This window comes from Dermacentor variabilis, chromosome 1 (genome assembly GCF_050947875.1).
Source record: "Dermacentor variabilis isolate Ectoservices chromosome 1, ASM5094787v1, whole genome shotgun sequence".
Lineage (NCBI taxonomy): Eukaryota > Metazoa > Arthropoda > Arachnida > Ixodida > Ixodidae > Dermacentor > Dermacentor variabilis.
The window spans coordinates 21,228,249-21,494,443 of NC_134568.1; the positions used below are offsets into that span (position 1 = coordinate 21,228,249).

The 266,195-nt window shown below is 47.6% G+C and overlaps 1 protein-coding gene across 3 annotated transcripts; it reads left to right on the forward strand.

Moving 5' to 3' along the window:
* The first annotated feature begins 38,073 nt into the window (after positions 1 to 38,073).
* Positions 38,074 to 230,031, forward strand: LOC142575738 (nose resistant to fluoxetine protein 6-like). Of its 3 annotated transcripts, XM_075685344.1 has the most exons (17): positions 38,074 to 39,017; positions 146,469 to 146,507; positions 156,271 to 156,488; positions 185,443 to 185,560; positions 186,664 to 186,777; positions 187,737 to 187,824; positions 190,300 to 190,403; positions 192,183 to 192,353; positions 195,325 to 195,418; positions 195,505 to 195,597; positions 198,145 to 198,310; positions 205,799 to 205,878; positions 206,674 to 206,796; positions 210,293 to 210,413; positions 211,398 to 211,584; positions 227,303 to 227,445; positions 228,680 to 230,031. In XM_075685344.1, exons 1-17 carry the CDS (start codon positions 38,615 to 38,617, stop codon positions 228,983 to 228,985), a joined length of 2,568 nt encoding a protein of 855 aa, XP_075541459.1. In that variant the 5' UTR covers positions 38,074 to 38,614; the 3' UTR covers positions 228,986 to 230,031. The 3 variants fall into 3 exon arrangements, with proteins under 3 accessions (XP_075541459.1, XP_075541476.1, XP_075541468.1); XM_075685361.1 differs by lacking the exon at positions 186,664 to 186,777; XM_075685353.1 differs by lacking the exon at positions 146,469 to 146,507.
* The last annotated feature ends 36,164 nt before the right edge of the window (positions 230,032 to 266,195 follow it).

Consider the following 266,195-nt stretch of genomic DNA (forward strand, 5'->3'; position numbering starts at 1 on the left):
TCTCATGATCCGGATCCGCCGTCACTACCTGCCCTAAGTAGATGTATTCCCTTACAACTTCCAGTGCCTCGCTACCTATTGTAAATTGCTGTTCTCTTCCGAGACTGTTAAACATTACTTTAGTTTTCTGCAGATTAATTTTTAGACCCACTCTTCTGCTTTGCCTCTCCAGGTCAGTGAGCATGCATTGCAATTGGTCCCCTGAGTTACTAAGCAAGGCAATATCATCAGCGAATCGCAAGTTACTAAGGTATCCTCCATTAACTTTTATCCCCAATTCTTCCCAATGCAGGTCTCTGAATACCTCCTGTAAATACGCTGTGAATAGCATGGGAGAGATCGTATCGCCCTGCCTGACGCCTTTCTTTATTGAGATTTTGTTGCTTTCTTTATGGAGGATACGGTGGCTGTGGAGCCGCTATACGCCTCGTGCACCACCTATAGAGGCGCCACTGAAAGCCACCTAGCGGACGCTTCAACGGTACACGCGGGAGCAGTAGCAGACGGCAACCCTTTGCAGCAAGGATGGCTGAAGTTCGCGGCTGCGATTTCTGCTTTGTTCGAGTGCCAGGCTGCTTCTTCTGCGGTGATAGCTGTAAGGAAGATGCTGACCTCTGTGCGAGCGGGTATGAACACGATGTTGCCGGTGTTTGGGACAACATGGTCCACATACGTGCAAGGTGTGTCCCGCAGACAAACGCCATGAACCCCATTTACATGACGTGAAGCTCATGTTGACTAGCCGATAAATTTTGTTGAGTGATGCGATCTTTCGATGGTTTTTTTTTATTCTACCCTTGCCGCAATGCTGTTTCTGTACCTGAATAATGAGCACCCGTCGTTAGTGCAGACTTATATCAAACAAATCCGCACGGTGCAATCTCTGAATATGCCGTTGTGATTTTTCTGCCGATGAATACATGTGACATCGCCGAATAATTGCAGTCGAAGTCGCCTCAATAAGATTAATTGCCAATTTATTGATGGAAACGGGTACACTAGCCAACGAAGTCACCAAACACGCGGTTTAATAAAAGCGCGTGTTAGTGCTGTACCGCCGATGCAATTCTGCTGCATACGCCGATGAACTACCGTTCCCGCTGCAGTTTGTGCAATTTTAAATTCCCCAAGGGAGCTGCTTCGAAATGTACAAAGCTAAAGACTGACTAACCTTTCAGTAATTTTTTATATTACTAGAGAGAGGTGCCACATGATATATTTAAAGGCAGAGCAGCGCCAGTCAAAGTAGATGAGCGCTGGCGACAAGGCCCGGTTTAGTCGTCTGCAGTGTAAGTATCAGAAAGAATTCAGTTGAGTAGAAAACTCACATGCAAGAAGGGACTACGTTGTGAAACAAACAAATCCCTCGGCGTGTTAAGTTTGCTCAGGCAGCATCGAGGTGTGATGACTTCCCAAACGGGACGCGAATTTTTCAGCGAGAAATGGAACAAAAATACCATATGCAGCAGCTATTAGCGATTCTCGCCCTGAACTACCTATTTTCTAAACACATTTCCAAAAACGCAAACAATGTCTAAGATGCCCTCGGGCAAAAAGAATAAAGCTGTTAAAGAAGCACTTCCTTGGTATCATTCCGATAAGACAGCGTGATTTATACCCTTTACAAACGAGGCAGGGTGAAAACTTCGCAGCTCAAAAGAATCGACAAGAGTTATGCATGGAGCAACTAGCAACAGTTAAACACGTGCGAAGCTACGCATAAAGTAGATGTAAAAACATGAAGTGCGCGACAGCTGCTGCGAGGATTTACCGCGCCACATGAAACCAACAATTTCAGTTCTTGGAAACTTCAGTAGCTTTAACATACAACGCAGTGCGCTCGTGCAGTCGTGCTGCCTAGCTAGCGCAACGCGGTAAAGAAGTGGAAAACAATATAAGCGGCAAAAAGCATTCCGAACTTTAGCAAAATGCCTTTAAATCACATGCTGCACTGCAGACGAACTTCGTTGCTCACGCGTCTAACTATAATCGAGTGGAAAAACACACCGACGAGACAAAGGAAAGGATGAGAACAAGAAATTTCCCTTCGAAGCGACGATCCATTTTTGCTACCGTTGCTCCCGCTGATGAGGCTTTGCCGGGAATGATTAAAACCGTATCGCCGGCACGTTTTCACCGGTATTTGAGCCCCCCACCCTGCAACAATTCTTCTTCGACATTCCCTGAAGCTTTGGCCACCCCACACGTGCGAATGGTGTTGCCTATCTTGCTCTGGAAACGTGAATTAGACAGAGAAGCACGATCAACGACACAACAAACTACGGCGCGCGCCAGGCTCCTCTCCCGCGTGTTCTGCGCAAGGCCGCCACCATTGGCGCGTCCGTCGGCGTGCACGGTGCGTATAGATATCTTTCAGTATGTTTACATAGGGCTCGTCTACACCCTGATTCCGTAATGCCTCCATGACTGCTGAGGTTTCGACAGAATCAAATGCTTTCTCGTAATCAATGAAAGCTATATATAAGGGTTGGTTATATTCCGCACATTTCTCTATCACCTGATTGATTGTGTGAATATGGTCTATTGTTGCGTAGCCTTTACGGAATCCTACCTGGTCCTTTGCTTGACAGAAGTCTAAGGTGTTCCTGATTCTATTTGCGATTACCTTAGCAAATATTTTGTAGGCAACTGAGAGTAAGCTGATCGGTCTATAATTTTTCAAGTCTTTGGCGTCCCCTTTCTTATGGATTAGGATTATGTTAGCGTTCTTCCAAGATTCCGGTACGCTCGAGGTCATGAGGCATTGCGTATACAGGGCGGCCAGTTTCTCTAGAACAATCTGCCCACCATCCTTCAACAAATCTGCTGTTACCTGATCCTCCCCGGCTGCCTTCCCCCTTTGCATAGCTCTTAAGGCTTTCTTTACTTCTTCTGGCGTTACCTGTGGGATTTCGAATTCCTCTAGGCTATTCTCTCTTCCACTATCGTCGTGGGTGCCACTGGTACTGTATAAATCTCTATAGAACTCCACAGCCACTTGAACTATCTCGCCCATATTAGTAATGATATTGCCGGCTTTGTCTCTTAACGCATACATCTGATTCTTGCCAACTCCTAGTTTCTTCTTCAGTGCTTTTAGGCTTCCTCCGTTCCTGAGAGCATGTCCAATTCTATCCATATTATACTTCCTTATGTCAGCTGTCTTACGCTTGTTGATTAACTTCGAAAGTTCTACCAGTTCTATTGTAGCTGTAGGGTTAGAGGTTTTCACACATTAACGTTTCTTGATCAGATCTTTCGTCTCCTGCGATAGTTTACTGGTATCCTGCCTAACAGAGTTACCACCGACTTCCATTGCACACACCTTAATGATGCCCACAAGAATATCGTTCATTGCTTCAACACTAAGGTCCTCTTCCCGAGTTAAAGCCAAATACCTGTTCTGTAGCTTGATCTGGAATTCCTCTATTTTCCCTCTTACCGCTAACTGATTGAGCGGCTTCTTATGTAACCTGGTAACCTACGTGCCTTTAATTTTTCCTTTTCTCTCTCTCTATTTCTACTGCATACATCTTTCCTAACCCATTGGTACTCGCTTTTGTGTCAGCTAGGGAAAAGGCTATAACGAAACCATAGTATAGTGTGCTTCCACTTGCACCAAAAGACCCAGGTATGGCGTATCTATTGTACAACGTTTCGAATATGTGCCTATCTTAATGCGAGTGCATTACTTGTTTCACTGTGCGACTCCGCCGCCATCAGAAAGCAGTGACAGAAATCCGTGGCAGAAAAGCCGTGGCAGAAAAGCCGTGGCAGAAAAGCCGTGGCAGAAAAACGGCACACAAATTACGTCACCTCCATATAACTAAAAAAAAAGGGAGGGGGGTACAGTGAGATAAATAGAGAGAGAGAAAACATTGATTTCTAGTGAGGTGGGGTGACTTCCTCGTAGAGTGGAGCCCTGAGTTCAGGGCACCATTGGCTCGCGCCACCATCTCTTGTGCCAAAGTACTGCAGGGGGTCTGTGAATTAGTGACCACTGTGATGGGTCCATCCGGTGCCGGTGTAGTTGAAGCCTGTACAATGGCTAGGGCAATAGCAGCCTCTTCCACTGGGTCACTTTCCACAGTCTTGAGCGTTGCCAAAGCCCTCAGAGTGTCTCTACTATATAGTAAAACTAGACACAGGCCATGTCTCTGTGGGTACCGAGACTTGTCGGTGTATAGGACCGGTGTGTTCGATGTGTCATCGCCAAAGAGTCGAGCCAGGGCTTGGGCTCTTGCCTGTCACCGGCCTTTATGACGGTCATGGTGCATACTCCGGGGTATTGGGGCCATGTGAATTTTGTTACGAATGCTAAGCGCAAGAAGTACAAGGCCTTCTATACGCGGGTGGTGCACGCCACACGCCTAGTACATGCGCTTCCCCGCGTTTGTGAAGAACTGAGGAAGGACTTCAACGACGTTCACGAGCTTTGTGTTCTTGCAGGCGCCCTTTCGCGTGCGCTCGTGCAAGGAGGAGTTCGCGGACGTACCTCTTTCGCCAAAGCCCATTATCACACGTTGAGGAACATGGATAGAAGCTATTGAGTAGCACAAATCCAACTTTTCTGAAGTGGAGACACTGATAAACGCCTTTTCAGGTGATGAGAGTGCCTCAGTCAAGAAGGATCAGCTGCCCGTATACTGTGGATAGTCTCCGAGCCTTTAAGAGTGGATAAGTTCGCATATCTGTGCGCCAACTTCACGTTCCTCAAAAAATCTACAAAGGAACTTGAAAGTTTGGGTGGTGATGGTGGTGGTGGTGGTGGTGGTGGTGGTGGTGGTGGTGGTGGTGGTGGCGCAGCAGGCAGGGTTAGCCAGGCATACACAGCCGGCAATCGTACCGCCTGAGCCTCCTATGAGAGTCACTGTGTGTGACAGCACGTGTAGAAGAGCCCCGCATCTCGCATGAAGGCGATCAGCAGTCGTTGCACTCTCTTACCGATTGCCGCGGGCCCTCTGGAGAAAACGACGTCTTCAGAGTTCCTGTGCGAAAGACCATTCTTTTGCAGGCTGTCGACCAACGCTCTTCTTTCCATTTCGAACTGCGAGCATAGCCAAACGACAGGTTCATGTCAACGATATCACCACAGAAGGCACGGAACGTGGAAGCGCATCGTCCAGTCTTGAACAACCAAGCCAGTGTGCACGCGGAGTCGGTTCTGATGCGGTACAGCAATGTTGATTCCTCGCGAATAAATCTATGGGTCACACAGGCTAGGTGTGGAGTGCGGTGGATCGTCCTTAAAGTGCGGTGGATCGTCCTTAAAGTGCGGGCAAAAGTATAAAAAGACACATTGCGCTAGTTCTGGATGCACTGCAAGGAATCCCCGCTGTTCCTAACGGACAAGCAGCTGTAAAGGTAGGTGCGAAGTTACAATCAGTTTTAGATAAAACTGTTTTCCGCCCTTAAAGTCGTCGAACAAATTGTTCGCCGCACCAGCTTGCAATGCAACCTAATCACATTTTTAGCTGGGTGAGTCGGTACATCTGCATTATTATTACTTACAGCGCGCACTAAAAACACGGACAAAGAAGAGGGAAGAAACGCGAGTGCTGACTGACGACTAAAGGTTTACTGCATTCAAACAGCCATATACATAGGAAAACTCACCCATGCGTATACCCGCGCACCATACATTCCCTCAACCAAAAATGAAACAAGAGAGGCGAGCGGTAAAGCAAAAAGTGCGATAATTTTAACAATTCGATGTTTCTAAAAAACATTTTTCCTTGTTGTGCAGAGCAAGTGACACCTGGCTTACGCACCTGTCACCACATTTATTGATTAGGTAGGCCTCTGAAATGAGGCGGGCCTTTTCAACTTTTCGTCGTGAGTCAGCGCTCGCGTTTCGTTTCTCTTCTTTTTCCACGTTTTTAGTGTAGGGCGCTTTAAGTAATAATAATAACATTTACTCCATTTTTTGCATAATTTTTAAATGCGTTGCTCTAAACATGCTTACTATTCTTGTATTTTAGGTTTGTACCCAGTTCTGTAATAGCGTTTCATGTGCTGCAGTATGCTCAAATTAAGATTTTAAAAACATCAGGAGTTCTGGCCGGTGAACACCCTAGGATCCCGAAGTTGGTTAAGCCATCAAATGTTCCCTAAGTACTACTATGCTCCAATATCACCTGTCAACGTCGAGCGTTCTTTCTCGCAGTAAGCGTCTTCTCAGCGACAAGAGGCACAACTTTGAATCCAAGAATCTGAAGATGATGCAGGTCCGCTGTTGTTCCCACAATTTTCACCGTGTTTCTTAAATTTGCTCATTGTGCGGATTTCTGCACATATGTTCAGTTGCATCCTTGTTTCTAGAAGCATACTCAGATCAAAGTCTGTTTTCAACGCGGCGTTTGAACATCCGATAAACCTCTCTTAGGAAACCACCCCAGTGTTGAAGACCCAACGGCGAAACATCACTGTGCAGCTGCATTCATTTCCGCCTTAAAATTCACACGCCCTATGTGCCGTAAAATACGCCTTTAGAGCGTAGTTTTCAGGCGCCCGTTCCTGCGGCGAGCGTCACCGTCGGCGTCCCTCGTCCTACCTCGGCGTAACCGAGCGAATGAGCACAGTCAAAGATGAAAGCGAACGCGCAGCGCAGCGGGGGATGAAAGACGCGAGGAGGATGCAACGGAACCATGAGGTGGAAAGCATGCAGAGGAGGATATGGCGAAACTATGAGAAGAAAAGCGTAGTGCAGCGACGATGTGGAGCCAGAGTAGCGCGCATCGTCTGGGAGGTCTGTGGGCGGTGGTCTCTGTGAATCGCGCCCACGCGTCACCCAAGGGCTGGCTCTCGCGATCTCCAGATAAGCGAGGCAGTCGCACCGCACTTCGCTTCATTTTCAACGTGCCACACGAGATAGATCGTCCGCACCAGCCAATATACCGCAAAATGAAAACTCGTATAGAGCTGCACTCAAATTTCGCATTAGGGAGTATCGTAATCATCGGGGAATTTATTTCATCAAAAATCTCCTCGGCTGCAAAAGACACAGAAGTGAGGAATGCTGGGCGACTTGGTATTCCGTGCTGACGAAAAATGGCGCGGAAAAACAAGGGACGATAAAGAGAAACGATACGAGCGCTATTTTTCGTCACGCTGCAAAAGACCTTTTTAAAGATGGTCTTCAGTCTGTGAAAGTGTATTCGGCAGTGTTGGAACGTGTTATACAATCGGGATAATGTCACTGTTAAGTGATAACATTTCTGCAGAGGCGCCTTACAGTCCTCGGGCAACCACACGTTCATATTTTAGTAAACCATCGTCTCTCTTGCACTTATTGTTAGCGTCTGCTTTTGTTGTGTCGTAATTCATTTGCATCAGGTAGACATAAAAGAGGGCTTCTTTCACACACTATTTGCAAAGCTTTTCAAGCATTCTTCTGCATACCTATTTCACTAGTGCGACGTATCCAGCAAGAGTTAGTAGCCATTGAACACGACTGTGAGCCGTACGATGGTTGAAATAAACTAAGTGGCCGTCACTAGTCCAGCAGTATTGTCAGACAATTAAACAGCCATATTCAACTGTTGGCGCCTTTGTATCATCAAAAATAATCACCTTCTTGCTTTTCCTGTTGTAGTCATTGATCGCGCACTTCTTCGATTAAAATTATTTGCATTCTTGCTTAAATTTATGATGCCTATGTTTGCGCAATAGAACGCCTAAAACGCTGTCTTGGCTGTCTATTTCGGGCGCCTGAAACGCACTTTTGGAATGCCTAACAATCCCGCCTGTCGGCAGTGCCACTAGATGGCGCAGCGCGTCCAAAAAGAAGTGTGAGAGCGGAGAAAACAAGGGTTCTCCTCTCTCGCGCTTCTCGCATGACGCGTTTTTTAGCGTTCGCATGCACCGGCGCGCCGTGGATTTTGGAGGCCACGTGCAGCCTGCGCGGCGGCGGCGCTAGATGGCGCCGAGTGTTGTTAGGGATGCGTGAAAGAGGAGTCCCGCAGCAGTAAATGCCTCATACATAACTAGCTTCGACGGTGGCAATACGTTGTCTTGCTGCATTGATTCAATGCTAATGCATTACCGTCGACAGTCATCGTGAGATGGGCTCTGCCGAAATATTAATGCGTTAGCATTCTTTGGGTACTTCACGCACATTGCGGGGCTATCTACGTTTGTATATTTGTATGTTTGTATCTATCGATGTACGTTTTATCTAACCGTTTTTACCCACTCGTTTAATCAACTTTCGGACCTTTTATTCCATTAGCATAGCCACTCAACGTACTGCCGCCATCAAAACGAGTTATGTATGAGGCCTATACTGCGGCGCGACCGATTCCGCTTTCGCGCTTCCCTAAGAACACTCGGCGCCATCTAGCGTCGCCGCCGCGAATCCTAGGGTGGCATTCGATATGCGTGGCGCACCGGTGCGTGCGAATGCTGAAAAACACGTAATGCGGCAACCTAGCTCCTCTCTCGTCCTGCTTTTTGAACACGCTACTCCATATAGTGGCACTGACCAGAAGTCGGCGCTGGGCATCTGAAACGAGAAGCGTGGCGCACCGGTGCCTTCGAACGCTGAGAATTGCTCCCTCGCTTGTCCTACACACAGTGGTACATACTGAGTGGCCCATGTTACCCGCCGTGGTTGCTCAGTGGCTGTGGTGTTGGGCTGCTGAGCATGAGGTCGCGGGATCGAATCCTGGCCCCGGCGGCCGCATTTCGATGGGGGCGAAATGCGAAAACACCCGTGTAATTAGATTTAGGTGCACGTTAAAGAACCCCAGGTGGTCGGAATTCACTACGGCGTGCCTCATAATCAGAAAGTGGTTTTGGCACGTAAAACCCCATAATTTAATTTTTTAATGATTGGCCCATGTTGGCGAGAGATTAATTGAAGAGCGGCACATGCCCAACGAATTCATGGCGCGAGTTGCGCCATGAATGCGTTGGCTAAAGCGTTCAGGGAAAACCGACACCCACGCACTGCATTTGTGGCACAACCTGCAAATTCGTCGGGTTGCTGTTCTTGAAGAACCTTTGTGACGTGGGTTTGATTCCGCTCAGCATCGGATATTCAAAAGATCTTTTTGTCATTGAAGTGCGCAACACACTTACAAGGACATAACTAGTGGCCCGTATTGGCCTCAGAGAGGTTCACTGAACATCAGCACGCACTGAGTAGCACATACCCAGTGCTCCAAGTCGGCATCAAAGAACTTCTGCGAAAAGTGGTGCCTACTGTAACCATAGCAAATTAGGAATCCATCATCCGTTTTGCTTAGGCATGGTCTACGAGCATCCCTTTTGAACGGGGTGTTACACGTCAACCGTAACACTACCCTGTCACGTATCTACAGTGACCCATGTCAACGTGAAATATCTCCGTTGAAGAGAGGCACGCATGTACACATCGTCACATACTCAATGGCCCAAGTTAATCCGATGGCTGATTTCAACCCCGTTACCTCAGCACAGCAGCCTGCGCCTACCTGTGACCCAAGTAGGCGGGAGAATGGTTACATAGTGTTGCGACTTCGGGGTTGAGGACGAAAGACGGACTCGTTCCGTAGAAGAAGAAGAAACGAAAAACTTTATACAATATTTACAGATAGTGGATGATAGCGTACAGGTAGCAGTAGGAGCGCATCAGACCGACTGGGCGGCTGCAAGCGACTCTCTTACATCACAATGGGCCGGTTCACCCTTAAATCCCTTCGGCGACCCCTCGTCGGCAGGAACCGGTTTGGGCGAGTTGTCGTCGGCAGGTACCAGGCGGGGTAGGGTGATGACCTCGCCCGCGTCGAATTCTTGATTCGTCGCGGAGATGGCTGGGCGCCATCTATGGCTTGGCGCTTCTTGAAGTCGCCTCCGTGTCGAATTCTTGATTCGCCGCGCAGAAGTGGGTGCTTTCGTTGCCTCGTGGTAGCCACGTGGTGCAGGTAGTAAGGCAGCATCCATCGCCTTGTGGTCGCCTCGTTTGTCGCCTCGTTTGTCGCCTCGTGGTCGCCACGTGGTCGCCACGTGGTGCTCGTACTATGGCATAACAATAGATAGATATCCCCCAGAAATTGCATGAAGTGCCCTAGGGATGCTAACGCATAACAACCCCGCGCTGAGGTGTCCACACTCGGAAAACAGAACTCAGTCTCTCCTTCGTTTCAATGAGCATCGTAAGATAGGCAGAGACGATTTCTATCTCAGCGACCTCGAAACGGACAGAAAGTCAAGCGAGCGTAAAACGAACTAGAGAATGTATATCTGCCGCCTGGCGATGAATTTTCAGAAAGGCCCCCTTATTGTCCTAGAGAGTGCGCCGGAAGCAAGCTTTTTCTTCACTTTGTTTAGCTGCGACGCTCGTGTTTGCTTAACAGAAACGGTGGCGATAAATGCCACGCCAGAACGGTCGCTACGCTAAAGCGTCTCTTTGCCACCCCACTCACGCAACAGCAGATTCACGGAGAACGCTCTCTGCACACTTGGAGGAAAGGCACGCGGCCGTGCTATACCTCGAGAAGGTTATCGCTTGCCCTGTATGTAGATACGCTTGTATGAGCTCAAAATCAACTTGCGGCGGAAAATTACGGCTAGAAAGGACGTCCACTTATCCTGCGCCATCCGTTGGGTCGGCCGCAGAGCAAACCCGCAGATCGCACCGGCAGCTGGATTCAAGCCGCCGAAACACGCGAATTACGCATTCAGCAGGGGCAACTTGTGTTCGCCGTGGCCGTCACTAGATATCCGAGTACACACACACACACACACACACACACACACACACACACACACACACACACACAAGCGCGCACTCGTGCATCCATTATTCAATGTCATAGACAGAAGCGAAAGAGAGCCGCGAAACATTAACCTTTTCCCCCTTTCTCAATTCACGCGTCCTCCGACGCGCCAAAGGGGGCGCCTTGCGGTTCCCTCCCGCTCGGCCTGCGTGTACGGACGCGAAGACGTGTGCCGGCATTTGGGTCCCCCTTTCCACAAGAAAGCGCAACCGCCGCCGCCTTCGGGCGCCGAACGTCGTCCTCCTCCTCTATCTTCGCGCGTGTTGACGGTCGGCCGACGATATCATAGCCGGCCTTCACACTGCGTTAAACTCTCACGACAACGCACCAACGAGGGCGCAGCTCGCCGCCACTTGGGCTACCGTTCGGGCCTGTCGCGTTCGCGCCCCTCTGCAATGTAAAAATTACGTGGACTGAAAAGGGCTGTGTGCTGCTGCGTTGCGGTGTGTTGGTGAGGTCACAGCGTTCACCGAGGACTATTGAAGTAGTTCGAACGATGTGCCAGCGCGCGCAATGCACAGATGACGTCAGTGTCATTCGATTATGCTTTGCGAAAATGCCTGCTAAATACGGTGACCATGGCAGGTGCCCTGGAGGAAGAGGGTTGCAGGTAAATTTTGACCATCGGGGTTTCCTTAACGCGCATCTGAAGTTCAATACATGATGTTTTAATGTGAATAATTCTTCAACTTAATCCTGCACGTTTCGATAACTTGGCATTTATCTAATTAACGTACTATCTGACGTCTGACGTCTGACGTCTGACGCGCCGCTTGGCAAGCGGCCCAGTTTACCCAGTTCTTCATCTTCAGGATCTGTCCATGTACTCACTGCGATGGGTTGATTTGATTCGTTTTATTTAATGATATTGAGAATGCTGAAAACTTTCATCACCAACTTTTCTGTAACGTTTAATTGTCTAATAAAAATACAGAAATGGCATGAAGAAATGAGCAAAGTAAGAACATACGCACACACATACAAACAATGGCGAGCACATAGCGTCAGCGCGCTTGAATCGATGAGCAGTGATAATGACCGCGACAAGACAATCTGTAACGACTCATGCACACTGAATCAGCTACGGAGTGAAGCTTTCTCAGCCTCGACCCAGTTAGCTGATTGTGTCGCATCAATTCCCAGCCGCCTTCGGGATTGGCCCGCTGGAGCTTTATCGTCGTCGCCATGTCCCAGCCGTCATCATGCCACTGTTATCGTGGTTGCCGTCGTCATCATGCTATGTAACCACGACGCTGTCGTCGACATTGTCGTCGTCATTGTCATTACTTCTACTCCTACGGTGTAATCGGATATTGGTGATAGGGCACCTATTAAAAAAAAGAGTGAAAGGGAGGAAAGGTAGCTACGTTAATTAAACTTTAAATTGCTCAGCCAATAGTACCTTTGGGGAGAAGTATGGGAAGAGAACGCAAGAAAATAAGAGCTCACATCAATCGCATGCACTAGACGAGGCACAGATAACCTACTGCCAGGTTCTGAGGTCTGTCGTCTTCAGATACTTTACAAGTGCTCCCTGACTTTCTGGGTTAATGTAAGGCGACGCCAGGCTCCGAGGACCTTGTGTCTGTAGGCACACATCGGACAGACTGGCGTTGTGCGCCGGAATGGGAGCAGTGGCAGATGATGTCAGCCAGCCATTCCCAAATGATAGCAACGTATATAGCAACCTCCCCGCTCCGCCGTAGCTTTCGCAGTTCAAGGCATTAGAGAGTTTCAGCGCGATACTAGAGAGTTATATCTCAGCGAGCCAGCATAGACGCCACTGCGCATGTTGTATTGCGCATGCTAAATAGCATCTACGCTGGTCCAACTGGACCCGCTGGCTCGCTGAGATATACCTCTCTATAATAGAGAGTTATAGATTAGCGGTTTATGGGCCAGCGGGCCCGGTGTGCGAGCGAACACGCCACTGCGCATGTGTGGTACGCTGGGGCGACCAGCTCGTTTACAGAGTGGGTCGCTCGCTCGCTGATATCCTCTCCCTAGCTACAGTACACTGTACCCCAGCGGAGTATGCGAAGCGGACCAGCGCTTTTGCGAACATGGCGACCGCCCGCACGAACAGCTGCATGTCATTGCCGTTATCTTAATCGCGGCGCTGGCTTGCCTGCAGGCGAAACAGCCTCGGAGGTGTTTCACCACTGATGAGGACCTCTGCATCCTGAGAGAAGTTTCAGCAACGAGGCCGTTTGGAGACGATTTGAAGTTGATGATCGCTGTCGAGAACCTGAAACGTGCGTACTGATTTTCAACCTTGTTCGACAGATGGCGTAGCAAAACGCTCCGCTCTAAAACCCCTTAAAGGGCCCCTCACCAGGTCTGGCCATTTTGAGCTGACAAGCGCAGAGCGTGCAATGCGCGCTAACGATCGTGTTTGCAAAGTATTACATTGTTACGCGCCGCGGAGAGAGAAATGGTTCTTGAGGGGGAAGGGAAAGGTTGACGCTATGTTCTGCAGCCCTCGCGGGAGCGCGGCTCAGCGCCAACTACGGAAGTGTCTGAAATTTCACTCCGAACGCCGTTTTCCGTTTCCCTAGCGGCAACCACGCTCCAAGCCTCACGGTGACGTACTCGTGTCCTTATGCCTTGGTGATGAAGCAGTGCACTGTGACAAGGACAAGGTGAAGAGACACAAGAGTACACGACACTCGCTGCACTCGCAACTATTTTATTTCAGAACGCATACGCAATAATTATGTGCATCCGCACCCTCAGACGTCAAAGATAAGCAAGGCAAGATTAAAATCATTTTTACGTTTATTTGCCCGCGCATACTCGGGCGTCAAAGATAGGCAACCTTCTAGCATGGTGTGCAATCCTATCCTATTGTTGCACCGCTAACAAACAACTTTATTACATATATTTTCTTCTCTCGTTTTCCTAGTGTTCTTCCAAAAAGGCAACTTCACCATGGCTCAGAAGAACAGATGGCCGACTGATACAACCCTCTCCTCTCTTGTTAATGTGAAAAGCTTTATTTCCTTCGTCAGCTGATCCTTATGGTGCGACAAAACTGTAGTGTCATTGTAAAGCAGCCAGCGCCCATGTTGTGAGCAGTGCCCTTCAATGTGGGAATGGATGTCCCCCCTCCAATGGGAATGGATACCCCCCCCCTCCCTCCGCCTCTAAGGCACCACTCCTCACACACATTCCTAAAGCGTCGACAAATTAATATACTCGGCGGTCAACATTTTGCTGCCTTTTACAGCGAAAACAGTGTAGGACTAACTTCCGTAGTTTTTTTTCGGCGTCAGTTAACAGAAAAAAATCATGTGGGCCCATCCTGGTCATAGTGCAAAAAGGGTCCAAGATCATCGCGCATACCCCTGTGGACTCGGGAACCTATAACGCGCCCTTCGGAATCTTCGGGATGTACCCACGTATGGGGAGCGCTTAACCCCTGCTTTACCTCCGCCGCGGTTGGGCCCGGTATTGCAATATCTTCGGGATCGGCCTACGTATGGGGAGTTCTTAATGCCTGCTTCACTTCCACCGCCGGTCGGCCCGGCATTGCACTACCTTCGGGATGGACCCGCGTGTGGAGAGCGCATAACGCCTGCTTCACCTCCGCCGAGGGTGGACCCGGTATTGCAATAGCTTCGGGATTGTCCTACGTATGGTGAGTTCTTGATGGCTGCTTCACCTCCACCGGGGGTCGCCCAGTGTTGCACTATCTTCGGGATCGGCCCACGTGTGGGGTGTGCTTAACGCCTACGTCACCTTTGCCGCGGGTCGGCCCAGCGTTGCACTACTTTCGGTATCGGCCCACGTATGCGGCGTGCTTAACGCCTGATTCGCCTCAGCCGAGGGCCAGCCGATGTTGCACTATCTTCAGGAACGGCCCACGTATGGGGGGTACATAACGCCTGCTTCACCTCCGCCGCGGGTCGGCCCGATATTGCACTATTTTCGGGATCGGTCCACGTATGCTGGGTCGTTAACGCCTGCTTCACCTCCGTCAAGGGTCGGCCGGTGTTGCACTATCTTCGGGAGCGACCCACGTATGGGGCGTGCTTAACGCCTGCTTCACGTCCGCCGCGGGTCGGCCCGATATTGCCCTATCTTCAGGCCGACCCGCAGTGGAGGTGAAACACTTTGCTTTTCGTTTGAGGGCTTTGACTGTCGTCAGCTTTCGCTGCCATTCCATCTTTACAGAGTGGAATGATTGTCAATTTTTTCACTCCTTTTGGATGGCGGTACTTATCGGCCTCTCCTGGGGGTGGAGGCCAGTTTTCTCATCGATTCGATGCCTGCGCGATTAACTCAAGATGAATTCAGTTGTCACCATGTATTGCAGCAGGCAGGGCGTAGTTTATTGATCTAATTATAATATTTTAGCTTATTTATAATGCCCAACAGAATTTTTATGTCACCATCTATTTAACGATAACGTGCATCCCCGTTGCTTCGTTAGTTCAACCTTCATTGTTTAGACTGATCCAGGGGCCAGGAGAGATATTCGGTTCATCGTCGGCTGGTCGGTACGCTCGTGGAACGAGTCGTGGCCGGAGAAAACGCCAGTGGCGTTTAACTTTCACTTTTGCTTCGTTTTCTCGAGCGACAGCTCGCCGCGATGCTGGCAGATCGTCGGAACCATATATCCGCTACATGATTGTCACCCGTTACCTCGTCTGCTTTTCCCTTATTGTACAGCATTTCTCGTGCAAAATTGGCAACTGCAAACAAGAGTCGCAAGGAGATGAGAAATTAAGCGATCTACTAGAGGAGAAAGCCAAGGCAACAGCCAAACAGGGAGGAAAAGCGAAAATTGCTTGTGAAAATATTTATGGATCAACATCTTTTTATCTAAGAAGGAAGTAGAGAAAACGCCGTAGGGAGTGGAGAATAATTCCGTGTGTTTTGAATGACGCTTCTACAGTTATCAATTGAGCCGCCTGACGTAGACACTTCCCTGCTGTGCTAATGGGGGGGGGGGGGGGGGTTCTAACTTTCCGCGTTGGGGGCAGTACGTATAGAACCGCAGTTTCCTGCACTCCCCGCGGTTGTACGGGACTAGTGTCCACGCATCGTTACGCAACTTCCCAAATAACAACACGAGTCGGTTTTGCTACTTGGTAGAGCTGTAAACGAGCTGTAAACGTCAGACAGAAAAATATGTGGTACCTCGATCATCATGTGTACACAAACTACGGCAAGAGGACTCGTGCTTTCTGCGTGCCGGCTAATTTCAATAAATTGAACGAGAATGATATCGCAGGAACATTTAAACGAATAAAATCACATTTAAGGTCACGGGTGATGCGTAATGCCCATATTTTTTGAAGTTTTCTTCGGGATTTGAAGCATGCGAACCTGATTGTGAAGTCATCTTTAATGTCAATGCCTTTTCTTCCTGTTGATGCAATAATATCTTTTGTTCATTTTCTCCAATATTATTTTTTTCTATATTTCTTTTTTTCTTTATTGATTTATTTGTACACATATCGGTACACCAGCTGACTACCCAGCCTCGCACACAAGCAATGTTGCTTATGCGGGCTGGATGTGTAACCATGACATGACTGGATGTAATAAAGATTATTATTATTATTATTATTATTATTATTATTATTATTATTATTATTATTATTATTATTATTATTATTATTATTATTATTATTATTAAAATAACTGTGATTGTTCTGCAAATATACACTTTTCTATAATTCTTCAAGAGCTAATTCAAAAAACTAGAAATCTAGAAATATAGTTACTAGAAATCCTTATTTTGTACTTTCGCTTGCTAACTTGTTCTTGGCGAGGTTCTTCCTGCGCATCTTTCATGCGCGAGACCATTTGGTGTGGTTCTTTGTTTGCCAAGTAAGGAAGAGGTGTATCTCACAGGCGTACCTGTGAAATACACGCTATTTCAATTCTCTTTTGCGGCTTTACGCATCTTTACGGCAAATGGCAGGCATTAGTCACATTTGTACTAGTAAAAGTACTCTCCCCCTCATTTACATAAAAAAATTACCTTGGGTTGCCCCCCCCCCCAGAAAAAAAAATCCTGCGTACGTGCCTGGCTTGACCATCCACCTATAACCATTTCCTTTCTTTTCAATCTCTACGATCCAGTCCGGCACAAAAATTACTTGTAGGCCAATCTGTTACCTACGTTTTTTTTTAGGTTATGGGCAATCTAGTGTGCATATGGTATTGACACAATTTTTCCGCTGTCATTCTCTTTTCTATTACGCTCTTTCCATAGCACATATAACGAATAAACTTATAGGCTGATCTATACACAGAACATGTTTTTCGTATCCTGCATTCTTTAGCCGGATAACTTGTTGGCTGAAACTTTCCTTTATTTTTTCCGGGCAAGACTTAGTTAAGGCGGCTCGCACGCATGAAAAAGCTATGCCGTTTTTTATGACTTTTGAGTGTCCCGAATCGTAGCTAAGCAAAAGCTTTTCTGATCGTGGATTGTATGACCAGCAAATGTGGTTCGGCGGGGTAGTTAACGCCACATCTAAATACTGTAGCTTGCCATTCTTTGGCAACTCAACAGTGAAATCCGCGCCATCAGTGTAAGGTGGGTTGCGCGTCCACTGCCGAAGAAGATCTTTGGTGATCCTTTTCTCTGGCATCGTTAGCCAGTGTCAGGTGTATAGATGCTGAGAGACACATTTAACAAAAGCTCCACTATAACGTTTAAAACGCAAGCGCGTATTTGCCAGGTGCGTTGCCTTTAAAAACAGCGTCTGCCAATGCTACCATGTCTTGTGGAAATAAGCATTTGAATATGCTTCCCAAGTAAAAATAACACCACAAAAAAACATTTTCAAGTGCTAAAAGCAAAAATAGGCATATATAGGCACGAAGGACAGAAATAGACATTTATAAACGCCTTTGGTAAGTAACCCTTGGTGCACAAACAATAAAGGTAGGAGATAGTATGAAAGCAATGGGGGTTTATTTCTCGAGTAACTTAAACTGGAACTTTCATGTCGACGAAGTTAATAAATAATTGTGTAAAATAATAGGTTTAGTAAATAGAAACAGGCACCTACACGTGAACGAATAAAATGACCACTGTATAATTCACTAATACTATGCCATATTTACTGCAAACGCCTTGTACGGGGATCAGCGACGAAAGAAAAATGTCAAAGCTTTTAGTGTTGCTAAAATAATCTTCAGGTTTATCGAAAACGCCCTCATTTTTTTCGCGCTGACTAACTGTCAAATGAGTTAAGGCTATTGAAATGAATGACTTTCACTACTGCCACATCTGCCACATATACAGTTCCGTTATTAAAAGCAACAATTATTTATTGCAGGATCTAGCCACCTTAAGAGAAACGTGTCGTATAAAACACGTTTTTCATACACGTGTTACATACCCACTCCGCTTAAGAAGTGCGAATCAGAATCAACTATAGGTATACTTTGCCCAGACTTCTTAACAAACACGAAGCAAGTTCGATGAATATTTATCGTATGCCTGCTAAAAAACTTAAGTGTTTGTTTAAGTAAAATCTTACGCATTCTTTTTTTAAATATAAGTCATTACTGACTGTGATCATGTGGGAATTGTGCAATCACGTGTGACAGTAATCACGAAGCCCAAATTGTGAGTGGTACAAACGTTTGTGTTAGTTGCCTGATTGTAGTGAATATCTACACGATTTTATGTTTATACTTCGAGTGTTTTTCTATTGTGCCTAAGTCTGTGTACGTTGCATAAATTTCCGTGCACTTCTGAAGAAGCTATCATTGTGGGGCTGGCTGTTCCGTCAAGCTGCTTATGATAGCAGCTTTTCGTGGCCACCTCTGTCCTTGTATATTTCTTTCAAGAGAATAAAGTTTGATTGCATTGTATTGTATAGCATTGTATAAATGTATATATGTCTTCAAAACAAGTAATAATAATAATAATAATAATAATAATAATAATAATAATAATTGTATAGGCACTGTAAAATCCGCGCTAAACCGTTTCTCAACTTGTAACTCGTGCTTGTACACCAAAAGGGGGTGGTCCTGACGCTCGCGATGTAATAGGCATTTGTCCACAATCCCGTCTCTCTACTCTGATAGTGTCCCTGTACATGCTCCCGCCGGGAGCAGAGTTGCGCATAGGTCCGCCGTTGTGTTCCAGCTCTGCAGTGAAGCAACTCGAGCGCGCGAAGGAAGCAGATGCCGCGCCGTGTTCCATTTGCTTTTTTGTCTGCTGGTCGCGAGCTACATGCATGCGGCAATTGTTCGCAAGCGCTTAGCAAGATTACACTTTTTAATGCAGGCTACGTTTGAACGATTGGCATAGCCGGAGGGGTGTCAACCGCCCGAATTTTTTTAGTTTGTATGTACATATTTCTTCAATTAAATTGGGACGGTGCTCCCAATTTATTCAAAAGGAATCGAAAAGCTTATTTTTTCTCGAATGACGGAACTTAAAAAAAATTGTTTGCTTACTGATTCACAACATGGATTTGGCTCTTCATATATCGCACATGGAAATGGCTCTTCTTACGCTGAACGAATACGTTTCGAAGAGCTTTGAAAATAACTACTACGCAGTCGGCATTTTTATAGACTTTAGTAACGCTTTTGACAGCCTCAATCACGAGATCCTTATTCGGAAGCTTTGTTTGTATGGAATTCGTGGAAAACCACTAGAATTACTGAAATGATATCTGAAACATCGACGTCCCAGTACGTTTCTATTAATAAACATAAGTCGTCCCTATTAAGTATCGTGTGTGGTGTGCCTTAAGGGAAGTATTCTTGGGCCACTTTTGTTTAACGTTTTTATAAATGATATCGCAACTATAAACAGTGAGGTTCAATTCATTATGCACGCGGATGATTGCACATTGTGTGTCTCTGGTCCTGATGCGAATGAGCTTCTGCAAAAATGTAATAAAATTATTGCAAGTTTGTCCGATTGGACACAGACAAATAAGCTTAATGTAAATTCAAAGAAAACGAAAGTTCTAATGTCTCGCGCAAAAGATAAACCGCTGAACATTAATCATGCTATTTATTTTCAGAGCCAACGCATTGAACTGGTTGAAGAATTTCACATTCTTGGAGTATATTTTTCTTCTAATTTACGTTGGCATGCCCATATCAAGCATCTCTGCGGCAAACTCTTTGCGGTTACCGGTGCTATGGCACGTTGCCGCACATTTATACCTACGAGAGCAAAACTTCAAATATTCTATGGTCTCTTCTTATCGTATATAAATTACTCTTACGTTGTCTGGGCTACAACACCCAAATCTAACTTGCAAAAGCGCTGGTAATACTTCAAAAGAAGATCGTTCGGTATATAAAGAACGTTAATCGGCTTTCACCAACAGATAATATATTTCTCAAATACAGACTAAACCGCGTAGATAAATTAAACGAATAGATTACTAGAAACGATTTACTTCTCATCCGAATATGTTAAGAATTATTTTACATCCCTTGCTCAGCTAGAAATCTGCACTCACACGAAACAGACTACACGAAACCCCGAGGTGTGGAAGGTACCATGGTTTCGAAACAATTACAGCCTACAGTCCTTAACACATAATATACCGACTGTACTAAACAAATATAAGCACACAGCTACGCTAAATAAAAATGATTTGCGTAACTACTTTCTTTCTTTATAGTGACACTGAAGTATATTGTATTCAAGTATAAAATGTCATTTTTATGCATACGTGCGATGCGTAATGTTTGTTGTATATAAAGCCTTCAGTGTATATATCATGTGAGTGCTACTGCCATGTAAGGGACCCTGGGCCTCCGTCAAGCTGCTGCGACAGCTTTTTGCCCAGGTGTCCCTCCAGTTCCTTTTTGTTTTCTGGTAAATAAAATTGATTGATTGATGTGATTGATATACATACACGCACACGCGCATATACAAACACACGCACGAACGTACCTATAAGGAGTAGGAGCCCGCTCGACATAAAATCCCGACTACGCCCGTGGCTCGAACAGCTCAAAAGTTCTCGTGCAAACGCGCATTACCTTGAAACAAAAAGCGGTGCAATGTTTTCCATCATGCATATGAAGTTTTCTCGCGGAGGCCGGAAGGCAAGAAATGTTTTAAACTGTGTTTAAAGAAAACTTCACACACGTGTGGTGGATAATTATGCGAGCACATTTTGCCTGCCGAAACCAGACGAATAATGATAGTCGCCAAGAGAACTATCGTGCCTGGAGTTATGTCAGTGACCGTTAGCCGTGACCGTCATTCATCACTAACCGTCGTTCACAGCTGCTGCGCGTTTTCGATATATGCGGTACAGACACGTAGATTTAAACGCATTTCAAATGTTCACATGGGCATATTTTATGCAAAGCTTACTTTTACGATTCATACAGCAAACTTAACTTTCATGTGCTTCTTAGCAATTAATCTGCAAGTGCAGAAAGATCCAAGATGCACGAGCTTCTAGATCAAATTTATTTCGTACGAGGGAATGGATGAGCAATGGCTGGTGGCAGCAGGGGATGAGTTCTGGCCCTTGGAGCCTTGGCGGGCAGAATTCAAAGCTACTGGAAAGGCCACAAGTTATTAAGAGTGACAACAGGTTATTTTTATTGCACTTATCACATAATATGACAAACTTGTAAAGAAATTATTCACACACTGCAGACTGTAATATGACAACAGATTTTTCTTTATCTCTTCATACTACTCAGGTTAATTTATTATAAAACAGCGTATATTAGACATACAAAAATAATTTCGCATTCTTCATGTCGACTAAGGCTGATCGAACACGCAACACATTGAGGGCGGTAAATGCTGAAGCTATCACAGCTGTCTCATCAGCGGGAGCGCACGATGTTTTGGCTTACTACAAAACAATGAACACCAGTGCGTCAATGGACCTCATATGAAGAAGCAGAACGCCTAAAAAAGTGAGTAGCGTAAAGCCTGGATGCAGTGGGCAAATTGTATCTGATTGTATTTACTTTGTTTTGAACGCACTGTTCTAGACTCGCATAGTCAGAACAATCGTACAAGCAACACAGCGAATTGGACGAGTTGGTAAGTTAACATTCTTGGCATGTATGTGCAGCGCGACACAGACGTGTCGTTCATTCTTTGTCCTGCGTCTGCGTCGCGCTTCTCATATACATCAAAAATTGCACAAGTGAACAACCTCTCATGCCAGGCGTACGCATTTCAGCGTCTACAGGAGTGTTACTCGAGATAAAAGCTGCTTTAGTGTAAACAAGGCGAACGCACCTCGCATATCCTCTCCCTTTCAGAGCCGGCCGGTCTCGACCGTCCGCACGGCACTGCGTAAAAGGCTTTGCCACCTTCCGTGCCATTTGCGCAGTTTGGTGCGCTGTACCCCGTCATACTGGAATACAAGTGCCGAAATGATGTGTTTCGTACCACTTCACCAAAGTGATTAACTTAATATCGTCGAATACCGTACCTGCATCCCGGAACCGATCGGTGCAACGCATGCTCAAGGGTCCGCTGATCGCAATTTCGATGGCACAGACGAAAACGAGGCGTCGCCGCGCACGTAAAGTTAGCTTTGCAGCGGTGAAGTTGAACATTTGATGTCATTTTGCGCCACGTGATAACGCTCGGCGAATAGCGATGCGAGCGGCGCCGGAAAAGTTATGCGCAACTCTGCTGCCTGCGGGAGCATATAGAGGAACGCTATTTCTGATAGCTTTGAGCGCCCACAACCAACACCTCCTAAAAACTTCAGGCCTGCGCGCTGCCAGATGTCACGTGAGTGACATCACATCCGGTAGGCGATCGCCTCCAATAGGCGCACGTGAGAGAGAGCGAACCAAGTGAACCCCGTAGTCGGCGCAGCAGTGCCCGCGCTGAACCAGCAGCAACCAGCCCGACGTTGCATGTATCGTTCTGGCGTGGTTTTGTGTTTCTGTACTGGATGTTCCCCCGCCGTGGTTGCTCAGTGGCTATGGTGTTGGGCTGCTGAGCACGAGGTCGCGGGATCGAATCCCGGCCACGGCGGCCGCATTTCGATGGGGGCGAAATGCGAAAACACCCGTGTGCTTAGATTTAGGTGCACGTTAAAGAACCCCAGGTGGTCAAAATTTCCGGAGTCCTCCACTACGGCGTGCCTCATAATCAGAAAGTGGTTTTGGCACGTAAAACCCCAAATATTATTATATGTACTGGATGTTCGTTCCTGCGCGCGATTAACGCGCGTGGTGGTGCTTAAGCCGTGAATTGGGGCTATCAGCATGCCGTACAAGTGGTGCGTGCCGAAATGCCGGGGAAACTACTACGAAGGCTCGAAAATTCAAGTCTTCTCATTTCTAGAAGACGACGTCCAGCGAAACAAGCGGATGCGTGCCATACCACGCAATGGCTACCAAGTTACAGCTTCTTCAAGGGTAAGGTTTGTTTTAATTAGCTTGTTGTGTACCTTCATGTGCGCTTTTACGGTGCGCAAAGTTCATTGTCAGTGCGAACCTATTGAGCGTTAGGCCTACAATCTGTTGCATCGCTGAGAGGGACGAGGCGTTGGAGGGACTCTCAGAATGCCTCCTACGGCTGATCGACGAAAATTGTCGCATTCATATTTCGCACAGTGCTGGCGTAAATCAGGCAGAGTTGGTTTTTGCTAGTTTTATGTCGCATATTTGCCAAATTGTTTGAGATAAATTATCAAATATGAAGGATGTCTTGCGAAGAAAAGGTATCTAAGTAACGCCAGCACTCGACGTTTCGCTTAGTCTGCTCTCGTTCTTCTGCAGTTGAGAAGAAATAGCACTGCGGCTCGAGCTGTAGGGAAGTTATTTTTCAGTCGGACATCGCTGATAGACGGTGCCATCTCCGATCTATTCTGTCAAGCAAGTACGCTGTGCATTTGCTGTAATAAAAAGCCTGACCACTAAATACTAAGTTCTGTGCGATGATCTGCGCGAGCATGAACCAGCTAGTGATACCAGCGGTTTTGAGCCGCCCAACTGTTTTTGCTATCGGCAGGAAAAGTAAATTGGTCACGGAAGCGGATTCAAAGTTTTATTTCTTGAAACCAGACACATGGCCATTCATTGATGCAGTTGGGGACGCTAAGCTTCGTTGGCGATGCTTTCGGCTCTCGTCATTTCATGAATTCGGCGTTCAGGGGCCCTATAACGTAAAGCTATTCCAATATGTTTCTATTCCAATCTCCTGACGTCTAATTTGCGTAACGACCAACGCAAGCACCGGGCGGTAACCCGCAGGGTTGTTTGAACAGACCAATCAAACGCTCTCCTGGTTCATAGGCGGTCACTTTTGTTTGCTTGAAAAACGAATAACATTGCCTACACTGAGCGGCTTGTCGTATCTAATTGGCTGACAAGAAACAAGGAGAACGCTCAAGTGGAGAGGGATTCGATGGGGCCGAGCCACTGCACTGAAAGTCGATAACCAGATGAAGAGGGTGGTGCCGTCGTCTACGATTGGTCGACTTTCCCTTACTTAGCTTGCGGTGGCTGGTCGAAAATCGCGGCGGCATGCAACGGAAGCTCAAGAATGACGCTAAAACGGACCCTCAGCAAAGAAGAGTTGGCAGAATCAGGGGGTAAACGTGCCGAAAGTGCTCGAAAACGATACACGGCCACGCAAGAAGTTTTGTTATACGCAAATACACCCATGCTCTCCGGCAGGGGCGAGTAGCCAGCGTCTGAGCGATCGGTGGCAGCCATCTTTTATTCCTTTCGGAACGGGGCAGCCTGCAGCTATTCCGAAGAAAATTCAGTTTTGTTCGGCATAATAATGCATCTTTATCGCGTACACGTCACTCTGACGTGGTGAGTTCTTGCGGTTTTGTGACGTCGGGTGACAGGCAGGTGAAGTGGGCGCAGCCCGAAAACTTTTTACCAATAGCCGAGGGCTAATGGCGAAAAGGGGTCGAATCAGAAATAACTGTTTTTTCTTTTTTCTGTCGAATCATGCATAATCAGTGTGTACACATCATATCAGATGGGGAGGTATCGCGGTTTTCGCGACGTCGCGTGACAGACAGGTGAAGTGGGGGTGGTCGAAAAAAGTTTTTGACCAATCGTGGAGGGCTGATAGCAGAATTGGAATAGAAAAGTTTGGAATAGTTTTACGTTATAGCGCCCCAGTTGTGCAGTCGTAACATTTAGATTCGCTCTCATAGTTCATTTGCTTAATGTGCCTTTTGTACATTCTTCCATGCTCTTCAGCCGCTATGATTTTCGCGGAGTGATCTTGCCGAGCTTAACGACAAGAATAGTTGTGAAATAGAAGCATGCCTTTTCGATCTTTTAGCATTCGCTAACTGAGGAGCACATGCGTTTCCTGTGAAAAGTGTTCGTTCAGTCTCTGCTTGCATCTCAAAAGAATCTAATCTGCCAGTACTAGAAAAACTACCTTGAGCACATATACATTATATAAGTACTCTCCTTTCGGAGACACTATGACATCGTTTCGTGATACAGTCCCGTTTTCGTTTTTGCAGGTCTTTGCGCTGCACTTCCATGAGAAGTATGTCTGCACTTCCAGAAGTCCGTCTATCATGCCCAAAGGACTGGAAAGGTTATTGAGGCCACTTTGCCGGTACCACGACTGGACCCTAGTGATGTGCCTTCAATATTCAAGGACTGCCCATCATACCTGTCCACACCACAGTGTTCCAAAACAAGAGAGGAGCCACAAGATTGATTACAGCGACTGGAGTCCTCCCACCTTGCAAAGGCATTGGCGGATTCATTGTCGCCATATAGGACGGGAGTTGGCAGGTATCAGTTCCAGACATTAACAGAACTGAAGGAATGTCTGCAGCCGGGATCCTCGTTGCCAGAGAAGTGGTCAGTACTGCATACTTCGTCGAGTGTAATGTTCCTCTTGCTAACCGGAAGCACCATGCCAAGCATTGACGCTTCTGTTGGTATCAGTGACAGTATGGACATAACTGTATGTCATAAAAATGTCAAACTTACCAAAGTAAATGGCTATCCTGTCCCCAGCAAAGTTCAGGATATCAGATGCATCCTAGAAATTCTAGAGAATTTGTCTAATTTTGAAACACAATCTATTATTCCTGAGGATGTGGGAAAAGCTGTCGACACCCTGCTCCAGGTTTTGAAACAGCAGCTACCAGTGGAAACTAGAAGTGCCCTTAAAGCGCTGAAAGAATAGCTGGAAATAGGCACAATGAAAATGCCCAGATATTCACCACATTTGATGGTTATTCCTAGTCTTCTCTTTACAGTATCTCTCCACGCTTACAAATTCCTGCGAGACGCAGGTGTTTTTACACTTCCTCACCCTGCAACCATCAGAAAGCTTTGTGCATCATGTGAGCTGTCACCGCAAGGAGAGACGGATGAAATCTTTTTGTCTAACATGAAGAAGCGTGTGAATTGTCTCGAGCCTCACGGGCGCGTGCTGACTTTGATGCTTGATGAAATTCACTTGAAACCATTCTTCGATTACAAGGGTGGCAATATTTGTGGAGCTGCCTTTAACACGTCTGACGCTGCCAAGACGGCCCATGTTTTTATGGTACAAAGTTTGGTTTCATCTTTTAAAGAGGTCGCTCACATCCTTCCTGTTAAAACCATTGACGCTGCTATGTTGCATAATGTCACCGTAAAAGTCGTGACTGGTTTGGAGTCACACGGATACAAAGTAGTATGTATTGTTACTGACAACAATGCTATTAATAGAAAGACAATGTCAAGCTTTTGCAGTCCTCCAAAGCTGCAGTTTGTGTATCCACATCCCTGCGACCCGACGAGACCCCTGTTTTATGTTGTTGATACAGTCCACCTCTTGAAATGTGTGCGGAATAATTGGGTGAACAAAAAAATCATGGCACCAATTTCTATTACCTGAAGTTTAAGATGGCTAGTTGTACAATTTACAGTGCTCATATCATGTGGGCTTCGTTTGAAGCACTACACAGACTAAACAAACTGGAAGAAGGGTGTTTGCTAAAGTATGGCCACCAGCTTACTTCAAAAACTTTCAATCCGTCAAGGTTAGACTTGCAAAATATGAAGATTGCACTACGAGTATTCAATCAATTTACTGCAGAAGGGGTTCTGGCGCATGCTAATGACATTGACAGCAGCAGAAACTGTGAACTTTATAAACATTATCCTTCGCTGGTTGTCAGTGGTAAATGTCAAAACACCTTCGAAGGGCTTCCCGAAACGTGACCCTTTTCAAGAGCCAGTAAAAGCAATGGAAAATGATGAAACAATCCAACTTCTTGAGACGTTTGCGTACTGACTAGACATATGGATTGTACTACGTTTTGACAATGGCGTTTTCACTTGTGAAACGGTTGGTGTCTTGCGTCTTACGTCTTGTGGGCTTATGGAATTCTCTCGCTACTGCCTTGAGGAACTTAAGATGCGCTACGTGCTTCTAGGAAAAGTTCAGACCGATCCACTCGAAGCGAAGTTCGGTCAATACAGACAACTTGCGAGAGGCCAGTACCATGTTTCTATTCGACAAGTGTACGAGTGTGAGGCAAAACTTCATTTGCAAAATTCACTGCCAGTTCTATTAACTGAAGAACTCAGGCTTCGTCAACGGAGCACGCGACAAAAGCAGTACTTTGATAAAGCATTTAGCATTTAGCATTTCGCAAATTCTGACCTGGATGCTTTGTCTTCAAAACTCCTAGTGATCACATAGCTGGGTATTGTGCTCATGCTGCTTGTAAGGCACTGAAATGTGAGGAATGCAACAGAAACCTTGTAGCGGCTTGAAAAGTGGAGAAATCCCATGAAGAAAATAGCCTCGTCAACGCCCTTAATAGGGGTGGTCTTTGTTTTCCAGCACAAGTTGTTGTAAATGCCGTGATGTATGCGCACACAGTAATAAAACAGCTTCTATCTAAGGAACACTGCCTCAGGTTCTTGAAGTTAGAAGACCAGCGAAATCCTCTGATGTGCTTAATAACAGAGGTCTTAATCACCAGAATTTGAAGACTTTGACACATGCCTGAATGGCCATAGACCTGAACAAGTCATGGACCTATTGCTGTATACTGCAGCAAGCATTTTTCTAAATAATATTTGCAAAAAGACAAACGACCTTCTGTCAGCGTCATATCATAATGCGGAATTAAAAAAGCAAGCTAACTGTCCTGTCAAAAAGTAAGGTTATTTTCATGGCTTTCTGCTCTTTTCTGCACTTTTGCCTGGGTAACTCTTCTGTTTTTTGGATAATTTTATCATTGTAGTTTAATACATCGCCAGTCAGTGTGTTGCTTGTATTTCACTGTGCATGTGCATGTTTGTATGTGGAGTGTTCATTGCTTTGGTTTGCTTTCGCAGTGCCAGTGCGAACCATGTTGCTTTACTACTTGACGAATCACGTAAACACAGAGGATGGCTTGCATTGCCGAACTGTGTGTTGCTTCATTACCTTGAAGACGTTTGTTACGGTGACCTGTTCTTCCCCTATATGTGACATGCTCCAAATCTTAAGTTTGTTCATGAGTAGAGTTTCGTTATGTCTTGATATTTAAAAGATATTTGTTCTACAAGTCTGCGGTTGATACCTGGCAGTTAAATTTTGTCACCTTGATGCTTTATTAGATTTTTTCACTGTCTGTATTTTAATATTGTGTTTTTATTTATTTATAGTGCCTTTGAATGCCCTTGATCAATAAACGGAAATTTGTCTTTTGGTTAACGACTTCAAATGTTGCTTCATTCTGGAATTTTTAGCACATAAAAAACAGCGCCGTGGGAGCAACAATCTTAGAAAGCTGCAGTAGGTACTATTATACATTTTGCATGAAGGTGATGAGCTGCTGGTGTTGCCTTCTTCATCGCGAATTCACGTGGCGCGCGGATGAAGCAGAAGCCGCCCAAACAACTGCACTGCAGAAGTCGCCCTGCGTTTTGTATCGCAGTCATTCACTCACCTAGAGTACTTCGTCGACCTTACTTCTTTAAAAAGTGCACTGCAGCTGACCAGGCCCCTAGCTCTTTAACAGCGGGTTGTGGTTTTCTTTATAAGTGAACGCATGCCTATCTTTTCTTTTTCACGCTTGTATAGCGGTCACATGCGCTGAATACAGCGATCGATAGAGAGGAACTAAACCATCCTATAAACGCGACACCATGCGCGGCGATGGCAGCGAGCGACGCGGTCATCCGCCTACCGGATGTGACGTCACTCGCATAGCGCGTAGACCTGAAGTTTTTAGGAGGTGTTGCCTCATCGGTGCCACGCGCAACAAGTGCTACATGAAACCGCAGCGCCTTCCACGGACACGCGTGGCAAACACGTTGCGCGCCGCGGAATGATATTTCAAGCGAGCGGGCCTCATTGGCAGTGCCGGAAACCTGTTTGTGATGAGCGCATACTGCAGGCCGTCACAAAGGCAGTACGACTTTGAAACAACAGGGAGCCAGGCGAAGAGGTTGGCGGGGAACAGGCTGCTCCTGGTCCTGGGCGACTTCAACGCCCCTCACAATACATAGGGTTACAAATACCAATCTAAACGAGGCAAGGCTCTAGCAAATGCAATGGAGGACCAAGAAATGGCGCTCCTTAATGAACCAGGCGTCGTCACCCGAAAAGAAAAACGTCAACAGGGAAACAGGAAACAGCGTCAACAGGGACACCACGCCGGACCTGTCGTGGATGGCGGGCTCCCTAGAAGTGGCCTGGCAGAACGAAGACGTAGACCTGGGCTCCGACCACAGCATCATAAGTATAACGATCAAGAGATCAAGGTTTCGGGCGGCCCTTGGCAAAGCCCGGATCACCGACTGGAACCGAATGCGCAAGCACACGGACGAAGAAAACGAGACCTCCGGAGAAAACGCGGAGGACGGCAGACATCAAACGCACGCAGAATGGGCGCGAGAACAAAATATCGCGCACGACAGATTTACTCAAGAAGTAGTGACAACAATGCAGACGCCCTTCGTCGACGCCAAGCTAGCACACATGTGAGAGGCGCGGCACTGGCTCACACGAAGATCGAAGCGTCAACGTCGAAACAAGCTCACCAAACGCATCGCGATACTCAACCAACAGATCGCTGAATACGCAACCAAGCTGTGCCGAGAGAATTGGATGAGTACGTGGGACGGGCTGCAGGGAAAGCTGTCGGCGCGCAAGACCTGGTGCCTGCTCAAACACCTGATCGACCCGTTGAGCAGCAAGACCGCAACCTCACCAAAGTTCTGAACGCTTACGATGGCAGCGGCCAAAGGCTCATTGAAGACCTCAAGGCGATCTACCTCAAGACGGAGAAAGAGCGATCTTCGATACCGGTGGAATACGGGGGAACGGAAAATCTGGCATTGGATAAACCGTTCACCATCACAGAGTTATTAACAGCCATAGACGAAAGTAATAAGACGAGCGCACCCGGAACGGACGCCATTACATACAAGCTGCTCAACAACATGAGCGATGCGGCGGCACGCGGGTTCCTGGGTCACATCAACAGAACCTGGGAAAGCTCGAAGTTGCCCGCAGGATGTAAAGAGGCAGAAGTACAGTTCATACCGAAACCCGGCAAATCTCTGACGATCGAGAACATGCGCCCGATCTCGCTCACGTCCTGTGTGGGCAATGTCATGGAGCGCATGATTCTCAGAAGTCTTCAAGCACACCTGGACGAGACGAGTCAGATGCCGGCGACCATGTATGGATTGCGCCAGCACCTGAGCAGAGCACCCAAGACGTCCTGATCCAATTACACGAACTAGTGATTAAGAGAGCAACGAGGCACGCGCCCCGGGGTATACTGGCTTTGGACCTCAAGGGGGCCTTCGACAACGTGCCCCACGCCAGCGTGCTCGAGAACCTGCGCAAGACGGGGTGTGGCCGCAAGACCTACAGCTATATTAAAGATTTCCTAACCAATCGAACGGCGACTATACGGATAGGAAAGGACTGGTGCGAGCCTGTGGAGCTCGGAGGCAGGGGTACCTCACAGAGGTTGGTCCTGTCGCCTCTGCTTTTCAACCTGGCCCTCCTGCCCCTGCCCGAACTACTCAGTCAGATCGAAGGCGTGGACCACGCGTTCTATGCCGACGATATAACGGTGTGGACGAACCGCGCGGGGTCCGATGCCTGGGCGGAGGAAGCCCTGCAGAGAGCGGCAACGACCGTCCACGAGTATGCCACGACCTGCGGCCTGAGCTGCGCTCCACAGAAATCGGAGCTGCTCATAGTACAGCCCGGAAGACCAAAGAAAGAGCCGCCGCCGAACATAATTATCACCATCGACGCACATAGATCAAGCCAACGCGGCTGATCCGGATACTGGGCCTGCTGTTGCGCAGCGACGGCAAGGCGCACGCAGCCGTCAACAAAATAAAGACCACATCAGAGCAGGTCCTGAGCATGATCCGGACGGAAAGTCACCAACCGGAACAGATGGATCAAAGAAGACGCACTGCGCCTGGTGCAGGCATTCATCGTGTCACGCGTAACGTGCTCCGCCCCGTACCTCCAGCTTACGAAGGTGAACAGCGAGGCACTGAACACGACGATAAGGTAAGCAGTCAACTCGCCATGGGCATCGCAGTCTACTCGTCAACGCAGAAGCTGCCGGACATGGGTGCCCACAACACGGTGGATGAGCTGGTGGAAGCACACCTATCCCACCAGAGAGTAAGGCTGAGCCGGACAGAGCACGGCCGGGCCGTCCTACGCAAGATTGGATGGCAAATTGAAGAGCAACCAACAACGGAGCCGCTCCCCACAACGTGGAGAGACATTATTAAGACGAAGCCCCTCCCCCGGAACATGCATGCAGCCGGGGAGGAACGACGAAAGACGCTCTGCGCGAGCCAAGGCACTCACTCGACAGGTGGAAGAGGACCCCGAGGTTCTCTACGCGGACGCCTCGCTTCCCAAGCACGGCGCCAGAGCAACGGCGGTCTTCACCACCAACGATAAACTGGTCACAGGCGCGTCGATACGGACGACGAATGCAGCCGAAGCAGAAGAAGTGGCCGTGACCCTCTCACTCGCACAAACGGGAATGAGGACCGTGGTCACAGACTCCAAGACCACCTACACAAGCTAGCGCAAGCGGAACATCTCTCCCGCGGCACTAGCGATCCTCACCAAACGCAAATCACCGGGTCGGGCCGTTGAGCTCGTGTAGGTCCCGGCAAGCGACCCCGCTACGGTCCCGGCAAGCGACCCCGTTACGCAAGCGACCCCGCTTGCGTAACGCAAGCGGGGTCGCTAGCGCATCCCGTGCTCTTGCACAAGATGTTCCCAACAGAGCATGACACTTCATGCCCATTTTGCGGACGATCAGAAGGCACTCTAGCACACATCCTTTCAGAGTGCACTAAGCTCAGAAACCCCCCCCCCCCATCCCTACCCCCCACCCTCCCCAGCCCCAACCCCCCCGAACGATGGGAGACCTTGTCCAGCCCCGACCTACCGACCCAGCTCGCGCTGGCGGCTGGGAGCCAGGAACTGCTGGACGCATATGGGACCTGAGAAGAAGGTTCCACCCCGTCTGGTGCCAGCGCGCACCAACCTTTACTAAGGGCTCAATAAAAGTTGATTCTCTCTCTCCTTTCTTTATCAGTACTGATCGATCAATCTGCACGTGCTTCAGAAATGACACGTATTGACCGAAGGAAACGTGTGGCGTACAAACATTAAGCGTTTGTTCGGGTGACTTTGGCATTAATTAACGGTAAGCACGAGTAACGCGTACATAAAGTTGCACTGCTCACCTATACAGTCGAGGTTTTCCAAGAAGCCTTAAGGCCGACCCACATGGCGGCCAACCCAACCCAAGAGCGCCGGCCGGCCGGCCGCCCGGCGACGTCCGCCCGGACGCCGGAAGCCACAACCAAAACGTAGCTGTTCAACGCCGATCAAGCCGGGCTGCCAGCCCTCCGCCGCGCCTGCCGGAAGCGGCGAACGCAGGCGCTCAGCGCGGACCAATCGGGGCTCAACTGCATGCGACTTCCGGCCGCCAAAATTTGACGTGCGTAGCCATAAAATAAGCATGGCCACGAAAGCTGCGCGCGTCGCGTATAATGACTGATTAACAACAGCCGTCCACATGCGACCGATATTATGGGATTGTTCACGTGCCGACTACAAGGACACTCGGGAAAAGGTGAGCGTGTGGCACGAGATTGAAGCGGAGGTTGAAAGTGACCCTGACGGTGATCAATTATGGCACCTTTATTCACATGTGTGATTTGTTCACATCGGCGTGCGCTGTTCCAGAGGCCGATACCAAGCACTGTTTAGTTTAGCGCTGTCATTCGAAGTAGGCAGTCTTAGTGAGCATTCTCTTCTGTCTCTTCTTTAATGACTGGTGGCGGCAGGTGCCTTTTTGTTCTGAGTCGAGGATGGGGTCTCGGCGCAGTCCGCACTCGACCAGGAAGCAGCGCATCCCATTACAGCGGCGCGACTGAGACGAATGCGGGACATTTTCTGACCCGATCACGATTACCGCTGCACAGTGCAAGCAACTCGAGCGTTTTCGCCTTCTTCTGCAGTCTAGGTTCTGGGGCCCTATAACGTAAAACTATTCCAATATGTTTCTATTCCAATCTCGTGACGTCAAATTTGCGTAACCACCAACGCAAGCACCGGGCGGTCACCCGCAGGGTTGTCTGTAGGTTGTCTGTACAGACCAATCAAACGCTCTCCTCGTTCATAGGAGGTCACTTTTGTTTGCTTGAAAAACGAATAACATTGCCTACACTGAGCGGCTTGTCGTATCTAATTGGCTGACAAGAGGCGAGGAGAACGCTCAAGTGGAGAGGGATTGGATGGGGCCGAGCCACTGCACTGAAAGTCGATAACCGGATGAAGAGGGTGGTGCCGGAGTCTGCGATTGGTCGGCTTTCCCTTTCTTAGCTTACGGTGGCTGGTCGAAAATCGCGCCGGCATGCAACGGAAGATCAAGAATGACGCTAAAATGGACCCTCAGCAAAGAAGAGTTGGCAGAATAAGGGGGTAAACGTGCCGAAAGTGCTCGAAAACGTTACACGGCCACGCAAGAAGTTTTATTATACTTAAATACACCCATGCTCTCCGGCAGGTGCGAGTAGCCAGCGTCTGAGCGATCGGCGGCAGCCATCTTCTATTCCTTTCGGAACGGGGCAGCCTGCGGCTATTCCGAAGAAAATTCAGTTTTGTTCGGCATATTAATGCATCTTTATCCCGTACACGTCACTTTGACGCGGAGAGTCCTTGTGGTTTTGTGACGTCGCGTGACAGGCAGGTGAAGTGGGTGCAGCCCGAAAACTTTTTGCCAATAGCCGAGGGCTAATGGCGAAAAGGGGTCGAATCAGAAAGAACTGTTTTTCTTTTTTTCTGTCAAATCATGCATAATGAGTGTGTACATATCATATCAGATGGGGAGGTAGATGGCGGTTTTCGTGACGTCGCGTGACAGACAGGAGAAGTGGGGGTGGTCGAAAAAAGTTTTTGACCAATCGTGGAGGGCTGATAGCAGAATTGGAATAGAAAAGTTTGGAATAGTTTTGCGTTATAGCGCCCATGATGGAAAAAAAGTTAAAATTGTGAAATTCACATTAAACCGAAGTTGTTCGCGCCACTAAATGATAAATGGTAGGCCTGTAAAAACAAACTGTTTTGTTTTCATTTTACAGTGCCACCATGCTTCTAGCAACACTGAAATCATGGCGACGGTGGCCTGGCGGTGGCCGCCTTTTTTTCTTTGCATGTGTGCAGCACGACTAAGGCACACCGCCGTGTATCCGCGCCGGCGCTCGCCGTCGGAAGTTCGTCAGGAAAGTTCGCTCCATGTGTGTCGGTTTTATGCGTATACTACAGACCATTTCCTCCTTGCTGAGGCAGCAGTGTGCTTGCAATACCAAAAAATTTCCGGTCGCATGTTTTCAGTACCCAAGTTTACCAAGGAAACAAAAGTTTTTTGTCCAGTAGTACAGGTAGGTATTCTTGATGTTGTCGAGTGTAAGAAACACGAGTGTGCGTCAAGTTCATGCATCTAGTTTTCATGTACATTGCAGAGTAAAATTTATTTATCAATTTATGTTTCAACTGAATAGCAAAAGTGGTGCCAACTTGAGGGTCCTACGTCTTTGCAGGCTCTTGCAGCTTCCTATTCTATTCGACACCGGCTAAATTTAACGGGCTATTCAAGAGGGCGAAACTGTAAGACTTTTGGGACCTCTGTGTGGAAGCAATGTAAGTGTGAACTAGTAAACTTTTGTGAACTAGCCAACTTATGTGAACTAGACACAAATTTCTGCGCAGAATGACTGCGATTTCACTTTTTAATAAAACGTGGGGCCCTATAACCTAAAGCTATTCCAATGCGTTTTTATTCCAATCTCTTGAAGTCAAATTTGCGTAACCGCTGACGCAAGCATTGGGAGGTGACCCGCAGCGTTGCCTTAACAGCAAAATCAAACGCTCTCCACGTTTATAGGGGGTCACTTTTGCTTGATTTAAAAACGAATAACATTGTCTACCTTGACCGTTTTTTTTTCTTATCTAATTGGCTGTGGAGAGGGCTTCGATGGAGCCGAGCCAGTGCACTGAAAATCGACAACCGTATGAAGAGGGTGGTGCCGGCGTTTGCGATTGGTCCGCTTTCCCTTACTTAGCTTGAAGCGGCTGGTCGAAAATCGCGGCGGCATGCAACGAAGGTTAAGAATGCCGCTAAAACGAATCCTCAGCAAAGAAGAGTTGGCAGAACGAGGTCGTAAACGTGCCGAAAGTGCTCGAAAACGTTACGCGGCCACGCACAGAGTTTTATTGTGCGTAAATAAACCCATACTCTCCGGCAGATGCGAGCAGCCAGCGCCTGACCTATCGGCGGCAGCCATCTTTTATTTCTTTCGGAACGGGGCAGCCTGCAGCTATTCAGGGAAAAAATGCAGTTTTGTTCGGCATATTAATACATCTCTAACGCACACACGTCCCTTTGACGCGGCGTAGTTTCGCGGTTTTGTGACTTCGCGTGAGAGGCAGGTGAAGTGGGTGAAGTCCGAAAACTTTTGACCAATAGCCGAGGGCTAACGGCGAAATGGCGTCGAATCGCAAATAACTATTTTTCTTTTGATCGGTCCAGTGATGCATAATTATTGTGCACGCGTCATATCAGATGGGGAGCCATCGCTGTTTTCGTGACGTCGCGTGACAGACAGGCGAAGAGAGGGGGGGGGAGGGTTCAAAAAAGTGTTTGACCAATCACGCAGGGCTGATTGCAGAATTGGAATAGAAATGTTTGGAAGGGGGGGGGGGGGCTTTACGTTATAGCGCCGCTGGTGCTGTCCAGAGAGTTTGTTCCAAGTGGATGCGCTGTGCGAACTCAGCGGCTATAATTTGTAGATTGAAATAGGCGGTGTAAAGCAATTAATTAATAAGTTAATTAGCATAATTACGTTCAAGATTCAGTTGAAAATATTGATTTCTTGTAGAAGTAATAGACGCTTCATTGACTAATTTAGATGAAGGGTCAGAATTGTGCTATATGCTATAGGCAATCTTTAAAAAAATTGGTGCAGCAAAAACACACACAGACACACACACACCCTGCATACTGTGCTCCAAAAAATTAGCTAGGCCCAAGCAGGCACTGTCGAGGTTCATGACGTCAGGACGAGATGGTGCAGGCACTTCAAGGCAGCGTCGCTGTCAGTCTTTCGTTTTTACGTCGTTTCTGGCTTAATAATCTTCCTACCTACAGATGCGATCATTCTAAGTGCTCACCGGGGATGGCCCGACACTCCAGTATTACAGTAGCCCGCGGAGTCCCTAACGCTTTTTAATCTAGCCCTTGTTGGACTACTCGAGGACTTGCCAAGCACCGTTCCACTCGCTATCTACGACGCACACTTCTGTATCTGGACCTCTGGGGTGACACGACTTCAGCTTCGCGCTCTGCTTCAGAAGGTGGCCTCGTCGACATCATACTACCTTCGTAAACAAGGTCTGGAGGTGACGTTGGAAAAGAGCGCAATGGTGGCGTTTAGCCGGAAGTCAATGTCTGCGTACGCCATATATCAATGAACATACAAGTGATATCGTCCAAGAGAAGTCACATGTTCTTGGGTGTTGTGATCGAGAGAGACTTGTCCTGGACTCCTCACGTGAACAACATGAAAAGACGACTGATTTCTATATGGCATCTGTTCAGGTTCCTTGCAGGAAAGAGCTGGGGGGTGTCCACACAATCCATGTTACAGCTGTACAGGGTGTTGTTTGTCGGGTTCCTCCGGTACTGCCTACCTGTAATATCCAACACCTGCAAAACCAATTTGCGTACAGTTCAGAGCATTCAAGCCCAAGCTCTGAGGATATGCCTTGGATTACCACGCAGTGCGTCACGGCTGAAACTATTGCCATTGCTCAAGATTATGCAACCACGACGCACATTGCCGTCGAGACAATGCGTGCACATGTCAGGCACATTGCCGGGACCCCTTGCCACCACCTCGCCGCACTCACCGTGGAAAGACCCCGCACGTCACCTAGCACAACTGTCAGTGCATATCGTGCCTCACTTACATCGGGGTACACACCTACGGCAAGGTCGGTGTCACCTCCATGGTATTTGTGCCATACTGAAGTAAACCTCAGAATTCCAGGACTTCAGAAAAAGTCAGATCTACCAGCGCTTGCACTAAAGCAATTGAGCTTACTCCTGTTGTACGAGAAATACAGTAGCCACGTACACATCTATACTGACGGACCGACCACATCGACCAGTTCTGGGGGTGCTGTGTTTATACCGACAAGAGGACTAACACTGAGATTAAGGACTTCACATGTCACGGCGTCCACGGCTGCAGAACTCACGGCTCTGCGCAGTGCGCTTCAATTTATTGACACAAAGAGCCCTGGTAAATGGGCCGTGCTTTCCGACTCGAGACCGGCTTTACACAGCATGCAATAAATTCTCAGACCTGGAGCTCACGAACAGCTAACATAACAGCGTGCGACTGTCGGTGGCTGCGCCGGCAGCGCGGCAAACACCTACTGCAGTAGCTGCAACGCCGAAAGGAGGCGACGGCGGCCCTCCCCAAGACAACAACCAGCGGAGACTACACGGCGCACAGCGACCCAGCGTGTATGCGCGAAAGTGGTGCGCGCCCTTAGGACGGCGTCCACGTGACGAGGAAACCCCCGCGGATTCCCCTTGAAGCTGCCTAGCGACCTCCCGCCACCGTCGTGGTCGCTGTCTCGACCAACATGGAGGTTGGGGGGAACCGCCAAGTCCAGGAAATCACAGAAACAAAAGAGCCGAGAAAGCGCGCTGTCCCCCTCGAAATGCAGAAGGAAGGGAAATACCTCCTCGGCAGAAACCGGCCTTCGCACGCCGCCGTAGTGCGCCGCACGGCGGGCGCCTCTCGCTGTTTTCTCAGATAGTGGAGTAACCGCCGCTGCCCAATACTGGTGCGCGCTAGTGATCCGAGCGCGCCGGCTTCATCCACCAATCGCTGCGGCAGGAAGAGAGAGCGCGAAGTGTTCCACACGAGCCTTCACTCGACCTCACGACGCCAGCGTTGTTAACGCGGCCACCGAATGTGACGGTAACTCGCAGCAGTGCGAATTGGAGTGAAAGCCAGCCAGCCACCAGGACCCCTGAGCAGGCATGTCTTGATGCGTGGGCGCCGATGTACATTCATGTGTGCCCGGTCGGGCGCGCTCCTGCCCTTCCCTTCTCGGTGCGTATTTGGTGGTGCGAAATATTTCTCAGCGCCTCCCCGCAGACGGACCCAAGTGAACTGTCATCACAGCAGTAAATCGCGCTCGACGCACAACTGGGGTGCGTTCGGCTCCTGGATACGTGAGTGCACCCGGGGCAGCGCTACCCTGCCTCTCCGTCTTCCACCCGTACTTTGTCGAATACGAGGAAAATAATCGCAAAGCCCTGCTTCCAGACAGGGGCTGAGACATGATGCGATGTGGGCTGTGCTGGGTTGGGCCGGCGGCCGTCCTGGTCCCAGCGGCGCTGACAGTGGCGCTCTTGTCTGGCTGCGCGCGGGCAATCGATATTCGGCCCGTGCTGGAGGAAGACACGTCGTCGTTCCTGGAGAACCGTACCTTCGCCCAGCGGTTTCTGGTGCCTTCCAGCGACGGCGCCAACGGTGGAGTCAACATCTCCCACGACGAGGCCAGTGTGCTGGAGCTGTGGCAGACCTACGACAAGGGTCTGCGTGGACAGGTGGACAACTTGCTCAGACAAGCGTTGCCGTACCTCCTCGAGATAGGTGACGTGGGCATCGACATCCGCTGCGCCCAATCGCTGCTCAAGATCGTTTTCGGGCTGCGCAAACTCGAGAAGTGGGCCTTCAAACGTAAGCCTCCATACAAAAATATCATTCTTGCACACCCGCCATCCGTCCTATGCCAATCGCTATTGCACATTTCTGACAGTCTTGCGAGCGTGTCTTGGTAAATATTGCGGGGAAGCTTCGGTCGGACATTTCGAGCAGAAAGTTCATCTCACGGACGCTGTGTATGACGAGCGCTCGCTTTATATCGGTTTAAGAAAGAGTAAGCAGCGCGTTAATTACTTTCATACCGATACTGCCTACCGCTGACTGCGCAAGCGCATGGTCTACCGCGCATGCTCAGCTGGGGGAACGCGGTATCGGTTACAGTAGCGGTAAAATATTCAACCTATACTAAAATTATCAGAAAAAGAGAGAGTCGGAGAGATGGTGCCCAATTTATTGTAAGCCCTCAGGTAAGTCTTAGGATGTTACAGTTGGTTATCACGAAGAAATGAATTGAGTTGATATGAAATATCACTTTGCAGATTTGAAAAAAAAAATACTATTTCGCGACATGCAGTTGTTATGTCACGAATTCCGCGTGCCGTTATTCGGAAATCGGCAATTCGAGCGACGAGGTCGATATCGCGGCGGACACTTCGAAATCGCCCGTTTGCAAAATGGCCGTTTCCTGTGTTCGCGAAAGGTCGTTTTTAATTCTTTTCAATATGCTATAAGTCTGTCTTTATATCTCTCTCCCTCTGTTTTTTTTTTTTATTATTAGTCATGTCTGTTTGCTTCTGGGAAAACCTAGTAAGTGTCTGGTATAGAACATGCTGGTTCTTGGCAACTTCCTTCGGATCGTCGCTCGAAATCCGTTTTCCTTACGTAACTATAGATGTAATCTTGCACTAAGAGCAAATATATCGCCCTAATTTATTTTACCGCTTGCCTCAGGCGAACTACAGGAACGAAGAAGACACGTGGTGCTCTAATATTCTCGCCAACAATTGCGGGCCTGAATGGAAAGCTATTTGCCTGTTAATTTCTGGTGCTTCGGCGCAGCAGATACCTCGGAACTCTGGAAATTATGGCAGAACCTATGCTCACGGGCTCGTGCATCTGTCTCCAAGTCCAGTCGAAGGCAGGCGTACACAAAAATTTGTTGCGCAGCATTCTACATTCAACAGGAAAATGCGAAAAAAGCAGGTTGTTTCGCATTTATTTCGCATTATTTGCCCATTTACAATGCGTGCAACCAGCGCCAGTGTCAACTATATTCAGCACCTGCAAACTGGAAAATCGCTTCACTCTTGCGCCAAAACACTGCATGTTCGAGCGGTCAGCATGCATCATAATCCGCCGTCTGTTTCAATCTGGGTACGTAACAGGAAGCCGGTTTCAAAAATTGTGAGCTTCGTTTTGCACGGATGGCAGCATAAAGTATTTCGTGGTGATGCTCTTTAGGCGTTTGGTATCGGTGATGTCGGAAGTGAACTCCAAAGAGAGAGAGAGAGAGAGAGAGATAGAAGTCATAATAGAAAGGCAGGGAGTTTAACCATGCTGAACCTGGTAGGCTACCCTGCACTACGGAATGGGGAAATGGGATTGGAATAGAAGAACGTAGAGAGAAGTTCACACTTTTCATTGTTACACACACAGAAGTGTTCATCGTTGAGTCAGTCACAGGTGGTCGTACAGGCGGTGCGCTTCAAAATGCGCAGCAGCGCCTTTGTGGCCTTGCACACAGCAGACGCACGAGGCCACGGGCCCAAGATCTTCTGCTCTGTGCAAGGCCTGTCGTCTAAGTGCCCCAAAGCTGTCCGAAGGACACTCCTCTCGTCTTCGTATGTGGGGCAGTCACACAGGAGATATTTGGTGGTTTCCGCGACATTACATGTGCTGCAATTGGCACTGCCCGCCATTCGATTTAAGGATGAATAGGCGTTTGCAAAAGAAACTCTTACTCGCAGGTGGCACAGTAACGTCTTCCCGTCAGTCATAAACCAGGTAACAGTTGTAATCTCATATGTGGGTCCCTATCATATAGGCGCCGGTTGGTGAACTTCAGTGTATCCCATTTTCTTCGACTATGGGCAAGACTGCTGAAGTGCCGTGCTGCATCCATTCTCGACAAGGCATCGAGGTGCTTTCACGCTCACCACGTGCCTCACGGGCAGCTTTGTCGGCACTTTCATTGTCAGTAATGCTGCAGTGTCCAGGTAGTCACTGATATACAATGTCGTGGCCTCTGTCCGCTGCTAGATGGTAGCGTGATGGTACCTCTGCTACCAATTGTTGGTGTGGGCTGCGGCGCAGAGCTGTTGTGTGATTGCAGTAAGCCCATGAAAGCTACATAACACACTTACACACACACAAACAAACAAAACATCTCTCATTCCTCATCTTTAGATCCTGCCCTTCATTTTGCATCAAATTAAGAAAACAAAGCCCAAGAGAAGTCATATTTGCTCTCGTGCATCCTCTCTTGCAGCGGTCTTGAAAGCATCTGATTACTTAATGGTGTAAATAAAGCGCCAGGATGCCGAAAATTGTTACGTTGGAATAGTTGTTTCGTTATTCGATCAGAACCATACTTGCATGATGGCATAGTGTGATTTGTAGCGTCATGAGGTGTTTCCCTTGAACATTCATGTGTAGCTTTCTAGAGGAGAATTACAGCATATTTTCACCGCCTAAAATGAAAATTCTTCAATTCTACGTCATCTACTTCTGAAAATATGAGCTAGCAACCGTGTGCGCCAAAGCACGGGAAACGAAATGAAACGTGAAGTTCCCATTGAAACCAACCAGTTTTACGTTTAAAGCCTCGATTCACATTAGATCGTTGCCGCTGCATTACGGTCTTGTAAGTTTCACTGTCAACTGTTCAAAGCAATAAAATGAAAATGAGACATTCGCTGACTCGACCAAGCTTACCCGAGGCGTATGAAAATCCTGCATATAGGTGTTTGTATACTAGGAGAATGCCAGCAAACTTGAGAGTAGAAAAAAAATCAAGAGGCAGGCATAGACAAAGAGACAGGAAGGTGGCTGGTACTGTCTTCCTGTCACCTTCCTGTCTCTTTGTCTATGTCTGCCTCTTGATTTTTTTTTTCTACTCTCAAGTTTGCTGGCATTCTCCTAGTATAACCATGTACCAACTAGCCCAACAAGCCACTTTCATGAGGTGTTTGTATAGGTGCTTGTTTGTGTTTGTCCACTGACGTTCTTCTGTACAGATGCCATTGAAAACACACGATATTGCGTAGAATGCTGTGTTAAGCAAGTCGAGCGCGTGGTGGCTAGGCGCCTCGGTATTATTTTAAGTGCGATATGCCGGGTGTTTAAGCGAACACTCAAAATTTTTGAAAGGTTGCTTCTAGCAGATAGCACAATTCTAGTTCATGAGGTGGTCTACTCGAAGCTGCTGGCACTACTTGCACACGAAATTGAAGTGCATTATGGACTAATTAACATACATTTCCTAATTATGTTTTTAAACAATTACTTTATGGCCCATATTGCAATTTGCAAATTTTAGCCGTGAAGGTCGTAAGGCGGATCCACTTGGAACGAATTCTCAGGATGACACCAGTTTCGAGATATTAATTCCCGGAATTTAAGGACAAATGCGTTGGCGTTGCAGTTACTTTCTTAAGAAATCCTCGTTGAGTGCATTGAAGCACAAAAGTGACTGGAACGCCAGTGCATTTCTGCGCAAAGTTCGGGAAAGTATATCGAGAAACTGCTGTCATCCTGAGAATTCGTTGAAAGTGGATCCGCCTCACGAACTGCACGGCTAGAATTTGCAAATTGCAATATGGACAACAACGTCATCAATTAAAAAGCTAATTAGCGAATCCATTACTTAGTCGATTATGCATTTCAATGTTTTGTGCAAGCAGTGTGTGCCGCTTCGAGTAGACCACCTCATGAACTAGAACTGTGTTATCGGCCACTGGCAACGTTTAAGAATTTTTGAAAGTGTTCGCTGAAACACCCTGTATGTGGTTGCATACCTATGTCAGCACCAAAGCCCCATAACGCATGGCTATGACGTGCCAGACAAAAGAATCCATACGGCGTATGCTTTTGCATGGTTTAAACAATGATGTCGCGTTATTAGTTGCATATCAGTGTCGCATAGTTTTTGGAAGCTCAAGAAAAGTTACGTTAACGGCTTTGCACGTGAATTGAACCTGCGAAATGCCGTTGGGAATTGTCTAGCTCGCGTAATATCATGCTTATTAGTCTTTCTACCAGTGCACAGTACCAGCCCTCACTTTGAACAATTATCAGATGCAGTATTTTAGCATGTAGCGTTGCCGTCGTTCTACAGCCACCATTACCTAAACCGGCTTCCCTAGTCGTGCTCCAACAGAGATTAACTCTTAGTGCTCTACGGGATTATCTCGCGGATAGTGACTGGATAAATTATCTGTGTACAGTATATGTGCATTTTTAATTTTCTCTTATATTCCCAAGACCTACTCACGCTTGTGTTGTTCGTGTGCTCTTGTAGCTTTCATCTTTTTACGTGATCCATAGACTTGCTTTGTTAGTGTTTCAATTTAATTTAAATTTAGCTATGGGGTTTTACGTGCCAAAACCACGATTTGTCTACGAAACACACCGTTGTGGGGGAGACTCCGGAATAACTTAGATTACCAGGGGTTCTTCAACGTGCACCTAAATCTAAGTACACGGGTGTTTTCACATTTCGGGCCCATCGAAGTGCGGCCGCCGTGGCCGGGATTCGATCCCGCGACCTCGTGCTTAGCAGCCAAACACCGTAGCCACTAAGCAACCACGGCGGGTTTCGTTACTGTTCTGTTATAGACTTGCCATGACAGCGTTCTTTTTGTGTGATTTCACTATTTTCTGTTTTTTTTCTTGGTTTGCCTAGTTAACATTTGGACATTTGGCCCTTTCCGCAGCTAAACTTCCCACATTTTGCAGCTAATAAATAAAAAAAGAAGATACCGTCCACCGTCGACTGTGCATGAGCAGGGCGTACAGCGCACGCTCAGTCAGCGGCAGGCGGTATCCATAAAAAATGTAAAATAAAATTGTGGATTTTTACGTCCCTAAAAAGCACAGTGGGTTACGACGTTTAGGTTCTTAACGTGCACCTAAATCCAAGTACACGAAAGTTTTGGGCGTTTCGGCTTTCGGCTGCATTAAAATGCCGCCACCGGGGCCGGAAGTTGAGCCTTGCCACCTCGTGATTTACAGCGCAACGCCGTAGCCACTGAGCCACCACGGCGAGTGCGGTCATTAATTAAAATAGAACGGCAACGTTATTTTAACGTACTGTAATAGTAAAGGTCAACCGTTGGCCTCCGTTGGTTGGTACGCGCTCAGATCGGAGCGAAACCGAGCGCGAATCGAAAATGAAGCTGGGCCCCGAGTGGGGCACGTTCCAGGTGCAGTACAAGTTTTAATTTAGTTCTCGTTTATCTAACGTATGCATCGGCAGCGAGCAGACTGGTAAATGTTTTTCACTAATGCGGCAACCAGCCAGAGGGGTTTTCCAGATTATTTCTGGCGTATAGCCTCACAATGTCTACTTATCATCGCGCCATGTGTTCCCCCAAACGTCTCCTGTAGTGAAAATAACGCCAGGGGGAAGGTTAGTCTCGTACACACGAACTAGGCTTGACAGTCAGCGCTATCCAGGCCTATATCAGAAAGAGAAGCAAAGCACTAATGGCCTTCAGTGTACACGTTCCTTCAAGCTAGTATCGTACGTTTTTATTATTTTCTTTATATGTTAGTGTGCGTGTGCGTTTCGTAGACTATATGGCGAGAAGCCGTGAGTCGCTATGGGGCCTCCCAGTGGGACAACACGCATGGCGCATTACGGTGTCTGACCCCTTCTCGCCGTGGAGAGCGTTGAATGGATTTCATTAATTTCGGCTTGTCTGTGCCTATGTGCTCTCGTGGAATCTTATGGCACTTGCTTATTATGTACACCCAACGTTACCCGCCACTGTGGAGCAAGGCCCCATTTATGAAACAAGCTGATATCGCCGTTTCTAAATGGAAAGAGTGAGTGAATAAAAACAGGTCTGAGCAGTATAGTTGCTTAACGTCGCCTTCATTGCAGAACTTGCACCTGAAACACGACTAAAAGTGGTACTGGCGAAACGACATGTGCGGTTTGTGTAGAGTGCAGACATTTGTTTCTGTGTAGGTGAAATACACTGCAGCAAACGCATACGTGTGATGTTTTTTAGTTTTGAAAAATTGTTGTGTTGTGAGTTTTGTTGCTTTTGTTTTTTATAAGCTCTCTTAGCCTCTCGTTTCCTTTTTGCTTTTAATTTCATTTCGCAGAAACTAGCGTCAGCCGTCTGGTTTGAATGTAAATAATAATAATAATAATAATAATAATAATAATAATAATAATAATAATAATAATAATAATAATAATAATTTAGCGATCATGCGGGTTCTCTACGATCGCTTGTACAATGACTTACGGGATGCTGACTCCGCGAAAAATGCGAATTCGTTGGCAGCCTGGTCGCGTAGCCGAGGATTCAGGGATGCTGTTCGGTGGGTGCAGGTGCACTTGCAATTATTCGCGCCTAAACTGTGACAAAGCCCAGCGGTTACTTTAGTTTTCCTTCACGTCTATGCCTATTTTTTAAGTACACGTGTAGAATAACATAGGAGCCCATGGCCAACGGTCGCTTCACAGCGCCTACTTATTTGCTTCAAATCGGTGCATCCTAACTGGACGAGCTTGTCTGCTTCTATTTTAGATGACCTCGCTTTGCATTCTTAAGTGCAAGGGCACCTCTTCATAGTGAATAACTTGTTGTTGTTATTGTGGTGGGAGAATTCAGCCTAAATGCATGTCTGTGGCGGTTTTAGCGTAGATAAGATAGATAAACTTCTTTAAAAGTATAATCAGAAAAATCGCTAATGGGCGGGGCTCCACTGGCACTTGCCATCTTCTCGGCTCTCTTTATCAGCTTGAGCTGGTCGTTGAGGGTCGAGCTGGACAGCAGTGCATCCAATTGCTCCCTCGTGGTGTTCGTGTCGGGGTGTTCTATGTCGTGTAGCGTCCACTCCCACGTAATCTGGTATAGGGTTGGTGTGGCCCCGCACCACGGGCATTCGTCCCCTGTAGGCTGTGGGGTGTATGCGATGTAATATGTGTAGGTTCGTGTGAGCGCCTTTAGCGTAGAGACCTCGCTGCAGTGTGCCGGCACGCAGTTCAATATTCGTACCCACAAATCCCATCGCAAGCACTAAATAACCATGACTTATTTCAGTTTTTCTCGTGTATACTGATTCCCAGGCGCAGTTGCTGGTGAACAAGCACGGCTGCGGTCACTGTGTCCGCCGAGCCTGACATTTTCTTCTCTTAGAATTACAGAATGGTTGAGGAAGTTGGTGGGGATTCATGGATTCGTAATAAAGCGCAAACAGGACGACCCAAGAAGGAGACAGGACTGCACGTGAACCTGAGACTTCGATGCTAAAAAGGAGGCAGGATACTACTGCCCGACAATTACGAGGAGCCATTTTTACGAGCTAACTTGGATCACAATGTGTCAGCATTGCACCTGTTGCTCCGTATACAACACCGAATTTAGCTTTCTAGAATCTTTTGTCTGATATCGCTCTCTAGTCATGATGTCGTGACGGCTTCTCTGTGTGTTCGTCTTCAAGTCTGGTTTCTTAATAAGTAGAGGTGTGACGCAATAAAGATGTCAATTTGAGAGTAGCACTTTGTCTTGTCTCATCCTCGTGCTGTCGTGTTTGCGCCAAAGTTTATTATGGGTAGGCAGAGTTAGGCTCCAGCGAGCCCGTCAGTGTCGTTCAGCTGGAATGTCTCCCTGTACTAACGTTTGTGCCGCCTCTCTTAGTCGTTTGTCCTCTGTCCGTGTTTTGTATGTCTCTTCTCTGCTTTTACTTGCCGAGTGCTGCAAAAAAAGAAACACACCTAAGCCAGCACCACGACCTTTATACAGTAGGTCGTGTCCAGCACTATGAACGTTCCCACGTTTAACGGGTTGCCGGCGTTTTTTACGTCAAATAAGTGGCAACAGCCGCCCCATGCTTGTATGCTTTAGGGATTTATTGTTCTGTCTGAAGGCAGCATCGATGTTATCAAATCTTGCGGGCACCAGGCGTCATCCTATACATGCTGTAACGCGACACCTGGTAGCGTAATTGCTGTATGGCACGCTCTTGCAAATTTTTCTCCGATTGACGTTAACTTTGGGCCTGATTAGAAATATTCAAAACATCGAAACTCGGGCGGGCATTACCGCTGTTGAGGATATACAGGGTGTCCCAACTATCCTGGTCGAAGATTTGAAAATATGCAAATAGATGGCACGTAGCTGGACAGAGCCAAGGTAATGTTGTTTGCCGTCGCTTGGAGATACTCCGATTATTTGTTGCTTTCCGCCTAATTACACAATGGGTCTTACTTAATTAATCAACTCCTCAAATATTATAATTAGAAAAGTACCAATGAGAAAATTGTAGAGCAAGGTTAAAAATTACCGATACAGCTTTCTGTTGCTCAATACGTGATACATAAAAGTGTTTATCCGAGCGTGAAAGAAGCCCACGAATACACGCGAAATTGCCGCGCAACTGGCCCCTCGAGGCACTTTGCGTGTATTCTCGAGCTACTTTTACGCCCGGAAAAAAAAAACATTTATGAAACACGTATTGAGCAGCAGAAAGCTGTATTCGGAGATTTTCATGTTGCGCTACAGTTTTCTCAATTACACTTTTCATTTCTAATTATGACTAATTACGTGATTAGGCGGAATGCAAAAAAATATTCTGTGCATTTCCAAGCGACGGCAAACAACATTACGTTGGTCCAGCTACGTGTCATTTGCACATTTTCAAATCTTGGTGCATGATAGTTGCATGGGACACCCTGTAGAGCGCCGGTTAGCTTTAAAATGTAAACACGAAAACCTAGACTGTAAAAGAAAAAAACAAGAGAAGTGCACTTGAAGAGACAGTGTGCGTAGTTTGAATTTTTTTTTCTTGTATCCAGTCAGAGATACATTCACATTCTGCTGTGCAGTCCCTTAGCTGACGTGGGGTCATTTCTTCTCACGCACCATTTTGCACGCTCAGTACGCACATTACATCTAAACTCGCGCCGTTGGTACCGTCTCGAAACGTTTTTAATGCGTCCTTAAAAAAACGTCACGTGGATTCCCAAGTTTCGTATATAACCGCAAGTGGCGAGAGTTCAGGAAATATTTGGGTTTTGTGGTCCTAACAAAACGCACTGAACCCGCAGTTCTCTGCATACGAAATTTCTGAGACCCATGCATACCATTACATTCTATATTATTATTATTATTATTAACGCGATTAGTGTTATTAGGATACGTGGCTCTCTTTCCGGGTCGGCGTGTCCGTATCTGTCCAACCGTCTTCTCCGACCATCAATTATAGACAACAAAATCATTCATATCCGGTGCTGGGCGCAGTCCAACCGACGTCTGACGGGTCCCAACAAGCACAGCAACCCGATGCTTTAGCACGCTGCGCCACGAGTGTTCGCGGGGAAGGAGGAATTAATGGTATCTTCCTTGCTAGCCTCTATCGATTTGTGGCAAGCGCACCCCAAAAGGTGCGTGTTTGACTGATAAATGTGATAACGGGCCGCTCTCCTAGCTTACAATGAAAACAAAAATTTTGCGCCCGAAATATGCGCTTCTGCAATTGCGTCGCATAGTTCACTCCAAGTAAGCTTTGCTGAACCATAATTCTATCGTTCCAGCTCGACAAAACTGGCTGCGGTTGGAAGTCCGCGTATGTGAAGCTTTCTTTGCGGCGTCCGAAGGTGTAGCCGCTTGGGTCTATGAGGGACAGCGGGACAAAACCGGCAGCGGCATGGGAGGCCGCTATTATGAAACCTTTCTCTGTGACGTCTGAGAGGGTACACGCTGTGGCCTGTGACGGCGGTAAGGCGCGTGCGTTTATTAATGCGATTATGTACCAGACCCCCTAGCAAGTTTTGGTTATACGCTGGAAGTTGTTACGTGTTCTCTCGCGTGTGTTCTGCCGAAAACATTTTCAAATCGGCTCATTCATAGCCGAGATGGAAATATTTCAGTGCCGCGAACCCATGTTTTCGGCAGGCGGGCTCCACTGCCAAGCAAGACGCTCTCTCCACCCGCCGCGTCTAGCCTCAGCGCGCGAAATTCCTTCCATGCGTTTTCCCATATATACCGGACCTGGAGGATCGCATGACGCATACGTCACAGGCCCCGCCTTCATGTTTTTTTTTCCACCTCGTTTTTTTTTTCGGCGCTACGCACTTTCGCTGACGGCGTCGCGCGCGAGCTGTTGTGATTGTCTCGTTTTGCGCAGCGCACGATTTTGCGCGCTGTGCACGGGGAAACCTGTATAGCAGTATAAGTCAGTGCTTCACGAATACTGAGGCAGACACAAGCAGATCGCAGAGCACGATCACGCGCTGGAACACGGTAGCAAATTGCCTAGTATCGGTACCGGCGCACGTGACCACACGACTGTGGGAACAAGCAGACGAAGCGGAAATACATCTCTCGCTTCGGTGCGATATAAAACAAAAAAAAACACGCAGATGCCGGTTGTGTGTTTTATTATTTCTCTAAATTTCAATTCGTCAATTCAAGCAACAGATCGCACAGATAACAGATGTTATCTTGAATAATTCTCGAAGTCACGTGTCACTACGAGTGACGTCACACTGCAGACACTAGTACGTAGGCACAGGCACACGAGTACGTCATCCTTCGGCTCGGAGCGCGGCGGCCGCGAGGAGAAGGAAAAACGATATTCGGTTTGAAATTTCAGATCTTTCCGCAGCGCGCAGCGATGTAATACTTAGCAGACACGATCGTTATCGCGCAATGAATGCTCTGCGCTTGTCTGCTCAAAATGGTCAGACCTGGTGAGGGGCCCTTTCACGTCAACAGTCATCGTCAGATGGGTTTTGTCGAATTTTCTTCCTTTCCGTGTCCCGTGAAGCTGCGTAAGTCTTTGTTCACTATTAGAAAGTGATTTCATATATTTAAAGTGAAATTCGACATACAATTTGAAAAGGAATAACGAAAAGAAAGAAAGGCGAAAAAACAATGAAGGCATCACTTCGTCTGGTAACCCTCTTCCGCCTTTCCCCTGCGCAGCGTAGCAAACCGCACGTACGACCGGTTGACTTCCCTGCCTCTCCTTCGCATTTCTCTCTCTCTCTCTCTCTCTCTCTCTCTCTCTCTATCTGTGTACTTTCGTACCCAGATTATTTCGATGGTGTCCCTCTGGAAGGCATTAGTGCAGTGAATTGACGTCGTGAAAAAGCGGTAGACAATATTTAAGTAACTCATAATCGGCTGTTGACTCACATGGAACGAATAGCTTCAATCAGATCTGTTTATAAGCACTTAAGGCAGCCAACAATCATAGCACACAAGTTACGTCGCACAACAACAGCGCGATCTGCCTTCATGCGTCTTTCTTTCTCTTAATTGGCTTTCTTTCTCTAATCTTTTCTTTCTTTTTTTTGGGGGGGGGGGCTGTTAGCGCGTGCCTTTTCATTTTTTTTTCAGTTGGCTTTAAACCTGCTGTACCTCTGGTGGTGCGGGTTTCCCTCACTTTTATTCACGGTGTTTGTATTACTGAGGGCTCGAAAAAAAAAAACATGCGTGAACGTGACGGGAAATCTTCATAAGCATTTTAATTTGTCGGTCCGTTTAATCCCGAACGTATACGACGGCCACAGAAGCTGGAGCCGCCTGTATGGTATACGAAATTCAGTTCGATGACCTGCGAACGCGACGTATTTGTCTGTTTTTTGCCAGTGCTCCGTTGTTTATCGCCTCCGCCTCCCCCTTCTATATTCACCATGCAGTGTGCTCGGTTGCGTGTTCGTCCCTTCCGCTGTGCCCGTGCTGCACCTCGTGCCGCGTGTTCACGGCTGCGCTCACAGAATCGAGGTTTCTTCGGTCCTCAACCGATAAACTGCAAAGGAGTTTTGATATAGCCCGCAGGCGATCGATTTTACTAGGTATGCCGAATAATGGCGCAAGTATTTTCTCGGTGGGCTGACGCGCTCATCGCCTGTCTCTTCGCGATCCAATACTTTAGCAGAAGGCGTAAAAAAGAAAAAAAAGAACTGCCGCCGATCGTGAGTGAGCACGACGGCTGAACGCCGAAATCCAAGTCTGCGCCTGTGTAAGACGATTATGCATCGCTGCGTATGCGTTGTTATGTTTCACACTTCTCTGCACATGCACCTGATGCTCAGAACACTTCCTTCGCCATTCGCGAAAAAAATTCGCACGAGCCCGCAAGTCATCGCTGCATCCACGTCGCCTAACGTGGGACCACGTGCGCCGGTGTTTGCATTCGAGCAGAAGGTGCGGACATTTGCGGTCAGCGGGAAATATCGCACATTTGCGCGCGTATATGTGTCTCCTTTCACAGCATCCAAGTGAAACGATTCTAGAAAATTTTGCTTAATGTGCGCTGTATATGCCGCAACTTTTTCTGCTTCGGTATATTCATAAAAAATTGCCGCTAGAACTGTTCGAAAGAGCGGGTGCCAGTGAATCGTGATGAGCATATTAGTTAAGGCGGTCGGCGAATGGTCGAAAATCTCTTAACAGCGAAAGGCCTTGTGAATAGCTCCCTGTTCCGCAATTTCAGCCTGTGCAAAATTCGGCGCGCGTGGTCGCTCTCTGTATGCCGCATATATCCGCGGAGGCCACCTTTTTTATCGAATCTTATACGGTGCCTTCGTACGAACAAAATACGAAGGACGACTACAGGGAACATGCGCTGCGTTTCAACAAAGAGCACGTAATCATGTGAAACAGACTCAGCACATCCTTATGAGCGTCTTTTTCTCATTGTCTTAGTCACACGGCAGAGGGCAAGGGGATAAAAAAACGTGTAAACAAAAACCACATAGCTCACTTTTTTTTTTGCGTCGTAACATTACTAGTAGAAGCAACAATTCATTGCACTCATACATGATGAAGGAGGCACATTGCCTGTTAAATGACTACTCATTGTGCAGATGGAAGGCTAGTTTTAGAAAACGGATGTAAGCTGCGTTCCAATTCCAAAAGCATTTTTTTTTCTCTATCGAACTCACTCACTTATTCCTTTTTTTTATTATTGTTAATTTTGCAGATTGTCATTTGAAACGAGGGCATAGTACGGTTATGAGGAACGTGAAATATGTGCCTCTTCTGCCTAAAATTGTCATTTGTCTTGCGTGTGTCTGGAAATGTACAACGGACAGTATACCTCAGTCTGTGGTATGCACTCACAAATAGCGTAAGTGCCTGTCGGTTTCGGGTGGTCATTTTTCTCCTAAATGGAAACGCCGTCGAGATAGATGCCTTAGTACCTGCTTATATATTTTCTTTATCGCTACGAGGGACCTAAGAAAAAAATAAAGTTGTTACAATTTGTTAGTTAATTTCGGCTAATCAATGCATGCAAGGCCGGAATATATCGCGTTTCGCCCACTTATGTGATGCGTCGTTGACATCGTTTGTCGTACTTGTAATTAACCAAGATCAAGTGTCGTTAGTTGCGAAACATGATGGAATAACCAGTGAAGGCACATGCGTATAGCATATTTAACGTGCGTATATATTTGACATGGAGGTGCCTGGTCTTTCAGTAATATGGGGAAATGATTCTCGTAAAGTGGGACGGTCACTGGTTTGGGTTTGCCGTCACGGCCACTCCGTGAAAAGGATTTAACAAACGTAACGGTTCATCATCATCATCATCATCATCATCAGCCTGGTTACGCCCACTGCAGGGCAAAGGCCTCTCCCATACTTCTCCAACAACCCCGGTCATGTACTAATTGTGGCCATGCCATGCCTGCAAACTTCTTAATCTCATCCGCCCACCTAACTTTCTGCCGCCCCCTGCTACGCTTCCCTTCCCTTGGGATCCAGTCCGTAACCCTTAATGGCCATCGGTTATCTTCCCTCCTCATTACATGTCCTGCCCGTGCCCATTTCTTTTTCTTGATTTCAACTAAGATGTCATTAACTCGCGTTTGTTCCCTCACCCAATCTGCTCTTTTCTTATCCCTTAACGTTACACCTATCATTCTTCTTTCCATAGCTCGTTGCGTCGTCCTCAATTTGAGTAGAACCCTTTTCGTAAGCCTCCAGGTTTCTGCCCCGTAGGTGAGCACTGGTAAGACACAGCTATTATATACTTTTCTCTTGAGGGATAATGGCAACCTGCTGTTCATGATCTGAGAATGCCTGCTAAACGCACCCCAGCCCATTCTTATTCTTCTGATTATTTCCGTCTCATGATCCTGATCCGCCATCACTACCTGCCTTAAGTAGATGTATTCCCTGACGACTTCCAGTGCTTCGCTGCCTATTGTAAATTGCTGTTCTCTTCCGAGACTGTTAAGCATTACTTTAGTTTTCTGCAGATTAATTTTTAGACCCACTCTTCTGCTTTGCCTCTCCAGGTCAGTGAGCATGCATTGCAGTTGGTCCCCTGAGTTACTAAGCAAGGCAATATCATCAGCGAATCGCAAGTTACAATGCCACTATAGAACACGCAACTCGCAGATATTGAGTAAGTGTTTCGTCCTACACACCGATACATGTAATCGAAGAAGTGACACAGCTTATTGCACTTGGTTTCGTGACTTTTCAGCTCGGAGAGAAAACATGTGCAGCTCAACCTGATGAAAGGCGAGGCATATGTATAGCTTTACGTGTTTCCCCTTCCAACTACGCGTCCACGAAACTGGACCATATATGGGAAAAAAGCATCGCGAACTCATGACGTGCCTAGCAGCCCGCGGATGACATGTTGTTCAGCTGGCTGGTACTTGCTTTAAAGACATCGTGCAGCGCGATGACACTACCACTATGAAAACCACATACACTCTAAGAACAGTTTACACCCTTTGGCTTGCCCCTTCTGCCACACAAAAATAATCGTCATCTGCCTTGATGCGTTTCCTTTCTTTATCGCTGCGAGCCCGGAACTTTCCAGTAACGAATGGCACGCGCGTTATCAGCATAGAACAGTTTACACCCTTTGGAGTGCCTCTTCTGATAACGCGCGTGCCATTCGTTACTGGAAAGTTCCGGGCTTGCAGCGATAAAGAAAGGAAACGCATCAAGGCAGATGACGATTATTTTTGTGTGGCAGAAGGGGCAAGCCAAAGGGTGTAAACTGTTCTTAGAGTGTAGTCGCACTTAACAGGTGCTGTAGCACAGGCACAATATCAACTTCTTTATTTGAAAGGCAGCGAGGTATACACCTAATATAGTATTTTTTTTTTCAGTCTGCAGACGCAGCGGCTGTATGCAGAAGTGCAAAGAGTGTTTATAAAAATCGGCAAAATATTTTGTGCTCCGGCTTTTACAAGTCTCACTCACGCATACATTGCTTACATTTGTTTTCTTTGGTATAAAACGCTCCCAAACGCTCCCAAAAGTGCCATTTTGTCGCTGCTTCTGCCCAGAGTCTTTACGTATTCAGCTGAGATTTCATGATATGATGACCTGAACAGCAGCAATGACCAAACGGCACGTGAGTGGTTTAAGACCGTTTTAGATCAAACTTGCAATGCATGTGTTAGCAATATATATATATATATATATATATATATATATATATATATTTGCTTATGACGTGAAGCATAGCTTATTTATATCGTTCAAATATACTGCGCTGGTTTTGATAAATGCCCTTGTACACTCTGTCTGTTGTGTGGTGCGCATTGAAGAGGTTATATATAAATGTATCAAGCTGCCTTTTGAAATAATGTTATTGGCTGCTTGGACGCATGTCTGTGTGTATTCCAGTGTGGTTGTGCTGTAGCGCTGCATTATATGCTTTAAAATTTGCTAAAGAGAAAATAATTCGAGCTGTATTAGTGAGCTGTGTTCACTTCTGTAGTTAATAAACGCATCATTAAAGTACCATACTATAATAATAATAATAATAATAATAATAATAATAATAATAATAATAATAATAATAATAATAATAATAATAATAATAATAATAATAATTTGGACCACGCTTAAGCTTCGCCTTTAAGAGTGGAACGCGATAGCACTCAAATATCCCTGACTGCTTCTCACGCTTCCCGGCAACTGGAGCGTATGTAACGGTAATGTTTACTGGGAAACGCTTGCCGCGAACGATATGCACGAAGGCGAGCTTTGTGGTGGAACCCCGGCCCCTTGCGCGCGCCGCGGTGCGGCTTAGATGAGCGCCAGCTGCAGTTGATGCAAGGAACTGGGCGCGCCGCTCCGTGGCCCCCAAGACACCCATCGCGCCGGAGCGCGCAAAATGGCGGACGCCGCGGCCCGTCTGTGAACGCCGCGGCCGGTTTTTGTGTGTGTGAAGGGGTTTCTTTGAGTTTTCGCGCAACAGAATTATGTTTTCTCGTATAATGAAATTACAATCCCAGAGTTATCGTACCTGTAAATTGTATGCAAGTCGCAGTTTACGATTTTGCTACGTGTTTTAGCTTGGGAAATTCAATTAGTTCAGTCAATTGCTTGCATCATATGGAAGGCATGGGTATACGTGGTTCGAACATTCCTTTGCCGTTGCGACGTCCGACAGCGGACGCCGGATTTTCTGCGGCACGGGCTCAATAACGCTATCGCGTTAATACTATTTATTGTTGCCATCGTACAATCTTCGTACGTCAGAAGGCAGGCCCGTCAAAACCTAAGAAGTAATGGTAGTAGTAATGTTGATAATAATAATAAACTCATGAGAAAAGTCTAAAAATTCAAGAAAAAACTCAACGAAAGACTAATGGCGACGCCGCATTCAAGTTCCCCAACCTGCTCGACATGACGTCATGCATTCTGACTACGTTTTCTCAGGCGTACTTAAGATATTATTTAAATTTGGATTGGTAAAGATGGACAGCATTGTATTCTAAGATATGCGAAGACAGAACTTCGCTAGCTTCAAAAAAGTTTTACTGAGCCAACCCGGTCCAAATACGAAAAAAAAAAAGAATTACTTTGAAATACTTGACGTTGCATTGGCGTGCCGGCGCTGAGCTTACGGCGCGAGGTACAAAGTAAATAAATAAACATTTAAAATAAGAATAATAAGAAGAAACTTGTACGTGCATTTTCTCTGGTAATAATTAACATATTACACCGACATATAACGGAAATGGAGTTTTAGGAACTATTTTGTTAGCATAAAGTAATTTCGTCTCCTTTTAAGCAGCCCGCGGCGCCATGTCCTATGCTATATAGCTCTTCATGGTTATCGCCCGCGACCTCATTTGGCAGGAGTGAGTGGCAAAGAATGCTCTTTTCCTGCAATCCTCCGTGAGGCGGGAAATCTCCAATTTCGCAGCTTTCAGCGGCAAAGTTGCCAACGCCGTCCCGTCGCATGAGGATGAGTATACTGACGTGCGAAGACGCCATTAGCGTGCACGGAGTTGCACCTGCTCAGCATTTACTCTTTTCTTTTTTGTCGGCGCTGTTAGCGCGTACGCCCAATCAAGGCAAGTGTCTCGCCCACTCACGGCCGCACAGATTCAAAAGGTCGCCTTCGCCATTGTCGCGGCTTCCTCCCTCGGTGTGCGATCCGTGCTCGGCGTGGCGACGTTGTGGAGGCTTATTTCTCCGGAAGGACTGTAATGCTTAATCGTTTTTTTTGTTTTTTTTTTTGTTTTTTTCTCTCTCGGCCGGCGGACCCAGTGGCGCTAGAACAATGCACGGGTATGACATGCCTAATAAATCGTTTAAAGAGGGAGAGAAAATATGGAGGGAGAGAAGCCTTAAGCTTCAGTTGGCGTATACCGTAGCGAAATGGTTTTGGCAGCTTCGCCTCGCAGAATTGTAATGGAATGGAAGCGCCTCGAAGACGGAACCGCGAGACTTTTGTCTCCTTCGGTCTGACACAAGGCGCCGTGCCAATGCATTTCAGCCAGCTGCCCTCATGTAAAATTGAGCAAAATCGTAGAGATGAGTAGAGGATATGAAGCGCGTTTTCTTGGATTACGATAGTTCATGGGAGGTGACCTTGCGGTAAGCTATCCTAATCTGCTAATTAGATCGCGGGATGCGAATGCAACGTTTTCTTTCATTCTTTAAAAAAATAGCATATAGTCGCACATTTGTTTCGGATGACCCCATTCGGCTGCCTAAAGACTCTTTCTGCTCGCAGCTGCTCCCACCATGGGCTGAGTATGTTGCGGGAACACGGTGTTACCACGGTTGCTCGTAGCTGCTCCTAGTTCATGCATAGAATCTCGGACACCTGTTTGTTCGTGTGTGTGTATGCTCGGCTCAGAAGCGCAACGTAGTAACGTTGCTGTTGTTATGGTTTCCTGCATACGGTGCTAGCGCACAATATCTCTCAGATTTACTTGTTGCATTGCGCGAACGAAACCACATTGGTATTTTTTTATTAGGTAAATGCGATAAAACGAAAGAGACCGTAACAATCAGTTACATTTGTTTATATTGCCAGCTAATTAACGGAGCTTCGTATGCGGGTGTTCTTTCGAACGTTGCGAAAGGTTCTCGGAAGCTTATGTACCGCGCTGTGGGAGGAAGTCTGTTTCCATCTGTTTCTCCTAAGGTGTATCAGATAACGTGCAGCATACCTTACTCGTTAATTTATGCATATATGGACGATTTCATACTTGGCTGAACGCCACGTAGCAGGAAGGTGCACCGCGCCGCTTCTCTCTATGAGCCCATGAGGCGAGACAATATTTTTAGGCCTGTTAGTGAAGGTGGGCTGGGCTTAGTACATCTTTATGTGCGGCAAATAGTGTCTCGTTTCTTCTTTTTTCGCGATACTTCGCATCCTACAATTCGGTCATACATGCAAGTCACACTTGTTAATGCTTTACCTGTCTCTTCAAATTTTTCTTCGCGCTTATGCTTGTGGGGGTTCGTGCAAGAAGTTTACTTGGCGGTTCGTTTCCTGACAGTTCGGTTTTCCACTGAATACTTGTATTCTGTGTCGCGCAAAACGTTGTACAAAGACTTACTGTCCATGCTATTTCCGCCTCCACTATACCGATCAATATACATTAAATGGCCAGGCCACGATGTACTAAAACGAGTTCGCAAGATGTATTTATCCCCTTGCTGCAAAACATTCTTTTATAAAGTTCATAGTGAAACCATACCCGTTAAAACATGGCTACAAGAAAACGGTATCTTTGTCTCTTCTGTTAACTGTCGCCTTTGTGATGTACCAGAGACAATTGAACATTGTTTTATTAGCTGCACCGACGCCATCCTATTTTGGGATGTACTCCAACGGACTTTAAGGAAAGAACTTGAGATTAACGCTCATACTGCGCGATACCTGCTGCCAACCTCTGATAATAGTGCACTTTTCGATAAGTTTTTTCTCATGGGAATGCACAGTTTGTGGAAAACGCGAATGATGGACCGCAACGCCGAAACGGTGGTACCTACAAGGGTAGATTTTATCCAAATGGCCCTACACCTAGAACACGTTTATGATGGACTCGGTGTACAACCGGACTGGTACCCTATTTTGGTGAGGTGCTTATCCTTGCCACCCTTCTAAGGTGAAACGAACGTTTCTACTCACAGTATGTACGCTGCCTTTTCTGTGCGTGACTTTCATTGTGCCCTCCATTCTTTGACTATGCAGAACTGGTGAATCAGTTTTGATGAGGTGCCTATCCTTACCACCCTTCTAAAGTGAAACCAACATTTCTACCCATAGTATGAACTATGCCTGATGCCGATGCCGATGTTGAATGCTACTATAATAAATACCATGAAAGAAAGGGGAAAACAAATGTTTAAACGCTCGGACCCACAAATAAGGAACTGTCGCCTGAACACTTGTATTTTCGGACGCCGGATGACGCGTTTTATGGCCTCCGCGGTCTCTTTATCTTATCCGCAGTAACTTTTATTTTTTCCTACGGAGTTACGTTAAAAATCACCCGATGTGCCGCCCTTGTTCGATCTAATTTCGATGTACAAAGCTATCGACCACTACGTAGACTGACGCAGACAAGACATGCGCAAGAGCGTGCAAGTCGGAATGAATTACCCTCAAAACGTGTTGTCTAGCAAAAAAAAAAAAAAAAAAAAGACGAAGAAGAAAGAAAACGAAAAAAAAAATAACTAGATGGAACGTTTGTATCGAGTGAAGAACACGACTAAAACAGTAAGAAAAAAGAATTACCGACGATTACGTTACTTCCTAATGCGAAATTTGAGCGCAGCAAATAAGCTGTTTCACCTTTTGGATAGATTGAGGCAAAGAAATCGAGCAACACATGTATGCGCTATCACAGAATTTCTTTTTTATTTTTAACACGTATTCCTTTAACAAAGACTCCACTAACAGTTCTTGACAGTCATGAAGGAAGCTTTGTGGTCGGAGAAATAGACTGATATATGTTCGACTTGGTACACCAATGCTTGATTCTCAAAGACGAGATCTATACAAGTGCCTCGCGAGGTTGTCACAGCCGTGGGGGAAGCAGAGGCTAAGCGCCGCCGCCGAGAAGACCCTGCCGTTCGCGCCGCCGAAGCGGAGGCTCATTGCCGCCGTCGAGAGCAACCAGCAGTAAGCGAGGCTGAAGCAGAAGCTCATCGCCGCCGCCGAGAAGACCCTGCAGTTCGCGCCGCCGAAGCGGAGGCTCATCGCCGCCGTCGAGAGCAACCAGCAGTAAGCGGAAGCGGAGGGGGGCGGCGTGTACACCCAGCGGCAAACGATGGGGGCAGAAGCGCGCGCAGCAAGCGGACAACACGATAAAGGGAGGAGGGAAGAGATAGCAGCGACTGACTGATGCCTTTGACTGATACTCTTTCTGCATGGCGGCGACGGTGTTCTATGCAGTCACGTTATCTTGACTCTCTAGCGGCGTCAGCGGCATCCAGCGGTATCAGTCGGTCGCTGCTAGCGCTGGGGGGATGAAAGGGGGGCGGAGCTGGTTACGAGGCCGACGACGACGCCGACGACGACGCCGACGACGACGACGACGCGAAACCCAGGAACGGACGCCAAAGAGCTGCGCTCTAAAAGAGAAGGGGTTGTAAGGGAAGGGCAGTGACGGTAACCAGGCTGAGCCAGGTTGGTTATGAGTTTCGCTGCGTATACCTATATGCGTTTCTGTATCCTACACGAATTCAGTCTACGCGTCGCAGAGGGAGCCGAAATCGGGGTGGTCTTCGTTTTCATTGTTTCTTTCTGCATTGCTTAAGTGAACAGCTGTTAGGATTGGTAATTAGGCCAGCGATGGTTGCGTTGTTATGTACATTATCAGCAAATAGTTCATTTTTGTGAAGAGCCTTCAGTGACGATCGAAGATATAAGCGCATTTAAGATTTATTATCTAGGAAATCTGGGAAGACCACCAGTCGTCATCAGCTTATCTTTATGTCCACTGCAGGAGGTCTCTCCCAGTGATCTATTATCCCTGTCTTGCGCTAACTGATTACAATTTGCGCCCGCAAATTTCCTCATTTCATTACCTCACCTAATTTTCTGCCATCCTCGACTTAGCTTCCCTTGCCTTGGCACCCATTCTGTAACTATGCAATTCGGTGACTAAAACCAGCAATTAATAATTGCGTGGTTGAATACACCGTCGAAGGGAAAGTGCAGGCATATGCGAAATTTTCGTAAAGAACCACGGACTTCAAGCTCGCGTTATCAGCTGAGAGATGTGCAATGCGACAGCATTTGATTTTTTTTTATCATTTGATAGATTTCTACCAGACAATCACTTCACGAACCTCTTCGTGCTGCCGCGCGATCTGTGTTGACGTAGCTCCCTCTCAGTCTTCACCCTAGCGAGACGAAGGCCTTAGCGCTATGTCATCGCCTTTTCCAAACGATTTCCAAGTTAGTGGCGCTTTGTTCGGACGTTTCGGCAGCCTGACGGTTCCTCGCTGCTTCGGCCTGCCGACTCCGTCTCTCATCCGCAACAGCGGCCGCATCCTCTTCAGAGTCCATGCATCACCGTTCTCTTAAGAGACATCTTCACCACTGACGCAACCCATGCCACGGACGCCTTACACATCCTCACGTTTTTCAACAGAGGCCAGCGCCACTCCTTCGCCAAGCGGAGAGCCGTGGTACCATCTATCACACTGCCGGCGCCGCCAGGCGCTCGGAGTGCTCGCGATCTTTGCGAATTTGCTCCTCGTCTTCGCTGTTGTTTCTCGATGGCTCGACGGCCGGGTAATTAAGGAGCCCTTTGCTGTTGCGTATTGAACTGCCACAACGGTGGCAAAAACACGCGAGAACTGTAGCCGCCCAGTCAGGTTCTACAGTTCCCCAGTTGAATGGTATGAAAAGGAACGCAGGCAGGCATCGATAACCGTCGTCCGCAGAATTAAGTAAGTCGGAACGGCAAATTATGCCGTTTTCCTGAGTGCTTGCTATTATTCGCGGCAGCATTGTTGCTTCGCCTTGTTGCTCAGTCATGACGGTCTGCTCGTGACGACGAGAATATTACTGTAGCTCTAGTCCGATATGTTTGGAGTGACGCATCGAGCACTGGCTGATTTGCGCGTGCGACACACATTGTTCGTTCTCTTGTTCGTTTGACAACTCATGCGGGCTGTTTGGACGTGCGTCTTAATCGGTAACCTTTCATTAGCAGCAAGTTGCAAGTAATTGAGCGCTTTAGCACAGGCGTATGATTGGGTAGCGCATTTCTAAAAAGAACGTGAACCGTACTGTGTGGCGTCTTGACTCCGCGAGTTGTGTTGCGAGAGGAGGGTAGCAGCGGTTTGAATCGCTTTGACTTTCGGTCGTTCTTTAATACCGGTGTAACACGCGCCCTTTCGATGACTGTCAGTGCCCATCTGTATAAAAAAATTTTTGATCGCGATCAAGAATGGTCGCTGCTGCATCGTCCAACATTCTCGATTGAGTTGGTTGAACTCGCTCAGGATGTCGGTGCGGACGACAGGCTGCAATCGCAGTCGTTGAAAACTATGGTCGAAAGTGCCCGTGTATATAGAAGCACCCGATCCGGATCTGATCGGATCGCGATTCAAGGTGTCCGTGTGACACGGGTATAAATTCCTTACAGCTTTCGGGACCTCAGGGACGTCACAGTCGTGTCGCGCTACGCGACGGTAAAAGCACCTGTCTTGGTACTTGCGTGGCGGCTTCCAATGCCAGTCTCTTCATGCTTTCTTGTAGCCTTTGGCGAATAATTTGCTTCTTGTTTAGTTTTCCTTTTCAACATGCAGTGATATTGCATCACATCACGCCACTCGCTGCACCTGCAGTAGCTCCCGCTGCGGCCGACGCGCAGCGGTAGCGCGCAGCTGCGGCTGCGAGCCCCAGCGTCTCGTTTAATAATGCAACTCAGCTACATGCGAGCAGTGGCGTAGCCAGAAAATATATTTTTTTTTCGGGGCGGGGCACACATTTCACCGGGGACAGGGATGGGGAAGGAGGGGCGCAAGGGCTGAGGCTAGCCGCATACTAACACGTAAATTTAGGGCGGGAGGAGGCTAGTGAGAACGATCCCCGATGTACCATCCCCTGGCTGCGCAACGGCACGCCAGAGCCCCGTCGATTGATTTCGCGACACTGATTAAAATTTTGGCATGCGAGAGCGAACAAGCGCGACTTTACTCTGCCAACACCAACAGCTGCGCACACTCGTCCTTTGATTTTTGCACTACCTCGTCAAAAATATGTAGGATTCCACACGCGGGTGTCGGCCCTTCGTGTTTTCGAGGCTGTTGTGACACTGAACGGCAAGCTTGTGCGGAAAAATGCACGGGAGACACAGTCTCCTCACATGAGCATATAACGGCGGCCCCTATTCCGCGTAACATGCATCCGTAATAGCACTTGGACAGGAGAAACGCACGAGCCAAAGCAATAGGAAGAAAATACGGCCCTCTATCCACTGCTCGCTGGACAGATGCGGCCAAATACCCGAATGGGGAGGACACGGCAACCAGCGTGGCAGAAGGGTAACAGGGGAATCTTGTATCCGCCTCCGATCGTATACGCACAACGTCGCCACAGCAGAGAAGGCCGGCATTGCCCTCGCCATCTCGCCATCGAGACAGGATGAAGAAATATACGTATATTCTTACAGAATGTCAATCGGCATGTCGAGCACCATCTGCATAGAGTAGCATGCGATATCCTCAACCACCTCAATGAAATACACCGTACCGCGATAATCTGGACACCGGGACAGGAAGCCGTCAGCGGAAACCATCGTGCACATGCGATAGCCCGGGGTCACTGCAACCGTGCACTGCAAGAGACGCCAGAAGACCCCGTCAACAAGCACTACACACTTACTATGAAATATTTCAGCACTAGCGCCTTTCGAGAAGAATGGTGCCACCGCACCCATACCTCACCAGAGCTGAAGCCACGGCTTGGATTCAACTGCACACCAACACGTATCCGCACCTCACGCTTCTCCACGCTGTGTACCCCACCCTTCATCAGCCCGTTTGTCCTTTCTTTACAGAGCCAGTTACCTTATACTATACCACATGGGCCTGTCAGAAATACCTAATAGCTCCCCCAACTGAAACGCAGCGCGCGATCAGTGGGAGATAGTGCTGAACAGCTCGGCATTGGAGGATCGGCGAAAGCTGATCGCCAGAGCCGAAGGGGCTGCCACCGCTGCTGGGACCCGTGGACTCAAGGTTCCACCTACCACGGGGATCCACCCCTCTCCGTGCCCCGTCAAAATAATCTTATTTTTTCTCTCTCTCTCATCCCGTACACATCATGCCTACGGGACCGCGATGCCTGGCGACTTTTTCGTTTACTCCCGAGTGCGGCGCTGCTCCGCAGCGTCCATAGGGCCGCCTGACCTGTGTTGAGAGGCCTATAGGGAGCGTGGACGGTGATAAATTTGGCACGGAGATGATGATGCAATCGGTGCGCACCCGGCGCAACATGGCTCTGCGATGACGCAATCGCCTAAGCTCGCCCATCTGTTCCTCCTTTCTTAATACAGCAGCATTGCTGTCACGGAATGCTGACGGAATTTCCTGCACTCGCCTCCTTCGACGTCCCTAACTATTTGGCCCATTTTCTTCATTGGCTCCGCGCAGCTCCCCCGCCCTCCTAGCTGTTTTCTACGATAACCCGCGGTGTAGAGCACCCTTGAATGATCGATACATGCCCAACCGCATTAAAAGAAACCCAATGTTGAATTAAGTGCAGTCGCATTAAGAGAAACCCAACGTTGAATTAAGTGTGTTGTATAACTTCCTTTTCTCCTTGACGCTTTCCAATCTCGTCTGGAGAAACGAGGCGCGGCAAACATTTTGGTGCGGTTACACCGCCAGAGTGCTGCGGGGTCGCGCGCCGGTTGCGGCTCGGCGCAAAAACAAAAGAGCAGCGTCGTGAACGGCACGCTCCGGTGGCTTCCATACGTGGCCTTGGCTGAGGACGGGATTCTAATCCGACCGCGATTAAAGCGTTCCGCTGCCGTGCTACGCGCCCGCCGAGAAGTCCCAGAGGCAGCGCAGACTCTGCCCGCTTTTCGCTCGTTTCGTTTCTGCTCGGCGCTGCTGGCGCTCTTTTCATGTTTTCCCCTTCTTCTTTTTTTCTCGGTGATCGCGTGATTTTTTAACCCTCTGGTGATTTCTATACCTTACTTTGACGTCGCGCTGTTGATGCGAAGGAAAGGGCCTCTCGTCGCGTTCTTTTCTGTTTTCGCTTAGCTCGTCGTTTGTGTTTTTGCTCCAGTCCCCGCAGCGCTCCTTGTGGACTGCCCCGCATTCGCACTCAGCCGTTTGGTGTGCGTGACCAGCCGCAAGCGAGAACGTGTGCAGCCTTTAGATTCCACTCGCGTGAGTCCCGCTAATTTCACTCAACATTCGAACCTCCTTAGAGTTTTGATGCGCTCAAGCGTCGCTCGTGTGGGAGTGCGCATGCGAGGTTAAGACTTGCATATTGCGTTGTCAGCCTCAATGCTTGGGAAGCTAAACCCTTCTCGACTTGACTAGCGCCATCGGGGCAATTTTAGTGCTTCCGACACACAGGGTCGGAAGCACCAGTTTTCGAAGGATTGTTCGAGCGACCAGTTTTCCAAGGATGATTTAGCGTAGCTACGTATTGCGTTTGCTTGTAGGAGCACGCGAGAAGAGCCCGCGAATGCGCGCAAAATTGCGCCGCGACTGGCCGCTCGAGTCACGTGAGTGTATTCGCGGGCTTCTTTCCCGCTCGGAAGAACACTTTTATGCAGCACGTATTGAGCAACAAAAAGATGTGTCAGGAGTTCTTTGGGCGGCTGTACAATTTTTGTCATTGACATTCTTCACCTAAATATTATATTTGATAAGTTGATTATTTAATTAAGACTAATTATGTAGTTAGGCGAAAGGCAAAATGCAGGCGGGCGTTCCAAATAAAGGCGTTCCCATAGACCAGCGGACCTTAAGAAGCGCAGTAGCGCTTGCACGGCATTCTGATGTGATGTTAAGTCCCGTCGATGTTGTAGAATTCTTTCGCTCGACAGAAGGCCGCTCGTCCAACTGGTCGAGCACGACGGAAAGCGACCGTCTGCGCACGCTACTGCGGCCGCTATCACAGAGCATGACGGCTTGTTTCTTCGTCCCCACAGTGGCCACAGGACACGGTGTCGGCAATCCCTATTCGGAACGTGTAGGCATTGGTAATGCGACGTCTAACCACAGCCTACGCAAAAAAGTCGCGCGCGAGGAAGTCTTGGCGGAAGTCGATGGCTTAAGGTTGGATTCAGGTTGCGTAATCGGGAATGCGTGAAATCCGGCTCATTCCAGTCATACGTGGTACATTGGCGTGCGAGTATCCGTCCTTGCAGCATCTGTCCTGGAATGCGGGATCGATATTCAGTGGTCTTCTCACATGGGCTAAACGAGCAGCTCGATCGGCTCGTTCATTACCGTTAATGGTGTGTGTTACGCGCGAAAAATAAAAAAAGAGGAAAACTACCTGCATAGTGAAGTCAAGTTAGCTGCCGGTGCGTTTGAGAGCAGCGTTCGGGCCTAAAATACAAAATGGTGCGAACTCTCTAACGTAGTTTTGATCAGTCGTACGAGGTCAAAATTTCTCTTTTATGCTCTTTTCTTTCACTCGCGTGCACTGTATACATGTATACATGGGCCATTTGAACAACGCCCGAGATGCCTCAGCAGTGGGACGTTTCGCGGCTGAACGCGAGGTCGTGGTTTCGATTTATGACAGCGGCTGCCACATTTCATATAGGTGCATGAGATGTAAATAAAAATAAAAATGTAACAGCGTGTATAGATTTATGGAACCCTGCCGTGTGAATAAATACGTAGTCTCCCCTCTGCGGGACCGCTTGTTATGTGTAGTTTTGTGCCGCAAAAAATCGAGTACTGTTACAAGTTTTCGAAGCGGAATAGCGCAGATGTTCTTTTCCGCTTGCTATGAAAAACAAAACAAAACATTTTTGACATATAGCGCGAAGTTCCAGTGAGTACACGGCAGATAAAAGTCGCAGCTTCGCACGTAAAGCGAAACTGAGGTGCTATAACGTAAAACTATTCCACACTTTTCTATTCCAATTCTGCAATCCGCCCTCCGCGGTTGGTCAAAAACTTTTTTTGGACCACCACCACTTCGCCTGTCAGTCGCGTGATGTCACGCAAACCGCGATAGATCCCCATCTGATATGACGTGACACACTGATTATGCATGATTGGACCGAACAAAAGAAAAATGGTAATTTCTGATTCGAAGCCTTTTCGCCATTAGCCCTCGGCTATTAGTTAAAAGTTTTCGGGTTGCACCCACTTCACTTGCCTGTCAAGCGAAGTCACAGAACCGCGAAAACTCACCCCGTCAAAGTGACGTGTACGCGTTAAAGATGCATTATTATGCCGAGAAAAATTGAATTTTTTTTCCTGAATAGCCGCAGGCTGCCCCGTTCCGAAAGGAATAAAAGATTGCTGCCGCCGATCGCTCGGGCACTGGCTACTCGCACATGCCGGAGAGCATGGGTTTATTTGCGTACAATAAAACATTTTGCGTGACCAGGCAACGTTTTCGAGCACTTTCGGCACGTTTACGACCTCGCTCTGCCAACTCTTCTTTGCTGAGGATCCGTTTTAGCGCCATTCTGAACCTTCCGTTGCATGCCGCCGCGATTTTCGACCAGCCACTGCAAGCTATGCAAGAGAAAGCAGACCAGTCGCAAAAGCCTGCACCGCCCTCTCCATCCGGTTATCGATATTCAGTGCATTGGCTCTGCCCCATCGAATCCCTCTCCACTCGAGCGTGCTCCTCGCCTCTTTCCAGCCAATTAGATACGACAAGCCGCTCAGTGTAGGCAATGCTATTCGTTTTTAAAGCAACCAATAGTGACCTCCTATGAACGAGGAGAGCGTTTGATTGGTCTGTTGAGACAACCCTGCGGGTCACCGCCCGATGCTTGCGTCGGCAGGTACGGAAATTTGACGTCAGGAGAATGGAATAAAAACTCATTGGAATAGTTTTATGTTATAGGGCCCCTGTTGCGAAAGGAGAAACCGAAAAACTTGGTAGTTCTCGTTTTGCGGTGTTTGGCCTCCGTTCTGCGAAATAGGCGGCCCTCGTGTCGCACGTTCCCCGTCATCATTTTGACGCAACGACCGCGTGCACAAAGCAGACACCAATGTTGCGCCGCGTTGCGAGACCTCATGGATGTTGCGCCCGCAGTGAGCAAGGAATCAAAATGTCCTTCGCACTGCATTGCAAGCGCCCGAGAAACCAGGAAGATTTAAGTTCTCCTGTGTGATATTCGTGCGAATGTGCCGCGAGGCACCTCTGCCAGCCAGGGCTGCAGGCGCACAAGAATTAAAGAAGCATCCGGAGAATGCGCACTATTATTTAGTTGTTGTTGTTTTTTTCGTCGGTGCAATAAAAAGCGTGCAACGAAGTGAAATTAATCCGCTGCCGCAAAACGTGGTCGCCCCGAAGGCCAGGCTTTCCGCTATCGCATGTCGAAGTCAACGAAAGAACGGCTCATTCTGCAGGAACGAGAGGTATACGAGCGGATCGAACAGACGTTCGTTTCTGAACTATAAGTTCGCTAAGCCGTTACTGCAATAGCTACATTCTGAGTACCTATCTGAGTATAATCTGAGTATCTCCAAGCGACTTCAAACAACACTGCCTTGGTTCTGTCCACCTACCTGGCATTTACATGTGTTTGATGTTTGGCTCAAGTTAAGTGAAACACCCTGCATATGTCGCACTTCGCACTTGCGTGCCTTGAAGCGTACGGCGTGTTGTACGCGCACCTTCGGACATATTGCGCTTTCGATCAACGCCCACGAACGCGAGCTCGCATCAAATACTGCTTTATATTTTTCGACAAGCCGTGGCAGACACGCAAGAATTATTATTTTTTTCCAGAACCCTTCTTTTCTCGCCTCACTTCGTTTTTATCTTACCGGCGACTCTTTGAGAGCCTTTAGTCATAATTGTTTACGCTTAAAAAGGCGTCATGCATACGCACTGAACACTTACAAAGCGGCTTGATTGTTTCCACAATTTTAACACAATAGGCTCCCGAGAAGACAAAGAGAAACGTCGCATCCGGCACGCACTCGCGGCAATTCAGCGAATTCGAGCAATTTCGGTTAAGCTCGTTTGCGGACACACGCAGTTAACCAGCTGCTTTGTCTTTATGTATTCAGGCTACGTGTCCACATTCGAGAGATACGTTAATTCGAGCGCGTAGTGCCAGCTCTTTGCAGCCGTTTCGAGTTTGTCGTATCGCTTGTGCGAGGAATAATACAGAGTAGCAAAAGCTTTATGCCCCGTTGGTGCTGGTCACAGAGCGAGCTCGCTTTCCTGTGCGCGGACTGTTGTTGGTCTAAGCGGACCGGCAAGGGAAATTGCAAGGGTCTCGATCGTCGGACTCACTGCTCTTTGGAATAAGGAATCAGCCCAGCAAATAATGGACTTTAAAAATAATGCCTTTGCGGAACACAGACTGATAAATATGGCTTGTAGCAGAAATGATCGCGAATGGGCGTTCATGAAGAAATTAATGATCAGACCGAAATCTTTCACTGCTCGACCCTCCCCCTTTTAACCACGAAAGTGTTTTATGCCGGGGTCCAAGATCAACTTCCTGTAACGGAAGTGACGTCGGTGCGAACGCGTAAAATATGCTCTCTGGATGGATGGATGTATGGATGGATGTTATGATCGAGCGTCCCCTTTAGAACAAGGCGGTGGGTTGCGACACCAAGCTCTTGCTATTAAACTGCCTAATGTCCTACCTGTTTAAAAACACAAAAGAATGCGAAAAAAATGCACGATGATATCCGATAACCAAATTTTTAACCCCCTATTGTGAACTTTGTTTTTGTACTTCTGCGTTGTTTTGTCGTTTTCCTACTTTTCTTCCAGCGATCTTATAATCGCCTCTTACTAATCTCTATTGCGGACATGTTTACTTTCTCCCTGCTCTCGCTGAACCCAAGTGCTTCAAGGAGTCCATTGGTGCCTAAATCGACTGCTGGGCAGATATCTTCACATTTTAATAAAACATGCTCCATCGTTTTTATAGCTTTACCGCAGCAAGCACATGCTTCTTCCTTCTTATATCTCACTTGATAGGTGCGTGTTCTAATGCATCCTGCTCTCGCTTCGAAAAGTAATGCGCTTCTCTTTGAGTTATCATAAACTGTTTTTTTTCCTGATTTCATTTTTTCCTCTCAAGTATACTCATGGAAGGTTTCTTTTCCATTGCCGCCACCGATGAGATTATCTCAGCCTCTCTGACTTTCCGCATGAAGTTCTTTGTTGCTGTGTTGCTCACCATAAGGGCAATACTTTCTGGTAAACTTCCTATTTCTTTTCCTCCACTGTGAATCAATGTTTTTTCTGTACAAATAACTCAACACTCTACCAGCCCATTTACTTACTTTCATATTCCTCAGTCGTTCTTCACAATCAATTTTACTGTGAGCTTCCCTCACATCAAAACTTGTCCAGCCCTCATCATCCTGCACAGCTTCATTTGTAGTCTTCCCGTGAGCGCCCAATGCGAAGCGTCCCACTGACTTTTGGTTGCCATCTCTTGACAGAGATGGCGCCACCATCTAGGAGCGGTAAAGCGAAGTACTGCATCGTGACACCAACGAGCGCCGACATTGAGCGCTTCGGTAGTCTCAGCGTAGCGGTGGCTCCAACGCTGTGTAGCTTGGCGTAGGCGGTGTAGGCCGTCGGCCGAGGTGACGACGCAGTTTCCGCACATGGTTTGTCTTTGGCGTCGGATTAACCTGTGACGTCTCGTCGCCTAACGCTAACATCGCCTAACGCTAACGCTAACATGCATCAGCAGTTCTTACACGCCGCCTACTGCTTCGTTTGCGGTGGCACCAACTGATAAAACTGCTTCGCTAAGCGGCGCAGAAAGGCTACGACGTCGACGGACGGCGTAGCCTTTCATTCGAAAAGAGGTCCGGCGAGAGATACGCAAGCAGCACGCCTTCGCGCGTTAGCGGCGCACGCTGCGAACTCCGACGCTCGCATTCGTGAAGCTGAGCGCGTCGCAACTCAACTGGCTGCCCAAGACACTACGGAGCCGGACCAAAATGCTCGGACCTTCGCTCAAGCGATTCGACCGCAGGACGCCGCGCGCCAAGCAAACCTGCAACACGGTCGCCGACCCGCAAATCGTGCGCCTTTCGCTGCAGCGGACCGCGAGTCCACGAAGTGATTTACTAACCCGTTCGTTTTCGCTTGTACGGTTTGGGAGCGCTTGTGGTTTATGATGGATTTACGCAGTGCTCCGGCGCGTTTAGTGCAGTGTCTGCGGGGGATGCTTCCCGGTCGCGAGTCGTTCGACAACGTTGGCTTGTCTGGAAATTGTCGCGGATCCCTGTGCAGTGGTAGGGTGCCGCTGATGGCTTTCTTGAAACTTAATTCTGCACGTACAATAAACGTGCAACAGCTTCTGTGGAGACACGTTTCACCTTCCTGTTCTGCCGATTGCTGTGAAAGAGGGAGCGACCATATTTTTCTCTTCTTTCTCTGACTCTGACTACGACCTCTACCTTGCTTTCAGCGCGGCAACGTTGCTGGAACTCATTTTATTAGGCCTTCACAAGGTCTATGTATACTGAGACATGAGTGTTCCTTCCTTCCTGTTCTTGCCGCTCTTGACATAACAAGCGTATCGATGTTTTTACTTGTTTTGTTTTGTTTTGTTCCTCAATTCGGAACATAAAAGCAGCTGGCGCCTCCGACAGCCACCAACATATCCTTACATGCATTTAATAACATCAGTAATTAATAATATAAGAATGGCCGCTCAGTATTGCTCGGTGAAGGATGCATGAAAGCATCCTGCTTCCTGTCATCGAGCATTTTTCTGCGTTTCTCTCTTACTCTCACTCTTCTCTATGTGTGAAGAGAGGGGGGGGGATTACATCGCGAAAAACAAAATCAAGTAGCAAGCTTTTCTATGTGACGCTATAGCAAACGCGCCCGTTCGTTGATGGACTTTGACACGTTTTCCGGCATATCGACAACTTGCAAGCAGAAACGCATTTCTTCTCACATTAAAAAGTACCCGAATAGCATGGGTGTAGAGGGTTAAATTTTGTTCAGTTACAACTCTCGGGGCGGCGATTGATGAGGGGGGAGGTGGTGTAAATATCTCCCAGCGTCGCTCGTCTTTACCTCTCACCTTTTCTCTGGCTTCGTGTACTGAGAGACAGAGGGTGCACGAAAGTTAATTAAATGATAAATCGTTGCTCTTTCTTCTCAGCGTATTAAGGTGACGTAGAGGGTGTTTCAACTGTTTACACCTAAAACACTATCAAGTTTCTTTTGATTTTGTTCAGCCGTTCTGATGGGATGCGCTTGCGAAACAATTCAACACACGCACGTGGTTGGGCTGACAGAAAACTTCAAGGCGATTTTTTTTTTCTGCATCCACGGTATCAAATAAAACATTTTACATATTTAATAAACGTATAGCAAGAGTAAGCATTTCTTGTATTTGTACATATAAAGCTATCTGCGGTACCTTCCGCAGGTTGATGCGTTTCAGCGAGTGATCTGTTTGAATTATTAAGAATAACGGTTTCGTTCTAACGACCTCATATGACGGGGTTGTTCAACAGGCCCACGAAGTAAAGAACGCAGCGACGAAAAAGTTGCTTATAGAGCGTGAAACTGTGCGTGATTACAGAAGTGCTAAGACAGCTTATATATTTTTTGTTGCTTTGTGCTTTAAATTAAGGTCTAAGCACTCTAGACCCTAGAAAAATACTGGCAAACGTCAGGACGTCCTGAATAATTTACATTAAGAATTGTTCCTCCAAATCAGCCGCTAAGTTGACAAAATTTTTCATCTCTAAGTGCTCTTTGGCATTAACTGGCTGCCCTCGCTAATTATATATACAACATCACAATTTACTGGAATCTACTTTTGTGAACAGTTCCAGCGCAACACTCTTCTTTGTGACTACCCGCCTATAGTTTCGGTTTCGGTACCTAGGAGAGGTGGATGCACGAGGATAAATTGGCCCGGTCCATTTCTGCGGTAACTGTGGTTTCCAAACTGGAACGCAGCCAAGCTAAACGCGCGCTGCCCTCTTGATAAATTCTAAAATAAGCAACGTCACCGTACTTAGCCTTATTGCTAAACGACGTCAGGAGACTTGGCTCTGTGTCATGACGTCACTATAATGTCGATGATGCCAGGTCATCGACCTTTCGAGACTAACTTTTTAGTATCAAGTCAAAATATACTATAACCGTTTCACAACCTTCACACGGGTTATTGTTCTACGTGCGAGAAGCGTGGGGCATATGGTCGCGCGTTACGTGAGCCAAACTTTAAACATATGCAAATGCTACGTAGCTGGACAGAACCAAGGTAATTTTGTGTGCCGTCACTTGGAGATATTCAGATTATATTTTGAATTTCGCCTAATTATATAATTAATCATAATTTATTAATGAACTTCTCAAATATTATAATTAGACGAAAAGTGTCAATGAGAAAATTGTAGAGCAACATGAGGAACTCCCGATATAGCTTTCTGTTGCTCAATACGTGCTGCATAAAAGTGTTTTTTTTTTTCCGATCGTGAAAGAAGCAGCGCGAATACACGCAAAATTGCCGCGCGACTGACCCCTCGAGGCACTTTGCGTGTATTCGCGGGCTTCTCTCATGCTTGGAAAAACACTTTAATGTAGCACGTATCCAGCAACAAAAAGCTGTATAGGGAGTTTTACGTGTTGCTCTCCAATTTTCTCTTTGACACTCTTAATCTAATTATAATATTTGAGAAGCTGATAAATAAATAATACTAATTATGTAATTATTCGGAATGCAAAAAATGATCAGAATATTTCCAAGCGACGGCAAACAGCACTTGGGCATCTGGACCGGATAGCCCAGTGTGCAATCTGCGTCATCGATCGTCTATGCTTAAACGGGCCGCTGCACTAATAACGAGCTGCATTTTTTTCAGCTGCCGCTGATATCACCATCACCGAGCTAATTCGAGCGCTTGGAGGCAGTGAACAGAAAGGGACTTCGTTTGGCGATGGGAGTTCTTCAGGCGGCTTCAAACAAGAAGGTTAATAATGAAGTGGAGTCTCTTCCACATCGCAGGCCTTGTTGATGCAGCTTTCAAGGCTGGGCGAGTCCCACAGGCGCGGCGCTTCTCCGGCGGCTAAGAGCAAGAACTCGCTCTCATTTCTATGCGGCGCTGAACACCTTTCGATTTTTAGGATTGGAGTGGCCTAAACGGAGTCGCATCGACCAGCTATGGTCTTTATCAGATGTTGCGTGCAGCCTCAGTGTACCCGTCTACCGGCGAAACGCACCATTCCAACTGCCGAAGCAAAGTTTTTTGTGCTAGACCACTTCAGCACAGCATTTCAAAGCCACCTACAAGTGTACGCAGACGAGTCGATGTGTGGAGAAACAGACAGCTCCGCAGCGGCATTCTGCATACCCGCCCTTGATATGTCCTGGTCTGGCGGCCTGGATCGCGTAGTGTCGTCTACAACAGCAGAAAGTGCCGCCATTCCGCACGTCACGTCGTGGCGCTGACGGACTCAAAATCATCGTTACAACGATTTCACCGTGGCCCACCTCGAGACAAGTTTACAAGGCAATCTCTGGCACTGATCAAAATTTTAATTAGCAAGGGATTTACCATAAAATTTCAGTGGATCCCATCCCCACGTAGGAATTTAAGGAAATGAAAAAGCTGACGCTCTTGCACGCCGGGCACTGACATGTATCTCAAAAGTAAGAACTCTAAAAACTCTAAGAATATAATCCGCAATCAGAACTCTAAGAATATAATCCGCAATCACTTTAGGGGGTTCTACCAGGCTCCACACTCAGCCTGTGAGACCCATGGACTTACTCGGGAAGAAGCAACGCTGTTGTACCGCATCCGAAACAACTCCGCATACACCCCGGCTTGGTTATTCAAGACTGGACGATACGCTTCCCCGTTCTGTGCCTTCTGTGGTGAAATCGCCGATATCGAATATTTCATTTGGATATGCGCGCAGTTCGACACAAAAAGGAAAGCGATGGTCGACAGCCTGCAAGAGAATGGCATTCCGCACAGCACCTTTGAAGGCGTCATTTTCCCCAGAGGGCCTGCGGCAATCAGGAAGGCGCAACGACTGCTGATTGCCTTCATTCAAGACACAGGGCTCGTCCACACCTCATACACACACTGTGACACTCATAGGAGGCTCAGGCGGAACAATAGCCGGCTACGCATGCTAGGCTAACCCCGCCTGCTGCAACACCACCACCACCCACAGATGACGATTATTGTTGTGGGACGAGATAAGCCCCGAAGGGCGTAATTTTTTAAAGAGTATACTCAAAACTTTGTTGCAGTGCAATGAAGCTGAACACTTTCTAATAAAGAGATAAGGCTTGAATATAACTTCATGACTTATCTTCCTACCGTGAGCAAGCCGCAGCGCCAACGCGCAGCCACCGTATGTTTATCTTCTGCACCTTTCGATGCGAAGCCCAATCAGTTTTTATTACTCTACACGAGTCTTCTCGCGGTCGAGGAACGCGATGTGGACTCCGCCATCCATCCGCGATGTCCACATCCAGCCCGATGCTCTAACGTCGAGAGCACGCCTATACTTCTTTCGTGCCAGAGAGGTTGACTATAGTCGGATGCAACTTAAGTCTGCAGTGAAGCCCCGCCCACGCCCTCATAACCGCCAGCCACTGTTCGCCCGCGAGGCTGCTAATAGTTCGTAATTCAAGCTTTCCCTGTTACCTAAATAATGCGGTAACGACAAAAATAAAATTATGAGAGCGTAATTTTACACGTTTCCACTCGCCTACTATAGTGATACGGTGAAAGCCTAATTCTTTATTCAGCTGAAATAAAACGCTTTCTTCGCTGCAACTATTTATTGTAAAGTTTCACTTCTGTTGGCAGTAAAGTTTTATGAGTGAAACGATGTCAGTAGTGAAATGAACTGTACGGCGGACTTTTGTAGAGTGAAATGCTCAGACTAGATACACTTTATGCCTGTTGCACACCTCATCGTTTCCGCCGATGTAAAGACTCTTCAAGAACAGCAGACGCTCCGCAAGTATCAAGTACGACGCCATTTTGAAATGGTCGCATGACGATGATTTTGTTTGCTTCTGTGATTGACTGGCGGAGTAGCAACCCCGTACGGTCCGTGTGCCTTGGTTGTCAACTGCTGTTCTTTTAGGTTGTATCCTACAGGTGGTGGTAACAACTTTATTGAAACTTTGCTCAGTTATGATCTGGCAGGCCCGAGTCCTAGGATGGCCGCTCACGAGGAGCGACCCTTTCGGCCCAGGCAACGAGGGCTTTTTGTAGTTTTTCATCCGGCGTTCTGAGCAGCTCCTCCCACTATATCCTACTATATCTATTTCAGACGTTTCGTGTGCGTGTGTAAAGCGACAGTTCTTCGCATTTTCCCTCGTGACAACTGGCCTTTTGAAACGTAGTGTTAGATTGAACCCCCCCCCCCCCTCGCCCCTCGCCGCTTTCAGGATTGGCCCACGTTACCCCATTCCTTTCCTTATATCCGCTAACGCTACATAGAAGCTTACTAGTGGTCACTAGTACAAGAATCCCCCACATTTCTTGCATTTTATGGAGACATAGTGTAATAAAAAGGCAATTAGGAAGTTTGGGCAACAAAGGTGGCTGTTCAGAATAGCATGTCGGAAACAGTCTGCTGCGTGCAGACTATTGAACTGCAGTGCACTACAGTTCTGTGGCTGTCGTTAAGCGTTTACGCTTAAACCCTGCAGAAAGGTGGAGCAAAGAACACTGTAATAGCGTGAAATTGCTCCGAGGAGCAGCTGTTTAACCTCGGTAAGCGAAATTTATCCGTCGTTGATCCGCACACATCTTAACTATGTCAAAGGGTCCCATTTTTCTTGAATCCGCGACGCTGGAGCGTGCTGTAGCTTGCGTTGATCGAATCAGTGAAACGGGTTACTCGTGGCACATTCGGATGTCACACTTGGTTCTGGAAAAGATTACAAGCAATAGCTAAAAGAAAGCAATGCTTTCAATGTCTCAGAGTTTGGCATAAACAATGGCCGACATTTTACATCTGCAAGTAACCCTTCGCTGTTGCGTAATCTATTGTGCGTGATGTTTCTTATGATTAGCGTTGCTCGAATTGAGGTTCCGAAGTGTGTTTTTATAAGTGAGGCGGTCGCGCAGAAAATAACCCTTAGTTACTCTGCCGTCGAAGCTGTTGACTTTAGGATTTCGCCGGCCGTCAAAGTTAAAGGACGGCCAGAAGCTTGCTACTCGACCACCGTACGTCTAATGTCTTCTTTTTCTGTGTGCGTGCGTGCGTGCGTGTGTGTGTGTGCGTGCGCGCGTGCATGCGTGCATGCGTGTGTGCGTGTGTGTGTGTGTGTGTGTGTGTGTGTGTGTGTGTGTGTGTGTGTGTGTGTGTGTGTGTGTGTGTGTGTGTGTGTGTGTGTGTGTGTGTGTGTGTGTGTGTGTGTGTGTGTGTGTGTGTGCGTGCGCGCTCTGGTATCGTTATTACGCTATACACAGTTCGCATATGCAAGACATCTACCAAGAGACACATTGTAACATTCTCGTGGCCGGGACCCCTTTCGAGGAGTGCATGACACATGTAATGAAGGGCTGTGGTCGGCAAAAGACGCTGACGCCCTTCTCCTGCAGTTGCCACGCGAGGAACGCCAGAATGTATAGAGACGCTAGCGGTGTGGCTGTTCGCGCGGTCGCTACGAAACGCATTGTGGGAAAAATACGCAAGCGCTCTTTTGGAGCAAAACGCAGTTTCCGCGAAGCGAAGATGAGCCCGCGTGCGTGCGAAGACCCTTTATTAGGGCGCCGCTTTGGAGCAAGCGAAGCGACTGCGTCGGCCGCCGGCTATTCTGGGCTCATTTGCCGGCAGCGTCTCAGTCGTAATAAGGCGGTCCGATCGCTGCTGTAGAAAGCTTGCGCGGTCTGGATACGACAATGTACCCCACGTGGTCGCGCAATCGGTAGTTTTGTCTGTCACGCACAAGCGTTCGCAGTTGCAGTGCGTGCGTGACGTTGCTCTGTATGTAGGCCTCGTGTTTGCTGCAACCGTGGTGTTACTGCTGTAAACGACGGAGTTGGCATCGCAGCTCTGTAATGTGAGTTAACAAAACGGAATTTCTTAACTAAATAAAGAAAGGGCTCGAACAAATGGCACAGCTGGAAAGAGAAACTACAACGTTTTAAAGGCCCGAATGAAGAAGGGTTGGTTACCCAAGGGATCAATTGTAAAGGTTTAGTAACGAGAGAACCCAACACGCACCACGCATTCGAAATGTTAGCTCTGAGGTGAAAGGAATAATTGAAATGATTCAACATAAGAAAATAAGCCTGCTGTACGACAAGTAAAAGAATGAAGCAAACAAAGGTAGAGTCGCGCTTCAGCGTGAGGCGGTAATGCGTCTATACTGGTGTTTTTCGTTTTAATTTAGGATAAAGCTACAGGAAAAGCTGCTGCGTCGCAGACTACAGTAACTACGCATGGATAATTACCTATACATAAATCTGCAAATATTGCTGGCCGACAACAACATCGCAAGCCTGAGGAGGAGGAGGAGGAGGAGGAGGAGGAGGAGGAGGAGGAGGAAAAACGTTTATTGAGCGCTAGAAAAATTTGATGAATTTCGCGGAGTCAGATGGTGTCTTCCATCTTCTTAGCAATGGCCGTCTGCCACTAGTCGAGGGTTCCGCTGGATGCCGCTGCCAGCTGGGCCCGTCGGATCAGCCTTAGTTGGACGTCCTGACGGTCGCTGGAGAGCATTCTTTCCCATTGCTCCGCACTCGGGTTTGGTATTATTGGTGCCGCATTTGTTTTCTAGCAGGCCCACGTTATATGGTAGAGCGTGGGTGTTTCCTGGCACCATGGACATTTGTCAGTGTACTGTGTGGGTTGTATTTTACTGAGTGTGTTTAAGTTCGGATATGCGCCCGTCTGTAGCAGCCTCCAAGCTACGGAGTCCTCCCTAGTGAGAGAGCTATGCGGCAGGGGGTACCGCTTCCTGCTGCCCTTATAGTGGTTTAGGATAGCCGAGTATTCTCTGGGGACTGGCTCGGTTTCCTCGAGGTCATTGGCGGAGGGTGCTCGGTATGTAGTGTATCCTCGAGCTACCCTGTCGACCTCACGGTTGCCTTCCACGTCCGTGTGACCCGGCGTCCACACTATCGTGTGTCTAATTGGTTGTTTTTTTTCTGGATTTTATGTGCGGTGATCTTCAGAGCGGAGTATGCGAAGCGCTCTGTGACCTATTCTGCCTAACATGTAGTTTCGGCATGCTGTTTGGGAGTCGGTTAGTATTGTTAAGGACCGCCTAGTCCGATAGCCATCCGCTGCCGCTAGAGCGACGGCCGCTCCTTCAGCCTCGACTACCGTGCAGTCCCGTAGATGCGCTGACGATTTCTCGCATGTCCGAGTTTATCACCGCCGCTACTGCGTTGGGGTTGGTCTGTCTCGCCCTTCTGGTGTATGTTGCTGCGTCCACGTATACCGTTGTTGCCTGGGAAGCTAGTGACTTTTGGATGTATGCGGCTCTCGCCTTCCAGCGTTCTTCGTGTAGGTTGGGGTCCATGTTCTTGGGAATGTGGGCCACCTTCACTGTGTTTCGTATTTTGTCCGGGATAGTCGCGGTTCTTTGGGTTTCTTGCATCTGTTCGCTGCATCCCAACTTCTGCAGGAGCTCCCTGCCAGACGGAGTCTGTTGTAATCTGCGCAGCTGAACAACATGTTGTGCCTCTGAGTTCTTCGAAAGTGTTATGAAGTCCTATTGCCAAGAGCTTCTCCGTGGACGTGCATTGTGGTAGGTGGAGCGCGGTTTTGTATGCCTTGCGTATGATCGCGTCTATCTGCTGAACCTCGCTCTTGATTGGGTTGTAGTACGGGAGACTGTAGGTAACCCACCTGATCGCCAGACTCCTAACCAGCTTTAGCGTGTCTTCCTCTCGCATGCCTAAGCGTCTGTGGGAGAGGCGCGTTATCATGCGAGCGACTTGTAGAGTTGATGTCTTGAGTAGAGCGAGGATGTGTGAGCAGCGTTGATTCGACTGTATCCACATGCCCAAAATTCTTATGAGCGTTTTCTCCGGTATTAGTTTTCCCTCGAGGTAGACGCCAAGCTTGAGCTCGTCGCTAGTTGGGACTGTGCGATTTTGTTTCCCTCTCCAGACTCTGAGCAGCTCAGATTTCTCGGTGGAGCAGGCTAGCCCTCTTGCCCTCACGTAGTTCGCAGGTCGCAGCCTCTTGTAGTCTCTCTTCTTTTTCTTTGAGTGAGCCGGTGTTGGTCGAAATGGTGATGTCGTCGGCGTACATGTCATGGTGTATGCCCTCGACCTCTTTGAGTTGTTTCGCTAGGCAGATCATTGCTATGTTAAATAGCGTTGGTGAAATGACCGATCCCTGGGGGGTTCCTTCGTTGGGGGTATATGGCACTTCTCCGAGCGGAGTTCTCCTAGCCCTACCGTAGCTGTTTTGTTGGAGAGAAAAGCTTTGACGTAGCCGAAAACCCTCCTGCCGCAGTTTAGGTCGTCCAGGCCCGCTAGAATGGCCTCGTGGCTCACGTTGTCAAAGGCTCCTTTAATGTCCAATGCCATTATCACGCTCTCTCCGTTCCTGGGAACGTTGCTTAAGACTTCTTCCTTGATGTGTAATGGTACGTCTTGGGTCGACAGCTTCGCCCTGAATCCGAACATACTGTGGGGGTATAATTCGTGATCCTCTATGTATTGTTGTAGCCTTATCGTGACCACTCTATCGTACAACTTGCCAAGGCATGATCTGAGGGAGATGGGTCTTAGGTTTTCGATTTGTGACTTTTTGCCAGGTTTTGGTATCATGACTACCTCTGCATGTTTCCAATCCTCGGGGACGGTCTCCGCTGCCGAGTGCTTATTGAAGAAGTCGGTTAGTTCTGCGACTAGCTCGTCACTGAGATTGCGGATGAGTGCGTTGTTAATATTGTCCGCACCCGCTGCCGTGTTTCTAGTTGTGCTTCTGATTGCTGCATAGACCTCCTCACGAGCGATGGGTCTGTCTAAGCGTCGATTTTCTTTTCCCCGGTAATCCCCTGTATATGCCGCCGGGTTCGTGTCCCCGAAGCCTTTGACACGCACTTTGTCCAAGAGTTCCTCGTCGGTTCCCTCGAATAGATGGATTAGCCGGTATATTGATTTGTTATTCTCTGCCTTGGTTTTAGTCGGATTGATGGGCGCAAGCTTGAAATTTTATTGCGTGACGCTGTATACCCTATGTTCCTTACAGGCCAACCATTCAGACAGGCATCACAAAGCGATAGACTCGTCATGTTGTCGACGCGTATATGGCTTCCTATCACCTCTTTGCCTTTTTTAAGGAGCTGTCGTGCATTGCAGCGCGAACGATAACGGCTACCCCATACGCCACGACCTGCTTTCAGCGCTCGCGCTTTGTCGATGTTGTCGTGGCGCACGTTGGCCGTGGAGCGTCAATTTTCGGAGCAAGAAGCCCCAGGTTCGACACCGTATGCGGTACTTTAGAACTATTACATGATAATAGCGCCATTATAACAGCGTGGAAATAATTTCATATTGTTCTTTCTTTTATTTACAGAATACTGCATGCAAACATGTGGCCCAGGCAGCAGTGTGTTTGTTTCTACAATATTTATACGAAGTACAAGCATTCTAAGGAGGAAAAAAAAACATCACAATAAACAAATCGATACAGCTCAGACATCCAGACGTGGGCAGTCCAGCGAGACTGTCAGGCGGCGTTGAGGCAGCGCTTTGGCGTTCCCCCGTGGGAGACCTAAGCCCGGCTCGCGTTAAACCTTGCCGGACATTTATTAAAGTTGTATCCATCCATCCACCCATCCATCCATCCATCCATCCATCCATCCATCCATCCATCCATCCATCCATCCATCCATCCATCCATATACAATGCATGTAATTGCGTCAGGTGCCAGAAAATCAGCGAAATTTTTTGTACAAAAATAGAAGAGTGAAGAAAGGTTTGCGATACGAGTAATAGAGTCTTATCAAGCCTAACCCAGCGAGGATAGACCCAACATCCTTTTCATAAGGAGGCATATTCACATATTGATTTGTGTCAAATGTGTCGTGTCAGAGTGCGTTGGGTTGCCAATATTCACATATTGGCAACCCAACGGTTGCCAATATGTCAATGGCACAAGGCTGGCTAGATTTGGCGTCGGAGGGAAGCATTAAAATCTGTACGGCTATAAAACTGCGCTCGTTCTGCAACAGTTGGCTGTCGCCCCGGTGACTTAACGACTGTAGTATGCCGCGCTCGGTGACTGAGCACTAAATCATTCATTTGATTGCTGGCTACTGTGGCTGTATTTCGTCCACAATTTAAAAAGAAAACCGGCAGAGACTCTTAAGACCGCTTACGTTGTGGGCATGCGAAAGCATTACAGTCCGTTTGATGAAATGTTGCGCTCCTTGTCCGCGCAAGCTCTCTTCCTGCCTTCCAACTGCTCCTCGGTAAAGCCGATTCAAAACGCGCCAATCGTCTCAACGCGCTCGCTTTCCCGCGATTTCATAAGTCGAAGGACCGCTCAACATCGTTCAATCGGACATTAATGCTTTTTTTATTTTATGCAGATATTTCATACGCTCATGACGTGGCGCCACCTCCTCCCATTGGCTGCGCCGCTACATGCCCGATGACGCACGCACTAGGCCACACCTTTATTCCGCCGAAACAGGAGCACCCGTGGCGTCGTGGAAGCGTTCTCGTCTCGCACGCTTGAGGCCCGGGCTCGATTCTCTCCCCAACCGAAATTTACAAAGTTTACTTTTCAAAGGCATTGATTTAGTTTGTTTACAGTAACCTCCCTGAGAAATTTGACGTCAACACGAGCGTTTTTTTTCACCTGTTTTTAGTGTTTGCGCCGTCGGCCATTTTTTGCACCATAATTCGGTCACGCCGCCGACTACGACGCCGGATGTTCGTGTATTGGGGCAAGTAATGCTGTCGCATTGGAAAAGAAGAACGAATTCCGCGGACTGTTAATGTAATGCTTGATAAACGATAAATCCGCCGTGGTTGCTGGGGCGCTCTGGCGTTGCTCTGCTAAGCACGAGGGCGCAGGATCGAATTTCGGCCGCGGCGGCTGTATTTCGATGGGGGCAAAATGCGAAAAACGTCCGTGTACCGTATATTGGGTGCACGTTAAAGAAACATAGGTCGTCAAGATTAATCTGAAAGTCCCCCTCTACGGCGTGCTTCAGAGTCATATTTTGGTTTTCGCACGTCAAACCCCGCAATATATTTTTGTTTTTTTAATAAAAGACCCGAGGCAGTCAAAATAAATCCAGAGTTTTGTGCGGCGGCGTTCTTCATATAGCGACCATGGATGATAGAAAAAGCCGGTCAACCATAACAGGACCCGTAACTGCACCTCATGGAGCTAAAATCCAACTCTACTGCGCGAGAGAGTTTCCGGGTGAGGTAATTCTGCTGGTGCCATCCGTCTATTTGTTACGATCGTTAGCGTATGTGTAAGAGTGCGTACAATGAGCGTGCTACCCGGAGAGAGAGAGAGAGAGACAGAGAGAGAGAGTATAATAAAGAGTCGCGGCAATTCCGATTCGGAGAAAACAAGATGGCCTTTTTGTATGTGTGTGCATGTATGTCTGTGTGCGTGTGTTCGTGTGCTTCCTCAAGCTTTAACACTCTCTCCATTTTCTCTCCCACCTTCTCGCTTCGGCGACAACCTCGCGTTCGCATATCTGCGGCGAGAACAATGCGGCGTTCTGTGCCAAGCCCAAGTTCACTTTCTTTCTCGTCGGCATTGCCCATTTTCGTCGTTCGCTCTCGCTTAGCCTTTTTTTTTTTTCGCTCTTTTCGTTTCGCTTCCCACTCTCGGTGTGGCTTCGGCGTACCCGTCCAACATTGCCAGGTCTGAAGCGTTCGCGCGTTTGGCTCTTTTCGTGCTCGCGCAGCCGGTTATATATATGTGCCTCTCCCTGTAGAAGTCGCCGCGGCCGCAGTCATTACCCGAGAGACGAGACAAGGTGCATATAAGGTCTGTGTTAGCTGGTGGCACGTGCGCGTAACTTGTCACGCTGGATGCGTGCACACGCAAACGTTTCGCGCGCGGCGCTAAGCAAATTGCGCCTCCGTAAATATGCGTGCATGCCTCGCGAGGAAGTAAATAAGAGCGAAGATTCGTCTACGTCCCCGTGCGGTGCGATTAAAGCACAAATTCGTGAATGCCGCACAAGTAGATGCGATGCTGTTTTGTCATTGTTGGCTGCCCCACGTCTTACATGTTTTTGAGCTCTCATTCTTTATCTTTTTTTTTTTTTTTGAGAGTCGCCTCACAAGTGATCACGTAACAACTCCAAACCAGTTTGTGTAAGATAAGTGTATTTCCAGTTCCAAGCCAAAAGATGTACCCGCCATGGTGGCATAGCGGCTACGGCCTTGCGCTGCTAAGCACGAGATCGCGGGATCGAATCCCGGCCGCGGCGGCCACATTTTGATGGGGGTGAAATGCAAGAACACCCGTGGGTATACCGTGCATTAAGTGCGCGTTGAAGGATCCCCGGTGGTCAAAATTGACCCGCAGTCCCCAACTGCGGCGTCCCTCATAATCAGATCGTGGTGCTGGCACGTAAAACCCCAGGATTTCAAAACCAAAAGATCGCTAAATCACCCATATACTGAGAATATTATTTTTTTTTAAAATCATGTGGGCTGTTTTGCAGGTGATAGCTTTTATGTGGGGATGTTCATTTAAAGCTTCTAAAGTGTTGCGTCCACATCTAAACCCATTTGTCGCAAAGCTGGTAAGGAAATTGAGAGCAAAATAAGCACAAGTGATTCACTGTTACGGCGCTAACTGTGGACTAGGCAAGACATTGGAACAAGGCTGAGTAGGCGTCATCTGTTAGCATTTTCAAATAAGGCACTGCGCATTTCTGCCACTTCAGCAATGGGCCGAATGTACGGCTATTCTTACGGCTCCTCGTACGGCTCTTGCTTAGACGTGGGCTGTTATAGACGGCGTTGATGACCGAAATAAACCATATGCACGTTCCTGATCAACAGTGCGCAACATTGTAATCGGTAGAGATAACAGTACATTTTCTGCAAATATATCCTTCCTCCCGCCCACCTCATTTTATTGAGCACAGCGCGCTAATTCAAAGGCACGGAGCTAAAAAACCAAGTTATTGTAATTTATTTATATTTATTTATTTATTTATTTATTTCAACATACTGTCAACCCTTTGACAGGGTTATTACAGGAGTGGGGTACAGAAAGAAACAGTAATAGTAATTGTCAGGGTAGGTATGCTAAACAAGCACAAATAAGAATGAAAAAATATACATACAACAGTAAGTATGAATGCGAGTATTGACAAGCATGCTAATAGAAAAAAAAAACTAATCATATAGAGAGTACAAATAAATGACATCAGGTTGATGAGTACGTATTAAGCGAGTTATGTAACATCTCAAGGAAATCATCAATTCTTTGCTGTTCGACTATAAGTCGGTCAATAGTATTCCATTCCCGAATGGATCTGGGGAGAAAGGAGTAATAGAATGTATTGTTGTTGCACGCATATTCTTGTAGTGTGAGATCATGTGTGTGACGTAGTTGCCTTGCTTGTTTGTTAATGATATAGATATGGTACCACTAGACGTTTCGCCATCAAAGCGGGAGTGATGTGTACACGAGCGTGAGGCATCAGCCGAAATAATATGTGCGGCAGAAAGGGAGCGCGCTGGCCCTTGCCTTTCTTAAAGTGTATATAATTTTATGTTGGGTACAGAGCTGAGCTGCGCTGTGATACTTGGCACTTCTCATTCTATCCCCTCCACCCTTAAGAGCAGAAGGCTTTGTGCACGTCGCGGTGGCCGTTGTCAACTTGTTCCCTCTCTATTTCCCTCTCTACCATCGTCGTAATCGGTGCAATGTGGGTCCACTGCAGGGCGACGGCCTCTCCCAGTCAACTCCAATTAACCCTGTTTCGCATCAGCCGACTCCAGGGCCTATCTGTGCCAACCAATTTCCTAATGTCATCACACTATACCGAATACTCTTCCGTCGTCGATTGTGTTTCTCTTTCCTTGGAACAGATTCCGTCACTCTAACAGACCGCCAGTTATCTGCTCGACGCATTAACCCCTTCTAGCCTGTTGTCCCGACTTGGCGACATACCGAATCTGAGCTCCTAAATACGAATTTAACGCTTAAGCGAGATAAGGCTTCGTTCTGACATCCTGACATGCGACGAAAATGTATGTGGCCACCCTTTGTAGCCACCCTTTTGAGCTACCAACTTCTTTGCGTCATCAGATGGAAATGTGCCACCTATCCTCTTTGTCCATTTCAACGCGCACGAGATGTGTTTGGAAGCCACGAGTCCGCAACGCGTGGTTCCATGACGACGCGTTGGTGAAATCATTTTTACCGTGGCCACGGTGAAAAACAAATTCCCTGCTGAAAACGAGTCATTAGAGCGATCACAAAAGCAGAGGAGACATTCAACCGCCTCTTCGTAGCCGTGCACGAGAGTCCTACATAGGAGCGTGACCCATTCCAATTAGGAAGGAATAAGCATTCGTAAATGAAGCAACGATCCAAAGGCAACGTAAGAACGTCACGTTATAACGGGAAAATGGTAAATGCATTTGCAACTCTACGCAGGCATCCAGTCTGTAAAGAGACTATAGAAACTTGTTCTAACGAAGTTGAAGGGGACATGGTACTTCGTTACGACCATTCCTTACGGTTGTCCGCTTTCAAGGCCCACAGCGGCCGCTGTGGAGGTGGCGAGGGAAGGAAAAGGGAGGAGGGTGTATAATTAACACCGGGTGGGACGGAAGTCGATGCGACAGCTTGATATTGGTCGCCGAAGGACCGATATTCTGTAAATATTCAAATAGCGCATGTGTCACCTTGTTCTTCAAAGCATAAACGCGCGCTGGCAAATTTTAAGGCAGTGTATGATTAATGCAGCTGCGGCCCTAAGAAGGCTTCGCAGCAAAGAAGTCCGGGGTGGGTTTCTACTCTGAAGTGATCACTAGAACCTCATCCTGAATCAATATAGGTCTGTTGTATCCATTTATAGGTTTTCACACTTTGTTCAATCGACGTTTTCAATGAATGGGTGTCCATGGGAATTTGAAGGAGAAAGATGATTACATCATACGTTATGGCCCGTCTCGTTATAACAACATTTGGCTGTATAAGACCAGTAAGCATGTGCCATGGTAGGAACTAGGAAAGGTGGTCTCCTTGCATTGCCTGTTATTGATGGAGGGATCAGAACTGATCATATTCTTTCATGGGTGGACCTAGCAGCCATGTCTGCGAAATGATTTCTCGGTGGCTGCCAAGTACACCTGGCTACCACTGATACACCCGCGGCCACGGAGAGATTATGTGTCCTTTATCGAAAGCTACATTGTGGTCCCTTCTTACCTCTTATACCCCTGTACCTTACTCCCGAAAGTAGTGCAATTCGTGTGGCGTTCTGAATTACACCGCGAAATGAATGAAATAGTAGGTTCGCCATATAAAAGGTACAGGGCCATAAGTCAACACGTTGTCCGTAAACAATCTGTAGATTTCTCGTAAAAACGTTTATAGTGTTTATATAAAATTTTCGTGTTCTTTCTTTTCTGTGAGGATGATCTCATTCGTACTCGTCCTTCATGCTGCTCTCCCCTTTTCATCAGTCCTTTCACACAACTATACCGGCAGCTTAGCACATTTTCCAAGAAAGCTGTTCATGGAACGCTTACGCACTTTGTTGACACGTCAGGCCATCGAAGCGTATATTTGCTTTTCGCTCTCGAGTGCCAGCGTTTGAGGAAGCCCGGTCCCAAGTTCGCAGTCATATAAGTGTTTTCTTACGAGACGTCTGCGCGGAATATCGCCGGGTGTCGCTATTTGCGAAGAACTGAGTGCAAGAACAGTGTGTGAGCAGCCAGGAAGAAGAGAGGCTGTGAGGGCTGTATAGGACGGGACTGTCTCATGTGTGCGACTGTTGCTATGCGCCATGTTTCTGGGTTTCCACTGCACTAAACAAATGGAGGTGCCTTAAACATAACCGTTTATCTCTAACTTATTTATTTCACTCGTCCCTGTACATACTGTACTGGTAAAAGTTAATGAGCGCAAAACGAAGACGAGGGACGAAGTAGCAACAACAGGGCAAACGCTTTTGGAAATGTTATTTATTTACTTATTTACTTATTTACTTATTTAATTAATTATTTATTTTAACACTCTCAGAGCCTCGCTGCATGACAGAGAAGAGTGGAATGTCCAAACGTAGCTGTCTGGAACAGCCTTGAAATTTAAAGTTCCCGGGATGGCAACATTGGAGGCATGATGGTGGTTCTAGTCACTAGCTTTTCGTGGAATGAAAAAGCTTAAACAAGCATTTGAACCACATCATGGAATGCTAACTTTGAATTTACGGTTGGTTCGAGTAGACATGTGCGATAGAGACGACGGAGGAGTAGTCTGTTATGCTTGGGCTTCTACCATATAATAAATATTATGGAATCGGCACAAGCGGGGTCACTAATGGCGTGAAACGAACGCAGGTAAACGAATATTTCGTTTCAGCACAATTCTACACTATACAGTGACGAGAAAGCAGGATCTAACAGGATGCTGCACGGATTATTCTCAGCATGAGTTTGTGTACCGCCAGTCATCACAACTTCTGCACAATCTGCACAACCCGTCACTTCAACTCAAACCTCCAGCGGGTCTACACCGACGTGAAGCGTCTCTTCTGTGTCGGTTATGGCTTGGAGTTGCCTTCACGAATGCCTACTCAGCACTAATTGGAATGGCTAATACTCCTGCATGTGATGTTTGCGGATGCGAGGAGCACATTGACCACTTATTGTGCCATTGTCCAAAATTTCAAGCACAAAGACAGTCTTTGTCCAACACATTGAGGAAACTCGACGATCGTCCTCTGAGTGAACAGACCATATTAGAGCACCGTCCCGACCGATCATCGGCTCAGAAGGCAGTGAAGGCGCTTTTGTGTTTTCTCAGAACTTCTGGTTTGCTCGAGCGACTCTAACTGAAGTGCTGTCCGTACGCGTATCTACACCTTCTCTGTCCCTTCTTTCTCTTCCCCTTCTCCCATCCCCCAGTGTAGGGTAGCCAACCAGACTATTGACTGGTCAACATCCCTGCCTTTCCTGGATTCTCCTCTCTCTCTCTCTCTCTGCACAATCTGTGTCATGCCGGCATTAGTAGATCCTCCGGGTTGAGAACGCGTTCAAGGTTACGGAGTTAAGTGCTTCACTCACAATAGCTGCCTGAAGAGAAGCAGCATTTTTTTAAATGCTTTTACGTTTACATGGCGACTCACTGAGGACAACCGTCGCTGACGCGTGACGCTCAGAATCCGGGTGTCTTACATACAGGGCTAAACACCCACGCTTGCAGAAGTTTAATATATGTGAAACACATGAATGTGTTGTACCACGTTGTCAGAACAATTCCGATAAGGTTGATAGCGACCGGTAAGGGTAGATATGGGTTAATAAGAGTCGGATCTAGTCCGATGAAGTTGATATAGACATATAAGGGTTGATAGGCATCAGAGTGATTCTGATAAGGCTTATAACGGCCGTTAAGGGTCGGATCGAGTCCGATAAGGTTGATGAAGACCGTTAAAGGTTGACAAGGGTTGATAAGGGTTGGATCGAGTACTATTAGGTTGATAAAGACTAATAAGTGTTGATAAGGGTTCATACTGGACGGATGAAGAGCCAAAACAGATTAAAAGGTCAATAAAGCATGCATTTAACGAACCATCTACTGCTTCGTCAATCGCGGTAAAAAATATACGTCCCGTCGCATGCGTGGAGATGAGTAAGTGACACAATCCTTACGCGCACTTGTTCCTGCACGTTTTTTAAACATTGAAAACACATAAACCAGTAAATAAAAGATGGGCATTGCAATGCGTACGGGCTTTCCCAATGATGGCTGCTTTAGCATCCGCCAATATCTAAAGTTGTCCGATAAAAAAACCTAATGACGTAATAGGGGAGCCAACGTGACGACAAGGGACGACTTGTCTTTGTCACGTTTGATCACTTCAAACCTCGATCTTTCCGTAACCTTCTCTCTTGTTTTGATTATCTCCTTGAAAACATTCAAATTAGTCTTTTCTTTTTCTTTTCTACCGCTTAGAGTTACGGAAGACACAAATTTACTGTTTCGTAAAAGCGACTTCACAACACAATACGGTAGCATTTCTTTCCCATCAGAAAGATGAGAAGACTCGTCTTTGCTATGCAATAATCAGTATTATGTGTGTTGTACCGTGAGCAAAGAAAGACAGTGCTTGACAGCTTGGCGCCTCTTCCTCTTCACAATCTCTCTCTCTCTCTACTCGCTCACGCGCTCAGCAGTTACAGGGTTTGCCTTTTTCCCTGAAGGAACTAGCATTGTGATAAACGAGGTTTCGCACCTCCTGCTTGCTCTGTAGCGTGAAGGCACAACTCGGCAACACGCCTGTGATAGACGTAGGTGACATGTGCAAAATTAGCTCGAACGCGAGCAAAAGTTGTCTCTTCCATGCAGATCGAGTTGCCTGACACGCCATGCATTCACTTTACCGTAGCCACTTGCTTACACGTCGTTATCATAAATCCCCTGTGCATCTCCTGCGTTATGGCACTGAGAGGCATCTGCTGTGTACCGCGCTAGAGACGTTGGACAGACGTCCAGTGTCGGAACAAAATATATTAAGACGGTTGTCATAATGAATGCCTGTGCTAAAGGAAGGAAGAGAGAGAGAAGGGAAGACGGAAAGGCAGGGAGGTTAACCAGACTGAGTCCAGTTTGCTACCCTACACGTGGGGAGGGGAATGGGGAGTGAAAGAGGGAGAGAGAGAACTTAGGTGTAGGAAGTCTATAGTCGGGTACTCAAGTCTGTTGCCCTCAGGTAGCGAAAAAGCGCTCGAACTGCTTTCTGGGCCAATGAGAAGTGAGGCCAGGCTCCCAAGATCTTCGCTTGCTGCTGTGTCGGCTGTGGGTAGGAGTAGCATTCACCAACTCCTACAGCTATCGTATTGGAATGGCGGATTCACCAATGTGCGCTAAGTGCAAGTGTGAAGAGACCATCAGTCACCTTCTGTGCCACTGTTCTCGCTTCGATAATCAACGTGCGACTCTCCAGTGTGCCTTGAACAGACTGGATGAAAGGAAGGAAGAGCTCTATGCAGTGTCTGCGAGATGTCTTCTTGGGTCCAATATAGCCACAATTGGGTACATTGCTGCTAATCTCTTTCATTGCCATCTCAACTGCAATTATGCGAAATATCCAACCATAACTTAAAGTGTGAAGCATGCGGAACTGTGTGAAAGCGGTTTAGGCGCATTGATGTTGTAAGATATTGTGGAAGTTCCCACCAATTCGTTCTAGGTCGTTGTTTTCGTCACAAACGACAAAAGGCAACCATCAAGTACCTTTCGATTACTGCGAGTTGACGAAAAAAAAAAAACAGGATGCAGCGCCAACAAGCCAAAACATCACGCGATTTTAGATCTTCGTGTATTTCTTTTGGCAAATAAAAACGGATTTTATGACAAGAATCATAAGGAGACGGTTACTTTCTTCATTTACATTGAGATGCCGCCTCCTGCATCTAACCTGGGCATTCAAACGAAAAAAAAGGGTGTTTTCACGTTCTTAATATACCAGTCGGCAATAAGAACCGACTTCAAAAGTTATTATGCCCCCTGAACGAGCTTCGCGTCTGAGGAGGATGTATACTGTTGACAGTGACGTGTGTCGTCTCAGAACCTTGTGCGCCGATTTCCGTTTCCCTGCACGTGTGTCTCCCTTCCCATCTCTTTCAATCACCTTTTCCTCTTTGCCTCGTGCAAGGTAACACGCACAACTATTTTTCCAGTTAACTTTACTGCATTTGCTCTGCTTCTCTCAGCCTCTCTGAACATAAGGCTGGATTTACCAGCTCTGCCGCCACGCGGTGCACCGCGACCTTCACTACGGCCACCAAAAGTCTCAAATTACAAATCCACCCCCCACCCCCCCCCTTTCCGAGACGACGCAAGAGCAGTAATCTTGAAGCTCGACTAAATCGATGAACTTAATCAGCCACGCGGTGATAAGGTAACGGAGCGGTGCCATGACTCGAACCGCCGGCCTCACCGCTTGTTTCGATCGCATTGCGAAAATCTCCGCAAAATTCGGAGCCTGACACCGAAAGCAAGAGAGGCGGCTTTTTTCTGGAGCACAGCTGCTGTCGCTGCCTAAGCGTGCGTGATCTGTACTTGTCGCTCTGTAAGCATGGTGAACAGAAAAAAACAACGAACTTCGGTACGGTGGCTTTCCTGATAAGTGAATGTAGCAATATTTTCTTCCTGAGCTTTTTATGTATTGTCCTTGAAGGCGTCAGTGGCATGTTTTTAGTAATGGCTGGCGGCAGATTATCGACCGCCAATAGTGGTTAGTAAAATGATACCTGCGTTAGGCTTGTCGTCTTTTTTGAATAGGGCATGATTTTTCTTTTCCTTACTTTGTACACATTCCTTTAGGCATGATACCGATGTATTTAACAAGTACAGAAACAGATTTGCTTCGGGATGGAAGTGTAGCAATTTTTTCTCGGTACGTCAACCGCTACTGAAATTCACCGTTGTCTCCTATGGATGAAATAAATGAGAATATAGTCTTAAGAGTTGATGACCAGCATGGTGGTAAAAGAAGTAATGTGTAAGTATAGTGCATAAAGGGCGAAAGCAATTTAAGTACAGAGATTTCGCAGCATACGTGCTGCTCTGCATAGAAAGGCCAAAGGGGTAAAAAAATAACGGTCCGTAAGAAGTGCTGCAAAACCAAAGAGCAGGTGACTAAAAATAAAAGATAAAGAAAAAGAATTGCGTAGCTATTGTGATGAGAACCAGCAACACAACTATAGAGCGATCAGAAGTGAGGATATTGCCACGTCGTCAACCTAGGCTGTCGAGGACAACGAAGCGAGGAACCGCCGTCCTTTCAAGGACGACGAGGTTGGCGCGTGAGCTACCTTAACCATATAGACTGAGGAAAAACAAACAAACAGACAAACAAACTTGATTTTTATAGCAGCGTGATCCTATTTTCCGTTTTCCTGCGTTGCGACAATATGATACAAGCTAATCGTCAATCTCGCCAGAATTATCGAAGCTGATCCTGCAAAGCACGAATAAAGAAAAATGCAGACTAGGGCTGGTAACGAGTGATGCCACAAGAGATGGTAATCTTTTCTAATGTCATCATGGTTTTTGGTAGAGAAAGTAGCGCAAGTTGGGCACTGATTAGAAACATCTTCAGACGTGTATTTTTTACTATTTTTTGGCGCTAATGTAAATTAGGACCGTTTTCACGCTTCCTTCTATCTCAGGGCTCGGGATAAGCGGGACGGATGCTGTTCTTTTAGTTTTTCCCTATATATGTCGTACATGAAGATAGAGAACAGCATAAAATGTGGTTTTGTTGATAAAAAGCTGCAATTATTTTCATTGTAAAGTTGTTCATGGTAAGATAATTAGTTAACTTGGGGCCCTATAACACAAAATTATTGCAGCCTGTTTTTGTCCCAATCTCCTGACGTCATAGTTACGTAACCAGCGACGCAAGCATCGGGAAGTAACCCGCAGAGTTGTTTGAAAAGCCCAATCAAACACACTCCTCGTTTAAAGGAGGTCACTTTTTTTTTCTTTCAAAGCGAATAATATTGCCTACATTATGCAGTTTACCTTATCTAATTGGTTTATACAGGTCCAGGAGCACGCTAATGTGGAGAGGCTTTCGATGGGGCCGAGCCAGCGCGCTGAAAATATTTAACCGGATGAAGAGGGTGGTGCCGGCGTCTGCGATTGGCCCGCTTTCCCTTACTTAGCTTGCGGTGGCTGGTCGAAAATCGCGGCGGCGTGCGACAGAAGGTTAAGATTGCCGCTAAAACGAATCCTCAGCAAAGAAGAGTTGGCAGAGCGACGTTGTAAACGTGCCGAAAGGACTCGAAAACATTACACGGCCACGCAAAAAGTTTTATTATACGCTAATGAACCCATGCTCCCAGAAGGTGCGAATCGCCAGTGCCTGGGCGATCGGCGGCAGCCATTTTTTATTCCTTTCGGAATGGCTATTCAGAAAAAAAAATACAGATTTGTTCGGCATATTAACGCATTTTTAACGCGTACACGTCACTTTGACGCGTGAGTTTTCGCGGTTTTGTGACGTCGCGTGACAGGCAGGTGAAGTGGTTGCAGCCCGAGAACTTTCGACCAATAGCAGAGGCTTATTGGCAAAAAGGCGTCGTATCAGAAATAACCATTTTCTTTTGTTCGTCCGATCGTGCATAATCAGTGTGTACACGTTATATCAGATGGGGAGCTATAGATATCGCGGTTTTCATGACGTCTTTTGACAGACAGGCGAAGTGGGGGTGGCCCGAAAATTTGTTGACCAATTGTGGAGGGCTGATTGCAGAATTGGAATAAAAAAGTTTGGAATAGCTGTATGTTATCGCGCCCTAGAACCCGATGTGGATCAGTGCTTTAGCAATTTTGTAAATGGATAAGGAATCTTCCATATCGCCCTAATAAGCCTTCTATCGCTCCTCGATAACATCCCGGGGATCCAGCATTGCCTATGCGTCGACGATATTACCATCTGGTCGTTCACGGTGTCAACAGGGGCAGAGGGGAGCCGATTGCAAGAAGCGGCAGACGTAGTGAGCGACTATGCTAAGTCACGCGGCCTCAGTTGCACCCCGCAAAAGTCTGAGCTACTCCTGGTCTCACCGCGAAAGAAGCACTCACCCGACTCGCCCACTATCAGCATACAACTGGAGGGACACACCATCGTTCCATTTCAGAGCGCAAAGATACTGCGAATGGTTTTGCAGTCAGATGGCACCAACACAATATTAATCAACAAGCTTAAGAATACAACAACCCATGTTACCCACATGATCCGGCGAATAGCAACCAAGGCAAGAGGCATGGGGGAAGCGGACACGCTTCGGCTTCTCCAAGCTTTCGTCGTGTCTCGAATAACTTACGCAGCTCCTTACGCACTACTGAACGCAACGGAATTCAAGAAAATGAACACAATGATCAGAAAAGCATACATACAAGCAGGCGATGGGCCTGCCGATCAGTACGACCACAGAACGCCTAAAACGACTACGAGTGCACAACATGGGTGAGGAGCTGATCGAGGCACATTTATCCAGCCAGCGAACAAGGTTGGCGGTTACGGAAGCAGGGACGTCAATCCTCTTACGCCCGGGGTTCTCGGCCTCGCTCAGCCATCTGCCGCCTCAGACTGTGAGCTCACCCCATGCCATCCGGAGCAACATCACCGCACCTCCTATACCTCGCAACATGCGCCCAGTGCACCATGCACAACGAGGGGAGGCCCGCGCCATACACAAGCAATACGGGAGTCAACCCTCTACAGTTTGCACGGATGCGGGGTCTTACCGCAGACGTGCAGCCACAACAGCCACCGTAATCGTCAACAAAGAACATCGGAGCAGCATTTCATTCCTCCGAAACAATCCTCTCCAAGCCGCGAAAGCGGCCATAGCCCTAGCGCTCTCCGAAACACAGGCTGAAATCATAGTGACCGACTCTCAACAGGTCACTACACAGGTCACTACCTAGAGAGCAGGAGTGATTCCTCCCAGCTCTACATGCCCCCACCCAACCAGAAATCGCCTCATAGCCCCTGCACGATTCTCTCCGAGATGCCGCTTCTGCGCAGAACCCGGTCCCTCAGGCACACAGTAGGGGGTTGCATACAGGCACCATTACATCCTCCAAACCTTCATCAAGCCAACGAGCTTTGGGAGAGCCTTGGCACGCTCCGACCTGGAGGATCAGCAACGGCTGACTGCGAGGGCCCAGGACGTGACCCGAGCTTAAGGGAATCTGGAATGAGGACGCCTCTTAATCTTTCATGTAACAAACAAGTTTATTCTCTCCCTTCACAATAAAATTAAAATAGGATTTGTGTCTTTGGGGCTAATTTCTGCAGAGTCGTAGATGACCAATTTGCAGGTACCATGGGCCTTCGTCAATAAATACTACTTTTCGCAGAATTTCTACCAATTTGGCGCCATTGATGATGTATTGTGCGACAAATAATAGATAATATTGTCTTGTGTCGCGAGCCAGATTCCAGCAGAGGGCCGCTGTAGAACTTGTCTACGTTAGATATCTACAAAAAAGCACTTGTAGTTCTCCCGCAGCAAGGCTATGTCCAGAAGCGTCGTACATTTTTTTTTCAGCACTGGCTGAGCTGACGACTTTTTGCCAGGGCCGGGAACTTGCAACCTCCAAGAAAGCAGGATCAGCCCTGTCATCGAGGATCGTTAAATACTAGTATAGCTATAGTGTCACTACGCGCGAATAGAATACTCCAGCGCTCGCACCACCATCGCTGAATTTTTCATGCCTTTGAGGAAGCTGCTCACCGCGCAGCGGATGACTGCCGTGTCGTGGTGTTAGAAGCTACGCGCTTGTTTAACGCGGCAGCGCATATTTTGTTCGCGCAAAAGAGCTACGACGAAGTGCATCCGCTTGTCCCTTGCGTATTGTATTGCGCGTTCTACGCAGTGAAAACCAAGCAAGCGTACACCTAATGATCCAACTGGCGATTTAGCTTCATGCCAATCTATAGGCAGGCAACTACTCCACTTGGGCGTGCCTTCCATTGGCGACTGACATATCGACGACTGGCATATAACAGTAAAGCAGACCAAGGATATACATATGCACTCCTAAAAAATGCAAAACGTATTCCTGCAGCGTACCTGTATCGTCTTTATTGAACTATAGTGTCTCCCAATGTTGAAATACCAACTAGTCCAACTATCTATCCTATTTCTTGGCTGTGTCAAGTGTTTACGCAATAAAAATATGCGCACCCTTAAGGGTGCTGGTTTGGATAACAACCTCCTCTTAGAGGCTGAAGAATAAAACAATTATTGTACTTGACTGGGAACTCCAATTGCACCGGCAATGAGAGAAACCGTCGTGAAAACTATGTATTATTCCTGGACACATGGTGCGCGCCGAAATATCTGACACGAGAGTGTGTGACAGCGATAGCTAATAGAGTTTACTTCATGGTAGTTTTTCGAGTCGTTTGTCGCGGCTACCATCACGTTTGCTTGCCACAAGGAGCGGCCAGAAAAAGAAAACTTCATTTGCACGCCTCAACGATTCGATCTACACACATTTAAGGATGAAGTCGTTTTAGCCATATGACAAACCAAGCATCTTTAAGGGTGCGAAAATTCTTTACTATGTTCGGGTGACTCCCCCTTATTGTCGACCTTGATCGCTAGGCTAAACCCGCCTGCTTCTACAACTCACCACCACAGCCACCACACTGATAGTAAACGTCCCGTTATAGCAAATAACTTTCCTGGTCACCGCTGCCTTAACATGCAAAGGCGTTTTACTGTAAATTGAACTAATGTCGCCCTTTCCTCTGCAGTGCTCGAGCTCATAAAGAGATAACACTTGATCAACCATTTTTCCCCTTCATTATGCGGAAGCACCCGTGCAACGCTCTTAATGAAGGATAACACCGTCGTTGGCCTGGCCTCCGTGAATTGTACAGTACACGTCGAGGGCGAAATTATAAAGAAAGCTAACACGCTCGTGCGTCGTTTGTCTTCCTGGAAACCAAACGTAGACAGAAGTTGCCGCGGCCTTCAGCCAGTGCCAAGGCTTGGGCCAGGAAGAAGGGGTCGTCGAAACGCTAGCGCGCGCTCCAGGCTTCGCGTTGTTTACTTCTAGCTGCGCGGCTGAGAACGGAGACGGCCGTTTATTATTTCCACGTCATGCCGCTGCTGTGACTCACGGTTTGGTGCATGTTGTGGTTCGACCAGACAGGATAGAAGACGGTACGGTGAGAAATTGTGTCCCCGCGCTATTGGTATACATGGGAAAACACCGCGCGTGCTTTTGTGACGAGTGTCGCTGATTGTTAACAATAGGGGATTCGTATAATTTTTTTTCTCAGCAAGTTTCATAGCGGGACCAGACATCGAAATTAGCGTGGCAATTTTCAATACAATAATTACTTAAAGGTTCGCTAAACATTTTTTTTTTCTTTAGTGACCTTGAAAGGAGTTTGGGGGGGTGGAAGGGTAGAGCATATTGTAATGGCGGAATTTATTTTTATATTGTACTTAGGAGATGTTGTCGTCTTTAATTGGTGACGGCTACTCCTTTTCACATATTGATACCAAAAAAAAGGAAAGAATCAACTTGAACTCATAGAAACTAAAAGTCAACTCCAAATCACAATGACACAAAGTCCAGTCGCATAGGTGCACTTAAGTGAACGCAGTCCGAGCACATAAGTACACTAAAATCAGGGCACTTCAGAAAGCACGGATTAGATTCATGTGAAGGTGCACGAATCCAGGCACTGGATTGGTCAAAGTCGGGTCAGAACTATCGCATAGAGTGAGCTTATCACAGATAAACACTCTACTCAATAGTTGCCGAGAATATTGCTCTCTTCTAGGAATCTTTGGAGCGCCAGTAACGCTCGTCTTTGCAATGAATATGTTGGCCTAGGACGGAAGGTCCTCCTGAGGCTGAAGGGTCTGCGATCTCATTCCACTAAATCACGTGTCTGTGTGTGTGTGTGTGTGTCGTTTCGCGGACATTTTGACAAAAGATGTTGTACATCCTCAACTGCGCGGCCACAAGTGCATTCCGGGCTATCAGCTCTTGAATTTTTTTTTATAGAGAGTGTTTTGTGTACGCGGTACCGAGCCGCAGACTTCAATGACAATGACTTAATGGTCGAATTCATGTCAGCCATTATTGGGCGCATGTATAGCCCTTTGCTAGCGACTATATGCCTTGTACTGGTTATGCACTGTAGAAAGATGCAGTACGAAAAGCTGCTAACTGGAACGGCAGGGCATTTCACAGCACACGTTTGCAATTTCGTCCCGAGATTTAGTGATCTTTACTTTCTTTAGCAACATGTTCTTTCCCATTTAGCGACCAGTGACTTTTTCTGTGCCGACTTGGCACAACGCATTGCAAGGTTAGAAGCAAAAATCGCAAGTCTCAATCCAAGTGTGTGAGCCACGACATTACTCGAATTCATTATTAAGGTCGTGGTTTGATGTGCGGCTTTCTAAAGCGCTATTTTTCAAAGAGCTACGAAATATACGCCCGAAATGAACTTGACTTCTGGCAACTTCCTTGAAGGCCTCGGTGCAAAACGACGCTCTACGCTCACGAAGACGCGTAACAGAGTAAGGCAGCAGACCAGATTGATTGATTGATTGATTGATTGATTGATTGATTGATTGATTGATTGATTGATTGATATTAACGTTCCAAAGCAGCACTAGGACTATGAAAGACGTCGTAGTGACGAGCTCCGTAATAATTTTGACCCTCTCGAGCTCTTTAAAGGGCGCATAAATTTAAGTGCACGTGCATTTTTGCAATTCGACCCCATGGAAATGCGGCCGTCGCTGCCGACGATCGAACCCAGTACCCCGTGCTCAGCAGCAGAACGCCACAGCAACTGCGCCACCGCGGAGGGGCAGACCACGCTGATGAGAGGTGTATGGGCAGAGGCAAGCACGACACGTATCTAAATAAATTTAGGGCTTCGCACCCCTTGTGTGCACAGCAGTGCGTATCCATTGTTGGCGATTGGCCAAGAATGAGCGCCTGCCCAGTGACACATACCCAGTGCCGAATTGTCTCTTCGGGCACACTGCCAGTAGTAGCACGTGTCCAGTGTACTGGGTTGTCCACTATAGGCCAGACAGCAGTTAGCAGCAAGTGGTCTATTCGGCCATACATACCCAGTGGCCCACGTTGCCTGCTCGGCAAGACAGCCGCCAGCGATTCGAGTTTTCCGCATATATCGAGGGAAGCCGAACCCCGAGGAAAAGGGCAAGGAACGCTTCGATATAAAACCAGTGTATCGTGCGCTTTGGGTGCACGTCAAAGAACCGCAGGTATAGTCAAAATTTATCAGCCGCCTAGGGCGAAGACGTCGCCTGCTCCTTTCATCAGTAAAGTTTATTACTACAACTGCTACTACCCTTCGTTATACGGCATCGCTCATAACCCACTTAGCTGTTTCGGGTCGTTAAGCCTCACAGTAAATTTTTTTTTTACAATCTCATATGCTACCGTTCTGAATACATTTGAATCTTTAATCCCTAAAAACTTATGTCTAGTGCGCTTGATATACGTAGTAGGTCACCGTGGTTTGTTTTGCAATTAAATTGGGCCGAGACTTGCGCATACATCCCTTGATGGCCCTGTCTATTCTGTCGTCTTCGACTTAAGTCACCGCGGCTAGGTTTAGATTGTACAAGACTGACAGTTCTGTTAAAATACTTTCATCTACTTTTTCTTTGAGAGAAGTAATGGTGTCTCGCAATTTAATTGGAACTCCCCCTCACAAATTCCCGTCAAAAAACTGCGCTGCCGTATTTCCCCACTGAATTTAAATCTATACGTAGATATGCTGTGGCGCTGTCTTCTCTAAGACGCATATCTGTAGTTAAGCAGCCTAAACATTTTTTTAACCTTCCGTCGATTTGCAAAGCAGACAAAAGATGTATTTCAATGTTTCATGCTGACAATGATGTCTCAACGTAAATTCTCACAATATTCTCTCCTTTGGGTTCCCTGTGCAGGGTTTTAGCCACAGGAACGTCTGCATGGCCATTTGCTAATGCCTGTGTGACGCAAGAAGAATTCCATATCCATCGCCTGAAATAATATATGGAACCTTGACGAAATTGCCGGCAGTAGTCAAAATCATTTGCTGTCTTTTAGTAAATTTAAATGTCTTTTAGTAGCTGTATATAACTAGCCGATCCGTCCGTCTGTCCGTTCGTATGTCGGTCGCCTATACGTCGAAAACTCCTCCGGCGCAAGCCCATGCGTATGCGTGAAAAAAAAAGAGAGAGGCGCGTGATTAGCCAACATCACCTATAGATAGCGCATGGCCTGTTTATTCCGATCCATGACGTCACGCTACCTGGCCTGAAATTTCCATCGACAAGGCTGCCGTACTGAAAGCGGTGACGTCAAAATCACTGTTGCCTACTCGGGAGAATCCACATTAGGTCCTATGGCAGTCAGGCCAGGGAACGTTACGTCATGGATCGGAGTGAAAAAGCCTTGTGCTTCTAGGTGGTGCTGGATTAGCTGCGCCAGTAGTGACGTCGTTGCTCTCCGTCGGCAGCTGCGCGTGCGCCCAGCAGTTTTTCTCTGGCTCCGAAATTGGTAGGCCACACGTCATACGTACTCCTGAGAAGCAGGCAGCTTTCGATCAGCAACGCCGCGAGCAAAACCGGGAACGAGCTCGCCTACGCCGTGCCGATGCGGCAGCCCGGGCACAAGAACAGGCTCCTGCAGCCGAGCCCAAGCAGCAACTGCGTACCGAGGATCCGACAGCCTACCGAGCCGTCGTTTAACGACCCGTCGGAATTAATCCAGTGATAAACACCGGAGCCACGCGTTTCAGCTTCGCTGGTTCGCCAGCTGTACGGAGTGCTTGTGCGGTGATTTTTTTCTCAATATTATCAGTCTACGAGAGTTGCATGCAATGTCCGCCAACGCCAAGGACACGCATCTCCTTTGCGCAGATGCATGTAGGGCCAATATTTAGTTCAAAGTCAGTTTCAAAGGCCGACGTTTCGCCTGATTTGTTAAATTGAATGCAATAGGACTTTTCCGTTGACTGTTGGAGCTCGGCAGTTGGTGTGCATACGTGTTGAGGACATCGAGAACCTTTTGCGGGTCTTGACACTGCGTATTCGAGATTATTCTTTCTTGACGAGTTGTGGTAGTCATCAGCGTTTATGAAGAATTCGATGTTCGTCATATCTCGTAGTCGTCATGCCGGAGGAATGAAAGCAGTATTAAACAGCAAGGACAGAGAACTAGAGCTTTGTGGCACCTCGCGATCTGTCGTAAAAGACCCGCTTGTAACCGTCCACACTTTACAGAAGCTGTCCAAACAATTATATATGTCAATTTGTGATTAAATTTATAGTCTAAGGTATTATAAATGCCTCCTTCTACTTTCTTTGTTCAGTTAGCTGACAGCCTACTACTCTTGACAGAACTATCAACTAGATGCCGCAGGTTAGACCGAGGTAGACACGCACCGCGAGCTGCGAAAAATTCCCGCCCGCGCGCTCTCATGGTTTCTTATCCTGCGCTCAATTCGACTCACGTTCATTTACGGCCTCTAAAGTGCACTTTTATGCGTCTCCGTGGTGGTAGGGTGGGATGTCCCTGCTTTATCGGGCGCGGTTACACTGATACCGCGGAGCGATCAACACTTTCAAGGCGAAAAATGGGACGCACGACCGCTCCCTTTTCCGAGCGGTAAAATCCCTGCGACCGAAAATTTCCGTCTTCAAGACTGCCCATTTCCTATTTTCTCTCTCTCTCTCTCTTTCTGGCTGCTGCTGCTGCTGCTGCTTGGGCTTTTCTACATATGTTAACTAATGTTGCTTTCGAAACCGTGTGACGATGATTGTGTGAGCCAGCTAGCGTTCTGTAGAGCTGGGCGAACGGGGGCCCTATTGGCAACAATACTTGTATGTTATAGGCGAGTTGTTTGATAATGTGTGCCGGCGTGCAGCGAAAGGAAATAATAAAAAAAGAACGGAACGCCGGATAGCGATTTCTCTATTTGCAGCTTTTCGTTTTTCTTTATGCTGGTTTTTCATCATCGTCTTTTTTGCGTGTGTGTGGGAAGTGGTGGTGACTACGCTGTTTTGTTTTCGCGTTTTAGCTCGTTTAACCGTGCCTTTCGTCAATTTGTTATGTTTCCTGTTTGTTTTACTTTCTTTCTCGACTGATCGGAGCTTCCGTTTGTGCTATGCAACTCGTTCCGTGCCTTCTTTATGACACTTACTAAGCCACTTTCGTACCTGTCTTTTCACAACCTCCCCCCCCCCCCCACACACACACTTATTTTGTCCGTCATTCAACCTCCAATTTGATCGCGCATATTTCCCGAACCTGATCATGTGTGAAGCAATGACCGGAAGCTAGATACTACCGGATACCAGAAGTACGCACCAAAAAAAAAAGCTAAAGTGGTAACCTTCCAGAAGATCGCTACTCGAAGCTAAGAAATTGGCACATTTTGTGTCCAATTAGGTACATTCCCGACACGATAAAAGATTGTCTTGCCGCTCGCCACACAATATAATTTGTGGCTGGTTCGGCCATAACCCAAGGCATTAAGTAGGTGCCCGAGGGAGTGTGGGAGCCTGGTGACGAGAACGCACGACGAAATAGGAGATACCACAAAGGTTAAAACATGCCCACATACTCTGCCAGCCGTTTGACTGAACATGCTCTTTCGAAATACTGCCCTCGCTAGAGATTATTTCGCCATCAGGGTGCGCACTAATCGAGAAAACTTGTCTTACGTACATATACATACTGCGTAAGAGGCTAGCCTTTTGATATCATAAGAGCGCTTACTGATTGGTCGCCGTTTGGACACCCACCACTCATGACAGCGATCGGCACGATATCTCCGTCGCAGCCATTGCCCATCGCAGGCATTGTATACGTAAAAAAAGTTTTGTCAATACAGGCAGATACTTATTCATCTCGTAATATCAACTAAAGGGCTTTTAGGGGCTGGCATAGAAAAAGCGCTCCCGTACGTCCATTCTTGTGGCCACTTCGTGTGTATAAGTGTAACGTCGATCAGGGGCCGTGCGTTATTTTACTTTCTTTACATTTTACATCATGTGGTATTCAGTGGACAATCCCAGGTGATAATAGTGGTGCCGCAGCCAACGGCAGATGTGCGAAACGAGTGCAAAATGCGGCGAATCGTTACAAAATGCTACGTGTTCTCTTTAAGCCCACTTTGTACTGATGTAAGCGAGTCATCAGCCTACGTGACTTTACCTGGCGGTGTCCGAATCGGAGAGCAGCTAACGATGTAATAAGAAGGAAACAATGAATCAATTTTAGGAGCACCTTGCCATCACAGATAGCAAGAAAACGGGAGGGAATTGAGGCAACGGGCACAAATGCAGTGTGAATTCTGTCTCATTCACTCAGGGACATGCCGCACGTAGTGTCTTGCGAAAACGTCAACAGCTTTCTCTGGGCATCTGTCTCTGACCCATGACATGAGTGGTTCAGGTCAGCGTTTTACAGCTTCTTTACAACTCATCGTTGTGTACCCTTGACTCGCTTGGATTTCTTCCGGAGTCGGCGGAATCGGTGTCTGTGTTATACAGGTTCGCACCAGTATGTGTATACCTGCACCTCCTGGAGAGACAGCATTGTTGGTGAGCCTTGTATCTTACCTTACTAGTCAAACTAGTAATTGGAGGAATTAGAGTACAGTAAATGGGATATAATAGGGCTCAGTGAAGTTAGCAGGCCAAAAGAAGCATATACAGTGCTAAAAAGCGGGCACGTCCTGTGCTACCGGGGCTTAGCGGAGAGACGAGAACTAGGAGTCGGATTCCTGATTAATAAGAATATAGCATACAGGAATTCTATAGCATTAATGAGAGGATGGCAGGTCTTGTTGTGAAACTTAATAAGAGGTACAAAATGAAAGTTGTACAGGTCTACGCCCCTACATCCAGTCATGATGACCAGGAAGTCGAAAGCTTCTATGAAGACGTGGAATCGGCGGTGAGTAGAGTGAAAACAAAATACACTATACTGATGGGCGACTTCAATGCCAAGGTAGGCAAGAAGCAAGCTGGAAACAAGGCAGTGGGGGAATATGGCATAGGCACTAGGAATAGCAGGGGAGAGTTATTAGTAGAGTTTGCGGAACAGAATAATATGCGAATAATGAATACCTTCTTCCGCAAGCGGGATAGCCGAAAGTGGGCGTGGAGGAGCCCGAACGGCGAGACTAGAAATGAAATAGACTTCATACTCTGCGCTAACCCTGGTGTCATACAAGATGTGGACGTGCTCGGCAAGGTGTGCTGCAGCGACCATAGGATGGTAAGAACACAAATTAGCCTAGTCCTGAGGAGGGAACGGAATAAACTGGTACATAAGAAGCCGATCGATGAGTTAGCGGTAAGAGGGAAAATAGAGGAATTCCAGATCAAGCTGCAGAACAGGTATTCGGCTTTAACTCAGGAAGAGGACCTTAGTGTTGAAGCAATGAACGACGATCTCGTGGCCATCATTAAGGAGTGCGCAATAGAAGTCGGTGGTAACGCCGTTATACAGGAAACCAGTAAGCTATCGCAGGAGACGAAAGATCTGATCATGAAACGCCAATGTATGAAAGCCTCTAACCCTACAGCTAGAATAGAACTGGCAGAACTTTCTAAGTTAATCAACAAGCGTAAGACAGCGGACATAAGAAACTATAATATGGATAGAATTGAACAGGCTCTCAGGAACGGAGGAAGCCTAAAAGCAGTGAAGAAGAAACTAGGAATTGGCAAGAATCAGATGTATGCGTTAAGAGACAAAGCCGGCAATATCATCACTAATATGGATGAGATAGTTCAAGTGGCTGAGGAGTTCTATAGAGATATATACAGTACGAGTGGCATCCACGACGATAATGGAAGAGAGAATAGTCTAGAGGAATTCGAAATCCCAGAGGTAACGCCGGAAGAAGTAAAGAAAGCCTTGGGAGATATGCAAAGGGGAAGGCAGCTGGGGAGGATCAGGTAACAGCAGATTTGTTGAAGGACGGTGGACAGATTGTTCTAGAAAAACTGGCCACCCTGTATACACAATGCCTCATGACCTCGAGCGTACCGGAATCTTGGAAGAACGCTAACATAATCCTAATCTATAAGAAAGGGGACGCCAAAGACTTGAAAAATTATAGACCGATTAGCTTACTTTCCGTTGCCTACAAAGTATTTACTAAGGTAATTGCAAATAGAATCAGGAACACATTAGACTTCCGTCAACCAAAGGACCATGCAGGATTCCGTAAAGGCTACTCAACAATAGATCATATTCACACTATCAATCAGGTGATATAGAAATGTGCTGAATGTAACCAACCCTTATATATAGCTTTCATTGATTACGAGAAAGCGTTTGATTCGCTCGAAACTTCAGCAGTTATGGAGGCATTGCGGAATCAGGGTGTAGACGAGCCGTACGTAAAAATACTGGAAGATATCTATAGCGGCTCCACAGCCACCGTAGTCCTCCAAGAAAGCAACAAAATCCCAATAAAGAAAGGCGTCAGGCAGGGAGATACGATCTCTCCAATGCTATTCACATCGTGTTTACAGGAGGTATTCAGAGACCTGGATTGGGAAGAATTGGGGATAAGAGTAAATGGAGAATACCTTAGTAACTTGCGCTTCGCTGATGATATTGCCTTGCTTAGTAACTCAGGGGACCAACTGCAATGCATGCTCACTGACCTGGAGAGGCAAAGCAGAAGGGTGGGATTAAAAATTAATCTGCAGAAAACTAAAGTAATGTTTAACAGTCTCGGAAGGGAACAGCAGTTTACGATAGGTAGCGAGGCACTGGAAGTGGTAAGGGAATACATATACTTAGGACAGTTAGTGACTGCTGATCCGGATCATGAGAGTGAAATAATCAGAAGAATAAGAATGGGCTGGGGTGCGTTTGGCAGGCATTCTCAGATCATGAACAGCAGGTTGCCATTATCCCTCAAGAGAAAAGCGTATAACAGCTGTGTCTTACCAGTACTCACGTACGGGGCAGAAACCTGGAGGCTTACGAAAAGGGTTCTACTTAAGTTGAGGACGACGCAACGAGCTATGGAAAGAAGAATGATAGGTGTAACGTTAAGGGCTAAGAAAAGAGCAGATTGGGTGAGGGAACAAACGCGCGTTAATGACATCTTAGTTGAAATCAAGAAAAAGAAATGGGGGGGGGGGGGGCATGGGCTGGACATGTAATGAGGAGGGAAGATAACCGATGGTCATTAAGGGTTATGGACTGGATTCCAAGGGAAGGGAAGCGTAGCAGGGGGCGACAGAAAGTTAGGTGGGCAGATAAGATAAGGAAGTTTGGAGGGACAACATGGCCACAATTAGTACATGACCGGGGTAGTTGGAGAAGTCTGGGAGAGGCCTTTGCCCTGCAGTGGGCGTAACCAGGATGATGATGATGATGATGATGATGATGATGATGATGATGATGATGATGACGCTTGATGGTTATGGGCTTCATGCGTTCTATATACAGAGGAACCACAAAGTTTTTGATATCGGCGTCACCTGTGTGTGACAACCTGCACGATCGCCCAAGACTCTTTACATTGCATGAATATGGTTGTGCGCTTACGGCAATGTCTTTACCAACCGGCTATTCTGAGTCCTGCTGAGGAACAAAACTAAATCATGAAAAGATGCACAGCTACTGGTCAGTGAAATTGCGCAAGCTATGGCTGCCATATTACCGTACTCCGGGCGAAGAAAAACGCGATTTTCGCTTCGCTTCGCTCACAGCAGACCAGAACATAAAGCTGCGAATGAGTGTGAAAAATGCTGAGCACAGGGCGGGACAAACCACCGCTCAGCTTCCTAGATGTCGCCCGGAATGCGGAGCGACGTTTCTCATGTGCTTTTCTCAGACAGGTTGTAAAGTCGCTCCGCTGAGATCTTGCTGCTGCTCAGTGCTCTACTAAACGCGAATTTCGCGCAGTGCTTCGGTGCGACAAAGGAAGCTACTGACAAAGACAAAGGAAGTGGTACTGGAAAAATGAAAGAGAAGAAGAAAAACACTCCGTGCGCACGTGCGAACTATGAGCAACCTTTGCTTGCACACTGCACTTAAGTTCAAACAAGCAGTTTTAGACAGTACGCGGACCGAGACCAAGGACGAGCTGAATACCAACGAATGAAGAAAGTTATCGAAACATATTTCGTCAGGTCTATTCCCATGCATTAGAGTGCCTTCTGTTGCGGTGAGTGAAAGAAGAGGTTTATTTTAAGTTAACACAAAAATGACTGACGGCATCAACAGGCCCACTATCGTTGTACCGATGGAATGATTGCCCATAGGTGCACCCCGTTGTTTCGCTCTAGTAAAGGGTTGAGAGTTGCGCTTCGCCTCTTATTTCTTTGTGTTCTTCCTGGTATTCTATGTGGTTCAGTAATATAAGCGCACCATTTCAACTTACGTCTAACGAATTAACCCGCGTAAATCTTCAAATCAAAAGACCGCGCATAGTGATGGATTCAGGAATAGTCACCGCCACGTGGGATTCTTTAAAGGGCCCCTCACTAGGTGTGGCCATTTTGAGCTGACAAGCGCAGAGCATACATTGTGCGATAACGAACGTGTCTGCAAAGTATTACATCGCTACGCGCCGCGCAAAGATCTGAAATTTCAAACGGAACGCCGTTTTCCCTTCTCGCGGCCGCCGCGATTCAAGGCGGAGGATGATGTACACGTGCTAGTGCACCTGCGTACACGTGTTTGCACTGTGACGTCGCTCGCGGTGACACGTGACTTCGAGAATTATTCAAGGCAACATCTGTTATTCGTGTAATGTCTTGCTTGAATACACGAATTAAAGCTTAGAGAAACAATAAAAAGCACAAACCGAATGTCTGCATGTTCTTTTTGTTTTACTTCGCACCGCAGCAAGAGAGGTGTACTTCCGTTTCGTTTGCTTGTTCCCACGTCGTGCAGTCGCGCGCGCAGGCACAGAAACTATCATTTTCTACCGTCTTCCCGCGCGGGATCATGCTCTGTTGTCTGCCTGTGTGCCTCAGTATTCGCGTAGCACTGACTTATACCGTTAGTCAGGTGTCACCGTGCACAGCTCGCAAAATCGTGCGCTGCGCGAAACGAAACAATCACAACAGCTCGCGCGCGACGCCGTCAGCGGAAGTGCGCCGCGCCGCAAAAAAGCGAGGAGAAAAAAAAATGAAGGCGGGGCCGGTGACGTATGCGTTACACGATGCTCGAGGTCTGGCATGGGAGAACGTAGAGAAGCAATTTCGCTTGCGGAGACTAGACGGGGCGAGTGGAGAGAGTGTCTCGCTTGGCAGTGGAGCTCGCCTCCTGAAATCATGGGTTCGCGGCACTGAAATATTTATATCTCGGCTATTATTGGAGCCGATCTAAAGAAAAAAAATTGCTGCAGAACGCGCCCCAGAGAGCACGTAACAACTTCCAGCGTATAATCGAAATTTGCTATGTGGCCTGATGAGAGGCCCTTTAACGTGCACCTGAATCTAAGACGAGTGTTTCTCTGCGTTCCACCCCCATCGAGCTCGGCGGCAGGACGCCATAGCCAATGAGCCAGCCCGACGGCTGTCGACTTTTACTGAACTAAAACAACGAATGCTATGAAAACACTATAAACCGACGGTTACTCTGTCGTTTTTTCTACTGTAGCTAATCAGAAACAGAGGTGGGTGCCTTGCGGACATTTTGTTTAATGTGTCTATTCTACGTCTCTCTCCGCTTTGGGTTTGTTGCAGCCGAAGGTGTCACGCCGTGAGGGCGACGTAACACCCTCGGGCGAGAGTGTCACGTCGTTGCCTCTACTTTTTTTTTATGCGTAAGCATTCTAGGGTATATCTAATTTTGTTGTAGCGTAAGCTGAACAAGGACAACAGAAAGGCACATCTGACACACACAGCGCTATAGCACACGCAACTATAACACACACCACTATACTGTTGTCCTTGATCCGCTTGCGCTACAACAAAATAAGATATGCCGTACCGACAAGCCCCTATAGTTATCCTCATCGAATTCTACGGCGACTCACCCAGGAAACATGTCCGTCGGTCCGTCCTTAACGCGTTACAGAAGGCGCTCCATAAAGAAAATGATTCGAAGAAAAACGTTTGCGGTGGTGAGTTTCGAGCTTACGACACCACGCTCAGAATTCGAATCTCTTACCCACTGAACTAAACATGCACGCTCGCAGAAAGCGAATATATCTGAACCATTTGAATGTGTTGTAACGCGCAACACAGACAGATAAGCAGTCAATGAGTCGATAAGAATGATAAGGAGTCATGAGAGGTTACATGGGTCTGATCACGGTTGATAAAGGTTTGACGGGGATGCATAAGGTGCTAAAGAGCGACAAGGGCTTATGATGATCGAAATAATTTTGATAAGAAATATAAGAACCGATGAGGGTTGATAAGGGCCGGATCAAGTTCGATGAGGTTGATAAGTACCGATAACGATCGGATAGAGTCTGATAATGTTGATAGCGAGAGATAAGGATTGGTAAGGGTCGGATTGAGTCCGATAATGTTTATAATGACCGATAAGGTGTGACAAGGGTCGGAACATGTCCCATAAGGTTGATAAGGACAGAAAATAGTTGATAATGGTCGGAGCGATTCCAATAAGGTTTATAACGACTGATAAGGGTTTATATTGGTCGGATCAAGAGCCAGAACATTACTAGGCCAATAAAGCACACACTTAATGAACCGCCTACTGCTTCGTCAATCGCGGTAAACAACATGCGTCGCGTCGTATGCGTGGAGATGAGCAAGTGGCACAATGCTTATGCATACTTAGACAAGTTCAGTTTGTGCATAATTTTCTTGTTGCGCTTCGTTTCATTACTGACATGTTTTACTAAACTTGTGATTTTCTAGCAACACTGCAATATTTATAGCGATTATTTTCGCATAAATGTTGCTCTATGTCACAGGCTGCGTCCGTGTCATGGCGATGTGACTAAGGTACAGATATGTTGCTTTCGAAGCAACATATCTGCTTCGAATCGTATAATTCATTCACAAATATTTTTTCTTTCTTTTTTTACACTTGCAACATCATCAATTCCTATATTTAGCCGCAGGAACCCATTATGTTTGTACGAAACAATTATCGAGGAAATGTTAATTAATGAAACACTTTAACTAACTTCGTGTGATAAAGCGTACAGTATTCGTTGGTTTTCTGAGCATGCTAACCATTGTTCGCGGGCGGGCGTGAAATGCCCACTGCATCGGAAACCGTTTCCCCGAACTGTAAGCATGGGACTTGTTAAAATCCTACAGACTGCGCTCCCGAAATTACGTTCGTCTCGGAAGCACGATAATTTTGATAGTCGGTGGTGGTGGTGGTGTTGATGCAGGCGGGGTTAGCCTGGCATACATAGCCGGCAATTGTTCCGCAATTATTCCAACGGCGGCTTCAAACAAGAAAGTCACTAATGAGGCAGAGTCTCTTCCACTCCGCCTCTTGGCATCTCAGGCCTTGCTGACGCAACTATTAAGGCTGGACGAGTCACGCGCAGGCACGGCGCTTCTCCGGCGGCTAAGAGCAAGAACTCGCTCACATTTCCATGCGGCGCTGAACACCTTCCTATTTTTAGGATTGGAATGGTCTAAACGAAGTCGCCTTGACCCGCCATGGTCTTTTTCGGACGTTACCTGCAGCCTCAATGTACCCCACCTACCGACGAAACGCACCATTTCAACTGCCGAAGCAAAGTCTATTGTGCTGGACCACTTGAGCACTGTGTTTCAAAGCCATCTACAAGTGTACACAGACGGTTCGGTGTGCGCACAAACAGATAGCTGTGCAGCGGCATTCTGCATACCATCCCTTGATGTGTCATGGTCTGGCCGACTGGATCGCGTAGTTTCCTCTACAACAGTAGAAAGCGCCGCAATCACCGCGGCCTTGCGGAAACTACGGGCCTTTTCTGCACGAGATGTCGTGGTGCTGACGGATTCCAAGTCAGCATTACAGAGATTACATCGGGGCCTACCTCTAGAGAAATTTACAAGGCAGTCTCTGGCATGGATTGACGACCTAACGAGCAAAGGATTTAACATAAGGTTTCAGTGGATTCCATCACACGTAGGAATTGATGCAAACGAGGTAGCTGACGCCCTTCCACGCCTAGCGCTGACATGTGTCCCAAAAGTGAAAGCTCCAAAAGCTTTTCAAAACCCTAAGGGTGCAATCCGCCTTCACTTTAGAGAGATGCACAAGAATCCACACGAATCATGTGTGACTCATGGATTTACACGCGAACAAGCGACGCCTTTATACCGCATCAGGACCGACTCCGCGTACACCCCAGCTTGGTTATTCAAGACTGGGCTTCGCGCTTTCCCACTCTGTGTTTTCTGTGGTGACATTGGCGACATCGAACATTTCATTTGGCTATGCCCGCAGTTTGACACAGAAAGAAAAGCGATGGTCGACAACCTACAAACGATAATTTTGTTAGTCGTACAGTCAACATTGGCGAAAGAACTGGGAACGACATGGCCGAAAAAGCCTAAACCTCCTAGTCAACGAAAGCATTTATGCGAAACATTACTGAAGGCGCAGAGCAACGCAAAGATAACCGCCAGTCGCAAAGCGAATGCAGAACATTTTCCCTCAGGAGTCTTTCAATATGCCGTCGCTGCATACAAGGGTGTACAGCTTTTGTGAGGGCCTCAGGTCGTCCAGCTACGACATAGGCGATGAAGGGCGTCCAACGAAGGTCACCGCACGTTTGTAGGCCACGAAGGCTTCATTTCAGACGCAGGGTAATTTGAGTGCACGGGTGTTCTTTTATGTCGCGCGCGCTAAAACGCGACCCCCGCAGCATTCACCCACAAAACCTCGGCGCACCATGGCCTCAGCCATGGCGTAATGGTGATCGATGCTAAAGTGTAGAGCGCCTTAGCCGCGAAACAGTAGTGGTGGGCACAGTCAAGACCGTTTTCTTTTTTTATTATTATTTTGATGGCGCACATTTTCTTTGTGACTTACCAAGGCTTCGCAATAGCACAATCCCTTTTGCATGACCTGCCGACTCTTGCCATTTCATCAACCAATAGAAGCAGTGCACAAGACTGGTGTTCGCTTCAAGTACACGGCTCAGTAAGTGTTATCACTTCGTGCCTCTGAAAGCGGGTTGATCCATCCACCAAGCGTCGGTCGATGTTCCACGAGGCTTCGACAACGCCACGCGCCGGACACGTACAGCAGGCACACACGAAGAGCTGCGAAAAGCATGTTACTTGTCAAAGTCATTACGGACAGCACACACACGCGCGCGCACACTCAGGTGATTATGATTAGGAGGCCGTTCATTTTGTACCGCCTCGATTAGTGAGAAGAAATCAAATTAAGAACTTCATGTATGACCACATCGACGGGTGCAGAACTCGCGGCGCTCCGTGCTGCACTTGATTTCATTAAGCAGAAGCCACCGCAACAATGGACAGTCTTTAGTGACTCCAAGGCAGCCCTTCAGTGCATACGAAGCCCAATGCTCCACGGACCGAATGAACAACTGGCCTCAGAAATTCGGCACATATATCATCAAAGCTATGACAAGGGACACGACATAATCTTTCAGTGGCTTCCGGGACATTGTAACATCAGCGGCAATGACCACGCCGACGAAGCTGCCCGATCTGCACATGAAAGCGGTCAACGAGTCTTCATTCCGCTTTCGCGAACAGACGCTGCGGCTGAGCTGCGATTGATGTCCCGTGAGTGTACTTTGCCCCTGTGGGACTCAAATGTTTTCACCATGTGTCGGTTGCGTTCATTGTCTCCGGACATACGGATGCACCTCCCGCCTGGATTACCGCGACGTGAACAGACCATGCTCTACCGTCTGTGGCTAGGCGTTGCCTTTACAAACGCCTAGGCTTTCCTCATAGGAATGGCCGACAGCCCCACGTGCGACACATGTAACATCGACGAGACGCTCGCACACGTTATCTGTGTCTGCCCGCGATACAGTGCTGAGAGACAAGTGATGTGCAGAGTACTGGACCAGTTGGACAATCGTCCAATTTCAGAACTAAAAGCTTTAGGCCAATGCTCCGAAAGAACATCCGCGTTGAAGGCATTACTCGCGCTGTTAAGGTTCTTGCGGTCTACGGGGCTTCACGACAGACTCTAAGAATGCCGCCCCCTACCGCTCTGTAGTGTACGCGCTTTGTTCGTGCTTGTCTCCCTTTCTTTCTATCTCCCCCTTCTACTCTGTTTCTCTTTTTATCCCTCTTAACCCTTCCCCCTGCGCAGGGTAGCCAACCGGAACTACCTCTGGTTAACCTCCCTGCCTTTCTCTGCATTATTTTCTCTATCTCTGTGCCGCCGACCAATGGTAAATTGGAAGTAGGGAATTAGGTGACACCGAAGGCGAAATGAATATTTGCTAACTATACACTAAATCACGGATGGCTTTTAATTCCGTCCTCGCCGTTGGTCTGTCCTGCATATGTTGTAGCGGCCCTACCTCAATTAATAAGCGCGGAGATTGACGGCAGCTCTTGCAAAAATAGGTCCACTTGCAGATATAGTAACGCTTCTCCTTTTCCTCCTTGTGCGAGCAACGGTAAGGACTCCTTCACGTTCTCTGATGTAGTAGAAAGAAAGAAAGACTGGAGAAGCGCTTGGTGCCTTCACGCTATGATACCAAGAGATACACTCTTAATCCACGCCCCAAATTGCCCAATACTGTATGTTAACATTGTGCTCAATCACAGAGTCCGACACACCCGCCGTGGTTGCTCAGTGGCTATGGTGTTGGGCTGCTGAACACGAGGTCGCGGGATCGAATCCCGGCCACGGCGGCCGCATTTCGATGGGGGCGAAATGCGAAAACACCCGTGTACTTAGATTTAGGTGCACGTTAAAGAACCCCAGGTGGTCAAAATTTCCGGAGTCCTTCACTACGGCGTGCCTCATAATCAGAAAGTGGTTTTGGCACGTAAAACCCCAAATATTATTATTATTATTACAGAGTCCGACATATGCCGTTCGATATGAGCAACACTCAGCTGCTTGGTGTGGGCGGGATTCGCGGTGTCCGAATATTTCTGTAATCAGGTTTGACTGTGGTTCGTGCATATTTCTGAGATAAATTGGGGGGGGGGCCTAAAAGACGAATAAGGAACGCAAAAAACGTACCGGGTCTGCGTGCGTATTTTGTCTGTCTTGTCTGAGCTATTTGTCTTAGAAGAGATGTATACGGCACAAAACTAAACCTATAATTCCAGTCTGTCCTCTGCCGCTCTAGATTATTGTAAGCGAGACGGGTTCCGAAAAACGTTAGTGACGTTTCACTTCGCGAATGCGGGTGACGCCGTGAACATGCACAACGAGCACCGCGGCGTCGAAGCACAAACGGAAAGGGCGCAAACGCGGCGATTCCCTTTTCCACCTCCAGGCGCCTCCCTCCTCCGGTGCTCGCTTCCTTCGCGGCGACAAACATAATTTCGCCGATTTCATAGACGTAGCATCTACGCTCACGCGTAAAAGATGGAGACTTGAAGCGGTCAGCGATGTTCGAGTGCACGTCTCCTTGTCGAAGTGTTTGGTTCCAGAGAAACCCTGTAATTTGACCCCTGTTGATCGAGACGATCCTGGGCTTCAAATCTTACTCGTCGACGACCGACACGTCCCTCTTCCCGAAAGTGTATAAAAGCGCCACGCCATTCAGAAGTATTCTCTAGGCTGTGACCTTATGTACTACATACATGCATATGTATATATTTACGCATGTATGCCTGCCATCTGTAACACCGTCCTGCGTAATAATAACGATCGATTTAAGTCAGGACAACATTCGTTTGGGCTAGATGGTGCATACTTGAACTAGGAAAGAACAGCGCCAACTAAGGCAATCACGAGCGGGAGAACGACACAGTTGTCACAGAGAACGACACGAGAACACAGAGAACGACACGAGAACACAGAGAACGACACGAGAACGACACAGTTGTCCTGTGTCGTTCTCCCGCTCGTGATTGTCTTAGTTGGCGCTGTTCTTTCCTAGCTCAAATAAATTTGAAAAACACCACTTAGCGCTGGCATCCCACACGCGCCCGTAGAAACTTTCCGCATGAGATACGAGACATTCCCTGGATTTTTCAACCTTGAGGCCACACGCCGGCACTTTTATGCGCCTCGTGGCTGGGATCGGCCTATGGCTATAATTACTACGCAACACAGAGACGGCGTCTTTCTTGTTCTAAGCGTGAATGTCTCTGTTTGGGTTAAATATGACGTCATTTTCATGCGATATAACGAAAATCCACGAACAGGCGAATGACGTTTCGGAAGCGTCACGGAAACTCAGCTTGTTCCAGTACCTTCGAAGGTGGTCATGAATAACGTAAAGGCAAGCGCGCTGTAGCTGACGCAGTGGAGAAAAGAGTTGACAGTGTAAAAGAAGCGAAGCTGAGCTGTACTCGTGTCACCACACACAGTTGATACACAGTGCTGATTTTGTTTGCACCGTTTATTGCCGCGAGTTTTCTCAGCAGATTCCATCGACTTCAAGACGCGTCTGTGGCGCAGCGCTGTAATAATATTCCTTTACCTTCACTGCCTAGCGTATTCTCATTAAATTTTAGCAGCATTAACTGTGGAAGCTAGAACTGACGTAGTTAACCAGCGTCCTTGCGCGCGCAACAGTGGTTCGAGTTTGTCCCGCGCTTTGGACGTACTGTATCGTTCGCCGGTCACAAGGCGGGCGCCGGCAAGTGGCAAGCATCATCCTCGTGAGGGCTCGCACTTTCGTTTTCAAAGTAAGCTGAAACATCGCGGCTGAACAAGGACAGTGACGCGATCATGCACCAGGTGCTCAAAATTTTGTTGAACGAACGCGTCAGCCTTTTGTAGTCATGGTGCATGCGCATGGTTGAGCTGGACGCAGACTAAAAGAAGGCTGTTATTTCAGTAACATACCATTGGACGTAAACGCTTGTCCTATAGTGCGTGTTTCATTCTTTGTCCTTGTTGCGCTCTTTCAGCTATACCTTGGGCTGACTGAGCCATTTACAACGGTAGCCGTTATCGCCTAATTGGCTACAGAATCTTGATGTACGACGCTGTTGTACATATAACTGGTAAAACTGGAGCAGTAGGCTTTAAAGAGAAGGAAACTCTATCCATAGTCCATGACGTAACTCGTCGTCTCGTCACGTGCTGTTGTCGCTTTCGTCAGGGTCGGTTACCGATGTTCGGGGCGCTATTTGTGACCCTCTCCAATTTTTCTAAGTGGGCACGTTTGTGTAGATTTCAACGGTGCAAGGCTGAAAACAGAAGGAACGTCGGGACATTTTCGCACATGGTACCCGGTCATCATCAACACCTTCGCTCTTCGTCTTTCACGAGTCGCTGCATATATTGCGAGCGACGGCCCAGTTTTCTTTTTCGCCATCATCGCCAGACATGTCTGTCCACCACTGTCTCGACTTTCCTAGCAGGAGGACCTGCTGGAGGCAAACCGCCGGGTAGCTCTAGACTACAGGTATCTTCTCAGCGCAAAGTAAAGGGTGGGCACAACATGTTTATTGAAGAGACCACAGTTCATTCGCGTCCATATTGCAAGAGGTTCCATAAGAAGGCTAGCTTCCAGGCGCGAGCTCCGAGTCCACGCCGAGATCTCCGCCGTCTTCATTGTTTTTGTTTTTACCGGTGCGCATTTTTAATCAGGATATTCAAATTTGATATCTTCTTCAGTGAGTTCTTGCCACCCCGCATTTGGTGAATCACCATCACCGGGAAGGTGCGAAGAGAAAATATTAAACACGAAAAAAAAAACGACCTAACTGGGCGAAACCAGACGTACATTTATAGAGAAAAGGACATCGCAGTGAAAAAAAATATATATAAAAAAAACTAAAAAAACCCTCGAAGTGACGAAGACTAATTTGATGCCTGACTCGGTGCCTCGCGGTTTGGTACGCAGATACATAATTGCGACGCGAGTTGCGCCTCACTTTCCTTTGCTTTTCATGTTCTCCAGTTTCGTTGAAACGAGGTATGCGTCACCCGGAGTGTTTGTCTGCGACGACTTCGGTGGAGACAGCACGTGCGCACAAGGTCGCCGCTGCCTGCTCGCCCTTCTCGCGTTCGCAGATCACCGCCGAGTGCACACGTGACAAGCGCACAGCGGCTGAATCCGTCGAGCCGCGAGGCATCGCACCACGAGGTCTGTGTAACTTCGCGACATCCACAGGCAAGATTCGGTCGCGAATTGATAGCGCAAAACAACAACAACAACAAAAAAAAGACAAATAATAAATAAGTACGTTGAGAGTGGGGGAATACTGAGACCAAAGCCGCGTCACTCCTGCTTGCCTTTTCACGACAGACTTTCCACGAAAGAACACGACTTTCGCTCATCATGCAAACGACGCCGGGATTCTCATTGAAGATGCCTTCTGGACGGAGATGCGTTATTATAGTGGCGGTCGTGATGGGCAAGCTTGAAGCTTTTCGTCGTGAAGGTAAACTATATAGTGCCATACCGTCGGAACCGCTAAGCTGCTCATTCTCCAGTAAGTGCGCACATCAGTGGCCAGCTCCTTAATCTTTCAAGAAAGAAATAACTAATGCTTACCTAATAGTCGGTCAAGAACTCTCTTTCCCTAATCTAACGATTAAGCTTACTTTAAAATAGTGCTGGTTATAGTCTTCAACCACAACGCTGTGCCCTCCCCCGCCCCTCCACCCCTTTTCCCGCAGCTGTAATTCCTTTGAAGTCTTTCGGTCGTAGATAACAATAACCAAAGAAAACTTTTTTGTTGGTTTTACATAAACGAGTACAGATACAAGTAGCGCTCGGGTTAACATGGTGAATTCGCTACCAACGTTGCTCGTCTCCGGTCGGAAGCTCAGCTCTTTTTGTTCGAAGAACTCCTCGAAGCACGTACAGTTTACGGTACGGCAAATATGTTCGGTTGACCGAGTGCTTGCTTTTCTTCACCAAGAAGCGCTGTACGGGGAACCAGCGCTGGCGAGGAGGCGCTATGGCAGTTTGCACGCAAGTAAAAGATACGCTGAAACCGTCCGATGGGGAGGCCACGAAAATAGCGCGTCATTTTGAACGATTACAGAAGCGCCCCTCTATTCAACGTTCGCTCGAGCCCCCGATGCGCCCAGGTAAACTCTGCCTATGGCCAAGTGCGTTGTGAGGATGCGAATGTGCTCCTGTACGTTCCGTAGTACGCCGGTGGCCAGTCAGGTCAGCAGCTGCACACATGTATATACGTCAATATGAGCGGTGAACTTTCTGGCACGAGATCGCAGCATCTGCTTCTGAAGAAACCGTTTCCTCCGCTCGCTAGGCAGCGCATTACGGCACTCCTGTTGACGCGAGAAGTTTCAGCGCCGACTGCCCATGGGCAGGGCGCCTAGTGTGGACACCTTCGTTATCTATTCTATCGCGCACAGTTTCGCCACAGCTACCGCGACGCATTACTAAGACTGGATTTGTACTGTCTAACGAAAATATAGGTTAACTTCTAGATTTATTAAAATTAAGGAGACTCCGGCAATACCGAACTGTCCAAGTAACAAGTGTAAAGAAGGAAGCTAGAAACGGAGGAAGCAGGGTGGTAGCGAAAGTTCTCTGCAACGGAGCTGGGTATAGGAAGAAGAAACAGAGTGAAGAGAATTGGGGTGGGGGCATGTGGGCAGGAAATACTCGCAAAACGACATTCCTCGCTCGTCCTACGAGGTATATGCTCCCCTAACTAGAAATGTGACGAGGTGTCCATGTACTGCTAAATTTCGCCTAGCTCTGAAATATTAGACTCTAAAAATAGCTGACACCCCTTTGGGATGTATCTTGTCCCTAAAAAAATAACTGCCATCTGTCTGCATGGCTTGCGCTTTATTTGTTGAAAGCTCTGCGCTGGCTGCTTTCCTGTCAAGAATGCTATGCCACGCTGATGACGCGCATGCTGTTCGTGACCTGGAAGTCCCGGGCGCGCAGCGTTAAAGAAAGACACGCAAAATAGATGAGGATTATTGTTTGGGAACAAGATAAGCTCCACAGGGTGCAAACGTTCTTGAGAGTGTCGTAAACACCCCATTTGGTCTCCTGTTTTCATCACAGTCGCACGAAAGTTCGCGGAAATGTGTTATCTGTGCGATAACCGCAGGGTAAACAAGGAAGATAATTACGAAAGCCCGAGCATACTATTTTTGGCAGTCGGGTCTCTCAGCGAACACATATGTTTCCGCAGAACGCCGAGTTAAATAATCTTTTTTTTTTTTTAATCGTGCGTCATTCTGTGGTATTCTCTGGACGATAACTTCCCTGGCAGGTAACCGTAGGCTTTAACTGGTAGTAGCGATATCGGCTCATCATTCCACAGAGTGGAAACAGACGACGAATAAGCAGCAAAAATAAGCGCCCTCTTTAACCTTGAATGTATATATTTCCTTATAATGTTTTCAGTTTTCCGCTTTAGATACCAACAAAGTCTCATACCGACCTCTCTCCCCTCCTCCCTCCCCCCCCCCCCCCTCCCCGCACCTCTTTATTCCAACTCCCATGATTATGCTCTCATTTTTTAAGAAGGGGGCCTGTTCCAAGTTATAACTGCATTGCGCATAAAGCGGCGAGTGTTTGTCCTTTATCCCTGTTTGTGTGCGCGACTATGTGCGTCTGCCGTTATGGAGTCCTTCTGAGAATATGATCACGTGAATAGCCGCACAAAGTTATTCAAATGGCCGAGGCCCCGCCAACAACGCTGAGGGCAGTGGGATCCCACAAAGCTTCCAGCGCGAGCACGCTGCGAAATTTGCGCATCACGGTCATTTATCGTACGGACTGTGGCCACCTCTTTGGCGCCGCTTGTTGAAAGTGTAGCGACTCGCCGTTTCTTTAGCCATTCTACCACGAGGAAATTCTTACATGTATACTTCCCATCAAACGCACTCTTGCTCTGCCTCCCCTTTGAAGACTGCGGTATACACTGGTGTACATTTTCGGACTCAGTATATTCAATACGCTAGACACAGTGAAGTCGACCACCCCAAGATGTTCCAAGTTAGACGTCCTGTCGGCCAAAAAAAAAGTAAACGGACCATGGCTTAGGCGGCCGGAGCGGCTGCGGGGCCACACCGGGGCGCTGCTGTCTCGTTCCGCGCGCTGACAGCGAGAGTGCCCCGAGTGACGCCAGACTTCGCCCTCACTCTCACGCGGGGCTATGCGCCGGGCATGTAATGCTTGATAAATTTCTAGTGCGCCGTTCAGTTGCTCAGGTGCTGACGGTTGCGACGGAGGGGATCATGCATTGCCGGTAGTCAAGCACATGGCGCTGTCGCACAGTAGTGGACGGCAGCGGGGCATTAAAACCGCAGTACTGAGAATGAACGAAGATCCGTTCCGATTGTTGTTTTGCTTATATGCACCTTATCTTTCGTTGCGTGTCGCCGGCGTCCACCGCTGCTCGATTTTGGGTAGCATAGCGCAAATAGCCGCAATGGCGGCTACGGTGACGCGCGCTCTTTCACGGCGGCCCAATAATTTACAGGCGCCAAGCTTTAGTGAGGGCACGGCTTTTGTGTCTAGATTACTTTTCCGGCATTGTCTCCAGCAGTGGGTTTATATTTATATTGGTGGCGCCTCTGAGAACTGCTTTAATTAGCTACTGCAATGCGCAGGCCGTTTTGAAACATTACAAAAGTACGGCCAGGAAGAGATAATTGGTAAGACGAGTCGGAATAACCACTCAGTTGTAAAAGTTTATTCACGGAAGCATTCCGTGGCTTGCAGGGGTCCTCAGTGCGATGAAAAGTTGCTGTAGACCGCGATGACTTGGCTTGCTCGCCTTGGCATCGAGAGCGCCGCCGCTACACGCCTCGTGCACCGCCTATAGAGGCGCCACTGAAAGCCACCTAGCGGACGCTTCCAACAGTACACGCTGGAGCAGTAGTAGAAGACAACCCTTTGCAGCAAGGATGGCTGAAGTTCGCGGCTGCGATTTCTCCTTTGTTCGGGTGCCAGGCTGCTTCTTCTGCGGTGACAGCTGTAGGGAAGATGCTGACCTCTGTGCGAGCGGGTATGAACACGATGTTACCGGTGTTTGGGACAACATGGTCCACATACGTGCAAGGTGTGTCCCGCAGACAAACGCCATGAACCCCATTTACATGACGTGGAGCTCATGTTCATTAGCCGATAAATTTTGTTGAGTGATACGATCTCTCGATGGTCTTTTTTTATTCTACCCTTGCCCCAATACTGCTTCTGTACCTGAATAATAAGCAGCCGTTGTTAGTGCAGACTTATATCAAACAAATCCGCACGGTGCAATCTCTGCATATGCCGTTGTGATTTTTCTGCCGATGAATACATGTGACATCGCCGTATAAGTGCAGTCGAAGTCGCCTCAAGAAGAGTAATTGCCAATTTATTGTTGGAAACGCGCGTACACTAGCCAACGAAGTCACCAAACAGACGGGTTAATAAAAGCGCGTGTTAGTGCTGTACCGCCGATGCAATTCTGCTGCATACGCCGATGAACTACCGTTCCCGCTGCAGTTTGTGCAATTTTGAATTCCCCAAGGGAGCTGCTTGAAAACGTACAAAGCTAAAGACTGACTAACTTTTCAGTACTTTTTTATATTACTAGAGAGAGGTGGCACATGATATATTTAAAGGCAGAGCAGCGGCAGTCAAAGTAGATGAGCGCTGGCGGCAAGGCCCGGCTTAGTCGTCTGCAGCGTAAGTATAAGAAAGAATTCAGTTGAGTACAAAACTCACATGCAAGAAGGGACTACGTTGCGAAACAAACAAATTACTCGGCGTGTTAAGTTTGCTCAGGCAGCATCGAGGTGTGATGACTTCCCAAACGGGACGCGAACTTTTCAGCGAGAAATGGAACAAAAATACCATATGCAGCAGCAATTAGCGATTCTCGCCCTGAACTACCTATTTTCTAAACACATTTCCAAAAACGCAAATAATATATAAGATGCCCTCGGGCGAAAAGAATAAAGCTGGTAAAGAAGCACTTCCTTGGTATCATTCCGATAAGACACGGCGTGATTTATACCCTTTACAAACAAGGCAGGGTGAAAACTTCGCAGCTCAAAAGAATCGACAAGAGTTATGCATGGAGCAACTAGCAACAGTTAAACATGTGCAAACCCACGCATAAAATAGATGTAAAAAGATGAAGTGCGCGACAGCTGGTGCGAGGATTTACCGCGCTACATGAAACCAACAATTTCAGTTCTTGCAAACTTCAGTAGCTTTAACATACAACGAATGCGCTCGTGCAGTCGTGCTGCCTAGCTAGCGCAACGCGGTAAAAAAGCGGAAACAATATAAGCGGCAAACGGCATTCCGAACTTTAGCGAAATGCCGTTAAACCTCATGCTGCACTGCAGACGAACTTCGTTGCTCACGCCTCTAACTATGATCGAGTGTAAAAACACACCGACGAGACAAAGGAAAGGATGAGAACAAGAAATTTCCCTTCGAAGCGACGATCCATTTTTGCTACCGTTGCTCCCGCTGATGAGGCTTTGCCGGGAATGATTAGAACCGTATCGCCGGCACGTTTTCACCGGTATTTGAGCCCCCCACCCTGCAACAATTCTTCTTCGACATTCCCTGAAGCTTTGGCCACCCCACACGTGCGAATGGTGTTGCCTATCTTGCTCTGAAAACGTGAATAAGACAGAGAAGCACGATCAACGACACAACAAACTACGGCGCGCGCCAGGCTCCTCTCCCGCGTGTTCTGCGCAAGGCCGCCACCAGTGGCGCGTCCGTCGGCGTGCCCGACGCGTATAGCTTCTGACGTCCGCGCAGCGCTTCCCGCTTTCTAACTTATCGCCCCGACGTGAAAGAGCGTGCGTCACCGCAACCGCCGTTTCGGCTACTACCAGAATCAGAGACCAGCGGGGCTGGGGCAAGCCCAGCAAAAGTTAGACTAGGTGTGCGATTTGGCACTACTTCAAAAATTAATTATGGAGTTTTACGTGCCAAAACCACTTTCTCGTTATGAGGCACGCCGTAGTGGAGGAATCTGGAAATTTCGATCACCTAGGGTTTTCTAACGTGCACCTAAATCTAAGTACACGGGTGCTTTCGCATTTCGCCCCCATCGAAATGCGGCCGCCGTGGCTAGGATTCGATACCGCGACCTCGTGCTGAGCTGCCCAACACCATAGCCACTGAGCAACCACGGCTGGTATAGAACTACTTTACTGGCCTTCCCCCAGCTCCGCGGGTCTCTGGTGTTTGCGATAGCAGAGCCACGCATAATTTTTGTTATGTTGGCGCTTACAAAAGAATAAGTCTAGCACTGACTCTGACTTGCTCTGTATTCTGGTAGGCTCCTTAAAAACCTGCAGGAGGTCAAAGTCGATGGCCATGTTGAATACTTCACACTCGAGGGCGTGGGAGGACCGAGACGATAACGAATCCCAGTCAGTGTTCAGCATGCAGGTTACAATCGCAAGCTAGGATTAGTTTGTCATCCGCTTTTACGTGACACTGCATATAATCCTGAAGTTGTTCCGGGACACAGACAGAAGCGTTAGGGTGTCTATAAATGGTTCTAAGTATGTATCTTATGGTTGTTAACGTAGAATCAAGACTGCTAATTGGGCTAGTTCGAATGTTATATTCATGGCTATGTTACTTCCGCGCAAACACAAGGGACAAAGAAAGGAAGTGCAGAACACGAGCGCTGTCTCTCAACTGAATTTTTATTGGAATCTACCAAGAATATATACGCAGACAAAAAGGAAAAAGGAAAACAAAGCAAATACCGCAGAATAAACCGGAATCAAATCACTACGCAGCCCCATCTTAGGAAAATACAGAAAAAAAAAAGAACGCGTGACGCACTCTCAATCGGCACGGGTAGTCTAAAACGACTTATCGATGTAGTAGTATTCCGTGCCATGTAAGGTTAGTAATTCCTGGTTGACGCATGCGTCTTTGTATTTGCTAATAAAAAAACCTCTGCTAGATCACGCGTTGTCTGATACCGGCTTTTATACAAAATCGAACGCCTGCCGAATTCTGGTTTGCAGCCGCATTTGTAGCAATGCGAAGCCACACGTAAAATGGAAGGATTTCTTAATAAGGGCGAAATGTTCCCTTAATATCCTGTTAATACATCGACCAGCTTGTCCTATGTAAACTTTTTTTTTTGCACGATAGGGGCAATTTGTAAACGACGCCTATCGCACGGGAACCAAAATGCTTGACGTGACGGATCGGGCAAGGCCCTCAATTACCGGTTGATCTCGATGCACGCTTGTCAATTAATGAACAAATGTTTTTTTTTTATGACTTGAAAAAACAACGCGTTAACTCTATACCTCGTGCCAATGTTCTCAAGCCCATGTGCCCATTTGTGCGCGTACGGAGTGACAGCGAATCGTTTCTTTTTTTCTCTCCTTTCTTTTATCGTTCGACAACAGATCATTCTGTTTTTTCTATGTTGAAGCAGCTTTCCGCACACAACACTAATAACACCGCCAGGAAATCCGGCCTGTTTCAAATGAGTAGAGTGTGCGGAAAAACTGTCTTGTATGCAATGAGCGCAAGATTTCTTAAGCGAGGACAAAAGACACGAAAAGGCGATGCCTCCTTTTACTTTGAGAGTGCCTTTGAGAGTGCCGATTGAGAGTTCGTCACGTCTGCTGCTTTTGTTGTATTTCCTTTCCGTCCCCTTTTCCCTTTCCCCAGTGTAGGGTAGCCAACCGGGCTCAGTCCTAGTTAACCTCCCTACCTTTCCTTATCATTTGCCCTCTCTCTCTCTCTTCCTAGGATGCTGCGTAGAGGTTTGATTCTGGTTTTTTTCTGCGGTCTTTGCTTTGTTTCTTTTTTCCTTTTGTATGCGCATATATTCTTGGTAGATTTCAATAAAAATTCAATTGTGAGACAGCACTCGTGTTATGCACTTCCTTTCTTTGTCCCTTGTGTTTGCGCTGAAGTATTGGAACCATGAATTGTTAACGTGAGCTATACAAACTGAGGCTTCCACATTCGGTTCATCTGGCATTCTGGCTAGATAAAGGGAAGTTTTAAACAATATCGCAGCACCCCCACTTCTGCTGCCAAGATCCTTGCGGAATGTTGTCTAATCCTTTGGAACTATATCGCTGTCAAATATGCCGCCAATCAGCCAAGTTTCTGTTAGTACGACTAGTTCTGAGTCATGAAAGGCCAAGAGGGCTTCAAGCAACCGTACTTTGTTAACAATGCTTCGGCAGTTAATATTTAGGACTTGTATTTCGGTTCGCCAGCTGCGGTCATTTAGCGTTTTTGGTGATTTTGTTTCGCTTGTCAGTGGCTTCAACCCTAGCAAACATATTGTCATCTGGGGCCCATTTACCCGAAACTAGCTTGGCTTTAGCTCCGTTCTTTCTTTCATCAGACGAGCTCTGCCGTAACTTCTTTCTAATTTCGCGAACCTGAGCGGAAAAATCCTCACTGATCGAAATCGCAGAACCTTTGTGTTTGGAGCAAGCTTTCAATATCGAAACTTTTTCGCGATAGTCCAGCAGTTTAATAATGACTGGCCGTACTCAGTAGGCTTACTTTCTCTTCCCTAGCCTGTGGCACCTTTCTCTTCCGTTAATAGCGATTCCTAACTTTTTCCGGAAAAAAAAATTTTATTACACTGAGAATATTTGCTTCACTGGGCTTCTCTATGCCATAGATGACTAAATTGTTTGTTCTACTTCCGTTTTCTTGTTCATCGTACTGTCGTGCTAACTCGGAATTGTGTGTGTACCAGGGCATAGTGTGAACTTCTCTCATCCTTCTCCTCTTTCAATCCCCTTCCCCCTTTCTCTAGTACAGAGCATCCTACCGGGCTCATCCTGGTTAAACTTCCTGCCTTTCCCTTTGGACATCTCTCACTCAATCTCTCGTTCAATTCTATTACGGTCTTATCACTCACCGCTAACGACAGCCCGATCCTGGTAGTCATCGTAGGCGGGGCGTCGCTCGAACCATTCCGAAAGCGCGGAATGAAAAAGGATTGGAACGGAATTGTTAAATTATCGCGTTGTTTATCTGTATGTTTTTTTTTTCTTTTTAACTGGACGCGTCTACAGGCCAATTAACTGGCTGCAGATAGTCTCATCCACCAGCTGCTGCGGTGCTGCACTCTCTGCACAGTTGGGTGAAAATACGACGTTGTCTGTTATCTTCACTCACGCGCCAAAAGGATTAATTGTTTCGGCAGTAACTTACGGTGAGATTTATTTTCGCTACGTCTCTGTATAAGGCACGCATTCGGAGTACATTTAACACAAGAGGCCAAAACTTGCCACCAAGGTGTCCGCTGTCGAGCGGCAACGAGGGCAACAGTTAAGCGAAAGCCTTGCCGGATAAATCGTGCGAGAAACGACAGTCAACCAAGCAGTCAGCTGTGTAGTGTACAGTATCCTCGTGTGTGTGCAGCATTGTGAAACCAAGCCGAGGCCCGGCGAAGTTCGAGCAAGCAGCCCATAATCATAACATCCCCGGCCGCTTTTCCTGCGGTTGCGCGGGCTCTCCCGCCTTGCGTAGCACCGCCAGGGCCGTCGACTACGGTGAATGCGCAAGGGATATGCCATCGACGACGAGCGTCATCGCGAGCAGTGGCAAAAAAAAAAAAAGGGCAAAGAGCAGAAGGTCGGCGACAGACAGCGTATAGACTTATAGCATAGAACCTTGTACACTGACGTCGGCCGGCGCCGCTTTTGCTTCGCGATGCGCGTGCCCATAGGAACATGTTCAATCACCAATTCGCCCAGCTTGCCGTCTTAATACTTGTTCTAACCGATCGGGCTCGCGAGGGGCGCGACAGTGCGGCCGCTGCAGCGTGCGGCCTTGAAGGGAGACCGATCGCACGCGACCTCGTACGCCTATATATCTGTCGCCCGACACCGCGTGCGACCCGTGAGAGAAAGTTGTTGGCGGCGGGCCCAACCTGCGCCACCCGTTCACGCGGTCCTTGGCCGTGGAGGAATCGGGCGTGAGAAGAGAAAATAAGAAACACGCACGCCTAAATCTGAGCGCTTGCAGATAGATACGCAGACAAGCAACAACAACAAAAAAATGAAACAAATAAAGAAAGAACGAAAGCGTTGTGACACGCCTCATCGTTCCTGCGATGCTCCCCGTATACAAAGCGCATAATACTAAAAATGAAAAAAAAATATATGACTTGAGACGGCCGTGAAGACGTACATATAACTTCAGTACCAAAGGCGATGGTAATTATTTGCCGAAGGCGCCCAGAGTACTTTAGGTGAGGGGTCGATACTTCGTATTTTCGTCAATTTGATTGGTACGCTTGGCAGCACGTAAGCGTTTTTCCCCGCCTCTCGCGCCCTCTCTGGCAAGCAATGCGGAAAGTGTATGCGCCCGTGAATGTGTTTTGCCGCAGGAATCGTGGTCACTGCAGATCTCGGCAGGGGGACTCGTTGTCACAGCGACCCTTGAATTCACTCTTAACTTCGCGGTGTGCTGAAGAAATCACAAGCAGCCGGGAGGGGACTGTGCAGGAGGAGATGGTTATCGGAGGATAGGAATGTCTCCCTCGGCACAAACAAACAACGCGCAGCGCAGCGCGACGCCATGCTTCGAGCTTCCTCGTAGGTGGGAAAAACCCTTATGCCGCTGTGACTAGCCGCAACTTGCTCTGCTGTGTTGTTCAATCGTAGCCTTCATTTAATGTAAGCTAGCACGGTGCGCAGCTTTGGCGTGCTAAAAAGGTCGCAGGGCAGATAAAAGAAATCGGCAAATCGTTGGAAATTCATAGTTGACGTGCAGCAAGAACAGCATCAGCCGAGACGGAACCCCTAAAAAGGTCCGCAATTATTTGCAAGTGCAATATTTTAGCTTATGCCGAAACCCGGAGAGACACCATTCAAGTCTTTAGAAGCTCTTCTTCACGAAAAAGTCGGGTCTGGAAACTCTGCAATGCATTGGAAGCAATGCGATGGCGGAAGGCTCCGGGTTAATGTTGAGCACCGCGGCTTCCTTAAGTGCACCTAAATCTAAGCACATGATCGTTATTGCATTTGACCCGCACATATACAGGGTGTTCTTTTTTTTTCTTTTTTTTTAGCTGCACCAAATTTTTATGGAGTGCCTGTGGCAGATAGCACAATTCTAATCCTTGATCCAGATTACTCGATCAGGTGGCGATTACTTCTACGACAATTCAAAATTCTTAATCAAATAATTAGCATAATTACATTAAATAACTGTTTGACTATTAGCATTACGGCCACCATTTCAATCTACGAATTATAGCCGTTGAGTTCGCAAGGCGTCTTCACTTGGAACGAATTCTCCGGACTGCACCAGTTTCGAGATATTAATTTTCGAAGTGTCCGACGAAATGCATTGGTGTCCCAGTTACTTTTGTGCTTCAATGAATAGAACAGCGTTTTCTTTAAGAAGTTCACTGGAGCACCAATGACGCGTAAAAGAATTCACGCGTCAGCGTGCTCGACAAGCTTGTCAAAATCAGTCAGCAATACCACGCGATGAAAGCAATGTAGATGGCAATGTATTCCCCTGGCTGTTTGTCCTAGGACTGTTTAAATGTGTAGATGTGTTTAAAAATATTAGTCTGCGCAAAGTATGGTGCTAGGCGGTGATCGTGAGGGTACCTAGTCTTTTGTGATCATTGGCCATTATGACTATACTATTTTCTAACTATATATATATATATATATATATATATATATATATATATATATATATATATATATATATATATATATATATATATATATATATATATATGTCTGCGCCCCGTCGCGCTGTTTATGCAATTTGCTCGCGGGGTTGCGGCACGGAAAACAGTGGCCTATAGCCTAGAGCCAAGGTTACTTTCGCACAATACCAGAAGCGCTCTTGCTGCACTTGGCGCATCCGCATCAGCAAGCTCTCTTTCCAGGTGCTGCAGAATCGATGTGCTATGAAAGCGGGCGGTCGTCTAAGTGAGAAGGTGTTCGTTGATCACGTCTCTCGCACTCGCAGAAGCATGCCAAATGGTCTCCGCATTCGCCGCGTGCCATGCTGTTGGCGTTGTTTTCTCGGCATCGCTCGCAAAACGAAAATGGAGTGGAGCCTGGGGAAGATTCGCGGGTACACACCCTCTCCGGCAGCACTTCCGCAACCAGACCACACGAGGAGAAGCGAACGGCATTAAGCGCCAAAATCATAACCGCGAATGCCGCTTTAGCACTGCCGCACAAGTGAATACATCATTATTAAACTAGAGCAGCGATGTTGAAACGTGAAAGGGGCACACACAATCACCCACTCACAAAAAGAAAGCCGATGCATACAAGAGTTCCCTTAGAATTTGGGAAGCATTTTCTTCGCAAGTTGTCTATGCCTTTGGTGGGCACCTTCACCTAGTATGTCCGGTATCGCGACGGGATGGCATTTCTTCTTAGAAAGAATTCTAGCATAAGGGCCCTTTGCAAATACGGGTCCAGAATTGTGAGTGAGCGCTTGCGTGGCCTTTCTTTCTTTGTGTTTGGGCCCTATGACGTAAAACCTATCCCAGTTTCTTTTCATTTCAATCTCCTGACGTCAAATTTACGTAACGTCCGACACAAGCATCAAACGCTCTCCTCGTTTGCAGGAGATCAGTTTTGTTTGCTTTCAAAGGGAATAACATTGCCACCTTCACAGAATTTTCAAACATGATTTTCACAAAGGTTTTCGTTTGTAAGTGCTGTTTTTCACTGGGTGATCGCCTTCGCTAATAATATGTCCCACATCACTATTGACTGGCACGAACGCTTTTAGCGTAAGAGTTTTTTATGACTACGTGCCCAGTTTTGTTCGGCGTAGTAATGCATCTTTAATGCGTACACATCACTTTGACGTGTGAGTTTTGCGACTTTGTGATGTCACGTGACAGACAGGCGAAGTTGGCCCATTCCGAAAACTTTTTACCACTAGCGGAGGGCTAATGGTGAAAAAATAGGTAGGATTGAAAATAATTATTTTTATTTTGTTTGGTCTAATCATGCATAACCAGTGTTTACAAGTCGTATCACATGGGGAGTTTCGCCGTCTTCGTGTGACGTTGCGTGACAGACAGGCGAAGGGGACGAAAATTTTTTGACAAATCGTGGAGGGCCGATTGCCGAAATGGAGCAGAAACAGCTTGAAATAGCTTTACGCATTAGCGCCTCTAGTTTCCAAGTGACGAACTACTAAGTATTGTCCACCTGTCCATCCTACTGCAGGGTAAATACGCTCGTGTCTATATCATTCACTGCAACTAATTTGGTGTTCAAGAGCGTGTACTCTCTCCTCATAGCTTTTCTTGAGTTGCATTTCCGAACCTTGCTTCGTCTCTAAGTATGCAGGCGAAGTTCCGAGGCCACTCGCGTTCAACATTTTGGGATTGCTGTGCATTCGGCAGCTGGCGACTGATTCGTATTGTGCAAATTAAGCTCAGGGCTTGCGATGCACAGTTCTTGAGACACGGCTGCACGGGCGCTGCTTCGTGGCCACTCGACGAGTATATTTCAAGGATGTCGCGAGCAGAAGTTTGGGAGTCCAGGTCCAAGCGCCATTCTCGGGATAGTCGGGTCCATGCGTTCAATTCCAAACTTGACCAGTGGTGCAAAACTTGCGACGTTGGCGAAATTAGGGAAATAAAATCGACACTCCCAGACCAGTGACGCCGCTGGAGCTCACCTGAAACATTTCCTTATAACTGCAAGCCTAAAAACACATTCCAGTAAGTTTCGCAGTTTCGTTCCGCAATAAGAGAGGCAAGTTCTTTGAAAACTGTTAACACGAGAGTGTACTTCGTTGCGCATTTTTGTAGAGTTATGTCGAAGCCTGGGATGCTGTCAATACTTCTGCTAAAGGTTTACGGCCTGTTTATTGCTCGGCTTCAATACCTCAATTGCGACAGTTGCGCCCTGTAAAGTACTCTATGAGTTAGTCACTACAACTTCGTTACAGCTTATTGAACACTGTGAATGGTCGTGAATGGCAATAGCCACCACTTGAAGGGACGCACGGTTCTAGTGGACGGTTTGAAGTCATTCACGCAGAAAACCGCGATTAATTCTTAAAGACGACTGGGCTCTTCCACCGCCTTTGAATGAGCAATGAACGCTGTTGTGCGTGCGCGCATCGCTTCTTGTACATTCTTCTTTTCCTTCCGCTTCCCCGCGTCCACTAGTGTAGGCAAGCAAGTTCGGTGCAACCTGGATCACCTACCTACCATTCCTTCTTTTCGTCTCTCTCTCAGTCCGATGAGCCATTTAAAGAAAGCAGAATTCCGATTTCCTTAAAATTTGTTCGTAAAAGAAAAAAGCAAATGGTAGAAAGTCCGCAGGGAAGAGACATTGATGAGCCTCCGGCACCTCGCAGCAGAGGGACTTTCGCCGAATAATCCGAGCGATTACACTGCGTGGACGCAGGGACCACATTCTCGATCCCTCTCGGACTTCATTAGATCCGCAAATATTTTTTTCATTCATTTAATCACCCTTATTCACCCTCATCCCATACCCCTGTATGCCCTGAGGCACCCGCCGTGGTTGCTCAGTGGCTATGGTGTTGGGCTGCTGAGCACGAGGTCGCGGGATCGAATCCCGGCCACGGCGGCCGCACTTCGATGGGGGCGAAATGCGAAAACACCCGTGTGCTTAGATTTAGGTGCACGTTAAAGAACCCCAGGTGGTCAAAATTTCCGGAGTCCTCCACTACGGCGTGCCTCATAATCAGAAAGTGGTTTTGGCACGTAAAACCCCAAATATTATTATGCCCTGAGGTATTTTAACTCGCATTAAAAAAAAATCGTTGTGTTTCTTTAAGGTTTCAGTTGTACAGGATTTCAGCGGAAGGCAAAGAATGATCCAGTTGGTGATATGCTGACAAGTATTTCTTTTCTTTAAGTGGCTTTTCTTGCTCGCTTCTGCGATCACCAGGAACACCCGGCGCTGTTACAAATATCACATACGAATGCAATACGAATGAGCGAATGCGATTGCAGCGTGACTGGCCGCTCGGGGCGCTTTGCGTGTATTCGCTGGCTTCCTTCACACTCGGAAAAGCACTTTTATGTAGCACGTATTGATCAACAGAAAGCTGTATCGGGATTTTTTCATGTCGCTCTACAATTTTTTCATTTACATTTTTCATCTAATCGTAATATTTGAGAAGTTGACTAATTAATTATGGCTGATTATCTAATTAGGCTGGATAAAAAATAATAATCTGAGTATCTCCAAGCGACGGCAAACAACATGACCGACCTTGGTTCTGTCCAGCTACGGGGCATTCAAATGTTTTCAAGCTCTCGCTGAAGTTAGCTGGGACACCCTGCATGTTGCGATCTTAGCACCTCGCTGGTGGGCACATAGCTAACGCCCGACCCGTATGCACATCTGAACGCGTTCATCACTCAACTTCAGTGAGTCCTTTATATACAACTGAATGGTGAGAGCGACAGCGATAATGTCCCGACATTAGGTGCAGTGTCATGTCACAACTGTTCCGTGCAGTGGTTGCGATTGTCGAATGCTACCCATAGACTGGGCCGCCAAACTATATGGTATTCCGAAGAATTTCCTTGTAGAAGTGGTTGCAACAGTGGCTTCTTCCACTAAAAGCAGCGTTGAATACTGCACATTCGTGATATTGTCTGAGGAATCCCGCCTTCTCGAAAGCATGGTGTCATTCTCATGTAACGCAAGTGCGGCACAGGGTGGCCCAGCACGTGTCAGTGATACCTGCAAGTCTCGGCCGGTGCCTAAACCCGCGACGCGCTAGCCGTGTGCGGACCGCGCTATGCCCATGAGTAAACTTCTCCCCTGGGTTTCCTAAGCTTTAGGCAACGCTTGCTAGCTCGTTGCGAAGCCCCGGCTGCTTACGCGTCTGCGCAACCAGCAAGTCATTCACGAAGGATGCAGGCTCTATCCGAGCAACGCCAAAAGTCGCAACTAATTCAGCACTCAGCGAAGCTTTGCGTGCGTTGATGGTGCTGCAACCTTGTGAGCAATCACTACATACCGCCCATGGCAATGCATCTTTCGTCAGATGGTTCGCGAACTGGTTGACGGGGAAGGCACGTGCTATATAGAATATCTGCGTTCACTTGCGTCAAAGCATGTGCGTACATTCGCACGTCCTTCGCTCGTCAACGAGCCATTCCCGCACTCGCCGTTAGCGTAAAGGCGATCGTACGGAGAACTGCTGGCGCTTTCGTCAGACAAAAGAGAGTTTGGACATTACGTTCGGCAATCATGCAAGGAGTGCCGGTATATAGAAGGGTGCCGGAGCATTGACGTTCGCCATTATTCAGGTTTCTGTCTTCTACTTTCTTGCTTCTAGCGTGCAGGTATTCCTTCTGCTGCATCAACGAAGACGAACGCCCGAATTTGTCTTTTTTTTTTTTTATTTCTTTTACCCTTTGCAAATATATCCACAAACATATCCGGCGAGATAGTGACCGACTCAGCAGCAAGGCGACCACGCCGAACCCTGGAAATTGGGCAACGACGTTTTGGCAGTACTCCGTCGTATGCTTCGTTACCTATTGCGGGTGCCGTCGTGCCACGACTTTTGACCGAGTTGCTCACTGATTTTAGTTGTCCTACAACTTGTCACAAAAGCTATCTGCATGCTTGCCGCGCAGAAAAAGGAAGGAAAAAGCTAGAACGTGCTTTCTGTATTTAACTGCCGATTAGAGTGCGTACGTTCAGTCTCCTAAATAAAGAAAACGCCTTTGAGAGCCAGAGCACCGCAGCCGTGCCATGTGGCGCCACAAGCTGTCGCAACTCGTCATCCACATGAGATATATGTTGTTTAAAAATCTGTGTTTTTTTTATTCTTTAGTAAGATGTCAGAGGCTTGCTGCGAAGGCATAGTACTAGGGGTGCAAATTAACAGAAAGTCATCAACAATAGTATAATTTAAATCATGCAGCAACACACACAGCTACGGTTTCTAGGGATGTGTGGATAAGATAATGGTACGCTATTTACAAGCCCTGCAGACGTCACAAACCTGGCAACATGAAAACCGCAGGGAGATAAGTAATTCATTACAAAAAAACGCACATAAATTTATGCGCCTCCATGCATACATGGTCGTATAAAGATGGAAAAAACTACAGCAGCAATTCAAAGCGAAAAAAAATCCGAAAACTATAGTATGGCAACAAGTGCTCGACAGATGTTGTAAAAAATAATAATCATGTTAAAGAAAAGAAAGGGCCAATACAGTGTCGAAACTAAAGAAGACAAGGTTGACATGCATGTCGATTCAATAAATCGACGATTAAAGGGACACTAAACGTTAATATTAAGTCAGCGTGGACTGTTGAAATACCATCCCAGAAACCTCGAAACGCTTGTTTCGTGCGAAGAAAAGACTTATTTTAAGAGAAAATGCGTTCTGAAGCGTCCGCGTACCTCTGGCGCAGTTCAAATCACCCGCCCTCCGATCGAGGAGTATTGACGTCATGGTCTCATAGTGACATTGCGCCGTCGGTGAGTAAAGCGGCTCCCGCAGACGGCGCTACGGCTTTTCTGCACAAAACGCAAACGCGCGGCCAGAAAGAGCCATGACAGAGCCGAAAGCAGCGTTAAAGCGGAACTATGGTGGCTACCGGAAGGAAAAGCGCACGACGATAAGCTGGTTCTTTATTTTATGACGCCAACTTCGACGCTCGTTGCAATGGATGACCCTGACAACTACACATTAGCTCGCGATGCTGGGCTCGAGTTCAGCGAATTAAGCACTGATGAACGTGACCTGCTGCTCAGGGCTCGCGCTGCCGGCGTCGTTGCGTACTACTACGACGACGGCATGCTTTGAAAGGCACTTCATGCGACTTCAGTAAGTCGGCGTTGAACTCGTAATCCTCTGGACGAAAGTCCAGCGAGCACACTACGTGATTTTTCGGCTCTTTGCCAGTGCGCTGTGGCAGAGGTACGGCACTTAACCACTTCGAACGGAGAGGTTCACTCGTTGGCACACACGTTGGATTCGCCACTGTAACTGCCCTTGGCCAAGTTCCGCGGACCGTTCGCGCATCCCACGACATCACATGGACGTGGCATTCTCGCTGCTTGTTCCAAATGCAAGTTTCGCGAGCCAGCAGGACAATCGCAGCACGACGCGATAAAGAAACAACTGAAACTCCGAAGCGCGCGCGGCGCAAAGTCGAGCGCGCAGAGTCGAGCGAAAACGAAACCTTTCGATCACCCATACTAATCAAGGGTAACGTCAAAATGTTATTTTTTCTTAGTATCGAATAGAAGTAGACAAGAAGCATTTTCTTCCATCTTATAATCTGATGAAATGGTCTTCTTAATACGAGTAGTTGAATATAGTGACATAAATTATGATGAGGAGTGCTTTCGTCATCGGGCTAGTACTGGAATGTCGCTGGGGGGTCTCAAATCGTGTCATGCATTTACCTCAATTTCTCGGTTACTAAAGCTCTGTTCGCGATTATATTGACGCCTTAGACGTTCTAGAGCATTGCTTTATCACTTTAACTTGACTTTCTGGTAACCTTTAGTGCCCCTTTAAATGTTGATTATGGGTACTATAATGTAAAGCTGTTCCACACTTTCCTATTAGAATTCTGCAATCAGCCATCCACGATTGGTCAAAAAAATTTCGGGCCACTCCCACTTCACTTGTCTGTTACGCGACGTCACGAAAACCGCGAAAACGCCCCATCTGATAAGATACGCGCACACCTACTATGCATGATTAGACCGAACGAAAGGAAAATAAATGCTTATTATTCGACGCCTTTCTCACCGTGAGCTTTCTGCTATTGGTCAAATGTTTTCGGGCTGTGCCCACTTCCCCTGTGTGTCACGCGACGTCATAAAACCGCGAAATCTCACCGCGTCAAAGCGACGTGTACGCGTTAAATACGCATTAATACGCCGTACAAAACTGAATTTTTTTTCTAAATAGCCGGAGACTGCCCCGTTTCAAAAGGAATGGCGTCCCGCCGATCCTTCTGGCACTAGCTACTTGGAGCTGCCGGAGAGCATCGATTTATTTGCGTATAATAAACAAATTTCCGGGACAGTATAACGTTATCAAGCCATTTCAGCACGTATACGAGATCGCTCTGCCAGCTCTTCTTTGCAGAAGGTCCGTTCTGGTGGCATTTTTAACCTTCCGTTGCATGCCGCCGCGATTTCCGACCAGCCACAGCAAGCAAAATAAGGGGAAGCGGACCAACCGCGGACGCCGGTGCCACTTTCCTCATCCGGTTATCTAACTTCACTGTGCTGGCACTGCCCCATCGAACCCGTACCCACTTGAATATGCCCCTCGCCTCTTGTCAGCCAACTAGATAAGAAAAACTGCTCCCATTGTAGGCAATGCTATTCTCTTTGAAAGCAAAAAAGTGATCTCCTAAAAATGAGGAGCGCGTTTGATTGGGTTTTTTACATATACGTGAGGGCTCCACCACAAGTCCCTGTCAGTTATGACACCTAGACACTTGTAAAAGCGAATTCTTTGGCCATTTATGATTACGCTGTAGTTTGTCATGGGTTCGCGCGTAAATGGCACTAGTGCGCATTTCGCGGAAGAAATTTGCAATCCTCGATTAAGGAGGTAGATAGCAGTTTGGGTGGCAGCACTCTGAATTCTCGCTCGCAACTGTAGGCGTGTTCCTCCAGACGTCCATATGCAGATGTCGTCCGTGTACATTGATAGCCTGATTGTGCTTGGCACGTGCTCAAGGAGAGCAATTATGGTTAGATTAAATAACACAGGGCTAAGAACCGTCCTGGGGGGCGCCGCGGTAGCTATAATGTAGAAAAGTATGGCCTTCCTTTGTGCTTACAAAAAACGATCCTATGGCGAGATAGCTGCGTATCGATCGATGATTGACCGCGTCGAAAGCCCGCCATAGCATCCGAGTAGGTGTTGGGGTACAACACCTACCCGGCCAATTGAACGAGGGTCTCGAATCCGGCAACATTGATGCCTTCAGGTAGCATATGTGGGCTTATTGACCAGTTGCCTTCGCCCAAAAAGATCACATTCTCGTGACGCCTGCGGCAAAAAGGACGTCCCACGTCCGCCGCCAAGGTCTGTGTGTGGTGGCGCTGGCTAACACTCCCAGGGTTCTACTAGGACACATAAATACCCAAGAAAGTGGATGGGAAAACAGCGCCGCGGTCGCTCAATTGGTAGAGCATCGCAGGCGAAATGCGAAGGTTGTGGGTTCGGTTCCCACCTGCGGCAAGTTGTTTTTTCATCCACTTTATTTTCCATTAATTCTTCGTTTCTTTATTTCATTTATTAAGCACAAGTAATTTCCCCTATGTTGTCCTTGGTCTCAATGTTTGTTGGCTTCTTATGATATGTCTAATAAAATCGGGACCCTGTGTTAACCCCCTTTCTTCTCGTTTATTACATAACGAGGGTCTCGAATCCGGCTACATTGATGCCTTCAGGTAGCATATGTGGGTTTATTGGCCAGTTGCCTTCACCCAAAAAGATCACGTTCTCGTGACGCCTGCGGCAAAAAGGACGTCCCACGTCCGCCGCCAAGGTCTGTGTGTGGTGGCGCTGGCTAAAACTCCCAGGGTTCTACTAGGACACATAAATACCCAAGAAAGTGGATGGGAAAACAGCGCCGCGGTAGCGCAATTGGTAGAGCATCGCATGCGAAATGCGAAGGTTGTGGGTTCGGTTCCCACCTGCGGCAAGTTGTTTTTTCATCCACTTTATTTTCCATTAATTCTTCGTTTCTTTATTTCATTTATTAAGCACAAGTAATTTCCCCTATGTTGTCCTTGGTCTCAATGTTTGTTTGCTTCTTATGATATATATATATATATATATATATATATATATATATATATATTGATTATAATTAGGTGGCACAGGCTCATGAATGTAAGTGAGGTCACGGCGAATAAACACCAACACCTTAGTGTTTTCACCAACAGTTGACGACATAAACGATTCATATCCAGAAAGCCTGATCGTGTTCGATAAGTGCGGCTCGCAAATGACGATAATGGGAAACATATTGGCACACACGAAGCGATGAAAATCCGAAATGCGCGCTCTGAGTCCGCGGGCATTCCCCTGATAAATAGCTGATTTTCGGATCTGATCCCTGAAAGACAGTGGCTGGGGAGACATGATCGACCCAAGGGTTGCCAGCAACGGACTTAGAGCGTCCAGTACTTGAAGCGCACTTATGGCAGACGGTGTGTGCATGTTGTTCAGCAACACGCGAATGGCATTCATTAAAGGTCTAAGAAAAGCTATCACTTGCTCATCTTTCTTCCGCGACTCCTCGGATGCAGCACCTTGCTGTACTGCGGGCGGCTTCTGCTGTGGCTCTTCTGCCGGTCGTGTACGCGTAAGTGGGAGTCATTCCTTTGTAGAGAGAGATCTGGTAGTTTTCTCCCTTCCAACATCGGTGTTTGAGGTGCTGGAAACTTCCGCTGACGGTGCTGCTGGACGAGTCGACTTTTCTTGAAAGGTTTATATTTTCCGTCGTGAGGACCTTCGATGGCGACGTCGTCGTCGCCGGACTTTCTGAATGGCCTCTTTGTGGGTAGAGCTGTCTCTCACCATTTGTTTGAAAATGGAGATCTCTTTCTTAATCTGGGAACAGTCTTTGGAAGAGGCGCAGTTATCACATTTACAGTCAGGACACTTCAACGTGGTTGCGCTGCAGTTGTCCGGCGCATCGAGGGCACACTGCGGAATTTCTGGAAACACCTTTCACATGGCCAATCTTCTGACAGCTAAAACATTGCATTGGTCTTGCAATAAATGTTCTAACCTGGTGGCGAAAGTAGCCAACCTTAACGTATATAGAGGGAAGACAGTCACCTTTGAATGATATTCTCACACAACGTGTTTTACCGAGGCGACCAACGTGCGTAATGACGTTGTGTTCACTTGCTGTTTTTATGAGAACTGGGAGGTCTGCGTTAGGCATTTCATTGTCAATGTCATAGATGACTCCTGTTATTGGGGCACCATTCGCTCCCACGATGGATCGGACCTTGATGTTACCCAACTGTGTTACATGTTGTAATGCGTTCAGCGCGCTCGGGTTCATCACATCGATTGCCAGCAAGTTTCTCTTAGTGTTTATCCTGACATCCTTGCTCTCGTCGACACGGTGTTTTCTAGATATACGGAGAGTGCTTGCCGGTTGAGGACGCGTAGGTTGTCAGTAGCGTAATGTGGCACAAATAGGATGGACTGAGGCCATCGTTGAGGCGCAGTTTCGACGGTGGTCAAACTTGACGCGGAAGATGAGTTGACGATTCTTCGTTTGGCCGTGCCGTACAGGACACGTCGAAATCCGTCTTCCGAGGACTCGTCATCTGATGCGGAGTACAGCTGTGTCCTCGCTATCGCTCGATGTATTTCCTCGCTTCGTTGAAGCGATGTCCGCGGGTGAACGGGAACCGGGACGGGCCTCGGGATGTTGTACATCCATCACCGCGATGTAGGGGGCGGTAGACCCCACAAGTGCAGTGAGAAGTCCAGAAAAGCGCAGAGACGTGCGAGATGATGATGATGATGATGATGACCTTGATGTGTTTGGCGCATACGCACTCGCGGGGATTGGCCAAGAGTTCCACAGGAGGAGCACTTCGTCTTCCTTCCCCAACCAGTGTAACAGCCCGAGTTGTCTAGCTGGAAAAAGCCAGGAAACGACTCCTGTCATGACCGTGCAACAATCCTTTACGCGACACTGATCAGATACACTCCTCATAATTCAGCACCTAATACTGGCCAAGGTGCTTTCTTCGCGTCGTTTCGTGCACTTGACAAATCTTATACATAGGATGTTTCACCGCGGGTCTCGTACGTCGCTTGCACTTGAGGCAACCGGGGTCAAGTCACCCTTGTGGTCCTTCTATGCAGTGGTGCATCGCTGCCATCAAGAGAAAAATACGCTTTATAATCCACTATTTGCGCAAAATGTACCTCTACCAGTGCTTTACCGAGCGCGTAAACTTTCTCTAAAACAAAGAGCATAAAAACTAGCACTGGCTGTAGAAACTGTCAACAGCCAGCACGACGCCCTTCAGTTGATTATCGAATGGTCCCCGGTCGTTCGCACTGCTGATTTATCACGGCAGCTGCCTACACCTACGATTGCTGCATGGTTGTTGGCTTGACAAAAGAAGCAAACACTGTTATAAGTGGTGAGTTAATTTGGCAATGGGCAGACATTTCACTAATCTACGTAATGCCATGCCGCTCAGTCCAACCCAGATGAGTGTGACCGATCTTCAACGATTGTGGAATACACACCGCATATTGACAATGCCCAGTATCGACGCTTTCCGGCCGCGCCTTCAATCTGCGAGCAAAGAAAAGTTACTCTGAAATCGTGATGACCAATACTAACTCCTAATTTTTTTGTTTTTCTGCGGTAAAATTGCTTGACATTGGGTCAACAGGCAGCGTTATACACGTGTAGCACGTAACCACAGTGCACTCTTACGGCCCTAAGATCCCCTGAACGAGAACGCTAATTCGAGCAGCTGGCGAGAGCCGCAGTTTGCAGATTTGAACTTGAGCGACCACAAACCCAGCAGCGCAATGCCATGGCCCCTAGCTACCGCGGCGGGTGCTCAGTGGCTATGACGTTGTGCTGCTGAGCTCGAGATTGCGGGTTCGATCCCGGCTGCGGCGGCCGCATTCCAATGCGGGCGAAATAAAAAAAAAACGCTCGTGTACTTAGGTTTGGGTGCGCCTTGAAGAACCAAAGGTGTTCAAAATTAATCTCGAGTCCCTGCTAAGGCATGCCTCATAATTGGATCGATGTTTTGGCACGTAAGATAGACAGAGAGAAACGAAGAGGGAAAGATAGGGAGGTTAGCCAAGGACGTGCCCGGTTGGCTACCCTACACTTGGGGAGAGGGACAAGGATAAACAGGTAAGGAGAGAAAAGAAAAATAATAGTCAGTCATTTGCAGTCAGTCGCTGAAGTATTTCCACTGCCAGAAACGTTCATACAATCCAGTGTCCTTCAAGAAGCGCAGGAGGGTTTTGTGGCCTTTTGTATGCAAGAACGCATATGTGTCATGGTCCAAGGAGCTTTTCTTCTGAGAGGGCTCTGTTATCTAGCAGGTTGGGTTTCGCTTGTAAAGTATGTCGTTGAGCGTCAGCGGATGGGCAGTGACACAGAAGGTGCTCTAGAGGGTCATCGCCCCTGCACAAATTCCACGCCGCGCTGTTGGCCATTCCTTTCAGGAATGAATATGAATCTGTAAATGCGGCGCGCACAAATACATTCGACGCAGTAAAGTTGTTTCGCGACGGGAGAGTCGAGGTGACAAGTAAAGTCGCAAGTTAGGATCGAGAGAGTGCAAGCGTGAGTTGGTGAAACTCGGTGAATTCCATCGTAGAAGTGTGATGTGGCGAGCAAGTGATTGAAGTTGTCGCGCAGCATCAGTTCTTGAAAGTGGTATAGAAACCCGCCGACGTTTTTGGTGAGCCGAACGCGCAGTTTCATCTGCGCTGTCGTTGCCAACAATTTCGCAATGGCTCGGCAGCCACTGAAACAGAATTTCGTGGCCTTTCTCGAGCGCATGATGATGAACGTGCCTTATTTCAACTTTTCTTGGCTATAAAGCGAAAGCTACGGAGGCGGAGCTTCTGCACATGACTGTATTCATACGCAATGTAGTCCGGGCGCTCTAGGCACCGGTTTCGGTTTCTCCAAACTCGCACCTTTTTACTTTAGTGAAGGCTGATACAATTAACTCGGCGTGACTCAATGTTTATTCACATCCGATATGTACCAAGTTCTGAACAGCGAGCATCGCAGCCTGCGTCAGAGCTCCGGAGCAGCCGTATGGCATCGGTTAGGACTTCGACGCGCAACCGACGCTGGCATCGGTATATATAGAGCCGGCGCAGCAGTCAGCTCGCCCGCGATTTCCTGATGGTGGGTTCGCTTGGTTTCTCCGCATACGCTGCAAACACTGTGTGTGTGTGCGTGTGTGTGTGTGTGTGTCTGTGTGTGTGTGCGTGTGTGCGTGTGCGTGTGCGTGTGCGTGTGCGTGTGCGTGTGTGTGTGTGTGTGTGTGTGTGTGTGTGTGTGTGTGTGTGTGTGTGTGTGTGTGCGCGCGCACGTGCGTGCGCGCGTGCGTGCGCGTGCGCGCACTCTTCAACAGTCTTTTGTTGCTAACGTTGGTCAACAGCCCCCAGGGGAGTTGATTGGCGGGACAGCAAGCGACAAACGCTCACCAGAAAAACGGGCGCCATTTTGCGCTTGATGAATGTGTAAAACGTGCGACGGTTTCGGGTGTGCGATAACTCGACAGAGCAAACTGAAAATACAATAAAATCCCAATAGCTGACTGGTAAGTGTTGCGCATCATTTCAAGTTATGTGCTGTAAAAAATAACATTGTTTTGTATTTCCCACGTGAGAAAACGTGAACAAAACTGAGGGACTACTTCCAGCAGCGGTGAAAGAGGCGCGCTTAGTTTCCGTAGCCTTTGCTCCATAGTCAAGAAAAGTGGTCCGCGAGTATAACTGCTCGTATAATCCATGGCGTAGGGCAAACTGCACAATTTGTAGGGCTGCTTTGGTATCGCAGAAAATGACACAACGATATTGTGGCTGCTTGAGCGCGTACTTGAGTGCACCTTGAAGAGCCGCAAGTTCTGCTGCTGCCGAGGTAGTATTGTGCGAATATTTGATCTGCAAAGAGACGGCGTACGATTGAACAACTACTGCTCCGGTATATAGCTGTTGGAATTGGTGGAACCGTCCTTGTAAATGGGCATGAGGTCAAAATAAGACTCGTTGAGGAGAAGCAGAGACAACTACTTCAGGGCTAGCGGTGACAAGTCTGCCTTCTTAGCAATCCCAGGAATTCAGTGGCACACATGAATTTGCGGGCGACACCACAAAGCTGATATTGGGCGTTTCGAAGGCTTGAAGCCAGATCGTACCGAGTCATGGTGCCTCGTCACAATACCGCAGAATGTAGCCTGTGGTCTTCGCACTGGCAAATCGGCTAAATGGTGGGATGGTAGCCGAGAAAGGTGTTGAATGTGCGCTCTTAGCGTCTCACCGACGATATATGAGTGGTGATCGGGTGCTGCTGTGCAATGACAATCGTTGCAGCTGTCGAAGAACATCTCGGGATGCCAAGACATGTCCGAAGTGCTCGGGCTTGTACGCTCTGCATCGAAAGGAAATTAGTCTTGCATGTATTGGACAAAACAGGAAGGCTGTGCCGCAAAAATCCGAGAAAAAGTGCCGTGTATAGCTGCAGCACGCAGCGCACGGACGGTTCCCCACGATTTTCCAGCTACGATTTTGAACATATTCGCAATACAAATAAGCTTTTCCTTCATGTATATGAGACATACGGACTCCAATTGAGGTACAATCCAACGCCTGAGAACCTGTGAGCTTTCTTGTACGCAATTGACTGGCCCTCGATACACACCGGTTAGAAAGGCATCGGTTTTCGTGTAAATCCCACTAGTGCACATTTTTTCTGTAGAAATCGTCAGACCTTGTCGGCGAAGGTATGCCGCTGTCAGAGTTGTCGCTTTTTGTATTCTGGCGCGCACTTGTGGCCTTGTCACGCGGGACGCCCAGATGCAAATATCGTCATCCTAGAGCGAGACATTAGCAGTCCGTGGTAGCGTTTCGGCAAGCTCCACTAGAACGATATTGAAAAGAGTGGTGCTCACTCAGGCTTCTGACGAAGGCCCCGCCTTTAAAGTGGGCTGCAGCTATTTCCATGGGCTTGCTCGGCTCCTGCAATCACTTTGATTGTTCTGTGCAAATGCATGTAACGGATACAGATGCGTGACCAGTCATTTTTAAAACGAATAGCTTTCTTTGCCGCCCGTTTTCGTGGCTGGTGGTCAGCGGTCATTGGCTCGTGGTAGAACTTGCGATCAGGCGCCGGTGCAAAGGGTGCGTGTTCTTGCGCGTCTCGGGGCCCGTTCGTCGGCGAACGCCAACTCTTAACTTTTTGGTGCGCACGTGCTATTTCGCGTGAGCTTTAATGTGTCTGAAGGCTTAGGTGAGGCATTGTAGCACTCGGCAATGAGTTCGTTCGTTCGTTCGTTCGTTCGTTCGTTCGTTCGTTCGTTCGTTCGTTCGTTCGTTCGTTCGTTCGTTCGTTCGTTCGTTCGTTCGTTCGTTCGTTCGTTCGTTCGTTTTTTCGTTCGTTCGTTCGTTCGTTCGTTCGTTCGTTCGTTCGTTCGTTCGTTCGTTCGTTCGTTTTTTCGTTCGTTCGTTTTTTCGTTCGTTCGTTCGTTCGTTCGTTCGTTCGTTCGTTCGTTCGTTCGTTCGTTGTGGCTATTCGGTTACATACAATCATCGCCGATAGTTTCTGCACACTTCTTTTATTGCTGACGTCATGATAGCTAGCACTGCTGTAACACGTTAACGCAAAATATTTCTCGGTGTTGTGTCTTCACTATAATGTCACTTCGTCGGCGGGTTCGACATCCGTATGCTGACTTTAATATCATACTAAAATGTCGTATATGTATTGCGTATTATTGACATTTTATCCAAACGATCACAGCAGGATTTGAATCCGTGCATAGTGCACTAACAAGGGAAGCCTTAGTCCGGGTGCCAACGTTTCGACAAAGTCTTCGTCAGGCTTCTGACGACAACCCTTCTCGAAACGATGGCTCGGGGTTGAGGCTTTCCTTGCTTGAACACTGCTGATTAAAGGGCCCCTCACCAGGTCTGGCCATTTTGAGCTGACAAGCGCAGACCATACAATACGCGACAATGATTGTGTTTGCAAAGAATTACATCGCTACGCGCCGCGGAAAGGCCTGAAATTTCAATCCGAACGCCGTTTCCCTCTTCACTCGCGGCATATCCCCCCAGAGAGGGACGGTGACGTAATCGGGCTCCTGCGCCTACGTAATCGGGCCCGCAGTGTGACCTCGCTCATGGTGACACGTGACTTCGAGAATTATTCAAGGCAACATCTGTCATTTGTGTGATTTGTTGCTTGAATTGACAAATTGAGGTTTAGAGAAATAATAAAACACACAAACGGAATGTCTGCGTGTTTTTTTTTTCTTTACTTCGCACCGAAGCAAGAGCGATGTACTTCCGTTTCGTCTGCTTGTTCCCATGGTCATGCAGTCACGTGCGCAGGTATCGAAACTATGCCACTTTTTACTGTGTTCCAGCGCGTGATCAGGCTCTGCGATCCGCTTGTTCTGCCTCAGTATTCGTGTAGCACTGAATTATACCGCTAGTAATGTTTCCTTGTGCACAGCGCGCAAAATCGTAGGCTGCGCGAACGAGACAACAGCTCGCGCGCGGCGCGGTCAGCGGAAATGCGTAGCGCAGAAAAAAAAAAGAAAGAAGCGAGGAGAAAAAAAAGAAAGGAAGCCGGGGCCTGTGACGTATGCGTCACGCAATCCTCGAGGTCTGGTATGGGAGAATGCAGGGAAGGAATTTCGCTTGCGAAGACTAGACGGGGCATGTGGAGAGAGCGTCTTTGCTTGGCACTGGAGCCCGCCCACTGAAATCATGGGTTCGCGGCGCTGAAATATTTCCATCTCGGCTATTAATGAGCCGATTTGAAAATTTTTTTGCGGCAGAAGGCTCCCTAGAGGACACGTGACAACTTGCGGCGTATAACCAAAATTTGCCATGGGGCCTCGTGAGGGGCCCTTTAATGCATATTTGACGAGCATCGTGCATGTACGCCCGGGAGACCTACAGGGTCTGAGAGGTTGCACAATTTTGAAAATTCTCAAAATGTTGCCCGTACTCTGTAACTCGGCTCCACCCATTTGCCCACTTTCCCGCACATACCAAGTGCGCAAGCACGGACGTCACAGAGGCGTCGTAGGTCCCGGTCGAGTTTCGCGAAATGCGTATTTGTTACCCGACAAAAAACCGTAGCCACTTTAGGTTGGTGGTTTGCGTTTTGTCACGCTAAATTGATATAGTTGAACCTATAGATACATAATAACGCGACCATGACAACGCCTGGGAATAATAAAGTGCTAACGCTTATCCCTGCTTCGCGATCACGTAACCCGCGCTTCACGTAAGCTTTCCCCTTTTGGGCACGCGTTCTTTTTTCCTCTCTATTTTATTGTGCTTTCATATTTCCATCCGCCTTCTCAAGCCTTCATAAAACATTAAAGCACATCCGCAAACGGTCGTCTGATATCTCGTCTGTTATTCGTTTTTCCCCCACTTGTAGAAAAAAATGACCTGTCCACTACCGCGATGGCGAAGAAATGTAAGTTACAAACTCCCTTTTCTTATTTATTTTGCTTTCGTGCAACCTCCTATATCGATCTCTCCGTCTAATTAAGCCGACCGCCAATTTTACTGCTTTTAGCTAAGCGTAATTTTAATAGTTTCTTTATGACTAATTGACGCTTACTACGCTGGAGTTTTTTACCTCGGTTTATTCTGTATTTCGTGTTGCTAATGAATAAACTATTTGATAATAATAAGAAAATATTAAATAATGGCGCCGCGATACCTGGAAATATGGTGCTCTGCTGTCACAAAATTTATGTGTCAATAAAAGCAAATAAGTGATGAAAAAAAAGTAAGTAATGCACGACGAGGTTTGGGACGTGACATTCTAGTTTTTCAGCTAATTGAGCATGTGCGCAATATTTAAGCGTGGTCTTGTTTAAAAATTTTGCTATTTTAAAGGAAATCGTGCTGCTGCACAAAAATTGTACAAATCTTGCGCTTGTTTACTGTTACAGGGCGGTGGCGTAATCCAAGAGAGGCGGTTGAATAATACTTATTCAGTACAGTTAGTTGATACCACCTCATACTATATCTCGTGTTTGAACATTCGGAAACTCATTTCTTACGCAGGTGCTCTACAGTGTACCTCAGTGAAAATCTCAGTAGGACTCAAAATGTGCTAGAAATACTGCACACAGGGAAGGAAGCTCAACACATTGCTTTACGTATAGTTCCTTACTACTGCAGTGCGTGTCTTGTGCGATGTGGTTGCACGTTTTGCAAACATGCGGAAAAAGTCACCTTGTTATAGTGTCGACAGTCCCAGCGACATCTCTGAATATAATATTAACAGCCATCTAGTGGCACTTCCAACCGCCATTCAAAGAAGAACAAAAGAAAAAAAAGAGGGAAAATCTTGGAAGGGCAAGAAAGATTCACCGGATAGAGACATATACGTGATAGCAAAGGAAAAAGTGGAGAAGGAAAGGCAGGGAGGTTAACCAGTTTAGCTCAACCGGTTTGCTACCCTACACATGGGAGCGGTATTGGGGGGGATGAAAGATGGGGAGGAGAGAGAGAGCACATAGCACAGCACACACGTCGTCAGTTACAGTCCGTCACTCTTGCGTGGTACGTGACATAACTGTCACAGCCGCTTGTCCAAGCCCGTCTCCTTCAAAAACTGAAGCAGTCCCTTCGTCGCCTTCAGCTGCGATGTCTTCTGTCGGCAACATGTGCAAATCGTTTCAACTGACAATGGTCTATTGTCAAGGTGCGCTAGAACGGACGCCAGGGACTGTCTCTGAACATTATATTCGGGACAGTCGCACAGAATCATATACGTGATATGGCTCCATGGTCCTATGGGCCGACTGTAAACGGCGTTCAAGCAATAGAATGCCGACCTACAAATGAATGTGTGTCTCTTCTCCGCTTCTCCCGAAATGATTGTGCGTGTTTGTGTATTTGGCCTAAAGTTCGTAGACGCCGTGTTTGCGAGTGTGCGGTTAGCACTATTCATCGAGCGCACACATACCCATAAATGTGCATTCTTACAAGGTGGCTACTGCACCCTTAAAATGTTTGTTCAAACAACACATTTGTTACAGAACGTACATTCCCGCATGAAGGAAGTGGGTCGAGGATGCGCATGCAGTGGTACCCACTCGGCGAACACTCGTCGAAGCAGAAGAACCACTCCTTGTAGACTGAAGTGTTTACCATTAGTTCTCTTAAGAAATTTCTGTAAAAGAAAAAAAAGAGACCCTTTACGTGACTAACGTCATCGCTGGCACGAAGTTCAATCAGTGAGCAAGGCTTAAAGAAGGAAAGGTACACCGCAAAACTGTTTTCCGTATAGTGCTGCTAAGCAAAATTTGGCCCAACTGTTTTGTCCCCTTGTATAGTCTGCATCTTCAGCATCGCTTCTTGTGCATTCTGCCTCACGTGGAATACAACTTATTTTCTTTATCGTTTCCTTTAGTTTCGATCACAAGCTGTTCCTTCCTTTTAAAGCACGGGCAGCTTACGACCTCGTCTCCCAACAACGTCCTATCAAAGTATGGAACCTAATTTACGTCGTCACTGTCACACATTTTAACGGACGTGCTCTTTTAGCCTGAAACACTCGAATCGCATCAAGGTTTCCTGCAAATGCTTACAATGGCGTGTGAAGAGAGAGAAACAGAAGTAAAGGCAGTGAACGTTAACCTGGTTTGCTACCCTATGTACTTGGGGTGGGGGAGAGAGAGAAAAAAAAAGAAGGAAGCAGTTCCCACGCACTGTGAGAATCAGTGTTATGCGAAGCATTTTGCTGGTAGCTGGCTACTCAGTATCGGTTTATTTGTTTTTTTCGGATTGAGCAAAAACGTTACCAGGTGAACCAACGTGTTTGTGTAAGTCAAGAAGCAATGAGTGCGACGCGAACGTCTTGGTGACGACAACAGCAAGACGGCAGTGACAACGATCGTGTGACGGTGACGGTATGATTTCAACTCCTGCCGTTCTACTCGCGCTTACGACGTGTCGATTGTTAGTTTCTATACGGGTACTGAACTAGCTTAAGCGAGAGAAGCACGGATTGTGACGTCATCAGCGACTGTGTGCTATGCAATCGCACGTATACCTACGGCTGACTCATATGGTCTACGTGAAAACGACGATGGCGTCTGTACTCTGGGGATGAAACGTTAAGGCGTTAGCTGCCATGAGGAAAGTACTGGGGAATGTGGGCCAATACCGGAGAAGGGGTGCGGTGTATAACACAGCGTCTCAAAGCGCGAGCTGTCACGAGGAAAGAGCACGACATGCTGACACGTGAGACACAGTGCAGACGTCTCAAACAGCTAGTGGGTTCTGGCACGAGAGCAGTATGTGTGCGATTGTGGCCTAGACGATACAGAAAAAAAAAATAAGCTTTCATAGTCTGGTGCTACTAGGGCATTGGGCCGCTTTGCTCGAATGCACAGGTTCAATTCCACTACCGGTCACGAATTTTTCATTTTATTGCAGAGGTCCGAAACGACGCGAGAAAAAAAAAGTTATGGGCTTTTACGTGCCAAAACCACGATTTGATTATGAGGCACGCCGCAGTGGCGGACTCCGGAAAAATTTGGACCACCAGGGGTCTTTAACGTGCGCTTAAATCTAAGTACACGGGTGTTTTAACTACCTACGTACCTTGAAGTGCCTGGAATGAGGCAAAGAATGCTTCGCATTAAATGTGCTGTGTCAGTACATCGCACGTCAGCCTTCCCGTATATTATGCATAGGAGGTGGCGCGCGTGCACGCACAACAGCGTTCACCGCGCATTAATAGTCCTCTGTGACCGATCGCAGAGGTAAGTCGTCTTTACAAAGTGCAGCAGGGCTCATTTCGGGCTTCTTGTACGGATGGCAGTCGAGTCACCTTCAGTATAACGCTCGGGCGTCCACCAGTCAGCTTAAAGCAGAACGCAAAGGCGACCTTTCGTCATCGAAAGAAGGGCAGTAGATGAGAGCGCGTGGCTTTTGCGCTTGCGTGTAGTAGTACCCTGATCTTGGCACGAAATTGTTCCAACTGCTTCCTCTCGAATCCGGACACCTTCTTTCCGGAACCGAAGACCGCCTCTCTGGCGGCGGTTTCGTCCCAGCGACGCGTTCGCACTGTGTTGCAATGCTCGCGGTCGCAATGGGCGACTCTCTCGCTCTCTCTCTCTATTCGAGCGCGGTAATTGCACCGGATCTCTCTGTTTAACACGTGTCCGAAGCGCGTTTACTTGGGGCGTATACGCGGCGCGTCGTCCAACATTGCGACAGCGGGCGAAATAACAATGACGCGCGGGTGAAGGAGCGGACGTCGTATGTGTAATTGCACTCCGCGGTATGAAATCCGGTCCCGGTGGCACGCTTACGGTCACAGCCATCTGATCTCGCATCTCGCTGGAAGTAAATAAATGCGTGGCTGGCCTTGGACCGAAGCGCCCTTACACGAGGAAGCACTTGTCTCCGTTCGTGCGCGCCGCGCTGGCGGCGAAAGACAGAAGAGGGGAGGATAAAAAACACACACCTGCAAAAAAAGAAAAGCAAGTTGCTGTGAAGGAAAGAAGAAAAAAAAAGGGGGGGAGCCGCGAACGAAGGCGGAAGGAACAGGCTCTCTGCAAAGCTGCCTTGCCAGAAGCGGAGTACCACACGCCCGACTTCTGTTCGCCGCGTTTCCTGCATCGGTTCATTTGAATGCAGCTTGGCACGCACGTGGCACAACCCGCTGCGTCCGGACGTGGTTCGCATGACCGAAGCCGTGGATCGGCCAGCTTTGCACAGTATGCTGGGCGCCGGCGTGTTGCGAACGATCGGGCCGCCGTCGATGTTAGCGTTAGGCACATCACGTAAACGCCCTGCGTAATAAGTGTGCCTGCAGTTTCCCTTGAGATTATTTCTTCCTTTCTTTTTTTTTCTCTCTCTCTCTCTATCTCACGCAGTGCCGAGTAACCAATCCGTCATTTTGCTTCTGGCTAGCCAGTGCATACCCGCCTTACACAGTCAAACGGAAGGCGATTACAGTGTTCCTGAAAAGCTCCTCGAGAATTCTATTACCAATCGTCTGTGCCTTGGATTACCCTTCGCATTTAGAATACTATCGCAATCGTTTTTGAGGAACAGTTATCTAGTTTTCCTTGCGTTGGACTTAAAAAAAAAAAGGGGAAAAACCCTAATCGTGCGATTACGTCCGTATAGGTGCCTGCATTTCGGGTCACTGTTATGTTCCTTTCAAAAGTGACATTTTGTGCTCACATACCCAGATGACTGGACAAAAGTGGTCGGCGAAGGTCATGCGTGAAAAGCGGAAATTGTCACGCACCCGACAGTGGCACAAAGCTCTTTCATGAACTTTTTTCACAATGCGGATTTCCGCAGAACTGATTTGTCAAGGTTGCGCATGCTTTTTGGCAGTAGCTGGGTGCGTTAAAGTTGGCCGCCCTGCGCTATAGAGAAATCCGTTCAGGGTGCGAGAACTCCGTGTCGTGTAGCGCGAGGAGGATCCGTAGAATCGTGCAGGAGGGAAGCTGTGCGGTGGAGACATAACGCTGACTCCAAGGCCCGCACTATACATAGTAGAACTGCGCCTGTCTATTTTTTTTCTTCATTTGTGCCGCATTGACTGGGCGACTTAAATTATCAAAAGCAGCACTGCTTTTCCTCTGTAAAGAGAGAGAGAGAGAGAGAAGGGAAGAAGGAAAGGCAGGGAGGTCAACCAGACTGAGTCCAGTTTGCTACCCTACACGTGGGGAGGGGAATGGGGAGTGAGAGAGAGAGAACTTAGGTGTAGGATGTCTATAGTCGGGTACTCAAGTCTGTTGCCTTCAGGTAGGGAAATAGCGCTCGAACTGCTTTCTGGGCTAATTAACTGTGAGGCCAGGCTCCCAAGATCTTCGCTTCCGTAAATGGCCTATCGTCCAGTCTATTCAAGGCACACTGGATAGTCTCACGTTGATTATCGAAGCGAGAACAGTGGCAAAGAAGATCGCACATTGGTGAATCCGCCATTCCAATACGATAGCTGTAGGAGTTGGTGAATGCTACTCCTACCCACAGCCGACACAGCAGTGTTGCGTCACGTCGTGAAAGGTTCGCTGGTAATTTAAGTTTCGGTGATGGGTCGAGGCTGTATAAACGACACTTAGAGTTCTTTGGTGTATGCCAGTAACCTAACGTGATGGTACGAGCGAGACTGCGAAGCTCTCTTGCAGCGTCGACTCTCGATAAAGGTATAAGGAGTGTCGGTGCGCCTGCCTAGGCACGTCGGGCAGCGTCATCGGCGAAGTGATTACCAACGACGCCACGATGTCCCGGCAGCCACTGAAATATGATATCATGTCCTCGTTCAGAAGCGCAGTGGCAGGTTTCGTTGATTTGTGACACCAGCTGTTCATAATTGCCACGTCGTAAACTTCGCAAGCTCTGGAGGGCTGCTTTCGAATCACAAAATATTGCCCATTTGTTGGGCGGTTCTTTTTCAATGTATTCGACAGCAGCGCGAAAAGCGGCCAGTTCGGAACCTGTAGATGCCGTTACGTGTGAAGTCTTAAACTTGATGAATGCCTGAAGCGCTCGCAAGTAACGCACGGACCTTATATATAGTGCAACACCTGTGACTGCTACGCGCCTGTCCCACGCGTCCAGCGTTGTAGGATGCGCGCGGACTGCGCGCGGGTTCTTTAAGTGCAACATATGAGCGTTGGAGCTCACGCACACAGCCGTCATCCGCCCCGTCCCGTCACCGTCACACCACCGGTGATCATCATGAGAGAGAGTTTCCTTACTGGTGGCTCCACAAAAATGCGACACAGAGCGTCGCTGTAAGAGACGTCGCCGACCTGCCGTTTTCGAAGTGACATCGGCGAGGAATGGCTCTCTCCATGCTGACGGACACCGGTGCCATGATGGGAAGGGGTGGATGACGGCTGTGTGAATCAGGCCTAAAAGCGGGGAATGTCTGACGGTGTGTCGACCAATCAGAAATCGCGGCAGCTGATTGATTCCGCCGGGATCAATTGGCACGGAAAGCTGTCCGAAAAAAAAAGTGGGTAAGAGCGGTGTGCTCTGATTACTAGTTATTCGGCTATTCCTAGAAACGTATCCGCGTACTCAGGCGCGTACGAAATCGTCTATCTGGTCAGGGCTGAGGAAATTTGCGCTTCAGCAATGTGCCAGCGCGCTTCAAGCACCCGCGCACCCTGGAAGATGTAGGACATACGACGAGAGGTTCGTGGACGCGAAGACGTCAAAGTGTCACGTGGGAAACGCAGTTCTCGGGATATATCAAACTATTGAAGCGTGATGGGTTGGGCTAGTTGGTTATTTTCCGTACGTAATTCATTGACAGTGCAAAAGCAGGACACATGACGAAGTATAACGACGATGATAAGCACAGCACTTGTCCTTGTTGTTCGTTATACCTTGTCCTGCTTTCACGCTATCACTGTATTGGTACGACTCAAAGTATGGTTTCGATTTCTCCGAAAGGCGCGGCGCAAAGCACGCGCAGTGTTAGCGCGGGAAACGTGTGCGACAAGCACAGACGTCGCTACAAACAAGTGTTAGTATAGATGAGGTACAGCGTGTTACTCCCTTTCATAACCCCTCGGCACACATGCATACCTTAAACATCAGACGGACAAAATAATATAACGATTGGATTCACATTCCGCAGGTCTCGTTCTTTCTTTTTCCCCCTGATCTGCCGCCATTCCTACGCGTCCGTGCCGCTTTCATCCCCGAGGTGGACTACTAGAACAGTGGTGGTGCAGTGGATGATAAGACTAAATACCGCAACAGAATACGAAATTTTGTTCGGTCATCTCTACCCAGAATCGGTGCCAAACTACTTGCCACTCGTGTTTTGCGCGAATCCAGCGATGCACCACACCCGATTGCTGCGCCGATGAATACCAATGAGCGCGCATCGCACTCGACTCTATATATACGGCGTGCGGCACGCTTCGCTTTATCAGATGCACGAAAGAATCTTGCAAAGGTGCAGGCACGCGTAATTAGAGAAATGCATTCGTGCCTCAAAATTTCTGCAGCATGCAAGCGCCTTTCCTTTTCTTTCGTTCCGTGTTTCTTTCTCGTTTTCTTATCCTCCGCTGTGAAGGCATGGGAAGTATACGTCGTTAACGTTGGTAAACTCTGTACGCGGTTGAAGGCGAAGCAAAAGAACAAATGGCTTGTAGGTGAATTTGTTGTGATCTGGTATCCTCGCCCTCCTAAATCACACTAACGGACCCGCTGTGATCTTACAATCATCTATAGAGGCGACGCCCACCGTCGGCTTTGGGTGTAACGGACACCATTCCACTATACGTGAAAAGGTAGGTATCTGGCCTCTTGAGTTACAGGATATTACATATGACATTCTGGATGCTGTTTTTAGTGTTGCTTGTTGTTTGCACACAGCATCTTGGCCTCGGAGTTTTTCGACGTAGCTGCAATACGATAGCGCATGAGCGCAGTCACGTGGTATCATTTCGTATTTCGGGGGCTTTCTTTAAACGCCGAAAAAAATCACCGCGCAGCATGTGCGTTGCCAGAAAAAAATTTGAATCGGTCGTTTCTGAACACCCTCTACAACGCAACTAAACGCACCTGGCCATAAAGTTAATATTAAAAAGAGTGCATAATTGATCTTGCTTAATAACTAATTAAGCGGAATGTAAAGAAAATGCTCTAAGGAGCACCACGTGACGGCAGATCATTCAGCTGCGGCTAACCAATTTTTTAAAATCCTTGGTTGAAGTTACGTGAAACACCTTGTAGATTGAATCTAATCCTTTGTGATGCGGCATTTCTGACAGCTCTATACAACTCGCTTTATTTTATAATTTTCAATCTTAACCGCTGGTATCCATTTTATGATACCCTGTTGTACGATAAGTTATCAAATATTTTGACGCATCAAAAAACACTTAGGGCGGCGGTACTCGTACTTGGCTCTTTGCCCGTCGTCTACGCGACGCAAGTATCACTTTTGTTTATAAATTCTTTCCTAGTTTCTGAATGGCTTCTCATGTAAAGCAATGGCTGCTGAAGAATTACGAGTGAATATAGAGTGAAGTCACAGCGTCACGCCAACGTTTCGTCAGCAGCACTTGTCTTTGTCTTGAGAAAGATTTCTCTTAACGGTTTTTAACAAAAACCGTGAAGAGAAACCATGCTTGCTGTATAGTTCTGATAACTTAGCTATATATTAGTGCGAAAATGTGGCGCGTACTCGGTGTGCAATCTTGTCTGTAAATGCGCTGTAAACGGACTCGAAGGCAGTCCTTGGCAGCCACACACATGTCGCAAACGAGTCGAATCAGGCAGAAGGAACCAATGCACCTGTGATAATGATTACTCTTTTCTATGGTCAGCTTTCCTTGTTCCTTTTCGTTTTTAAGCATCCAAACTGTAGGAATCCGGAGCTCGGTCGAACTGCAGTTCGCTGGTTCTTCTCTGTTACTTCCATATTTCTCGCTAATAACAGATTGATTGATTGATTGATTGATTGATTGATTGATTGATTGATTGATTGATTGATTGATTGATTGGTTGATTGATTGATTGACACGGCAGTCTGAAATTTTTCAGGCGCCCCAACACGTGCTCGTTGATAATATTTTCTCTCACATGTCTTAACCTTTCTGTTTATCTTTTCTGCCCTTCATCCAGCACAGGCTAGCCAATCGGACGTGTGTCTTGATTAACCTCCCTGTCTTTCCTCTGTACCTCTCTTCGTTCTGTCACAAATGGGTTGCAGTGGAGAGACTGAAGCAGAAAATGAATGAATTAATATTTATGCGATTACAACAGTAGACATACAGAGGAGACTATGCAGAAGGAGGTCCCGAGGTTATATACCGCAGGCGGACCGGACCTCTTGTATTATTATTTTAAAAAATATACTAGCGAACAAATAATATGGACAAAAATCAGATGTTGGCACTTATAAAAACAGTATCTCAAATTTCAGTGATTAGCATGAAAATCACCATAAGAGACGGGCAGTTAACGAATTTAATGTAACACAGCAGGTAATTACTGAGCAAAGAAATTGTTTTCGCTAAAATACATGCACATGCATTATTTCTTTCAATTCGAAGTGTACTCAATAATAAAATGAAAGAAGAAAATGCTCATTTTCCCGTAATTAGTGCGCACTTTAGGCAGCAAGAAGATATTACAGGTACTTCGGCTACTTATTGCTGGTTCGTTGCGAGTTCTAAAAAGCTCATTTTCTTCTTCTACTTCCCCGCCTTGCGCATGTCCTTCAGTGCTGGACTCCATCGGACGGCCCCCGTCGGGCATCCTGGACGTGACCATGTCGGACTACGGTGACTACGACCAGTGTCTCGAGGTTGTGTCGCTGACGCGCTCCGGCGACGAGGACTTCCGTGGACAGCACTGCAACATCCAGGTCGAGCACCCGCACATACCCGCCCTCACGAAACACGCCATCGCCCGCCTGCCGCAGATACTCAAGGAGGACAGTGTGAGTGTGCCGCATACTTTGCGTTTGTATCGTTTCTTTTCTTTTTTTCAAGGTATGCGTATGCTGATCAGTACTGATCAGTACTGATGAGGCTCAGTACTCGTCTACCCAAACATCGCGATAGTCTAAAAGGCATTCCTTCTCCTCATCTGTCGGCCTATTGCTAAAAATGGGGTCGTTTGTCGCCGTATGTGGATCCCTTATACCGGCGAACTCGACAGAACTGCTGAAGCATGTTGTATTCAAATGAACTTCGTTGATCAGTGATTCAGCTGCTTGGCACTGTATGAGAAGGACAAAAGAGAGACATGAGGCCTTGGAGTAGCCTCTTCCTGCACCACCCGAGAGAGAGGCAGTCTAACGATCGGCTCCGCGACAGCCGCAAGCGTCATGCGGCCCTCACTAGCTGCCTCCAGAACGTTCGTTAATAAAACGGAGGCAGCCTTACCCTTCCCCTTATACAATAACACCCCTCCCCTTTCCACCGCAGCGTCTTCGGCGCATTTTAATGTGGAATAAACGTGGTTTCATTCATTACCACTTTCTCGACAAGAGTCGAGGTGTTTTCACTTGAACAGCAATGGCTGCTTTAGTTAGTTTGCCGCTGCTTCGTCGCAGTCAGCGTCTCCTTGAGCGTCGTCATCTATATAGCTCCCCGGGGACTGTCATGATCTTATCGTCGAGCGAAAAGGTAATGTAGAATGTCTAAGAAAAGAACGAAAGAAGGAAGGAAGGAAGGAAGGAAGGAAGGAAGGAAGGAAGGAAGGAAGGAAGGAAGGAAGGAAGGAAGGAAGGACGGACGGACGGACGGAAAGAAAGAAAGAAAGAAAGAAAGAAAGAAAGAAAGAAAGAAAGAAAGAAAGAAAGAAAGAAAGTACGAAAGAAAGAAAGAAATTGAAGAGGAAATGCATTAGCTGGCTCAGGTGTGGGGTCCTTCTGAAGACTCACGATCCAACCAACCTTGCCACTGTTTATATAGAACATCGATGGCGCGTACGCCAAAAAGCAGCAGTGACACATGACGTAGCCTCATCGATGCGCGCTGAGGTACACGATGCAGGTATAAACAGAGCGGCGGTCGAAGAAGTTGGGCGCCACACCGGCGCCACTGATTGAAGCGCAGGGTACGAACACACAAGCACAAAAACGGCGTGGTCCTCTAGAGGTGCAGCAAGCAGGATGTTTGCACTGTCAAAACAAAGGCGCGGGTGAAACATTAGTCGGAGGGAAACGCAGTGTAGAGTGTTTTTTGGCTTTCCTTACATTGCACACGTTTACGCGTACCGAGGCCGACCAAAAGCTCGCGGACGGCCCTGCCCGTGGTCCGAGCATTCTTTATGGGATTCTTAAGCGTGCACCCAAGGCTATAGATGTACCTCGGTCGGGTTTCCATTTTCGCCGCAGCCGGGAGTCGTACCCGCGACCCCGTGCTGAGCAAGAAAACGCCCATAGCCCACTGTGTCACCACCGATTTTCCATTGCGACGAAGTCTGGACACTCCCGGGCCACACCGTATACCGTCCTGTCCACGAGGTGGATTTGCATACGAAGCCGGACTTCAGAGGGACAGTGATGCCCGAATTGTCTGCGCGCAGCGGCGAATGTTTGCCGTAGCTGATAGTGGCGGACTGACCCGCGACTCTTATTGCTCGTTCTTGCGAGTTTGTACACACACTTGCATCACAAATATGGTTCCATTAATTCCCTGCTTCAGGAGGAGCTCCTTCCCGCAATACCGTTCGTTCGTCCGGCTCCGGTTTGCGCTTTCTGTCATGAATCTGCGACCCCTCCCCTCCCCCCCCCCCCAATCGGGTCTACTTTCTACTTATTATACGCTACCGTAAATCTTGTGCGAGTTGTTTCCACTACTTTGCAATGACCTTCAACAGGCCACCTACACTCTCGTTAGGGGCATAAACTCTCTTTTTATAGCAGAGGACGGTGACACCGATCACCAAGAGAAAAGCTGTTATGACGGTGTTTTACCCCGCTATATATATATTTTTTTTTACATTTTCCCCTGTTATATTACCTTAAATGGCCTCTGTAGCCCCACTTTGGATCTTCGTTCCTCGCTACACGAGGAAGATCAGGCCCGATGCAACACATGGGACATCCTCGGTACTCGGTCATTCATACGAAACTATGTTGTGCTTTTCATCCCTCTTTCTCTCTATCTCTCTCTCTATCTCTTTCTCTTTGTATTTCTCTTTCGCCGATAAGCCTTCGAACATGTCTGCTCGACCGTTGAAACAAATCCGCCAATGGCGATTTCCATATTCAGTGAAGCGATAGTGCGCGTCCTGACGCAACGCAGACGGAGAAAGAGCACGAAAGGACTGAAACGCTTGCTCAGAGAGGCTCTGCCACTGTTGTGGCAGAGCCTTTTCGAGCGAGCGTTTTGAGTACGAAATTCTTCTTCGCCCCGTTCAAGCCTGTTCCTGAGCGGGAATACAAACTGCTTCCAACGTCATTAGGGATGCGAGATTATTCATTTGAAACTTCACTAGAGCCAGCGAAATCCGATGTAAGCCACCCTATACCACATGTTTACCATAGTGACAAAATGAAGTAACTGAGCAGTTTGGCAAAAACGGTGCTCGAACTCAGGCTACAGCGCCCAGGTACGGTTAGCAGTCCTACACAGCGAACCACTGACCTATCTCCCACGTGAATGCAGCGACATCTTACGCGTGGTGTGGGGCAGGCACGACGTGAGCTCCGGGAGCGCGTCGTGTATAGCAATACCTATGGGAGGCAACACTAAAAAGCAACTATTTTTTAACAGCGATGCTGTTTTAAGCTGGTGGTTAGGCCGGCGAACGTGCGCACCAAAACCTCGCCGAGCGATGACGTCATCGCGGGCGCTGGCACCGCTTCACCGTAGCTTTGCCTCGCCGCGCCGTACCGAGGCCGCGCATGCGCAGATGCGGATCTAAGCCGTGACGTCACCGCGGGGGTATAAAACCAGCTCCGCTCCGCCGCCGCGCCAACCGAACACCCGCGGCTCTCCGACCTAGAGAGAGATGGGGCGACAGAAAAACAGCGTACCTCCCGAAGAAGAGGAAGCGGGGCGCGAAAGCCGCCGCGCCACTACTCGAGAACGGATGCGACGACTACGGTCCGATCCCGAATATAGCGCCGGTGAAGCGGCGGCGAAACGTCAGCGAGTTGTTGAAGCGCCTGTGTAGTTGTGCCATCGGACGACGACGGCGACGACAGAAATGACTGGTACTGAAAATAAAACGACGCATTGTACATGCTTTAACGATCGAGTCTTCGTTGCTCTTTGGGGGGCTAACGACGACACCATGCCGAAAACTTGACCGAGTCTCCAAGCATAACCATGCAGAAAGCGTGGCCGAGTCTCCAAGCATAACCACTCATAAACTTAGACGAACCAAGAATAACCTAGGTAGGGCCGCCAGCTTCGCTGTTTGCTCAGTCTTCGCGCCAATAGTGCGAAGCTGCCCAAATTTTTTTTTATTTTTCGATCGGAGCCGTTGGCGCCATTTTGTTCCATAAAACATGAGTCGCAAATGATAAGGAAGCTGCGGCTGTTGGTCCTAATGTCGTTTCATTGACGACTATAAGGCGTCTTGAGCACTAACACGTCCTGGGTACCAATAACAACCGACAAGGCCTTCCCCGTACCTGCGACGTCATCACGACTCCGTAAGAGACGACGCCTCGCGATCGAACGAGTCGTTGAGCACAACGCGCTGACCACTTATGTTCGTCACACGTGTACTGCAGCACACAGCATGTAGCGCCTGGTGTTGTGATGTAATCTAGTGCACGTTTGCATAGCGAACCATTTGATGCTCAGCGGCCATTCTGTCTATATATATATATATATATATATATATATATATATATATATATATATATATATATATATATATGTATATATATATGGTGTTTCGTGCTCGTCTTGTTTCTTTGCTTCCACTGCGAAATGACACATCGCAGTCGAGCAACTATAGCTGGCCTATATGTTACTGCCTTAATATAGAACGCAATGCTGGTGTTGGCAGAAACCGCACAAAGGTGGGTTTCACGCTCGTGCCTACGTCCTGACACAGGCTGCTCCGAAAACCTTTTCATTGTTCTTGTTCTGTTTCGACAAGTAAATACCCGACGATGCACTTGTTGACTAAGCATCGCAGGCAACTTGGACGTTCCGGAATTGTTTAAAATAAGAGCTGCCAGAGGCTGTACACTCTTTAAAAAAATTACACCCTTTGGGGCTTATCTTGTCCCACAACGATAACCCTCATCTGTCTTGCCCGTGTTTCCTTTGTTTAACGCTGCGAGCTCGGTACTTCCCAGTCACGAACGGCTTGCGCGTTATCAGTGTGACGCAGCATTCTCGGCAGGAAAGTAGCGAGCGCCGAGTTTTCAAGAAAGGAAACGCTAGCAAGGCAGATGACGATTATCGTTGTGGGACAAATATACACCCCAAAGGGTGCAACCGTTTTAAGAGTATTACACTGGCAATATTTCCGTTCGGTTTTATTGATTTATTATTCGTAGCAGCAACTTGCCGATATTGGCGATGGCGAAGACCTGTCGTCATGGCAGCCAATGACGAAGGGCAGTAAGACTGGAAAATTAAGCCTTACATATTGCAGGCCTATAGAAGTAACAACTAATGATACGGAACATAAACAAGTACAGAAGCAACTATTTCATTTTTTTTTTCATACCTGAGTTCTCTAGGCTCACCTTTCTCCCTTTTCTAGATGTTTCCTCACCCTTTATGGCTAGCCCATAGTTATAATTGCGATCTCATAACTAAAGGTAATGTGTGCACTCTGTATAGCTTTGAAGAACAATTTACTGCGATAAGATTTTTACAATGCTTTGACTGCATTTCCAACATAGTCGCTTCCTTTCCTTTTTTTTTTTCACATGCCAAAACCTGTTTTCTTTTCAGGGAGAAAGAGAGGCGGCGGTGGCGAGTGAAGTATGAAGTTTCTCATCTAGGGTAGTGACGATTATTAACAGGCGCCTATGCTACAGACGTTGTTAATGACACGTAGTGCATGTAAGGCGAATAATGACCTTCCTAATGTCGCACGTGAATGGCTAACCCTGCCCACTGCTGTGGCAGTGCCGGTCGAGTCCGTTTTTCAAGAGGCGGGCAACCCAACTAACCTCGCGCACTTGAACTCGTGAGTTGCGTAACTTTCAAACATCGCAATGCCTCGTTTTTCGGAAGGATCCCGAAGTGCCTGTGTGTTCTTTTTACTTTTTATTCATTTATTTTTTTGTGCGCGTTTGAGAACCGTAATCAGTCGAAATTTACATCGGTGCCCAGCCACAGCGGCGTTCTGCACAGCCGATAAACTGTTTTCGTGATGGCGAAGTTTTACAGCACGAATCCAAACGTCCTTCGTTAATGCTTGCTAATTTCCGTATGACGCGAAGTTAGTTACCTTCCTTCACGATGCAGTTGATAGCAATGTCAATAACGAACGCTAGCGAACTATTGTAATACTATCAATCGTACTATCAAAAATTTTTTTACACTACAGGTAGTTAAAAAAAGTATCGATGCTATTGACAGTCAATCACGGATAGTTTTCATCACTAGCATCATGTTGTCGTTTTTTTTTCGTTCCTCCTAGTCGGCCTTGACATTTCGAAATGGCCATCTAGATCGAAATCACATCAGTCAGCCTTGTATTAAAAGGAAACAGACTATTTTTACCGAGTTTATTTTACCTGGACAAACATACGAACAGAGAGGGGTGCGAAGAAGTGCGCGGGGGGGGGGGGGGCGTGGCAATCGCTAAATCTTCATTGCTTTCCTTCGCTTTTATTTTCTTCAGAATACTGCATGCATAAGCAGTTACGATGACGAATCGCAGTGTACAGAGGGTGGGCATAATTCAGAAACAGGGTGTGTTCGCAGAGTGACGTAGTTTTCAAGAACTGCAGAAGTTGTAATGCACTTGATAGAGGGGGCGGGTTGGGGGGAGGCAACCATGACGTCACTGAGAAAGTGCAGAAAGGTTACCACGCGCATAAAAGTGAGAACCGTGGCGCGCAAAATGGAACAACATTCGCGCACCGTGGCCTTGAGAGCAGGGGGAAATACAGGACGAATCGCCAGTGTTTTCTGAGAACGCACAATTAACGCCAGAATTAGACGGGCTGCCCGAGCAAAGGTTACGCTGTACGTCGAGCGCCTGGCTTCCAGAATGAATACTTACTCAGTGAAAAAAATACAGAAAGGTAAAAAAGCGTTATGGTTTACACGAGCGTCCATTACATACGCAAGAACACGCACACACATACTAAAAGAATCTGGCGCATTCGAATTAGGATAGTGATTTAGGCGAGTTGGTCTAAGTTCGTGACATGAATGTAGCACATAGGCGCTGACTACCAACAGAATTTTACTGGTCAAATACCGTATACACTATTTTTACAGTGTACCTGTATATGGCTAGGATGCTGGGATTCTTTCGCGTCCGTCGACAGCAAAGTATAATCATCAATGGCTCGTACCCAGTAAGCAAGAAAAATATGCAATGGCTTATATCCCCGTAAGGCAGAGGCTACTGGCACTCAGCAAAGTGAAGCGAACAGTGCTAACATTCTTTGGACTCATGCATACAACATACAGAACAGCATATGTTTGAATTAATAACAAGCTCAAAAAAAAAACATTCGAACCACATAATTAATGATAAGGCGCTCTTGATAGCAATGCGAAGCACGTATCGCTCCCCGCATACGTTTCCCGCTAATGCTTACTGTTGCACAAGCTGCTCCGGTTACGCCAGCTGGCGACGTGGGGTGTGACGTCCCTAGCCGTTCGTATATATAAGCCTAATATATATATATATATATATATATATATATATATATGTATATATATATATATATATATATATATATATATATATATATATATATATATATAGCCTAGTAACTGATTTCAATGGTAGTGCAGACCGCTATGGGCGGCAGCGTGCTGTCAAAATTGCGAGTGCTCCCATTCCTACCATTACTCTAACATAACACTACTACCATTACTCCAAAGCCATAAAGCATTGCATACCACCTTCAGTAGTTGTAGTGACGGTTTTCAACAGCTTCGCTGGACATCCACTTTCGAAGGGCTGGGATGGCGAGTTTTTCTCTGTTAGAGCGCAATTGTTTGGCGCCCGTTCCCGCGTTTCGCGCCGCCGTCGGCCTCGCCGTTGTGCCTTGCCGTAACCACCTCCGTAGCCGGGGCCAGCGCGCTGCTCTAGCTACGCGCGCTCCTGGCGCCATCTCTAGCGCACGGCTCTCCCCTTGACCTCCAAAGTCAGATCACGTGTTCTCGCTTATCCTCTCGCCCCTTTCCTCGGCGCAGCGCCGTTGCGCTGACTCTCGCCGCTACCCTACACTCCGCCCTCGCCGTCCCTTCTCCCGCTGTCGCGGCACTGCCCCAGGGCCAGCGGCGGGCGCTCCTTGCCGCCTCGCGCGTGACCACGGCTGTCAGTTGTGTCTCTCGCTTCCCCGTTTTCGGGTCGCGTTCCTCAGTGGCATTTTTCGCCTCTGGCAGTGCTAGCGCCTGGCTGTCCTTCTCCCGTCTCCACTCTTGCCCTGTACTTACCCTTACCTGGCGTAATGCCGTTGCGGTGACTCGAAAGACAGTTATAGCGTTTCGTCCCCTTACTTCTACTTCCCACCCCAACCTTGCGCGGCCACATTGAGGCCTATCCGTGAGTGAATGAGTGTGTGACGTCTACTCCATACCCCTGTTCTCCACCCGTTTCCTCATCCCCCTTCAGAAGAAACATTAAATAATAATTGCTAATCTCCCCCCCCTTTCCGCGGCGGTGACCCACTATAAGATGGCGAGATGGCACGTCGCCGGAGCGCCGGCTCGATAGCGGCGGATCGCGGTCAGTGCTGCCCAATCCGAAACGCAGAATCACCTCCGTTCGGCACTGCGTTCTGTATGCGATTGCCTGTTGTTGAAATAAGGCAGCAGCTGCGCTCAAAGATCGCATTACCAAAAAGCGTAACCGTCGGCCAGTTTTTTTTTTCTCACATTGAACACCTTTTTTTTTAAAGCCTACAGAATTTACTCCAATCATGTCATTGCAGATTATCTGCCGAGGCGGATATCTTTTGCAAGAAAAAATCAAAGCAATCCATTCACTAAATGAACTAATTACATTAACTTTTTAGTGACAAGTTTTACGGCACAGTTGGAAAGTTGCAGGGGAATCGTCAGAACCGTGTATAGTTCGATGTCTCTACATTTCGAAATGGTCATCTAGACCGAAATCACATGCTGGCGTCAAATTATTCCTTCAATTTACCACGGATTTATGCACGCGGTACCAAAAAGTGCGGCTCACAGTGCTACCCCGCCTGTGACGTAGTATGACGCCGTAAAATAGAGCTTCGTCATGGTGCGTGATAAAGCGGCTTGTCTCACCTCTGCTGCTGCAGCGCTAATGAGCACAATCGGGAGTTGCGCAAACTGCTAATCGAAATCGGCTCATGGGAAGAGGGAGGTGTGACGTCAGCGTCAGTTTACGCCCCGCTTTTGCGCCACAGAGGAGTTGGACGGAGAGCCGCGCTTGGCGGCGTCGCGTGCGTATTCAGGGGAGGTATTCTGTAAGCGTCCACCTGGTGGACATGTCCTTTTCGTCTGCTGCTAAAGCGCTAATTGGCTGTGGCGTCTCGCTGCCGCGGATGCGCAGCCCGGCATAGCCAATCAGAACTGCAGCAGCAGACGAAATGGACACGTCCACTGGGTGGACGCTTACAGAATACCTCCCCAGGTAAACTGAACGAATAATTTGACGCCAGTTTGGCGGCCATCTTGAAATGTAGAAACACGGACCTAGCTGCTTATGACGATTCCCTTAGTCTTTCCAGTGTAAGCACGCACAGCAAAGATTGTAACTATATAGAGAGCTAATTAATGTAGTTAGTATAATTAGTGAGTTGATTGTTCAGGTCTTTCTTGCAAATGATGTCAACATTTTTATCTGTATATTGACGTATCTGTAGTAGCCACCGGTGATCACTTCGTCTCCCGCAGTTTCCTGTAAACGCTTGACTGGTATCAACTTGATTGTATTAAGTGCGTAAAGAACATGCGGTGTTAATGTTACTGCACATAATTATTATATATATATATATTTTTCAATGAACACAACAGCACTCAGTTACCAAGGTGCTACCTCTCTACGTCTATAGCACTCTTCCTTCACGGTCAGGCAAACAAGGATGGCAGCCCAAATGTATGCGCAAACAAACAACGCGTTCGACTCGTCAGTCCGCGCGCATACACACACAGGGGAGTACACAGATGACGACGCATTCACGTGACCTCCGCTGTCCAAGGCCAGTGTGCGATGCCATTATGGCGCGATACTGGCGATTTACTTTCTGTTCTTTTATTTGTTGTTTTTTTTTGTTTGTTTGTTTCTTTCTTTTTGTATTTTCTCCTTCGTTCCTTAGGAGCCCTTGGCGACGGGCTGCGTGCTTCAAACATTCGCAAAGTAATTCGCTCAGTTCGCAGCATAATGGGCATTGTTTTAACGACTCCGCGAGAGCGTTTAAGGAGCAATTCTTTTCAGGAGAATGAAGCCAATATTCGCGCTGTGACGCAGAAAAGAGGGAAGCGAGGCAGAAGAGAGAGAGAGAGGTGGAGGGAAAGAGCGCCCATTTCCTGGGGTTTCCGCCCATCTTTTATTGCGCTAATTGAGGAACGGAATTATCCCGCGTTAATAAACATACCGGAAAGAAATAAAACGCAAGCTCGCGCACTCGCGAAAGAGAAACGTGCAAGAATACGGAAAACGTTGTTGTTTATTTCTTTATTTATGGACAGTCATTCCAAGCACGTTCGCGCCTGTTTTATCCGCGTGTCAAAACAGCGTTGCAGCGTGACGCTGAATAGTACTCATCGTTGATAGAAAAAAAAATAATTATCCCAGCCTCTGGTAAACAAGAGAAACGCAGACGAAAAAAAAAAAAAGTGCACCAGAAACGTCATTACATGCCGCCACAGGTTCCGGCGTCTCGCCTTCTCGAAGCGTTTTGTTTGTCTTCATTCACTGTCGCGTTAGACGCCTACTAAGTGGTCATTCGTGCGGCCTGGCGCCGTGTAATTCGTTGTCACAAACGAAGCAGTCGCTGTTAGCGGCCGCTAAACACTTATGTAGATGAGCATCCAATAGACGCGTCACGACTACAGCTGCTGCGGCGTCTCGCCTGTTCGCGGAGCTTCCCTTGACGACAAAGCCTGCTCCTCTCTCCCTCTCTAGAGCACGCGGCGGCTGTTCGTGTTTTTTTCTTTCTTTTTTTTCCTTCCACCTTTATTAGCCTGTTTTGTTTTCTTGTTGTGCGTGTCGTTCCCCGGCAATTAGTGTGCGCGATGCGGCTGCCTGTGCGTGCAAGCTGAATTCACTACGCCGAGCGCCTGGTCGTCTCCCAGCGCGGCCGTCGCACTTCACGGCGTTTTTCTACTCGGACAACGTGACGCAAAATAAAAGTAGAATTAAACCTGTTCAGCACCACCGTACAAGGAGAATAGACACAGTGTCGCTAGGACGCATTCGTATATATATATATATATATATATATATATATATATATATATATATATATATATATATATATATATATATATATACTACCGCATGTACTTGCTTATCTTTCCCCGGTAACAGTCTTTCACCGGCTAGCTAATGTTAAACGTTATCGCTCAGCGCAAGAGTCGCCTAGTATCAGATACATACAATTTCTCAAATGTTATCGCTTGTTCTGCCTATTGCCTATGTTTTCACCGAACCTTGTGCAATCACATTACGTACGCGACGCGAATAGTGGTGTACATTCTAGGACTTAAGGGAACACCAGCGATTACGGTTCTGCAGATCAGATTGCACTGCGTGTTGTTTTGTTGGGCAGAAGTTCGTCCAATATATATATATATATATATATATATATATATATATATATATATATATATATATATATATATATATATATATATATATATATATATATATATACACGAGGTCTGTTAGAAAAGTATCCGACCTTAATTTTTTTTTTTTTGCGAACACCTGATGGATATGAGACAGGCGCGCTTTCATCAGCCGACATTGAACCTTCGTGCGCATGCGCGAATGTTTTCCCGCCTGCCAACAGCGTCAGTCGCTGGGACGCAGCGTTTGAGGGAGGTAGTGCGCAGTGCTCTCGTCGGTTTTTTATTGCAAAGAAAATGGCGGAGCGACTGGAGCAGCGCTACTGAATCAAATTTTGGCAGAAACTGGGCGACAGCCAAGTGCAAACCATTCGGAAGATTCAGACGGCTTTCGGTGACGATGCTATGAGCAGCATACAGATTAGGGAGTGGTACAACCGGTTTAAATACGGCCGCACATCGGCGGAGAGCGAGCCACGCTCCGGTCGGCCATCAACTTGCCGAAATGACCAGGTCATTGCCGAAGTGATCGCTGTGGTGACGCGGGACCGTCGTGCGACTATCGGAGAAATTGCGGAAGAGGTGGGCATCAGCACTTTTTCTGCACATTCCATTATGACCGAAGATTTGGCCATGAAGAGAGTTGCGGCGAAATTCGTGCCGAAGCTGCTCACGGTGGAGCAAAAGCAACTTCGTGTTGAAGTCTCACAGGACATGCTGGATTCCACAAACAGTGACCCCGACTTCGTGAACACCGTAATCACTGGTGATGAGTCTTGGGTGTACGGGTACGACCCGGAAACCAAATCCCAGTCGTCACAGTGGAAGCATTCCACGTCACCAAGACCGAGAAAGGCCCGCAAAGTGCGCAGCAACGTCAAAGTGATGCTGACTTCTTTCTTTGACTCCCGCGGTGTGGTACACCACGAGTATACACCAGGAGTACACACCACAGGTTCAAACAATCACCAAAGAGTACTACAGGGATGTCCTCCGTCGCCTGCGTGATGCTGTGCGGCGCAAGAGACCGGAGTTGTGGGCAGCAGGAAATTGGCGCATCCATCACGACAATGCTGCTGCACAATCATCGCACTTGATTCAGGCTTTTTTGCTGAAAAGCCAGACTCCTCTCTCTCTCTCTCTCTCTCTCTCTCTCTCTCTCTCTATATATATATATATATATATATATATATATATATATATATATATATATATTATTACGATGTCATCGAGTGATGCTCAAGAGATGAGCCGCGGCGAGAACGACGAAGAAGTTGGTCGGTGCCCTTGGCACGAGCGAGTGTCAGCCTGGCTGCCTGGCTCCAGTGTAAATAGCGTGTAAATAGCATCTTTCGTCTTTGTCTTTCCACACGTAACATTTCTGGTGGAGGTGCATATATATATATATATGTATGTATGTATGTATGTATGTATGTATGTATGTATGTATGTATGTATGTATGTATGTATGTATGTATGTATGTGTGTGTGTGTGTGTGTGTGTGTGTGTGTGTGTGTGTGTGTGTGTGTGTGTGTGTGTGTGTGTGTGTGTGTGTGTGTGTGTGTGTGTGTGTGTGTGTTAGATGAACGAGGAGAAGGGAAACAGAGGGGCTTGATTTTTGTTAATCACGATCATATAGATAAAGCCAACAGACAATGGAGGAGGAGGAGGAGGAGGAGGAGGAAATAAAGAGAGAAGGCAGGGATGTTAACCAGAAATGCGTCTGGTTGGCTACCCTACTCTGGGGGACGGAAAAGAGGGAATAGAAAGACAATAAAGCCAAGGTAAGGATAGGGGTAATGAGCTGAGGTCGAAATTAAAATGTGGAAAATAATGAAGAAAAGAGAAATGAAAGTGATGTGAAAATGATCTCTACAATCGGGACTGGCTTCCCAAGCATAACGCACATTAATTTTTTCCCCTTTGACACTCCAAAGGCTAAGCACATTAAAAACACTGCCCGCTCCCATACACTCCCTTGGAAAATAAATTCAGCAATAGCCATTACGGTCAGTCGCACCGAACGTACGTGGCTCGCATAACTGGCATCCCACTGACCATCTACGAATCGCACTCATATTGCAAGCTATCGCACCTCTCGTGGCGGCTGGTCGGAATATTTTAATGTGATAACATTATGGCTATCATTCAAGAGTGCTCGGCGTTGTGATAGTTTCGTGTTCTGATGTCTCTTTATTATGCCCTTCGTTGCTGGCGAGAGCATGCTCGTTTCCTGTCTAGTTACCTCACTCTCGACTGAGGCTTCTGCCGTTATTTTGGCTTTCTCATTCGTTGCTTCTATGCTAACCGCGCCATCCTCTTCCAAAGTGTCACATGTTTTCTCGAGCTGCGCCCCGAATTCCCGTTCTTTTCCCCCGGCGGCTAACAGGTGTGCCTGCTCTTTCCTGACCTGGGGGCGAAATGCGCAATTCTCGTGCCCCGTACATTGGGGGCACCGTTAAAGTGGCCGAACTTAATCCGGAGTCTCCCACTACGGCGTGTTTCGCAATCAAAGCGTCGTTTTGGCACGTGAAACCCCCCAATTCGAAATGCTTTTTTCCTGACAACTTTCCCTCTTTCTCTCTTCAAACCGTAGCTTAGTCTGGACATCACTCGCCAGTAGTCGGTACGCTTCACCCTACCTAACTTTTGCCCCACCTAGGCTTACGGTTCCATCGTTAGGACTTTTCCACTTGTTTTTTGTGTTTATAGAAGAAGGGTACCCGAATAGTATACGCATATACTAGGTATTCATTGCAGATAGTTACCGCCTGTGATTGTATGTCTGTGCGCCTTGTCTCTCTGTATCTCTACTTTCTTCTTCGATTTCTACCTTCCGCTTCCCCTTTCCCGAATGTGGGGTAGCCGACTAGCTTTTACGTTCTGGTCAACCACACTGCCTTTAACTTTTCTTGTCTCTATCTCTGTCTAGGCATTTATTATTCGCTATTGGGTATTCATTACAGGTATTCATTGTACATATTTCTTACTGCCTGCTATACTGCTACTAGTAGCCCTTCGCACTCATGCAACTTCTGCAGTCGATGCCACGATTTCTTATTTTCCCTTCTCCCCTGGAGGAGCAATAAGATGCTCACGTCGCTGATGTAGCGAGGATGATTACATGCTTACGCTACATCGTGGCATGGAACAGGTGGCTTCGTTTTGGTTGGCGTTATGACGTATGCATTCGATCATTAGTGTGAATCAGCGTGGGTTCCGCGTTTTATTATAATAATAAGCCCTGAGAAGGAAATAAATACACCTTCACGTGGTCATTAAACACCATTCCGCGCAGCGAAACGTCTTCTTAAAAGACCCGGCAAAAGTTAGCCGCATTCAGTAGCTGATCCTTAGAAAAAAGTTGGGCAAGCAAGGACTCTCCGCCTGTGGCACCATATGCGTGGAAACTTCCCGCGCAGTTCTCACGAGGCCGGTTATAATGCGCGCGTTAGGCGACAAATTCTCCTTCGGGGTTACTTCTACGAAGCCATGAAGCGTTCACGCGAAACGTGGAACCTCCTATTTATTCGCTGCGTAAACTAACCCAAACCGTGCGCGCCGACGACCTAAACGCGTATTTTTCCTCGGCGCCACCCAGACTGGCAATAAAACTCAGTGCGGTCAAAACCGAAAACAAATAAAGCGTAATTTAATTTCTTTCTTTTCTTTTTCATCAGGAAGGCACGCGCACGTCATGGAGCAGCTACAGATCGCACGAGTAGAACTGGAAGGGTCCGTCTCACGACGCAGGCAGCCGTGGCGGCTCTGTCCTCTTCTCTTTAGCTTTGCCCTATATAGGACTTCAATTTGACTTTCGCGTAAATCGTTTCATGCCTTTCTTGCAGTACTGTGAGGAACGGCTGCTGAGAAGTGAGAGCGAAGTTCGAACTTAAAAGAAAACTTATATATATATATATATATATATATATATATATATATATATATATATATATATATATATATATATATATATATATATATATATATATATATATATATCCAACGCGGATGCCTGAATTTACGTGACCTGGAGCTTTCGTGAAGCGGTGAATTAAATGTTATAAAACGTTTAATTCTTATAAAACATGACAAGCGATTACGTGCCTAGATACCAGGCTCGGAGAACTGCCCCCCCCCCCCCCCCAACACGCACGGAGAACCGCACCACTTGATCCACGTGATTGCGCACCGCCCTGTCTCCGGGATCGGCCCATTTCAATCGTACAAAAACCGACCGAGCAGACGCGCCAAGACCCGGGAAATAAGGCACAAAAATATTCGCTTTAATAAAACGTATTATATATGCGCATAAAAGCTTATATTTGTTGCAGTGAGGATGTTTATGTAGGTAGCGCTCGTTGTCTAATTGTGTGATTCCGTAGAGAACAGAGCCGGCCATTGACGCATCTGTAGGGGTAGTACATATATCGCCATGTATGCATATATAAGCCGATTTGTTATGTGAGGGCTGCCCTGTGTATGCGCTATTTGGACAGACAGCAGCAGCCAGCAGTAGCAGCCATGGTCAGCAAAGTTCGGGAGGGTTCGCAAAAGAACTGTCGCGGGAAAAAAATGCAATAGCTGGACGGCATAGCTTCTGCCGGCGACTTTACTATAAAATGTCGTTGTCTACATTAAATAAAATTTGAGTTTAGCACAAGTATATGTGATTTGTAAATGAGAACTGCTTGCTGTTAAGTTTCAAACCTTACTTTCTTGATTACACAGTGCAGCTGTCTAGTGGGACTTTATCTGGGTTGTCCTGTCTATATCATTTTGTTTTTATTGTTTGCTATGGAGAAAGCTAGCACCGTATAATAAAGCTTTCTTTGATCTAGAATCAGTTCACAGCCATAAATAGGCCGCCAACTAACACCGTTGACATCGCCATTAAGTTTTTTTACTTTACAATCTCGTTTTACAGTTGAAGATGCTGCATTAAAAAATCGGCGACTTTTCCTCTACCGGGAAATGAGGATAAGCGAAAATTGTCCTTCGTGCACTTCACGGTTCAAAAAAGAATTATGGGGTTTTACGTGCCGAAACCACTTTCTCATTATGAGGCACGCCGTAGTGGTGGACTCCAGAAATTTGGATCACCTGGGGTTCTTTAACGTGCACCTAAATCGAAGTACACGGGTGTTTTCGCATTTCTCCCCCATCGAAATGCGGTCGCCGTGGCCGGGATTCGATCCCGCGACCTCGTGCTTAGCAGCCCTTCACCATAGCCACTAAGCAATCAGGGTGGGTGTTCGTCACGTTTAAGTCACCCCCAGGTAACGGTGCCGGATTGCTTCGGCCTCCCGATCCCTCAGCTCGCGATGTTCTTCTCGTTGGTGTCGGATCGCCTGGGCCCTTTCACGGGCAAGTTCTCGCCGCCGCTCGTCGAAGGCTGCCTGCTCCTCGGGTGAACGCACAGTGCGTGGCCGTCCCATCCGTTTTCCGAGACTGAACTGAACGGAAACGAAGCTGGAGCAGCGCACTCGAGACCATTTCCTGCCGTTTCCTTCCCCGGCGGAAGCGAAACGGCTCTGATTGGTTGCGGGCGTGGCGTGAACGCGCGCCTATGCAGCTGGAATCCTTGCTAATGACCAACGCTCCGGCGCCGGCGCAGCTTTCAACTCATCAAACCGCCCTTTCCCGCAGCTGCTCTGCTCTGGGAGCAACTGGTTTTTTTTTTATTTTGAGTGACTTCGACAACGCGACCGAAACTTGTGAGCCAATACAAGCTTCGCTTGAAAACGGATAACATGTTCAGTGTGAAGGAAGCACTGGCACAAGTATTCGAGTGCACAATTAACCTTAGGCCGAATTCGCAATGTTTTTCGTTCGTAAGTGCTCCTCCGATTGCCATTGGAGTTCCGCCTTCTGTAATAATATACCAAGCATCGAGATTGGCTGGAATTTTCTTTACGAACAATTCTAGCGTAAGACCTTGGTAAGACTTTTTATCATCGCGGACCCTTCTACCTTCTTGTACGACGTAGGTGCACAATGTTTTCAAGCTATGTGGCGGGTCCAGTTGTCTTGCGAGCGCACTCATTTCTCGGAAATGGCAAACGCCCAGTGAGTGTCCCCATTGTCCGAACATGACACCTGTACGGGCTCGACGATTGGCTCAAGGTGGCGTGACCGTCACGGACTGAAGGGGTTATAAGGCAGCGAACCATCGGAAAAGGAGAGACATTCAGACACGTGCTGCTTACCGCGGGCCGCAGCGTACCATTCGCTGCCGGTCGACGATGACTGTTTACTGTTATTTTACTTGTTTCTAAGTACTGTACATAATGTGAATAAACCTTCCGTTCTAAAAGTCCACTTCAACGTCGGCCAACTCCCGCACTCAACAGCAAGAGCAATAGCACTAAAGAAGGCAGGAACTTCCCGAGCACGATTTAACTAGGGCAATGACATATCTCTGTTGCGCCAAGTTCGCGCAGTGAACCCGTTTGTTGACCAGCCAGGATGGTTGACAATCACCGCAAATGTGAAAGCTGCGACGCTAAAGAATTTCAGCCTGCATGCACTTTATTCGCGACAGGCTGGACCTGTTATTGCATGTTTTGTACTGCATGGCAGTGTTCGTTGGCTCTTTTGCGCTTGAGACGCTTGAGGCGGTATGAGCGTAGCATACAAAAAAATGGGAAATTTACAGAGCGCTTAAGTTACCTTACGTGCATTGAGTGCGAAAGCATCCTGAGTCTTCGCGCGATACTTTTCACTTGTTCAGGTGCTCGAATTGGGCAAAGTCAATTTTGGGAGTGGGCCAGGTCGGTTTTGAGCGTGTGCCAACTGGATTTTCTAACTGGGCAATGCCATTTTTTTGTGTGTGTGTGCATGTGTGTGCCAAGGCGTCCGTCTGACGCCGGGGTGTTCACCATGGGATTTTGCATGCGAACCGCAGCTCGTCCAGCGCCGGGAACGTGACGTCATTTTGGTCACGGGATGTCCTCTTCCTGGTCACGTGCGTTTTGGTACCATAGGGTCTTAACGCCGGACGCTCGTCGGATTTTCCGCTTCATGGGGCATGTAGTGCTTTCGCATTAATATACCTTTAAAAAGTGACAGCTGCTTCTAGCTGACGTCGAAGAAAGAAGTTATGGAGCGCGTTTCTCCCCGAAATTCGCTGCGTGTGTTTCATCCTACCGTGGCGCTGTGGGACGTTTCAGCAAAGTCGAGCACGTCGTGTCCTGTGAATCACGGCATTGTAGTGCTGACTAAATGTGTCGCCTTCTCCCCAAGGCCCAATATGGTGGCTGAGGGGCGCGTTCGTCACTCTGCGGCGCGTCTCTTGTTGTGATGCGTAAACTATCGCCTACAACGATATCGACGCTACGAGCTATGAACGCGCGCGCAATTAACCTCTTTGATTAACTTGGCTAGTGACGGTAAATAACTGATGATGACCCTAAATTAGATGACCCTAAATTTTTATTTATAAAACACCGAATCGAGTAAGCCAAAAACTACTTCCTTTATCACATTCCATGCATTATTTATCGTAGTTTTGCTTTGAAGCCGCAGTGGCGCTGCAAGTGCACGGCACAGTCTCCATTCGCAAGACCACGTGTGCAAAACCCTATTTGAAAAGCTCGTTGCTCCTGTGTATTTTCAACGCAGGCACGCCGAAAACTCAGTGGGACTCCAAATGTTACGTCCCCTATTCTAAAACTCTCTAATTACCTTACTTTAGGCGCATATATAGTCAGAGTTTAAACGCAACACAGGATTGCGGTCGGCAAATGAACGCTCCGCGACTCGTACTGTAAGTATAGGATAAATTCGCTGCGTATATAGTTGCGTGTCTTCGCCGACACAAGACGCAAAACGCGAAGTACAATTTCTTTTTTCTGCGTCGCGTGCATCCGCCATTGCTCGGACCCCTTGCGTGCAGCACGCGACGCCTCCTGCGTGATTTGCGTACGCACGTGACTTCGCATTATGCGCGCTATAGGCAGTAGCGGTCGTTTACGAACTCACATGCAGTTATTTCCGTGCGACTATATTTTTTTACGGGGTGTTTCGTTCACATTTTTATTGAGCGCTTCACAAGAAGCTTGAGCAATAGAGAAAAAAATGAAAGAAGAAAATATTAAGGCCAGCTATAGAATTGCTTTCATAGGTCTTAATAAGGCGGACTGGCGGGGGCCTCAGTCGTCTTCAGTGGATTGCCTTAGTGGCTTTAAAAGGATTATGTTGATATGTATTCGCGCATTGTCCTAATACTTGTGGGTTTTAAACAAGAGTCTGTGTGTTCCAATAAACCGCAAAGGTACGCAGGACGCCAGCTTAAAGGAAAGCATTCTTACGGGAACTACTCCACCCGTATTAGCAAAACTACTCTTATGTAAGAGCGCTTATTGACTAACTGGCATTCGGACAACCACCACTCGTGCTTGCTCGCGATCGACGCGATAAGGAGATGATTGACATTGCCATACTGATCCTGATTTCTACTACTATAGAGTCCACACTTATCAATTTATCCTAAAGATTTCCTTCTCTATCCTTGTGGGTTCGTACTAGGGGAGCGTATCTGCACGATCCAAATGAGCAGAGCTCTCCTCAGTGCCTTTCTACGCATCATTTTCTCTCTCTCTCTCTCTCCGTAGTAAGCTCGATAAGCTGTTTGGCCGCTGTCGAGAAAGCCGTTGGAACTATCATCATCATCAGCCTGGTTACGCCCACTGCAGGGCAAAGGCCTCTCCCATATTTCTCCAACTACCCCGGTCATGTACTAATTGTGGCCATGTTGTCCCTGCAAACTTTTTAATCTCATCCGCCCACCTAACTTTCTGCCGCCCTCTGCTACGCTTCCCTTCCCTTGGGATCCATTCCGTAACTCTTAATGACCATCGGTTATCTTCCCTCCTCATTACGTGTCCTGCCCATGCCCCCCCCCCCCCCCATTTCTTTTTCTTGATTTCAACTAAGATATCATTAACTCACGTTTGTTCCCTCACCCAATCTGCCCTTTTCTTATCCCTTAACGTTACACCTATCATTCTTCTTTCCATAGATCGTTGCGTCGTCCTCAATTTAAGTTGAACCCTTTTCGTAAGCCTCCAGGTGTCTGCCCCGTACGTGAGTACTGGTAAGACACAGCTGTTATAAACTTTTCTCTTGAGGGATAATGGCAATCTGCTGTTCATGATCTCAGAATGCCTGCCAAACGCACCCCAGCCCATTCTTATTCTTCTGATTATTTCAGTCTCTTTCATTTCATTATTTCTTCTATTTCAGTCTTTTCGTCGGAACTATGACATAGAGAAACTCTGGTTCAGCTTGTGGCGTTTCTGGGGTTTTATTTTGAAATATTTGCGCATTACTGAACGACAAGAAAGGGGGTTAACCGAGGGGCCCGATTTTTGTTAATCATACCTGTATCATGAGAAGCCAACAAACAAAGACACCAAGGAAAACACAGGGGAAATCACTTGTAAAGAAATGATAAATTTGTGGCAATGAAAGTGGATGGAAAAACAACTTGCCACAGGTGGGGAACGATCCCACGTCTTCGCATTACGCGAGCGACGCTCTAACCAAGTGAGCTACCGCGGCACGGGAGCTCTGTTATGCGATACTAAACATACATGCGATTTTGTTGCAATGCCTTTTCCGATGTTATTCTTTTTTTTTAAGTGTTCATACTAACATTGCTGTAGAGGTAAATCTGGCGCTGCAGTTCATCCTCCTTGGGGACCATGAGAAGCCAATGGTTCTTTCTACGACTTAGCGTTAATATGTTCAGAGAACGATTTGCAACGTCTTTTGCTTTTATTTGTGGTTATATTCTGTTGCTTTCTAGGCTAATAACGTTTCCTTTGAGCTGTTAGCTAAGTGTATCACATTCACGTTGGTTTCATTGTAATTTGAAACATTTAAAGCGCATAAACATAGCACAGCACCTTCTAGTATGAACAAGTGTCGCTAATAATAGATGACGTTTGGTAAGTGACACACACACACACACACACACACACACATATATATATATATATATATATATATATATATATATATATATATATATATATATATATATATATATATATATATATATATAAACGGTGGCTTTGCCAGTAAAGAGGCTGCACCTCCTCACACCTGCGCGGCTACTCTGAGACTGCGGCTCACGTTCAGATCACATGATGGTCCTCTGGCTCAGATATAGAGAGAATGCGAGATAGTCGCAGTGTGGACACCGATCCAAGGCCAGCAAGGCATCTATTGCCATTCCATTGCCATTAGGCATTTCCGCAATATCAAGCTAGAGAAATGTGTTTTCTGCCAGGACCGTTGAACCCCTAACTGCAATATTCTTCCGCTTCGCTTAATAATGTGGAAGCTTGGGCGAGTTGGCGATTCAATGTCGACATGTTTGCGCAGCTCAAAAGACGAGGACTGTGTTGTGTTCTTCTTTCAGTCCTCGTCCCTGGCGCTGTGCAGACATGTCGCTTCGCTTAATATATACCTACGCAGTGCTCCTTCTCACTGAATCGAACGGGTCGCTCCGTACAGGCCTCACTTCTATGCGAGTAAATGCAGCACGCCTTTTGAAAGTACTGTCAGAAAGCCGAAGGCACATTCGCTCTATATAGTATGGTAGCGCGGTCGTTGTGCACGCAGCGACGACCACTGTATACCGGTGTCCAAGAACTCGACAGCGCGCGCTTCACTCTTGGGCACTTCGTCACGTTTTCTAGCACCGTCACCCGTCCTGCACTCGCCAGCGTTGGGTAACTTCTGCGCTAAGATACCGTGGAAGTGCTAGCTGCTTGCTGGGCCAGTTGGTTCATGCTGACGCTTGAGGAAACCGGCGAAAGAAATGAGACGCGAACAAGACAGAAAGAAGAGACACCACAACGCTGGACTAGCAACTGACCTATATATGAAGACACGGATCAACCCTCGCGCATCGAACTTCTGACGCATGCGCAATGCTCTTAGCAAGGTGCAAGTTCTTTAAATTGATGAACACACCACTTTGGCCCTAACTACCAAATCCTTAAATTCAGCCTTTTAGACAAGCTATCTCTTTATCGCTCAGAGAGCTGGAAGGCACACTGATGCATTTTCCTTTCCTCTTGTGCACTGATATAAAATGCCTCAAGTATTTCTCTTTCGGTTTTTGTCCGTCCCATGACAAGAATCGTCACATTTTCAAAAAGTGGTGCACAGTCACGCTGACGACAGTGACGAAAATGAAAAGCCAGCTGAGCAGCTCCTTGTGAATTGGCCAATGCACAATACTCGCGCATGGAATAGTTGGCGCCTAATTCGCTTCGGAATCTTGCTGCGACGAACACATAGAAGAACACGTTCACGCTTTGTAACCCTTTCCTGAGTTCGTTTCGGCTGCGCTACTTTTGTGAAACGGCAATGCGATGGCAAGCAGTGGCGGCCAGCAAATGTAATGCGCTTACAATTCATGTCAGCACAGCCATTAATTCCTTCTACCTTGTGGAAATAAAAAAAAGAAAAAAGAGGCGGGGGGTGAGGGTTCTTGACAAACAACATTTTGTTGTTGTGCAGTAAAGAACAACGAATGTAGCCGAGTGTTTGCGTTGGTTACATTCGTGGGCGGTGCCGCGTTCTGCTGCAAACGTTAGCGACGTATTAGCGACGTCAGAAGCTTGCATGGCGAGTAATTTGCGAGGTCGCTTGATTTCCGAGAGACCTTGACACATAGCTTGAAACACAAAGTTGAAAGTTATATGCGCTACGAACACAGCGTTGCATTAATTTCGACTCTGCGTCCCCAAACTAAGAAAAAACTGAGCCTTTCCGCGAAACCCGCGCCATGTGAACCTTTAGCACAGACTGTACGTCCTGAAGGAAACAAATTCACTTGCACGTCGACTTCTTTTCCAAGCCAGTCGTAAATGTTCGCGCTCCTGGATAATTGTTCACCACTAGACTCCGTTGACCATTAGACTCCGCTCCTGTGTTCAAAATACGACGTATTTCTGAAATGATAGGAAGCGATAGTTCAGCACAAATTCTCGCCGCTATACCTGGGACTTTCCCAATGCTGAGCACTTACGGGAGCATGGCGTTGTCCGGCAACGGTAGCGCTATGTATAGTATGTGAAGGAGCCACCACAAAAGCCCATCGTACAGCACTCTATACCTGCTAGCACTGGTTCTGTCAAATATATACTTATATAGTACCCTCGTTTAGCACCGTCTGATTCGCCCGTTTGATTTGTTCAGAAGAGAGAGAGAGAGAGAGAGAGGAAAGGGGAAAGGCAGGGAGGTTAACCAGAGAAAAAGATCCGGTTGGCTACCCTACACTGGGGAGAGAGGGGAGGGGGAGGTAAAGTGGTAACAAAGTAGAGATAAGGAAAGGAAGGAGCCTAGACACACAGTCACCATCGGTCACTGGCACCGAATACTGCCATCGCACAGCACAGTGACACTTGCCACACTATCAACATTTGTGCAGGCTACAGCCGCCTGTCCAATCCTGTCGCCCTCAAAAACCGCAACAGTGCCCTCGTCGCCCTCTGCTGCGATGGCTTGTGATGGCGGTATTGTAAAATAAGTTCCTCTGTGAGAGGTCTTTGGTCAAAGCGCGCTATCGCGGTTGCGAGTGATTGTCTCTGCAAATTATATCGAGGACAGTCACAAAGAAGGTGTTGAAAAGTCTCCTCGTTACCACAGTCCTCACACGTGGCGTCGTCGGCCCATCCAATTCGGTAAGCGAAAGACTTGGTGAAAGCCACCCCTAGCCATAGTCGACAAAGCAGGGTAGCTTCGCGACGGCAGAGTCCAGCTGGAATACAAAGGCGTAGAGGGTAGTCAAGGTTGTGGAGTCGGTAGTCGTGAAAACTTCCAGCGTTCCACAAGGAGAACGTGATGTCACGGCTGATCATTCGAAGTTTTCGAGCGGCATCTGTCCTTGATAACGGTATCGGCTCCTCTTCGTCCCCTTGAAGAGCCGACCGAGCAGCGTTGTCAGCGTGTTCATTCCCTATGACTCCGCAGTGACTTGGAAGCCACTGAAATGTCACGTGGTGTCCTTTCTCAGTTAAGGTATGAATGAGTTCTCTAATCTCAAATACCAGTTGTTCGTGTGGTCCGCGCCGCAGGGCCGATAGCAAAGATTGCAGTGCAGCCTTCGAGTCACTGAATATTGACCACCTTCGAGGTTGCTCTTGGCTGACGAGACGAAGTGCAGCGCGAAGGGCTGCAAGTTCCGCGGCCATCGGTGTCGTTGGGTGACATGTCTTGAAACTGATGGTGGTGGCTTTCGCTGGGAAGACCACGGCTCCAGAGGAACACTGGAGAGTTGCCGATCCATCAGTATAAATATGTACGTGTTCGGCGTACTTCTCGTGCAAAAGGAGCAGAGTTAGTTGTTTAAGAGCAGGTGATGACAGCTCAGATTTTTTCCTGATGCCTGGTACGGTGAGGTGCACTGCGGGTCGAGCCAAACACCAGGGAGGAATCGATGGCTTAGTTGCGGGGGTGAAGCCTGACGGGAGGCAGGTGGAATACTCCGAAATCGTAGTACAAAATGCTGCCTGCGGCCTTTCTGACGGTAGTGTTGCCAGATGGTGGGAACAGGCACGGGCAACGTGCCTAATGTGCACTCTCAACACTTCTACCGCAATGTGTGTTTGTATAGGTTGGTCCCGAGCAATCGCAATAGTCGCTGCTATCGATGTGCATTTTGGCAAACCAAGACAAACCCTGAGAGCCCGAGCTTGAATAGCCTGTAGAGCACGGAGATTTGTCTGGCAGGTGTTGGTCAGTACGGGCAAACTGTATCTCAAGAAGCCCAGAAAAAGAGCCCTGTACAATTCCAACATTGCATGCACTGACATTCCCCAAGTCTTTCCTCCCAGAAACTTGAAGAGTTGGGAGATTGCTGTCAGACGCTTCTTCAAGTAGGTCACGTGGGGGCTCCATGAGAGATCTCTATCAATGATTATGCCAAGAAATTTGTGAGTCTTCTCATAAGAAATTAACTGGCCATTTATTGATATGGCGTAGGGTGTCATTGGTTTGCGAGTGAACGCCATCAGTGCACATTTGTCTGACGAGATTTCAAGACCTTGGTTGCGGAGGTATATAGCTATTAGAGTAGCAGCTTTTTGAAGTCTTGCACGTATCTGAGGACGTGTCACACCTGAGGTCCATATACATATGTCGTCGGCGTACATTGATATCTTGATCGCTGCTGGCAGATGATCAACGAGACCAATGAGTGTGAGGTTGAATAGGGTAGGGCTTAGTACACCGCCTTGAGGAACACCTCGGTACGTGTAGTGTAGTGCGGTTTTACTATCACCGGTACAGACAAAGAAAGATCTCATAAAAAGGTAATGAGAGATCCATTGGAAAACTCGACCACCTAGACCAACCATCTCAAGAGCATCGAGGATAGCCTCGTGAGATACGTTATCGTATGCCCCCTTGACATCCAAGAACAAAGCTGCACATAATCTTTTGCGTGACTTTTGAAGCTGGACGTACGTAATGAGATCAACAACACTGTCTACTGAAGAGCGATCTCGACGAAAACCAGCCATGCAATTCGGTAACATGTTGTAGTGCTCCAGGTACCACTCCAAGCGGGCAAGGATCATCTTTTCCATTATCTTTCCCACACAGCTGGCCAGCGCTATTGGGCGGTATGAGGTGGGTTCAAGTGGGGACTTGCCTTGCTTCAGGAGAGGGACCAAGCGGCTTATCTTCCATTCTTCGGGAACCATGCCATCCTGCCAAGATAAGTTGTAGAGACGTAACAGTTCTCTCCGTGCGCCATCACTCAGGTTGTTCAAGGCGCGGTAGGATATTCCATCTGGTCCCGCGGATGAAGAACGCCTGCATAGAGCAAGAGCCGCTTCTAGTTCCTCCATTGTGAAAGGAAGATCCATGCGGCCGTCACGTGAAACAGGGATGCGACTGGGGGCTCGAAAGCCTGGACCGGTTGCTTGGCCAGCGATCCTTGCACAAAAGTCTTCTGCAACATCAGCCTCTAGCCGCCCCTGGAAGAGCGCCAGCGCTTTGAATGGGAAGCGTTGTTCAGGGAAGGAACGTAGACCACGTATGGTTCTCCAGATGTGGGAAAGTGGCTTTCGGGGGTCTAGTGACTGGCAAAATCTTGCCCAACGTCGAGATGCCAATCTATCCATGCGACGTTGAAGTTTCTTTTGCAGTCGTCTGGCCGTCCTAAGGTCTTCGATGGATTTTGTACGCCGGTAACGCCGCTCCGCACGACGACGGAGGGCACGAAGTCGCTCCAACTCTATATCCAATTCCGTGTGCTTCGACGAAACCGTGACCGTGCGCGCGGCGTGTAGCATTGCAGACTTGATTGCTTCCTCTAATCCAGAGGACAAGCCCTCTCGACAAGCATCCTCCATGGTGGAAGTAAAAGTGGTCCAGTCAATTAATCGAATGGTGTTCCGTGGGGTGGGACTGGACATTCCTTTGATGACAAGGTATGTGGGAATATGATCACTCCCGTGTGTCTCGATATCCGAAAACCATTTAACATATCTTGTGAAACTGCTGGAGACGAAAGCTAGGTCAAGACAGCTGCCATAATTCACGCCTCGTATAAACGTTGGGCTGCCGTCATTCAGGAGTGAAAGGCCGTGGTTACAGGCGAAGTTTGCAAGTCTTTGTCCTCTTGCATTTGTTCTTGCGCTTCCCCACGCTATATGGTGCGCATTAAAATCTCCGATGATGACATATGGGGCAGGGCACACAGACAAGATGTTCGTTAATCGTTTGGGATCAAAAACACTTGAAGGCGATACATAAACGCCAACAAGTGTAAACATGAGTTTGCCCTTTTTGATTGTTAGGCAAACGTATTGATTTTTATCATGAGGCGGAATCGGCTGGCGAACATATGTCAGTTCTTGACGAAGAAAAACGATGACTTTGCTGCATGCATGAGTTGTTGCGGATATAACAGCTTCGTATCCCGATAATCTGACTGGTTTTGACACATTAGGCTCACACATGACAATGACTGGGAACAAATGAGTATATATATACTGACGAAAATCCGAAAGGCGTGATTTTAGTCCTCTTGCGTTCCATTGTATGATTGACGCTGCCTTGACTTCCTCTCGAAACGATGGGCGATGGCTGGCCATGTCTCTATTCGAGGCACTCAAGCACTGGGTTTAAGGCGTCCAGTACTTTCAGTGCATTTTGAGCAGACGTAGTTCCAAGGTTCGACAGAATCACTCGAATGGCATCTATGAGGGGACGCAGCATTGAAAGGACTTGGCGATCTGCTTTAGGCGTGGCATCAGCAGCAGGAGCACGCTCCCGAGCGGGCTTGACAATCTGTGGTTCTGTGGGAGATTGCTGGCTTGGAAGCGCAGGCCATTCTTCTTGAGACAAATTCCTTTCAGGCGACTTCCTTGTGCTGTTGAGCCCCTTTTTGGCCTGATTGGAGAAAGTGGGTGCTACAATGGAAGCGGCCCTCTCCTTTCGCGGCTCTGCCTTTTTTGAGGCGGTTCGGTGACGCCGACGCCGACGCCGGATCGTTGCAGCAGCCTCCTTGTGTGTTGAATTGTCCCGAACCATTTGCCTGAGAACAGCGACCTCTTTCTTGATGCGAGGGCAGTCCCTAGACGAGGCAGCATGGGAACCATTACAGTTGCCGCACTTTAGGACAGTAGCCCGGCATGTCTCCTCCGCATGAGGTTCAGCACAACGGGGACATAGTATCGAGTTTGGGCAGACACCCTTGACATGTCCAAGCCTGAAGCAATGATGGCATTGAAGAGGCTTTGGTATGAAGGGCCGAACAGGGTGTCGGAAGTGACCGACTTTGACGTGTGTTGGTAAGCAATCTCCTTTGAAGATCAGTTTGACGCAGCGCGATGTTCCAAGGCGGCTCACACGCGTGATGACAACACCCTCACTTGCTGGTTTGACGAGGATAGGCAAGTCCGCGTTGGGAATGGCGACATCGATGTCATAAATGACACCTGCTGTGGATGCGTCATCCATCGGGATATATGAACGCACTTTGATGCGCCCTAGCACCGAGATTTGCTTCAGTTTTTCGAGCGCACTCCCGTTGGTAACATCGATTGCGAGGACATTTTTGCGTGCATTTATCCGAATATCCTTAATTTCATTCGGCACGACCCCTTCCAAGAAAACAGATAGTTCTTGCCTGTTTAGCAGTCGGAGGTTGTTTGAGGGCTCTTCTGGTACGAACACGATGGCGTGAGGCCAGCGTTCAGGCCGTGACTTCAACGTCGCCGTGCTCGCTTGCGTTGATGGGTTCGCGTTGACAGTCCTCCTTTTGGCCCTCTTTCTGCGGACAGTGATGAAGCTATCATCCGATGAGTCTTCATCCGACATCGAGTATAGCTCAGTGTCTTCGGTGTCACTGAGCACGCTTCCTCTCTTCCTCGTGAGGGACGGCCCTGATGACCGCTGGCCAGGAGGGCCTCTGGAAGGCTCCGCGTCCATGGCCACAAAACCGGGAGCCGAGGCACCAGGAAATTCCGAAGAATTTCGAATTTCAGAAGCCGTCTATAGTGCTCCATGTGCATCCTCCCACGTGCGCCCAGTACTCACTCTCTTCCTCTTTCTATTCCCCATTTCCTTTACCTCCATTGTTGATTAGCAATCCCGAACCTCGTCTGGTTGACCCCCCTGCCTTTCCTCTCCTTGCTTTGTCCCTCTCTGCATCCGTGTTAAGCATGTTCTTCATGTTTACAATCCTACAAAGTCTAGCACTGGCATTCCCAACTACAAATCGCCACGGAGCAAGCTAGCCTAATAAGCTGAGGCAATCGCGGTTACTGGCGGAATAACATAGGAGCACGCACGAAAACTGAGCATGATCGCAGCGCATGAGAAAAGAAAGCATCTTGTCCCAGCGACAATGTGCGTCTAGCATGTGAATGGTCTGGCATGTGATTTGAACGGGCATGTGAACGTGGCCCATCTTTCATACACGACTAACGCGCCTGAATCCATACCGCCGCAAACTAACGCAGGTCTACAAAGACGTGCTGCTGACCTACACAAGGTTGCAGACATCCATTGCAGTCCGAGTGGGCATCTGCGTTCCCTCGACGTGCAGCAAAGAGGACGTCTTCAAAATGCTCAACCCAGGTAGGTGCTGCCATGCGCTCTTCAGCCACCTCTCGTATATACTATATACGCTTGTCGATGGTTAGCACTGTGCGACATGCCCGCACTGCTGGTATGCGAACGTCTCGTACCGACAACAAACGCTTTTCTGAAATACAGGCACCGTTGTAGCTCACGTAAACAAAACAGGTGACTAACAAAGCAAGAAAAGGTAAGGCAATGTGTAGTTGCAGTACATTTCAGCGAAATAGATTACAGTGCAAGTATTTCCTGACTTGAATATTGTCTTCGAAAGTGTTTAGAATGCAAGCACTGGTTGACTTTTTCAGAACTCTGCCCGTACGCCATACTATAAAAAGTAATGATAGTGTAGCCGACGAACTGCAGAACTTTAGCGTGCACAGTAAATTGCTTCGATATAATGACAGTCGGCTTGCACACTTTCAAATGCGCTTGAGACAGAAGGACCGCAGTAATTGAACCATTTTCCCCACAATAGCAGCCATACGTGGCAAGTACTGCTTAAAAGTTCATATAGTCGCCATTTATTATTCACGCACTTGGTCAAATGATGAATTACTTGTGAAGGCGGTGATATTTCCTTTTCTTACTGAAGCGTGTAGCAACCTCCGCAGAACATCGCTTTGTATCGCTGTTTGCTTTTTCATTTGGGGGATGGCTAACGACCTGAATATGCGGTGTCGTAAGCTGTAAGATTTGAGAAGAGGGGTTTAGGCGACACATGTTAATCCTCAGTCGCTCTGTAGAAGCTGATGTGTCTTTGTGTAATGTGTCATTGTTAAATATATATAGATTCTGCGGATGCGCATACCGCTTCGCGAGACTTTGTCACCCACTTCACTAAGTGTACGTACGTTCTATCATTTTACATTCTGGCAGCAGTAAATGTTCACCGTGCGAGACGTAGGGAAAAAAAAAGACTGTTTTGCCTCTTCAGGTTCTATAAGCAAACTCGAGTGCGTGCCCCGTGAAAAGACAAAGAATTGGAGCTCTTTATATATAAAAAAAAGAGAAAAATAGAAAATCCTTGTCGCTATTTTTTGCCAGTTACCTCTACACTGTTGACTACACCGTACCTCGTTTGTTTCACTGCGGACACAAAGACCATTACTGCACCGCACCGCGATGCCAGCGTGGAGTAGGTGGTCCAAAAGCGCGGCAAAGGCGGCGACCGGAAGTTTCCGCCATAAACCTGCCGGGAGTCCAGTTTGCTCAAGGTCAGCTCCGAGGGTCTTTGTTTTTTTTCCCCTCTCCTTTGGTAGGGGTGTACCGCGTAGGGAATCCCTGATATCTTTACAGGGATTTTTTTTTTATCGACATTGGCTTTTTGTGTTGCGCACAGACTGCAGATTAGCGTTTCCGAGGCAGTGAAACAGAATCATGAAGGGGAGCCAAGATCAACCAATCACGTGCAGATGTGTGAACAAACAAGTGTGATTAAAATTCATGTTGTTATTGATAAAGCACGGAGAAGGAGATTATTTCCCCTACTTTTACCTGCCTAAATATTTACATGCCGAAGAAAGAATTACTCGGGCATTTGGTGAGGTAACACCATGCGATGCTGCAACAGTTGCAGTCTTCGCGGCGATCAAAAGGTATACATCCATGTAGTCGTTGATATCAAAAGTCGCCTGCAGTAATGGGAATTGTCAGCTCGCGACAGAAGCTCGTGGATATATAGCACACGAGGTTTCTTAACTTGAAAACATTTTGTCCAATGCATCCAGAAAAAAAAGTCAGGTATACGAAAGAGAGGTTACTGAACCGAGAAACAAGTTTAATGCACTGGTTGCTACTATATAGGCTGACATCGGCGTGCATAAACTTTCTTTGTAGTGCTACTTTGAAATGTGTGCATGTTTATGGCGAAACGTAACAAGCATTGTAATGTTGTGCCGCATTTACCATACACATTCACTGGCCAAACATGCGACAACTCTGAAATGCACGCTAGCGCCGGAACGCTATAGCGATCGACCTTTGCTCTCAGCTTCATTTCGCGCTTTTCATATCGGGCATTCATTTGCACGGTCGTAATCTCTGTGCATAAAACTCGCGTGCTGGAATTCTTCATACAACGCGCGTAACTTTCGCGCATGTTTGCGAAGTGTCGGCCGCTCTGAATGAATCGGAACGCCTACTACGTTTTTCTCTTTTCCATGGAACCGAGCAGCGGTCGCCAACCTGAAGCTTGGCGTCAGCGTCGCAGAGTGCGAAACGAAGGGCATCGTCACTCTCACGGAAGAGCAGCTGGTGGCCATGTAAGCACGTCGCCCAACGTCTCTGCCTTTTTTTCCTTTCCCCAAATGTCGCATTCTGCTTGGATCGTGGCTTGCGACTGCAGCGCAAATTGACTTCGCGGATTCGGAGGGTTGCAAAAGTCAGCTGCAACGACGTATGCATGCCCACGTCATATATCTTCAGAGCCTGTCTACACCTTTATTACCGTTAAAATGCGAGGGAAAAAAATATCCAGTGACACGCAAGAACGACACGCGCTCTGCGCGCCAAGCAGCAACAAGCATGGATGCGTGGGACCCGGTCGAGAGGTTCCGAACTTTGCGTCACTCCGGTGAGCGGGGATGACAGCGTTTCGCGGGTAAATGGGTACAGCATCCATTTGCATTTTGAACGCGAAATTCTGAAAGCAATAGCTTTTTTTTTCATAATGCGGAAGGCTTTGATGCATTAGGCATTTAAAAAGGACTTTGCTGTCATCTAGCTCTCGTCGGTGTCGTTATTTCGTGCCACTAACACCAAGCCATCAATCATCGCTATACTATGGCTCAGCTTTCCATTCTACTATGTTTTATTGGTTATAAGTTACTGAGCGGAAGCTTCACACTGGGCTTACTCAATTCAAACGCATGCGAACGGCAGAAATGCTCTTATCAGACAACTAGATAACCAATTGTAATAAAATTCGCTGCATTCTAAAGGAAAGGCCGGATTATGAGCGTCACACACCCATGGAAACTCAGCAGGTCAATCTGTCGCGTGTTGCCGTTCGCTTCGCCTTTTCTCTGTCCCGTACCTCCGAAATTCGGCTCATCAGGTGACCTCTGATACTCGGTGCCGATCGGGACTCACCCGATGATGTTTGGTTCCCGGCAGGTTTTGATCGATGCGCACTTGTTCCGTTGCACTGCCAACCCTCCTCTGCACGTTTCTTCCTCTGATGTACCACTTCTGTCGTTTCTTGCAACGTATATTTAGTTTCCTCGTTTTCCCCCTTGCAAAACTCGCGTCTGCGTCAGCCGCACGTCGCTACCGTCTGTCCAAACAGATGGAACGAGCTTCCACGTGACATGATCAAGTGTTAAGCCAACTTTGGAGGCCATTCAGTTTTGACACGTTAGATTAGAAATTAGATTCTGAAATTTAACGTGCCGAAACTGTTTTACCACGTAATGTTCCGGCCTAGTTAATCTCTTTCCTCCGTAGTTGGCATCATAAGTTTGTTCGAGGTGTTTATCAAAAAAAAAAAAAAACATCGACGAAAATTGGCGCACTTACGAAATTACACAAACAGCAACTCATATAGTAGAGCTAAGTGGACAAAAGCCGCCATCTTGGTTTACTGTTTACGAGTCACTGTTGCTTGATTAATTTTAGTTTCATGACGTATTTACAGAATTGTCTTCTTCTGTTGTCATGCGTCACGTAGTGTATATATATATATATATATATATATATATATATATATATATATATATATATATATATATATATATATATATATGTCCGCGCCAAACATGTTCCAGTATGGGGTCTATTTGCATTTACGGCCATTGGCCCTGTCAATCTTTTACAGTGAAGCTGTTGGCCTCTCATGGTCGGCATTTTCTGTGTCCGTCCGTGAAGAAAATTATCATCATCAGCAAAGGCTCATCCCCCTCGTAATGCAGCGGCTACAAGTACTCAGCAAAGTGAAGGGAACAGTGCATACATTCATTGGCATTACTCATACAACGTACAGAACAGCGTGCGCTTCAATTAAGAACAAGTTCAAAACAGACATCCGAACCATCGCTAAAGCACTGCATACCCCCCTCAGCAGTTGTAGTGGTGGTTTTGCAACAGCTTCGCTGTACGTCTACTTTCGCAGGGTCGGGATGGCGAGTCAACTTTTTTTTACCTTGAGTTCTGTGATTCTGATGCGTCTCTATGTATTTTTCGTCGTTTTGGGATATTGTTATCCTTCAATAGCTCATATGACAAAGATATGTTGAAGATGAAATAAAACGCGACACCAACCGCAAAATATTTAGTAAGGTTAACATTACGGCTCCCACACGAGAACCTTGCTCACAACATTGAACAAGGCTCTCGCGTGGGAGCCGTAACGTTAACCTTACTAAATATATTGTGATCGGTGCCACGTTTTATTTCGTCATGTTCCATCCCGAGCTGACGGGATTCAGTCACACCCTCAACTTCATACCAAAGATAAGTAAGATAAAACCTTGACAAAAAAGAAATGCAGACAAGCTGCTACAGAGCCTGCGAGCTTTTAAACTTCTGTCCTACGTTTCTCACGCTACGCTTCTCGTGAAGAATAGTTCTCCCCGAGAACGCATGGTGATTGGTTAGCTTTTATCGCGAGCAGACGCTTAGAACCATGGTGCGTTGCCCGATGTATGTCAGATGCTTCACAAGCAATAAAGCTTTATCTCGCTCCATGAACACGATTGTTATTTATTTCACCATCTTACATCCGTTTACGTTCTTTTCAGATGCATGTTCGGCCTCTTGGGGACCGTCCTTCTCCTCGGAACGTTGCTCGAGATTGTCCTGAATATCATCCAGAGGCCAAGCTTCTGCGAATCATTCAGGAGAAGTACGTCACCGATCGTATATGAATAGAAATTTCAGCTACTTGAAAATAACATAATCTACTCTGAGGGACCCAGAGAGAGAACGCATTTTGCAAATAAACGCCCCGCTTGGCACTGCGCCATATGTACATCATCATCATCATCATCATCATCATCATCATCATCATCATCACAGCCGCCGTCGTCGTCATCATCATCAACAGCCTGGTTACGCCCACTGCAGGGCAAAGGCCTCTCCCATACTTCTCCAACTACCCTGGTCATGTACTAATTGTTTCCATGTCGTTCCTGCAAACTTCCGCCCACCTAACTTTCTGCCGCCCCCTGTTACGCTTCCCTTCCCTTGGAATCCAGTCGGTAACCCTTAATGACCATCGGTTATCTTTCCTCCTTATTACATGTCCTGCCCATGCTAATGTTTGCTTAAGCCCATGCTTTAAGCTAATGTGCCGCCACAAGTTCAGTGTAAGATAATGCTTAGCCTTACTTACACCGAGATTTTTTTTTACCATTGTACAATTTACAGAAAACAAATAAAAAGACGCTTGCTGATAAAATGTCAAGAGTGTAATCACTCAGTACGGCGACTGTTACCGTTAAACGTCAACCAGATGAAGCGAAATACATTTGAAGCTTCATTCTGAAATTTGAAATGCAAATTGCCTGCCTCCCTTCCCCCAACGGCCTTTCGCGCGACGTAAGACGGCGCGTTTCCTCTCCGCTTTCCTCCCTCGCGCGCGCCAAATTGAGCCGCGATCGTTTGCTCCCCTCGCGTGCTTTCACTCGCACATACAGCATACGGCGTGCGGCGACGGTGTTATCGCCCGTGGATTTTATACGGTACATAACGGTCGCCGTGATGGCAACACCGGCAACGGTAAAAATGCGTCTGGAGTGTCCATATAGTTGCTGTCGCAATAAAATCATTTTCGACGAAGCCATGCTGAATCGTAGAAAAATCGATGTCGTTACTGCCTATCATTCTCGCGGTGGATGAGCGACTACAGAGTCCAATTTACTGCTAGTAATATTAGTATGGAAACCGATGATCCAACCTCCCGCTTCTTCCGCGCGCCGCAAATCGCTCGGGCTCACTTAATTTAGTAGCTAGACAGCTCTCCTGTGAGGTGCAAAGGGCGAAAGCTTTTGAACAAGTCGGTGTTCTGCGAATCATCCACGAGACTTACGTTTCTGGCCCACTGATGCACCAATCTAGCTTGTGTAGATGCGATAGCCCTTTTTCAGCGGCGACTGTAACTGGCTCGCGTACTATCCAGAGTCGCCGTCAACTCGGGAAAGCCACCATTAGCTCTTGCATAATGGCGCACCTTTATGTACGCCCCCCTCATGCGTGATTAACGTTCAATCACCCCAGAGTCACTCGGGTGTACGCTCGAGAGTTACGTGATACACGCGTACTTTAGCTAATGCACGTGGTTTATTACGGAGGGAGAAAAGAAAGCGCGACGCGTCGATAGAAGTGCGAGGCCCGGCAGCTTAAAGTATCACTCCACATCGCTCGACCCGTTTCATGCTCATGTTCCTGGAGGGCACTCAGTGTCAACGCATAACGACCCCTCAGCTACCTATGTCGGTCGTCTGCAAGGTAGTTACACGACTGCGTTTATTTTTCAAACGAAAAGCTTCACTTTGAACAGGCTGTATATTAGCCTGTCAATAGGAAAATTTGTGCCACTAAAGATAGTACCTACTCGTACACGTAGATAGTTTCGACTTATTCCGGACTCCAACTTTTTTTTTTGTTCCTTTCGCAAATTCAGAAGCGGACAAGAGTGTGCTGGCCACATTCGGCGTCTTCCGCAACCTGAAGCAGCTGCTGACTACAGAGGACGTGCCTTCGTCCATGCAGTGTCTGCACGGCATCCGGGTCATGACCATGTTCTGGGTGGTCCTGTCGCAGACGTACCTCAACGTCGAATTCCAAGCAGTGCGTAGGTACAACCGAACCGTGGACGCACACATAGCTTCTCTGGTAGCATGATCATAGGCGTCGAGAAAAAGCGAACTGATCGCCGAGTACGCCCATGTCGAGCTCCAGCTGCGAACACTTTGGACTGCCATAATGCGTTAGGACATGCTTTCACCTGGCGAATATCAGTCTTTTTCTTCCTTATAAAGATAAGAATTGGAATAAAACGGAAATTTTGGTGAGTCGTTAATGATTCATTGTTGAACTGAGCGCGCACAAAAGACCAAAGACATGGGTAGGGTTAACAAACAAGCGCTTTTGGTTGACCTACGTGGTATGAATTAATTATTTGACCTATTTGTTTTCTTTACAGCGTTCAAAACTTTCCCATGGTATTTTGTGATTCACGCTATAATTAATGTCCGGAGCTCTCGGTCAGAAATCGAGAAACCTTGAGAAAAGTTGCTAGATTTGTCTTCATATATAACTTCGATTTGACTGGAATATGCCAACAGTATTGGCGGCGAGGAGTTACGGAGTCGCCATATGTCGGAAGCGCCTCTCTTACGTAGTATGATGGATCACGCCACGCGCTCCTCAAAGGTTTCGCTTACGGCGCTCACTAAAAACACCACGCGGCAGCCCTCCTGGACATTTATGTAGGTACTCTCAAAACGAGGGAAGTTTCTGACTGTCGATATAATAATCTTGGGCAAACTGAAAGCACAGAATCTCTTTACCGAATACGTACATTGAACGTCACTGCGCGCGGTCGCCACGAAGGAGTCTCGCGAGCCGGCTTTTGCGTGAAAGGTAGCCAAACGCTGAGAGTAAACTGTGTGAAATATGTTCTTATAGTAGGCTGTCTGTGTAACCAAATGGGGCATAACAGAATGAAGCCTCAATGCAGCGATCGCACGGGTTCGTAGCGACCGACTGCGCGTCTGCATGCATGTCCGCGCACAATGTTTTGCTTTCGGTGTGAGCGCGCGTTCGCACCGTGTCGTGAGCTTTTGGCCGCATCATATGAGCATGTGAGCATTTCACAGTACACTAGCAACTATTGCTGCGTGGACGCTATCAGAACTGCTCAAAAATAATTTCCTTACAGAGACGTCGACGCCTACGGCGACTGTGATGTGCCGTCGCAACGATTCAATCTTTTTTGTCTTCTAAATTCTTGGACATTTCAATATTATTGCTCAAGTTGCGTCGCATCATATCGGTCTTCTCAGCGTGCGAGTTCCCTCTGCGTCTTTTTCGTAATCCAGTGCATTAATTCATAACACAAACATGGCCATATGCCGTGCCTTTTCTTAATGTGCGTCTTATCGCTCCCTTTCCTTTCCAGTGAACTTGCCAGTATCTAGCATCAACAAGTTCATAGACCAAAGCGTCATGACATTAGCCGGGCAGCGGGCGCGGACGAGCGTCTAAGTGCGCGTTTTCTGCTACTCACCGAACATCGCGCAGTCCCGGCGCCGTAGCAGAAATGTTCCTCGCGTCTCTGCTTGCTGCATACCCGAGTTGTAGCCGATGGCTGTCAGCCGGTTCTAAGTTTCGCCAACCAAGCTTCACGCAGCTCCTTGCCCTGCGGCTACGTGTGAATAAGGCTGACACCGGGCTCCGTTGTGTACGTCCGGCATTGTGGCACCGAGCAGCCTACCATGCTGCACGCCTCCAAAGGCAGCCACTACCTATTATAGTGCTTTCAAGTGTTTTCAAGCAGACACCCAAGGCTGGAAAGCCTCACCACTTAATCAGAACCGCGGCGCATTTGGGACTTTAAACTTTCGTTTTCAGCTCGCTTCGGCGCTTCCGAAGCAGCCGACGCGACCGCTGTGTCCACGTGATCCCTCATGCCACGTCACGCCGACGGTGGCGCTAGCTTTTCCAGTGGTGGAGCTCGCCCCCAATAGTGATAATTGGGCGTACGATTTGAGAAATAAGCGTAGCCTTGCACTCGTGATTATTAAAGTTTTACATGTTGCAAGTCCAGACGTGGCATATTCAGTCACTTCTGATTCGTACGAATACCTTTCGCTGCATCGAAGTTTGATTGCGACACAGGTTGAAATTGGGGGATCTTGTTGTTTATTACGACAACGCTGACACCGTTACCAGTATAGCTTCGTATTGCGTTTGGTAAACAGCTTAGCGTAAGATTTAAGCACACTCTTTTACTGCGATCATCACGTCGCTACTTGGCAACCTTGTGCCCTATAATTGGGAACACTTCTTGCGTTGCTCGGCCGGAACGTATGGCAGTGCAGCCATGTGGCTCATGACTTCACTACCACACAACTTCGCTAACTTTGCCTGTCTGCCAGTGCAGAAATTGCGCGCCGATAAAGAAAGCAGGTAGGGGCATATATCACCCGAATTGAAAGTACCACAATATTTCTTAAAGAAGCAAGCACACTTTCACGTAAATAACCACCGACAATATACTTATACAGCGCTATGTGAGAAATAACCACAGAGGAAAAAAAAGACCAGTAAACATTGCTCCGTAAAATATAGTCCTTAAGAAAAAGAAACGAGGGTTTCTGTCATCCAATATAAACCGAAAAATTACGTGTGATTAAAAAAAAATGAATAGTATAGCAATAACGCTGAACCTTGGCTCTACACACACCTGTACCTACGTTGCTTTATATGGGTTTAGTTCAAGACTTCCATGGTTTCCTTTGAGTGAGCTTGGGGGGAGGAAAAAACACGTTACTTAGTCGTATACAGTTCGTATATACGTCATGCCGCAGTTGCGCAGTGCAGTATGTGTTGCAGCCATTCCGACGCAGCTGTTCATGCATGCACGTAGGTACACGCAACGTCTCTCGCGGCCACGCGAAATGCACGATACTAAATACTGCACTGTCAGCATTTGCCCGCGAGTTTTCTTTCTGATAACTGGCAGCAACTTCTCTGGTGGCAATGAAACGTTACCATTAATTGTTGCCAATTTCGTCTGTCTTCTTTCTTTCTTTACATAGGAGGCCTCAAATTTCTCATACCAGCCGTGGAGTCATTTTTCTTCCAAATCATCGTCAATGGTCTCCTAGCTGTGGACACTTTCTTCTTTCTGAGGTACTTGGTAAAGCTAAAAAAGATTTGCTCGTGTATTCGATTGTCCTCTTTCTGCTCTTACACGCCGATATTCTCGCGCTGCGCAGTGGGCTCCTCCTGGCAATGAACGTGATAAGGAATCTCGACAAGAAAAACGCCAAGAAGCAGACTATCGGGATGTTCCTCTACAGGTACTTGAGGTGAGTTCCCTTTTGTAATGTTTAATCGCGGGAGAGAGGCATTGCGTCTGCTGTATCGACCATCGAGACATAAAACAGACAGACCATAATTTAGCCCAATAAAGCGGTTCACGTCCGGTGAACATAACTGACGCGTTCATCGACATCGGCAGTTACCCGCGTGCTCGGAACAAAGCACGATGCATTGAGGAAAGCGTCGAATCGTCCTGACGTTCCTTTAATTTTTTGCACTTTTTTCTGAACGCCCATTCAGCAGAGCCTCTGTCCCGAGGGAGTCCGTGCGCACCGTGAGTGCGCGGGGTATTTCACACACAGGCTCGAACTAAAACGCCCCTGTTTTATTTCTCACTTAAAACACCTCAGATTTAGTTCGAACTGAAACACATCAGCTCGAGTCACTGGGATGCGTTATCAGGTGTGTAATGTATCGCCGTTCATTCTAGCAAAATTGCTTGGACCGTAGACTAACGCGTCAGCACAAAGATCTGCTCTGAAATCCTTGGCAGCTTTCTTGAATAAACGCGATATTACGTAATTGTATTAGCGCATAGTGTGCACGTGTGCTATTTTTTTTCTTAGCTTTTTTTTTAGTTTTATGACTTCGAAGTTCATTTTTTGAGGTATTCCATGTCTAACACACGCTTTCCTTTCCTTCTCTTCTTCATTTTTTTGTTGTTTGCCTTAACTTATTTTGGTTGTGTTTTTGGAGACCTATCTAAATGGTCGAGACTGAGAAACATAATGTTCTTACTCCTTCTTCTTTCGGGAATCGACTGGCCGTGTGAAGAACTGATTTATTGCTTACGTGTGTTTATTTCAGCTCAGAAGCCGGTGACGCAGTACTTTCCAACGTTTCCAATTTCATCTAAATACCCGTCAATCACATTCAAATCCTATCAAATTTTTTCAGTACCGCAGGGATGTCGAGAGGAGCGGACAAAGAAGCCTATATACAGGGTGTCCCAACTATCATTCACTAAGATATAAAAAAAAATATGCATATGCCACGTAGCTACTGAACCAAGGTAACATTGTTTGCCGTCGCTTGCAGACACTCAGATTATTTTTTGGATCTCGCCTAATTGTATAATTAGTGTTAAGTAATTAATCAACTTCTCAAATAATAAAATTAGATGAAAGGTGTCGATGAAAAAAATCGTAGACCAACATGAAAAACTCCCGATACAGCTTTCTGTTGCTCAATACGTGCTACATGCAAGTGTGTTTCCGAGCGTGAAAGAAGCCCGCAAATGCACGCAAAATTGCCGCGCGACTGGCCGCTCGAGGCACTTTGCGTGTCACCTTTCACGCTCGGGAAAACACTTTTATGTAGCACGTATTCAGCAACAGAAAGCTGTATCGGGAGTTTTTCATGTTGGTCTACGATTTTTTTCATCGACACCTTTCATCTAACTATATTATTTGAGAAGTTCATTATTTAATTACGACTAGTTATGTAATTAGGCGAAATGGGAAAAATAACCTGAGTATCTCCAAGCGACGCCAAACAACATTACCTTGGTTTTGTCCAGCTACGTGGCATTTGCATATTTTTTCAATCTTGGTGTATGAAAGCTAGTACACCCTGTATACGCAAACAAAGGCTTGACTAGAGCTCAGCGCCCCCTAGAATGATGACATTGCGCTCTGTAGGAGAACACCACAGGTGCTGAGCTACTACAGGGGTTGAAACGTCGGCGTTTCATTTTTTTATGCTGCTGCTGTTGCTTCGGCAGTTGCACTGTGTGCTGGTGCCAATTAGCACTCGTGTGCGCGTCTTCGCGTCACTGCAGGTCTTTTTACTATTTTGTAGCAGTGACCAAATCAACACTTTGTATCCGTTGGCAGATATAGTGTATGTCCCGGTGCATACACTCCGACATTGCCATCAATTTCTTTGTTCATGCCCAATACAGTCAGGACGGCAAGAACGACTTTTCTGATTTCACGACAGCGTCGAAAAAAACCAGGTCAACATATTGTAGAGCGAGTAACAACTTCATAACTCGTATAAGCGTTTTTTTCGCGCCTCTTGAAATATTCGTGTGCCTCTTATCCGCCAAACGACTTGCGCTTTAAACTCGAACTTAACACTCGAGTTGAAAATCGCACCTGCAAACGCTGAGGCTTGACCCCTACAGAGCCTATAGTCTAGAAAAATTTTACGCAGGCATAGTAGGCAAAGACAATACAGGTGACATAGGCAGGCACATGTAGATGTGGAGTGGCTCATGCCCACTCATGTGGATTGGCCAAGAAGCGGGCAGGCCAAAATAATTAAGAATACATAAAATGCAAAAGCAATGAATCACTCCTCCAGAATAGGTAGGTTAGGACAAATGGAAACAGAATTTGGAGAGCACGTGATAACGGCGAATTAAAATTAACATAATGTCCTTGTCGTCTCAACCTTTGTTTACTTTGCGTACGCCACAGCTTTATATGGCGCGAACATGCACCGACATTGCCCTGGCCGGCAGAGTGTTCTGGTTAGCCCCTACAGAGCCCCTACTCTCCGCTCCTTTGCTGTTACACGCATGGCGTCAGACTGACCCCTGGCTGCCTGGTACTGCTGTGCTTCTTCACCCTGGTGCCCCTGCTTGGCTCTGGTCCCATCTGGAAGGAAAAGATCCTGCCCGAGGTAGCCGCCTGCCGCCGCAACTGGTGGGCTGTGCTGCTCAACGTCAACAACTTTGTCCACTCCGAGCGCATGGTGAGCGTCAAAAGTGTCCAGCCACGTAGGCGTCCACGAGGGACGCGACGCAAAACTTATATAAGAAGCGAATGTTAAACAACCCCTCCCCTCTCCCAGAGGCAACCGCGCGCTCAAGCATTCCATACACACATAGCCTAGCGAGCAAAAGACTCATATCTTGCACGAGGCACAATACACGTTCAAGATGCCCTCTAGCCATTGTTCCTCTCGAAGCAGGCGTTTAAACGTTCTGCATGTACAGGATGTCCCAGCTATCAGGCATCAAGATTTAAAAAAATATGCAAATGCCACGTAGCTAGACAGAACCAAGGTAATTTTGTTTGCCGTCACTTGGAGATAACCCGATTATTTGTTTTGCAGTCTACCTAATTACACAATTACTCATAATTAATTAATTAATTAATTAATTAATTAATTAACTTTTCACTTATTATAGTTAGATTGAAAGTGTCAAAGAGAAAACTGTAGAGCAACATGAAAAACTCCCGATACAGCTTTCCGTTGCTCAATACATGCTACATAAAAGTGCTTCAAGCGGACAGTCTCGCGGCAATATATATATATATATATATATATATATATATATATATATATATATATATATATATATATATATATATATATATATATATAATCATTTTTAAATGTTATGCAATTTTTAAAAATGACCTTTTGCAGATAACACAATTCTAGTCCTTGAGCTGGGTTATTCAGAGAGCAGGAGATATTACTTGCACGAGCAATTGAAACACATATTTAACTAATTAACGAAATTCCACTAATAATCTTTTCAGTGGATTAATTCATGGCACATATTGCAATTTAGGAATTGTAGCCGATGAGTTAGCAAGGTGTACCCACTTGGAAGGAAGGAAGGAAGGAAGGAAGGAAGGAAGGAAGGAAGGAAGGAAGGAAGGAAGGAAGGAAGGAAGGAAGGAAGGAAGGAAGGAAAGAAATCAACTTTATTCAAGGTCCTGCAGGCCACGAGAGCTGTGGGGCTCTCATGGAGTGGGCGTCTCCCACGACGGAACCGGGAGGTTGACTTTCCTGGCGGCGTCGTGGACCTGCTGGACGGTCCAGAGTTGGGGAGCGAGTTCTTCGCTCCGGATTGCTTCTTCAAACTTGCGCTTGTCCGGTTCGGAGTTTATGTGAGCTTGCGAGCACGGCCAGAGTAAATGATAGACGTTAAGGGATATATTGCAACTGCTGCAATAAGACTTGTCGTAGAGCTCAGGCATGTAGTGGTGTAGTCTGTTTTGCGTGCGGTATGTGTCTGTTTGTAGCATTCTGAGTGTAACCGCTTGAGCTCGAGTGAGCGTGCGGTGTGGCGTGCTATACTCTCTACGTTGTAGGCAGTAGTGTTTAGTGATTTCATTGTATGTAGTGGGGGCGTCCTTGTCCTCCGAGTGGTCGGGTGAAGCCGCGCGGTCTGTAAGGAATTTCCAGAATGACGCCAGTTTGGAGATATGCGCCATCAAACTTGCAGTAAAAATGCACTGTTGTTCCACTTACCTTTTTAACAAATTATTTTTATTCATTGAACCACCAAATTAACTGGAACGCCCATGTATTCCGTTCCACACTTTGGGAAATATCTCGATACTGGTGTCATCTTGGAAATTCATTTCAAGTGGATACGTCTTGCAAGCTCACCGGCTACAATTAGTAAACTGCAATATAGGCTGCAAGGTAAATAATTAGAGAGTTAATTAGCTAATGTTTGTTAATTAGTTGAATATGTGTTTCGATTTCTCGCGCTTGTAATGTCCGGCCTCTTTGAATAATGCAGCTCAAGGAAAAGAATTATGCTATCTGGCACAGGTGATTTTTAAAGTTAACATAAAACTTTAAGAAGATCACCCTGTATAGCACTACAACCGTGCGTGCCGTATGAGTTCGAACGCTGCCGTTCATCGCTTATAAAATTGAAGCACATAATAAACGCGCGTCTCTTGCTGTTCAGAATGTCGTCTCATTTCTGTCGTATTTCAAGCTGTCCAAGCGGATTTCGTCAGCAGCACTTGTAGGAAGCTGAAACAGCCGCACCGCCATCTCTCCAGTGCGTGGTGCCTACAGAAGCAGCACCCCAGAACCCTGAAAATGAAAATAAAGAAAAAAAAGAGAAACATTCTCCCACGATTACGATACTCCATAATGTGAAATTTGAGCGCAGCTCTACACGTGTTTTGATTTCGCGATATATTGGGGCAAAGAATTTGAGAGACATGTGGCAAAGTCGGCAATCGTCGAAAATCTGATCTGCGGGTCAAGCGCGTCGGTTTTTATATATGACTCGTCGAAGGTTCCAGTGTAATCGCTGGTGCCGCGTGTCTTGGAGAAGGTACTATACAATGCGCGTCGCGCATATAATCAGATTACAAAACAATCAGAAGCTATGACAGTAGAAACAAGACCGAACTCGACCAAACCAAGCAAAGCAAACAAGCGCGAGCTGACGCGAGCAGACGACAGTACGAAATGGGCGGTCCGGCTGAGACCGGATACGAGTACGCATCGAGCGGTAGGGCGTGTCCGCATGAAGCAGTTTCCCGCGCGCACGTCACTGAAAGGGCCGCTCTCATTGGTCTCCGCTGTTCGCGGTTTGCGTCTTTCATCTCCTGCTCCGTGTTCGCTCTTTCATTTTTCGCTGTGCTTTTTCGCTCGGCTACGCCGCCCACGCTCGCCACAGGAACGGCTGGCTAAAATCTGCGCTCTAAAACGAGACAAATGTTGCAGTGTTTATTATTCCTTTTACTGCCTATCGCAAAAATGCAAAGGCTTAAAAAAATTAAATTATGGGGTTTAACGTGCCATAACCACTTTCTGATTATGAGACACGCCGTAGTGGAGGACTCCGGAAATTTCGACCACCTGGGGTTCTTAAAGTGCACCTAAATCTAAGTACACGGGTGTCTTCGCCCCCATCGAAATGCGGCCGCCGCGGCTGGGATTTGATCCCGCGTCCTCAGCAGCCCAACACCATAGCCACTGAGCAACCACGGCGGATAATGCAAAGGCTAGCCGGCCGTTGTCAGTAACGGCTTTCTCGTCTGCGCTGTTTTCTTTTTTTTTTTTTTTGCGATAGGAGTACATTCGCTGGCACTTTTGTTAGTGAGCTAGAACAGCTGAAAACGTTAGCCAAACAATTTCCCCGCAGATCAAGGTGGAGGGAAATTCAAAAAAGGGAAACTTCTTACGGCAGCTGTAATTAACGCACAGCCACGAAGGACACTCATACGGATTCTTGAATAATCAAGCTTCGAAAGTTGAAGATAAATTCGTCCTGCTCCGATGATCGAACACGGAATCACTACCTTCCCTGGCTTAAAGAGTTAAGCAAAATCCGCAAGGTGCAGCTATATTCCTGAAGGCTCAGATTCCACCAGGAGTATGGTTGAACACTACTCGCCGAGTCCTTGCTGTTCAATCTGCTATATTACTGCGAAGGCACTTTGTGCCACATGAAGCGGAAAATGCGGCGTCCATCTGGCGTTAACATCCGATGGTACCAAGACCAACGTAAGGAAGTGATGACGTCACATTCGCGGCGCTGGACGTGCTGTGGCTCGCACCGCAAAATCCCACGTTGAACAGGATGGACGCCGTGGCCCACACCCAAAAAATTTACTTTGCCCAATAAATTGAGTTCACCCACATGCACAACCAACCTGGCCCACTCCCAAGATTCACTTGACCTACCCCCAAAATTTGGGCGGCTAACTCCCAAACTTGACTTTGCCCAGTTCGAAAATTGAATTGACCTACGTTCAAAACCGAGCTGACCCACTCCCAAAATTGACTTGGCCCAACCACAATATTTGGGGTGGTTGCCCACTCTCAAAATTTGCCTAATTCGAGCACATAAACAAGTGAAAAGTATTGCGCAGAGAGTCAGAATGCTTTCGCATTCAATGCGCGTAAGGAGGCGCAAGTGCCTCTAACTTTTCTTGAAAGCGTAGCTGCTAACTAGGGCAACGACGCAAGCACTGACTGTGAAATTCACGCCGCCCACGATTTGTTTATCTTCTTTTTTAGAGCGCAGCTCTTAGGCGCCCGTTCTTGCGTTGATCATCAGTGTGCCTCGTCCTTCCTCGGCGTAAGCGAGCGAACGAGCACAGCGAACAATGAAAGAGCGAAAGCGGAGCTCAGCGGTGGATGAAAGACGGCAAGAGCAAAGAGAGCGCGAGGAGGAAAGCGAAGGGGTAGGGCGCAGTGGAAGCATGAGCAGGAAAGCGGTGGAAGCCACCTTGAAGCACCACCAGATGGCGCTCACGCACGTGCATCTGTGGTGGCGGCGGCCATGCGGGCGAAAGAAAAAAATAACCAGAAAGCTCGCCTTCGCGCATATCTTGTAAAAAGGGGGTACTGCGCTATAAACACACGGACAGAAGTAGAAGAGGACAGGACGCGCGCAGGCTCCTAACTGAATTTTATTATGTAGTACTGCCATTTTACAAGATGAACTTCCACCAACTATAGCCCAACTTGCCGCTCTACTAATTGCTGTACTAAACGCTTGCGGCTCGCAAGCGTTTCCCAGTAAAGATTACGGTTGCTTATAAGCCGCACTTGCTTGGACGCGGCAACTGTTTGACCCGTCTATATACAAGGTCCGTCCTGAAAGTAATGTCAGTAAGGCCATTAAAAATCATTTATTGAATTTGGCGTTACAAGTGTTTAAAAACCTTCAAAATACTCTCCTTTTGCGTCAATACATCGGCTCCAGCGTGACTTCCAGCTCTCAAATGCGTTGCGGTAGTCCTGCTCCGGAATGGCCCTTAATGCTGCGCTGCAAGCTGCTTTGATCCCGTCCACTGTCCCAATATGCTTGATTTTCATGGGTGTTTTGAGGCGTGCAAATGTAAAAAAAGTCAGGGGGAGCTAAGTCCGGGCTGTACGGGCGCTGGGGGATCGTTGGCACCCCTGCTTTGACCAAGTAGTCTGGGAGGATGAAGGCACTGTGGGCCGGCGCATTATCGTGGTGCAACTTCCAGTTGTCTGCGATGTTCGGCCGGATGCGTTGAACCCTGCGTTTCAGTCTTTTGAGGACTTCCTCATAAAATTTAGAGTTCACAGTGGTTCCAGGTTCTACAAATTCGTAATTAACCAGTCCCCGGACGTCAAAAAAAAAAAAAACGATGAGCGTGATCTTGATCTTCGATTTGCTCATTCTGGCTTTCTTCTGGCGAGGGGGCGAGTGTGTGTGCCACTCCGATGATTGCCTTTTGGTCTCCGGGTCATATTCAATTACCCAAGTCTCATCACCTGTAATGATGTTGTCCAAAAATTTTCGGTCACGTTTGCACATGTCGAGGTTTTCTTGGCTCGTTTCAACGCGGCGTGACTTTTGGTCGTCAGTGAGCACTTTTGGAAGTATTTTTGCGCGCACCTTCCGCATGCCGTTATCATTTGTAACGATTTCATGAACTTGAGTTTTCGGAATGTTTAACATGTCGGCCATTAAACGAACACTTAATCGTCGGTCTGAGTTCAACAGTTCCCTCACTCGCGTCACATTGTCAGCCCTGGCGGTCATGGATGGCCGTCCGGCGCGGTCCTCGTCGTCGACCTCGTCCCGGCCTTCCTAAAAGGTCTTGTGCCACCGAAACACTTGCCGATCTGATGGGGCATGTCCTTTGTAAGCAGTCTTGAGCATTGTAACAGTTTCCGCAGCGGATTTGTCAAGTTTCACGCAATACTTGATCGCAAATGTTTGTTCGAACGAGCGCTGCATTTTCACTTGCACAAGAATAGAGAACAACTCTCGGGGACAGGCCCGTCCTACGCTCTCCGATGCTAGCAGCACACTGAGCGACAGAGCGCTGCTTAGCTGGGTTCCCCCGCTACTAGTTTCAACCGGTTAGCCCGCACTCTCACGTACAGACGCGTCACAATAAATTCACTGACATTACTTTCAGGAAAGGCCCTGTATATAGAGCCGCGCATCGGGTCTCTGCCAGTCGTTGCGGTGATCGGTACGATGCCTCAATATATCGCGAAATGAAAACGCGGATAGAGCTGCGCTCAAATTTCGCATTAGGGAGTATTGTAATCGACGGTGATTTTTTTTTAATTCTAAGATTTTACGTGCCAGAACCACGATCTCATTATGAGGCACACCGTAATGGGAAACTCCAGATTAATTTTGACCACCTGGGGTTCTTTAACGTGCACCCAATGCAGACAACCTGAGCGTTTTTAGATTAACAACCACGCTTCAAAAAGAGATGGTCGCTCTAAGATTCGCGCGTCCCGCTTCGAAATGAATCGTTCTTGTAGGTTGAGAATGTTTGTGACAATTAACGGTTATAAGTGCTCGTATCTTTCATGTAAGCTGAAGTTGCTCTAGCATCTTGAATTCTTTGTACCCTGCTGCTATGTTTGCACCCACTCCTGTGTAAATACATGGGAACAGCGAAATCGTTTTCTCGACAACCGCTGCACCGATTCTGGCGAGGTTTGTTGCATTTAAAAAAAATTGAACTCTAGAAAACTGTAGGCAGCAGACTTTTTGCATAGGGCGCTATTTTTTTTTCATCTTGAAAATTGCAATATTTTAAAAATACTTAAATATCAAGTTGATAACTCTGTAATTCTAAACACTGTAAACAGATTTGCACCTTTAAGCAGCCTCGGGGACCCCCTTGAGAATCTTTAAATGTGCTTATAGACAGAAAGCACCCTTTAGGGTGCCAATTGGTTTACAGTCAAATAAAAACAAGAACTATATCACAATTTTGTAAAATGCGTCTAATAATACATTGGAAGAACTTGATGTATTACACAGGGTTCTGAAATATAGCAGTAATTTCTGAATAGGACTCGTGCAAGACTTTCGTAAACATTGTAACAATTTCACGTAAGCTGTAAATTCCCATATCACATTTGTTCGCTTGAGATGCTCAAACAGATGTAACATACAGAACTGTAATGTTTGTTTTGGGTGCATAGTTACGGGATTTGTACACTTCGTGCGTCTATATCTTTTTTTAACGGCAACCTTCGCTAAAAAATTCAATGTCCTTAATCAAAATTCTGCTTCCTAGTGTTTCTAGAATTCAACTTTCTCTCTCAAATGCAACAAGCTTGATTCAAATTGGTCCAATGGTTGCCTCGTAAAATCATTTCTGCGTTTTAAATGTATTTTAATAGGGAAATCGCAGTTGGCCCCGAGCAAAAGCTTAATTCTTCATAAGACTACGAGACAACCGCATATCATTAGAAAGTAATTCATGCATGTCAGTAACGCACGTGCATTATAACTGAAGCCGTTTTTGCGCGAGCTTGTAATTAAGGCCGGAATAATTTTTGTTTCTCAATGAACCTTGAAATTAAACTGCGATTGAATGCAAGGTAAAACCGCAGGTACATCCTCGGCCTTCTATAATTGCGGATTCGCGTCTCAGCTCGACGTGTAGTAAGAAGAGTAGCTCAACATTGTCGCTACCCTGAAGCCACTCATTCCTTCACCGGCTTTGTTTTCAGTGCCTTCCAAGCTTGTGGTACGTCAGTGCAGACTGGCAGCTCCACTGTGCGCTCTTCTTGATCGTCTTTCTTTTGATGAGGTAAGCCGTAACACCGTTTTATAAACCTTCATGAATCTAAGCGGTCATTGTTTATCATTTTATAGGATAGTCGTTTTCGTTTCAGTAGTTGATTTTACCGATTTAGTTCCTCTCTGCTTGTTGTGCTCGCTTAGATCTGCAGTGTGTGGAAGGAACTTCAGGCGTTTAGGCGGCGCATTCGTGGCTAAGCCTCCAGCATTTCTTATTCGCGCTCAGTAGAATATCGTCAAGTTTACGTTATCCCATTCAGTTTTTCTGATTGTAACTTACTCTTATTGATTAAGTAACCTGATTGAAAAACTACCTCCCGATTGGCGAGATTCTCGACTCTGGCAGCTTCGATGACTTCAGGTAACGTACGAGGGTTGAGTGGGCAGTCGCCTACTCGCAAGTCCACGCACTGCGTGATGCCCGAGATTGGAATGACGTCCTAATTCCATGGCCATGGCCGTCAGTGAGGGTGTTCGCGAAGGTTCACAGGGCTGTCTAGCACATATAAAAAACACCCAAGAAAGTAGATGGGAAATTGGGCAGCGGTAACTTAATTGGCAAGATCATGGCGCGCGTAATATATATATATATGGGTATGGTTCCCACCTGCGGCAAGCTATTTCTTCAACTTTTATCGCCCTTTGCGTTTTATCATTTCTATACATTTCGGTTAAAAAAAGAAGAAACAACTAATTTCCCCAATCCTTTCCTTGGCTTCGTTGCCTGCTATAGCTTCAAATGGTTGTGGCTAACAAAACTCGGGACTCCTCGGTTCATTTCCTCCTCGTTCATTATTCCTAACAGGAGACCAGCCTTTGGGGGCATGGCTGCGTTTGCAGCTGTGATCATCTTCGGCGTCATCATAGGAGTGCAAACGACCTTGTCAGGTTACCCACCGACCATGCTGCCCCTGTATGCTGAGCGAAGGTGAGATTTCGCTTTTGTCCTTTTTATTGACGACTGCAGTTAGTAGCTAAGAAATTGGTTTACGCCGCCAACTTCGCCCCAAATATGCTTCCTCGCTGGAGCCCCTTCGTGACTGAAGCACGGCAGCCGAACCTGTGGTTGTCTAAAGGGAAAATATATAGGCTTAAAGGCATCACCGGAAATGGGCTTGATTACAGTTTGGCTCGAGCTATTTGTGGTCCCAAATTTTTCAGAAAGAAGCAGAAAAAAAGGCATACAGACGGCCTAATCGCCGCCGTAAGTCCTGTAAACAAGACAGCGGGAAGTAACACACACAAAAAAAAAAAACGGGGGCGGGTTGACTAAAGACCTTTCGCTTAAAACTGACTGAAAGAACTTGCGATAAGCAGTTATTTAATTCTGGGGTGTTACGTGCCAAATACACGATATGATTATGACGCACGCCGTAGTGGGGGACTCCGGGTTAATTTTTCACCACCTGTGGTTCTTTAACCTGCAACAAATGCCACGGGCGTCTTGGCATTTCGCCCCCATCGCAACGCGGTCGCCGCGGCCGGGATTCGATTCCGCGCCCTCGGGCTCAGCAGCGCGACACCAAAGCCACTACACCACCACGGCGGCTGCGATAGCAAGGCCTCCCTTGCACACGGTGCCGCTGACACTTGCTCGGGTAATTTTCGCTTGAGGTGCGCGTTGACCATCTACGGCTAGCAGTTAGAGCGCACGTACTACGCGTCTTTCGAAGCGCCTCCATCTGTGCGACGTGTTTGCAGCGGCGCGGTATACTTGCATGCACTCCTCTGTCTATGACCACTGTTACGTCCTAGATTGCGATGCATACCTTGGTGCACTTTTCGTATTTTTCTTTAATTTTTGTGCTTTCGTTGATGAGACAAATGTGTGACACCTAAGATGTTTCGGACAAACACGGTACGAGCCAGTACGAACGCTAAGTAAAATTTACGAACGGAAGTAAGAGCCGCTGGACGGAAGATACAGATTGAACACGGTTGGCAAACGTTCGGACAAAAAGCACACACAATTTTAGGCATTGGAATAAAATCTACTATATTGGAGAGTTTTCAGTGTACAATGTTTTGTAGAACATTGCATCGTTGGATCGGGGTGACTATTTCTATCTGCTGTAGTAAATGAGTCGAAGCGCATCATTCAAGCACGGTTCAGGAGGAATCTTATAAACCACACAGTCACAACAGTCAACAACAAACCTCTGCCTGTGCTGCTTTTTACAACTTTTTTTTTTTTGTTCTCGGTCACCCGATTGACTTGGTGGCACAGGCTACCTAACTTATCTCTGGCAGTGAACAGCAACCTAACGCCTGTGTGGTTTATAAGTGACTGTGTGGTTTATATGAATGTGTGGTTTATAAGATTCCTCTTTCATGCAAGCGTTTCTATATCGGCGAAACGGGGCGGTGCATCAATGACTGCATGCGCGAACACTCAAACAAAGTTCAAAAACAAGCTAGGGATAGTCAATTATCACTGCATTAAAATTAATGCGGCTGCAAGCCATCTTTTAAAAATGTGACCTGTTTGTCAAAATACCGCGATGACCGCGCACGTCTTATTTCCTAAGCTTTCCACATTCATAATAGTGGCGAAGCATGTGCCTCCCCTCCATTTCTCTCCTTCCGAAGGAGATAGCCTTCCTATCTCATTGATTGCAATTTATTGCCCCTGTCCATGCAGAATTCTGTTGCTTCTGTGCTTAGAGATAGCGGTAGAGTATATATATGTACTGACTGAGAATAAAGACACCTGGTTCTTAGTAAGCGCTGTGGTCTGTATCCCTCTCTTCGTCCTGTTGTTTAGCGCTGTTTACTACTCTTTGCTATCGTCCACCTATCGTTGTAAACGTGTTGCTAAAGGTAAACATTGGATATTTCTGCTATAATGGCCATTTAGTTGATGATAGAGAAAAATAAGGGGGGGGGGGATACTTGATGTACGCATGCATGCATGCAAACGAGGGTTTCCCCTCTGTATTTTTAGTTGCTGGTTAGCGCTCTGCGTGTTTTTCCGTTTATTTCTGTTCTGCTTGTTCGCGCTACTTTATCCTTGACAATGCCACACCTAATGGTCTTTCACTTCTAGAGTGAAAGTAACTTTTAAGTTATCACTAGAAGCAGGCGAACGAAGAGTTAGAGTTGAAACAGCCCTGCACACGTACAGTAAACTCCACATACACAAGCCGATGCGGGCCTTGGAATTTGCTTCACGCAATCGAAAATATTTAGGCGCGCTAATCACAACTGGTGCACTCGGCAGTGACCGCGGAGGAAGACGAAATGAACAGCACACGTCGATGTCAAAGGGCGCGATGCGTCAAGGTCATGACGTCATCTCTTTCGCGTGAGTGTGGCACGACTTCTCTCGCATTTAACCAATGACTCTGAATGCGCGTAATGTCCCGTAGGTGTGCCAAGGAAGCTTGATGGCTGCTGAGGGAGTAATTTTTCGAGCCAGTTGGTCCATCATGTGGACTGGAAAAGTATAAGCATGAATAATTTAGACGTAGGACCCATGGATGAGACAAGGACAAGCGCTGCTACTGCTACTACCAACTTAATTCCTGTCAGTACAGTGCCGATTTAAAGGCTCTTTCGCGCGCATCCGTCACGCCGCTTCTTGAAACGATAGTTCGAAAGCATATCAGCAAGAATCAGCATATCGCACAGCCCTTCAGAAAATCAAGCTCGGCCTTGTGCAACGCGGTAGGCGCCTCGCTTGTGCAGAGCAAAATTCTAGGCAGATGTGCAAGTAACACGGCTCGGTCGGCTTTTGAAGCTTTCTTTGTTAGCAAGTATTCCGCTGTCTGCAAAAGCAAGGGGCCTACCGTGTTTCACAAGGCCGAGATTGATTTTCTGAAGGGCTGTGCGATATCGTTCTTGCTGATATGCCTTCGAACTATGGTTTGAAGAAGTGGCGTGACGCACGCGTTGGGGGTAGTGCGTTGGGGGGAGCTGATGTGGGAATTTCAAGCCCATCTTTTGTTTTTACTTCTTTTTTTTCTGAATAACCAAGGCTCCTCTCCAGATTAACACTGACGTCACTGGTATTCAGGAGCGGTTACCGATGCAGCCAAATCGATATAAGATTCCTCTTTGGAGAGTCTGTGATCCGCGTCAACCTGAAATGTCTTGGTTCACTCGTCTCTCATACTCTTTCTCAGAATGAAGTGGTCTACTGGAGTGGACTCTGTATACTGTTAGAGGCGGATCACGATCACGCGAGTGATTCAGTGTGTTCTCGCATCGCGTGTCCCGCCGCGTCAAAGTGCCGATCGTCTGCTCAGTCTGCTGCGCCAACCCCAGTGTCACGCTATTGACCTAAACTATAGACAGCCGATTGCGGGCCAACGTGAAGGTGCGCTACAAAGGCAAAGCTCGCTGGCTGGCTCCGACGAGTTTCTTGCGACGCGTGTACATGTACAGCCTTCGCCGCGATCTGTTTTGTCTCCGTTCTTCTCCAGCCGAGTGATGGCGATGGTCCAGGACGTGGTGATGCGACCCTACACTCACGCCGGACCCTTCACGGTCGGGTTGTGCACGGCCTTCCTGATATTCAAGTACTCGACGACGCGGATCACCAAGGTCAGCCCTAATTGTCTCCTGCAGCGCTTGCCGGCTCACTCACCCGCACTTTACGTGCAAGTCACCAGTATGGTCGCGCTCTTTAACTGTGACATTGCGCGAACAGGATGCCTATTGCATAACAAACAACCGGACTTCAATTCTGTGGCGGCAGATGAAATGCGAACAGCACTGTTTCAGCTCAAGCGGAAAAATAAGACTGCTGCTGCTGATAGGAGGTTAAATGGTCTTGCATATGTCATAGAAAGAACCTATATAGTAGCGGATGAGAGTGCCCATCTCCGTCGCAGGTTACCACAAGTTGCTCTATTGCTATTGGTGGCACTGCCGCCGTACCCGGTAATGATCATCACCGTGACATTATGACAGCTATAAATAAACGAGCATAGTTAAAACAACGAAGAAAGGTACCACGATATACTTACTTTTCTGTACATGTTCAAACTGCACTGTCGGTTTTTCATTTGTTCATCCACGTATTAACGCCACAGTGAGCTGTTAATTGGGCTAGTCAGTGCACAGTTCATGCTCTCTCTCGCGCGCGCACGTTCATACGCACGCGCTCATAACCAGCACTATAGGATTTGACGAATTTTTACGCGGTATGGTAATTTCCTGAAGACAAGATGACATCTTTTCTGCACTAAGGCGGAATCAAAGAGCCAATAATAAGGCATATAAAGCGGCCTGTTGAGGCTAAAATAATTGGCAACAACAACTTTTGCTTTGGCGCCAATTTTCTCTAGAGATTAAGATAAAGGATTCCATAGACAATATTTTTTACTCGTGTTGCACATGATTCATTCATTCAGTGGCAGGCATCAGAAACAGTGCGATAACCGTCAAGCTATGTAAATTACTAAATTTCTCGAATTATTTACTTTATTAATTGTTTACAACAACTTCAAGCTGGCGGAACCGTTCGGCGGTGCAAATCTGAGGTCCTCTTTCTTTGCACTCTGTGAGCATGGCTGGCGCGCGCAGGTGGTGCAAGCGACGCTGTGGCTCTCGTCGTCACTGTGCATGACGCTGTCGCTGTTCGCCACCTGGAAGTGGAACCGCAACGTGGAGGCCTCCGACCTGGAGACCCTGCTCTACTCGTCCTTGCACCGCACCGGCTGGGCACTGGGCCTGGGCTGGACCGTGTACGCCTGCCTCACCGACCGATGCGGTGAGCACCGCGCAGCTCTGGCAGACTCGCGACCAACGTTCGCGCGCGGTTACCGGAGACAAGACTGCTCCTGAAGAGTATACGCCATTGTGAAGAAACATCTCGGGAGACGCGGGATAGGTCTAGCCATGCCGCATTACGTTATGCGGAAACGCACCACGCCGTGCGGTAACGCGCGGTAATCAGCTGTGTCGCCCCTGTAGTATTTTATCGCCAAGCCAGGCAGAATTAAAACAACAACGCGATGACCAAAGCTTTTGTGTTCATGCCGCCCAGCAGCTAGAATGGGAGGTGCACACATTTGGTATACATGCGCGTACCGCATGTCAACGAAGAGGTGAAAGAGCCTTCAACTATTGCAGAGATGCTAATTGAGTATTGAATGGATTATAGAGTCGTTATTGCCTCATTACGATGTAATGACGGTGTAATATCGCGCTATTTTTCAAGTCGGTGCATTACGGTACATTATTGACTGCATAACACAAGTTCACGGCATGCCCATCTACTACGGTTCGCAATAATCTGGCAGAAGTGTGGGAGTTACAACTGATAACAGCCACTCGGGAAGCAGAAGAGCAGCCGTACGAAAGCGCCAAACACTGTACAACGCGTGTCCTTCCCTGACAGTTTTTTATCAACCCAGAGCGCATTATCGAGCGCGCCTCGTAGCTCCAACTTCATTGTCACAATTTTTGTGAATGCAGGTATCTCCAGACGGTTGTCAGCCACGACGTATATATGTGCCTTTCCAAATTGCGCAAAATACGTGAACTTTCCGCCTATTAGCGTCCGCGAACGCCAGTTTCACGCATTTGGGGACGGCAATACGTGAAACGGAAACTTATTTCACTGGGTGCTTTTCCATTCTTACGATTCAGGGTAGCCGCGACGGGACTGTCTTGGCGATAACACGGACGTGGCGCTGCTCGCGTTAATGAATCGAGTATGTATAATAGAACCAATTTGCCCCAGAAAGTGGAATAGAATCGTTGTACTGTTCCGGCCTGACATTATATTGTCGCAGCCTAGTAGAAGACGGGAAAGCCGGCGTAGAGGACGTATGGAAGCACTTTAGCAGAGCAGTCAACGCGACGTCGTTGTCGTCTCTGTTTTTCCACTCGCGCGCTACTTCAGCGTCGTCCTCATCGCCTGGCACATACCCGCAGTGACCATATAGGATGTGGCATTTGCCCCCCCTTTGAAAAAAAAAAGGGCATCGTCCCGATGCACCAACGTCCGAAGGCTGTGCACAGACGGTGCAAAGTTGAGGTCATGAGGAAATGTATGGCTTCATACGAAGCACATGCACAACCTCGGGCAGATGCCGCCGGCGTTTGGAGCAGTTATGGCTGTCGGGGACAACTTCATAATTAACATCGCTGATGCGGCGCAGAACTGTGTACGGGCCGAAGTATCTTCGCAGGAGCTTTTCAGACAGCCCCCGCCGACGAATCGGAGTCCAGACCCACACCTGGTCACCGACGTTGTACGTGACGGGTCTGTGTCGAAGATCGTAGTGTCGGGCATCGTAGTCCTGTTGTGCTTTGATTTGCAAACGCGCAAGCTGCCTGGCTTCCTCTGCGCGTTGCGTAAACTCCTCGGCACCAGTCTCGTCGTCACCGCACTCGTGCGGCAGCATTGCGTCCAACATGGTTGTCACTTCGCGTCCGTAAACAAGGCTGAAAGGCGTCACGCGTGTTGTCTCTTGGCGAGCCGTGTTATATGCAAAGGTAACATATGGTAAAATCGCGTCCCAGTTCTTGTGGTCGACGTCGATGTACATACTCATCATGTCTGCCAGAGTCTTATTCAGACGTTCTGTCAGCCCATTGGTTTGGGGATGGTAAGCCGTGGTCTTGCGGTGAGTGGTACCACTTAGTCGCAACACGGTATCCAGAAGCGCAGCCGTGAACGCAGATCCTCTGTCTGTGATGACCACTGCGGGAGCGCCATGCCTTAGGACGACGGCTTCGACAAAAAATCGCGCTGCTTCGGCTGCTGTTCCACGTTGGATAGCACCTGTTTCGGCGTATCGCGTAAGATAATCCGTGACGACGATTATCCATCTATTTCCGGCAATAGACAGTGGAAACGGACCTAAAAGGTCCATGCCAATTTGTTCGAACGGCGCTTGCGGTATCTGAACAGGATGCAGCAGTCCAGCTGGCTTGCCGGGTAGGGCTTTGCGGCGCTGGCAATCCAGGCATGTCTGTGTGTAACGTTTCACGATCGACGCAAGTCTCGGCCAATAGTACTTGAGCCTAATTCTTGCTAATGTCCGAGTGTAGCCCAAGTGACCAGCGGTCGGCTCGTTGTGACAGGCGTGTAGGACTTCGTCGCGAAGAGATGCGGGAATGACGAGTAGGTAGCTGCTGCCACTAGGTGAAAAGTTCTTTTTATACAGAACGCCGTGGCGCAAGCAGAATGAAGGCAGCCCTCTGGCGAATAACCTCGGCACGCTCCCTGTTCTTCCCTCTAAGTAATCAAAAAGAGGAACCAGTTCTGCGTCCTCGCGTTGGTGGCGTGAAACGGCGACAGTATCTAGCACGCCTAGAAAAGCCGTGTCATCATCGTCGTGCACTGCAGTCTGAACAGGAGACCGAGAAAGGCAGTCGGCATCGGTATGTCGTTTCCCTGATTTGTAGACAACCGTGAAGTCGAACTCTTGGAGACGAAGACTCCAGCGCGCTAGCCGACCAGCTGGATCTTTTAAATTAGTCAGCCAGCAAAGTGCATGATGATCACTGACAACGGTGAAACACCGACCATACAAATATGGCCGAAATTTCAGGACGGCCCACACCAGTGCGAGACATTCTTTTTCTGTCGTGGAGTAGTTTGCCTCCGTTCTTGATAGCGTCCTGCTGGCGTAAGCAATCACTCTTTCGGCGCCGTCCTGCCGCTGTACAAGCACTGCGCCGAGGCCGACATTACTAGCGTCGGTATGAAGAATCGTAGGAGCGTCGTCATCAAAGTGTGCGAGCACGGGAGGCGTCTGCAGGCGTTGCCGTAGGTCGTGAAATGCCCGTTGCTGGTCTTCACCCCAGACGAAGGGGACATCTTCTCTGGTTAGATGCGTTAATGGCCATGCGATGCGCGAAAAGCCCGCAATAAAGCGTCGGTAGTAGGCGCAAAGGCCCAGAAAGCGTCGCACAGCCTTTTTATCTGATGGCGTTGGGAAATTAGCAACGGCAGAGGTTTTATCAGGGTCAGGTCGGACACCTTCACGACTGACAACGTGACCGAGAAATTGAAGTTCTTCAAAGCCAAAATGGCACTTTTCAGGTTTCAAAGTTAGACCAGCTGAGCGTATGGCTTCAAAGACCGTCTTTAGTCTCCGTAAGTGTTCCTCGAACGTGGCGGAGAAGACAATCACGTCGTCGAGGTACACCAAACAGGTTTGCCATTTGAGGCCTGAGAGTACCGTGTCCATTAGTCGCTGAAACGTTGCTGGCGCAGAACACAAACCGAAGGGGAGCACCTGAAATTCATAAAGTCCGTCGGGCGTCACAAATGCGGTCTTCTCACGGTCTCGCGCATCAACTTCTATTTGCCAGTAGCCGCTTTTCAAGTCCATCGACGAAAAGTAACGTGCGTTTCGTAGCCTGTCCAGTGAATCGTCGATACGCGGCAGCGGATAAACGTCTTTCTTTGTGATCTGGTTCAGTTTTCGGTAGTCGACGCAGAAGCGCAGGCTACCGTCCTTCTTTTTCACCAACACGACAGGCGATGCCCAAGGACTCTTAGATGGCCGAATAACCCCGTCCTCAAGCATCGTCTTCACTTGCGTTTGTATCGCCTCGCGCTCTTTCGGTGCCACACGATAAGGGTGCTGCCGAATTGGTCTGGCGTCGGCTTCGGTGACAATACGGTGCTTAGTGAGCGGCGTCTGGCTGACTCGTGACGTAGATGAAAAGCATTTCTTAAACTCATCGATGAGCTCAAGAAGGCTGTTACGTTCGACGGGTGACAAGGTGGGACTGATATCAACCACAGGGGCAGGCATGGCCACGGTGGCCGTCGCGTGCTCCACTGAGAGGCAGTCTTGTATTGAGGTCAATTCGTCGAAGTACGCAACAGCCGTGCCTCTAACAATGTGTCGACGTTCCCTGGCAAAATTCGTCAGTAGGAGGTCAGCACGTCCGTCGTGTACGTTAATTACGGCCCTGGCGATGGAAACGCCTTGACTCAGTACCAGTGCGTCGATGTGTTCAGCGACACCAGTCCCGGTGTTCAAGTTGTCGCAGATAACAGGTACGAGGGCACAGCTTCGCGGCGGAAGCGTGACGTCGTCGTCGGCGATACGTAAGCGGGGTCGCTGGTGCTCCGCGGAGTCGACGTCGTCTGAGCTCGTAGAAAATGTGACGACGAGGTCACGGACATTAATCACTGCACCGTACTCTCTCAAGAAATCCATGCCCAATATAAGTTCCTTGCAGCACTCAAAGAGAATGACGAGGGTGGCGACGAAGGTTTCACCGGCGATTACTATCCTGGCTGTGCATTTTCCGATCGGCGTCATCAACTGGCCGCCGGCAGTTCTGATGTTGGGCCCGGTCCACGGCGTCTTCACTTTTCTCAACCTGTCGGCCAGCTTTTGACTTATTATCGAAAAATGCGAACCAGTATCGACGAGAGCGGCCACTTGGTGTCCGTCAATGAAAACGACAAGATCGGCGCTGACGGCATCGGTTACAGGGGGTGCGGTTGGAGACGTCGGAGTTTTAGAGTCGTCGGTCGTCGGTGATGGGGGCTCTTGGAAAGCTAGACGGTTTGCAACCTCACCCCCGGAGGTCGCTGCTTCTAGTTTCCCCGGCGTGGGCTAGGGGACCTGCCCCTAGAGGCGTCAGAAAAATCGCGACGGGTCGGTGGGGTATAACGAGCCGGAGAAGGGGAACGTGATCGAGGCGTCGCTGAACCTTCTGGCCGAAAGTTTGTAGAATTGTCGTCGCAGGTACGTGCAGCATCAAACACAGGGTAATTGCAGTTGGGAAACCTTGGATACCCGGCTGCGCGGTAGCGGCACGCGCGATAAACATGTCCAGCTTCGCCGCAATGAAAGCACAGCGGCCGGCGGTCAGCGGTGCGCCACAAATCAGTCTTTCGAAGCGGGTAGCCCACAGGGGATTCGCCGTAAGACCGAGGCGCAGCAATCGGCTGGCGGCGATACGGCATAGCTGGCGGCGGCTGTGACTGGCGAAAATATGGCGTCGGGGGTGGCGGTGCTGGCTGCGTCGTAGTGGTCGACGGTGTCAGCAGCATCGAAGTCACGGGAGGTGGACGACAGACAGCTTCCGCGTAGGTTAGCCGTCGCGGCACCGCCTGCCGGTCGGAGGACGAAAAGGCCTGTCGAACTTCCTCCCGAACGATATCAGCGACAGAAGCCACCGCTGGTGCCATAGGAGAAATCCCGAGCTGCCGGATCTCCTCTCGCACAATCTCCCGGATGACTTCACGCAGAGACGTGCCGTAGCTCTCAGGTAGAACTGAAGCATTCACCGGTGAGTTCGCGCGATCATATTGGCGGTACCGTTGCTTTAGTGCCCGTTCTATAGCGGTAGCCTCCTTGGTGAATTCGACCACTGTCGTCGGTGGATTCCTCACGAGTCCGGCAAACAGTTCCTCCTTTACTCCGCGCAAGAGATAGCGTAACTTCTTTTCTTCGGCCATCTCAGGGTCTGCTCTGCGGAAAAGGCGAGTCATATCTTCTGCATACATGGCTACGCTCTCGTTTGGTTTTTGAATACGGGATTCTAGTAGGCGCTGCGCAGTGTCTCTTCTGTCGGTACTAGTGAACGTGTCTAGCAGCTGGGTGCGGAAGGCATCCCATGTGGTCAAACTTCGCTCCCGGTTCACAAACCACGTCCGCGCGCTGTCTTGAAGCGCGAAGTAGACATTAGACAGCTTTTGCTGGGAGCCCCAGTCATTATAACTGGCGACACGCTCAAATTGGTCAAGCCAATCTTGGACATCTTCAAAAGCGTCGCCATGGAAGCTTTCTGGTATCTTAGGATTCTGCAGCGTCACCTGCGATGGAGTTGCAGTAGCCATGGCGGAAGTAGGTAGACGCGTTCCAGCGGGGTCCTGCAAAGGGTTGAACTCGGGCGTCAGGCCTAGCAGGCGGCGACTGTACCGGTGAACAGGAGTTTCGACGAACGAAGGTGATTCCGTTTTCGAGGTATGGCTCCGCGAAGGGGTGCCGAGCATGAGGCAATCCTACCCCGCACCTCCACCAGTGTCGCAGCCTAGTAGAAGACGGGAAAGCCGGCGTAGAGGACGTATGGAAGCACTTTAGCAGAGCAGTCAACGCGACGTCGTTGTCGTCTCTGTTTTTCCACTCGCGCGCTACTTCAGCGTCGTCCTCATCGCCTGGCACATACCCGCAGTGACCATATAGGATGTGGCAATATTACATGATTTGCGGTAGCTTTTGTTACCGAGTTGCAAGACCTTCTTGCGGCCGTTTATTGCGAAGCGCATACCGACTGACGGCTAATATGAGAACGAAGAATAAGCGCGGCAAACGTCCGAGTTATTCGACTTTGTTTCCCATTCTCGTTTAGCGGTGGTTGAAGAAAAATTCAGATGAAATTGTGGGGTTTAGCGTCCCAAAGAAACACATGGGCATCCGGATTAGTCTCGGCCAACTGTGGCTATTTATCCTTCGTTTAAGTTTATTTCCACGAGCGTTTCTTGCATTGCGCCTTCATCGAATTGCGGCTGCGGTGGTGGGGAATCGAACCAGCGACTTTCTGCGCAGCAGCAAGACGCCATGTATCCACTGAGCCGCCACTGCGCGGTATGGAGGAGGTATGCAGTGGGGCACGTTATGGAAATGAACAGAAATCATCTGGATATTCACCAAAATCGAACAAATTTTAACAGAAGTAGCATCACTAAAGAAAAAAAAAAAGAAATACGCGCCATTCCACTGCTGTGAAGGCGGATTACCAGCGAAGCCGTTTAGCACAGAACATAGAGGTAACACAGAATTTAGATAAAAGGTATGAGCAAATTTTATTTCTCTTGAGCGGTGAGGCCGTAGCCTGAAGAAAGGCACATGCGCACACACTTTTATTTTGATCGGCTGCACACAAACGCACACATTTTCCTGGTCGCTGTGCTTTAGTCGGTGGCTTTAGTTGGATAATGTTCGTATCATTCGCTTCATTCTATGCAAAAGCTTATAAGTCTCATCATTTGGATATGCATTTATTGTCCTCATTGGTGGTCATCGCGACGATAGGTACGCAGATACATTCTAGTATCAGCTCCGTGATTAAATGCGTAAGCGTTTCTATGCCTACCCAACGAGAAATTTGTCCGCCACGTAAGACAATGAATGGCTCATACACCCGAAAGCAAGCAAGCAAAAAAAAAATCGTTATCTACTTGAAAGTCTACTGATCTTGAAAATGGTGCCTATTGAAAACTAATCTGCAGAAAATACATATCCAAGTGATGAGCCGTATAAGCTTTTACATGGAATGAATCGATCTTGCGTCGAATTCGGGAGCTGAGTTTTTGCACACGCAGATCTGTTGACGGACAAGAAAAAGTACACGGAACCCTAGCAATGAACAGCTTCGCCGTAAAACTTATTTCAACAATAAAGCGAAACGTTGCAGTGAAACGGAAAAGCGCCGCATTATCACGACAGACCGGCAAAGGACGCGTATATATAAGTCATAACGTAAGAAGCCAACAAACACTGACACCAAGGACAACATAGGGGAAATTACTTGTGCTTAATAAATGACATAAGCAAACGATAAATTAATGAAAATTAACGTGGATAAAAAAGCAACTTGCCGCAGGTGGAAACCGAACCCACAACCTTCGCATTTCGCGTGCTGTTGCGTTTCGCCTGCGACACGTGGTTTTGCCGGCGCGACGGCGGCGGGGCGGCGGACATTTTGGCCCGATCGTCGTCACCGCAACACTCATCGCCAGGTGTTTCCAGGCGCGTCTGCGGCGATGCGACCGCCTAGGGATTTCGTTCCAGTCATTGTGCCCGAAACAGGCGATGCCAAAGCAGGGATCTCATTCCAGTTATTGGGCCCGAAACAGGCGATGCCAAAGCAGGGATCTCGTTCCAGTCATTGTGCCCGAAACAGGCGATGCCAAAGCAGGGACCATCTTCTCGTTACAGTCATTGTGTCCGACCGGCAGCGCCACGACAGTGTGCTGCGCAGCGCCACGACAGTGTGCTGCGCAGCGCCACGACCAGGTGCTACGAGATCGTGCGCAGCGCCACGACATGGTGCTACGGCGTCGCTACGACAGTGTGCGTCACCATTAGCCCATTGTACATTCACGTGCTCGTCTTTTGAGGGGTTCCTTCTTGCCCTCAACTGCGAGAGTATAAAAACAGCTGCCCCCGGACGCCAGAGGAGGGCTCCGATTTCTTCTGCTGAGTGAAGTGCTCTCCCGTCTCTCTACTTCGGTCAAACCTGACCGCCAACTCTTTGCGATGTTAAAATAAACAAGTTGTTTCGTTGTTACCAGTCGACTCATGCTTTGCCGGGACCTTCGGATGCTTCGAGTTGTACCCCAGGCCGCCAGGCCAACGCTACCCTTGGGGCTTGCGACCCAGGTACAACCACGGGCGTCAGCGCCGAGTTCCCAACAGATCGTACCAGAGTCCAGGTCCAAACATCTGGTTGCCAGCGGTGAGATCGCCTACGACTTCAAACAACGGTCTGCCAGCGGCGAGATCGCGACAACGGAGGCCAGCAGCGAAGAGAGGCAGTTGACTGTATGCTGAGCAGCTCAACGACGATCCGGGAGCAGTGCAACGAGCCCTGTGTGACGACTGGTTGCCTGCAGCGGAACGACTGCGCGGAATTCCTGCCTGCGAGGTTTGGTGAGTGCGGGACTTTCTTCTACTGAGCTTTGCCAGGCTTTTGTTAGTGTCAGAAACAGAGCTGGTAATTGTGGTTGTCGTTGCGGCCGGGTTAGTTTGCGGCAAGACAATAGTAAGCAGTAGAGAAAGCAGCATTCAGAGCAGCCATGGATTTGAAGTCGTTGCGCAAACCGAAATTGTTGGAGCTTGCAAGAGAGTTGGGTCTGGATGTCTCAGACAAACTAAGAAAACCGGAACTGATAACGGCTATTCTTGAGTTAGAGGCTGAGGATGACGAGCTGTCGGAATGCCTTGAGACTATTGAGGAGAGGTCAAAAAGACAGGAGCGCGAACTTAAAGAGCAGAAAGAAAAAGAAGAGCGCGAACACGCTTTGGAAATGAAGCGTCTCGAGGTAGAGATGGAACGCGCTCGTAATGGAAGTCAGGCACACGGTGCAGGAGAACGCGTATTGTTCAAAATGACTGACCTGATGCGGCCGTTTAAGCTTGGAGAGGACATTGGTTTGTTCCTGGTTAACTTTGAGCGAACGTGCGAGAAGCAGGGGTTCTCTCGGGAAACGTGGCCACAGCGCTTGCTCACTTTGTTACCCGGCGAGGCGGCCGACGTAGTCGCTCGCTTGGATAGAGAGGAAGCAGAGGATTTCGACAAAGTAAAATCGAGTCTGCTAAAAAAGTACCGGCTGTCTGCGGAAGCGTTCCGTCGGAAGTTTCGGGAAAATGAGAAAGGCAAAAGTGAGTCATATACAGAGTTTGCGTATAGGCTTATGTCGAACATGCAGGAGTGGCTCAAAGAAGAGAAAGCGTTTGGTGACCACGATAAAGTTCTGCAGTGTTTCGGGCTAGAACAGTTTTATAGTCGGTTACCGGAGAACGTGCGATACTGGGTCTTGGATAGGCCAGACGTGAGTACGGTGGCTAGAGCCGCTGAGCTAGCCGAGGAGTTTGTGACGCGTCGAGCTCGCGGAGCTAAGGACGGTCAAAAGGGTGAATTTGGCTCCAAGTCTGAGAGGCCAAGGTTCACGCCCATGAGATTTAAGGGGGACACGCGTAGTGAGGATGCGAGTGAAAGCAATCCGACCAAACGTAAAGAGACGGCAGCCGAAGCCGAACGCAGAAAGCGGTTCGAGATGAGGCGAGCGGGCGTTTGTTATACGTGCCAGAAGCCGGGTCACTTTTCGGCGCAGTGTCCGGAAACAACACCAAAAGTTGTGTTTTTTTCAATAGGCAGCACTGACGAGAACATGAAGCTTCTTGAGCCTTACATGCGAGACCTCCTCGTAAACGGGAAAGAGTGCCGAGTGCTTCGCGATTCCGCAGCTACGATGGATGTAGTTCACCCGTCTTACGTAGAACCCCATATGTTCACGGGCGAGTGCGCGTGGATCAAGCAAGCCGTGGAAGCTCATAGCGTGTGTCTGCCGGTAGCAAAAGTGCTTATTGAAGGACCTTTCGGAGCGCTTGAGACGGAGGCGGCAGTGTCATCTATGCTGCCACCCCAGTACCCGTACCTATTTTCAAACAGGTCCGATCACCTCCTGCGCGAGAAGGGGCTTTTGTTTGGTGAAGCTAGTGTTCAGGCCTTAACCAGATCGAAGGTTCGAGAGCTCGCTGCAAAGGCGGTAGTTGCGGGGCCGACGTTATCAAACAACGAAAAAGGGTCAGAGGCGCAGCAAGCTGATATTCAGAGCACGCCCGAACTGAATAGACTTGAGTCTGTAACGTTAAAGGCGCCAGATACTGGAGAGGAAAATCCCGACGCGGGAAAGTTAGAAGAGCTATCTACTGATTTGCTCATCGCGCCTACGTCAGACGGACTTGATAGGTTGCTAAAAGTCAGCCGGACGGCTTTGATAGCCGAGCAAAAAAAGGATGGCAGCCTGGAAAACGTGCGCTGCAATGTCAAAGAAGGTATCGCCAGGAAAACTGCGCGTTTTGTGGAAAGAGGTGGAGTCCTGTACCGGAAGTATCTAGACCGTCGAGGAGTGGAGTTCGACCAGCTGGTCGTGCCTCAATGCTATCGTCAGGATCTGTTGCGCTTGTCACATGGGGGTTCGTGGTCCGGACACCTAGGAGTTAAGAAAACTAAGGACCGTCTCTTGCAAGAGTACTATTGGCCAGGGTGTTTTCGGGACGCAGACCATTTCGTGAGGACATGTGACACTTGTCAGCGGGTGGGCAAACCAGGGGACAAATCGAGGGCGCCGTTGAAATTGGTACCTATCATTACGGAGCCTTTTAGACGGCTCGTTATTGATACAGTGGGACCTCTGCCGGTAACAGCCACGGGGTACAGACACATTTTGACTGTGATCTGCCCAGCGACAAAGTTCCCTGAAGCAGTGCCGCTTAAAGAACTCAGCTCAGTTGAGATAGTTAATGCACTACTGTCCATATTTGCGCGAGTTGGTTTTCCTGCAGAAATTCAATCAGATCAGGGCACAGTGTTTACTAGCGCTTTGACGACAACTTTTCTCGAAAGGTGTGGGGTAAAGCTGCTACACAGCTCAGTGTACCACCCACAGTCGAATTCCGTTGAGAAGCTCCACTCCGTCATGAAGCGCGTGTTGAGAGCCTTGTGTTTTGAACATCAAACTGACTGGGAGCTGTGTCTGCCTGGGGTGATGTTTGCTTTAAGGACCGCGCCGCATGCGGCTACGGGGTTTTCGCCAGCTGAACTGGTGTACGGTCGCTCGCTTCGATCTCCGCTTCGCATGCTTCGAGAATCATGGGAAGGTAGGGGCGACGACCCAGTCGTGGTGGAGTACGTGCTTAAGCTCCTCGAACGCTTAAGAAGAGCACAGGAGTTGTCAGGTGAAGCAATGACAAAGGCCCAGCAGAGGGCCAAGGTTTATTATGATCGGACAGCCAGGGCCCGTCGTTTTGAGGTTGGCGATGAGGTCATGATATTGCGCACATCGCTAAACAACAAACTAGACGTGCAGTGGGAGGGCCCAGCACGAATTGTTCAGAAACTGTCGGACGTTAACTACGTGGTAAGTCTGCCAGGAAAGCGGAAAGCACAGCAAGTTTACCACTGTAATCTGCTCAAACCTTATAGACAAAGGGAAGCAGTGGTGTGCATGATGGTAAACGTTCCTGAAGAGCTTCCGGTCGAGCTTCCGGGACTAGGCTCAGTGACGAACAGGGAAGACACCGGTCAAGTCATTAGTGACCTTATCAGTAAAGCACCGCTGTCGCCCGAGCAGAAAACCGAACTACACCAGCTATTACAAGAGTTTCAAGGTCTGTTCTCTGAGAGGCCTGGTAGGACTTCTGTACTTACTCATGATATAGAACTTACCTCCACAGAGCCAGTACGATCCAAGGCGTATCGGGTGTCACCCCGCCAGAGCGATATTATGGAGGCTGAGGTAAAGAAAATGCTACAGCTCGGTGTTATTGAGGCAGGTGAGAGTGATTATACCTCCCCTTTGATTTTAGTTGAGGTACCGGGCAAGGAACCTCGTCCTTGCGTCGACTACCGCAGGCTTAATTCCATCACTAAGGATCAAATTTATCCGATCCCTAACATCGAGGAGCGCCTTGAGAAAGTTAGTAGCGCTCAGTTTATTTCCACCCTAGATCTTGTCAGGGGTTATTGGCAGGTTCCACTTACAGAAGAGGCTAGTAGGTATGCGGCGTTCATTTCACCAATGGGAACATTCCGTCCTAAAGTGTTGAGTTTTGGTTTGAAGAACGCGCCATACTGTTTTTCAAGTCTCATGGATAAAGTGTTGCGGGGACAGCAAGAATTCGCTTTACCGTATCTAGACGACGTAGCGATATTCTCCGCATCCTGGTCTGAGCATATGACACACTTGCGGGCAGTGCTAACCCGCCTGCGCGAAGCAGGCTTGACAGTAAAGGCTCCTAAGTGCCAGTTAGCACAGGCCGAGGTTGTCTACCTCGGTCACGTGATTGGTCAGGGTCGTCGCCGCCCCTCTGAAATAAAAGTGGCCGCTGTGCGAGACTTTCCGCAACCGCGCACAAAGACCGATATTCGGTCGTTCTTAGGTGTCGCCGGCTACTATCAGAGGTACATCCCTAGGTACTCTGATATCGCGGCTCCCCTGACGGATGCTCTAAGAAAGACAGAGCCTCAAACAGTCGTCTGGGACGAGACAAAGGAAAGAGCTTTTAGCGCCCTAAAGAGTGCCCTAACAAGCCAGCCTGTGCTACGATCGCCAGACTATACAAAAGGGTTCATTGTTCAGTGCGATGCTAGTGAGCGAGGCATGGGCGTTGTACTGTGCCAACGGGAAAATGGAGAAGTAGAACACCCCGTCCTGTATGCTAGTCGTAAGCTGACCAGTCGTGAGCAGGCGTATAGCGCCACCGAGAAAGAGTGTGCATGTCTCGTGTGGGCCGTTCAGAAATTGTCATGCTATCTAGCCGGCTCGAGGTTTATCATTGAGACAGATCACTGCCCTCTCCAATGGCTGCAGACCATCTCTCCCAAAAATGGCCGCCTCCTGCGCTGGAGCCTCGCTTTACAACAATATTCCTTTGAGGTGCGTTACAAAAAGGGGAGTCTCAACGGTAACGCCGATGGCTTAAGTCGAAGCCCCTAACGTAGGAATCAGCCTCAAAATTGTTTGTTACTGATGTTTTTCTTCCTGAGGCAGGATTTTTTTTAACATATTGCTTTTGTTTAGTGTTTCAAAGTGATGATATGCTTTCTAGTGCAATTTTTCAATTTGTGGACGCGTTCTGAGTGATGCTAGACTACTGTAAGGAACTAGGCAGTGGTATAAAAAGGGGAAAGAGCCTGGCAGGGCTTAGTGAGGGTTGTGCCGTGCTTGCTGACTGAGCGGTTGAGTTTTCAGCGTAGTTCTAACGCTTGCCGGGAACGAGAACAAAAATGTGAACTCTCCCGAAGTCACTTTGCAGTGTCCCGTGCGAACCTGAACGAGAGAACGAGGCCTTCTCTGTGCGCTGCGCTCAAGAAACGTCAAGGGACGCCCGACTTCGGTTATGTGCATCATCGAGCGACATCCCTCCGGACAGCGGATGCAGTCCCCTGTCCATCGGGATCTCCTTTCCCCGGCGGGGCGGTCTGTTGCGTTTCGCCTGCGACACGTGGTTTTGCCGGCGCGACGGCGGCGGGGCGGCGGACATTTTGGCCCGATCGTCGTCACCGCAACACTCATCGCCAGGTGTTTCCAGGCGCGTCTGCGGCGATGCGACCGCCTAGGGATTTCGTTCCAGTCATTGTGCCCGAAACAGGCGATGCCAAAGCAGGGATCTCATTCCAGTTATTGGGCCCGAAACAGGCGATGCCAAAGCAGGGATCTCGTTCCAGTCATTGTGCCCGAAACAGGCGATGCCAAAGCAGGGACCATCTTCTCGTTACAGTCATTGTGTCCGACCGGCAGCGCCACGACAGTGTGCTGCGCAGCGCCACGACAGTGTGCTGCGCAGCGCCACGACCAGGTGCTACGAGATCGTGCGCAGCGCCACGACATGGTGCTACGGCGTCGCTACGACAGTGTGCGTCACCATTAGCCCATTGTACATTCACGTGCTCGTCTTTTGAGGGGTTCCTTCTTGCCCTCAACTGCGAGAGTATAAAAACAGCTGCCCCCGGACGCCAGAGGAGGGCTCCGATTTCTTCTGCTGAGTGAAGTGCTCTCCCGTCTCTCTACTTCGGTCAAACCTGACCGCCAACTCTTTGCGATGTTAAAATAAACAAGTTGTTTCGTTGTTACCAGTCGACTCATGCTTTGCCGGGACCTTCGGATGCTTCGAGTTGTACCCCAGGCCGCCAGGCCAACGCTACCCTTGGGGCTTGCGACCCAGGTACAACCACGGGCGTCAGCGCCGAGTTCCCAACAGATCGTACCAGCAGTCCGATCCAAATAGTGCGAAGCTCTACCAATTGAGCTACCGCGGCGTCGTTTTCCCATCCACTTTCTTGGGTATTAATGTGCCCTAGTAGAACCCTGGGAGTGTTAGCCAGCGCCAGCACTCACAGACCTTGGCGGCGGACGTGGAACGTCCTTTTTGCCGCAGGCGTCACGAGAACGTGATCTTTTTGGGTGAAGGCAACTGGTCAATAAACCCACATATGCTACCTGAAGGCATCAATGCCGGATTCGAGACCGTCGTTATGTAAAATTTTATATATATATATATATATATATATATATATATATATATATATATATATATATATATATATATATATATATATATATATATATATATATATATATAGATAGATATATATATATATATATATCGATATATATATATATATCGATATATATATATATATATCGCACATTATGATCCTAACACAACAAAATTAAGTGGTTGTGCAACAAACCTTGCACAAGACATAGCAAATATGGTAAACCAGTTCTGTGGAAATCTGCAAGATGGAGGAAAGTTCATGAAAGGCATAAAACTCACATCCGCCCCTCTGTAGCACAAAGCTACAAAGGAAAAGCGTCCAGGTGTCTCAGAACGACAGCTTCGCAGTTGAAGAGAAATGCCCTGACCAGGGTGAATTCAACTGCGAAGCTTTCTTTTTGAGAAATCTGTATGGGTTTCCCTTTGTAGCTTCGTGCTACAGAGGGGCGGATGGCAGTTTCTTTTTCCCATTCAAGAGATAGTGATGTAGGGGCGCATGAGTCCGGCTAAACTGATTGCTGGGTTATTGCCTCAGTTCATTGCTCCTTATTTTCATCGTTTCCGCGAAGTCATGCAACGCTGGTGTTTTGGCTGTTTAGGAGTATCTCAAGAGGTGATGGGGGGAAGTAGGAATGACTACCTTTTTCCTTTCGTTATTTTTTTTCCTTTGTTGGGCCTCGACCACTTTGTGAGAAATCGTGCAACGCTACGCAGCGCTGGTAAACCAGGTGCTCTCGTGGAAGGCGTGGCTTCCGCTCAGCCGGCTGACGTACGGCGTGTACCTGGCGCATCCGGTGGTACTCGACTTCCAGATGTGGACTATCCGCGAGAGGATATTCGGAAGCCACATGTCCATGGTGAGAGACTCGGCAATAGTGGAGTCCAAATGCGAACGGCGTATGGGTGGTGGAGTCGATGACAGGGACGAACAACCTTCTTTGCGTAGCCTGCTCGTTAATTCGGCATTGTTATCGCCACTTATGTGGCGCCTTGTAGAGGCACCACTGCAGCGATACATTTACTTCACTTGTTCAGTGATGACGTATACAAAAAAATTTTCATTCAACCGTTTTTTTTTTCTTGCCATTGAGACCTGGGGCCTCTTTGGTCGACTGCGATAGTCAGTTGATAGGAAAGTACACAGGAGACTTTATATTGAAGTTTCAACGCAAAGATTAAATATTACATGAAAGTACACGTACAACCGTGAGCACAAGTGTACATGGGCCACAGGCTAACAGAAAAAAACTTCATTTAATCGTAATTCAGACGCACAAGCTGAAATTGATGGATGCACGGGAAAGTTCGCAATGCCAAGTGGGAAGAGCAGTCCTCAATTTCAAGTTAAATTTTTAGGCGGAGTAGCAAATTGACTTTATCGCGGAATCCCTGGTCCTTATACTTTTGCTCGTAGGAGTACTTATTATGATGAAGTATTGCAGAGATCAATAGAAGATGAAAGTCTGTACTGCATACGTAAACCACAAGTGTGAAAACACGCAAGGTGGAGGCTTTCGTCAAAAGAAACAAAAATTAATCCAAGCAAAAATAGAACGCATCTACAAATGAAACCCCTACGGGTTTTTCAGATTGTCTCTGTGGTTCCGTGCTCTTTTCTGTGGACGAAAATTTTTCGTTTTTTTTTTCTAGAGCATAAAACAAACATTACTGCGCAGATGCATACGTATAGCTTCGGCTGACTCTTACTGTGTACGTGTTCTTAGCGTTAACGAGCATCGTGAAAAAGAAGCTTCTGCCGTTAGCTTTCGCCGCAGTCGATGACAATATCAAGAAGCAAATTTACACGCGCTGTCCCATTATGGCAAATAGAGACCAGTCAATCTAGTCTATTATCTCGGCCACTAATCCTCTTGCGTATGGCAACGGCCTTCGAGCGGGGAGCTTACCAATGTACTTGATCGCATCGGTCATGTTCTAACGTGTGGACACATTTTCTAGTCTAGACCTAGGAAACTATGGAGGAATTAGTGAGCACCCGCCCGAGAGAAGGACCGGAGAGGCGGTGGTGAGGGCGGGGACAAAAACATAATGGAGCATGTTCTAACCCACAAACCCTGTCTTTCTTTACAGCTCTACCTGTTCTCGGGCAACCTGGCCGTCAGCATGGGAGTGGCCGTCGTATTTTACGTTGCCTTCGAGGCACCGTTCCGGAAATTGTGCAAGGACTTCATAGAGAAGCTGCTCGGGTGCAGCCTCCGAGCGGCGCCGCCTGCTGACACGCCATCGCGTGCGAACAGCAGCCGCGGCGGCAGCAGCATCAAGAAGCAGCAGCTGCGGCGCCGAAACATGGCGACGGCGAACAGCGCCCTGGACATGCCCGTCAGGAACGGCGACGTGCCCCAGGAAAAAATCGGAGTCGCGTCGGTGCACCTTTGAGCTTTACCTGCTGTTCTGCCACGGCATGAAACTCGGTCTGCGCGTTGTGATCTCCAAGTGAACTGCAGGCGCAGCGTGTGTGTCAGAGACGCACGCGTCGTGTCTACCACTTCCCGCAGCGGCGAGACATCTTTGCACCGTCTACTGCAGCCGCCCTTCGCGCACACGCTCATTTTTCTCCTTTTAAGAAATGCGACGTTGCACAAGCTTCAAGTGGCCAAACAGTCATCCCGGAATCGAGGAGCGGAGGGACGGCACCAAGACGTGCGCTGTAACCAACAGAACGGCGAGCATCTGTGACCGGAACGAATTTGACCGGAACGAACTGTTTGCATCCTTACGCACAGCTTCCGCCCAAATATGGGCTTACGATGTCGAGTAGACTGATAAGGTACAACGCCTTCCGCAAGCTTGGACATCTGGTGGCTGTTGTATACAAACAATTGAACCCGCATGAGCTGCCTCGCTTTAAAGATGCTCTTCGGCTTCATGTTGGAAACATGAAGGCCCTTTTGCAGCCCAACATCTCTGCTGTTTCAGAGCGATGCATCTGTGGTATCAGTGACGACAGGATTAGTTTTCGTTAGCTGCATCAGTACTACATGGCTACCAGTGTTTGCGATGCATTTTCCGCGGCTTGCAGTCCGTCACGTACTCTTAATAGCATATGCCGCCGCAAAATGCTGTGTCCGCATGCGCAGTAGCGATGTCCACACAACGAAAATCACATCTGCCCTTGGGACGAGAGAGAACCTCATGCAAGCTTGGGCGCACAAAGTCGTCGGTGCCGGGTGTTTGGTTGACAGGCATCGTGCTCCGGAAACAGGATCTCAGCTGCACGATTACGCGAGCTTCGTTTCGAGTACAGCACCAGACGGACTTCTTCATGTGCAGTGCGCGTAAGCTGCGGACACATATTCTTGCCCACTTTAACTGTGCGGACAGCACATAGCGTCTTACAGTGTGTGTGTGCTTTAATATATGTGCCATGGACTGGTGTCGGTGTGTGAATAATTGCAGCCGCCATGGTAAACGCGGTTACACATCTCGCTGAGTCGTTCTTTCTTTTTCCCCTTTTTCTTCCGACCACAAGAATGTGAGGTACTGAGTACATGTAGAGCGCTTAAGCCCTGAAATTCCTGCAGTCTATGCGTTGTGACGGGGAACGTGTACGCATATACACATCTAAATGACAAACGTACAAAATGTACCACACTTTCTCTGCCACTTCTATCGCCTACGCTGTGGCGTCTAGCCGCTACAAGCGGGAACACCGCTTATTCATATCCTTTTCCTGCATGGCAGTGTCTTCTGTGTGCCAATTTTCATATCTTCAGTCAACAACCTATGGAACAACCAGGTTTCGCTGGATAAGCGCTACCGTCTAAATGGGATACGGTTGACTGCCAACGTTTACTGAGCCGCTGTCAAGTACGAGCTCATGTGAACTGCTCAAACGTGTCTGTTCCGCCAGGACGTGACAACCCAATTTAAACAGAATGCTCAAGAATCTCGCATGTCAAAGTACGCAGAATTCCAGCATCTTTTTCTAAACAACCGTTTGTAAGTGGTTTTCTATTATCCAAATATCCAAAGGTCTAAGCATATGCTGCTACTGAACCACCATGTGTAACACGTATATTTCATGTACTGTCGTCCTGTCCTTTTCAAAACAGTTCAGTGCATCTCAGTGCGATCGCGGCAGGGCCAGGTATGAGTGCTTGTGGCCGTACTGCGGTCGTCGGGGCTGAAGGGAGCCGACATGCAACTCAGCATAAAGGCTTGCTACGGTGCTGGCCCCTTTCAGATGGTACGAACGTCTCCACAACCACAGAAAGTACTCAAATCATAACTGACAAAACCTGTCTAAAGCCCCAGTTTACACACTATCAGAGCAGACAAGCACTGGTGACTGTACCCTGCCAAAGACGCTGTAGGGTACAGTTTTCTTCTCCCCCCCCATTTTTTCTGCCTTTCTTTCTTTTTTGACAGACGGCGCATAGTGGTCTGAAACAAGCGTCAGTCTATAGGGTAGGAGCTAAGGATAATGGACGACAGTTTCACGCATGTCGCGTAGCTTGGCTGCTTCCGAGGCGCACAGATCTTGTAGAGTTCTGAAGTGCAGTGCAACTAAGCCTTTTCCCCATTTAGTCGTTTCTTGGATTGGGCCCTTCTGTTGCATTAAAGGCATGTCCACACTATGTACGCATCAAGGTACAAGGTGTGCCAATGTGAAAGGAAACACAGGATTTGGGTTCAAGAACGCTAACTTTTCTTGCAGAATTTTAGTGCGTTCGGTATTCCGGCAAGCGCGGGTGGGTTGCCGGGTGAGCGGGGCATAAAGGTGAGCGGCCAGATTGGTGGCGCCAGCTGTTGGTGCAAAACTCAACCACACAAACACAGCAGATTTTGATCCGGCAAACGGGGGCGGTTTGGGCGGATTGCCAGGGCCGTAAACGTGAGCGGCCGGAACGGTGCAGCCGCCTGGTGGCGTAGAGTTCAACACAGAGCTAAAATTGCAGTAACCCAGTATATCCTGCTTCGCTGCTGGTGCAAATTTTCGGCAGCGGCGTAATGGTGAATACGATTACACCGCTGTCGAAAATTTATAACAGCAGCTAATTAGACTATAGTAATTGGTTTTGTGTTTGTATGGTTGAGCTTTGCCCCACCAGCTGGCGCCACCAATCTGGCCGCTCACGTTTACGTCCCCGCTCAACCGGCAAAGCGCCCGCGCTTGCCGTAATACCGGACGCAGTAAAATCCTCCACTATATTCTGCTTAGCTGCTGGTGTAAATTTTCGACAGAGGCGCAATCGTGTGTACAATTACGCCGCTGCCGAACATTTGCACCAGCAGCGAAGCAGAATATAGTAGCTTACTGCAATTTTAGCTGCGTGTTTGTCTGGCTGAGCTCTACGCCACCAGGCGGCTGCACCGTTCCGGTCGCTCACGTTTATGCCCCACCCATCCGGCAATCCGCCCAAACCACTTCCGTTTGCCGGAATAGCGGACACGCTAATCCTATCCACTGAGAACGGGATTCACGAAGGGGATTCTTCAGCAGGTGAACAATATAAGGTCAGTAAAGTTCTGATAGACTGGCACGTTTCCAAGAATCGCTATTTCAACACACATGAAATGTTCCCTTTCATCTGCATTCTGGAAAGTCTAACAAAGCTACAGCTGAAGCAAAATTTTTTTTTCGTAATAGAGTGGCAACGTAAGTAATGCTTTTCTTTACTACGTATCCACTGCTTGAGCAGCGAGGATTGTCCTATGTGCCTCGTCGAGGCACGCTGTAATGAATGATGCCCGGGATTCGCCACATGCGCGCTCGCGCGTTGCGGAGAAGGCCTGGCGCTGGGCAGTTCCCGCCCTAACAGATGTCAGCTTGCGTTACTTGCACCATGCCCAGTTTTTTGGCACCGCTATATCCGTATTTTGAAACACAGTCAGCTCGCTATATTTAGCCGGCGGGCGAGGGGTATGTCCGGATCAAGTATTACAAACAGCCACGCCCAACGACTGGTGTGCCTTACGTCATGAAATCTATGGAATGCTGGACCTACTGAATCCCCGTCTAGAGCTAGCCTACATAGCGTTGCATTCTCACTACCGTATCAACAAAATTCAAATCAAACCTCTTACAGGTGTAACTGTCGAATTGCTTTGTGTAATCACTACTTATCGCATATATGTTCGCGAGAATGGCCTTGGTCGAACGTCCTGAGTCATTTCAATACCAATAGAACGCTAACTTGAATTTTTTATAAAAGCACGTGTCACTTCTGACTTTGTCCACTTCCATTTACAGGCGGTTTCTAAATAAGAGCTACACTTAGGAGCGAAAACAGGTCATATTTCATATTTTGAAAAAATCAGGGCCACTATTTGGTGACGTGTACCAAAAATTGGAACTGTGTAGGTTGCTTATTTGGTCTGAAAACAGTTGCTGAATACTCGCTTTCTCCCAATATTTATGTGTTATACACTGCATTTAGTTGTTTTCCCCCAGCATTTTCGGTAAATTATGCGAGACATGGGTGTTTATATTTATTCGGAGTACGAAGCAATGTTCTGAGTGACGAGCGATAAATGTTTGTTCTGTGCAGGTTAAATACAGCTTTTGTAGAAAGTTACTCATCGGAGCATTCCAGGGCGTCATACTGCCGCTAAGTGACATATTTCCCAGATTTCTAAAACAACAGCACGGGATACAGTCTAGAAATTCCGTGAATATAGGGAAAATTTTAAGCGCAATCCGTTGCAATATTTTCAGTTTCCCGCTTTAAAAGCGAGTCTCTCAGATAAAAACTACACCCTAGTTTTTCCACCTGTTTTCGTGCGTGAAAACACACACACACACCCACACACACACACACACACCCACACACACACACACACACACACACACACACACACACACACACACACACACACACACACACACACACACACACACACACACACACACACATATATGACGAGAAGAAAGGAAACTGAGGGACCCGCTTTTTATTAGTCATATCAAACAAACCAACAAAGACATCAAGGATAGCATAGGGGAAATTGCATTTATTCATTGAACTAAATGCTAAATTAATGAAAAAAAATGAAAGTGGACGAAAAAACAACTTCAGGTAGCGTGTGTGGGTTCATTGACCAGTTGCCTCCACCCGAGAAGTTCATGTGCACGTGACGTCTGCGGCAGAAAGGATGTTCCACATCCGCCGCCAAGGCTTGTGAGTTGCGGCGCTGGCTAACACTCCCAGGGTTAGTTCTAGTAGATAGACATAAATCCCCCTGAAAGGGAATGGGAAAACAGCGCCGCGGTAGCTCAATCGGTAAGAGCATCGCACGCGTAATGCGAAGACGTGGCTTCGTATCCCAACTGCGGCCAGTGCTTTTACGCCCACTTTCATTTTTTCCATTAATTTATAATTGTGAAATTCTATTAATAAGTAGAAGTAATTTCTCCTATGCTGTCTTTGGTGTTTCTGTTTGTTGGTTACATATATATATATATATCGTAAGAAGCCAACAATGACACCAAGGACAACACAGGGGACACTACTTGTACTTACTAATTGAAATAAAGAAATTATAAATTAATGGGATTGAAAGTGGATGAAAACACAAGTTGTCGCAGGTGGGTAACGATCCACCACGTCTTTGCATTACGCGTGCGATGCTCTACCAATTCAGCTACCGCGGCGCCGTCTTCCCATCACTACTAGAGCTAACCCTAGGAGTGTTATATATATATATATATATACAACAGGAGCAGGAGGCTGCGGACGGAGAGACAAACATGATCGCCCTAACACTCCTTTATTCTTGGTCTTTCTCCTTCACCACCAGTGCACCGTACCGTCCTTGTGCGGTTCCTCACGCGCTTCCCCTCCCTCGGAGAGAGCCGTATACGTACAGGGGCGGACGATACCGTCCTAATGTCTTCACATGAACGATGTCAGTCTGGCAGTCCGGTGGCGTCCAGCAGAGTTTAGGTGGCCGAGGCTGGCTGTTGAACTCAGGATGACAGATGCATGCCCCGATGAAGGAAGGTTTGGACACATGGCAGCCGTGGAAGCTCAAGTGTCGTTGCGTCTTGTAGACACGCGGTGTCTTCCTGTCCAATGTTAGGTGTACTGGGGCGTTGAGGCGTACGCATCTGTTGCTCCAAAATGTCGGGAAAGTGCGCGTGTCCTTTTCACCGTCGCATGCGGTGCTGTCGCAGTTGTCCTCGTAATAGGCGCAGTCTTGACTGATGGCCTTCAAGAGGTTTTTGGTAACGTTCTTTTTTTTACTAAAAAAAAAAGTTATTTGAGTTTGTCTCGTTTATAGTTGGTTGGCGAGTTCGCGTCTTCCTTGTCGCATTCGTGCTTTCGGCGGCACTCTTCGTCATCGTCTGTGCCGAAGTCGCCGTCGTGGTCGCTGAAGTTGTTGAAGTTGCGGATGTCGATCTTTGTGATGTTGTTGCGACAGTTGCTGAGGGAGCGTACCTATCTGAATATGCCTTTGATTGCTGGCGCTAATGGGCGTAGAGATGAATGAGCAGTGTGTACACTGCTCCTTTTTGTGAGATTTTTCTGGTGGCGAGTGCAGTGTGGCAGCCTTCTCAGAAGGCTCTTCCGAGGCTGCCGCAATGACATGATGAATAGGCGCTTCGGTATTTCCACAGTGCGTGACGCTGCTATGCGTGTGCGACGCTTCAGCACTGGCAGCGTCTTGTTGAGGGGTAGTACGCCGAAGAAGGCTTGAGAGTCGCGAAGCAGCTAGATGTCTAGGTGTATATGGCTCCAAATTATCTTCGCCTTGAAAGCTATGTGTGTTGGTGCTGGTATTTTGATTTTGTCCTGACAGTAAGCAAGTTGGCTTCGTTTCATCAGAATAAGTAACAGCTGTGCTTGAGATGTGGCGTTGTTTGAAAGCTGTTAAAGTTTCACGCGACGAGAAACCAGGTGGCGAGCCGCGCGTACAAGACAACGGTGTGAGCACGTCATATGTCGAGAGCGTAGATGGCGAAAATGCTTCCGCGGTCGTTATCATTGTGAAAGGCATGCATTTGTGCGTCTTCCTCTCGGTTTTATCACTAAATGGGAAAGTTGTCGACGATATGGTCATACGTGGTTTTGGTTGGAACTGATGATGATTGCTACGTGGACACTGTGGGCGACTGCGTCGACACAGTTGTAATGTTTCCAGCTGTTGGATAATGAGGGAGTCCGCAGCGCATACCTTAAATCAACTGATCATCTCTCCCTTGTTATTCTCCCGCGATTGATTGTTATCAAATATGTTCGTTAGGTAGAAGCGAAATGTCTCACCGGTGACGTAATCATTAAAGTTGGCGACCCTATCTATTTCCGACCATGATCCAGCGGTTGCGTGGAGCTCAAAGAGGCGGAACCACTCTTCCACCGGCCCATCGTCCGCTGATCCGGTTTACTTGCGTATGTATGAGGCTTGCAGTGATGCGGTCATAATGCTGGTCGGTGTCGGTGGTAGAGCTGTGCACTCAGGGTTCACGGCGTGGTGTTGAGTACTTGCATGATGGTGTGAGGCCGATGAAGTGACCGCCAGGTTTTTATCCTGTCGACTCGTGTGACACGAGCAGGAGGTTGCGTATGGAGACAAACACGGTCGCCCGAACACTCCTTTATTCTTCGTCTTACTTCTTCGCCACTATAGCGCACTGAATATATATATATATATATATATATATATATATATATATATATATATATATATATATATAAACACAAGATGATTTCAAATTACGCGCGCCAGCCGCCTCCGGCGTCCGTCCAGTTGTTTACTGCTACCTGCGAAAGACAGCGGCAGTGAAGCGGCTCACACAGGCTCACAACAGGCTCACAAGGCACGCGCAATCGGAGCAGCGTGTCATCAGCGCGGGACACGAGGGGAGAAGAAGAGGTGCGGGACTCTTGCGAAATGACTGTGGACATTCTAATGAGGCTCTCGTTTAGCTGTTTGTCGGGCACAAGTTAGCCCAACGTAAAGTGATTAAAGCACCGTCACTCAACTGTGCGTTACAATATATATATATATATATATATATATATATATATATATATATATATATATATATATATAGAGAGAGAGAGAGAGAGAGAGAGAGAGAGAGAGAGAGAGCTTGGAGCTGCAGCACATTCTCGGTCCATGGGGAAGCACCACCCGCGTGTTTCGCGCTACAAAAGCGCTGCTGGTGTTTATAAGGTCTACAAGCCTCAAGCGAAACTTTGTGAATAGCTTTATTTCGTTTATGTTTGTTTGTTCACGTGATCACTGTGTACACCATATTTATCACCCAGCACCTCGAGCATGCCTACCGATCAATCATGCTACCACCTCAAGCTTAACATTAAAGTCTGCATCTCTCTATCTATATCTTACTGGAAGCCAAAACGCTGCTGTGAGTGTGATGTGACGGATCCATGGCAATGGTCATGCGCCAAAATGGTGGCAAAAAAGGGCTATGACCAGGGCAAAATAGGCCGCGCTCCCAGTGTTGCTCATGTGCATGGTACGGAAAAAGCGCAACCACCACGCGCCCTTACCTGACTGCCACGCCACAGAACGCTCGCCAGTGCGGCCATATCGACATGGCTCCGACTACCCCCTAAAAAGCCATCAGGGGCTCCGAAGGGCCGCAATTTTTGCCGCTATCGTGTCATGATAACGAATGAAAAGAGAGAGATAGCTTGTGTTATTCAGAATTGAAAAGAAGGCGTGCAGAATATTAGAATTGTTGAGTTACTCTTATCATGCCAAAGACCGTTTCGCTTACGGTACAAATAGCATGCGAATCCGCAGTTTCTGTGGTGTTATTTAGGTAAGGACAGTGTGCGAACAGGCAAAACCCATGCAAAGTTAAAAAGAACGCACACACACGAAAGAGTTACACAGGTTGGGTCTGGGAATTGGGGAACAAAGGGGATCAATTTAGTCAAATAACAAACACACGCAGTCAAGGAAAGCCTCTCAGGCAAGTTTGGCTCTTTTTCTTTAACCGTGGAAACAATCAGATGCAAGGCTAGATTTTAATACAGGAAGATCGGACAAGAGAACAGAAGCTTGCCTCCACTATATATGTGCTGAAACCATAACATCTGCATGACACTACGGCAACGGCAGTATACCTCAGCCTACGTTTTTACGGCAGAAGCAGTTTTTCTCGAGGTCTTCCGCAAACTTCCGCTTCGCCATCGCCCGACATGGCTAAACACAGGACAGCCCACAGATATCGCGTCGGCATATACGTATGGCCGTCTGTATTACCGCTAGAGACGGGCCGGTCACCGGAGCTCGGCGCAACGAAACAACAAACGCTACCTAAATGTCCTCACCATCAATAAGTATACGCCGTCAAGCGCATCAGTCCTAAAGAACCGACTTTCCTTGACTTTTTCTCCCGTTTTAAAGCCACTAGCGTTCTATGGTTCTCTCCCCATTTTAGTACTCGGACTTCGTCCGCTAAACGCACTCAGGAGCTCTTCAAATACTCGCCATAGAGTGCAATGTAGACGGCTAAGCAGACAGCCGCTTGTTCCTGTTCTCTCGAAGACGTAAAAAAATAGAGCTTCGCGAAGATATCACCGAAGTCAGAAACGATGCAGGCTACTTTCCTAACCAAGAAAGATGGCGACTGAGCAGGACGCTTGGAAACTCGACGGGAAGGCCATCTGCGCACAAAAAAAACGTAGTCACGCTTTCATGCACGCTTTAATGTAAGTGACGTAGACGTAGTGTTTTCCATAGGTTCGCAGACGCAAAGAGTTAAAACATAGAGATAATGTGTGCTTTTCCTGAACCTTTTCTTGTCACCGCGAGGTGACGTCACATCGTAGAGACGTCTTTTTGAACTGCTTCTCAAAATTAGGCCGTCCTTCGACAGTTAATATTAAGTGGCGGCAATTTGAAGTAAAGCTAACTGAAGCTTTCAGCTATTTGCAGCCTACGAAAAGGCATGGACCCATATTTATTCCCTTTTCAGAGCTACATGTTCAATACAGTTCAGCAATTTTTAGGTGCTCGTTGCTTGGGGAACAGTCATGATGTACCTGTTAGGCGAAACTTACACAGCCGAAGCCTTATACATTAGTAGTATTATACAAGTAGAAGATATCATCATTCACCGGAGAAGGTAAAAGATCGAGTTGATTCATGCAAGCCGCTTGCGATGTCTTCTTTGTGAAGCGGGTGTACGAGGTGCTACTTTGTGGACTGATCAAGCGAATAGTTCTCAGTTTGAGTAATTGAACCCCGGAGGTTCGAGAGATCGTGATGCTGAATGTATTTGTAGTTTCCTCTTCAAGGCTGCCTTGTAAATCGAGTATACTTTATGCATGGCAATTGCCCCTGGGCGCCCTGTTTCGCGAACAATGCGTGCCTCGCCACGACGTCAAAACCGCAGTCGGTTGCTTACGTTGCAGGAGGGGTACGCCACTATGAAACATTCCCTGATGCATATCATTTGTAATGGCTCGGCTCTTTTCTTCCAGATGATTGTTGTCATGGTATTCGTGAAGTATGTACTACACAGAACGCGCAGTGCTGTTAACAGCCATAAGCAGCGTTTTTTTGTGTGTGACTGTTTCCGAGAACGGTAACCTTCAAAATGCGCGCCCAACTCTTTCTTTTACGCATTACAGTGCCTGCATTTCACTAGAACAACTCACCAGAGTAATAATAATCTTGATGAAAGCTCCACAAGCAGTATATAGCGTTCCAACACGGATTCATAATATTGACACCAAATACCAAGATTGCTATTTCGTGTAAAATCCAATGTCTATCATAACTAAGTACCAAATCAATGTTATGTTTTGAGCAAAGCACCATACAAAATTTTGCATGCTCAATTTGTAGACATCCTTTTTACGCAAAATGCATGGACAGACACGGCACACCTCTGCATTGAAAGAGCAGTAGACCCCCTCAACTCTACATAACTTTCTATATTCAAGACGCAAATTTAGGCGGGGTAGGGGTAGGTGACGTGCGCACAAGTCCTTTCATGTATACGCATTATGCCGCAACCAGATTTGTACATGAACATGACCGTGGGATACAACGCAGCCGAGATCTCAATGCGCTGAAAAGAAGAACAAGAGCAGCGCAGATCAAGCAAATCAGGAAATCTCACTCACAGGCAGTCCACCATTTTAGGGTCCAGTAAAAAAATGCGAAGGTGCACTGACGGCACACCTCTACTTGTCAGGGCATGACCACAATCCATGCAATTGGCTGACTGACAGGATATCTGTCAAGGATGTTCATATGGTCGCGCAGGCCAACGCGCTGCTAGCTGGTCATACTGAGAACATTCTGTAATTAAGTTGCTCCACCAAAGTGCCAGGATTGTCACGGAAACTGCAATCTGAAGATCATCTCACGACACAAATTGAGATACAATGTGTGTAGGCTACGTCGAAACGTAGGCGGTGGAGGAGGGCGTCGCACGTGCGGTCAATCTTTTGGTTCGGTGAAAATCACAGGAGTGGGCCAACTCTGCACAGGAATGTATACGTTGCCTGTTTATCAAACCATATCTCATCACAAAGCCCTTGCGTATAAGACTGGCATGCGATACCCACAAGCTGAGAATAAGCCCTTTAGGCGTTCTTGTGACACCGATGCGAGAGTAAAAGGGCGGGAAAAGAAAATTATCTAACTGATGAGAAGGCAGGTGGATCGCATCTGGTGACAAATTCAAATTTCCGTAAAATCCGCCAAAGAAATTAAAGAAGGCCATTTAGAGTATGGCATTACGTGCCACTAGAAACATCTATGGTTGGTCTGCTGACGTCGAGCACAAACAAAGACGAGGATAACGACAACGATAACAACGCCTGCAAGACAACGTGGATACAGAAGCGAGAGAAACAAAGCCAGTTTAATAAAACCCATACATTTGTGCCAGGGTGTGTACCATAATTATGTATATGCTACTCGGCATGGGGGAGGGCCGGGGGATTGAAAGAACCTAAAAGAGAGAGAGAGAGTGAGTGAGAGAAAAGAAGCAAGGAAGACGAGGTCGACATGGCGACGTTAACAACGTCGTACACAATAATGATGACGGCGCGAGCATGACACCAGGATGACGACAGCGACACGGCAAAAGTATAATGATGACAATGGCAACGCCGACGTTCGCAATGACGGGGGGGGGGGGGAAGAACGACCACAAGGCTGACACGCTGCACATACGCAACGCAGTTAGAACTTATCCTGGATGGGGTAAGCGGAGTTGTTGTGGTGGCTTCAAAACGTGGCTCGTATACCCACGAGAGGAACTGGCCACACAGAAGGATACATATACTACGCACAAAAGGGACAGACGAAAGGAACAAGCAATCAAGAGGAAACTTTGGGTGACACGATGACAGTAGCATTTTCATTGAGCACACATCTCAAATCAAAAAAAAATTGCACCACGGCCGGCACCCTATAGTAGTGTAACTTTCCGGGAGAGAGAAGTCTCAAGGGAAGGGCAGGCAGGTTAGCCAGGCTGAGCCCGGTAGGCTACCCCGCAATGGGGAAGTAAAAAAGGGGATCAGAAGAGGAGAAGGAAGAAACAAATTCACAGTTTGCACTGTTACACACACAAGCATTCATCACTGAGTCAGTCACAGGCGGTCATACAAGGCCGGTGTACTTCAAGAAAGGCACCAGCGCCTTTGTGGCCTTGCACATAGCAGACGCACGAGGCCACGGGTCCAAGATCACTCGGACGTTTCAGTGAACTTATACAAAGCATCCATAACGACACTGTCGCCAGAACCCAATTGACGCCGACAAAGCGGCAATACAGTTGATGCAGATAAAATTATTTTACATTCGAGACGTCTTCTTCGCCCTCCAAAAAGCGCGATAAACGTTATGATCAGTGGCGTAGCCAGAAATTTTGTTCAGGGGGGGGGGGGGGGGGGGGGGGGGGGCTGTTCACGTTGCAGCTCGGCCGCCTCCTCATAAAATTTGCCGAGGGATCAAATACATAAACAATAACTGCATTGCCATTGCCAAAGATGCTGCAAACAAATTTTTGAACGCTAGGCAATGTCAAGAAAAGTACAATATGTATCTTTTCATAAAAGAGTACACTCGTATGTCCCAAATATTGTGCCTGAAATAACCAATATCAATGCTTCCATGTTTTTGTCTGTTTAATAAGTAAAGAACATGTCACACGAACTTTAGAATTGTATCAGTTTGAAACCAGCAAAGCAGTACATGCCGCTGATATAAAAAATGGAAAGGCCATGAAATTAACAAGTTGAGGACAAATATTTTAATGAAACTTTGTCATTCAAGAGCCTTGCTTACATTTGTATACATATGCAATGACCAGGAAAAAATATCCATGGCGTTGTCCTTTGTTCCAATGTATTGCGCAGGAGCTGCTGTCATCGGTCGTGTTTTGTGAGTACTTGCACCAAAATTATAGTCGCAACAGAGAGCACATATAGAAAGCACGAGTTCTGCGAAATATACGAGGGCGAGTCAAATGAAAGTGAGCCGATGCGAATATATGACAAATGGGGTACTTTATTTAAAAGTAGTCTACCTGAGCATTGAGACATTTGTCCTACTTACTAACGGTTCGCGTGATTCTCTTCTAATAAATATCCTTGGGTTGCTGTTTCAAAATGTCTGTAACTGACTCCTTCACGCCATCGTCCGACACGAGTCTGGTTCCCTTGAGCAGTTTTTTTTAATTGCCCCAAAATGTGGAAGTCGCAAGGCGACAGGTCTGGGCTGTATGGCGGATGTTGCAGCGTTTCCCACTTGAACTTTGCCAGTTTTGTGTTAGCCGAATCAATGATGTGGGGACGGGCATTGTCGTTGAGCAAGATGACTCCATTCGCCAATTTTCCACGTCGTTTGTTCTTGATTGCGACATGCAACCGATCCAGCCTTTCACAATACTTGAAACGATTGACAGTCTCTCCAGGTTTAGCAAATTCGATCAGTAATGACCCCTGACGATCGAAAAAAAAAAAGTTAACAACAGCTTCCTGGTGGAAATGACGGCTTTTGCTTTCTTTGGGGGTGGTGAATTCGAATGTTTCCACTGTAAGCATTGTCATCGTGTTTCAGACTCGGAATAGTGGCACCATGATTGGTCCACGGTGATAACTGCAAACAAGAAGTCGTCACCCTCATTGTAATACCGGATCAGATGAGTCAAGGCAGCGCCGAACCTCTCCGTCTCCTGGCGGTGGTTCAAAATCTTGGGCATCCATTGCGCACACAAGAGCCGATAACCGAGATGTTCATGAATTGTGGTGTGAACTGAACCGCTAAAATGAATTAAATTATGAGGTTTTACGTGCCAAAACAACTTTCTGATTATGAGGCACGCCGTAGTGGAGAACTCCGGAAATTCTGACCGCCTGGGGTTACTTAACGTGCACCTAAATCTAAGTACACGGGTTTTTTCGTATTTCGCCCCCATCGAAATGCGACCTCGTGCTCAGCAGCCCGAACCGAACCGTGGCTGATGTTCACAAGCTCTGCCAGTTCGTCGATGCGTATCCCCCGTTCTTGTCTAATCAGCTCATCAACCTTTGCAATTGTGCGGGGGTGATTGCACGGTGGCTTTGGCCCGGTCTTGGATCGTCTTTGCAACTTTCACGTCTATCTTTGAACCGTTTGCTCCAACGCTTCACAGTGGCCAATGAAATACAATGTTCAACGTACACGGCAGCCATATGGCGACTAATTTCTTTTTGGGAAAAATCTTCAGCTGTCAAAAACCTCACGACACCACGCTGTTCAACTTTTGTAGCGTCCATTATGTCACACAACCATGGTCAACGCAGTGTATGAGAGCATTAAAGAACATTTATCCTCACACCTGTGTGTCACTTTTGCAAATGAGAGATGCCTGTGTGCTACGCGCATGCCTCGCAGATAATGAACTGAACCATTATTGCGCGGGATGGTTAGGCTCACTTTCATCTGACTCGCTCTCACCCGCTTGTGGTTGCTCAGTGGCTATGGTGTTGGACTGATGAGCACGAGAACGCGGGATCGAACCCCGGCCACGGCGGTCGCATTTTCGATGGGGGCGAATTGCGCAAACACCCGTGTACTTAGATTTAGGTGCACGTTAAAGAACCCCAGGTGGTCGAAATTTCCGGAGTCCCCCACTACTCATAATTCACGGCCTCACAATCAGAAAGTGGTTTTGGCACGTAAAACCCCATAATTTAATTCATTAATTGACTCGCTCTCGTACATTAGAAATGCGAAAATACAGCTTGATAAAGGGCAAAAGCGTGCCACTTGAAACAATGTTCACTACAGGTATACACAAAACCTCGCAACAAGATATTTAAATATACGTAAAAGTATCTAATAAATCTACGTATCTAAGAAAAATCACTTTATATGATGCGTTAAACAAGGCAAATAAACATGGCGGGCAATCACAGAATCCTAAAGACCTCCCATCCCCCTCCCTCCACTCCCCTCGATGTATCGCGCGCGACGGAAGGCGGCGCCCTTCCTCTCCGCTTTTCTCCCTTGCCCGCACAAGACTGCGCCACTATCGTCGGCTCACCCATGCCACCCCCCCCCTCCTAGCTTTCACTCGCACATGCAGCATGCGGCGCGCGGTCACGATGTTATCGTCCTTGGACTTTATACGGAACATGAGGGCGACGGCAGGAATGGGCCTGGATCGTTCATATAACTGCTATCGCAATAATATATTAAGAACATCCGGCAACTGAAGCGTCCCGTGGCCCATTACTTTCCGCTGCGCCGCAACAATCATTTTTTGTGTGTGTGTGTGTGGGGCCGGAGCACCGAAATAAAAAAAAAACGCAAAGGAAAGTACGTTGGCCGCAATCGAATGCCTACTTTGGGCGCCTAATGTTGCTGCCGAACGAATAGCGAAGAAAACATGAGGTGTTTGGTCCACAGAGAAGCATACGCATAGTGCTCAGCATCCTACACCGGCGAGACAAGGCTTTCTGGAGAGGTTTCGCTCAAGCGAACGCCTTGCAATCCGTCGAGTGCCTACAGTGATGGCGGTGAGAGACCATTGTTTCTTTTTCTCGTCTGCTATTCAGAAAGCGTGCAAAACTCTGCCAGGCGAAAATCCACTCGGCCAGACAAAAACGAACGCTCACCGAAGCGCGCCGCGCGGTGGTCGGGGCAAAAAAAAAAAAAAAAAAAAACGCATGCGCCCTGGCCAGTGGCGTAGCTAGGTCGTCTGGCACCCGGGGCCGATAGCTCTCCTGTTACCCCCCTCCCCCCCGGTTGTAGTCGAGGAAGGCGAGTATCGACAATTTTCGGGTGTCTTAAGACGTACATGACACCGCCCCCTCCCCCCCCCCCCCCCCCCGTTGCTACGCTACTGGCTCGAGATCTGGCAGCCCGCGGGTAGCGAGGACAAGAAAATTGAAGAGCCTCAATGTGTCCACGCCAATAAAAGTCAAAGTTGAAAATAAATAAGAACGTAGTTACCTTTGCTGGCTTTAGTGTCTTTACATGGATGCTTTGGAGCAGGTAAAATGTTGATATTCTTTTCTGTGACATGACGGCACAAATGAACCACCACAACGCTTCGTCTCATCGGACCTCGCAGCGTGCTTTGTCAACTTGTCTGGTGGTGTAATGATTTGGCTTGTCTCTTTGTATGGTCCGATGTATGACTTTAGAAAAGTTGATGCACCTTTGGCGTCAAATGTTTATAACAGCATTAAACCCGCAAAGTTGCGGAATTGAAAATCTAAAGCACGACTTTGGAAATGTCAAGGCACGTTTCGCATCAGAAGTTTATGAGAACTTTATACCCATGAAGTTTCCAAACTGAAATCCATGCGCTCCGTAGATTCCGCGGCCTCTGCGAGATGCCACGACGAGCCCACTTGCCATCAAAACGCCCTTGAAACTTTGTGCTCGGATGGGGCTTCTTGCGTTGTGTGACTCCCGGTGCATGGGCGTTGCCGCGAAATCCAGCCCGAGTTTGCAATGTTCGCGCTGAAATGTCTTTTTCGAGCGTGAAAAAGACATTCTAGAGAAAATCCAGAATGATTTCCGGCTCCGGGGGTTGTTTTGGTCGGCGGTGCATGACAGCACGAAAAAATTTCGGGTAGGGGGGGGGGTGCACTGAAGCCCCATAAGCCCCCTCCCCCTGGCTACGCCCCTGATGATGATCCTTACAACATACACCAAGACAACTGATGGAGCACCCTCAGCAGCAGAAAGAGAGAAAGAACGAGCGGACGAACGAAAGAAATGAAAATTAGGGAGAGACACTTAAGACTGCTTACGTGTGGGAATGCGAAAACATTACAGTGCCTTTGGTGAAATGCATCTATTTTATACACTCGTTTTATACCCTCATGACATGGCGCCACATTCCCATTGGCTGCACCGTCACGTGCCTAATGACGCACGAACTAGGCACAACTTTAATCAGCCAGAACCGTGGAGCCACCGTGGCGTCGGGGAAGCGTGCTCGTCTCGCACTTCAGCCAGTTTTGGTACCATCGCTCGGCCACGCCGACGACGCCGGATTTTCGCGTAATGGGGCATATAATACTTTCGCATTATTAAGTTCCAAATAAGAGTGACCCTGCGACTAGGAGATCGCGATATGCACAGCGCCGAGCGAGTGGGACCCCTGGCAAACAGGTTCAAGTATGTGGACTCCCTCCTCTAGGGAGGGCTCGACTGACACCGCGAGTTCGAGTGAGAGATACTGAAGATGCACCGAATAGATTGTCGGCTATTTGAAGGGATCCAAGGAGCTGTCTGGCTTTGCTTCGGCCTATCACGTGAAGCGGGCCCTCGTGGGTCCACTCAGACCATGGAGATTCAGCAGATGAACGAGCTCTGTAGAAACGAAGGAAGGCAGAGGGGAGGGGGGGAGCTTTGCTTATTTAACAATTACAGGCTTGATTTCTGCTTTTAAATACCAGATATTTGTTTCTATCGCCCGTTTTCGTGGTGGTCACTGGTGCTAATACTCTTCGCCAATTTGTTTTCATTTATTTTATTTTTCTATGTTGTGTTTTCGCGATTGTGTTCGTTTCCTTTAGTTAGCTTGCTCTCCTTAAATACATCTTTACATTGTTATTATTAACCGAGGGTCCCGTTGCAGTCTTTGATCTTGGGACCTTCGTCTGTATATTATATCTTACCAATTCATTGTACTTAAAGATTAATAAACTGAAACTGAGAATAGCTGCTGGACGTGACAAAGCCCCGAATTTTTTAGTTGAGGGTGAGCGGTGTCGAACACATTGTCCTCTTACTGTCTCCTGCGACGAACAATGTCCCAAGACTTAACGATGACTTCGTCGTCGTCAACGGAAGACTCAACGATAATTTCGTCGTTGTAGGCGGCGGCGGCTGCGGAGCCCATCCGCCAAGGGGCGAAATTCTCGGACACAATCTATGTGCACGTCATCGTCTGCGGACACAGCAAATGTCTCGTCGCTAGCAGACGCCTCGCCTGAGACGAAATGCTCCCGGACGAAAGTCCACCGTCATCTGCGGAACGCTCCCCCACGGCAGGGGGGCTCCTCCGACTCGGCCAACCTCCCCAGCTGACGAGGGAAGCATTCGGAGAGAACGAGTACTTCGTCATCCTCACCGTTCTGATCACGGGGAACACTCTCGGTTTGCGCGGCAGGCAGGAGGCCAACCGAGAATCTCCTGGGGTAGTACACTCCCGACTCAGTGAAGTCCCGAAGCTAGGAAGCTGCGCATCTTGCATCGGCCTGGTGTTACAATTGGCCAGCGGGGGTAGTGACCTTTTAGGCTTTCCTGCCCCACTGCGACGGATCGCTTCGTCAAGCTAACAATGCGCTTCCCTCGGACAGATCTGCAGCGCCAGCAAGGCGAGAAACGTTCGGCGGATCGAGTGTTGTTTGTTGGTTCACTGTTGCCGTCACGGACCGATGGGAGCAAGAAACTCCTGGAAAAGGCTGTTCTAATTAAGGCGTTTCCTCACGGACTCCGGTAACCGCCACGGTCGTTTGACAGACGCTCCAGCTAACTGCTGGGTCATCCCGGGAACCAAGACGCGCCAGCTTGAGTCAAGCGTGATGATCCCCCTTCTACGAAGCGTCCCTCCTTTGTGTGTGTTCAGTGAACAAAAGCGCGGGAGTGATTGTGTGAACCCTCGCCTTCCTTCGACGACTTTGGATGCTCCAATTGGACAAAGGTGGGGCGGTAGTTTTTCCTGGCCTAGGGATCCAGGGAGGACAGAGGGCGCTTAAGCGAACTTTTTCGGCTTCTCATGTGTCCATCACTTCAGTCATGCTAGACTGATGAAACGTAACGTTCTCCATTCCTCATGTAGAGAGAGAGAGAGAGAGAGAGAGAGAGAGAGAGAGAGAGAGAGAGAAAGCAAGGGTAGGAAAGGCAGGGAGGTCAACCAGTGCAGCATCCGGTTTGCTACCCTACACTGGGGGTGGGGGAAAGGGGAATAGAAAGAGGAAGAAAGGGAGAGAGTAAGTACTGAGTACGTGTGGGAGGGACAGCGTACACAATGACACTATAAGCGGTCTCTTAAGCCCGTGCACTTCAAGTACCGCACTAGTGCACGGATCGCTTTTCGAGCCAGTGACGGTTGTGGCCACGGTCCGAGTATCTTTGACTCGGTGAACGGTCTCGAGTCTAGTCTGCGTAAAGTTGCCCGCAGAGAGAGGCGTTGGACATTGTAGCGAGGGCAGGTACACAATAGGTGCTCGATGATCTCCTCGCACCCACAGGAGTCGCACATCGGGCTCTCGGCCATTCCCATACGGTAGGAGTATGCGTTCGTGAATTATAAATAAACCCAGTACTCCTCGTTCTCAATGAGAACACGTTCCTCCCCTCAACGTCCTTAGCGTGCATGAGTCGGACGACGGCATGGGCCAGCTACCCCTTTTCAAATGCCACATCTCCATTTGCCTCGCAAACTCTGTGGTCATCGCTACCTTCAGTTGGCGCCACAAAGGAAGACACAGGACGAAAAGTAGATGACTGTGTTTCAACCTTTTACTTCGAGAGCAATTATATGGACACTCTAAGTCCATTTCCGCCGTCGGCATCGCCATCGCCGTGAGGTTTCATATAAAGTCGAAGGGTAATAATTCCCTCGCCGCGCGCACTACACTGTATGTGCGAGTGAAGGCGTGCGAAGGGAACCGACAATTGCGCTCAATCTCGCAAGCGCGAGGCACCCAACGTTGCGAGGCACCGGGGGGAGGGCGTGTGTTCTACTTCGCCTGCAACTGCTCATGTGGCGGCGGCACACGGTCTTCCGACCGCATCCCGAGAGCGATCTGGTTTGGGCGCAAAGTCCAGGTACGTCAGCGGCTCGTAACTTTGTGCGTTCTGTGTCTTTTCGGCGCTCACTTTTCGTTGGAGCTATAGACAGCACGAATGTCACTTCGCTCGCTGCTGCTGCCGCTTTTCCTCGCGCCAGCGTTTTGACAGCGAGTTTCCGTGGTCTTCGAGTCCGATGTGTTAATGTTTGCTTGTGCGCGCGAGACACCATGCTTCTTAATTTAGTTAGTGTGCCTATGTTTAAAAGTTTATACAGCCGATAAAACTATATATCCTTACTTCGTATAGCTGTCCACTAATTTGCTATCGCAATCGATATTTCGCCTTTCGTGCGAAACTGCGACATTATTAATATGTCCTGCGAAAATTAAGAAGAAAATAAACTTTATTCAAAACAATGGTCCGGCAGAAATTTTAAAAAATCATTCTGGAGTATTTGCAAAAACCACAATCTGATTATGACTCAGGCGCACCGTAGTGTGGGACTCCGGAATAATTTTGACCACCTGGAGTTATTTAACGTGCGAAAATTTCGATTAATCGATTAAAAACCCCGCATCTAAAGCGATTACTCGATTAAAGGCTAAAACGATGAATGATTAATCGTTAATCGAGAAGAAGGAATAAACTTTATTTGTAAAAATCAGCTGACGGTGGAGTCGCCCGAGGTGGGCGGCGTTCCTAGTCCAGGATGCCGTGGGCCTGAGCCGATAGCTTGGCCATGCTCACTAGACAATAAAAATGCTGGTCTTCAGGGCTTAGGCTTGTCAGCTTGGCCTCCCACTGCTCGACGGTTGGTCCGGTTATATGTGGTGTCGATGGGTTGTGTCCACACTCCCATATCATGTGGTATAGAGCGTATTGGGCACAGTGCAGAAGGCGCACTTGTAAGTGTAGCTCACAGGATACATGGCGTGCAGCAAGATGCCGTGCGGGAATGCGCCGCGGTTTGTAGTTTGCGGAAGATCACCGTCTCTTTTCTAGCCAGCTTAGGATGCGGGGGTGGGTAGGTTCTTCTACCCAGTCTGTAGTGGCTCTGGATGTCACTGTATGTTTTCAGGACGCGATCCTGTAGGTCTACCGGGGCTCGTGAACCCAGTAGGATAGCCAGGAGAATGTGATCTCGGGCAGCGGCGTGAGCCGCTATATTACCCGCCAAGGACTCGAGTTCGGGTGCCCAGACAATGTATATTTGTTGAAAATTGTCCAGTTTCTCGAGGATGCTCAGGGCTTGTTTATAAATGCGGCCCTTTTGGTAATTTTTTGGTAAACCACATATCACGCTGTTTGCGAGTCCGTAACGACAAAGAATGAAAGTGTCCAACTCAAGAGATAACATAGAATTCGCGGAACTGTCAAAACTGATCAACAAAGCTAAAATAAGTGACATTCAAAATTATGATGTGAGAAAGACTGAAGAAGCTACATAAAATGGACGCAGCCTGAAATCAGTGAGGAGGAAACTTGGCGTAGGACAAACCAAGATGTATGCACTGAAAGATAAGCAGGTTAATATCATCATCAATCTCTAAGGTATAATAAAAGCAGCGGAAGAATTCTGTACTGACCTGTACAGTACCCAGAGGACTCAGGAGCACTCTATTCGAAACAATAATGAACAGTATACAGAAACTCCTTCTATAACTAGAGATGAGGTCAGAAGGGCCTTGCAAGGCATGAAACGGGGAAAAGCAGCAGCGGAGGATCGAATAAACAGTCGATTTAATCAAAGATGGAGGAGACATAATGCTAGGAAAACTGGTGGCTCTCTATACGAAGTGTCTATCGACTGCAAGAGTCCCAGAAAACGGGAAGAATGCAAACATTATACTAATCCACAAAAAGGGAAACGTTAAAGAACTGAAAAATTATATGCCCATTAGCTTACTCCCAGTATTCTATAAAATATTTACCAAAATAATATCCAATAGAATAAGGGCAACACTGGACTTTAGTCAACCAAAGGAACAGGGTGGCTTCAGGAAGGCATACTCTGCAATGGATCACATCCATGTCATTAATCAAGTTATCGAGAAATCCGCGCAGTACAATAAACCTCTCTATATGGCTTTCATAGATTACGAAAAAGCGTTTGATTCAGTAGAGATACCAGCAGTCATAGGGGCATTGCGTAATCAAGTACAGTAAATATCTTGGAAAATATCTATAGAGATTCCACAGCTACCTTAATTCTACACAAGAAAAGCAGGAAGATACCTATAAAGAAAGGGGTGAGGCAAGGAGACAATCTCTCCAATGCTATTCACTGCGTGCTTGGAAGAAGTGTTCAAGCTATTAAACTGGGAAGGTTTAGGAGTAAGGATCGACGGCGAATACCTCAGCAACCTTAGGTTTGCCGATGACAGTTCTATTCAGCAACACTGCGGACGAGTTACAACAAATGGTTTAGGGCCTTAACAGGGAGAGTGTAAGAGTGGGGTTGAAGATTAATATGCAGAAGACAAAGATAATGATAAATAACCGGGCAAGGGAACAAGAGTTCAGGATCGCCAGTCAGCCTATAGAGCCTGTGAAGGAGTACGTTTACCTAGGTCGACTAATCACAGGGAACGGTGACCATGAGAGGGAAATTCACAGAAGAATAAAAATGGGTTGGATCGCATACGGTAGACATCGTGAGCTCCTGACTGGGAGCTTACCATTATCATTGAAAAGGAAGGTGTACAATCAGTGCATTTTACCAGTGCTGACATATGGGGCAGAGACTTGGAGACTGACAAAGAACCTTGAGAACAAGTTAAGGACCGCGCAAAGAGCGATGGAACGAAGAATGCTAAGCATAACGTACGAATGAAATGAATGGGCTGGTTGATCGGCAGCTCTCCTCCAGAGAGCTGACGTGGTCAAGTCCTTACGTAGACGACGAGTGATAGCCTCGGCTTTATCCATTTCTCGGCAAACATAGCTGGATGCGGTTGTGCCTTTTTTTTGCTGCTCTGAAACTCGGCAGGAATACCAGCGTGCGGATAGCCCTCAGACATTTCCGGCTCAGCGATTTCTCCAATCTCGGTAGCTGCGCAGTTTGCATCGGCTTGGGTGCTTCCTTCCACAGATGCTTCGCGAGCTCTGTCATCACAGCTACGGTCACCCGCTGAGCCAGGAAGCAAAACGAGCGGGCCAGTTCAATGGCGACCCACCTCCATATCACTTCGACATGGTCAAGAACTGGTGTGCGATTATTCGAGATAGCGAGACTGCTCTGACAGAGCGTTTCAGAGACAAAAGCACAGACACGTGCCGACACGTGCTCCTCGGCAGCGGCGCACTGTTGCTTGACGTTTAGGACAGAAAGTGTTGCACACTTTTATTTTAAACCTTCGAAGTACGGCCTAAGCCAGTATATTGGAAACTAAACTTGAATCAACAAGATGTTTTCAGATACGAGGGCGAATCAGAAAGTACCTGCCTCTATTTCTTATTAGCCAAAATAAGGTATATAGAGGTAATTACAAATATACGCACTATTCCTCGCAGCTTACACTATTTTTCCACGTAGTCCCCACGCCGGTTTAAACATTTGTCGCATAGCAGTACTAAATTTGAGATGCCCTGTGTCGTCAGTCAGCGACGCACGCGGCCTCCCCGAACGCTCATTGTCATGCAAGTCTTCACGGCCTTTTCCGAACTCACACCACTAACTCACACGTCTCAAAGCGAGGCACATTTCCCTATACGTGGGCTGCATTTCCCTGTGGATTTCGACCGGCGTTCGCCCCTTGCTCCATAGAAAACGAGTTACACTTCGTTGCTCGTACACAGTGAACATATCAAGCACAACCGCCATCTTTTGAACTGAACTTGTGGACGTACCCTTTGTAACTATTTATAGCGGGAAAGTGTTCCAACAACAGACAGCAGCGCCGTGCCTTGGCGCTACCGGTGGATAAGGCCCTTCCACCGCTGGGAATGGATATGTTGACTTCGCATTTACAGCCGTAACTTAGCTAAAAAAAATAGGGGCGAAGACTTTCTGATTCACCCTCGTATAAAGAAACACGTTTTATTGATGACTGTACGCCTGCCGCAAGTTTTTTTTTTTTTCCTTTGAAGTAACAATAGCGACAATAGTGCACAAGGTATCGACATCAGCGCTTGCGTTCACGTTCAGCGACCACCTCGTCGTCTGTCTACACGATCGCTTTGCGAACACACGCATGACCATGCCATATCGTATCAAAAGCTACATCAAAAGCTGTCGTACGAGTTTATTTATGGTGGCACAGCCAACTATGCAAGAAATATAGGCGTGTGAAGTACCACTGAAAAATCTTTATTATAAATATAGTTATGCTTGTTGGTGTAAGAAACGCGAAAAACTGGGTTCTGAGAAAATCAGCAAAAAATAATTGGGAACACCTGTAGCGCTCAGAAAAAACACCTAGAACACCTAACTTTACCAAATTCGTAGCTTGTCTCCTCCCGATTCATGTTCCAGTGTAATCTTGCCCATGAAGTGCCTCATTTATTTTTCTGGGTTGTTTTTAGGCATCAACAGTCCATCGGGAGGCCTTCACATTGAGCGGCTTTCTCGACGTTAATGGCGTGACAGAGCATCAGGTACTGCAAACTATGGAATAGGAAGCGCTTATTAGTGTCTTTGGTTGCATTTTGCCAACTCGTACAATTGAAGCACCTACTAAAATGTACGGTGGTAGCTCATTTGTGTAATATAATAAAATACATATCTAAACAGGTCATTTTCACAATATATACACATCAAGTCACCACACAAAAAATAAAAAATAACAGCTCGCTCATTATTTTTAGCCTATGTTTTAATGAGAAGGACACTCAGTTTGTTCTATGCAACTTGCAATAATGTCTGTACCATATTATTTCATTGCACAGCACTGGACACAATAGCCAAACATTACTGAACATCAGAAGAAATTAAGAGCACAATTAATGCATATACTAGGCACATAGCATTTTATTGCACTTTCTTAACTGATGCTTTAAAAAAATTGTCACACTATAAGAATATTGCGAAGAAGCTACTGCAGTGAAATAATATAATAGTAAACAGTTAAAAACGCAATTTTATACTACACTAATAACCATAATCAGTCAGCCAATCAATCAATTAAATGTTTATTATAGTGCCCAGGAACCGCTCGAGAGCATTCAAAGTGGTGCACTTAAGCAATATGCGAGACTAAATGTAAAGAGAAGTCACATGTGGTCGACAAAACAATGCAAGACAGAGAAACAAATAGGGACAAAAGAAAACGAGGAAGCCTAAAAGGGAGTTATACAGGATTACCTACTGTGAGGATTGCGAGGTCAATCCCACCGTTCGTAACCAGTTGTCAAGATTGGAGTCGGGCATGAATTAGATGGTAGCTGGCCCATGCCGTCGTCCAACTTATCCACGCTGAGGACGTTGTTGAAGGAAGGACTACTTCTCATCGAGAACGAGGAATATGGGTTTATTTATAGTATCTACATAAGGACGTTGCAGTTCATCAGTCTAGCATGACTACGAGAGAAAGTACCCTGAGCAGCCGCACAACAGCGGTTTCTCAACACTCGGTCGTCCCTCGATCCCTAGGTGAGGGAAACGTTCCACCAGCCACCGTAGACGAGCCGCCTCTCTTCGGGAGGGCTTACACACACACACTTCCCCACAGGTTCACGGTCCCCACCGAGGTCAGACGGTCTTCGCAGAACTCGGGGCTTACGTCAGGAAAGGCGCATCTTATTCCCCGAGCTGACCCCCGCAGCGCGGCCGCCGGTTCGCCATTGTCTTGCGTCTTGAAAGGCGCGTGGGACGTTGCCGCCAAATACGTTCCCTCGGGAACTCCCCCGCTCGCGGCAGACCAGATCGGCGGTGGCGTGTTCAGTCTCAAAGCCTGGTTCGTCGTACTCATCTCGGCAATCCCGCGACGCAGAGTGCCGAACGCGGAGCATGGTCCGGCGCACACAGTAGACTTAGTGACGCCGTTTGGCAAGAGGGTGACGGTGGCTTTCCAGGAAAAGTCGACGCCGCTCTCGCAGCTGGCTGGCAAAACTTTCACCTCAGCAGGCCGTTCTTAACAGCACCTCCATGGCTCGGAAAATCTCGACTGTCCAGCGCTGACAACCGCTGGGCAGGAAGAGAACGGCTGGTGGCCAGGGTTGATGCCTTGGCTCGCAGCGACCACTTGTATAATGATGTCACCGCCCCAAAACATCCAAAAAGGACAGGCAACTGCAAAACGAACTCTACAACACGGCTCTGTGCCGAGATGACGTACCTTGGATCTAACTTTAAACCCGCTAGGCTTCAAAGAAAACGTAAGTGCATAAACAAAAAAATGCTGCATTTCGCTATGCCAATTTTTGAAGGGATTTCGTGCTGACAAATTCAGCAGTCATGGAGGCAATCCTGCTAAATGAGAGGGGATCTTCTTGGCTTAACAAAATTAACAATAACCCTAAAATTTAGGCGGGACACTTAAACGCAGAATTCAAATTAGCCTGCTGAAACCATCCGCATTGCTATGCAATTTTCCCTTCTTATATATAACGGAGAAGTTGCACCCTTGGAGAGTGAGGCTCCATCGGAGCAAGCGGCCATTTTGTGTGACATTTGATTGACCCACGTCAGAGGCCAGTGGTCGGTCTCGAAGATGAACATGGCTCCGTACAAGTGACACAACTTCTGGGCGGCCCAAACAAAACAAGCGCATTCTTTCTCTGAAGCGCTGTAGGCTTCCTCTCTTACAGTTAGTTTACGGCTCGCATAGAGGATAGGAGACTCCTCATTTTCGTCGCCGACCTGACTAAGTACCACACCCATACCTCTGTCGCTTGCGTCGCATTGAGCCATGAATTCCTTTGTGTAGTCTGGCGCGCGAAGCACAGGACGAGAAACCAATAGCGTTTTCGAACTTTTGAAAGCGTTCTCTTTGTCCTTATCCCAGTGTACGCTACTTGGTGCTTCCTTTCGGAGGGCGTCCGTTAAAGGACTTGCCATTTGCGAGTAATTCGGAATGTACCGTTGATAGTACCCCACAAGTCCCAAAAATGAACGAAGGTCTGTTTTCGTGCGCGGCTGAGAAAATTCTCCAATCGTAGCTATTTTCAGCTCGGCCGGCCATCTCATGCCCTGGCCGACAACATGGTCCAGATAAGTAACCTGCGAACAGCCAAATCTACACTTTTCCGCTTTTTATCGTTAAGCCGGCTTCCCTCAACCGCGAGAACACCTATTTGAGGTGCGATACGTGTTGTTCCCAGCTGTCCGAAAAAATTGCTACATCATCAAGATATGGCAAGGCGAACTCCTGCAAGTCTTTTAGGACAATATCCATTAACTTAGAGAAGCTAAACGGCGCGTTCTTCAGCCAGAAGCTGAGTCCGAGAGGGCGAAAAGTGCCTACAGGTGAGATGAATGCGGCACAGCGGCTGGCACTTTCTGAAAGGGGAACTTGCCAGTACCCCCGCACGCGATCTATAGTTGAAATGTATTTAGCAGTGCTAACTCTTTCAATTCGTTCCTCAATGTTGGGTATTGGGTACAGCTGATCCCTAGTGATGGCATTTAACTTCCTGCAGTCAACACATGGACGAGGGTCCTTGTTAGTGGTTTCTACCAGTATTAGCGATGACGTGTAGTCACTCTCAGCTGGCTCAATAGCTCCCAATTCTAGCATGCGCTGTATCTCTGCCTCCATAATTTCTCTCTGTCTTGGAGACACCCTGTAAGGTTTTGATCTTACGGGTTCGGTTGATGTCAGCTCTATTTCATGCGTTATTAATTAGTTCGGTTCTACCTGGCCGATCGCTGAACATGTAGAGATATTCCCATAACACCCCTTTTAGCTCATCTAGCTGCTCGGGTCTTAGAGCGTGCGAGCTTACGGAATGTTTTACTACTTCTTCTAGGCCGATTCCAGAGTCGTAGGTCGCCTTATACTCTTTAAACTTGGTACTCGTGTCATCCTGCTCTTTGATGGTATAGTTAACGACTCCGCTCCGCTCTATATACGGTTTCATAAAATTGCAGTGATATATCCTCACCTCCTTCCTGCTACCGGGTATTTTCAGAGCATAGTTCGTATCTGAAAGTTTGTGCAACACTTTAACGGGCCCGTCCCAGTGAACTGCAAGCTTGTTCTTTCTTGAAGGTTTGAGGATCATTACCTGCTCTCCGGCGTTAAACGTACGAAGCCTCGCATTCTTGTCGTAATAGAATTTGGCGTTCTTTTGAGCTACTCCCATGTTCTTTTCGACTAGTTCTTGGGTTGCGCTTAGCCGTTCCAGCAGACTTAGCACGTATTCAACCACTGTTGGATTCTCTCCTCTTTCCTCCCACATCTCTCTTAATATTCTCAGCGGATAACGGAGTGTCTTCCCATACACTAGTTCTGCTGGCGAGAACCCTGTAGCCTCATGTGAAACCGTTCGCAAAGCAAACAAAGTTGCCGGCACACAGTTCTCCCAGTCCTCCTTGTGCTCGTAACAGAGCACCCGCAAAACTTGCTTAAGCATTGAATGTCACCTCTCTACACTGTTTGACTGAGGGTGATAGACGGAACTGTGAATCAACTTTACCCCGCACTTTTGCAAGAATGTGGAAGTCAGTGCGCTGGTGAATACTGACCCTTGATCCGCCTGAATTTCGGCTGGAAACCCAACTCGTGCAAATACTGTCAAAAGCGCGTCTACTACTTCGGTGGAGCTGAGCTCTTTCAGAGGGATTGCTTCTGGAAACTTTGTAGCCGGACACAGCATGGTAAACAAGTACCTGTAACCCAATTTTGTTTTTGGTATAGGCCCTACCGTGTCTAACACAAGTCGTCTGAAAGGTTCTGTTATTAAGGGCACTACATTTAGTGGAGCTTTTCATGTCTCTCCTGGTTTACCCGAGCGCTGGCAGGCGTCGCATGATCTTACAAAGTTTTCTCCGTCTTTGAAACAGCCAGGCCAGTATATTCCATAAGCAATCTTTCCTTTGATTTGTTTATGCCTACGTGGCCAGACCACCCATTTCTATGACCGAGACTCAAAAGGTCCTTCCTGTACTTAGTAGGTACGACTAACTGATCTAGAATCCTACCCTTTCGATCTCTGTAGTGCCGATACAACAATTCTCCTCTCTCTTGTATCGTCACGTTGCGCCTAGCAATGCCTTCTTTAGCTGTGTGGTGTAATTTAGCTAAGCTGTCATCATTCTTTTGCTCGGCTGCCAGTGACTCTCTGTCCACACGTAAGAGCTGATCAAAGTTCTTTGAGGCCGGTGATAATAACGACCCTGTCTCGCTTGCGATTGCGTCAGCTTGCTCTTCCTGCAGGCGTGAACTTTGACACCCTAGCGATACGCTCTCATTGAGCTGGTCAGCTGGTAGGCTTTCCTCAACTGTTATTTTGTCCCTTGGGCCTAGCTCGGATTCAGGTATTGAAGTTATCCCTTTTGCTGCTTCCGCTGGAGCAGCTTGTGCATTTTCAGCCGAAAGCGACGCGATTTTACGAGCTTGGCCTCGGGTCAATGCGTGTACTATGCCCTCTCCCAGTTGAAGCCCTTTTTCACGCAGTAACCGATTTAAAAAATGTAAAGGTACTGCAGAGACAAAAATTTGGAAACTGCGGCCTCGGTCACTAGCTCCCCGAATGCTCCACTGATTTTGACTTTGGTCATGGGCAGACGCACGCTGTGTTCTTCTACAACCTGTTTGATCCATGCTACTTCTCCAGTGAAGTCATCTACCGTCACGTAACACGGATGGACAATATCCATCGTGGCGGCACTGTCTCTTAGCTCCCGGCATGGTTTGCCATTAACTTGCAGGTCGTGAAGATATGGGCTTAAAAGTTCCATATTCTCCTCTTTTTCATCTACGTAGGCAAAAACTACCCTAGGCTTTCCGCAGTTCACAGCGATATGTCCCAGTTTGTGGCCCTTATAGCAGCGGATCGGTCTAAAAGATTCGAATTTTTTTTCTGCTTTTTTTGTACGGTTTCCCCGTTAGGTTTCTCCTCGCTCTTTTCTGCGCGCTTTTCCTCCACGTCTACAGGCTCCTCTTGTCTAGTCTGCGAACCCCTTTTGAATGTAAATGGTTTCCGCGGTCCATTTCGACCGTCCCAATTACCGTCCTCGGCGTTCAACTTTCTACGCGTTGCCTACTCTTCGGCTAATTCCGCCACCCTTTCCACAGTGTTTACATTTCCTCTGTCTTGCACCCACAGCTTCACAGATGGTGGGATGCTTTAGAAAACTGCTCTAGACGCATGCATTCAATGATCCTGTCTCTGCTCTCGTACGCTTCCGCGCTTTTCAGCCACTCGACTAGGTTTGCCTTTAAGCTATATGCAAACTCCGGATACCCCTCGCTATCTTTCTTGCCTGTGCTCGTAAACCTTTGCCGAAAAGCTTCGGCTGAAAGGCGGTATTTCTTCAGGAGACTAGCCTTAACTTTTGTGTAATCACATGCATCCTGTGCACTGAGTCTGGCGATTACTTCCGCCGCCTCACACGGCAACATAGACAGCAACCGCTGTGGCCATGTACTCGGACCGAAGTTCATCTTCTCGCAAGTCCTTTGAAAATTGCTTAGGAACAAGCCTATGTAGGTCCCGACCTCAAATGGCTTTAATAGCCTGTCCATGCGGTATGATTCTGCCTCACTTGATCGTCCCAGAGCCCCTTCACTTCCTTGAGACAACTCCAAACGTTTGCTTTCAAGTTCAAGTTGCATTTTTCTTAACTCGCGATCTTTATCGCCTTCCTCTGTCTCTCTCTGTCCCGTTCTTCTCTCTCTCTTTCCCGTTGCTCTCTTTTCTTTAGACGTTCCAATCCCATTTCAATTTCTTGCTCCCTGGCCTGTTCGGATATTAGCTCCAAGAATACCGATTTTAGCATTTCCTTGCGTACATCTAGGCCCAGTTCCTCACCAACAATCAACAATTCGTCTCTCAGCAGTCTCCTTAACTCCATGATTGCTGCTTTACTGCCTTGGTCCTGCTCGCTAAACCTACCTAGGAAAACACAACCTAGCTAACAATCAACAATCTAGCTTCCCTACTGTTCTAAACAGAACAACCACAAAATGAAGCCTAGAGAGTCAAAGCAAGAACCAAGCACTCACCGCAGACACAGCACCACGTCGCAAAGTCCGTCTCAGCGCTGTGAGCCAGTTGTGAGGATTGGGAGGTCAATCCCACCGTTCGTAACCAGTTGTCAAGATTGGTGTCGGGCATGAATTAGATGGTAGCTGGCCCATGCCGTCGTCCAACTTATCCACGCTGAGGACGTTGTTGAAGGGAAGGACTGCTTCTCATCGAGAACGAGGAATATGGGTTTATTTACAGTATCTACATAAGGACGTTGCAGTTCATCAGTCTAGCATGACTGCGAGAGAAAGTACCCTAAGCAGCCGCACAACAGCAGTTTATAAACACTCGCTCCTCCCTCGATCCCTAGGTGAGGGAAACGTTCGACCAGTCATCGTAGACGAGCGGCCTCTCTGCGGGAGGGCTTACACACACACACTTCCGCACAGGTTCACGGTCCCCACCGAGGTCAGACGGTCTTCGCAGAACTCGGGGCTTACGTCAGGAAAGGCGCATCTTATTCCCCGAGCTGACACCCGCAGCGTGGCCGCCGGTTCGCCATTGTCTTGCGTCTTGAAAGGCGCGTGGGACGTTGCCGCCAAATACGTTCCCTCGGGAACTCCCCCGCTCGCGGCAGACCAGATCGGCGGTGGCGTGTTCAGTCTCAAAGCCTGGTTCGTCGAACTCATCTCGGCAATCCCGCGACGCAGAGTGGCGGACGCGGCGCATTGTCCGGCGCACACAGTAGACTTAGTGACGCCGTTTTGCAAGAGGGTGACGGTGGCTTTCCAGGAAAAGTCGACGCCGCTCTCGCACCTGGCTGGCAAAACTTGCACTTCAGCAGGCCGTTCTTAACACTACATATATAGACCTTTCCATCGGGCGAGGAGGAATGGGTGCGCGGCGAGCCTTTCCTCCTCTCTGGCTTGTGCGATCCGGCGCTGCGCTGCTTGAAAGTATTGCTGTCGCGTGCTGCGGAACGATTTCGAGATGCCTTAGATAGTACTTTGTGAAATTTACGCAATGTCCGTTCATATAAGGTCGTCAGGGAAGCCTTTCCGTGCATCGGTAGCTACAGTACGCGGAAATATCTCTTGGGGGCGCAAGCATGTGACGCGCATCGTCAGCCGCGGTGTGTGTATGTGTTGTACACTATTCTGCGTATATGGGTTTAATTCAACGAAGAGAACCGGCGCCTCTGTATTACCAGCATGAAATGGTAAATCTGCTCACTATCTGATTGCTTGGCGTAGGGACTAAAACATAAGAGCGCATGCTCGTGTACGGTCAACCTAAGGCAACCATGAAACATCTAAGCGGCAAGCGCTACCAAATATTTGTGATACACCGGTATTGCTCTCACGCATTTCAAGTCTAGTAAGCTTGAAATCACTATATGTCTACGCTAGCCCCCTGCATGAGGCCGATGGTGCTGCTCAACACAGCGATCACTGCGGTTGTTTGAACCAGCACGATAATATAAGCTTTGTGCTTCGGCATTGCCTTTTTGTCCTGTAAAGGCATAGTATCCGAGATGGATCGCATAAAAAGAATGCGATGGCTATTTTTGAGGAAAAAATTTCCGTAATACGTGTGAGTGCGTCGTGGCAAACGAAACGAAGACAACCGAAAAAAAAAAACATCGGTTATCATCCTCTTTGGCAAAAAAAAAGAAAAGTAAAACGGGCGAACCCCGCAGTACGACCTCGTATAGTCATGCCGCACAACGTTTATAGATCTATGAACGTTGATGGCGCATGCTTGGACCATGCACAATATAGAAGAATGATGTCTGTAATGCAACACCTAGCACTGCTTAGGATGCTCGCGCCGTTCGTAAACGCATCTCTGAAATTGAGAAATGCTTTGCTGGACAAGTATACTTCAGACTACATGTAAGGTATGCTGTTATTACTAACGAAAACTATTCTATTCATGGGCGGAAACCTCGTCCACCAAACCAAGTAGTCACGCAATGTAATCTGCAGCTAACAGTTCGTACGCTTGTCAAAGTATAACGGCACAGCTCCTATCGTAGCGGAACGGTACCCACACTGTTACGATCGGCGCGTATGTTTCATTGCTCCTAAACCACAGCTTAAAACTAGAGGATAATACTGCAATAAGGTCACATTAGTGAATGGAACTTTCAGAAATCTCCGAGGCTGATTGTAGGCTCAAACATGCGCGCACACATCGCGCTGCGTGCTCCGCCCGCCTCAACGCCAGCAGAAAGTCCGGCGATACCGGCTTAAGCCACTCTAGTGCGTCTCACAGAACCGTTTTCCACGTAGAAGACGCCACGTCATACTAAATAGACCCCACGAGCGCGACCACAAACGCCAGAAACTACCGCCGAGCGTAACCTGCCATGCAAAACGGAGCGCTCGCCCAAGCCAGCATGCCGACTGCCCATATATATGGCGCCACTGCGTAGCAATATGGTGGCGCCTATAGCGGTCTATACAAAACACCGGAAATTAACTCTCAAATATGTCAGTATAGGCAGAATACTTATTACATGTTTTTGGAGTCAAATCTTAAATGCAACAAGGTCCTGCAGAGAACGCAGAATGCTGCATGGTATACTTTTGCGGCACGACAAATTGTACAATCAAGAAGCTTTGGGCAATGTATAATGCCATGGACCATTTTATACATGAACAAAAGGTCAGATTTAATAAGTCTTGATTTTAAAGGTGTTAGTTGAGGTATACTTGGGAGGGCTGGACTATGGTCATCAGAACGACAAAAGTGGTGCTTGAACATAAATATCAATTTATTCTGGACATGTTTGTTCAACAAGGTCAGTCAGAATTAGATTTGCACATTGCACCCTAAACTATACAGGCGTAGTCTAGTAGTGAAAGGCACACATCAGAATGCAACTTCAGAAAGGCAATAGGTGAGTGGAAGTCACATAATATACGACAAACAACGGCAAGAGCACGAAGGGCACGTTGTTGTGTATATTTAGCGTGTGAAGAGAAGTTTAGCATTTTGTCAAATACACACCAAGACTATTATTTCATTTCATCGACCTAGACAGTAGAGCATCCCAAAAGGTGTATGAAAATTACACATGTTGTGTTTTCTGCATATTACTTCATACTATAGTTTTGAAAGCATTTAGGAGTAGCTTATGGTTTCTGCACAAGCTTGAGAGTGAAAAAATGTCTTTATGGAGGTCAGTGCAATTGTGAACACTGCTGAGAGTTTCACACAGCTTTAAGTCATCAGCATATAGAAGAAATGAAGAATGTTGAATTGCTGACGAAATGTCATTTATGAACAGAAGGAAGAGGGCCAAGAACAGATCCTTGAGGAAGTCCGTTAGTGACCTCATACATAGCAGAACTTTATGTATTAATGCCAATGAAGCATTATCTATTGCTTAAGTAATTTGATGCCAGGGCAGTGATGGAAGAAGGTATGTCCATTTGCTTGAGCTTTATAATGAGGAGCTCATGGCAAACTACATCAAATGCATCACATAAGTCAAAGTAAAGAGCATCTAACTGGCCCCTACTACATACCGTACTGGAAGCATGGGTCATAAGTGTGACCAAGTTTGTTGTGGAGCGCCCTCATAAAAAGTCATGCTGTTCATATATTAAAATGTTGTCATCACTAACAGCAAACCGGGAATGCAATACAGATTTAAACACTTTTGATGCAGTGCAGAGAGATATAGGCTGGTAGTTAGTGAACAAGCACTTGTGTACATTTGTATACTGGCACTGTCTGTGCTACCTTCCAAGCACTAGGAAACATACTAGACTTTAGGGAACTATCGAAGATGCTTGTGAGAACAGGGACAAGTGTGCTTCTATATGTCTTAACCAGTGTGAGGGGATACCATCAGTGCCACAAGGGAAAGTTTGAGGCACTTCATACCCTTGAAAACAAGGTCTTCATTGACTGATAGCATACACATCGTACCATACTCAGAAGGAAGGTTACTTGAGGTAGGAGCATTTTTTACACCATATACAGAACTGAAGTGTTCTGCAAAGCCATCAGCAGTGTTTCAGACAACATTTCCTTTTTCATCAACAATGTATACATATTCGGTACTCTATTTAGAAGAGTGAGAATGCACGTAGCTCCAAGAATATCTTGAATTACACACCAAAACTAGCAAGTGGCCAGCTTCGAGGAGTGGATCTGGCCCTCAGCAGAGGTTGACAGTGTCCTGCGAGTGCTGTTTACCTTTGCTGCAAAATCGGGCAATCCACCTGTGGCGAAGCATTCCTCAGTGGCTGGCCCTGTCTTCACCTCCCTATTCCCCACCTCCATTACCCTTAATAGGCCTATGAGCAACCCTTCTTTTAATAAAGCTGTACCATACCATACCAAACCCTAGTGGATTCAGTTGCCAATGCCAATTGGAGCTTCGTAGCTAATGATGTGCGTTCAAACAAATTGGCCTATAAGACACATAAGAAGTCTTTCTTTAAAGCATGTCATCACGAAGAATTTCCTCACAATTTTCACATGAAACCAAAACTGAGCACATCAGGAGTGTGCATAACCACGGCTTAAAATTGCGTTACATGTAAGAAGTGATATTGCAAATCGAAAAAAAAAAATCAAAATATTTGTTAAATGACCAACCAAGGATTTTCTTGTTTGTCCCTGCTCTGAAACTTGGCCAGCAAAACTGTCAGCGTGTCTTGAATCCCATATATTTAGTATTTAGAGAGTCATTGCTGAAGTGCCACGTACATGTATGTGTAACATGGCCACAGGTGTGCTACTGAGTGCCGACCTGCCAACCTCAACAGTTGAAAAGCACTGCAGTTGAAGCGAAAAATAATTGTAGTGAAAAATACTAAAATTGTTCTTATAGTCAACATGTTAAACTTGTATTAAAAAAAACATCCCTACCTTTGTTCTCTAGGGTCAGTGTAAACAGGTAAACAGCTATATAGTCAAAACAAGGATGGTGTGCACAACAGACAAGCAGAAATGTGCATGAACTTTTTTCATGAAATATTCACAAAATGGATGATGAACTTTCAGTTACCATTTACATACATTTATTCTATGGGAGAATGGCACTGCTGCTGCAGGGTAGATAAACATATTTGCGCGCATCCTAAAATTAGCCTCTGAAAAATCATTAGGCGACTGTATTTGTATTCTTTTGAATTTTGCCGCTATATTGGCCAAAAATGAAAAACAATAAAATTATTGGTCTCAATACGACAATTGTAAACAAGCTCCATAAATCTGGCATATTACGATAAAATCGTAAAGGTTGGCAGGTGTGCGAACGTCGCTCAGATCTATGGCCAAGCAGCGCTCGCTTTAAGAGGTTTAATTACTGTGTCAAAAAAAAGCTGTGTGCCCCTTTAAATAAAACAATCTCCCAACTGGCTTTCATGGAAATCAAACCTAAAATGTCAGGAAGTGAATGTGGGCGCACCCTCAATGAGTAGGAGTGTAGTAGTACACATAAACTTCGATATAGTGAAGTAGGTAAAATCGACGATTTGCTTCGTTATATCAAAAATCAGTTGTATTGAAATTCGACCCTTTTATGCAAATAAGTACAGTCGCCGATCGATTTTATCTTACACAGAAAAGGGCCGCAGAATTTTCCAAATTATCAGGCAATCGAAAAAAGCAAATTTGAATGACAAAACAATTTTGATGAATTTGGGAGTGTGGGCCGAATGATAGTTTCATGCCACGTCGAGGATATATTCACATCGGTGGTATGAATTAGGCAAAGCTAGCCACGCTTTCGAATGCACTCCGCCCCCGCGGCTGATGGCGTCGCCCGCACTGGGACGACGCTATCACGAAAAGCGCCGGCAGTGGGGAGGAAATGCTTCACCTGCCTCTCGCTCCAGCAGGCCACCGAAACTCGAGATTACACAACCTCCAATACTAAACGCGCGGCAAGACGGTTCACGTGACGCCACGCCGTCTCGGCACGCCCACTCTTTGCACATGCGGCAGATTACCTCCAAACCAGGGTGCGCGGCTGCGTATGCGCTCAGCCGCGCTTACAGCCATGCGCAGCCACGGCAAAGATGGGCGCCGGAAATCGCGGCATGCGCCAATTTACCACTCGCGCGCACTTCCCTCCCCCTCTTTTCCTTTGCTCGCGTGGGAAGACGGCACTCCTGAAGCCACCATATGTCTTGTCTCACCCTCGCACACTTTCACTCGCACCTATAGCGCGAAGTGCGCGGGGCGCGATAGGGTCTTATCGCACCTGGACTTTATACTGAACATGATGCGGCTCTACTTCGGCGGTCGCTCTTGTCGCGCCGCGCGCGATTTGAGAGGTGCGTTTGTAAGCAGCCGCTTATAA

Bases quoted from the DNA above. Each gene is read 5' to 3' on its own strand.
- LOC142575738 (XM_075685344.1), top strand. From the start codon at position 38,615: ATGATGCGATGTGGGCTGTGCTGGGTTGGGCCGGCGGCCGTCCTGGTC. The intron at 39,018-146,468 runs GTAAGCCTCCAT...CCCCACTTGTAG, and splicing joins CGAGAAGTGGGCCTTCAAAC to AAAAAAATGACCTGTCCACT. The intron at 192,354-195,324 runs GTAGGTACAACC...TTCTTTACATAG, and splicing joins CGTCGAATTCCAAGCAGTGC to GAGGCCTCAAATTTCTCATA.